Here is a 288,358-nt window from a genome sequence, read left to right on the forward strand (position 1 = left end):
CAAATCAATAATTTTTTCTGCCCCCCCAAGAAAACTCCATTGTACTTATACAATGCATTTGGATGTTAGACATCCTTGATCTTCAGTGTTATTTGGTCATCTGCACATCAAAACTTTCTCACTGGCCACCTTTGTCCATGGTCTTGGGTCTTTTAGCAGAGAACTGTTTTCCCTCTCCCCACCAAATCCTTCTCTGATTGTTACAAGTAGTAATTTACTGCTCTATCTGATACTCAGCTTCTTCCATGTCCATCTATACTTCAGAGTGTATCAATATGCCAAACTCTTGTCTCTATTGAAGAAGTCACAGAGACTTTAAATTCCTTTTTCCCTCTATCAGCCACCTCTATAAAAGGAAGGAAAGGGAAGAGAACTTAGTCTTAGTTTTGCACTGTGAATGATACCTTTGGTTTCAGAAAGAAATGGCTACAATCAGCGTTTTGTTTTGCTTTTAAACTGAGGTGAAATTCACATCACATAAAAGAGTCCCATTAAGTGTATGAGTCCGTCGCACTTGGTACATTCATGACGTTGTGCAGCCACAGCCTCTGTCTAGTTCAAGACATTTTCATCACTCCAAGTGAAACCTCATTCCCATTAAGTAGTTATTCTTTATTTCCTTCCCCCCCCCCCCCCCCCCCAGCTCCTGGCACCGATTTACTTTGTCTCTATGGATTAACCTATTCTGGGTATTTTATATAGATTAAATCATATAGAATATTACCTTTTGGGTCTGGTTTCTTTCACTGAGCAAAAATGTCTTCAAGATTCATCCATGTTGCAGCGTGTTTTGGTACTTCATTCCTTTTAATGGCTGAATAAAATTCCATCACCTGTATATACCATCATTGACTCATCTGCTGGTGGCCATTTGGGTTGTTTCTACCTTTTGGCTATTGAGAATACTGCTGCCATAAACATTCATATACAAGTATTTTGTTGTATCCTGGTGGCTCAGTTGGTAAACAGTCCACCTGTAATGCAAGAGACCCAAGTTCAATCCCTGGGACAGAAAGATCCCCTGGAGAAGGAAATAGCAACCCACTCCTGTATTCTTACCTGGAGGATTCCATGGACAGAGGAGCCCATGTCAAGCTCCACTCAGACACGACTGAGCAGCTTTCACTCACTCATACAAGTATTTTGAGTACAATTTTGGTTTTAAATATTTTGTTTAATTCCCTAACATTAGTTTCCCTTTTGCACATTTAATGAATTTTTGCAGTTATCTGACATATACTGAAGTACTTTTTTATCCTGATCCCGATTTTGATTTCTCATTCAGGTTGTTGACCTCTGTTTTAGCTTCTGGTGGTATATGCCTAGGGAGGGACTGGAAATTAATTTCGGTCAATGATTGAGGTCCTGGATCAGCTTGTACCTCACTGTGTAAATGAGAGTGAATGTTGGGCCACCAGCTGAAGACATGCAGTTCTTGAAGTCACACTGGAAGTGGTAATTTGAGGGAAAGTGCCAAAGAGTATTGGCTCCAAAGTTGAAGAAAAGAGGGCGTTAAAGCCCAGTTCCTGAGATTCAGTGGACATGATTTAAGACAGACACATCTCTGCCTTGTTTCTAAATTCTTTTATGTATATGTCCCATCTTTTTTTGTGGTTTGCCTTATCTTTTTCATGTTAACTGTATTCATCATTTAGAGGCTAAGTACTGTCTTCTTATCCCATGAATCAGAATCAAAAGATTATTGTCTTCACTTTCATTAGGGATCAGTCATATTGATACAAAAAAGTCATTTAAACTATGTGAATATTTGTGTTAGGATTTTCTGCCCTCCATTGGATACATACAAGATAAAAAGTAAGAACCTATGGAAAGGAGAAAACATTGTTAACACTCAGTTACAACTTTTGAGTCAAGAGTTAACTGCTTGTCTACAAATTTGTGTGTTTCTAGCCAGTCAATTCCTTCTAAATCTTGCAGTAATCATATAATCAATGTGGCTGCTTAAACACTTAAGGCAGATAGTCAGTAAAATTATCTGAAGAGATTTGAAATTAACTCTGTTACTTTTTATTGTTTGGGAAAAAGACTATGTTTGTTGTACATTTGACAGGTTTTATTGGTTGATTTATTTGAGGGAGTCAAAATTTAAGCAAATAAACATTGTTAAAGGGAGAATATTGCTTATATTGAATATTAAGAATTTTAAGTAGATTCCTTTTTTTGGTCAGTTTTTGCCAGCTTTTCTGATGTATAATTGACATAAAATTGTATGTATGTACATGCTGATGTGATGTGCATTTACATTATGAAATAATTATTACCACAAATAAATTAACTCATACATCCACCATTTCACAGTTACCTTTTTTTGGTTGTTGTGGTGAAAACACTTGTTTACTCTCTTAGCAAATTTCATGTATACATGAAATATTATTAAATATAGGTAACACACTGTATATTAGGTTCCCAGAATTTATTCATCTTATAATAAGAAGTTTATAGCCTTTGACCAACACATCCTTGTAACCACTACTCTCTCCTTTTGTTTTGGGTTCAGCTTTTCAGATTTTACATACAGTTGAGATCCTAGAGATCTATCTTCTTTCTCTTGCTTGTTTTACTTAGTGTAATGCCCAATCCATGTTGTTGCAAATAGCAGAATTTCATTTTTTCTTGTGGCTGAATATTAATATTATATTATGTACATTTACCATATATTCTTTACCCATTCATCTGTTAATAAACACTTGGGTTGTTTCCATGTGTTGGTTATGGTAAATAATACTTCAGTGGACAGAGGAGTATAAATATCTCTTTGAGATAGTGATTTCATTTCCTTTGAACATATACCCACAAGTAGGATTGCTGGATCATAGGATAATTTTATTTTTATTTTTATTTTTTTTAATTTAATTTTATTTTTTTGCAGAATCTCCATACTTTTTTTCATATGGCTGTATCAATTTATATTCTCACCAACAGTGTACAGGATTCCCTCTTCTCCATGTCTGCACCAAAATTGTTCAGTCCAGTTCAGTCACATTCAGTTAGTTCAGTCGCTCAGTTATGTCCTACTCTTTGTCACCCCATGGACTACAGCATGCCCAGACTCCCTGTCCATCACCAACTCCCAGCGTTTACTCAAACTCTTGTCCATCGAGTCAGTGATACCATCTAACCATCTCATCCTCTGTTGTCCCCTTCTCCTCCCACCTTCAATCTTTCCCACCATCAGGGTCTTTTCCAATGAGTCAGTTCTTCACATCAGGTGGCCAAAGTATTGGAGTTTCAGCTTCAGCATCAGTCCTTCTAATGAATACTCAGGACTGATTTCCATTAGGATGGACTGGTTGCATCTCCTTGCAGTCCAGAGGACTCTCAAGAGTCTTCTCCAACACCACAGTTCAAAGACATCAATTCTTCGGTGCTCAGCTTTCTTTATGGTCCAACTCTCACATCCATACATGATTATTGGAAAAACTATATCTTTGACTGTATGGACCCTTGTCAGCAAAGTAATGTCTCTGCTTTTTAATATGCTGTCTAGGTTGGTCATAGCTTTTCTTCCAAGGTGCAAGTGTCATAATTTCATGGCTACAGTCACCATCTGCAGTGATTTTGGAGCCCAAGAAGATAAAGTCTGTCACTGTTCCCTTTGTTTCTCCATCTATTTGCCATGAAGTAATGGGACCAGGGGAGAAGGCAATGGCACCCTACTCCAGTACTCTTGCCTGGAAAGTCCCATGGACGGAGGAGCCTGGTGGGCTGCAGTCCATAGAGTCGCTAAGAGTCGGACACGACTGAGTGACTTCACTTTCACTTTTCACTTTCATGCATTGGAGAAGGAAATGGTAACCTACTCCAGTGTTCTTGCCTGGAGAATCCCAGGGACAGGGGAGCCTGGTGGACTGCCGTCTATGGGGTCGAACAGAGTCGGACACGATTGAAGCAACTTAGCAGCATCAGCAGCAATGGGACCAGATGCCATGATCTTTGTGTTTTGAATGTTGTTTTATGCCAGGTTTTTCACTCTCCTCTTTCACGTTCATCAAGAGGCTCTTCAGTTCCTCTTTGCTTTCTGCCATGAGGGTGGTGTCATCTGCATATCTGAGGTTACTGATATTTCTCCTGACAATCTTGATTCCAGCTTGTGCTTCATCCAGTCTGGCATTTTGCATGATGTACTCTGCATAGAAGTTAAATAAGCAGGGTGACGATATACAGCCTTGATGTACTCCTTTCCCAATTTGGAACCAGTCCTGGTATTCCCATCTCTTTAAGAATTTTCCACAACTTGTTGTGATCCACACAGTCAAAGGCTTTGGTGTAATCAATAAAGCAGAAGTAGATGTTTTTCTGGAACTCTTTTGCATTCTCTATGATCCAACAGATGTTGGCAATTTGATCTCCAGTTCCTCTGCCTTTTCTAAATCCAGCTTGAACACCTGGAAATTCACGGTTCACGTACTGTTGAAGCCTGGCTTGGAGAATTTTGAGCATTACTTTGCTAGTGTGTGAGATGAGTGCCATTGTGTGGTAGTTTGATGGTGTTTTTGTGAAATGGCATATCACTATATGGCCTAGTGGTAAAGAACCTGACTGCCAGTGCAGGAGACATAAGAGATGTGGGTTTGATCCTGGGCTGGGAAGATTCCCCTGGAGGAGGGCATGGCAACCCATGCTAGTATTCTTGCCTGGAGAATCCCATGGACAAGGAGCCTGATGGGTTCAGTTCATGGGGTCACAAAGAGTCAGACATGACTGAGCAATTGAGCGTGGACAATAAGCACTCCACAGAAATACCAAATGGCATTTTTGTGAAAATGCCATTGAAAAGTTGATAGAGTTTGTGTTTAATTGTGGGTCACTTTGGGTAGTATGAAGATTTTAACAGTATTAGTTTTTCCAAATAAAAAACATAGGCTACCTTTCTTATTTATTATTTTAATTTATTAATAGCACCTCATTTTTTTTCCCCCTCAGTTCTTGTAGTCTTCAATGTACAAGTCATTCTCTTCCTTGGTTAAATTTATTCCTAAGTATTTTGTTATGATGCTATTGTAAATGTAATTGCTTTTAAAATTTCTTTTTCAGGAAATTTCCTGTTAGTGTATAGAACCATAACTATTTTTGTGTGTGTTTATTTTGTGTTCTGCAATTTTACTGAATTAATTTATTGCTTCTAACACTTTCTTGGTTGAATCTTTCTGGTTTTCTATAGGTTAGATCATGTCATCTACAAACACAGTCAATTTAACTTTTCCTTTTCTTTATTTCTCACGTAAGTGCTCTGGCTAGGATTTTCAGTTCTATGTGGAGTGCTCATTATGCATGCTCAGTTGCTCAGTCATGTCTGACTCTTTGTGACCCCATGAACTGTGACTCACCAGGCTCCTCTGTCCATGGGATTCTCCTGGCAAGAATACTGGCGTGGGTTGCCATGCCCTCCTCCAGGGGAATCTTTCCAGCCTAGGATCAAACCCACATCTCTTATGTCTCCTGCATTGGCAGGCAGGTTCTTTACCACTAGTGCGACATGGGGAGCCCCATGTTGAGTATAAGTGGTCAATTAAGAAAAACTGCTTGATTGATGTGTAATTTGCATATGAAATTCACATGTTTTTAAATGTGCAGTTCAAGGAATTTTGGTCAGTATACATAGTTGTGCAAGCAATCACTACAGTCCAGTTTTAGATCATTCCATCATGTGCAACTGATCCCTCAAGCCTGTTTGCAGTGAATCTCCGCTTTTGTCATCAGTTCTAGGTAGTCACTGACACACTTTCTGTCTACAGATTTCCTTTAATAGAAATGGCATATAAATATGATTTATATTTATGATAAAATATTTTGAATCTAGTTTTTTATGCTGAGCTTAATGGTTTTGAGATTCATCTCAGTTTTGGCATTTGTCAGTACTTTTGTCTCTTCTTATTGTTGAATAATAATACATTGTATGAATATGTTACATTTTGTTTTTCCACTGATGGATATTTGGAAGTTTACCACTTTTTGACTATTATGAATAATGCTGATATGAACATTTTAATATAAGCCTTTGTGTTGATATATATTTTAATTTCTCTTGGGTAGGTTCCTAGGAGTGTAGTTGTGTGGGCCAATTTATGTTTAATATTTTAAGAAACTACTTTTGGTTTTCTATGTATGAGGAGAGTTCCAGTTTCTCTACATGCTCATGATGTTTATTATCTGTCTTTCTAATATTTCATTCTAGTGGATGTGATGTGGTATCTCACTGTAATTTTTATTTGCATTTTTGTAAAGACTAATTATGTTTAACATATTTTCATGTGCCTATTAACCATTCTTATATTTCCTTTGGTGTGTCTATTCAAATATTTTTAATTGAGTTGTTTTCATTCTTGTTATTGAATTAAAAAATCCTTTATGTATTTGGGATACAAGTCCTCTATCAGATATATAGTTTGAAAAATTTCTTCCAATTTGTGACTTACTTTTTCATTTTTTTAATGATGTATTTTGATGGGCAAAAGGTTTTTTTTTTAATTATTTTTTAATTGAAGGATAATTGCTTTACAGAATTTTGTTATTCTCTGTCAAATACAACATGAATCAGCCATAGGTATACATATATTTTAATTTAGAAGTCTGATTTATCTGTTTTTTTTAATGGATTATATTTTGTTGTATTTAAAAGATCTTTGTCTCACTCAAGATCACAAAGATTTTCTCACATGTTTTCTTCCAAAAGTTTTAGGATTTTATCTTATGTTTGTATCAATGATTTATTTTCACTTACGTTCCCTATAAATTTTGGTAGGCTAGAAATTCTAATAGCAGTCATTCAATATCCTAGTTACACTGGTTGTTTGGTTGTAAGAAAAAGTATATACTCACTTTGTCTCAAATAAAAGTAAATTTATTGAATGAATACTGGTAAATCTAACAGAAGCGAATTTTACAAAGTATAGTCAAGTCTCATGAGAAATGGAAAGTCATAAGGCATCTTCTCTTTTGTGCTCTTTTTTCTTAATTGGGCAGATAAATTCAGTTCTAAAAGATTTGTACTTTGGCCAAAAGTTTCCTTTCCTTCGAAATCCTGGAAAGCCAGTTCTGTTAGAGGCATTTACGATGGATTACTTACGTGTTCTCCTTATCTTCGACTTTCGTCACCTTCTTGGCTTTCAGATTATTGGTCTGATGTCCATTTTCTTATGTGCCTTCGCTTTGTATATTTTCTTGATTTCCACAGTTGTGAAACCTTAGGTAAAAGAATTCTTCTCTTAGTGTGTTTCCATGGTTTTACATGGGCTAGATTAGCCCCATTACTATGAGGTGAAATGGTCCAGGTGTTGGGCTGTTTTAAGACTGTAAATCTTAAACTTGCTTAGATTGTTAAAAAGTGCCATCCTTTAATCAGTACACTATCATTAAACAGAATTAACGTGACCATTTCACAATAAATGAGCCTATATTTTATTTTCCAGATTGACGGAACATTTTAACTTCCATTCAAGAAATCAAGTCTGGATTACCCTTGCCATTATAACATATTACATATTGACTGTAATACTAGCTGGGGCATAGTAGGTGACATATTTCTGTTGCAAATGCTAAATTCTGATGTCCAGTTCTAAGATCTTGGCTGTATTAGAAACGTTCCACAAACTTCATTAATGGGCTGGTCACCTCCTATTTACCCTTCTAGATCTATTTCCCACTTTTCTCCACTCTGCTTTGTGTCCTAGGAAGCTGAGTTATTGGACTCTATGAACAGTTCCTTGGCTCTCTGAATTTAAATTCGGTTTGCTTAATTAGAAATTATGATGAAAGATGGGTTTCTATCTTTTTTTCACCACATAGAGAAAAAAGCCTGATTTGAGGCAACTGTTCTTTTCTTGTGAAATTGCTACTGCATATGATCTGCCAAATGATTGGTCCAAAGCTGTTTCTTGTAAAGAAATGTCTTTAGGAATGCTTTTGGCATTTCCTGGAAGACTATGTTTATTTTGCTGTTGCTTCTTCTCTTTCTCTTTCTTTTTCTCCTAGCCTTTCTCCTTTTAATTTTTGAAGCTGTGCCATATAGTGTACATAGAATTACCTATTGTATTCTGTGCTTGGGCTTGCCTGGTTTTTAGTTCATCAGAGAAAGTTATGTTCATTTCTGATCATATACTGTTTCACTTGAATGTGTGAAGATGATCTTTCCAGCCTCAAGTTTTCCTAAGTCATCAGTACAATTGATTTTCAATGCCAGAGTGAGTGTGAGCTAAATCCTCATATTCTGATGTTACAAAGAAAAGTATCTAGAAGCATACGCATGACTCTTGGATCTTTGGGCCAGTTCAATATTGTAGAGAGATGTCAGAGAAGAGTGAGAAGGGCTTTGTGAAAACATTTCTTTGTGAGAAAAAAAATCCCTACTTACATCTCAGACAATAAGGGAGAAACAAGAGTTGAGAGGACTGCCTGACTCTTACCTGATAAACTAATGTCATCTATGATTGCAGGATGGAAGTCAGCTTCTACCCCAAAATTTAATAGAATAAAGGAATTGGGAGTGTTTCCCATGGAGTAGGTAGATCTCACAAGAGACAGCATGCAAGAATAGATCTGCTTTTGGTCTTGGCGAAAAGAGAGAGTTAAGGGATTCAGATGGTGAAAGTCTAAGAGTGACAGCAAGACAAACAGATGCAAACAAGCAAAGGAACAGAATATGTCATCCATATTATGGAGTTTGAGTTCAGAAGGGCCCAGTAGAGGTGCCTTCAATAGGCTCAAGAAAGCATCTCCAGGTGAAGGAATCAGCTTGAAACATTCGCCATGAATGTTGTGACCTAGAATGCAATGCATTTTAAAGTATTCTATATGCATATAGTCAGAGCTATGGTTTTTCTAGTAGTCATGTATGGATGTAAGATTTGGACCATAAAGAAGGCTAAGCACTGAAGAACTGATACCTTCGTACTGTGGTGCTGGAGAAGACTCATGAGAGTCCCTTGGATTGCAAGATCAAACCAGTCAATCCGAAAGGAAATCAACCCTGAATATCCATTGAAAGGACTGATGCTGAAGTTGAACTCCAATACTTTGGCCATTTGATGTGGAGAGCCGAATCATTGGAAAAGACTCTGATGCTGGGAAAGATCTAAGGCAAAAGGAGAAGAAGGCAACAGAGAGTGAGATGGTTAGATAACATCACTGACTAAATGGACATGAATTTGAGCAAACTCCAGGAGACAGTGAAGGACAGGAGACTGGCGTGCTGCTGTCCATTGGGTTGCAAAGAGTTAAACATGACTTAGTGACTGAACAAACAAACAAATATGCATAAAATATTCTCTGTAAATTACAGAGTTACAAATAGCATTTTATCCTTACTAATTATTATCGTTTTCCTTCATGTCACTTATTTTTATTTACTTGGATTGACATAAGCAGTTGAATGTTGAAGACTGCAATTCAAACTGTTTTTCTTTAAAGCTATCTTTGCATCTGATGGTCTTTTGTTTTCTAACTTGATTTTACGTGACTTGGTGCATGAATATTACTAACTACCATATCTTAATTATAAAAACTAAGATCCTATTATACAGAGTGAAGTAAGCCAGAAAGAAAAACACCAATACAGTATAGTAACACATATGTATGGAATTTTGAAAGATGGTAACAATAACCCTGTATACGAGACAGCAAAAGAGACACTGATGTATAGAACAGTCTTTTGGACTCTGTGGGAGAGGGAGAGGGAGGGATGATTTGGGAGAATGGCATTGAAACATGTATAATATCATATATGAAATGAGTCGCCAGTCCAGGTTCAATGCACGATACTGGATGCTTGGGGTTGGTGCACTGGGACGACCCAGAGGGATGGTACGAGGAGGGAGGAGGGAGGAGGGTTCAGGATGGGGAACACGTGTATACCTGTGGCAGATTCATGTTGATATATGGCAAAACAAATACAATATTGTAAAGTTAAAAAATAAAATAAAAATAAAAAAAAAACTAAGATCCTGCATGCTAAGTCGCTCAGTTGTGTCCAACTCTTTGTGACTCCACAGACAGTAGCCCACCATGCTCCTCAGTACATGGAATTTTCCAGGCAAGAATACTGGAATACTGGAGTGGGTTGCTGTTTCCTCCTCCAGGGAATTGAACCCATGCCTCCTGCATCTCCTGCATTGGCATGGGGATGCTTTACCACTAAAATCCCAGTAGGTAATTGATGAAGAATATGAAAAGTTCATTTATAAGAGGAAAAGTAAGTGAAAAAGTATACATGCAAACAGTGTTGAACCTGAATAACAACCAAAACAGCAAATTAAGATGTTCATTCAAAAATATCCATTGAGAAATATTTATTGAACACCTGTTATATGCCCAACCACTGAGCCAGACATTGGAGATACATGAGTTGTATCAGATACTGTTCTTGTTCTCACTGTGCAGGTGGACAATAACAACGGGTAATATTTTGACATATTTTTATTTTGCTTGTCAAATTAGCAAGTATTAAAAATTATGATGCATAAAGTTGATAAAGATGTATTGGACAAGGTGTTCTTACACACTGGCAATCACACTTTTTAGTAGTTTGTCAACATATTAAAAAAGAAATAAAATGTTCAGGTGGTGCTAATGGTAAAGACTCTGCCTGCCAGTGCAGGAGATACAGGAGGTGTGGGTTCAGTTCCCTGGAGGAGGAAATGGTAACCCACTCATGTATTCTTGCTGGGAAATCCCGTGGACAGAGGAGCCTGGCAGGCTACAGTCCCTAGGGTCACAGTCACAAAGAGTTGGACATGACTTTGTGACTGAGCATGCAAATGTTCATACTTTTAAACTCATTTATTGTAATTTGGTAGTTCAATTGGTATAGAATGCACCTGCCAATACAGAAGACTCAGATTTGATCCCTCGGTTAGGAAGATCCCCTGGAGAAGGAAATGGCAACCCACTCCAGTATTCTTGCCTGGGAAATCCTAATGGACAGAGGAGCCTGGTGGGCTACAGTCTATGGGGTCACAAAGAGTCAGACCCAACTGAACAACTAACACCAATCTTTAATTGTAATTTCTAGGAATCTTTGCTAAGAAAAGTAAGGTAAAAGCATGAAAAACAGTTTTATTATAGCCCTATTTATTAAAGCAAAATTGTATAAGATTCCAATGTCCAGCTTGTAGTGGAAGGTTATGGTATGCAGTGATTTTTTACAATGCTTGTGATAAATTGCTAAGTAAAGAGTAAAGTATGAAATTGTATATATAATTTCAACTATACAGTTTATTTGTGGGAAAGATAGAAAATACACTAAAATAATAAGTTAGAAGTTGTATGACAAATTCTTTCATGGTTTGGGTGCAGTTGTTTAGACTCACCTTTGTTTACTGAATGTACCTTGTTGAGATTTCTGTTATGAGGGCTGTGAGGGAGGTGTGGTGAACATTTCATTCTGATGATGGTGGGAAGTACGGCAAAGAGACTGCTATGTTTCAGAGGTAGTAGAGACAGAAGCAAGTCTAGGGAAGATTCCTTTATGACCATCAGTTGTGAGCTTCATTGTCTGTGTCCAGGGACTGCAGTGGTGTAGTCTGCTGAGCAGGGAGATGCAGGTACTGTTTTTTGTTTTTTGTTTTTAAAGTATACTCCAAGCTGGGTTCTCCAGATTACTTAGAGGTTCAATGGCCTATGTAATATCCTTTAATACACTTATGTATTTGTTGGATTAAGTCTTCTGCTGCTCCCTACTCAGAACTCCATTTAATACAATCAGACTTAAGCTATTTTACTTTAATCTATTATTTAATACATCAAATATTTCTTCAGTGCCTACCATGAGCTAATGTATGTTAGAGTCTATTTTATATTAGAAAATACGAAACAGGATATGGTATAAAGAATAATGGGGGAGAGGGAGAATTCATTTAGTCAGGGTGCTTAGGGTACCCAAGAACTCATTTAGTCAGGGTACTTAGGAGTTGCAAAGGAGGTGACGTTGGGCCGAAACCTAAATGATGAAGAGGATGTGCGTGGTAGTCAGGATTCTACAGTGGTCAGCAAGGTTTCTGGTACCTACTCTACGTATAATTTCTTCCAGTTGTTTAAGCAAGCATGAGTCTAGATACTATAAAGTGATTTTGTAGATGTAGTTAAGATCTCAAATCAGTTGATTTTAATATTCAGTGATTAATAAGGTGAATCTGACCTAAGTGCATAAGCCCTTCAAAGTTGGACTTAGAGGTCATAGACAGAGGAGCTCAGAAATTTGCAAAGACAGAGACATTCTCCACGGGCCTAAATGGAGCAACTACCATGTGTTAAAGGACCACAGGGAAGGAACAAAGGACAGTGTTTAGAAGCTGAGAATGGTTCTTAGTCAACAGTCTTCAAGAAAATAGGGGCTTTCATCCTGTAACCACCAGGAACTGAATTTGCCAACAACTTTGGAACAGCACTCTAGGATTTAGATGGAATCATAGGTTGGCCAACACTTTGAGTTTAGCTGTGTGAGAATGATTGGATTGACAAAGAGTTTTTCCACTGAGTAGAGTGAGAAATGTTTGGGTTTGGGATGGAGTTGATAAGACTTGTTGTCTAGCCATATGCTGGGTAGGACTGAAAAAAGAGTTGAAAGGGAGAAATCAAGGATGATGCCTAGGTTTTTGGCTTGTGTACTTGGTGAATCGTGGTGCCATGTACTGATATAAGAAAGATGTGTAGAGAAGCCAGTCTGGGTAAAGGGACAGATATCAAGAGTTACATTTTGGTCCCATTAAATTTTAGATGTCTATCCAAATTAAGAGGGCTTCGCTGGTTGCTCAGATAGTAAAGGATCTGCCTGTAATATGGGGGGTGGGGTGGCGGCTGGGTTTGATCCCGGGGTCAGGAAGATCCCCTGGAGGAGGGCATGGCTACCCACTCCAGTATTCTTGCCTAGAGAATCCTATGGACAGAGGAGCCTGGCAGGCTACAGTCCACAGGGTTGTAAAGAATTGGACATGACTGAGCAACTAAGCACATCCAAATTAAGATGTCAAGTAGAAGTTGAATAGATAAAATTTCAGAATAAGCAAAGAAGTTAAGCCTGGAGATAAAGATTAGAGGATCACAGAAATATAGACCAAGCTTAAAAAATATGTATAGATCCAGAATATATGCAATGTTGAATGAGAAGAACAGTGTTGGAGCTGATACTATTCAACTTTAAGACTTAACTATGAAGCTACAGTAATCAAGGCAGTGTGGTATTGGTGAAAGAAGAGGCAAATAGGTCAAAGGAACAAAGGGTCCAGAAATCAACTTGCATAAATATAATCAACTGCTGCTGCTGCTGCTGCTGCTAAGTTGCTTCAGTCGTGTCTGACTCTGTGCGACCCATAGATGGCAGCCCACCATGCTCCACTGTCCCTGGGATTCTCCAGGCAAGAACACTGGAGTGGGTTGCCATTTCCTTCTCCAATGCATGACAGTGAAAAGTGAAAGTTAAGTTGCTCAGTCATGTCTGACTCTTCGTGACCCCATGGATTGCAGCCTACCAGGCTCCTCCGTCCATGGGATTCTCCAGGCAAGAGTACTGGAGTGGGGTGCCATTGCCTTCTCCTATATAATCAACTGACCTGTGATAAAGGAGCAAAGGCAATTAGATGAAGAAAAGGTAGTCTTTTCAACAAATGATGCTGGAACAATTGGACATCCACCAGCAAAAATGGGATCTAGACACAGACCTTTTACACTTTTACATTTCACAGAGATAATTACATGTCAACGCAGATTCATCAGTTGTTACAAAGGTACAACTCTGTGGGAAGGGGGATGTTTATAATGAGGAAGGGGTATACATGTGTGGCAATGACATAAATAGGAAATCTCTTCCTTCTGCTCAATTTTTCTGTGAACCTTACACCACTCTGAAAAATAAAATATTTTAAAATATTTATAGGCAAAAGCCTCTGAAGGAATTAGGCCTGGTTTTGTTTCTTCTTAGTTATCTGTGGAGCTGGAACCTAGTCCTAATTATCATATTTCTTTAGAATGTGAGTTACCTCACACCAATTTGTCTTCAAGTCCGGGGCCATGTCATTTATTCTTGAACAGAAGAAAATTTTACTTGAAACTTCAATACATTGGTATTGTCAGTCAGTCAGTTCAGTCGCTCAGTGGTGTCCGACTCTTTGCGACCCCATGGACCACAGCATGCCAGGCCTCCCTGTCCATCACCAACTCCTGGAGTCCACCCAAACCCATGTCCATTGAGTCAGTGATGCCATCCAACCATCTCATCTTCTGTCATCCCCTTCTCTTCCCACCTTCAATCTTTCCCAGCATCAGGGTCTTTTCAAATGAGTCAGCTCTTCACATCAGGTGGCCAAAGTATTGGAGTCTCAGCTTCAACATCAGTCCTTCCAATGAAAACTCAGTCAGGACTGATCTCCTTTAGGATGGACTGGTTGGATCTCCTGGCAGTCCAAGGGACTCTCAAGAGTCTCCTCCAACACCACAGTTCAAAAGCATCAATACTTCAGCACTCAGCCTTCTTTATAGTCCAACTCTTACATCCATACAAAACTACTGGAAAAACCGTAGCTTTGACTAGACGGACCTTTGTTGGCAAAATAATGTCTCTCCTTTTTAATATGATGTCTAGGTTGGTCATAACTTTCCTTACAAGGAACAAGTGTCTTTTAATTTCATGGCTGCAGTCACCATCTGCAGTGATTTTGGAGCCCCCCAAAATAAACTCTGTCACTGTTTCCCCACCTATTTACCATGAAGTGATGGGACTGGATGCCATGATGTTAGTTTTCTGAATGTTGAGCTTTAAGCCAAATTTTTCACTCTCTTCTTTCACTTTCATCAAGAAGCTCTTTAATTCTTCTTCACTTTCTGCCATAAGGGTGGTATCATCTGCATGTCTGAGGTTATTGATATTTCTCCCTGCAATCTTGATTCCAGCTTGTGCTTCTTCCAGCCCAGTGTTTCTCATGATGTACTCTGCATATAAGTTAAATAAGCAGGGTGACAATATATAGCCTTGACGTACTCCTTTTCCTATTTGGAACCAGTCTGTTGTTCCATGTCCAGTCCTAACTGTTGCTTCCTGACCTGCATACAGATTTCTTAAGAGGCAGGTCAGGTGGTCTGGTATTCCCATCTCTTTCAGAATTTTCCCCAGTTTATTGTGATCCACACAGTCAAAGACTTTGGCATAGTTAATAATTGATATTGTAGGAACCAATTTTAAAACTTTTTGCTCCCCTAAATGAGTTATTTGATTTAAGGTAGATAATATATTGGCTTCCCTGGTGGCTCAGAGAGTAAAGTGTCTGCCTGCAAAATGGGAGACCTGGGTTCACAGTAATCCACTAATCACATATAGATAAGCTGCAATGCATTTAGCTAATCTGTAAGTGAGATTCACTACAGTCCTTCTGAGTTGTAGAGCCCCTATCTTCCCTTCAGATATTTCAGATGCACTCTGTGACTGTGCTCATATGTCTTTGGGCAACTGAGAGACACCATGCCTCATGATTTATTTAATATGAAGTGAAGTTTGTTTCTCACTTTTAAAGTAAAAATAAATCTCTGGAGTTTTGGTATTTTCTAAAACTGCATGTCTCTGGATGATCTTGCTCACCTTTAATGAGGACAAATGTGGAAAATACAGGCAGCAAGTGTGGCTGAGAGACCAAGTAAAATGAGAATGGACAATTGTTTGCAGAGTTCAGCAAGGGTAAATGTGCAGTGACCTATGAGGCATCACTCCGTGGAGTGGAGTAGAGGAGAATGGAGAGAGTAGTGGAGAGAGGAGGGAGGAGGCAGCGAGAGAAGTATCATTTCTGAGTATCATTTGAAGGACATTTTCTGTAAATAACTGAACCAAAAAGCTAGATTGGGTGTGAGTGTGTCAAGGATTTTATTTTTCAAACATGGGTGAGATATAGGTACTGATGTGTAGAGGTGGACCCTGGCTTAAGAAGGGTCAAGTTACAAGTGTTCAACTTTATGGTTGCACATTCAGTAGAAAGTGTACTTTGAGCTTGGAGCTTTTCTGGGCTGTGATACGTGGTGTGCACCTCTGTCCTGATGCTGCAGGGGCAGCCGTGCAATCACAAGGGTAAACGACCAGTAAACCGGCAGCAGTTCTGTCCCGATGCAACTCTTCTGGTTTTCACTTTCAGGATGATAGTCTACAGTCTACTTGAGACCTTTAACACTTTATTATAAAACAGGCTGTGTGTTCTATGACTTCGCCCACCTGTAGGCTAATGTAAGTATCTTGAGCACGTTTAAGGTAGGCTAGGCTCACTTATGGTGTTTGATCAGTTAGGTGTGTTAAATGTATTTTTCACTTATATTTTCAACTCACAGTGGGGTTTATTGAGATGTGTAATGCCATCATAAGTTGAGAAAGAACTGTACTAGAAAGTTGCACATAAATTACTGTTTTTCTATATAGCCTTTGGGGGTGATCTGATCAATTCTCAGGGCAAAAACAACTTGGAAAACAAATATTTTCCTCCATGACCACAACACGGCTCATGTTCTGTCTCAGGAACATGATGACACTGTAGCTTAACTACCGTTAGAAATAATAGTATGGATTGGCAAACCTCCACACTTTTGTAAAGATGTAATATACAAAATAGCAACCATCCATGGTCAGCAGGCTTGGGGACATTTGCAGCTAATGGTGGTGAAACTTATTGGAGGTGGTGCTATTCCGAAGCAGAGAAAAGTAATCTTGATATTCTTCTCTTTGGAGGTAGGTATCTGTACCTGTGGAGAAGGCAATGGCACCCCACTCCAGTACTCGTGTCTGGAAAATCCCATGGATGGAGGAGCCTGGTAGGCTGCAGTCCCTGGGGTCGCTGAGAGTTGGACATGACTGAACAACTTCACTTTGACTTTTCACTTTCATGCATTGGAGACGGAAATGGCAACCCACTCTAGTATTTTTGCCTGGAGAATCCCAGGGACGGGGGAGCCTGGTGGGCTGCCATCTATGGGGTCGCACAGAGTCGGACACGACTGAAGCGACTTAGCAGCAGCAGCAGCAGCATCTGTACCTGCTGCTATTCTTTTTCTGGTTTAAAGTTATTTTTCCCCTGTTCTTGCTACAGATTTGTGTATATACTTCATTTATTCACTGTAACATTTTGTCTGACTGCAGTTAGCCATTTAAAGTCACTGGGAATTCTCATATGATATGTAGTTAATAGAATAGAAAATTAACAGGTTATACAAATATGGCACCAATGCATTGTGTGCTAAAATAGAAATTAAGCTTGCAATTTCAGTCATTTTGAGATCTAGAAATTACTTTCCAGATATTTCAAAAAGTTATACAGGATTGTGGAAAATAGAACAATTGCTATACTGTAGAGAAAATTATTAGATAGAAAGAAATTCACTTTTTGTTTTAAGTCAATTTCTTCCTTTAAGTTAAGCAAGAAAAATGTTCAAAAAATGAACATGATAATAAGGCTAATGTATAACCTGGGAATAAGCTATTGAAACTCAATGAATTATGGTTCGATCAACCCTTTTATTTTTCTTTTTTGTCTATTGTCTGGATCTACTGGTGAGTGAATATCATCCCCACCAACCCCCCAGAAAACATAAAGAGAGGAAAAAGAAATAGAAAAGAGATTGAATAAATAGCAAATGGAAAAATATATTCCCATTTAGATATACTTTCATATAGAGAATGTACTAAACATATACCTTTATGTATTCATGTCAAAATTCTTAACATTTTCAAAATTCCAGGACCTATCAAGATGACTTATATCTTAATATAATAAAATATAGAAAAGTGAATATTACATTAAATGAACCTTGAGGTTTATTTTAATGTGATGTAACCAGAAGTTAATACTATATCTCACCTCATTTGCTTGCTATTGCCTTTTCAAAACCGTTGCCTTAACAGAACATAAGACATAGCAGTGACTGAACTTGAAGTGCAAAATTTTTAGGAGTGGTTGCATTGAAGAGATTTGCCAATTTAGGATGCCATTCAAGAGAGGGTTTCTGAATATGTTGCTGAGAGACTTGGTTTTACTGGGGTTCAGAATCAAGAAGTAATGAATAAGTGTGAGTGTAACTTAAGAAAACAGAAACCTCAGTCAGCTGTACTCTTCTGCAGTCAAAAGAAAATGATACTTACAGATAGGGAGATTTGCTGAGAACCTAGAAAAGAGTAGCCCAAACTTTCTGTTTATCTTTGCCCCCAGAGAGAGAATCCTTACAACCACCAGAGTATTCTGAGCTTCTTGCAATCCCACCTCTCCATCAAGGATGAAGCTGTCTATCACAGCTTCCTGGCTCATCAAGCAGTGAATCTTCTTATTCTGATTTTAAAATTATCAAGGAAATGCTTATAGATTTAATTATAGAATTTTTTTTTATCAGAGAGATAAATAGCAGATCCTCTGTACGCCAACTGTACATCAAAAATGTTAATTAAATAATTCAACAAATATGTATGAAGCTTCAATGTTATGTTTGGGTCTAGATCTATATTTAGAGGAGGAAATAGCAACACACTCCAGTATTCTTGCCTGGAAAATCCCATGGACAGAGAAGCCTGGCGGGCTACAGTCCATGGGGTCGCAAAGAGTCCGACACGACTTAGCGACTAAAACACTAGATCTGTGTTGGTCAATGAAATAAGCATAACCTCTGTGGAGCTTAGAAAATATTCTTTCTCATTGGTGGTTATATATCATTATTAAACATTTTTGACATAACACTTTATTTGTACTCATTTAAATTATTATTTGGAAACTCATTATTTGCTTAGCACATAAGTCATCCTGACTTAGGTTACTCTATGAGCAATGTCAAAAAATAAGCTTTTGGAGATGCAGGTGTACACAGAATTATTCTTTTTTTTTTCCAACACAGGTTTCTTGACTGTAATGTTCCTGAAGTGGTTGTACAGAACATAGACATTATCTGCATGGCCAGCTTGTCACTTCAATGACATCTCTGCCTTCTTTCTTCCTGAAACAAATGATATTTTTAGGAGTCATCATGAGACAAGATTTCAAATGAAGTCTGTCAAAAAGTGAAAATGATCCTCCTGCCACTATTTCTGAGTAAAGAAGGAAAGAGAGATTTATTGATATTCACATTTTTTACACAAATTAGATTAAATACAAATAAGCCACATTTAAAGTCATCTAATTTGGCTAAAAAGATTTGTTATTTCTCTATTTATAAATCAAAGCAAAAATGTTTTTCTAAAAGAATTCTTTAAAACAGCTTTGTTTATAATGTCAGATATTTTGTTTGAAACATTTTTTTATTTCACTTATTTTTATTTTTTTATTGAAGGATGATTGCTTTACAGAATTTTGTTGTTTTCTGTCAAACCCCAACATGAATCAGCCATAGGTATACATATATCCCTTCACCTTTGAACCTCCCTCCCCTCTCCCTCCCCATCCCAGCCCTCTAGGTTGAGTCAGAGCCCCTGTTTGAGTTTCCTGAGCCACACAGCAAATTCCTCTTGGGTATCTATTTTACATATGCTAATTTAGGTTTCCATGTTACTCTCTCCATACATCTCACCCTCTCCTCCCCTCTCCCCATGTCCATAAGTATTCTCTATGTCTGTCTCTCCATTGCTGCCCTATAAATAAATTCTTCAGTAAATAATTTTTTTTAACTCAGCTAAATATTTCAAATAGTTTTCATTTTTTTAAGGAGGTGAAAAAAATTATTAGTGAAATATTGAAGAAAGTATATTGAACTAAACTAGAAAGATAAATAGTAATGAACACTAAGATAAGCAAGTAAATTAGAATATAATAGATCTTAGAACTATTTATATCAACTCAAAATATCAAAATCTATGATATTAAAATATGGTTTATATACTTTTCCCCAGAACTATTTATTTTTGTAGTCTGTCAACCTAGAGAATGGCACATATTTAGTAATTTAAAAATCTGATCCTTTATATATAAATGGGCATGAAAAATAAGACAAAGTGTAGATGAATTGGGAATATTTACTTTTATTACATATGTTGAATGTTAAAATTTGTTTTCATGTTTGAGTTCCAATATTTAAATTTTAAAGTTCTAATTTTATTTTGGGCTTCCCTTATAGCTCAGTTGGTAAAGAATCTGTGTGCAATGTAGGAGATCCTGGTTCCATTCCTGGGAAGATCTGTCAGAGAAGCAATAGGCTACCCACTCCAGCATTGTTGGGCTTCCTTTGTGGCTCAGCTGGTAAAGAATCCACCTGCAATGCAGGAGACCTGGGTTTGATCCCTGGGTTGGGAAGATACCCTGGAGAAGGGAACGGCTATCCACTCCACTATTTTGGCCTGGAGAATTCTGTGGACTGCACAGTGAGGCTTATATTGAGGCTGCCTCTAAAAATAAGAAATCTATATTTTACAAATATAAGTATGTATAAATAAATTTCAATTCTATAAGTAGTTACTTAGATATGGGTGGAAATATGAAAACTCTTTAAAATAGTTGTCTACCTATAGTTCTCTGAAACTTGCACCTTCTAATCTTGAATTGCTTCTTTAGGGCCTTTGTATTTACATTTGTAGCTTTCATTTCAACATGCTCAGTTGTTTCTGGTTCTTTGAGACTCCATGGACTGTATCCTGCCAGGCTCCTCTGTCTATGGGAATTTCCAGGCAAGAATAGTAGACAGGGTTGCCATTTCCTCCTCCAGGGGATCTTCCCAACTATAGGATTGAACCTGTGGCTCATGTATTGGCAGGTGGATTCTTTACCACTGATCCACCTGGGATGCTTCCATAACAAATCCCAGTTCAGATTGTCCTCGTGGCAATCATGCCAGTGTTTTGGGTGTTTTGGTGCCAAGCACCACCATATACCTTCCAGGGCCTTTATCACATCATTCTTTTCTAGATTCCCCTTTCCTTTCCCCAGACTGAGATACCTTCCTATCTTTGCATTTGTTTCAGGTCCTAAGCAGATCAAATCACGTTTCTTTTTAGGAGCTTTTCTTGGTCTTGTCAACTTAAATCATTTTACTTTCTTTGATGTGTAAAATAAAACAAAATTCCTATAATATTCATATAGAAATTTTATTATTGCTGCTGATTTAGAATTTGCCATAAGTTGTACCAATTGATTATATGGACTTCCCTCATAGCTCAGTTGGTAAAGAATCCACCTGCAATGCAGGAGACCCTGGTTTGATTCCTGGGTCAGGAAGATCCCCTGGAGAAGGGATAGGCGATCCATTCCAGTATTCTTGGGCTTCCCTTGTGGCTTAGCTGGTAAAGAACCCGCCAGCAATGCAGGAGACCTGGGTTCAATCCCTGAGTTGGGAGGATTCCCTGGAGAAGGAAAAGGCTACCCACTCCAGTATTCTGACCAGGAGAATTCTATGGACTGTATAGTCCATGGGGTCACAAAGGGTTGGACACGACTGAGTGACTTTCACTTTCTTTCATTGATTTATATGCCCTGTATGTTGAAATTAAATATTTACAAATAAGATTCTAATAAATTGCTCAGGGAATTGAGAGCCTGCAGTATTAGTGGCCTGAAGAACCTGGTCCTGAGGAGGGGTTAGCTGACTCAGTTTCCAGGACGGTTCTCTGCCTTCTTCAGAAATTTCTATGTTCTAGACTGAGCTGTGCTTTGCAAATTCCATTGTATCTACTGCATGGTTAGAAGAGAAAAAGAATATTCTTGTTTTATATTTCTTAAGTTCCTCTAGTTAAGGCTAGAGGAACAGTCTGCCTACAATGTGGCAGACCTGGGTTTGATCTCTGGGTCAGGAAGATCCCTTGGAGAAGGAAATGGCAACCCACTCCAGTACCCTTGCCTGGAAAATTCCATGGTTGGAGGAGCCTGGTGGGCTACAGTCCATGGGATCGCAAAGAGTCGGACACGAATGAACAACTTCACTGGTTCACTAGGGGAATTTCTAACTTGGAAGCTAATTGGCTAATCTTGAATTATATATGGTTGGATGGCATCACCGACTCAATGGACATGAGTTTGAGTAAACTCCAGGAGTTGGTGATGGACAGGAAAGCCTGGTGTGCTGCAGTCCATGGGGTGGCAAAGAGTCAGGCACGACTGAACAACTGAAGTTAACTGAATTATATATAAGCTGGTCTGCTTGCTGGAAGTCAGCTTTTCCTTCTGAAGGGCTTCTAGCTTCATAGAGGACTCCACTGGCAACGGATCTCTTCTTTAGGCTCTCTAGACTGAAGGCTCTTGGTCTGGGATCATCCTGGAGATAGGGGGTCCTGTCTTATGCTTGTGCAATGCTGTCTCTATAAAATAACTTAAGGCTGGATTAATTAGCAACCTATCTGAGGAGGCAAAACCACTTTAAGCTGGTCAGTTTTGTGTGCTCTTTCACTTTTGTCGGTCCAATCGTGTCCTTTCTGCCTGAAGCTTGGCCTGGTGCGTTAACTCCGTGAGCCTCTGGGTTTTGCTTGCAGGCAGCTTTGTTGCACTTCCATGGTGGTGGTGGGGAAGATTCTGGGACTGAGTAGGAACCCGAAAGAGGTGTCTAATGTCTGTCTCACAGCTCCAGGTTAAAGGGAGGTGTCACACAAGTCCCAGAGGTGTTTACCACATGCCCGTTGAAGAGGTAAACAGTTTCGTATGGATGCCCTGAGGAGGGAACTGGCTCAATCAGGTGTATCTTGCGTGAAGGAAAGATTTGGAGTGGTGGTTTTTTAATCTGGCCTCCTAGGAGCTCCTGTTGAAAGTGTGGGACAAAGGAAGACATTTGGATCTTCAACCCCTCACCTTCACTCAACCAAGTGTGTTTGGTTCCAGTTTATCTACTGTGCATATTGAGCTTCTGAACAAAGTTTTGTTCTGAAGCTAAGAAAAAAATAGAAAATCATAGAGTGGCAAGTAACAGTGTGAATTTAGGCTTCAAGCCTGGGCTCTATCACTTAGCAAGTGTCTGAATGTTGGGGAAGTTATTAAAGCCACAGTTTCCACATGACATGGTGTTTAATTTCCTCATAGGCTAGTTGTGAAGATGATTTGGGATAATGCTTGGAAAGGGCTTACACAGGGCCTGTCACAAGATTAGTCCTGTAATAAGCTAGATAAGAAGTTTTGAGCAAGAGAGACAAATGGCCTGAGAACCAGAGCAGGAGACCATCAAAGCAGGTAAAGAGAAAAGCAGAAATTTTACTACGAGGAGTTGCACACTTTGCCTAGGAATGACCCTACTGATGGGTGTCTAAGCATTAGAGATACTAAAGAATTTTGAGCTTGACAAAGTCAATGTCCATAATTTGTATGTAGTTTATAAGCTTTATAAAATATAGTCTTTTAATAAAACTGTTGGATTCAGTTACATTCTCCCAATACTGTATTTTAAAGATAAAATCTCTGCACAGTTCTTTGCAGAGCTGTATGTTTATAGCTTGTGGAAAGAATTCCTTTTAGTATATGTTGATGGTTATACAGCTATTCTATAATATTGATTAAGTCTTTTGGGCTCTGAATATGTTTTTTAGCATAACTAACTCTCATTTTATACCAATTGTAATCCCATCTGAACCAAATTGGGAAATAACTTAATATTTTATGTATGCAAACTCAGTTGGACAAAATAGCTTAAAAAAGACATTATTTTTTGAATACTGAAAGCAAACCTGAATATTTAATGTTGCTTTAAAATTTTTATTCTTCTATTTTGATCTTTGAATGTTCCTTTTTTTTCAGACTTTGGGATAGTAGGCATAATTTCTATTTCCGAGCTTTTGTGTGTTAATTTTAAGTTTCTTTTATAAGGAAGTAATACACTATTAAATTTAAACAAAATTATTATGTCTTCCTTAAATGGTGCAATATATATAAAATGAGTTGAATTATAAAATGTGTTTTCATTAAATAGATTACTATGCATATAGTTAACCATTTATTTATATAATTAGGGATGGATTTTTAAATACTGAAGAGTTGTGTCGTTTGTTGGTATCAGAGTTCCTCACTTTTGTATATTATCACAAAATCTCACAAAATATGTTTTGCTGTTACATATATGCATCTAAACTTTACACTATTTCTAATATATGTTATCTAATTACTGTAACATTCTATGCAGTTTGTATTATTTCACCCATGTTTACAAGAGGAAATTTAAGTCACAAAATAATTAACTCAATGTGACAAAGAAAAAATTAGAACCTAAATACTTTTGACTTCTGAGCAATAACTGTGATACACATCACTAAGATAGAAGAGATTCAATTTGTAAAGAATTTCAATATTTTTGAGGTCATTTTGTTATAGTCTTTCAGCCTAAATTAATATCTTCTTATTTTATTCTTAACGGATTTATTTTTTTATGGAACGAAATCTTAGACCATTCAGTGTACCAGTTTGGGGACAAATTTTATATCATAAGATGCTAAGCATGTTACGTATTTCACTTATTAAGTGAGTATCTGTTAAGTACTTCCTGCAGCAGGACCTGTGTGATGGCTGGGAATATAAGAGATGAGACACAGGACTTTACTCTAGCAAGGGAAATGGATAAGAAAGGATCAGACCATTGCACAGTAAGAGTTAGTTTCCTATCATAACAACTGTTATGACGGGAAAATAAAGTGTGATTGTCAGATGTATACAAGGATGTGGCAGGCGAGGAAATGTTGTTTTCCAAAGGCAGCAATAGCGTAATGTGCACTGTCTTTTTGAGGGGACATAATGAATGTCCTGGGAGAGTCAGCATGGGGCAGTTCACAGGTTCAGGAAGATAATGGGACAATAATTCATGTCATTTCTCCTGGCTGATCCAAGGGTGTTAATGGAAGGCACTCACCAGATGGCAACTAGAACAGCTAAGATACATCTGTATCACAGGATAGGTGATGGGGAGTTTGTGGGCTTTGCTTCTGCTTGCACAAATTTCCCTGGTATGAACTCTGGGTGGGGTTGATTTTCTTCTTCCCACATATGTGCTCTCCTCACCCCCACCAGATTTATTACTGACTTGTTCTAGAACTCATAGCTCAGTTCCCCATTTCCTCTTCTCCAGATGACTCTTACCCGGCCTCCTGGAGAAAGGCTTATCTGACTTTTCCTCCACTCTTCCTAGACTATTTTTTTTATGACAAAAACACACCAGTGCTGAACTTCCCTCAGTGTCTCTCATTCAGACTCAAAGAACTTTTTTTTTCTGTCAATGAAAACATTCATCTTACAAATCAAAGCCTTTTTCAAGCTTCAGTTTGTGATAATGGTTTCAGAAGCCTATTTTGTGGATGTCTCTGATGGGTACTAAGAATAGAAGGAAAGAGAAACAACTATATATATATATATATTTTTTTTTTTTTAAATTTTAGGGAGGTGCCTCCTTTACTTGGAAGAAGGGAATGGCAACCCACTTCAGTACTCTTGCCTGGGAAATCCCATGGAGAGAGGAGCCTGGCGGGCTACAGTCCATGGGGTCACAAAGATTCAGACAAGACTGAAGTGACTAACACACGCTCCTTTATGTAACTTAAAATATCAAGCTGCTTTTACAAGTCTTATGATGAAAGACAGTATTGCTTGCTCCATCCCTCACCACTCTCAAGTTTGTCTCTGGAGATGCAACCATTTTGAACATCTCCAGTTGTCCTTTTTGCATTTGCCTCTACATTTCAAAATAACATGCTTGATTTTCACTTTTACATATTGTGATGGAAAGAATAATGGCTTTCAAATATGTCTACACCCTAAGCCCCAGAAATTGTGAGTATCTTGTTAGAAAAAAGGGGCAGTTAAGGTGATGGATGGAGCTGCAGGTGCTAATCCTCTGGCCTTAAAGTGGGTAACCTAGTTATCCAGGTGGGTCCGATGTAATCAGAGCTTCCTTTCAGGGTAGAAGGGTGAGGCGGAGTCAGTGTTTCAGTGGTGTGCGTTGTGAGATGGACTCTGGCCGTGACTTGCTTTGAGGTTTGGGGAAGGGGAAAGAAGCAACATCTAGAAGCTGGAAAAAGCTAGAAAACGGACTTTTCCCTCGGACCTCCTGCAGGAATGCCCGCAGACCTGCTGCACATGTTGGTTTTTATCCCAGTGAGCTCCATTTTGGACTTCTGACCTCCAGAACTGTAAAGTGAAGTGGCTCAGTCGTGTCCGACTCTTGGCGACCCCATGGACTGTAGCCTCCCAGGCTCCTCCATTCGTGGGATTTTCCAGACAAGAGTGGGGTGGGTTTCCATTTCCTTCTCCAGAGGATCTTCCCAACCCAGGGATCAAACCTGGGTCTCCCACACTGCAGGCAGACTCTTTTACCATCTGAGCCTCCAGGGAAGCCCCAGAACTGTAAGTTACTCAATTTACATTGATTTAAGCTGCTAAATTTGTGATAATTTGTTTTACTAGTGATAAGAAATTAAAATAGGTGTTAGCAGTGAATTTTTTACTGTGAGAGAAAGGTTTAATCATTTCTCAATTTATCCACTAGGGATATATCACAATAGTGGTTATATTTAAATTCAGTTCTTACATTTTTAGGGCCATTTCATACTTTTCACAGGTGAACCATATAATGTGTGGGCCAAATGTTGATTTTCTCTGTAGTAATTGCCACAGTTTTATTTTAAATTGCATTTATTAGTAAACAAACATACTATTGTTTAAATTTGGAGAATAGTTGTTTTTCAGTGTTGTGTTGGGTTCTGCTGTACAACAACGTGAGTCAGCCATAAGTACACAAATGTTCCCTCCCCCTTGAACCTTCCTCCCATCCCTCTAGGCTACTTTGGTTTTGAAAAGCCTGTCGCTTTTGGAGAGAAGGTAAGTGGGAAAATAGTTTTTTGAGATCTGGAGTGTGTGCAATATTTGTGTTACTCTGATATTTGACAGTTAATTGGCTGGGCATAGAAATCTATACTCGGAAAAGGGATATTTTTTCACCATAATTTTGAATGTGTTACTTCAGCTTGCTCTGGTCTGTTGCATTTGTTGTCATTTAATCTTTTGCTTGTAGCCTTTCAATAATGATATAGAACCCCTATGGAATGGAATATAAAGTATTTACGTTGTTGTATAACAATTTTAAAATTTAACCACCTGTTGGGTCAATAATAGGACAGTGCTGGCTCCTATTGTATATCCCTTAGTGATTATTCTATGTTTTCCTTTAAAGGCAGACCCTCATCTGATACTTGTAGTAATCACTTTCTTGCTTTTGTTTGCAATTTTACTACCTGCGGAAGCTTCTTTAATATATTTTACTTTTGCCCCCTTTCTGAGCTCGATATTGGTGGAAATAGATTATACAAACCATTTGAGTGTGTCCTTTGCTAAATATTATGAGCATTCGATTTATCTGTGCTATGAATAGTTGCAGTGCATTTTGCCCATTTCATTACTGTGAGTGTGTGCCATGGCTTGATTAGACCACAGTTTCTTTAACTGCTGGGCAATTTGGATTTTCTTTTTATGTCCATCTGCCTTCCAAAACTTCTTTTTGCTTCTTTTCTTTCTGTTGTTGTCCTTTCTTGTTTATCTTAAATTAAACCCCTAAGCCTTTTTTTCTCTTTGAAATGTTTCAGTTTCATAGATGAGGAGAGTAGGGAAATGTTGGGAGGTGAAACCTGGTTTAAATAAAGCCAGAATTTTCTTATTGTAAATACACTTGAATTCTTGTGGTTTTTTTTTTTGTTTGTTTGTTTTTTTGCTGTTCATAAAACCAAACCAGCAATGTTGGGAATGTTGATGCCAAATTTTGCAAGACCTGAAGTTAGAATTTGGTTAAGAGAGATAGTTTAATGTGTTTGATGTGGGGATTCTGTTGTACAAAGAGAATGGAAGTAGCTGCATCCATAAGAGGCAGGGAAACCATGTCATGTTTACTTGCCTTTGAATTCATATTTTCTAATATTCCATTGTAATTTTTTTCCTCAGTGTCTCCAACAAATACTACCTGGAATCATCCTTTGTCCATGAAGAAATACATTCTGCTGTACCAAATATTAAAAAATTGAATATTTGTTTCTTTTTTTAGTCTTTGACCTGCAGTACATTTCAACATCTTCTACTTTCATAGAAAGTGATCACTGAACCCTGAACAGAGCTGAGCACACACTGTGGCCAATGGATATTCTGAGCCTGGGTAGTAATGATATCTGAGGACAGACCCAAGTATAGCAATATATAAAAAAGTCGTACTAGATCGTTTATTATCTGTAGGCAGGAGCACACAGCAAAAGGGAGAGTAAAGATAATTAAATACAAGTAATAAAAACACAACTCTTTTGTTGCTGCTGCTGCTAAGTTGCTTCAGTCATGTCCGACTCTGTGCGACCCCATAGATGGCAGCCCACCAGGCTCCCCCATCCCTGGGATTCTCCAGGAAAGAATGCTGGAGAGGGTTGCCATTTCCTTCTCCAATGCATGAAAGTGAAAAGTGAAAGTGAAGTCGCTCAGTCGTGTCCGACTCTTCACAACCTCATGAACTGCAGCCTACGAGGCTCCTCCATCCATGGGATTTTCCAGACAAGAGTACTGGAGTGGGGTGCCATCGCCTTCTCCTCTTTTGTTGCTAAATATAATCATATCTGGAGTAGGAAAAGCCCACTCCAGTATTCTTGCCTGGAGAATTCCACGGACAGAGGAGCCTTTGGGCTACAGCCCACGGGGCTCGCAAAGAGTCAGACACAACTGAAGCGACTTAACATACACACACATGTAATTATATCACATGCATCATAAGTTTGATTCATTTTGATATTTGGCAAAACGAATACAATTATGTAAAGTTTAAAAATAAAATAAAATTAAAGTTTTATTTAAAAAGAAAAATCTAATTATTTTTGAAAACTATTTTTTTTTTTAAAATCCTGGTCATGACCTTGATTACATAGTTTAAGAAAGTTATATTTGAAAAAGTGTTTTCTGTGTATGGAGTCTTTTACCCACTGGATTGTTAGAACTTCGGGTTATGTGGAATAATGGCAAATAGAATGCCCTATCAAAAGCACTGGTGATTAACTGAAGAATAAAATTGGATTGTAGAATGCCTGATGTTCATCTGTTTGGTAGGAGTAGAGTTTTTAAAATTAAAAGTATACAGAAATAAAGGAGGTACATTAAGAGAATCTTATAAACTAGGAACTTTATCTGTGAAGTAGTAGTGTTGCAAAGACCATTTTCAGGGAATCTCAAACTATCTGATCTGGAAAGGAAAGTATTGTCTCATATTTACAGAAACACTTCTCCAAGAAAGACATGAACATGTTTTCATTGAGTATGAACGAAGAATTTTGAAGTGATTTTTCTAAAGCTGAAGTCTTTTTTTTTCCCCTTGAAATGTTTTAATTAACTCCAATATTGTCCCTGCTAGCGTTCAAGTCCTGGTAGTTACTTTTCTTTCTCTTCATTTTGATAAATGATTAAGCATTCCGGTGGCGAACAGAAGGTGGCACTCTTCTCTCTTGTGATATTTTCCACTTGAGCGTTTAATTCTTCTTTGTTAAGATTTAGAGCAGCACATGGTTGGCAAGTTCATTGTTTCTTTGTGGCTAATGACCACTTTTCCACTTATCAAAAGGCAGGGACATGTTCCATGAAATGTGATATGGAATATGAGGCACCAATTGTCCTCGGCAATTCAGTAGTAAACAGTGGTTAGAGTTTGACAAGGCCCCTTACAGTTTACTTGCCCATGTGAGCAACTTGCCTCCTGAATGATTTTCTCCTCATTCTGTTTTATAGACATGGGTAATAAAAAATAAAGCATTTAGGTGCACTGGAGCACTTGGAAAAGATTTGCTATTACCAATTTCACATGTACTGAAACTGATGGTTGATTAAATGAGCATGTAGTGATGTAATCTGTGACCTTTCAGCCAATTCTCAAGTTAAACTTCATGTTAAAGCTTAACTCTTTTTTTTTAAAAATCATGCTTGGTATCTGATTTCAGCTAGTTTATATGGGTAAAGTTGAGGAAACCTTATGTGGTTTAGTTGCTAAGTCATGTCCGACTCTTGGGACCGTGTGGACTGTAGCCTGCCAGGCTCCTCTATCCATGGGATTCTCCAGACAAGAGTACTGGAGTGGATTGCTGTTTCCTTCTCCATAGATGGCAATAAAATTCAGTTTGATTGCTTTCCTTTGTATTTATGTTACACTCTTTCCCAAAGGCATGAAAGCAGTCAGATACTCATCAAGCACTGTTTAAGTGATGTCTAAGTGTTGTCTAAGTGAGAGTTAATATATTCTATTTTTTTTTAAAGTCATCTCTTTGATTATGCGTATAAAACAGACTCAGCAGATTTTCCTAGCGTACATTTCAGGCTTCACTGTCATCTGGTATTTTTAAGTTTAATTTGCTTCACCTTTTATTAGCCCAAACTAGTGTGTTTCGTTATAAATACCACATGCCCTTTCAATAATGGCTTCCTATGGCAAATTGCAATCATATGACTTCATTCTATTTTCACCATTTTGTCTGGCATCAGTGAAGAGCCCCATACCTGGCTGTGCTAACATCATTAGATACGGCCTTTGGAAAGTTGCCCTCAGCTAAAATGAAAATCATTAGGAGCTGTGTGGAAGTTTTGCACAAGTGTTTTTCACATCTCAGGTAGTTGTAGTATTTCAGTCTTTGTACTCACCCTTATTAGTGAGACAATTTAAGCCTCAAGACTTGCACCCTTGTAAAAGCACATCTATTATTAAGGACCCAAACCAAAGTTCACCATCAAGATAAAAAGCCTTTGTTCCTTTGTGGGAACTAGATAACAAAAGTGAAATTTTGTTCTGGGTGGAGAGGTACTGTGTTAGATTGAAACATGAAGATAAGCTCACGGCTAGTAACGTACAGGAGGGGACCCATAACTTGTGGTTCTAATAACTGTGCCTAGAGCAAGCTGCTTCGATGTCATGATATATATCTGTCTCCTATCTCTAGTTCTTACACTGCTAAACTACAGACAGAAGGTTCATAGAACAGTTCAGATGACTGCCCTAAACAGACCCCTAATAAAATCAAGTTCTGCAGAGTAATACAGCAGTATATGACTGAATCTTTGGAATTTTGAGAGCTACAGAGTCTGGGTACCACTGTGTAACTTATATTAGGACCTGGGGCACCTATGCAGAGTAAGCACAGATTTTCCTGATAGGTCAGGGCTTTGTTTTGCAGGGACTTGGGAAACAGATTGTGGCTGTGGAGGTGGTAGTCACGGCATGCTTTATCTGGGTTTATCAGCAGCAGCAGTCTCAGCAGCCTCCCAGAATAAAACGTGAGGCCTAGGAAGCTTCTTAGTATAAACATTAATGTTCTATAGAAGCGGTCAGTAACCTTTTTTTGTTAAGAACCAGATAGTTAACATCCTAGTTTTTCTGAGTCAGGAAGAAAATCAAGGCTATTATGTAGGTATACTGGTATGACCATTTACTATGTAAACATTTCAATATGTAAAAACCATTCTTTGTACATAGCCTGTACAAAAATGGGCAGCAGGCCCGATTTGGTCATAGTTTGCTCATACCTACAGGATCCAAACATTTTGTACCATGTCTATATTATTTTTAATAATTCAGGCTAGCATCCAGAATACTCGGTTGATTGGATATATAGGAATACTGATATTCTTTTTTTTTTATTTTATTTTTAAACCTCAAACACTGATATTCTTAGAGCTCTTACTGTTTGAGTTTATAGAGCTGTAACTGATCAGACAAAAGAAAATGTTGATTTGGTTGACTTGTCTGCACTAATAAAGACAAAATGACATCTGGTAAACATAAAATCAGGTCCTCAACAATCAAATGGCATTTACTTAATCTATTATGGAAATGTCAAGTCCCTCTACAGAAAAGGAATCCTGATAGTTAACTGATGTTTCATAATTTCACTGCTTGGAAAAGAACCTGACCTAGTTTAATAAATCATTCAGGAAAATAAAAATACTATGTATTGAAAAGGAAAAAGTATATAAAAGCATAGTTCAGGAATAAATTCTGTCTTTCAGTTACAAAGGCTCTGTAACAATTCCCTGGTCAGAACAAAGCCTTTGAGAAATTGGTTCCTATGTACTTGGTAAGGAAACTTCCAACAGGTTGGCTGAAGGCTTGTCTAGCAGTTGAAAGAATTGTTAGCCCAAAAAGAAAACCAGGTCATCCAGGCAGACAAACCATTCTTGTGAGGGCCTGCTCAGCTGCTTCTCTGGGTGCAGATAATAATCAGACCATGTAGGTACTTTTAATGTCTGGATGGTAACTTTGGGAAGAGTTCAGTGAGTTCAGTCAGTTATATTTGGGCTAAATCTTCCACTGTTGCCATGCCTCATAGTTTGTCAAAGTGTCTTTCCATGTTGGGATATAAGGCTTGCAATCACCAGCTTCATTTTCTTATGGCTATGAGCTGTTGCACAGCTCACATTTGTCACCTATTGGAGCTGCTGCTGCACTCTAGATATCATGGACAGGAATTCATAATCTGAAGATACTTCTCTGTTAGTTTCATCTCATGTATGCTTTTCTTTGGATGTAGTATATGTCTAGAGTTTTCGTTGTGATATGGCACTAGTGAGTTAATCTTAAATTTCATTTGTATGACAACAATTGTCTTCAACAAAGAAAGCAAACTTAAATTTTCTAGATCATAAGTCAGGATTCTAATTTTCAAAAGTAATGGAAGAGCTCCATTTCCATTGTGGCTCATCTGGTAAAGAATCTGTCTGCAATGTGGAAGACCTGGGTTCAATTTCTAGGTTGGGAAGATCCCCTGGAGAAGGGAAAGGCTACACATTCCAGTATTCTGGCCTCGAGAATTCCATGGACTGTATAGTCCATGGGGTTGCAAAGAGTCAGAGCGACTTTCACGTTCAATGAAAAAGTTTGTTCTAATTACAATTAACATTTATTGACTTTCTCAGTAAGCATGGTTCAGCCATATTAATTGCATTTGCAATGTATTTTAATAACGTTTCTTTACAGATTGTCTTGATATAATCTTAAGAAACTGCTATAAGGTTAAAGGCGTTTGAAATATTTGTCTCCTGAACATATTTTATTTAGAGAGGATCTCTGTAAAGCCTTTATCCATAACTGACAATGAATGAGTTCTTGGTGTTTTATAACAAATGTTTCCTAGATTAACTGTCATGCTTCATTACTCCTAACAGACATACTTTTTTTTTTTTCACTCTTGAACATCTTTGGAATTGGGATGCATCCTATAAGCGATAGCATGTTGTGGTATAAATTGTAGAAGTGCATAAAATGATAGTGCTTCTTAAAATCAGTGGTGTATTACATTCAATGAAATGAATAACTTCTGAATTGCTCTAAAAAGTAGAAGCAAATAGAAAAAAAAAGATGTAAAAGAATAGGAACAATTATCTTTTGGAGACGTACAGCTTAACTACATAACTGAAGCCAAGCAATAGTTTGTAGCTGAATTCATTCTTAAAATGAGTATTGATTGGTCAATATTTTATGTTAAGCTGTAAAGTTAAGGGATATAAGCATGACACCATCCTTGGTCCCTTGAGAAGTTAGGATATGTTTTGGCCAATCTGGACAAAGAAATATGAAATGATAAAGCATGTATTATTTAGCCATTTTATGAATAGTGAGAAATTATATAATGCCTGTGAATACACACCCGCACACATGCTATTGTGGGTTAGACTAGTTGAGCCATTTGTAATTGTCATCAATATTATCATTGTCACATTTAACAGTGATTACTTCCTATGGGCTGTACAAGGGATAGTGTAAGAGAAGATGTAAGCTTACAGAAGATCCTAAAAAGGAGCTAGAGTTTATTCAAAGCCTAGGAGCCAGGACAAAAAGCATTCCAGATAGGGAGAATGGCATGAAAAATACTTGGAGTCAGTTATGGGAGTGAAGAGTTACAGTGGCAGTAAGATGATTTTATGAAGTTCAAGACTAAAGCTGGAGGCAGTGTCAATGAGGTTGGCTAATAGACTGGCACCAGATGGTAGACAAAACTGTGTGCCAGAATCAAGAAGGCCTGGAGAAGCCATCAAGGACATTTCGGAAAGAAAGGACATCTCCTTTATCTTGAAAAGTGCTTCTCTTGCCTCTGCTATTTCCTGTAGCTGTTACTCAATTTTTTCATTCACTTCCAACCCTGAAAAATCACCATTTGCTCTCTAATTCCTTATTTTCTTATGTATGTACTACCTACTTCTGGTGCCTTACCACATACCTCCCCCTATTCTGCAGAAACTCCCCTCTTATGCATCTGCACATGAAAACCATTTTACCCTAGCATGCATGACATACTTTTTAATACACTCACTTCATACATGAGAGAACTGAGTCCTGTAAAGTTCATTTGACCTGTCCAAGGTTATTCGGCTCTTTGTATAAAATCTGGTCCTCAAACCAGACCTGTTGACTGTCTTCTGGACTTTTGTGCCTGCATCAGAGTTCCTTTATTTGCATTCACATTGCTGCGTGCTCAGGACCAGTTCCACTGAAGTACAGGTGCCTTGAGAGAGACCTGACTAGAATGGTCATTCAGTTACTCTGGCCTTTTTCATCTCCTCACAGCTATCACCTAACATCAGAATCCAAATAAAAGAGTTGGATTAATACTGACTTTCTTAAAGCCTGAAGTACTTGAGAAATACTCTTAGATCCATTCTTATAGCAATCCCAATAGGTAGATGTTATATAACATGGTGCAGTGGGAAAGACCAAGGAATAGAGCTCTAAGTAATTTAATGGGTCCAGTGAAAGTAGTTGCTCATGTTGTTGATGGAATTCATACTCCTGCTCACTGGTCTTCTTAATGGAAGCTGTTTCAATTGATGCAATCAATAAAGGTAAGCTCTGTCTCAAATGATTTTGATCCATGTGTTATCTTTGCCTTTCCTGTCTTAACCTAGAGGAAATGTGTTAAGAATTTTTTATATATATATATATATATTTTTAAATTTTAATTGGAGGCTAATTACTTTACAATATTGTATTGGTTTTGCCATACATCAACATGAATTCGCCATGGGTGTACATGTAATAACGTGATTACTTTGGTAGGTACTACTCTAGGAAAATCTTTTTTATTACATTTTGTAATGATTATATGACATGCATAGCTTTTCTAAGCATGAAAAGCATAGTGTTATGTTAGCATATTTAATTATTCGAACTCCCCAGATTGACATTACTGTAAAATGCTGTGAATTCAGTGATTTCCTATTTCTCCTCATGTTCCCAGCCTTGTGAATATGACTGCCTTATCTGACATGAGTACATCAAGTTTGTATATTGTCACCCTGCTTATTTAACTTATTTGCAGAGTACATCATGAGAAATGCTGGACTGGATGAAGAACAAGCTGGAATCAAGATTGCCAGAAGAAATGTCAATAATCTCAGATATGCAGATAACATCACCCTTATGGCAGAAAGTGAAGAGGAACTAAAAAGCCTCTTGATGAAAGTGAAAGAGGAGAGTGAAAAAGTTGGCTTAAAGCTCAACATTCAGAAAACTAAGATCATGGCATCCAGTCTCATCACTTCATGGCAAATAGATGGGGAAACAGTGACAGACTTTATTTTTGGGGGTCCAAAATCATTGCAGATGGTGATTGCAGCCATGAAATTAAAAGACACTTGCTCCTTGGAAGAAAAGTTATGATGAACCTAGACAGCATATTACAAAAGCAGAGACATTACTTTGCCAACAAAGGTCCATCTAGTCAAAGCTATGATTTTTCCAGTGGTCATGTAAGGATGTGAGAGTTGGACTATAAAGAAAGCCGAGTGCCAAAAATTGATGCTTTTGAACCCTGGTGTTGGAGAAGACTCTTGAGAGTCCCTTGGACAGCAAGGAGATCCAACCAGTCCATCCTAAAGGAAATCAGTCCTGAATATACATTGGATGGATTGATGCTGAAACTGAAACTCCAATACTTTGGCCACCTGATGCAAGGAGGAGACTCATTTGAAAAGACCCTGATGCTGGGAAAGATTGAAGGCGGGAGGAGAAGTGGACCACAGGGGATGCTATGGTTGGATGGCATCACTGATGCAATGGACATGAATTTGAGTAAGCTCTGGGGGTTGGTGATGGACAGGGAAGCCTGGTGTGCTGCAGTCCATGGGGTCGCAAAGAGTTGGACACGACTGAGCGACTGAAGTCAACTGAACCGAACCTGACATGACTCTGTATGACATTTTTTTTTTCTTTTTTACATAGCTTCTCTATGCAATTCCCTGAAGTTTTAGGAGAGAGAAACCCTACTCGAATCGGATTTTGAGAAGCTGGGAATTTGTCAGCAATATAATCTGAAATTCTGGGTCCACATTCTCAGTTAATACTATGAAGAATCTATCTCCATCTCTTGGTCAGGTGACTTGGTTTGCCTGAGATAGTCCAGATCCATTTTGTCCTTCTGGAGGCCAGTTTTAGCAGCTCTCCTGGACAAAAGTGTTTTCCTCCAGATGATGATTTTTGTGGTCACTCTACTGGTCCCTGAATTGGTCTTGTGCATATTTCACCTGTGGCTGTGAGATGGGCTGCAGCCATTCTAGTCTGGAATTGTAGTGGCTCATGGCAGCTTAGTCCTCACGGCAGAAATCCTTCTGTGGGTCACCTGACCTTAGTCAATTATTTTGGCCAGATGAATGGAGTGTGCTCCTAGGAGATCTCAGTTCCTGTTGAAGGTGGTGGAGGGAGATGGTTTCAGCTGTACCAAAACCATAAAGACTGAGACGTTTCCTCAAAGCAAAATTTCCTGCAAAGTGCTATTTCTAGAAGGGTGGAAGGACACCTGGTAAGCAAAAATTATGTTTTTTGAAAAAAAAAAAAATTTTTTTTTTGTCTTCCCACTGTCAGCTGGAATTCCCAAAGACATTATCTTTTCTTTTTTCCATCAAAGTAACTTTTTACCTATTTCTCCTCCTCTCCAGAGACTGTTTCCTTCTGTGTTACTGACCCTCGCATGTTAAGACGCTGCCCCATCAGTGTGTCTCTTCCATCATTTATCTTCTCTATCTCCATCTTTCTACCACTAGTCACTTTCTTATGATGTAAATACATAGTCAACATTTTATATTAAAAATCCCCTGGATTTAATGTCACATTTCTGCAATTATTGTGGTTTCCTCCCTCAACTAATGTGTAATTCATGTATTTCCATTTACATCTTTCACCTTCCAACACATTTTGATTGGCTCTCTATAAGGTCTTTTTGCTCTCTATAAGGTCATTAATAAACTTCTTCTTTGCTCTCTATAAGGTCATTAATAAACTTCTTCTTTGCTCTCTATAAGGTCATTAATAAACTTCTTCTTTGCTCTCTATAAGGTCATTAATAAACTTCTTGAAAAATTGAGCCATGGACTTGGCATCATGAATTACTTCTTCTCTACCATGAAGCCTGTCTTTCTTTCCATTTTCCTTTATCTTTGTTCATTCCATTTCTTTGTCCTGGGTGGGCTCGCTCCTCTACTTCTTCAATTTGGGTCTTGGTCCGTTTTCTTTCTTACCACTCTTCACACTGACTTTCATTAGCTTCACTTATTCTGATATTTTTAGCTTTCATTTACATAGTATTTCCAAATTTATAAGCCTAGTCCAAAGCTTCCTTAGAGCCTCATATTAATATATTGAACTGCTTGCTGGAGATCTCCACCACAAAATACTTTTGACATCTTAAATCATCATTTTCAGGATGAATTTACTATCTTGCCTCCTACATTAACTTCTCCTGAGTCCTTATTGTCGCATCTTCTTACCTTATTGTCTGCTTTGTTACTCACCTGTGAAACTTGGAATATTTCCTTAATCAACAAGATTGACTTTTTGCTTGTGTGTGTGTTTTTCTTTCAAGTTCTCCTTGTCTACTAATAATTCATACTGCTATACCTTTATCTTAGGATTTCAACTCTTGCTATGCTATTTCAATTATCTTCTCTTTGGGATCTCTGCTTTCAATTTTGTTTACTTCAAATCCATCTTCCATGATTGTGAACATCATTTAAGACCCATCCTAAACCTGCACTGCTCCTGCTTTGAACACTTCAAGAGCTCCTCACTGTCTTTTGTGAATAATCACAGTTCAGTTCAATTCAGTCACTCAGTCATGTCCGACCCTTTGTGACCCCATGGACTGCAGTATTCCAGGCTTCCCTGGCCTTCACTGTCTCCCAGAACTTACTTAAACTCATGTCCATCAAGTCAGTGATGCCATCCAACTATCTCATCCTCTGTCATCCCCTTCTCTTCCTGCCTTCAATCTTTCCCAGCATCAGGGTCTTTTCAAATGAGTCAGTTCTTCGCATCAAGTGGCCAAAGTATTGGAGTTCCCAAGGCTAGGCTTTATCTGGTCTGAATACACACCACTTTTTTTTCTTTCATTTTGCTTTTTAACTTGCTTATCCATTTATATTACATGAAAAACATGGGCAATAAGGAGAATTGAAAGATAAAGGCATTACCTGGATAGGATGGGAGTTGAGGGGAAGTAGTTTCCCAGTTGGTTTTTTGTAATTGTTCACAGATAGTCTTTCACAATTTATTTGATTTAAGGAAAAAAAAAAAAAGAAGGACTGGAACAAGAATATCAGGTAAGGTTTTAAAGAGGTGTTGAGAGGGCATTTAGAAATAAAGCTCTATTGTAGTCAGAGCTCAGAGAAGAGAGTATCATCCTTCACTTTCCAGGAAAGAAGGTAAGGAAGTAATATGGCCCATGGGCAAAATTAGTGGGAGTTTAAGAAGTTGGCTATCTAGATTTTATAGGATATTTTAAGAGTTATCCCTTAGCTCATGCCTATTTCAACTTACTAATTTTGCAGTAAAAGAAGTCAAGGAGCAAATATGTGTGCAGGTTCCTAGATTTCCCCTTTCTCTTCTAGTGTTGCTAAGAGGACCTGTAAGGAGGCAGATGACTCAGCGCTTCTCATGCCGCTGGGTTGTTCGCGTCTCTGCTGTAGGGTTTTCTCCTTGACTAACGGCTGCCCTAAGTTGTTCTCATGTTGATGAATTGATTCACAGTAATAAGACTCTGAAGAGATGGATTTGTAAACCAGAGTCTGGCTTATTTATAAAGCAAGATCCACCTAGGGCTATCTATAACTAGAACCAGCTGTCTTCTCAGGACACCACTCTTTTGACAGCAATATATGTGGGAAACTCAATTTGTTAATAATTGATGGCTTTGGGAAGCATAGAATCGGCCAGAGCAAGGGAAGTGGATGGATTTAAGGAACATTTCCTTTAAGTTGAGATAGAGCCTGAAGGAATTATACCTCTAGACAATAAGGGTAGATGCAACAGGTAATCAGTGCCTGTCATTCACAAGGCAGTGTCTCTACTCTCCAGGCCAGTTCCTCATAGACCCTGGTAAAGTTCTTATTCTCTCTCTTCCCAGCATTCCTGTTGAGAAAATAGAGTCCATTAAGGTCATATTTTCACCCCCAGGACTGATCAAATACTACTTCAATATTGGGAAGTAGGTAAAATTGTCTATATGCATTTCACATAATTTTTCCAAGTCCCTTTATTTTTACTTAACTTTTAAATAAGTCCCTTTTCTCAAGTGCTGCTACTGCTGCTGCTAAGTCACTTCAGTCGTGTCCAACTGTATGCGACCCCATAGACAGCAGCCCACCAGGCTCCCCCGTCCCTGGGATTCTCCAGGCAAGAACACTGGAGTGGGTTGCCATTTCCTTTTCCAATGCATGAAAGTGAAAAGTGAAAGTGAAGTCGCTCAGTCGTGTCCAACTCCTAGCGACCCCATGGACTGTAGCCCACCAGGCTCCTCCATACATGGGATTTTCCAGGCAAGAGTACTGGAGTGGGGTGCCATTGCCTTCTCCGAGTGACCTGCTGTTATTTGCTATTTCCCTTTCCTGGTTTTTGTATTTTAAATCAAGGCCATAAATCAAAATCAAAATCAGCTTAAACAGATGATGAATTGCTGACGATGGAATATAATGCATATCAGGGAAGATAAAAACTGTGCAAACATGTCCAACTTTTACTTTGAACTAATTGGGCAATTTGGAACAAAATGCAATAAGAGTTTGGGAGAACACTCTTATTGCATTTTGTTCCAAATTGCCCAATTAGTTCAAAGTAAAAGTTGGACATGTTTACCTGTGGTGGATTCATTTTGATATTTGGCAAAACTAATACAATTATGTAAAGTTTAAAAATAAAATAAAATTAAAAAAAAAAGAGTTTGGGAGAACTTTATGGAAAAATTGGGGATGCTTCTTGGGTTAAGGTTAGGGAGTTGTGAAGGTAGGGGAAGCAAGAGTGAGTGGAAGTAAGAAAAACACAGCATGTCATAGTATGGAAGTGGATGAGGGACAGAAAGAAGAAGCAAGACTGGGGGCTGAGGTCAGGTACCAGATCATAGTACAGCACGAAGCAAAGTGTCAGAGGTACACGGTCCAGTGAAAGGAGAGCCTTAAGCACAAAGCAGAGACTATGGACTGTGACATGACTTTGAGTGAGAATGACAGCTTCTGGCATGCTTTAGGAATAATGGTTTGATAGTCATATGTTGAAGGAATTTGGGAAACAGGGACAGTTGGGAAGAACAATCAGATTGTTGCTGTACCTAAGGTATGGTCTAATTTGGATCTGAACTATAAGAATGTAAGGAAATGGGCAATTCAGATATTTTGCAATAAGCATCAAGACTTAAGTTACATATTATATGCAGGGGGTGTAGATATTAGAATAAAAATTAAAGATTTAAAAATGTGCAGTATGAAAATGCCAAGAGGAGCTGATCTTGGGATCTGATGTGTTTCCATAGCTGGCAAGACATAGAAGAGAAGGGATCAAGTGGGCAACTGGAAATATGGAATCAAGGTATAAAAGTTTAAATCTGGGGATGTATTTGGGAATTACATGCGTGGAGAATTACATCAGTGAATGAGATGCCATCTCAATGGTGAGATGGGAAGAAGGACACGATCCTAGACTTTAGATAGACGTTGAAGACAAGGTGCTTTAGACAAAAGGACTAAAGAAATAAACATTTATTGAGCATTTTCTATATGAATGTCCTACTCTAAGCATATCAATTGTATTAGTTCATTTAATCCACATTATGGGAAAGCAAAGTGAAGCACTAAGAAATGAGTGCAGTCTTGAAAATCAAGGGATTTGAAGTTTGATATTTTTACTAAATGCTACAGAAAAGTGAAAATAGATGGAGAAAGTTCATTGTTGTGTTTGAGGTAATAGTTTCATGACTATCAGTACAAAAAACAAATTTTTTAGAAATAAATGGGAAATATCTAGAAGCAATGTAAAGAGGACCTATATATGATGAGTCTGGCATTGAATAGAAGAATAAAAACAGGATGAGGGTCAAACTATGAGTTTCTTGAACAGAAGATGTTTAAATATAGCTAAAGGGAGATGAGTAAAACTACAAAAATACATAATATTGCAGATTAATGAAGGGAGGGAGCTCTCATGAAAGCAGCATCCTGGAAAATAGGAAAACAAATGAAGTCCAGAGGACACGTGGAAGCATTAACTGCAGGAGGAGAAGATGTGTTCTTCGTTAGTGTTATGAGCTGATGGTGTAAGGAAACTTGGTAATTAGATAATTCTGTGACAACTAATGACATGAAGAGCTCTCAAAAGGGCCTGCTTAAATTGTCTTCCAGTAGAAATGAAAGAGGAGAGTGAAAAAGTGGGTTTAAAACTCAACATTCAGAAAACTAAGATCGTGGCATCTGGTCCCATCATTTCATGGCAAATAGATGGGTAAACAATGGAAACAGTGAGAGACTTTATTTTTTGGGGGGTGCAAAATCATGGCAGATGATGATTGCAGCCATGAAATTAAAAGACGCTTGCTCCTTGGAAGGGAAGTTATGACCAACCTAGACAGCATATTAAAAAGCAGAGACATTACTTTGCCCACAAAGGACCGTCTAGTTAAAGTTATGGTTTTTCCAGTGGTCATGTATGGACATGAGAGTTGGACTATAAAGAAAGCTGAGTGCCAAAGAATTGATGCTTTTGAACTGTGGTGTTGGAGAAGACTCTCGAGAGTCCCTTGGACAGCAAGGAGATCCAACCAGTCCATCCTAAAGGAAATTAGTCCTGAATATTCATTGGAAGGATTGATGCTGAAACTGAAACTCCAATACTTTGGCCACCTGATGTGAGGACCTGACTCATTTGAAAAGACCCTGATGATGGGAAAGACTGAAGATAGGAGGAGAAGGGGACGACAGAGGATGAGATGTTTGGTTGGCATCACCAGATCAATGGACTTGAGTCTGAGTAAACTCCGGGAGTTGGTGATGGACAAGGAGGCCTGGTGTGCTGCAGTCCATGGGGTTGCAAAGAGTTGGACACGACTGATTGACTGGACTGAACTGAACTGAGGAAACAGAACCAGACAGTACTGGGAACTAAGTAAAAAATATTAAGGAGTAAAAGGAGAAGATGAGGCAAAAGAAGGAAACTAATGTTCATTGAGAATGCACTTTGTGCCAGGTGCTGTGACAAGAGCTCTGACAGATTGGGCACTGTGAGTCTTGAATGCATATGTTTTGCAAAATTGCATGTCTTCCTTCAGTCTTTATTATTTTGCCTGGGACAATTTGTCCTCTCCTCCCCTCCTCCCATATTTTTATTTCCTGTTGACTTCAGCTTGACTTATTTTCCTCTGTAAGAAGAATTCCGCTCAGGGTGAATTCCAATTTGGATGTTCTATGTGTAAACATAATCTCATATACAGCAATTTCCTTGAATTTGAAATTTGCATAAATATTCACACTTTGGGGGTTCTCCATCATCCGTTGAGTAGAAGTCTTCAATCTCTGTAATGCATGCTTTAAATTACTTTATGTCTGTTGAAATGTTCATGTTTTATGGAGAAGTAGAAGAGTTCTTATTCTCAGGCAGACTAAAAGAATTATGCTCTCTGGAATAAGAAAGAAATAATATTAAGTTTATTATGTACTTGACAGAATTTTACCTGGTGTCTTTATCATCTTGAAAATGATAGAATATCCAAGAGCTTTTTGATAAAATAACACTAGGCTATCAATACGCAGTAGACTATTGTTATGTAGTTATAATCATATTTGTTTTCTGTCTTTCGCCCTTTTTAGCTGACCATTGAGCACTGGGTGCTTCCCATATATTTGAGCATTAACTGCTTAAGCTGCCTTGGAAGCAGGCAGATCAATGGTCGGGAGGCTGGTTTTCAGATAATCAATGAAAGGGTTTTTAATGCTCAATGATAATTATGTTTGGCTATTTTTGTCTCCTCTGAGCCCTGGAAAGCAAGTATTGAAGGTAAATTTCTAGCCTTAGTTTCCCCTAACGTTGCTCCCAGTGATGGCTCTCTTAATAGTCCTTAACAGCAATTAAAAATATCTGGTTTTGGCCATAGGGTTATCAGAAAAGTGTGAGTTAATATAAATACAGTAAGAACTATCAACTAACAGTGCACCCCTTACTGCTGTTAGATTAGCAGGAACATGTTTCTTTGGCCAGGCCTAGGATTTTAAAAAGTTACTCTGTATATAGACTCCTCCATTAAAGAATCGCAAATCTAGATTCCTCCATTAAAGATTCCTGTTCAGTATATCTTAGAACCTTTGAATATGTGTATTTTGAAGAATCTTCCTTGCTGATCTTGAAGTATTACAGTTATTCAAGTGAAATTTTATTTTGCACAATTTAGAATTATGGGACATTTTATAAACTTTTGGGTAGTGTTTGTCATCTTCTAGTCATGATAAATTTCTTAGACAATTGTTAATGTAAAACACTTTCTAATTGTATCAGTATTACTGTTTGTGTTACTTTTTGGAGTTTACTCACTGGGACTTTTTAAATTCTCATCCAGAATAGTAAAAAAAAAAAAAAAAGCTTTATAAAATGAAAAATAAAACAGTTGCGATAGAATATAAGCTGAGGTGCTATAATAAAGAAAAACAAAAGTAGGGACCCAAACATGGTAGAAACTTATTTCTTTCCTATATAAAAGGTAAGAAGCCAGCTGAGGCATGTAGATGATTACAATCTAGCAGGACATTTGAGGACCGGGCTTCCTTTGTTTGATCCATCCCCCGTTTTTCAGGATGTTTTCCTTGGCTGTATGGACAGAGCTGTATCACCAGCATCATACCTGCATTAAAGGCGATAGGAGAGGGAAAGAGAGGTTGGGCAATTTCTAACAAGAATGTGATCTGGAAGTCGCGGTCATCACTGATGCCCATCTTCTAGTGGCCTAAGAAACCACACCAAAAAGAGTGATGGCTACTAGGGAGCACGTGGTAGTCTCTTTCAAAACACTCAGGCAAATTAATAACCCATGGACCAGAAACTTTGAAGAAGTGAGAAGATATAAAATCATTAGGGGGAATGTAAGCCATTTGTAAACTGGAGAAATGGGAGGCCAGTGTTAACATATAATGTGTTTTTTTTTTTTTTTTTTTCTGGCTTGTGGGAAAAAGTAATACTGAAAAATAAACCACTTTACAATCCTTGCTGGTCCATTTACAGAAGATGCCTTAGTGCTTAGCATTCACAACCTCATTTTTTTTTTCCTCCTGACAATGGGCTGGAGACTCGGCTTTGATTGTGCTTTGAATCCGTCTGAATTATAATAACTGGAAAGTATTTTCAGGCTTGTTCAATTTCTGAGAAAGGCAGAGTGACTATTTTGACAGTTTAAAAATCCAGTAAAAATTTCCCATAAAGCAATCCCTACAGTTAAAACACTTTATCACTTTGCATAAAGGAGCCAAGATTAAGTCTATAAGGAATTTTGAAAGCATTTCCTTTAAAGTTAGGGAATAAAAACACAAGTATAATTCAATAACTTGCATCTTAACCTGTTTTCTTTCTCTTGCAATAGTGCTATCCTCACTCAGCTTTTGCTGTGTAGTTGTTGAGAATGTTCCAGGCTTCTCTGGCTTAGAACATGTATAAACCTTGATAGACCATAGTGTGTTTTATAGTCATTCTTGTGGTATGTTAGCCTTAATGGCTACAATAGTTCTTCTTTCACTTTTCGCCACTATGAACATATGCATACCATTATGGCTCTATTTAAGGGTCTTAACATTCATAGCAATATCACTGATAAAAAGAAATCTTTTAGTTTGCATAAAAGTACTGATTCTTGGTGTTTGGAGTCACTAGTTGGCAGTGAAGCCAGCTAATAGTCAATCTGATATATAAGTCTCCTATTTCTTGCTGCATGCTTATAATTCTTGGATATAACCTGTATTTTCCCCTTTATTATAACCAATTTACTTCTCATAGTGAAGATGGAAAAAGACAACTCTTCATCCTAAGAGCCCTAAGCAGATGTTTGTAGCAAACTTGAGCACAAGACTCCTTGATACCTGGCTGATCTCCTTATTTCAATATGTACAACTCTTTTAATTACAGTACTAGACAAGACACAGCACAACTCACAAAGATGGATAACTTGATTACATTCTATAATTTTCTTGACTTGACGAGTGTTGGCAAAGGCAAGGCATTAGGCTCACTGTCTGAGGCATCAAATGTCATAGTGATAATAGGGTTTGGGACCACGTGTTTCCTTTGGTGACAGGCTGCCACATGCTGTTCGGTGGTTTTAGCCTGGCACTTGGAAGAGATGAGAGAAGGTTGCAAAGAGGTGAGAAGTATATGAATCAGTTCCTGGGGTGTCCTGGGGCTCAGGAGAAAATGACTTGAAACAATTCCAGCTCTTGCTTTTTTCGTTCAATCAATTCCCAGCTGGGCTGTGACAGAAGGCAGATGATAAGAAAAGAGAGGAGAGCAATAAAGTGCAGCCACTTTTATAAAAGAAGTTTTCCAGAGGAAAAAGTGAAAAGGAAGTAAAGGAATGCAGGGTAGGAGGGGAGAAACAGAGCTTGCTTGCAGGAGGGCAGAGGGCAGTAAAACCTCTGTTCTAGCATCAGTAGTAACAGCTGTGAAGAAGCTGAGACAGGTAATTATGTTCAGTGGAAAAGGGTTTCATTATAACCGTACACTCACTATATTATGTAATGTGTGCATGCTCAGTCATGTCCGACTCTTTGTGACCCCTTGGACTGTAGCCCACCAGGCTCCTCTGTCCATGGGATTCTCCAGGCAAGAATACTGGAGTGGGTTGCCATTCCCTTCTCCGGGAGTTCTTTCTGACTCAGGGATTGAACCCACATCTCCTGCTTTGGTAGGTGAATTCTTTACCACTGCACCACCTGGGAAGACTCAGTGACAACGAAGAACTACCTTGGTCAGTTGAAAATGAAGACAAGACCTTTCCAACTGCCATGCAAGCTTAATACAGTCATTGAAAAGGTGGGATGATTTCTACAGGAAACAAAGCAAGTGGGAACCCCCCTGGGGCTCCTCAGTCTTAAAAATGAGAAAACATCATTTTATATCATTTAATTCTTATGTTGGGTGTATTTTTTAATAACGGTTTCATGGATGCAGTATAGAGCACCAGCTTGATTTTACATGTTTTGAGGGCAAAGTTGGAGTGCTTCTGCATTTGCCATAAGCTAAAACTTTGCTGGACACATGAAGGCACATCTGTACTTGTAACTGGTAAGACCAAAGTGTAGAAATTCAGGAAGTTGTAGCATTTCTAATGTACACTGTGCTTCTGTCATTCTGTGACTTTAAAAAAAAATGATCTTTGGAAAAAATGGGATACATGTTAACGTTCAGAGTAACCAATAATAACACTTAAAAGGACACTAAGTTAAAGCATATTTTAAAAGAGTTAAGGCAGTATTTGAAGAATATCCTTCAGTTCAGTTCAGTCGCTCAGTCGTGTCCAACTCTTTGTGACCCCATGAATCGCAGCATGCCAGGCCTCCCTGTCCATCACCAACTCCAATGGAGCAATAAAGGAAACAGGAATATTTTCATCTTTTTTTTTCTTTTCCCCCTTTTTGGAGATGTGATTTTTCCAGTATGCTCTTGGTAAGTCAGAATGTTAGGCACATACCTGAAATTTCTGGGTTTCTTGGGGGAAAGCAACTGATAAGTGGTGTTTTGCTCTGAATTTTGGTAGCACAAAGGAATGACCCCAGCTTACAGAAGACAGAGAAGGAAACAGAGTAGAAGATTCATGTTCAAATAAGTGTGGCCTTACTGCCGCCTGACCAGGAATATTTCAGTTTTGTAGTAGTTTTAATGATGGCAGAATCCAGGTTATGTTACAGGGTTTAAGAAAGTAGCTATATCACTGCTTACTTTCTTTATATTAAAATACTAAATATACTTCAAAGTTCTCAAAGTCTTTGCTGGAAACATAGGAAAGGCTTCCAAGCCACAGAATTGTAGTGTGGTAACTTGATTCTTTGTTTGATCCCGTCCCATCCAAAGACTTAAGAAATGTGTGGTCCTCAACACAAGGCGTGTGTGTTCAGTAACTACTCTGTTTGGTTGACTAGGTGTGACTCAGTCACCTACACAATATACTTTGCACCCGGAACACAGATTTTTTTTTTTTTTTTTTAAGTTACAAGGCTATTAGCATTCTATCTCTGTGTTTACCCTGAGTTCTTTACTAATACAGTAAATAAAGAACATTTTCCACATCTATGAGCCCCGCCCCCAAGGAACCAGAGTATGGATTAAAACTGAGGCAGAACCTACTAGTGTGTATATATATACCTCTATTTAATTTGTACTGAGAAATACTTCAGTGCTTGAACTTACTGTCCAGTGATTATTTTCTTGACTATTATTGTAATTTTGAAGGAATGTGTTTATTGCTAAAGAGAACAGACATTTAGGAGCTTAAGACTCTGAAGAATTAGAAATGGAGGTAATTGAGAAATTAAACTTTTATTTTAAAAGCAGACACTTTGTCCCATAAAAACTGAGCTTAATTAATTCCTTCAGCATTAAGAAGATTGCCAACAAAATAGTTTTGCTGATGATTTTTCAGATTCTGAAATTTTATCTATGTGTTTCATCTTTATTAATCTCCAGAGAGATTTACTATTGGGCTGGCTTAAGCTCTGCAAAAATGGTAAAGTGATAATGTTAATATAATGCAAATCCCTAAGGACCCAATGATGACAGATAAATGTCAGTTTTGTGCTAGATAAAAGAAAAAAAATCTAGTAAAACCATTATTGGGAGGAAATTGCACATTTTTTCCAAGGTAAGAGGCTGATTTTTAAAAATGTTTTCTGTGGCTATAATACTGAAATGTTTGTGAATAACACAGTACCTTATGTATTTTGGTTTGACACAGACTTTTTTTTAACCTTGAAACTTTTCATCTTCTTTACAAAGTCCCTTTACTTAATCTGTTACACAAATAAACTTCATGTTTTCTTTCAACCAAGATTTAATTCCGACCTTATAAAAAGTGTTCTAGTAAACACCTATAAGAGAACAAAGCAGAGAGAAGTTTAACATCTAGGCAAATGGACAGGACAAACATTACCTGAATGGATTTTGGGGAAGAAATAAATTACACTGCTTCTGTTGCAGTCCCACGGGCCATGTAGAGCTGCCGGGGTTGGGAAGATGCAGTGGTCATAATGAAAAAATTTGTTATGCATGAGTCAATTCCCTTATGTTGTATTTAGAACATCTTGTGCTTGGTGGTAGGAGACTAGGGGGAATCAGAGTTTTAAGTTCTTTTTCTGTAACTTAAAATAAATCAGAAGTCGGATATGATGGTCTCACATAGCCAAGTTTCTTTAATTCTTATAAAACATCAGTTGGTGCCTGGATCTTTTAAATTAATGGACACATGTGCCAAACTGACAGAAAAAACTTTTCCTTTATACATTAGTCCTTTATAACCTGATTTATTCAGGGGGTCCCTACCAGGCTGCTTTTAAAAATGGCATAAAAATGTTTTCAGTTCACTAGGACTTGGAGATTATTTGTGGTTATCCCTGTCTGGGGGTATTCCTTTGGTTACAGTGTTTTATTCTACCTTAAAACTTCTTATAGGCAAAGATGGAGTTTCAGGTTTTCAAACTGATTTGCCTTTTGTAGAAACAGTGGGTTCTCGTGGCTATTTGAGTGATCACCCAGACTCGATTGGGAAGTTTTCCTACCCACTTCTGCCCAGTCGCATCCCTCTTGAAAGCCTGAATGCCTCATCCTCCAGAGCCTTTTCTGACCTCCTCCCCACTCCATACACAGGGATCTCTCCCTTTAAAAATCTGATAATTTCTTTATACTTTTCTTGCAACAGTTAGAACATGCTGCTTTGCATTATGGTTATCTGTGCACTTAAGTGTTTCTTGATAGCCTTTCACAGCAGTTAACTCACTTGTATTTCATCTCTTCCTATTCTCATATGTTCCCCTGCTCTGCTTCAAGCAGGAAGGTTGTCAACTGAGCCTTGCCTCCAGGGACAGCTGTAACAGAATGGAAATCACTCGAAAGAGCTTTTCCTGACTTTGGTTTCTAAAATATTAAGCTCTTAGGGGGATGGAGTGAACTTCAGAGTTTAAAATATTTAGGGCTTTGGAGAGAGGGAGGTTACCTGTCTCCATCACTAGGAAATTTCCCCTCGGGGTTCAGGGAAGGAAAGGATCCCAGAGGAGAGACTGGAGCACAGAAGTTGGCAGGTCACAGGGGCCCCTGCTTCTGGGGCTGGGTCCCTGGGTGATGAGCTTATGGAGATTTCACGGTGTGTGGAGTGAACCAGAAGAAGGAGAAGCATTCTCTTCTTCTCAGTTGGAGTCAGTAGTTGGTGGTAGGGGATAAGAGTTTTGAAGCTTATATGGAGAAAGGGGTTCCCATGGCCACTGTTCAAGTAAATCACTTTGAAAGAAAATTTCCTAAAATACCATTATCTTTCTACTTTCTTGAACAATTTAAGTTCTTTTTCTATAACCGTAAAGTAGTTGAAAAGCTATGACAAGCCTAGACAGCATATTAAAAAGCAGAGATACCACTACTTTGCTATCAAAGGTCCTTATAGTTAAAGCTATGGTTTTTCTGGGATGGTCATGTATGGATGTGAGAGTTGGACCATAAAGAAAGCTGAGCGCAGAAGAATTGATGCTTTTGAACTGCGGTGTTGGAGAAGACTCTTGAGAGTCCCTTGGACAGTGAGGAGAACAAACCAGTCAATCCTGAAGGAAATCAGTTCTGAATATTCATGGGAAGGACTGGTGTTGAAGCTGAAGATCCAATACTTTGGGTACCTGGTGTGAAGAACTGACTCATTGGAAAAGACCATGATGCTGGGAAAGATTGAAGGCAGGAGGAAAAGGGGATGACAGAGGATGAGATGGTTGGATGGCAATCACTGGCTTAATGGACGTGAGTTTGAGTAAATTCTGGGAGTTGGTGATGGACAGGGAGGCCTAGTGTGCTGCAGTCCATGGGGTTGCAAAGAGCCGCACATGGCTGAGTGACTGAACTGAACTGAAAGTGGTTGAAACTCTCCAGACCTAATGAGACCTGTAGACAAGAGTCGGGGGCACCTCAGTTTGCTACCTGCTTAGACTAAGGATTAAAGAGGTTGATTCAGGAGACTGAGGACAGAGGCAGTGAAACTATATATTTATTCTCCTCTTTCCTTCTTTTTGATGCCTTTTTATTTTGTAAGCCTTTAAGAACTTAGAAACAAATTCAGATAAAAAACTGAATGTGGCCAGATGATTGATTGAAAGTAAATTTGCACCATCGTACTTGGAATGACGGGAAAGAGTAATTTCTTTTCATTTTAGCAAACTGGAAAAGACTGTATTTGGGGCGCTCTGGTGATTTGAGTTTCCGGGCTAAGGTGCGTGTCATCTGCATCAAAACTATCGACCGTTTATGATGTGCCAGGTTTCCTTCTAGTTATTTTTTTGAATAGAACTAATTTTCATCCTCTCACCATGAAAAAATACTATCGTTGCCTTATTCTCTTATTTTTTTTAATTAGATGGGGCAGTTAATGCAGAGGATGTTGATGGAACCTGCCTAGAAAATTTACGTGGCAGATGATGGAACATGAGCCCCGGTGTGTTTCTGGAAGCTCTCCTTGGCCATCGTCCTCTGCTGAATTTCACACAGCTCAGTTTTCTTAAAGGCTGGGCTAGATGTGATCTGTGTCTCACCCAGAGTCCTTGCCGCACTATTTTGCTAAGTGTCTACTGAAATAAATCTTTTGAAACGAGGACAGTCCAAGTAGCTAAGGGATATTAAATACATACAGAATTAAGGAGGAAAACAAAGAAATGACTGGGAGAGTGCCCAAGTCCACTGAGGACATGTCATCCTGTTTTCTTTATCATAAACCACTTGCATTCTAGCTTGGAGATTTGCAAAGAAAGCTTCCAGAATTTGTGTGTGAACCATACAAGTAACACTTTGATTGCAGCTTTTACTTTTATTTTGTGATGGAAAGCTATGTTGCATACTGTAGCAAAGTGGCAAGTGGTGCCATCGATTTGAGCTAGAACTATAAGTGAAAGTTAACAAAGCAGTCATTACCACAGCGGAGACACGTTTGAATGTGATGGATGTTTGTCAAAACAGCCCCTTTTATATCTCAAAACTCTTAGCTGTCTGTTTGGTTTGTTTAATTTTTTGGCTGTCTTAGATTTTTTGAGGAAGCAGTGATTAAGCCATTAAAAGGTCTCACTAAGTGGTTCTGAGTGGGTTGTGGTCAGATATTATGGTATCATCTGTCATTCTCTCAGGCAATCAAATAAAATAATTAGCTTTGTCTGTCATGGTGCAAAGTCTCAACTAACTGTGACTTGGGCCAACTTTGATTGAAGGGACATATTTAAACAGCCTAGAGTCAGCTGTTCTTCATCTCCACTGAGACTGGGAAAGAAATTTGGCTTCCCTTAGAGCCAGAGGAGTTGGACACGACTGAGCGACTTCACTTTCACTTTCACTCATTGGAGAAGGAAATGGCAACCCACTCCAGTGTTCTTGCCTGGAGAATCCCAGGGACGGGGGAGCCTGGTGGGCTGCCGGCTATGGGGTCACACAGAGTTGGACACGACTGAAGTGACTTGGCAGCAGAGCCAGAGGACTTGAGTTACAAGGAAAAACTTGCAGATACAGAAATGTGTGGCTTAGGGTTTGAGGGTAATTTCTTCCATGAAGGCTCTTTTAGAAAATAATTACAGAAATTGCTTTAGGGAAGTTTAAAAGGCAGTTGTATGCTAGTGTTTTGCCAGTGGTTCAGTTTTCTGGGTGGTGTTTTTTTTTGTTGTTATTTTCTGCTTCTCTGGTGGCTCAGGTGGTAAAGCATCTGCCTGCAATGTGGGAGACTTGGGTTTGATCTCTGGCTCAGGAAGATCCCCTGCAGCAGGAAATGGCACCCACTCCAGTACTCTTGCTTGGAAAAATCCCACGGATGGAGGAGCCTGATAGGCTACAGTCCATGGGATCGCAGAATCGGACACAACTGAGCAGCTTCACTCTGATGTGACTCACAAAACATTCTGTTTGACTTGTAAATTTAGAAGTCAGTATCTCTAGAATGCAATTCTGTGTCCTCTGGCTTTGCTCTTCACACCGTGCTCCTCAGAACTGCGGTCTTGGAGTCAGCGAGGACAACGTTAGATGTGCTGATCTCAGGTTACTGCATCTACTCCATGGAAATCTGTTTTAATGTCTCTTTGGGTGGTTCATGTGCACGGTAAAGTCTGGGAAGCCCTCTTCCGGGGGAATCACTTTTCCCTTATGACAGCACGCCACAGGTGATGCCCTTAAATCTTACTTAGTGTAATGACAGCAGAGGGGGAAACCTGGGCTGAAATTCTTTTATACTTCAGAGGTTTCCTGCAAGCCTTTGCTTTTCCGACACTTGAGTATTCTCAAACTGTAGTGGGGGTTATAACCACTTAGGCTTGTTCAAGCGCAGGTTGTTGGGCCCCACCCCTCTTGTTCTATTCAGTAGGTCAGGGATGGGTCAGAATTTGCATTTCTAGAATGTTTTCAAGTGATACTGATGCTACTGCTTCAGAACCACAGCTCTGATCAAGTATCGGTCCCTAGTTCACTTTGGCTCTAACTAATCCATATTACAAAATCCGGTGAAGGCAATGTTACCAGAGTAGAGGGAGAAACTCTGCTACCTTTGGATTTTATGGCCTGGGGGAAATTGTTTAATCTTTCTGAGCTTTAATCTTTTCATCTGTCTAATGAGGATGAAATGAGGTTATAAGGATAAAGAGATAGCATGTGTATAACAGAACTAACAGGGGTGCCTGGCAAGGAGTGAGTTCTTATATATTATTTACCTTACTCTTTTCCCATTGGATTTAATTGCATTTAAACAATTGAACACCATCTGCTCTCACTTTCATCTCTTTCTAACCTTCATCCAGTTGAACTCTCTGCATTAAACCTAAGCTCCAGCAGTATCGATTGTTTTTGAGCATTTTCAGATACACTCTTTGTTGTGCTTTTTATCTTACAGATGCTAACATCTTTTCCCTTATATATTTTTTAATGCTTATAATCAAACCATTCTGCACTATTCAGTCCCACAGTCTGCTAACTCACTATCCTGACCTTGTGTGTTTTATTTCCTTCTCTATGCTAATAGTGAATCTCGTTCATTCATTTCTGTATAACTGAACTTACAACATCGCATTTCGTTGATTAGCAAATTCATTTAGTGATCATTTATTCACTTTTCTTTCCCCCTGGAGAGCCTTCTGTTTGTAGCAGAGTCACGTCTGAGTCTTTTGTATTCTGAACCAGTGCTGCACCCCCTGGTCCATATTAAAGTGCTCTATGGATTGGCAGGGATAAAAGCGGCCCGTGTGATACTCTCTAATTTCTTGTTTAGGGTTCTCGGTAGAGAGCTCAACGGCGAGGGGCTCTCCAGCTGAGGTTTTAATGAATTGACATAGACGTGGCTTTCAAGGGAGCTAGAATAAGACTAATCTTCAGAGAATCCTGCAAGTGAATATGGTACTGAAAATCACATTTAATGATTTTAAAATCCATGGAAAGTTAAATATAAAGTTTATTAGTCTATTCATGCAAAAAAATAAATATGTTTAATAGAATTATTTTCTACATGTCTATAGTAAATTTACTAGGTACTTATCCTCTGTTTTTTATTTGAATTTTCATGCACAAGACTTATGTTACTGAATTACAGAAAAGATGATGTTGCAGGTATTGAAGAAATTACAACACTTTTTTAGAGTTGGAATGATGTGTGGACTGTTAACAGACTTGCAGAATTCTATTAAATCTCCTAACTTATATTGCAGAATTTACATTGTCTTATAAGCGTATATATGACAGACTAAGAGCTTTCCACCATGCACAAGTTATGATAGCTATAAAATGTCTTAATAGAAGCAGCAGTGAAATGGCATTAGATATTTCAGTTGTGGTCTATCTGATTCAAGACCATTTTTTTTCAGGTGGGGGAAGCTGGTAAAACACCTAGAATTCTTGACTGAAAGGGGCTACATGAAATCTTGTCCTCAGAAGAAATTGCTCTACATGTCCTCTTATTCTTATTGAACACAGAAAAATCTCGTATTTTTAATAAGTATTTATCCAACTGATAACGATCTTCATTACCTTTTATTAAAAGCACTCTGATATTTGATCCATGTTTTTTCATATGTGTGGACTACGGAAAGAAGGTCATATACCAATAGAACTGTCTATAAGCAATACTAGTTTCTCACTCCATTTTGTTTTCTAAAGAGCTAAAAAGGAACTCTTAATTGGATTCTTTAAACACAGAATTGAAGATGGGTTTTAAAAAAGAAATCTCCCATTAAGAAGAAATTTAAACTTTGGCTAAGGAAGGCAGTAAGTACAGCTCTCTATATTCATGAATTACTGAATATGGCAGCACTTTTTAGCATTTGAATGTCTTTGAGGTACTTTGCTTCCTTGCTTTGTCATTGCCTAGCACTCTGAATTCATCACACCGCATCTATAGTAGAGTCAGCCAAACAGGATGTCTCCATTTGTTGAGCCTTGATTGTATAGAAAATGCAGTGAGAAATACCCTATTTTGTCAGAACAGTGGTTTATCTGTTTCAATAATCATTTATTCAGTCTGTTAGAACCAAGTCTTTTTGGCTGCTGGATTTGCTTAGGAATACTTGAAGACATATTGGGTTGTTTGTTTATAGAAGTAGCCACATAGACATTCATATGTACAGTATTCTCCCCCAGTCCCGTCTGTGTAAACAGGGTCCAAATGCAGTCTGCAGCACATACATTGATATGCCTAAATATGCTTACCCTTCCTATAATATTGCAGATAGAGAAGAAATAGATAGGACATTAGGAGTCTGAGCGTGAGTTTCTTTGTGTTAATCCCATGGCTGTGACCTTTCTACCTAATGAGCCAGGGTCAGCCTGTTCTCAGTCCTTAGGATGATTTATGAACTGTTTCTACTACCATCATTGGTCTCTTCTTTGGCCTTTTGTTTATATGCTTCAAAGGAACTAAGTATAATTAATTACTTCAATGCCACATCACAGTTTTTCCTTTCACTCAGTGCAAATTAATTCCATAAATTAGTTTTCACCACATCAGTTTACTAACAAGCAATAGATACCTGCTCTGTGTCAGGTACATCTTGAGAATTAAGGATTCCAGGATGACTAACACCGGGTCCCTTTAGCCAATGAACTGAAGCTCTACTGAGGAAAGAGTGGGCTGTTATTGACAAGTGTGCCTGGGGAACTTTGGAGCCTGTGGGAGGAGCACCAACCACACTATTAGGGCAGAGCGAACTTTCTGAAGGAGATGTTGCCTAAACCAAGTCCTGATGAAGTAGAAGTAGATGAGGCAGAGAAACAGAAGGGAGTAAATATGTCCTGAGGACTTCCCTGGTGGATCAGTCAAAAAGAATCTGCATGCAATGCAATACCATTTACTCAGTTGACCAAGATATATCACCTCTTCAGCTTCAATGAAACTATTTTACTGAAGACTGCCTGCAGTGTAGGAGACCTGGGTTCAATCCCTGGGTCAGGAAGATGCCCTGGAGAAGGAAATGGCAACCCACTCCAGTATTCTTGCCTGGGAAATCCCATGGACAGAGGAGCCTGGTGGACTGTAGTCCATGGGGTCACAAGAGTCAGATACGACTTAGAGACTGAACCACCAAATATGTCCTGGCAGAGGAGAAGCATCTAAAATTGTTTGGGCAAGAGAAGGAGAAAAGAATAGTAACATAACATAACATTTAAGGAATTAGTAGGAATATCACATTAGAAGAATTAGAAGTGGTCCTGGTGCAGATAGACTTAAAGCTACAGTGGCAAGAGATGAGCATAGAAAGGTGAACTAGAATGCACTTATGAAGGGCTCTGAGGGCCATGTAATGAATTTAGGCTCATCTTGAAGAATTTTACAGATGGAAGAGATATACCTAAATTCGTTTGGTTACAACTTGATTGAGATACACTTGACATGCAGTACACCACACACATTTGAGATAAACACTCTGAATTTTGACATGCAGATGTATACAGACACACTTGTGGCCACAACAATCAAAATAGCTATTTGCATTTTCGATAAACTGACTCACCAGTAGTATGAAAAATGGAGAAAAGCATTCTGGAGTCAGGGATGGCAGTCTTGAGGCTGTCATCAAAAGATGAAGACTTTGGTAAAATAGCCTCATTGAAGCTGAAGAGGTGTTATATCTTGGTCAACTGAGTAAATGGTATCTTTTTTTTCTGGGATGGGGAATGCAGACGAAAGAGGAGTTGAGGAATTCAGCTTTGGACACATGTTTTGGGAGTTTGAACTGCAGTCATAGAATATGAGCATATGAGAAAGAGGATGAAATGGTTCACAAATGGATGGAATAGAAAGAGAAGAGATACTGAGAAGGAGTAAGGAGAGGTGTTGGAGAATCAGGAAAATGTGAATTAATGGAGTTAATGGCCAGAAATCTCATAGTTTGACACTTGGGCCAGTACTCTCTTGATCTCTGTTTTATTGTGACTTTGTTTCTTGCCTCCTCTTTTGTGTATGCGTCTTTGTATTCCTGCTGTTTTGTTTGGTCATCATGGTCATTCATTGTACAAGTTATCCCCATCTTACAGATTCCTCAAGGATGCAAATAAAAACAAAATCCTAAGTTATTATTAAATATTTAAGTGATCTGACTTAACTTTTGAAGGCTTTTTAAAAGTTGAAACATAACTGATAATGTTTTAATTTCAGGTATACAGCAAAGCAATTCAGTTACATTGATATATATATATTCAGTTCAGTTCAGTCGCTCAGTCATGTCTGACTCTTTGTGACCTCATGGACTGAAGCATGCCAGGCTTCCCTGTCCAACTCCTGGAACTTATTCAAACTCATGTCCATCGAGTCGGTGATGCCATCCCATATATATACTGCTGTGCACAGTAATGTCCAACTCTTTGCAACCTCCTGGACTGTAGCCTTCCCTGGAATACTGGGACAGATCCTCCTCCAGGGGATCTTGCCAACTCAGATGCTGAACTCATGTCTCCTGCATCTCCTACCTTGGCGGGGAGATTCAGGAAGTTATATATATATATATAAAATGAAATATATATATGTATCTATATGTATTAGAATATATTCTCTTATAGTTTCTTAAAATATGTTGACTATAGTTCCATGTGTCATAAAGTAAATCTTTATGTGTCTATTTTATGTTTGATAGTGTGTAGGCTTTTAATGGCACCCCACTCCAGTACTCTTGCCTGGAAAATCCCATGGATGGAGGAGCCTGGTAGTCTGCAGTCCATGGGGTCACTAAGAGTCAGACACAACTGAGTGACTTCACTTTCACTTTTCACTTTCATGCATTGGAGAAGGAAATGGCAACTCACTCCAGTGTTCTTGCCTGGAGAATGCCAGGGATGGCAGAACCTGGTGGGCTGCTGTCTATGGGGTCGCACAGAGTCGGACATGACTAAAGCGACTTAGTAGGCTTTTAATATATGTAGAATTGATATTTAAAAAAAAATCTTGCACTTTCTTTTCTCATGATAGGTGGTCATTTGTACTGGCTTCTAGATAAGTGTTTCCAATTTGTCAGATAACTCATTAAAACTCTTACTTGTAAAAGGGAAGAGCTATCAAACTTTTAGTTCCTAGGATAGGTTCTCTGTTCAGGTAATTCTCTTCTTAAATACTTTCTGAAAGGTCTATCACTTCCTGATACATTTTTACTTATGCAGGTTTGCTAAGAAAGTCCCTTTTTTCTTTGTCAACTTTTTGTGTTTAGAAGGATGATGGTGCTTGAGCAGTTGAGTATTCTCAAGAGCTGGTGGTAACCAGAGTCTGACTGGGCTTCTCAGGTGTTTTAGTGGTGAAGAATCCGCCTGCCAATGCCGGAGATGCCAGTTCCATCTCTGGGTCAGAAAGATCCCCAGGAGAAGGAAATGGCAACCTACTTCCAGTATTCTTGCCTGAGAAATCCCATAGACAGAGGAACCTGGTGGTCTATAGTCCATGGGGTCACAAAAGAGTCAGCAGGACTTAGGGACTAAACAACAGTGTCTGACCAGGAAGGAACATAATTCCAGGCCAATGGAATTTGGAGTTTATCTTGAAGGAGTTTAGGTGGGGATAAGAGTGTATTTTCTTTTTAGGTAGATTGATCTAGTGATGACGCATACTCTGATTTATTATTATTTTATGGAGTGAGCAATTTTGCCATGGCACATTCCTTTTTATGGCTGAATGATATTCCACTGTGTATATATATCACAACTTCTTTATCCATTTATCTGTCGATGGACATCTAGGTTGCTTCCATGTTCTAGTTATTTTAAATAGTGCTGCAATGAACAATGGAATACATATGTCTTTTTCAATTTCGGTTTCCTCAGGGTATATGCCTAGGAGTAGTATTTCTGGGTCATATGGTGTCTTTATTCCTAGTTTTTTAAGGAATCTCCATACAGTCTTCTGATGGTAGAGAAATTTGAATTAGTTATTATACATCTTATGCAAGAGGAATTGTGCCAAATGTTAATGCTTAAATCCAAAGGACTCTTTCAAGGAGGGGTGGTTTTCATATTGTAATCAGTCTAGTTCTAAAAAGACAGAAAAAACAATGGTTATGGGTATAATTGCCCAATTTCATGAATATTTATAACTAATCGTTATACTCATTTACCATTTTGTTCTCCAGGTGATCTAGAATAACATTTACTGTGTCCCTCTGGTAAAATGAATCACCTTGCTAAGCAAGGACATCTTGCTATTGAGTGAGTTCTACTGAACAATTTCCAAGTTGTCTGTAATTCTCTTCCTCTGAGTGTAGATCATCTGCAACCTTCGCTATTTGTATAAATGTTTAGCCCTGCTTTCTCAGCTCTTGAGAATGGTTCTCAAGACAATATCACAGGAACTCAGGCATATTGTAATCTTAAGTTTTTTCCCTTTCTTCTAGTGATGTAAAGACAGACAGAAAATGCAGTTAAACAAAGTGAGACTGGCTTGGTATCTGGTTAATCTTCTTTCACATCTCTCTAGCTTCATTATTTGAAGTCATTTTAAGCACACGAAGAGAAGACTCAGGAATTGAACAGAAATTTAAATGATTTCCATTACGCAATTTTTAAGGCAAAGGAGAGAATGTTTTTGAATTTGCAGAAGCAAATGGCTCAAATATTAATATCATGAGTATAATAGTTAATTAAATTTGCCTCAATCATATAATTTGGTTTAATTTCAAAGTAAAGGAAATTATATTTCTATCTGTGACAGTCCAGGGTTTATTGAATACAGCAGATCATTTAAAAAAGGCTGGCTGAAAGATTTAAAAAGTACAGATGTCAGTATGGATGTGGGAGAAGGCAATGGCAACCCACTCCAGTACTCTTGCCTGGAAAATCCCACAGGTGGAGGAGCCTGGTAGGGTGCAGTCCATGGGGTCGCACAGTGTTGGAGATGACTGAAGTGACTTAGCAGCAGTAGCAGCAGCAGCAGCATGGATGTATGTATGCACTGCTTCTACATGCATAACAGTTGTCAGTAGTTTGTGAGTGTACTCCTGAAGTATTTCCTGCTTTGAAAGAAAGTGAAAGTGATAGTCGCTTAGTTGTGTTCAACTCTATGTGACCCCACGGACTGCAGCATGCCAGGCTTCCCTGTCCATCACCAACGCCTGGAGTTTACTCAAACTCATGTACATTGAGTCCGTGATGCCATCCAACCATCTCATCCTCTGTTGTCCCCTTCTCCTCCTGCCTTCAGTCTTTCCCAGCATCAGGGTCTGTTCCAGTGAGTCAGTTCTTCACATCAGTGGCCAAAGTATTGGAGTTTCAGCTTCAGCATCATTCCTTCCAGTGAACACCCAGGACTGATCTCCTTTAGGATGGACTGGTTGGATCTCCTTGCTGTCCAAGGGACTCTCAAGAGTCTTCTTCAACACCACAGTTCAAAAGCATAAATTCTTTGGCATCCAGCTTTCTTTATAGTCCAACTCTCACATTCATACATGACTACTGAAAAAACCATAGCTTTGACTAGACAGACCTTTGTTGACAAAGTAGTGCTTATAATATTCATATATTCATTAATGGGAATGATACATAATGGTAAAAACTCTTATGGCATTTATATAGTGACACAAATGCCAGACACACACTAAGCATAAACAACCTTAAGTTACTTACTCTTCACCTCAACTCTCATATATGCCTTTTTCATGTGATGATAATGAAGTACAGAGAGGTTTACAACTTGCCTTAAGTGTGGAAGCTGGAATTCAAATTCAGATTGATTCTAAACTGTTTCCTCAGCTCTGCACTACACAGCTACTATTGACGTAGTAGCACTTTAAAATTGACTTGTATTTTATTAAGGTATTTGCACATATTTTTAATGTAGTGCATACATGTGAGAAATGGTTTATCTGTGCATTTACTGATGATACTTACTGTGCCTATGCTTTCGTGTACCCTTGTCTCATGTTGTAACTCAGACTGGCTGAACCTGAATGGAATCTGTCACAAGATCAAATACGCTTCCAATCCTGTGTTTACTTAACATCCCTCAGCACAAAGTGCCGTTTGGCGGGAAATCTGCGTGAGTAGTCAGCGTTCGCCCCTCGTCCCAGCACAACTGTGAAATGAGTGAATTTCCCTTCATCATGCTCTCAGCTTCGCAAGCTTTCCTCCTCTGCACTGCTTTCATGGGTATCCATTAACTTTCTTTATTCACAATCTTAAAGTAGTGACTTGCCTGTCAATTTGAAGTTATTGTAGACATAATTACTTTTCACTATGGAGGTTTTTGTGTCAGCAGGGAAAGCTAAGAGAATGTAGCTTGTAGACAGGGTATCAATCCTGAGTGCAAACCAGCCCTCCCTCCCTGCTTTTCTTTCTGCCCTGCACCATCCTCTTCTGCCCTTCTCTCCTCTCTTACGTCCATCGCTTTGTTTCGTTCTCTGCCAACAGTTGGAATCTCTCCAGCTCCTTGACATCATACCACGTACACCATGATCCACTCTAACATCATGGAAGTTCAAATCTAGCTAGGACTAACTCAGTCCTTAGTCTGCTGCTGGACCAATCCACAGTGGAGTCTTCTTTACACTACTTTAAGAAAGGTGCTTTCTTACTTCAATTGCTGTTCAGGTGGGCAACCAAAATATACACCCCAACTGTAATAGGCTGACGTTATCCCGTTTTTGATTACATGTCAGATGGTGAGTGCTAAGGCTACAGGCAAATGAGATTCTGGCTTGGGAAGGATCTATCATCTGTCTACCTACCTACCTACCTACCTACCTACCTACCTATCTATAAGATATCCTGACTGTTTTTGGTGTCAAAGATACTTTGGAGACTCTGGGGAAGATGTGAATGAGAGTATTGTTGAGGAAAACTGTCAAGCACATAGATATGATTAACGATGGTATTTAGGGAAGTCTGCTGCTAAGTGTAAAAAGAAAGTATGGGTACTGACTAGTAACTGGGGCTATAATAACATTCTAATGTCTTAAAATGTATCTTAAGTAGGGAAAAATGTTCAAGCAAATTCTAACCTTCAGTTGCATACTTTAGAAAAATGAAGGACCTTATTGATCTTGACAAAATGTCATCTTGCTGTGGCAGCGATTTGAACATTCTAAATATTTCATGTAGATCAGTAAATTATCCCTGCTGGCAAAGTTATGCTATCTTAGAAATAACTTCAAACAGAGAACAGTATCTCAAGTTAACATTTGATTGTAACAAATGATATTCCAATGTAAATGAAGAAGCGATTGAATACAAGTCTTAAAGCTAATTTTTAGCACATGCATGAGTTCTAGGAACCTTTCTCTGTACCTGATACATATAACTGGAACATTAAAATGACTCTAAAAATGAACTTTTAGACACTTATTTTTGTGTCATACTAGCTGAGCCATGGTGTCCAGGTAACTTGGTCAAACTCCACTCTGGATGTTTTTGTAAGGGTGTGTTTTGTTTTCCTGGATGAGATTAACATTTCAGTTCGGTTCAGTCGCTCAGTCGTGTCTGACTGTTTGCAACCCCATGGACTGCAGCACACCAGGCCTCCCTGTCCATCACCAACTCCCAGAGTTTACTCAAACTCATGTCCACTGAGTCAGTGATGCCATCCAACCATGTCATCCTCTGTCGTCCCCTTCTCCTCTTGCCTTCAATCTTTCCCAGCAATAGGGTCTTTTCCAGTGAGTCAGTTCTTCACTTCAGATGGGCCAAAGTATTGGATCTTCAGCTTCAACATCAGTCCTGAGAAAAAATCTGATAGCTTAACAATTTACTGTGTATTGTGTACTAAAAGTTTTGAGCAGAAAGCACGTAAAAGTACAATAGGTAAGGATATTGGAGGATTTTTTACAATCTTATTTGAAAATAAAAATACAGTGCCTTCTAAGATGTTTCTCTACCTTCCCAGTGAGAAGCCCTTACACTCAGCTATCCATTTATTTTAAAGCTCATCTTTTCATATGGAGTTCTCTAAGCCCCAGTAGGACCTCAGAGTAGTGAGGCATACTGGTTCCTTTGTTTCAGTATGTGCTCAAAACAGGGCTAGAGCTGCCCCTGAAAAAGTGAAGAATATGACAGCATATTCTTCAAAAGGATCTCTTTTGCCCACAGTATAGCATTTCCCTTTCATCTCTAATTGGTTAACCTTGTCTTAAATTCTTTGAAGAATCTTCTATACCAGATACCAGGTGATTTTCTTTGGGGAAGTGGTGATAGACAATATATGTACATCAGCAACAACTGCTTCGTTTTCTTTTGGTGATAAAGTCTCTACTTGATTATAATATCTGTTGGCAAATCACACTGAAAGAAAGCGATTTTTGTTTTTTTTTTTTTTACCATTTTATTAGGTCTATGAAATAAGTTCTTAGAAATGCCTGAAATTCTGGGACTGTAACATATTTCGGCTTTAAAAATAACTACACGTACAAGTGCAGTTACTCTTTTCATTCTGTGAGGTGATAAAAATTCTCAGTCTTGGCATCTTTCTTTGGGATTGACATTAATGACGTCCATTTGCCATTTCTAAGGTTAACTTTCAAGGACTCCTGGAAATCGGTGTTGCTTTGACTTTTTAACGACTGAACTCTTCTCCAGGATAGAGCCGGAGGTTTTTAGATTGGACTAGACCTGCACACTGGCCCTCGTGTGCTGGCTTTCACAGTACCAGTAGTGCAAGACTGCTTGCACTAGGATGGGGCTAGGTCATACTGGAATCCTAAGGAACCCTGAAAGCCTAGTTTGTAGACTGAGTTACAGAAACAGACCTGAGTGACCAGGTCAGTTCCAGTTGCTGGTATTATTTTTTACCTTGTGTAACTCTTTACTCTGGAGAAGTGTTTGAACTTTAAAAAGCTGCCTGTACGTGCAGGACTCAAGTATGCACTCGTCACCAGGTGTCTATAACCTACCTTTTAGCCTTGAGTGGTTGCCAAGTGAGGCACACAGGGAGCTTTTTGCATGCTTTCCTCACCTTTGTCTCACCAGTCATACTCTCTGCAGTTGGTTCTAAAGTATGCAGGTTAGTTTCAAGGAAATATAGGGTTTTGGCTAGAGTTTTATAGTTTACTCATGTTGAAAGCTAACAATATTACCTAATTATAACCTAGAGACATATAGATATCTATATACCTATCTTGCTACATATAAATAATATGTGTGTGTGTAAATTATATCTATGACTTAAAAGTTTCTGTCCAGGGCTTATGAAGAGCAATTCATTACAGATTCTAATTCCTGTGAATAACTGAATTCCGGGAATTCTAGGAGGAAAGTTTGTCACTATAAAGCTTCACCCTGCTGTGACTGTCAGAAATAGGAAGAAAATGGGCAAACCTCCTTTGAGTCCTCTAAAAAAGAGGTAGCATCTCCTTTAGAAGCATTTTAAAAACAGTTGGGGGAGAAACCTGCCCCTGTTGCACATAACTCTGTGACCTTAGGCAAATGCTTTAGCTTTTCTATCTATAAAAAAATGGCATGATACTGGTGTCCACCTCATATAACTATTGACAGCTTACGTTGAGTGAATTGGCAACTCATGTAGTTAAAGCAATGGGCTTTTCAGGAGACTCAGTGGCAAAGAATCTGCCTGCCAATGTAGATGACACAGGTTCAATCCCTGGGTTGGGAAGGTCCTCTGGAGGAGGAAATGGCAGCCCACTCAAGAATTCTTGCTTGGAGAATCCCATGGACAGAGAAGCCTGGCAGGCTAAGGTCCATGGGGTTGCAAAGAGTTGGACATGGTTAAGCTACTTGAGCTTGCATGCGTACATAGTAAAGGAATACTGAGATGCTCTGTAACTTAAAAGAACTCTTGGCTAGAATTCTTATATCTGCATGAAAGGGCTTGGCGAAGACCTCATGAACCAGCCTCCAGGGCACTACTGAGACAGCAACCCTGAGCAGTGCAATGCTTATTCTTTGACTAAGTGAGATGCTTATGAATTGTTTTCACTCTGTAATTGAACACACCTTAGTTTTAGAAGCTTGAAATGTACCTTTCAAGGTTAGTCATTCACTTGCCTTGGAAATACCATTTTTGTTTATTTCATTCAGCCCAGGATGTCTGCTCTCTTCCACGTTCCTGGGCTCTCTCGGGCGGTCTTCCTCTCTCACGTATTCTGGTCCTCCTCAAGGTGGCCTCCAATATGGAAGTAACTGTTTGAGTACAGCAGGGTGGTGGGGAGAGCTGTCTTGCTGTCAGTGCCTGCCCTGGGGGTTATGGATGACTCGTGCCCTTTGTACATCAACCCTGGTTCCCACAGCTCTTGTCTTTCTCTGCGGCAGCTTGGGGCTTACTCTCTCATACTAGTTATGTATGGTTGTTGCTTCTGAGGAACATCTTTCCTACCTATCAGCCCTCAGCCCTCACAGAAGCAGCTTATCTGATGCTCAGCCATCTTCTCAACCCCTTTCCAGCCTTAGCGTGTGTACCTCGAGTTGTCTGCTATGGAGCTGTTTCACCTTGAGCACAGCAATTCCATGGCAGGAGCACAGAAGCTCTTTTTGTTGTTGTTGCTGCTGCCATTCGTATTACACTGTAGCTGCACAACTTTTGGCCTAGAATATTTATCAACCCTCCTGAGAATCCACCTGCAATGTGGGAGACCTGGGTTTGATCCCCGGGTTAGGAAGATCCCCTGGAGAAGGGAAAGGCTACCCCACTCCAGTATTCCGGCCTGGAGAATTCTGTGGATTTCAATCCATGGGGTCCCAGAGAGTCGGATACGACTGAGCGACCTTCACTTTCGCTTTCACATTTCAGAGTTGAGCCAGAGAGACAGCAAAAGGGAGAGTAGTACCTTCTGTTCTTTGGATCCTTAGTTTTTTGAAGACTTTTTTTCTTTTGCAGTATTTTTAAAAACTTTTTATTTTATATTGGAGTATAGCTGATTAACAATGTTGTGATAGTTGCAGGTGGACAGCAAAGGGACTCAGCCATACATATGCATGTATCCATTCTCCCCCAGACTCCCCTCCCATGCAGGCTGCCACATAACACTGAACAGAGGTCCCTATTTTTTTGTAATATTTTTCTAAATATTTATATTTAGAGTAAATATCATTTCTCCCTTCTCTCTAGGCTTTTCCATAATCTAGGAAGGGATTATTTTTATGTTGAAATGGAAAACTACCCTGATACTATATCATAAAGAAGTGAAGTGAAAGTCGCTCAGTCGTGTCTGATCTTTGCGACCCCATGGACGGTTGCCTGCCAGGCTCTTCTGTCCATGGGATTCTCCAGGCAAGAATACTGGAGTGGGTAGCCGTTCCCTTCTCCAGGGGATCTTCCCAACCCAGAGATCGAACCCAGGTCTCCTGCATTGCAGGCGGGGAATCACCAAGAGTTGGATACGGCTGAGCAACTAACACTTTCATACTGTATCTCACCTCTGCTTTATTTTGTGGTCACTATTTATATAACTACACTCTAGACCAGAAGCTGAGCTAATTACAGTCTATGGGCCAAGTTTGGCCCACTGTCTGTTTTTGTGACATTTTACTAACTATACTTATACTGATTTTATGCTACAGTGACAGAGTTGAACAGTTTTGATAGAAATCCTATGGCCCACAAAGCTTAAGGTATCTGCTATCTGGCTTTCTACGGAAAATATTTGTTGACCTCTGCTCTAGATCTCCAGGGTCTGATCTCATTTTCAAAGCCAAGAGATTTTGAAATTCACAGCAAATCCATTTAAATATTAAGTGCCTTCTCCTTTAAAAAATTTTTTTAGTGGAATATGGTTGCTTTGCAATATTATTTTCTGCTGCATAGCAAAATAAATGTCATACATATACATGTATCCCCTCTTTTTCAAATTCTTTCAAATACTACACCTTCAGACGATTGTGCTTGCTGTGAGTTAAAGACCTTTTTTTTTTTTTTTTGCAGTTAGTTAGCTTTTTTGTTCCAGACTGTTCAGGCTTCCCCTTCAAGGGCCACAAATTCAATGGATGGAGAACCACGGGAAATTAATAATATTTTTCAAAGAAAAACAACTATTTGGCTTAGGATCTCAAAAATGTCCTGTCATTGCTTGCTTATTTGCTTACTCACTGATTCAGTTATCTGTCATTAACATTTATTTAGCACGACATGCCAAACACTGTGCTAAGTCCAGAGATAGAAACAACAACAAAGCAAATACTTTCCTGATTTCAAGAAGTGTGAATCATTTTTTTCCCCCCTTCTCTTCATGTTGCAGGTAAACCACTAGGTTCTTTGAGTTGCACGAGGCACACTTTCAGGGCAGAGCCATCCAGGGTGAATTCAGTCATGGCCTTCTGGAAACATGCAAATCCTTGGCAAAGATAATATCAGAGGCCCTGGAAGGGAGCAGGTGGAGGGAAGTGGTGGAGAATCTTTGAATGAAAGAAGGACGCATGGGGTTCAAAATGGGAGTGAATAGGTCTGCAGCCATGAGTTCTAAAGTCACAGGGAACCTGAGTTCCACATGTGCTTGTGGTTGGGGAGGGTGAAAGACCTGTGAAATGGTAGCTCTGTGGATCTGCTCAAGAGGAAACTGGGCCTAGGAATACAGATGCCTGTATTCCCTGCACATGGAATACAAAGCTGAGAGCTGCTTAAATGGACATCATGATACAGTGATGATTAAAGAGCCCCTCTTCCTTTATTCCTCTTATCACTGCATAATTTTGGTGTGATCCTATAGGAATTCTGGTGTGACTATAAACGTGTGCAGGGCAGTAATATCTGAAATTGAATTTCCTGCTGTTCTAGTTGGACAGGGCTAGGGTTCAAGTTTAATTAGTTGAATGAGATGCTAAAAGTGAATATTTCTGAAATATTTGAGCATATGGTTCATGATTTACATGCAGTGAAAATTTTCACTTCTCCAGTGATAGTGCTTTTATTAAGCACCTGCTAGCCATTAGTTTGAGCAAACCCTGGGAGATAGTGAAGGACACGGAAGCCTGGCATGCTACAGTCCATGAGGCTGCAGAGTTGGACATGACTGAGTGACTGAAAAACAACAATCCCATTAGACATGTTCAATGAATTGCTGTTTAACATCCTATGTTACTGAATAATGCCACACAGAAAATAAGAGATTGGGTTGAGAATTTTTAAATTTTAATTGGAGGCTAATTACTTTACAGTATTGTGTGGTTTTTGCCATACATCGACATGAATCAGCCATGGCTGTACATGCGTCCTCCCATCCTGAACCCCTCCTGCCCACCTCCCTCCCTACCCCATCCCTCTGGGTTGTCCCAGAGCACCAGCTTTGGGTGCCCTGCTTCATGCATTGAAGTTGCACTTGTCATCTATTTTACATATGGTAATATACATGTCTCAATGCTATTCTCTCAAATCATGGGTTGAGATTTTTAATCTAGGTGTGAGTATTTGTATAACCAGAATGCTTTCTCACACGACCTGGTAGAACTGGGGCTGAGTAGGTGGCTCAGGAAACTTCCACCAGGAAGTGCCATTGGATTGCTGCAACCACAGATTTCAAAAGATTAAGTATTAAATTAGGTAATTGTTTCTTCTTGAAGGGTTTCATTTCTTCTATTTCTATATAAACACATTGTTGAATTTTTAAATATCTTTTGTTAAGGAAGGCAAGTAGTGGAAGAACTGAGGAAAGAAAATAATTTCTCAGGTATTCTGTCAGATACCTGATGAGTTTGGGTCAGAGCCCCAAAATCTTTGAGTAGAATGAATTACAGAAAATAATATGTGATTTCATTGCTGGCTGAATGATATTGCCTAGGGAAAGTGGGTTATACTTAGATGTACTAAATCATGGTCAGGTTTATATGCACCTCTGACCTATATTAACAAAGAATTTTCATGGTTCTTGATATGGTATTATAATGTACATAGTAAAAGAATGAGTGCTTTTTAAATAGCTTCAATTTGGCATGTACCAGCAGAACTAATGAAAGCAGGGTTTTTTGAGGGCAATATTGCCAGGAATCTTTTGGATGCCATCTTTGGCAATCTCTCACTTTTTAAAAAATGAATGTTTTTCTAGGGGAAAAAAACTGGAAAGTCTGTATTTCATCATACAGTATGACAATTCTTCAGTTACTTTCATAAGTGTGACAGCTAGTTGTCAAGCCAAAAAAATGACTGTGGGTTCCTTGAGTGCTCATACACTCAATCCTATCTGAAGTGCCAGAGTTTTGTAGTATGCTTTGTCATAAATTTCTGGTAGTAAACATATATTCTTCCAACTGTCAGAGGCTAAGAATAGTTAAAACATAGGGTAGGACTTTGAATCTTTCATTAAACTTAGTCTTTCCTTCCAGTTGACTATCTTAGAATGATATTAGATACATTTATGAAGAAACAGATTTCTATGTTTGTGTTCAAACTAGAATTTGAACTTTAATATGCCAGGAATTGTTCTAGGTAACAACATATTTCTAGATGGCTCAGTTCTTCAGTCGCTCAGTCGTGTCCGACTCTTTGCGACCCCATGAACTGCGGCATGTCAGGCCTCCCTGTCCATCACCAACTCCTGAAGCCTACCCAAACTCATGTCCATTGAGTCCGTGATGCCATCCAACCATCTCATCCTCTGTCGTCCCCTTCTCCTCCTGCCCTCAATCTTTCCCAGAATCAGAGTCTCTAGACATCTTTAAATTTAGAATATCATTGTCCCAAGGAAATGGAGAGATTTTGTTCAATATTCCTTACACTCAGGTCCACAGAGTTTAACATTTCTCCAGTCCTGAATAACCAGTTGAGTAGCAATAACCCAAATTTTCTGATTCTTACCTCAATCAAAGTTGTCATATCACACTTTCCATATAAATGTTTTCATACTCATTCTTAAGCCATCAAAGGATATTTACATGTACAGGAAATATTTCATAATGGGAAAATAATTTTTATGTTTTATAATCAGGAACAAATAGTTTCATTTAAGGGAAAGAATGAAAATTTGATAAGCTAAAATGTTTGTATTTGAAACATGATTTAACTTTGCAAGTTCAGTTGGTTTAATTTTAACTGTTTGAATCAGGCCAAGTGAGGTTAATATTTACTAATTTGGAGGTTGATGTTTTATGACATTATGTAATAGCTGGTTTCATCAGGCCACACATATCTGTACAAATGACAGAAACACATGGATGAACCTGCAAAATTGGAAGGCAGCTAAGGAATGAGCAGGACAAAACTTGAAGCAGATTTTAATATACAATCCACATTGGCGCCTAGCTGCTCTTTTATTTTCTCTGTTAAAAAAATAGATGTAGGTATATGAATAGTATGTTAAGCTAATTTAAAACTAGTGTATGAGGAAAAACAATGTGATAGAGAGCAAATTACATATGAGTAAGACCCTTATTGTAAAATGATTTTTCTGTAGTTCTAATAATTCATTCAGAACTCAACATTCAGAAAACAAAGATCATGGCATGCGGTCCCATCACTTCATGGCAAATAGATGGGGAAACAGTGGAAACAGTGGCTGACTTTATTTTTTAGGGCTCCAAAATCACTGCACATGGTGATTGCAGCCATGAAATTAAAAGATGCTTACTCCTTGGGAAGGAAAGTTGTAACCAACCTAGACAGCATATTAAAAAGCAGAGTTATTACTTTGCTAACAAAGTTCTGTCTAATCAAAACTATGAGTTTTCCAGTAGTCTTGTATGGATGTGAGAGTTGGACTATAAAGAAAGCTGAATTCTGAAGAATTGATGCTTTTGAATTGTGATGTTGGAGAAGACTCTTGAGAGTCCCTTGGACAGCAAGGAGATCCAACTAGTCCATCCTAAAGGAGATCAGTCCTGGGTGTTCATTGGAAGGACTGATGTTGAAGCTGAGACTCCAATACTTTGGCCACCTGATGCGAAATGCTGACTCATTTGAAAAGACCTTGATGCTGGGAAAGATTGAGGGCAGGAGAAGGGGACAACAGAGGATGAGATGGTTGGAGGGCATCACCGACTCAATGGACATGAGTTTGGGTAGACTTCGGGAGTTGGTGATGGACAGGGAAGTCTGGCGTGCTGCAGTTCATGGGGTCACAAAGAGTCGGACACGACTAAGCGACTGAACTGAACTGAATAACTCATCAATGAAAGGGAAATATTTGATACTTATTACGGTCAGGTTGATTTTCAGTCCAAAACAAATGCTGATATAAGTGTTAGCAAAATAATTGTGTTGTTCTGATAGAGTCTCAGTTAATGAAGTAAACATGACCAATGCTTGATGTAACATGGTTAGATCATGCTAACCAGGTCACTTCTGTGCTGATTTCAATGGATACCGCATTGCCCTTTAGTTAATATGGAAAACTTACATTGATATTTTAATATTCATGTTTGTCTAGCTTATCTAAATAAACTACTTGGGAAAAATTATTGCTTTATTGAGAAAACTCTCCAAACCTTATACTGCTGCTGCTAAGTCACTTCATCGTTTCCGACTCTGTGTGACCCGAGATGGCAGCCCACCAGGCTCCTCTGTCCCTGGGATTCTCCAGGCAAGAACAGTGGAGTGGGTTGCCATTTCCTTCTCCAATGCATGAAAGTGAAAAGTGAAAGTGAAGTCACTCAGTCATGTCCTACTCTTAGCGACCCCATGGACTGCAGCCCACCAGGCTCCTCCATCCATGGGACTTTCCAGGCAAGAGTACTGGAGTGGGGTGCCATTGCCTTCTCCAAAACCTTATACTATTTTGATTAATTAGCAGATACCCCTTTAAGCAATATCAGATACTTACAGTTTTTAAAAAATCTATAAATTGGACCAAAAAAAGCAAGCCAACTCATCCTAAATATCCATTAGAATCATGACTCTTAAACACTACAAAATTTTGTTATATTCTTAATAATCTTCTATAATATATCAGCTGCTTGTGTGAGGTCTAAGTGAAAATTGTGATGAGACATGAACTTGAATATACAACATAGTGAGGTTTGCATAGATTAACATTTTTGTAAGGGACTGATTGGTTTGACATACCTAAAATTTTCATTTCCCCTGGATAAAAAGATATTTGTGTGAATATTTTATTGTATAGGATATGTGTTGGCATTCTCTATGTGGGATAACTGCCAACCATATGGTCTGTGGTAATCTAGCAGAAGGGCAGCTGGACTCCACCTGCTTTATATATTGGCTTAGGAGCCACATGAAAGGCATTTGTTTTCTTTGCACTTGGAAAAGTGAAGACAAATATATCTAAGGTATAGCTCACACACTGAAGATGAACACCCTGAGCTTTAATTCATCAAATAAATAGTGGCAAAAGAATTTTAGTCACATTTATATGTTTGCTTATGTTGTATTTTAGGTAGATCACCTTCACAGCAAAACACCAACAAAATCATGGGGAAGAGCCCCAAGACCCCCAAATCTCAGTTAGGTCAAATGCTTTTCATTGAAAAATATATTGCAAATTGGATGATGGAATCCCAGAAGAAGTTTCTGCATAGTGATGTCTGTTTCACATGTTAGTAGTTATTAGCCATTATGCATAGGTAATAAGAAAGTAAAAGTGATGACAGAAAATGTGGTACTATGGGAAACAGACTCCTGAGTTCTGGATCACAAATCATTTTTTTTTTTCACAATTCATCATTTATGTTAGAACCTCCATTAACTTTCAGATTTGTGGAACCAATAATTTAAAGGATAACTACATTTTTGTTGATGCCCTGATTTGTGAGGTTCAATCAAATAGTGTTCTTTAAACAAGGGAATGGAATTTAGGATAATTAGTCTTGGTTCTCATACTGTGGTATACATCAGAATTGCTTATGACGTAGGTTTTAAAAGTTAAGCAAAACACAAATTCTGAAGCAGTGGGTTTGGAATGAGGCTTGGGAATCTGTTTTTAACAAGCTGAAATCTCCAGTAATTGTGATATAGGTCATTCATAATTGAGAACTAAGTTCAAGAAGATGATTAGTACATTTAATGGCTCATGTTCCTTTATTGTCAATTGCTTTAAGCTGTTTCACCCATTCTGCTTGCTTGTTTTATATAGATGCCAGGGCATCAGAAAATGAGAGCTCCTGTCTTGTCCTGATTAAGAGAAGCATGCACTTGGGATAAAAGATATACAGGTGGCAGTTGAAAAACTTAAATTGATGAGCCATAGCTGAGAGAAAAGAAAATGGATTTTGGGATTAATGGGGCCTGTTTACTAATTCAAATTCTGAAATGACTAACTTTGTGATCCTCTAAGTTACTTCATTGAGCTAAATGTCAGTTTTCTGTTACCTGTATTTGTCAGAGTAATGCTAATTCTGTCATAGATAAGTCCTGAACTCTCACTGGACTTAACACACAAAAAATTATGATAAGGGAGGGTCTCCACACAGTTATTCAGGAGCCTCATTGACAGTGTCTGCCATGTAAAGTGCAGATATCAGCATGTGGTTCCCAAGGTCATGGACATATGGCTGGTAGTTGAAGAAAGAGAATGGAAGATCTTATAAATTCTGATGGTCTATGTATAAAAATAGAAAACATGAATAGAGTTCTCTGAATGACCTATAATAAACTGGCCCGAGTGACTCATTCTAGTCTTCATCTGCTTTGCATGTTACCCTTGATACTATCTCCATGAGATGGACCTTTCTAATCAATTGAATGAAAATGAAGAGAGGAGAAAAGCAAGAGAAAGCTGCAACTTGAAGCCTACAAGTTTTCATGAGGCAGAAGGGTATTAAGTTGGAGATACCTTCTTGGTAGCAATGTGTATGATTTGATGTTGAGAGGCAATAGGAAGATTTTATGTATTCACTTCCATAAACATAATCAACACTTAAGTAATGTTTGAAGTAACTGAAAATCAAAGATATCAGATAGGGAATGAGTGCAAAGGGTCAAAGATCCTAGGAAGGAGTAGCAGTTAAGGGGTAGGGAGAGGAAGAGGAGGCAAATGAGTTATAGAGACAAATTCTGGAAAGAAGATAAAGACAAGGGGGATGCAGTGTACAGAAGGCCTATTAGAGAGCCAGGGAAAAGGCTTTGGTTTTGACAAGGAAGAGATTAGTGGTGATCACCATCAATGTGTTTTATTATGGTATTGAGGTAGAAACCTGACTGTAAAGGAGATAAGAATAAATTGGGATATGTAGAAAGGCTGGGACTATAGATTGTCCTTTGAGGAGATGATGTTGAAGGAAATGAATGAAATGGCACAGAAGGCTAACAAGGAGAGGGTGTTAAGAGTTTATTATGAAACATCAGATTTCAATAGGTAAGAAATTGAAGCCATAGATGTATGAGAAATTTTAATTCTTTAAATATATAATCCAAATTTAAGTACCCATCCCACCTGGCTGGGGTGGGGAGGTTTTGATCTCAGTTATTATGGGATTTCTTCCTCCATGTCCCCAGGGTTGAGCAAAGTTCTCCAAGTGGGGACAAGATGTTTTGCTGGTGTTAGACATTCTCATTTCTGGTGTCCAGCATCTCTAAATGATCCAAACATTATCCTGTGAGTTCCTGCTGTTCCGTCCTAAGGCTTCTTTCAGAGAATGGGAAGTGAGTCTCTGTATCTCTTTCTTCTTCCCTGGAGACCTGCTCACAGCAGTCCTGCTTGAAGCTTTGAGGAAGGCTCCCCTCATGCACCTCCTCAACACCCTCTTCCCTTTCTCTCCCTCTTTGGGGAACACAGTATAAGCATTTCAAGATAAGAGTATCCTTTCCCATCAAAGAACTCGTTTCTGCCCTGCAAGGACAGGGAAAATCTAAGGCACAAAAAATACAAATGAAATGGGGACTACTAAGGGGGGAGAAGGCGATGGCACCCCACTCCAGGACTCTTGCCTGGAAAATCCCATGGATGGAGGAGCCTGGAAGGCTGCAGTCCATGGGGTCGCTAAGAGTCGGACACGACTGAGCAACTTCACTTTCACTTTTCACTTTCATGCTTTGGAGAAGGAAATGGCAACCCACTCCAGGGTTCTTACCTGGAGAATCCCAGGGACTGGGGAGCCTGGTAGGCTGCCCTCTATGGGGTTGCACAGAGTCGGACACAACTGAAGCGACTTAGCAGCAGCAAGAGGGTAAACACAAATCAGTGACTTCTCATCACATTTATGGCAAATTTTGTTCTAAAAAAAAATCAAAAGGATTTCAAAGGGGAAGTGGAGACTGGATGTGCATGATAAATTGTTAACACCAAAAGCATGTCATGGTTTACGTGCCATCACTTTTGTTGCCCTTCTCAGCTTCTTTAGTGGGGAATAGCACTTTGTTGAGCAGTAGGATACCACTCACTGTGTTTTGAGCTCTCTTTCTTAGTTGGCTGAGAGGTAAGAGACTGCCTTATGAAAATAATAACTAGAAAAATAAAGCATTCTATTGATCCATTAGATATAAAAAGTTTAATTTTCTGTTAGAAGGTGATTCTTTGGCTTTGTTAATTCCAGTGTTTTTCCAGCAAAAGACATGTGCCTTTGATAAATATTTGTAGTGTTTAATCTGTGATGGTACTTTATAATGTAAATTATATTTATGTATACACATATGTATATATAATTATACATGTGTATATGTATACATATAATTATACATATGTATATTTATACATATATATATATACACATTCTTATTCAAAACTATGTTTCCTGTGACTGTAAAAAGTAGTTAAAAACATGATTTTTAGTTATTTCCAACTTGTAATATTTTTGTTGTATACCAACTTCGTGTATCTCAGTGTTAAAATTTAAGAACGTCTGATTAGTTTAGAAAACTATAGAGAAAAAAGGCAGTTCATAAAGAAATTTTAGTCTCACTTTATCTTTAAGAGACACTACATTAACATAGGTGTTATGATGATAGAAAAAGGTGGTTGCAAAATACAGTATACTGTCATGCCTTATTACCATCATGCTGCATAATTGTTTTTAAATATCATAAAAATGTGAAAAAATTTGCAATTGTTTTCCACCAACCCCACCGCTGCTGCTTTTTTTTTTTCATAGTATTGCTAAAGATTCACTTTTGTATAGTTAACCTAGACATGAAATGATTTTTCCGTCCAGAATATGGTAAATGAACAAATTGAATGACACTGAATGACAGTTGGTGACTTGCCCAGGGACACATAGCTAGGAAGTAGCAGAGTAAGATGGAGAAGGCAATGGCACCCCACTCCAGTACTTTTGCCTGGAAAATCCCATGGATGGAGGAGCCTGGTGGGCTGCAGTCCATGGGGTCGTTGGGAGTCCGATACGACTGAGCGACTTCACTTTCCCTTTTCACTTTCATGCATTGGAGAAGGAAATGGCAACCCACTCCAGTGTTCTTGTTTGGAGAATCCCAGGGACGGGGGAGCCTGGTGGGCTGCTGTCTATGGGGTCGCACAGAATCGGACACGACTAAAGTGACTTAGTAGTAGTAGTAATAGCAGAGTAAGAATGATGACACATTTTCCCACATATACTTCTAATATTCCTACTTGAAATGAGAGCAGGGAGTAAAAGTGAATAAAATATCCATACTTTTAACCTATTCAGTTTATATATCTGTATATACTCAGTTCACTATTATAGTCGATGCCTCTGTCAAGGAGAGATTGCCATAGAACAACAAGCAAATGTATTTGATAAATGAAAAACAACAAAACGGGTTTTCTAATGAATTAGAAATAAGGTAGTGAAAGAACAAGACTCACAACCTTATTATATGGTAATAATGACTCAGTTGAATGACTGAGGTAAAGTATGTTTATGGTTTTGATTCTTTAATAGTCTCTACACATCCTAAATAGTAAGTTATTTGAAAGGAAGAAAGATTTAGGGATCCAGCCTTGTAATATCATTATTAGTGACAAATAAAAAATAGATAATAAAAACTCAATGAATTTAAATGAGTTTTAGTCATTTGAGCATGTCTACAACATTTTATGAAAGACAAATAACATATAACTTGTTAGGAACTTCTCTTTCAATTTTTTCTTATTTCTTGTAATAGAAAGCTAAAAGCCTAGAGGAGAGAGAACTTCTGATTTTTTCTTTTTTTTTTTTATCAAAGAAATAACCCTGAGATAGTCTCCCTACATCTTTCCCCCGCTTTTTTTCCTGCATCTGATCTTTTGCCGACTTTGAAAAAAGCTATCCAAACCCACTTTCAGATCTACCGCTAATTGGTGCCTTTGTTGGTTGCCTTAGTAGTGAGGCCAAAGATTAAGTGGTTGTGGAGTCTAGACTTCTGTCCTATTTTGAGTGTTGCTCTGCAGGTCAAGGCTGAATTATATGGACAGCATAAAGTTGTCAAGACAATCACAGTTTTCTAAACTCTGTCAGCAAAGTCCCAACTGCTTCAGGAAGCATTATAGTATGTGAGCTGCTGCTGCTGCTGCTGCTAAGTCGCTTCAGTCATGTCCGACTCTGTGCGACCCCATAGACAGCAGCCCACCAGGCTCCCCCATCCCTGGGATTCTCCAGGCAAGAACACTGGAGTGGGTTGCCATTTCCTTCTCCAATGCATGAAAGTGAAAAGTGAAAGTGAAGTCGCTCAGTTGTGTCCGACTCTTAGCGACCCCATGGACTGTAGCCCACCAGGCTCCTCCAACCATGGGATTTTCCAGGCAAGAGTGCTGGAGTGGGGTACCATTGCCTTCTTCGAGTATGTGAGCTACTATGAACCAAATCCAAAGAATGGAATTTGGAAAAATATGCCTTAAGAAAAATTGCCAAGAGTTGTTTTGATCCCAGCAAGTGAAAGGAAAAAGAGTTCTGATCGTGGATAAATAAGAATAAGAGTGTCAGGCAGGCAGCAAATGAGTGTTCTCCTTTTGTTAGGAGAGGTCCTGAATTAACAAAGGATACAAACTACTCATTAATGTATGCAAGGTTTCCCAGAACAGGCAAAAGGTCTTAACAACAAGAGTTATTCATGACTAGTGGTGTAAAACAAATATAAAATGTTAATAAAAACACATGTGTACTTATAACTCATCCTCTCCATTATTAATTGGCAATATCTTAAGGTCAAATAAGTGTGAACATTCAGTCCTGTTTTTTTAAATTGGAGTCTAATTGCTTTACAATGTTGTGTTAGTTTCTGCTGTACAACAAAATGAATCAGCTCTATGCATGTATGTGTGTGTGTGTGTGTGTGTGTGTATATATATATATTTCACCTTGCTCCTAACCCTCCCCCATTCAGTCCTGTTTTTATGTCTAGGTGGTTGGATCAAGGTTCCTCTGTTAAACTAACATGTCTCCAACATTAGGGTCAGTGTTGGGTGCCTTGGAAACAAATGTAAAAAATGGCAAAGTATATGCTTTCTATTTCTGACATAAAGAAGTAACCAAATTAGGAGTTTCATTTTTGGCTTGAGGCACTAAGGACTCTATTTTGCTAAAAGGTAAGATCCTTGGACAAAATAGCAGAGACATTTCCTTTTAAAGTGGGAGAACTGTCAGACAGAACCAAGGAAGGCTTACTTAATCTTTTTGAAAACTTTTTTAGAGTCACAATTGTAATACACAATTTCCTAATGTTTGCTGGCCAGTGTTCTCCGATGTAACCACTGAAAGCAGCCATAGCAGTAGCTGTGAGAATGGATCTGATAAGCTTTAAGAGTAAGTCAGTAGCTTGTATAAATGAACAAATAAAAAATGTTACAGTATAAAGAAATAAAACCCACATATGTACGTGGGATTGCCTAGCTTTCAAGAAGACATATCTACAGATGTAGTTATCTCTTTCCCAGCCAGAACCATGGAGGGTACAGAAGAGAAGAAATAGAAGGTTTCTGTTGTGCTAGAAACCCTTAATAAAGAGCAAAAGAATTTCATAGAGCTTATGATCAAGTGCCTGGGAAAGAAGTTTCCCCAAAAGTTGCTTTGAGAGGCAAGGAGGAAGCTTATCTATAAGAAAGCTAAGCCCTATCACAAAGAATACAGGCAGCTTTAAGTACTGAAAGTCAAATGACCAGGATGGCATGAAAAGCTGGCAACTTTTGTGTACCTGTAGAACCCAAGTTGGCATTTGTCATCAGGATAAGAGGTATCAGTGGTGTCAGCCCAAAGATTCTAAAGATGTTACAGTGTCTTCACCTTTGTCAGATCTTCAGTGGCACCTGTGTGAAGCTCAACAAGGCTTCACTTGAGACACTGAGAATTATGGAACCATATGTCACATTGTTGTTCAGTCGCTAAGTCGTGTCTGACTCCTTGCGACCCCATGAACTGCAGCACACCAGGTTCCCCTGTCCTTCACTGTCTCCCAGAGTTTGCTCAAATTCATGTCCATTCAGTCAGTGATGCCATCCAACCATTTATCTTCTGTTGCCCCCTTCTCCTCTTGACCTCAGTCTTTCCCAGAATCAGGGTCTTTTCCAATGAGTAGGCTCTTCACATCAGGTGGCCAAAGTATTAGAGCTTCAGCTTCAGTACCAGTCCTTCCAATGAATATCTAGGGTTGATTTCTTTAAGATTGACTGGTTTGATCTTCTTGCTGTCCAAGGGACTCTCAAGAGACTTCTCCAGCACCAAGATTTGAATTTAGCACTCAGCCTTTTTTATGTCCATCTCACATCCATACATGACTACTTGAAAAACCATAACTTTATTATTATTATTTTTTTATTTTGACATTTTTTATTTTTTTAGATAACTTACCATTGTCATACATGCAACCATCTCTATCAAACTTTTATAAGTATTTAGTTTTTGCCAGAATTTTTTAGAAGTTCATTATTGTTTTTTATATTATATCAACTATTCTTTTTTAAAAATTTAAATTTATTTATTTTAATTGGAGGCTAATTACTTTACAATATTGTATTAGTTTTGCCATACATCAACATGAATCCACCATGGGTGTATACGTGTTCCCCATGCTGAATACCCCTCCCACCTCCCTCCCCATACCATCCCTCTGGGTCATCCCAGTGCACCAGCCCCAAGCATCCTGTATCCTGCATCAAACCTGGACTGGTGATTCATTTATTATATGATATTATACATGTTTCAATGCCATTCTCCCAAATCATCCCACCCTCTTCCTCTCCCACAGAGTCCAAAAGACTGTTCTATACATCTGTGTCTCTTTTGCAGTCTCACATATGGGGTTATCATTATCATCTTTCTAAATTCCGTATGTATGTGTTAGTATACTGTATTGGTATTTTTCTTTCTGGCTTACTTCACTCTGTATAATAGCCTACAGTTTCATCTACCTCATTAGAACTGATTCAAATGTATTCTTTTTAATGGCTGAGTAATACTCCATTGTGTATATGTACCACAGCTTTTTTATCCATTCATCTGCTGATGGACATCTAGGTTGCTTCCATGTCCTGGCTATTATAAACAGTGCTACGATGAACATTGGGGTACACATGTCTCTTGCAATTCTGGTTTCCTCAGTGTGTATGCCCAGCAGTGGGATTGCTCGGTCATAAGGCAGTTCTATTTCCAGTTGTTTAAGGAATTGTTCTCCATAGTGGCTGTACTAGTTTGCATTCCCACCAACAGTGTAAGAGGGTTCCCTTTTCTCCACACCCTCTCCAGCATTTCTTGTAGACTTTTGGATCACAGCCATTCTGACTGGCATGAAATGGTACCTCATAGTGGTTTTGATTTGCATTTCTCTGATAATGAGTGATGTTGAGCATCTTTTCATGTGTTTGTTAGCCATCTCTATGTCTTCTTTGGAGAAATGTCTATTTAGTTCTTTGACCTATTTTTTTCCATTTATGATAAAAACTCTCCAGAAAGCAGGAATAGAAGGAACATGCTGCTGCTAAGTCACTTCAGTCGTGTCCGACTCTGTGTGACCCCATGGATGGCAGCCCACCAGGCTCCCCTGTCCCTGGGATTCTCCAGGCAAGAACACTGGAATGGGTTGCCATTTCCTTCTCCAATGCATGCAAGTGAAAATTGAAAGCGAAGACGCTCAGTCATATCCGACTCTCAGCAACCCCATGGACTGCAGCCTTCAAGGCTCCTCCATCCATGGGATTTTCCAGGCAAGAGTACTGGAGTGGGGTGCCATTGGCTTCTCCAAGAAGGAACATACCTCAACATAATAAAAGCTATAAATGACAAACCCACAGCAAACATTACCCTCACTGGTGAAAAATTGAAAGCATTTCCCCTAAAGTCAGGAACAAGACAAGGGTGCCCACTTTCACCACTACTATTCAACATAGTTTTGGCCACAGCAATCAGAGCAGAAAAAGAAATAAAAGGAATCCAAATTGGAAAAGAAGAAGTAAAACTCTCACTGTTTGCAGATGACATGATCCTCTACACAGAAAACCCTAAAGACTCCACCAGAAAATTACTAGAGCTAATCAATGAATATAGTAAAGTTGCAGAATATAAAATCAACACACAGAAATCCCTTGCATTCCTATACACTAATAATGAGAAAATAGAAAGAGAAATTAAGGAAATGATTCCATTCACCATTGCAATGAAAAGAATAAAATACTTAGGAATATATCTACCTAAAGAAACTAAAGACCTATATATAAAAAACTATAAAACACTGGTGAAAGAAATCAAAGAGGACACTAATAGATGGAGAAATATACCATGTTCATGGATCGGAAGAATCAATATAGTGAAAATGAGTATACTACCCAAAGCAGTCTATAGATTCAGTGCAGCCCTATCAAGCTACCAACAGTATTTTTCACAGAGTTATAACAAATAATTTCACAATTTGTATGGAAATACAAAAAACTTCGAATAGCCAAAGCAATCTTGAGAAAGAAGAGTGGAACTGGAGGAATCAACCTGCCTGACTTCAGGCTCTACTACAAAGCCACAGTCATCAAGACAGTATGGTACTGGCACAAAGACAGAAATATAGATTAATGGAACAAAATAGAAAGCCCAGAGATAAACCCATGCACCTATGGACACCTTATCTTTGACAAAGGAAGCAAGAATATACAATGGATTAAAGACAATCTCTTTAACAAGTGGTGCTGGGAAAACTGGTCAACCACTTGTAAAAGAATGAAACTAGAACACTTTCTAACACCATACACCAAAATAAACTCAAAATGGATTGAAGATCTAAACATAAGACCAGAAACTATAAAACTCCTAGAGGAGAACATAGGCAAAACTCTCTCTGACATAAATCACAGCAGGATCCTCTATGACCCACCTCCCAGAATTCTGGAAATAAAAGCAAAAATAAACACACACAGAACAGTAGTCACTCAGTCGTGTCTGACTCTTTGTGACCCCATGGATTGTAGCCCACCAGGTTCCTTGGTCCATGGGATTTTCCAGGCATGAATACTAGAGTGGGTTGCCATTTCCTTCTCCCAAAAATAAACAAATGGGATCTAATTAAAATTAAAAGCTTCTGCACAACAAATGAAGCTATAAGCAAGGTGAAAAGACAGCCTTCAGAATGGGAGAAAATAATAGCAAATGAAGAAACTGACAAACAACTAATCTCAAAAATATACAAGCAACTCCTGCAGCTCAATTCCAGAAAAATAAACGACCCAATCAAAAAATGGGCCAAACCATAACTTTAACTAAACAAATCTTTGTTGGCAAAATGATCTCTGCTTTTTAATACACTGTCTAGATTTGTCATAGCTATTCTTCCAAGGAGCAAGTGTCTTAATTTTGTGGTTGCAGTCACCATACGCATTGATTTTGGAGGCCCAGAAAATAAAATCTGACACAATTTCCCCCTTTTCCCCATCTATTTGCCATGAAGTAATAGGACTAGAGGAGAAGGCAATGGCAACCCACTCCAGTACTCTTGCCTGGAAAATCCCATGGGTGGAGGAGCCTGGCAGGCTGCAGTCCACGGGGTCGTGAAGAGTCAGACACGACTGAGTGACTTCACTTTCACTTTTCACTTTCATGCATTGGAGAAGGAAATGGCAGCCCACTCCAGTGTTCTTCCCTGGAGAGTCCCAGGGACGGGGGAGCCTGGTGGGCTGCCGTCTATGGGGTCACACAGAGTCGGACACGACTGAAGTGACTTAGCAGCAGCAATAGGACTAGATGCCAACATCTTCATTTTTGAATGTTGAGTTTTAAGCCAGCTTTTTCACTCTCTTATCTTCATCAAGAGGCTTTTTATTTCCTCTTTGCTTTCTGCCATTAAAGTGGTATCATTTGATATCTGAGATTTTTGATACTCCTCCTGGTGATCTTGATTCCAGCTTGTGAGTCATCCCGCCCAGCATTTCATATGATGTACTCTGCATATAAGTTAAGTAGGCAGGGTAACAATATACAGCCTTGATGTATTTCTTTCCTAATTTTGAACCAGTCTGATGTTCCATGTCCAGTTCTAACTGTTGTTTCTTAACCTGCATACAGGTTTCTCAGGAGGCAGGTAATGTAGTTTGGTATTCTCAGCTCCTTAAGAATATTCCACAATTTGTTGTGATTCACACAGTCAAAGGCTTTAGTGTAGTCAATGAAGCAGAAGTAGCGTTTTTTTTTTTTTGGAATTCCCTTGATTTTTGTATGATCTAACACATGTTATATGTGTGGAGGAGAGTACCCAAATCTGAAGTCTGTAAATGAATTTATCTGAAAGCATGGTTATGGCAAAATCAATAAGAAATGAATTGCCCTGACAGATAACTCATTGTTTGCTCTTTCTCTTGGCAAATATGGCATCATCTGCATGGAGGATCTGATTCAGGAGATCTAAACTTTTGCAAATTATTTCAAAAGAGCAAACAACTTCCTGTGGCCCTTCAAACTATCTTCTCCACAAGGTGGAATGAATAAAAAGACCACTGATTTTGTAGAAAGTAGAGCTGTTGACAGGGAGGCCTGGCATGCTGCGATTCATGGGGTCGCGAAGAGTTGGACACGACTGAGCGACTGAACTGAACTGAGAGATATTGGCAATAGGGAAGACCAGATCAGCAAGCTTATTAATTATAATGATGAACTGAAGCATCTACCATGATTATTTTTGTAATCTGGTCAGTTATTAAACAGTGAATACTTTCAAATTTAAATATATTGTTGTCTGGGTGACTTTTATCTTTCCTCTGCCTTCCCCTAACTATTGTGGCAAATCTTGATGTGGTAGAATGAAGTCAAATCAACAGCCTGTAGAACAAAAACTGAGGGTCCAGTCTATGTCTTGTGAAAAACATTCCTTGGGTTTATTGAAGATTTTCCTGTACAAAAGTCCTGATTTTTCACTTTTGAGTTGGCCAAAATGGGTCTATCCTAAGAAAATCTATTTCAGAGGCCTTCATGCATGATTAAAGGTTCAGTTTACGAATAAAATCTGTTGCTGAAAATTAAAAAAGGAAGATGTACTTAAACAAAGCATAGTGAGTGTTCTTGGAGAAGGTGATAGCACCCCACTCCAGTACTCTTGCCTGGAAAATCCCATGGACAGAGGAGCCTGGTAGGCTGCAGTCCATGGGGTCACTAAGAGTCGGGCACGACTGAGCGACTTCACTTTCACTTTTCACTTTCATACATTGGAGAAGGAAATGGCAACCCACTCCAGTGTTCTTGCCTTGAGAATCCCAGGGATGGGGGAGCCTGGTGGACTGCCGTCTATGGGTCACACAGAGTCAGACACGACTGAAGCCACTTAGCAGCAGCAGCGGCAGCAGTGAGTGTTCTTAGGGTAAAGAGAAAAATAAAAAAGAACAGAATCTTGCAAAGTCTAATGATGGTGATAATGTGCTCTGAACTGGGACATTTGACAGCCAAATTCTTACTGCCATGCTTTTTCAAGAGAAGAGAGGAGAGTGTGACCATATGTAGGGGATGTTGTGTTATGAATAGTTAGCTGCACAGGCTCAGACTTGGAAAAACGAGTATCATCAGTTCTCAGAAGCTGTGTGAATTCAGGTAAATCATTTAACTCTTAAATGAATACCGTTTAACTCTTTGGTAGTTACTTCCCTAATATGCTAATAGGAATTCATTAATCCATTTATTTCTTCAACAAATAGTGATTGATTGGCTATTATGCACTCAGTAAGTCAGTTCAGTTGCTCAGTTCAGTTCAGTTCAGTCACTCCGTCATGTCCGACTCTTCACAACCCCATGAATTGCAGCACGCCAAGGCCTCCCTGTCCATTACCAACTCCTGGATTTCACTGAGACTCATGTCCATCGAGTCAGTGATGCCATCCAGCCATCTCATCCTCTGTCATCCCCTTCTCCTCCTGCCCCCAATCCCTCCCAGCATCAGAGTCTTTTCCAAAGAGTCAACTCTTTGCATGAGGTGGCCAAAGTACTGGAGTTTTAGCTTTAGCATCATTCCCTCCAAAGAAATCCCAGGGCTGATCTCCTTCAGAATGGACCAGTTGGATCTCCTTGCAGTTCAAGGGACTCTCAAGAGTCTCCTCCAACACCACAATTCAAAAGCATCAATTCTTCGGCGCTCAGCCTTCTTCACAGTCCAACTCTCACATCCATACATGACCACAGGAAAAACCATAGCCTTGACTAGATGGACCTTTGTTGGCAAAGTAATGTCTCTGCTTTTGAATATGCTATCTAGGTGGGTCATAACTTTCCTTCAAAGGAGTAAGCATCTTTTAATTTCATGGCTGCAGTCACCATCTGTAGTGATTTTGGAGCCCAGAAAAATAAAGTCTGACACTTTCCCCATCTGTTTCCCATGAAGTAATGGGACCGCATGCCATGATCTTCATTTTCTGAATGTTGAGCTTTAAGCCAACTTTTTCACTCTCCACTTTCACTTTCATCAAGAGGCTTTTTAGTTCCTCTTCACTTTCTGCCATAAGGGTGGTGTCATCTGCATATCTGAGGTTATTGATATTTCTCCCAGCAATCTTGATTCCAGCTTGTGTTTCTTCCAGTCCAGCGTTTCTCACGATGTACTCTGCATATAAGTTAAATAAGTAGGGTGACAATATACAGCCTTGATGTACTCCTTTTCCTATTTGGAACCAGTCTGTTGTTCCATGTCCAGTTCTAACTGTTGCTTCCTGACCTGCATACAGATTTCTCAAGAGGCAGGTCAGGTGCTCTGGTATTCCCATCTCTTTCAGAATTTTCCACAGTTTATTGTGATCCACACAGTCAAAGGCTTTGGCATAGTCAATAAAGCAGAAATAGATGTTTTTCTGGAACTCTCTTGCTTTTTCCATGATTCAGCGGATGTTGGCAATTTGATCTCTGGTTCCTCTGCCTTTTCTAAAACCAGCTTGAACATCAGGAAGTTCACGGTTCACAGTTCATGTATTGCTCAGTTGTGTCCAACTCTTTGCGACCCCATGGACTGCAGCACAACAGACTTCCCTGTCCATCTCCAACTCCTGGAGTTTACTCAAACTCATCCCATTGAGTCAATGACGCCATCCAACCATCTTATCCTCTGTCATCCCTTTCTCCTCCCATCTTCAATCTTTCCCAGCATCAGGGTCTTTTCCAATGAGTCAGTTCTTCATCTCAGGTGGCCAAAGTATTGGAGTTTCAGCTTCAACATCAGTCCTTACAAGGAATAGTCAGGACTGATTTCCTTTAGGATGGACTGGTTGGATCTCCTTGCAGTCCCAGGGACTCTAAAGAGTCTTCTCCAACACCACAGTTTAAAAGCATCAATTCTTTGGCCCTCAGCTTTCTGTATAGTCCAACTCTCACAACCATACATGACTACTGCAAAAACCATAGCTTTATCTAGATGGACCTTTGTTGGCAAGGTAATGTCTCTGCTGTCTATGTTGATCATAACTTTTTTCCAAGGAGCAAGCATCTTTTAATTTCATGGCTGCAATCACCATCTGCAGTGATTTTGGAGCCCCCCCCCAAATAAAGTCTGTCACTGTTTCCACTTTTTCCCCCATCTATTTCCCATGAAGTGATGGGACCAGATGCCATGATCTTAGTTTTGCACTAGGCCTTGTTTTTAAAACTGGGGTTACAGACCATGACCCTACTTTCATGAGCTTATATTCTTCAGGGAGAAGGCAGAAAATGAACAAATAAATGCACCTGTAATATGCCAGGTGAAAGAAAAACAATAAAATAAAGGATATTAGTGCATAGAAAGGTATAGCATAGGGTTAGTAGTGTATGGGTGTTATATTTCATATGGGTGGTAAGAGAAGGTTATTTCAGGTGCTTAGACCTGAAGGCAGAGAAGGCAATGGCACCCCACTCCAGTAGTCTTGCCTGGAAAATCCTGTGGATGGAGAAGCCTGGCAGGCTCCAGTCCATGGGGTTGCAAAGAGTCGGGAACGACTGAGCGACTTCACTTTCACTTTTTACTTTCATGCGTTGGAGAAGGAAATGGCAACCCACTCCAATGTTCTTGCCTAGAATCCCAGGGACGGGGGAGCCTGGTGGGCTGCCATCTATGGGGTCGCACAGAGTCGGACATGACTGAAGAGACTTAGCAGCACCAGCAAACCTCAAGGCAGTGAGGAAACAAGCTATATAGCTATGTGAGGAAGAATACTTCAAGGCAATCATATGTTGATAATGTTATGCAGCTCACTTTTTTGCTTATTAATATACCATGGATGTCAATACATATATGTTAATCTTATTCTTTAAATAAGTGAGAATTTGTTTGCTGTTGTATAGAAAGTACAGCAGTATAGGGTTTTTTTTTTTTTTTTTTCATCCTTTGGCTGGAGCAACTCTTATGATGGACATATCATTCTACATATAGATTTGTATGATTTGTATGTTTCTTCATTTCCGGAAGTTGAATTGCTGGTTCAGTGGGTTTATGGATTTAAAATTTTGATGGACATTACTAAATTGCCCATTAACACATTGTATTCTTGATAATAGACACAATTTTCTTACATTTCTCCAGATACTGAATTGCTCTCCTGATGTTTCAGGGATACCTAACTTTTTCACTTGAGTCATAACTTTTTCAATTTAATTTCTTAATAATTTTCTTATTCAGATTTTCCTGTATTAAATAATTCACTTTCTGTCTTACTCCCTGCTGTCAGAGATTACATAATTAGAACTTAGTTTTAATTCTACTAAGCATCAGAGATCCAACCAGTCCATTCTGAAGGAGATCAGCCCTGGGTTTTCTTTGGAAGGAATGATGCTAAAGCTGAAACTCCAGTACTTTGGCCACCTCATGCGAAGAGTTGACTCACTGGAAAAGACTCTGATGCTGGGAGGAGTTGGGGGCAGGAGGAGAAGGGGATGACAGAGGATGAGATGTCTGGATGGCATCACTGACTCGATGGACGTGAGTCTGAGTGAACTCCGGGAGTTGGTGATGGACAGGGAGGCCTGGCGTGCTGCGATTCATGGGGTCACAAAGAGTCGGACACGACTGAGCGACTGAACTGAGCTGAACTGAAGCATCACTAGCAGGAAACTAACTTTTGGTGTAGATTAGATTGTTTTGGATACTGATTATTAGGAATAAAGTAGAGAATTTCACTAGACCTTTAGTTTTAAACTTAATATGAATTTTAGCCTATATGGAGTTAATTAGTCTTATCAGTATTTAGAACAGAACAGAGTTTTAGTCACTGAAAAATAGAAAGTTAAAAAAAATTGCGTTAAATTTCAACTACCTCTTATACATCTCTATGATCAAGCTTAACATTAAATGACTAGACTAATCTAGTAATTCGTTTGAGGAAAAATTTGCAAAGAACTTTTAGTATAACTGAAACCTCTTTTCTCCTAAGTCACGGATGTGTAAACAGAACTTAAAACACAGTTATAAGCCTGTCATTGTCAGCATCTGTATGATGGACAGATACAGTAAACCTTGAATTCATGTTAGCTTGGTTTACTCCATTCGTACCTCTTAGAGTTCCAATTTTGTTAGGGAAATAATTCTGGATCAGGCTTCTGTTTTCAGTATCTATTATTATCCTCTGTACCTGAAAGGTAGGTTTGTGTGGTCAAAAAGAACTTAGAGTTTAACTTGTGGTATAACTTTCCTTTCTTATTCTGGTAACTGATTTTTATCATAACTCAGAAACTGATTGGTCATCTCCATTGGATGGAGAAGACAGTTATATTTTGTTAGCTATGAATACTTTCCTAGAGCATCTCTTGGTCAGGAATCCAGGTACGGTTAGTTGGATACCTCTGAGTATGTCTCAAGGTTGAAATCAAGGTGTCAATTAGATATATGGTCATTGCAAGGCTACATTGAATGAGAATCAACTTCTGCATTTATTTATGTAACTCTTGGCAGGCTTTAGGTCCTTGCTTGATGTTGACTGGAGACAACACTTCCTTGAAATATGGGCCTCTCTACAGAGTTATTCACAGCATGGCAACATGCTTTCCCAGAGAAAGGGCTCTAGGGGTAGGGGTGAGCAGGATGGAAGTAATTTTTTATAATCTAATTTTAGAAGTGGCATTCTACTAATTCTTTCGTTTTTATACAGCCTTTTTGTTTTTTAATAATTTTTTCCAAAAATTTTTACTTTATTTAAAAAAATCAAGTGCATTGAACTTTATCACTGTTTAATATCAGCATCATTATCAATAACAAAAACAAAATTGATGAATTACTTCAAATTTGAATAATGGTTACTAAATAAACCATAGAAAATACAATTCACAAATAAGAATTATTAAGATTTATATGAAATCATGCTAAATTAAACCAATTCAGGTATATTTGATAAATAAAAAATTAATTTAAACAATAATTTTTATCTCTAGAGTACATAAAAATTTTGTCTTTATTTGAAGAAAAAACATTTTGTTTTGTTCATTATTTTATTTATTTATTTTTTACTCTTTTTTTAAATTTTATTTTTTAACTTTGCAATATTGTATTGGTTTTGCCATATATCAAAATGAATCCGCCACAGGTATACATGTGTTCCCCATCCTGAGCCCTCCTCCCTCCTCCCTCCCCATACCATCCCTCTGGGTCGTCCCAGTGCACCAGCCCCAAGCATCCAGTATCATGCATCGGACCTGGACTGGCGACTCGTTTCATATATGATATTATACATGTTTCAATGCCATTCTCCCAAATCATCCCACCCTCTCCCTCTCCCACAGAGTCCAAAAGACTTTTCTATACATCAGTGTCTCTTTTGCTGTCTTGTATACAGGGTTATTGTTACCATCTTTTTAAATTCCATATGTATGTGTTAGTATACTGTATTGGTGTTTTTCTTTCTGGCTTACTTCACTCTGTATAATAGGCTCCAGTTTCATCCACCTCATTAGAACTGATTCAAATGTATTATTTTTAATGGCTGAGTAATACTCCATTGTGTATATGTACCACAGCTTTTTTATCCATTCATCTGCTGATGGACATCTAGGTTGCTTCCATGTCCTGACTATTATAAGCAGTGCAGCAATGAACATTGTGGGTACACATGTCTCTTTCAATTCTGGTTTCCTTGGTGTGTATGCTCAGCAGTGGGATTGCTGGATCATAAGGCAGTTCTATTTCCAGTTTTTTAAGGAGTCTCCACACTGTTCTCCATAGTGGTTGTACTAGTTTGCATTCCCACCAACAGTTTAAGAGGGTTCCCTTTTCTCCACACCCTCTCCAGCATTTATTGCTTGTAGACTTTTGGATTGCAGCCATTCTGACTGGCGTGAAATGGTACCTCATAGTGGTTTTGATTTGCATTTCTCTGATAATGAGTGATGTTGAGCATCTTTTCATGTGTTTGTTAGCCATCTGTATGTCTTCTTTGGAGAAATGTCTATTTAGTTCTTTGGCCCAGTTTTTGATTGGGTCATTTATTTTTCTGGAGTTGAGCTGTAGTTGAAAACTTCCCTAAAATGGGGAAGGAAATAATTACTCAAGTCCAAGAAACCCAGAGAGTCCCAAATAGGATAAACCCAAGGCAAAACACCCCAAGACACATATTAATCAAATTAACAAAGATCAAACACAAAGAACAAATATTAAAAGCAACAAGGGAAAAACAACAAATAACACACAAGGGAATTCCCATAAGGATAACAGCTGATCTTTCAATAGAAACTCTTCAAGCTAGGAGGGAATGGCAAGACATACTTAAAGTGATGAAAGAAAATAACCTACAGCCCAGATTATTGTGCCCAGCAAGGATCTCATTCAAATATGAAGGAGAAATCAAAAGCTTTACAGACAAGCAAAAGCTGAGAGAATTCAGCACCACCAAACCAGCTATCCAACAAACACTAAAGGATATTCTCTAGACAGGAAATACAAAAAGGGTGTATAAATTCAAACCCAAAACAATAAAGTAAATGGCAACGGGATCATACTTATTAATAATTACCTTAAACGTAAATGGGTTGAATGCCCCAACCAAAAGACATAGACTGGCTGAATGGATACAAAAACAAGACCCCTATATATGTTGTCTACAAGAGACCCACCTCAAAACAGGGGACACATACAGACTGAAAGTGAAGGGCTGGAAAAAGATATTCCATGCAAATAGAGACCAAAAGAAAGCAGGAGTAGCAATACTCATATCAGATAAAATAGACTTTAAAACAAAGGCTGTGAAGAGAGACAAAGAAGGTCACTACATAATGATCAAACGATCAATCCAAGAAGATATAACAATTATAAATATATATGCACCCAACATAGGAGCACCGCAATATGTAAGACAAATGCTAACAAGTATGAAAGGAGAAATTAACAATAACACAAAAATAGCGGGAGACTTTAATACCCCACTCACACCTATGGATAGATCAACTAAACAGAAAATTAACAAGGAAACACAAACTTTAAATGATACAATAGACCAGTTAGACCTAATTGATATCTATAGGACATTTCATCCTACAGCTGTAATAACTTTATATTGTAAAAGTTATAAAGAAAAATTGGAATTCTCCAATGCGCCTCTCCTAATTTCCCCAAATGTTAGTGTTTCACATTGCCCTGGTATGTTTTTCAAAACTAAGAAGCCAACGTTGGTACAGTATTATTAACTAAACTCAAGCCTTTATTCAGATTTCACCAGTTTTTCTACTAGCAACCTTTTCCATTTCCAGGATCATATCCAGGACACTCTCTTGCCTTTAGCTGTCAAGTCTTCTCACTCTCTTCTGGGACAGATTATGCAGTATGTCAGAGGGACAGAGGCCTGGGGGTTGGATAGTCAAACACTTTTCTCAGTTAATGCATATCGTGGATGGTGGGTGAAGCTCTATCAGATGTATTATGGTGGCAGAAGATCTGCTGTGTTTGCAGCAAAGGACTGGGCATGCTGTCGGGCCACGGGGCTGAATGGGGAATGCTGAAGACTTCTGGACTGGCCTCCAGCCAGAAGTGTGTAAGGTTGGGATGGGTTAGCCAGAGAACACTCACAGGCTCTAAAGCTGGGGAGTTATGCCCTCACCTGCCAATCGAAACCAAGCTTGCTAGCAAAGCTGGTCACCATGGACTTAAGGGTGTGCCAGTCATATACCCCGACAAGCACAAGACTAGTAAAATTCTTAACCTAAGAAATAAATGCAAAAGAAACAAAAGAGACCATAGCAAAAATCAACAAAACCAAAAGCTGGTTCTTTGAAAGGATAAATAAAATTGACAAACCATTAGCCAGACTCATCAAGAAACAAAGGGAGAAAAATCAAATCAATAAACTTAGAAATGAAAATGGAGAGATCACAACAGACAACACAGAAATGCAAAGGATCATAAGAGACTACTATCAACAATTATATGCCAATAAAATGGACAACAAGGAAGAAATGGACAAATTCTTAGAAAAGTACAACTTTCCAAAACTCGATCAGGAAGAAATAGAAAATCTTAACAGACCCATCACAAGCACGGAAATTGAAACTGTAATCAAAAATCTTCCAGCAAACAAAAGCCCAGGTCCAGATGGCTTCACACCTGAATTCTACCAAAAATTTAGAGAAGAGCTAACACCTATCCTGCTCAAACTCTTCCAGAAAATTGCAGAGGATGGGAAACTTCCAAACTCATTCTATGAGGCCACCATCACCCTAATACCAAAACCTGACAAAGACCCCACAAAAAAAGAAAACTACAGGCCAATATCACTGATGAACATAGATGCAAAAATCCTTAACAAAATTCTAGCAATCAGAATCCAACAACACATTAAAAAGATCATACACCATGACCAAGTGGGCTTTATCCCAGGGAGGCAAGGATTCTTCAATATCCACAAATCAATCAATGTAATACACCACATTAACAAATTGAAAAATAAAAACCATATGATTATCTCAATAGATGCAGAGAAAGCCTTTGACAAAATTCAACATCCATTTATGATCAAAAGTCTCCAGAAAGCAGGAATAGAAGGAACATACCTCAACATAATAAAAGCTATATATGACAAACCCACAGCAAACATTATCCTCAATGGTGAAAAATTGAAAGCATTTCCTCTAAAGTCAGGAACAAGACAAGGGTGCCCACTTTCACCATTACTATTCAACATAGTTTTGGAAGTTTTGGCCACAGCAATCAGAGCAGAAAAAGAAATAAAAGGAATCCAAATTGGAAAAGAAGAAGTAAAGCTCTCACTGTTTGCAGATGACATGATCCTCTACATAGAAAACCCTAAAGACTCCACCAGAAAATTACTAGAACTAATCAATGACTATAGTAAAGTTGCAGGATATAAAATCAACACCCAGAAATCCCTTGCATTCCTATACACTAATAATGAGAAAACAGAAAGAGAAATTAAGGAAACAATTCCATTCACCATTGCAACGGAAAGAATAAAATACTTAGGAATATATCTACCTAAAGAATCTAAAGACCTATATATAGAAAACTATAAAACACTGGTGAAAGAAATCAAAGAGGACACTAACAGATGGAGAAATATACCATGTTCATGGATTGGAAGAATCAATATAGTGAAAATGAGTATACTACCCAAAGCAATCTATAGATTCAATGCAATCCCTATCAAGCTACCAACAGCATTCTTCACAGAGCTAGAACAAATAATTTCACAATTTGTATGGAAAAACAAAAAACCTCGAATAGCCAAAGCAATCTTGAGAAAGAAGAATGGAACTGGAGGAATCAACCTACCTGACTTCAGGCTCTACTACAAAGCCACAGTTATCAAGCAGTATGGTACTGGCACAAAGACAGAAATATAGATCAATGGAACAAAATAGAAAGTCCAGAGATAAATCCACGCACATATGGACACCTTATCTTTGACAAAGGAGGCAAGAATATACAATGGATTAAAGACAATCTCTTTAACAAGTGGTGCTGGGAACTCTGGTCAACCACTTGTAAAAGAATGAAACTAGAACACTTTCTAACACCATACACAAAAATAAACTCAAAATGGATTAAAGATCTAAACGTAAGACCAGAAACTATAAAACTCCTAGAGGAGAACATAGGCAAAACACTCTCTGACATACATCACAGCAGGATCCTCTATGACCCACCTCCCAGAATATTGGAAATAAAAGCAAAAATAAACAAATGGGACCTAATTAACCTTAAAAGCTTCTGCACATCAAAGGAAACTATTAGCAAGGTGAAAAGACAGCCTTCAGAATGGGAGAAGATAATAGCAAATGAAGCAACTGACAAACAACTAATCTCGAGAATATACAAGCAACTCCTACAGCTCAACTCCAGAAAAATAAATGACCCAATCAAAAATGGGCCAAAGAACTAAATAGACATTTCTCCAAAGAAGACATACAGATGGCTAACAAACACATGAAAAGATGCTCAACATCACTCATTATCAGAGAAATGCAAATCAAAACCACTATGAGGTACCATTTCACACCAGTCAGAATGGCTGCGATCCAAAAGTCTACAAGTAATAAATGCTGGAGAGGGTGTGGAGAAAAGGGAACCCTCTTACACTGTTGGTGGGAATGCAAACTAGTACAGCCACTATGGAGAACAGTGTGGAGATTCCTTAAAAAACTGGAAATAGACATGCCTTATGATCCAGCAATCCCACTGCTGGGCATACACACTGAGAAAACCAGAAGGGAAAGAGACACGAGTACCCCAATGTTCATCGCAGCACTGTTTATAATAGCCAGGACATGGAAGCAACCTAGATGTCCATCAGCAGATGAATGGCTAAGAAAGCTGTGGTACATATACACAATGGAGTATTATTCAGCCATTAAAAAGAATACATTTGAATCAGTTCTAATGAGGTGGATGAAACTGGAGCCTATTATACAGAGTGAAGTAAGCCAGAAAGAAAAACACCAATACAGTATACTAATGCATATATATGGAATTTAGAAAGATGGTAACAATAACCCTGTGTACGAGACAGCAAAAGAGACACTGATGTATAGAACAGTTTTATGGACTCTGAGAGAGAGGGAGAGGGTGGGAAGATTTGGGAGAATGGCATTGAAACATGTAAAATATCATGTATGAGATGAGTTGCCAGTCCAGGTTGGATGCACGATGCTGGATGCTTGGGGCTGGTGCACTGGGACGACCCAGAGGGATGGAATGGGGAGGGAGGAGGGAGGAGGGTTCAGGATGGGGAACACATGTATACCTGTGGCGGATTCATTTTGATATTTGGCAAATCTAATACAGTTATGTAAAGTTTAAAAATAAAATAAAATTAAAAAAAAAAAAAAAAAAGAAAATGCAACTCCTATTTTTCCAGAACTTAGCCCATGATTTTAACTGTTGAACTCCCACTCTGCATCTCTCAGAACCAACTAATACAAATGAGAAACTCATCTCTTCATTTATGGCTTTGGGTTTTAGGGATCAAGATGGTAATTCTTTCCAGGCCTTTTGGGACCCATGTTCATAAGGGTCTCGGACATGGGAAAATAGATTCCTAAAAATACTGATACCTTATTCACTCTGGAGAGGGAAATGGCAACCCACTCAGGTGATCTTGCCTGGAGAACTCCATGGATGGAGGATCCTGGAGGGCTGTAATCTATGAGGTCGCAAAGAGTTGGACACAGTTGAGTGACTAACACTTATTCACTCAAAATCTAAAACTTCTGCTTTCTCTCCAAGGTCCTTGGAGCTATTGGGACACATTTGAATTTGATTCCAAACAAAATGAGCTAATCAGTTCAGTCCCTCAGTGGTGTCCAATTTTTTGCAACCCCTGGACTGCAGCATGCGAGGCCTCCCTGTCCATTGCCAACTCCTGGAGTTTACTCAAACTCATGTCCATTGGGTCAGTGATGCCATCCAACCATTTCATCCTCTGTCATCCCCTTCTCCTCCTGCCTCCAATCTTTCCCAGCATCAGGGTCCTTTCCAATGAGTCAGTTCTTCACATCAGGTGGTCAAAATACTGGAGTTTCAACTTCAGCATCAGTCCTTCCAATGAATATTCAGGACTGATTTCGTTTAGGATGGTCTTGTTGGATCTCCTTGCAGTCCAAGGGACTCTCAAGAGTCTTTTCCAACACCACAGTTCAAAAACATCAATTCTTTGGCGCTTTTATGGCTTTCTCAATTATCTTCATTAAAAGTGAATAGGGCCGAGAATAAAGGTTGGAAAATAAATACTATGTTTCTACTAATAAAAATGACTTAATATTTATTAATAAAAATTTTTCAACTTAGGCAAAAAGATGAATTTAGAAAGAACTTTGGAATGAAATGTTGTGTGAACTGAACAGGTCATGTCATCTCTTTAATCTTTGCATGTGTGTGTGCTAAGCCGCTAAGTTGTGTTCAACTCTGTGCAACCCCATGGACTGTAGCCCACCAGGCTCCTCAGTTCATGGTATTTCCCAGGCAAGAATACTCAAGTGTGTTCCCATGCCCTCCTCCAGGGGATCCGCCCAACACAGGGATTGAACCTGCGTCTCCTGAATTGCAGGCAGATTTTTTACTGACTGAGCCACCAGGAAAGCCCCTTAATCTTCTTTCACCTCATTTTATCTTCCACAAGGAGTAAGATAAAATGACTTCTTAAGCTCTTCAGAGCTGTGAAAATTGTTGACTGAGCAATGACTATCCACATAAATCTGTTAAAAGAAGATGTTATCAAGAAAGTAAGAAAAATTGGAATGCAAAAGCCTTTCTGCTCTACTAAAGTCAGGGGGCACTATTAAGACATTGATGGAAGCTTGCAAGAGACACTGTATGATGCACAATATTGTCTCCACTCTTGCATAGTTCAATTTCAATTATTTGCATATTCATGCAGTGACAGTTCCTCCTAACCATCCACAAGGCTCAGTGCCAAGGTAGTCAACATTCTGGTTGACTGTTTTTGTCTCTTAAAAATTGATCCAACAAATTTATTCAGAGTCATTTTCACCATCTGCTCTATAATTGTGGGTTGGGGGAAGGACAATACGCAGCTCAGTTTTAGCATAAAAATTCCACTTAGAGGTGTGACTATGGTCACATCGGTGAAAGCTATAAAAATAAATGCTGCGGGAGTCAAGGAGCTAAGGAACTCACAGTTAAAATGATAGAATTCTAGAGTATTGTTCCCTCATTGAACTTTTCTCTCATTTCTCCACACTTGATGGTAGGTCTTAAACCTAACTGAAATGTAACACATATGCATAGTCCCATTTGCTAAATACTATATGTAGTATCTAATTTGATTTGGTAAAAATGCTGTACAATAAGCTAGAACAGCAACAAATATTATTCCAGAATCTACTATTAATATTTTCTTCCACACTGAGGCACCTCAGTGGTTTTAGTGAAAACCAAAGGAAGTGATATCCTAGCAATCAGCGGTCATAAAAATCAAGTGTTAATGGATACCTGGGGATCCACCTAAGTTAGCGAGGGAAAGTGGTCAGAAGGCTGAAGATTAATGTCTGTTTAAAATATTTCACAGCTTCTGTAAAACTGACAGCCATACAGAAGGGATTCTTTGATCAGAGGAAGAGAAAAATAAAGACACTTCAGCAGAATGATTATTAAGCAGCAGAGAATAATTCAGAGTAAGTGTAAAGCACTGGAGACTTACTTGAATCTATGTATATATGAGGAAAACAACTCATGAACACTGTTTTTCAGGCTGAAGTTAAAGATGGGGCTTATAAAAGCAATAGCTACCAATTTTCACAAGGCAAAGTGATTGGCTTGTCAGCTCAGCATTGTTTGGTTGAAGTAGAGAGCCCTCAGTCCATTCATTGAGTCTGCCTGAAGTTTGTCATCAGGCTATTTAAAAAATGCTGATTCTAAACAATTTTATGAAAAGCCATCACTCTAGTTCCCTGACAACTGCTTCTCTTTTCACCCTCTAAGCCTGGGGTTGTGTGGTGGACAGGGTTGCATGTATAGGTTCAGGCTTAGAGAAAGCTTCCCTCCTGGTTCCATCAATGACTGTGATAAGAATATGTACTTTTCCTATCCATTCACTACCTTCTTCACGTGTTCACTGACTGTATATTGGGTATTTCCTAGTTAATCATTTTTTAACACATGGGAGTATGGGCAGGTAGTCATGGATCAGCAGTGTCCAGAGCTTTCCTTTTTCTGTGATGTGCTTGATGGTGTTTCTAAAGGAGTAGCCCTATAAAAACAGTGGATTTGTTTTCAATTTGAACTCTGAAAGAAAGGCCTTTTTCTCTCAAGAGTTCTTGAAAACTTGGCGGATAATGATCAGAAATAAATCTAGATAACAGAGCAGAAGACTTCTTCTACTTGAGGCAGATTGGCTACAAGTCCAATCTGCACAGTAAGAGCATGGATAAAGCATTCAGAGCTGTACTGTGAGTGACTACCAATCAAACTAAGACTTAATAATATAACTCCTAGAGCAGGAACAAACATCCCAGACCAACAGGTTGGTCTGGGGCAAGAGTAGTGGAGGACAGATGGAAGAAATTTCAGATGGAACAGCATATTGCCATATTGGCTAAGAATTTCTACTAGTTCCTCAGAGGAAAAAACAGTGATGGCCAAGTTTATGGCATCTTATTCATTGTGAAGTATATAAGCAGCATATTTTTGTGAGTTTATTATTGTATAATACATACATATATATATACACATATATATGTGTGTATATATATACCTAATCAGCATATAATTATCATTTCAGACTATGAGTTTAGTTATGTCCCACAAATGTTTTTGACATTAAAAACAATCCCATAGCTAGTGACTTTCTTCCACATAAGATTTGAAATTAGGAGAGAGATTTATACCTGGATTTGAAGTTTTCTCAATTATTACCATAGTCAAAATTCTGGCTCCCAGTTTTGACAAAATTGCTGAGAAGTTGTACTTATAAGTATTTATATAGCAAAAAAGTGTATTTCTTGGTGTGTTCTGTTTTCAGTTCATCACCTTAAGTCTTAAATAAATCTTGAAATTGTTACCTTTACTCTAAAACTCTGATCACTTATCCCTGCCCCTTCCAGTTATTGCCTGATTTCAGTCACTGTACTCCTGTTTTCTCAGTCAAGTCTGCCAGGCTCCTCTGTCCATGGAATTGTCCAGGCAAGAATACTGGAGTGCCATTCGCTTCACCAGGGTATCTTCCCGACCCAGGAATCGATCCCATGTCTCCTCTATTGCAGGCAGATTCTGTACTGTCTGAGCTACCAGGGAAGCCCCTTTCAGTACAATTTTCTCAGCCAGCCATTAAAGGCTTTTTAGTTTTTATTTAGAAGTTCCTTTGTGTCCTTCTTCTCTGTATGACGTCTATCTCTGGATAGGTAGGATACTCAAATGTAGTGGGCTGATTTTCAGAAATTACAGATGGAGAATTGCTCAGCAGAGGCAGGTTTAATGCAAACTGGACTTAGGTCCACATTTGTTGGATCACAGCCCCTTTGGGAGTTTGCCCAATGTAATCTGAAACTATCCCCACACTCAGACTTGGGTAAGGATGAAAAAGGCAGATGACTTCAGATTGGTAGGCGGCAAAGAAATTACTGAAGAGGCTTTTCTTGGGTGGCCCCAAGATGAGTCGATTTCTGCCAGATCTTAAAGTTTTTAATGGAGGCTTGAAGTGGCTTCACCCATGCTCCTAGTCCAGATTATTTCAACACCACATTACTATCTCTAGGCTGTGTTCTTGGGTAGCTTCTAGTATGAGGAAGGCGGGTAGGGGACGCATTCCACAGACAAGGTTGGGGCAATCAGGTTCTAAATTCTAGGTCCTGCTCAAAGGTCAAATGTGCTATCACATCTTCTTGATGATCATTTCAGTTGTATCCCAGGTAAGAGCAGCCTGGGCTATGAGGGTATTCAATTTCAAGTTTACTGAAGGAGTTGTGTGTCATGAAGCCAGACATGGATGGGTCATTACACAAAACCTCTGAATTCATCTTGGCCGTTCTCTGTTGCTGACTCTTTGCTTTGGCATTGTTCTAATTTTAATGAAACATATTACTTATAAAAGGGCTCCCCTGATAGCTCAGTTGGTAAAGAATTTGCCTGCAATGCAGGAGACCCTGGTTTGATTCCTGGGTTGGGAAGGTCTTCTGATGAAGGGATAGGCTACCCATTCCAGCATTCTTGGGTTTCCCTTGTGGCTCAGCTGGTAAAGAATACACCTGCAATGTCGGAGACCTGGGTTCAACCCCTGGGTTGGGAAGATCCCCTGGAGAAGGGAAAGGCTACCCACTCCAGTATTCTGGCCTGGAGAATTCCATGGACTGTGTAGTCCATGGGGTCACAAAGAGTCGGACATGACTGAGTGACTTTCACTTTCATTACTTGTAAAGGAATAAATTAAAAAAATGAAGACATAGGAAATGTACTGTCATGGAGCAAGTCTGGAGAAAATTTTTAATCCTATAGTGAGATAACAGGGACCTAAATTTGAGATATGAAAATGGAAAAGATAAGAACACAGACAGAATTATGAGGTAGTGATTGGTGAAATGTGGGAACTAATGGGTAAAGAGCTGGCAAGGATAACACAAAAGGTTTTAACTTCAGCTGATTAGGGCCACAAGAGGAGAGGCAAGTCTTAGGTGGAAAGAACTAAGTTTTGTTTTTTGAATGCACTGAATTTGCAATGTCTGGGGCCCCTCCTGGTGGAGTGGCTTCATGGCACTGGAGTGACTTTGAGGAGATTCCCCATGTGCAAAGGCAAAGGAGAAGCCCCAGCAAGATGGTAGGAGGGGCAAAATAGCATATAGAATCAAACCCCATACCCACCGGAGATGCTCAGAGGACTCAAACAAACCTTGTGTGCACAAGGACCCAGGGACCCCACAGAAACTGAGCCAGAACTGTGTTTGGGTGTCTCCTGAGGAGGTACAGGTCAGCAGTGGCCTGCCACAGGGGCAGGCGCTCTGGGTACAGCAGACCTGGGTGTGGCATAAGCCCTCTTGGAGGAGGTCGCCATTAGCACCACCATAGAGCCACCAGAACTTACACAGGATGGGAAACAGACTCGTGGAGGGAACAAACAGAACCTTGTGCACTAGGACCCAGGTGAAAGGAGCAAGGAGATCCAACCAGTCCATCCTAAAGGAAATCAGTCCTGAATATCCATTGGAAGGACTGATGCTGAAACTGAAACTCCAATACTTTGGCCACCTGATGCGAAGAACTGACTCATTGTAAAAGTCCCTGATGCTGGGAAAGATTGAAGGTGGGAGGAGAAAGGGATGACAGAGGATGAGATGGTTGGACAACATCACTGACTCGATGGACATGAGTTTGAGTAAACTCCAGGAGTTGGTGATGGACAGGGAGGCCTGGCGTGCTTCAGTCCCTGGGGTCACCAAGAGTCAGACACGACTGATTGACTGAACTGGGGCCCCTCCAAGAAAAGATGTCTAGCAGGAAATTGCATATACAGGTATAGGACTTGTAAGAGTCCTGAGCAATGACATAATACACTAACAGCAGCAGTAATCAGATGTTTCACCAATTTGCTAAGCCCTGTACTATGCACTTTCTGTTCTGCCTCTCTAATCTTATATGCCTGAATATAATGTGTTGGACTGTGCCTTCTCAAACTCTTAATCTAAATTCTGTTAGTGAATCATCAATATTTCTAGTCTGTAGTATCAACCTTTTTGGCACTTCAGTATTGTTCTACTTTTCTTCCCCATCAGTTATCAGTTATTTCAGTGGAATTTTAGAAAGAAGGAGAGATGGATGGGTCGTCAGTTTGCCTTCTTGCACTTGAAGCCAGAAACTGTGAGTTGAGGTATGACTCTGTGTTCTAGAAAGTTTAATCACATTTTGAAATACATTAGACTTTTTCAGGCAGTCAAGGCATCATCATTTCATTCTACCAAAGTATACTCTATAATAGCCTGAAGGAGATACAACATGATTTTTTTTATAAAATGTTGATTTCTTAGTCATAATGAAAAAAAAAGATGCTAAACAAAGTTTGAGGTCAGGCTTTTCTCCTTTTCTTTCACTTGCCATTAAGAGATCTTGCAATAAAGGATTTATTTTTGAAGCTTTTCAGATATATAAAATAAACATTTATGGAAAATATGGAAAAGTACAAGGAAAAAAGGAACAAGTCATACATAATTCTACCAGTCAGATACAATCCTATACATACATGGGGCATTTAATTCTTGTCTTTTTCTGTATGTACATAGTAGGTGTGTGTATTTGTGTGTATACATATATACACATAAATATATATTTATAAAGATATGTATAATACAAGCTGTCTTTTACCTAGATGAATCCTCTTTTACTTAGTTAACAGAAGCATTTCTCCCATGTGTTTAATTATGTTTAAGAATGTTTTTGTGATGGTATGTATTCCACATATGCTATTTTATAATTAAGATACCATTGTTAGGGTAAAAAGGGTTGTTTTCAGCTTTTTACCTTCATAAGTAATTATGCAGCATATATGTTTATAAGCCTCATTTCCAAGTACATTTCACTAAGTTAAACACATCACATATTCCCTGAATGATGAAGCTGGTTGGGGGTGTATAACCCCCATTGATGACCAGGGTATTTCAGTTGAGGAGATATAAGTCCCACCTGAAGCTACCTTCTTCATGTACCATTCAGTGATACAGGTGGTTCATTAGTTATGGCCGTATGTGTGGCTGCATAAGGTTGGTAACTAGTCTCCAAAGTTGACCTTCTAATATGTTATATCTCCACATATTCACAGTATTGTGTAGGTGTCCATCCACATTAAACTTTGTCTGTGCAGTGAACAGAAAGCAGAAGAGGCCCAGTGTGACCACCGAGGTAAGACCAAGCTGGGCCTTGGACCCTTGAAATTCACACTCTGAGAAAGTCAAAATCTTAAAAAAAAACAAAACACAAAATCAACTGTATTGAGACTGTTGTAAGGAAGTCTGGTAGCCCTAGGGAGCATGAGAAAGATGCTGCTGATATTGTTTCTTTTATATTTGAAACCACATAGAAATTGGACTTCAAAAATTTTTAATTTTGGCCTTTGGGAAGAAGACAAAAAATTCTGTAAATGGTGAATGGACTAGGGTTATATTTAGCCCCAGCAATAAACAAATGAAAAAAAATTCTAAAAACTAGAATATTTATCAGATTTATTATATAACTAGCATTACTTTATTTATTTAAATGATTGAGCAAAACTTTACTTCAGGTATTAGATGTCAGTATTAATAGATGAATTATCCATAAATAAAGTCTGAATCTGGCTGTCTTTCTATAGTGACACTGAGTGGGTTCTCTGTATGTTCAATCGTCATTATCAGTTATGCTGAAGTTAGAGCTGACTACTATCTGCTTCTAGAACTGTGGGAGCATTTTGTGAAGAGAAAAGGTGATCATTGTTTATGAACAGGGTGGAGAAGGAAAGACAAAACACCAAATAAGACCTTCAACAATACTTACATTCTTTCATGTCCTAAGCAATGGCCAGAGTTGGTCAGACCTTGAATAGAATAGTGAGCTAAAGAAGGGAAATTTAAAGCAACTCTAAAGGGCAAGACTCTGAAATGTAGTGGCAGGAAAATTAGGAATCTGATAAAGAAAACATGTTTTCTAGGTGAAATGGATGATTGGGAGATCTAGGAAGATGATCCTGAAGGAACATTTGGGATTGAGAAAAGGAAAGTCACCCGAGTTCCCAGACTCCATTGGGATATTGACATTGCAAAAGGAATGAAGATTCTGTTGCTGAAAACGGATGTCAAAATCCATTTCATAGTATAATTTATTGTTGTTTGTTTAGTGGCTAAGTCACGTCTGACTCTTTTGTGACCCCGTGGACTGTAGCCCGCCAGGCTCCTCTGTCCACAGGATTTCCCAGGCAAGAGCCCAGGAGTGGGTTGCCATTTCCTTCTCCAAGTATAATTGAAGACACAAGTAATAACTTTCCCTTTCTCTTTTGCCCACAAGGGAAACATGCTGTGTTTTGCTTTAGCGTCTATGATCTCTGTGGCTCTGGCATAGTCCCTTCACTTACTGATCCTTTTATTCCTGTTCATAGACATTTTTCCTGAGGCTGCCCTACCCTACCACTGAAAATAACAGTTTATTTGTGGAATTATGACAGAAACACACTTTGAACAACATATTTTTTTCTGTCTTCTAAAAAAATGAGGTTTGAGAAAGCAGACTAGTAGAATATGCAAATTGAAGTTAGTCTTACTAAGTTAAAAGATAGGTTTTGCAATTCTAATAATTCTGCTGGTACCAGACGCTGAACTCGGCCTCTCAGAGGCAGTAAAGGGGGAAAGTGCAAGAACCCTGTGAAAAGTGGCATGGTGACTGAGAAGACGGGCTGGCAGAGTTCCAGTTAGGTCATTTAATGAATATTTCTTGTGCATCCCTATCTTGAGCTAGCTGTCTTGATTCCCGCCCCCCCCCCACCCCCACATATTCTAATACATTAATATTATCCTAAGCTATGAATTGGCTCTATTTTCATCTTAGACTTCTGACATACACTTAGAGATAGGCTTTACCCTATCTTTTCTCTAATTTAACCTTTTAGATTACTGAGTCAGTCCGTTTATGCTCATCGATTCTCAGCACAGATTTCCAAGCATGGAAAACATACACCCTTAGTTTTAATTCTACAAAGCCCTGACTTAGGCTGGGCATGGTTTTGAAGTGTCAGGTAAGCTACTCTACATAATGGAGATCAAGGCTGATGAGTACATGGCACAAGGGCTTCTCCCTTCCTTTACGCCCATCTTCTTTGCACTGCAGACATTTCTAACAATCACACATGTTTTTTCTGTGATTTAAGATGCAGCTTCAGAATATTCCTCAACACATTTCATGAAATCATTGCCAGTCAAAAAATCGATAAATACACATTGAAACCCAATTTCCATTCGTAACTCTAAAGGATGTGAGGACTGAAAAATGTATTTATAATCTTAAGTTACTTCATATAACTTTGATTTTTCCCCTTCCTTCCCTAAATGGTAGCGTGCTGACCAAAACTGTACTGTATATGTGGTGACATTGCTTTTCTTACGCCCCTTTGTAGGAACTGGTCAGTCCGCACCCCACTCCAGTACTTTTGCCTGGAAAATCCTATGGACGGAGAAGCCTGGTGGGCTGCAGTCCATGAGGTCGCTAAGAGTCGGATATGACTGAGCGACTTGACTTTCACTTTTCACTTTCATGCATTGGAGAAGGAAATGGCAACCCACTTCAGTGTTCTTGCCTGGAGAATCCCAGGGACGGGGGAGCCTTGTGGGCTGCCGTCTATGGGGTCGCACAGAGTCGGACACGACTGAAGCGACTTAGCAGTAGCAGTAGCAGCATAAGCTTCCAAGTTGAGAGAAAAGACTAAATCAAGTACTAAAAAAAAAAAACAAACAAAAAAAAAAAACTCCATAAATTTAATTAACACTATTATTGAGTGGCTAGTTAATGCCATTTTTCAAAATACTAAAAATAGGTTGAAATTTATTATTATGAAGACTTTAAAACAAAATGGATTAATACCTAGGTGATTAACACCTGTCAGTGTTCATATGTTCTACAGATAGAACTTAATGCTTTAATACATCACAGCTTTAGACATCTATCAAAGATATTTTAAGATTCCTATCACAACACTGAAAGTCAGAGATCATAAAGAATGATAAGAAAATTAAACAAAAGTGATTTTACCTTTAGTCTTTAAAAGTAAAGACTGAATGCTTGTCATCTTCTAAATGAAGCCTCTTTTGATTTGGTTTATAAAATTTCAGTACCCTCTTAACACACTTTATTCTTCATGTGCTCCTCTGCCAACCTCAGTAGCAGAATCTCTTAAACTTCTCTATTTTTCCTCTAATCAACCAACTATTCCATTTATTTGCTATATATGTCTTATAGCAGATGCTCAGTAAATATTGGTTGAATAAGTTGTGTGTCATTTTAAAAAATGCAATTAGATAATCTGAAGGAAAGGGAAAGAGTAGATATTTGTAAATTGTATATTTATAACTACAAGGGTGCCTGTGTATTTATATAAGGTAATATCCATTCATCCCACAAACATTTATTAGATTCCCCTGGGTAAATGCCCTCAGTAAAACATGATTCTTCATCTCAAAGATTTTGAAGATTAGTAGGAGAAATTGTAGTATAATTTGATAAATATTGTGATAGAAATGCATTCAAAGTGATAGAATAAATCTACTTATCTTCAGAGAGAGCTTTCAGTGAAGGTTCTATGACACTTTGGTTAATCTTTAATTCTTATTTGCCATGTGGCACTTTACATGAACTAAATGTGTGCATGTACTTTTACATATATTTATATATGTGGAAACGTATATGAATTAAATATGTGTATTTGTATATAACATAAATACACACATATATATGTGTATATGTGGATATATATGTATAATTTGTTTTCAAAGGAGATGGAAGAATTATTACAGAAGTTATTAAAAGAGTACTTAGAATGAGTTAACCCACTTTGGTAAACTGTTTAGATTTATATTTTAACATGACATTGTTTTAAAATTATTCAGTTAATTTTATTTTTATTCTTTCTTATTCATATTAGTATATATGATTCTTGAAAGTGCAAAAATCAGATGATAGTTATAGGAAGTAAATTATGATGTTTGTCATAAAATAAGAGCTAAAAGTTGCTTTAGTAAGTGTGTATTATTAAAAGTAACTTCTAATTTTTTAAGTAGATAGCTTTTTCAGCTCAAAAAGTATAATTTAAAAGTTAGAAACTGTCAAAAATCTTACAAAGTATCTGAGATTTTATTTTAGATGAGAAAACTGAGATCCAGAGAGTGTAATTAACATGATTAAAGTCTTACAATGTCAGCACTACGAGTGGGGCAAAACCCCCAAACTTAATCAAAACTCAGCATTCTGACTTAGTCTGACGCTTTTTAGTATACTTTCCTGTAATATTTAGGTTGAGAATATCATGAAGAAATGAAGAATCAAAGACTCTTCTAGAGTCATTGATTAAAGTCAATCAATGACTCTTCAAATCAATGACTAAATGAAGAAAGTCAAACAGAGAAAGTCAAATGTGATACCTCTTATAGGTGGAACCCAAAATATGATAATATAGACTTATTTACAAAGGACTCACAGACGTAACTGAACTGAACACAGACATAGAAAACAAATCTATGGTTATCAGAAGGGACGGAGGTAGAGGAGAAATAAATTAGGAATATGCATTTAATAGGCACATACTCTGGTGGTTCAGATGGTGAAAAATCTACTTGCAGTGCGGGAGACCTGAGTTCAGCCCCTGGGTTGGGAAGATCTGGAGAAGGGAAAGGCTACCCACTCCAGTATTCTGGCCCGGAGAATTCCATGGGCTGTATAGTCTCTGGGGTTGCAAAGAGTCAGACATGACTGAGCGACTTTCATTCACTCACTACTGTATAACAAAATAGATGAACAATAGGATGTATTCTTCAGCACAGGGAACTATATTCAGAATCTTGTAATAGCCTATAGTGGGAAAGATCTGAGAAAATTCATGTGTATTACTGAATCGCTTTGCTGTACACTTGAAGCTGACACAGTGTTGTAAATCAACTATACTTGAGTAAAATAATTGCTACTCTCTACTTCGAACCTCTGTCAAGTGTTTCCATATACGGTATCTTATTTTCATGTGACACATACAGACAGAATAGCAGTAGCTGAACACACCATTGAGGATACTGCTGACAAAAAATCAGTCAGCCTGTGAAAGAAATAGAAAATGTTATTCAGGCTAAATCAAAGGATTATGTCAGGAAGAGCATCACAGAAGGCTCTGAGACTTCTGTGAGAAGTTAAGGTGCATTTATATAAATTTTAAGACAGAGGACTGCACATTCACTGACATGTTACTGACAGTTTACATAATCCAGGTCTAAGAGTCATCCTTGTGGTGGGTCATGTAAGCCCTTACAAGATCAAGAAGAACTGTTATCTTTTCAGGAGTTGCCTTTGCTGTTTTTGACTGAACAGGTATTCCTGCTGATGGGGAAGGTCTGATTGAATCATAACATAGATACACAATGTACAATGAGGCGAGAGGGGAGGCCAAAGGGCAGGGAAAATGTGTTTACATTTTTCTTGTAATAAAATTTGAATTTTATTTCACAATACATTTATCTCGGATATGTTTTTCTGCAAACGCTTCTTTAATGAGTTTTTGTTTTACATTATATTCTAAATTCCTTGGTGTATTTTATCATCAAACTACATAATGTGTGAATTTTTTTTCTTGAAAGACCTGAAATGCACAAAAACACTGATTTCCTTTCAAATTCTTCTGTGATCCTTTTGTCAGTAAAAAATATTTGAATTACTAGTTCAATTTTTTCAGGAGCTTGAGATGTTCCTTTTTATATGGATTATAAAAAGGAAGCAAAGGAATGTCTATTGGAGTTACAATCAATTAGGATGGAAAGAGGCTTCCGAGGGGGCACAGTGGTAAAGAATCTGCCTGCCAGTGCAGGAGACACAGACGTAAGTTTGATTCCTGGGTCGGGAAAATCCCCTGAGTAGGAAATGGCAACCCACTCCAGTATTCTTGACTGGAAAATTCCATGGACAGAGGAGCCTGGCAGGCTAGAGTCTCTGGGACGGGAGTCGGATATGACTGAGTACTGCTACTGCGGGGTGAAAAGCTGAAGGGCTGGAGACTGGGGGCCACTTTTAGTATAGCATAATTAATATAACACATCAGTTCAGTTCAGTCACTCAGTCGTGTCCGACTCTTTGCGTAGCATTCAAGTAAGTCAGAAGATGTTTATTTCATTTTATCGGGTGACTATGGTAGTGATGAATAAGATTCTTAGCTTTTGGACTGTCATTTGACCATGCCCAAAACTGTGGCAAGGGGAGGGAAATGTTGCTATTACCTGGTAGTTTGTTGTTGGCCAGTTGCTAAGTTGTGTCTGACTCTTTGTGGCCCCGTGGACTGCAGTATGCCTGGCTTCCCTGTCCCGCTCTATCTCCTGGAGTTTGCTCAAACTCATGTCCATTGAGTCGGTGATGCCATCCAACCTCCCATCCTTTGTTGCCCTCTTCTCTTCTTGCCCTCAATCTTTCCCAGCATCAGGGTCTTCTCCAATAGTTTAGAAAGGCTAAAGTGTAGCAGGTACCCAAGCTGACCTTCAAGGTAGTTTGAAATGTGCCGGCCTGCTACTTCAACTTCCCATGTATCAAGTGTCATTGAGTATAAAGAAATATGGTGCAATTACTCTTTTGTTGGCACTGGCTTATTTTTAGCACTTTAAGCTTAGATGGGTCCCTGCCCTCAGACACTCCTCCCTGTTTGTTTCTCTTCCGTATTGTCAAGAGTCTGTCAATTGCTTGCCTACGCATTATTAGCTTTGTGATTTTTCTTCTGGAAGGTAATAAAGGTCAGATACTACTCTAGAGGAGTAAAGTAGTTTGAAATCAATAAAGCTGTATTCAAATAGCTCGAAAGGTAGAATCTGTTAAGAGAAAAGCTCTGTTTCCTCTGCTAAACAATTGTGAACATGGGAAGGTGTGTTTGTTTTCATTAAACACCATTGGCTGACACAAATGAGGCAGTTTATTTGCCTTTTGAAGTTCTCTAGTAAATAAGAGAAGAAATAATACCATAAATTGGTATTTTTGAGGCACAAAGCTTGGTTCACATCGACAGTGCAGGGAAACAAATTAGACAAATCAGATTAGTTTATTCTATTGTATTCTAGTTACAAAAAATGTGACCTTTATAGGTAAGCACTAAGTGAGTTTATGGAACTAAAGTTTACCCACAGTAAATGAGCATCCATAAATAATTAAATATGGAAGATTTTGTATTTGTAATTAAAACCATAAAGTTTTACTTAATGGTATATTAAGTATAAGATTTTCAGTTAGAGTTTCTTTTTTTTAATTTTATTTTATTTTTAAACTTTACATAATTGTATTAGTTTTGCCAAATATCAAAATGAATCCGCCACAGGTATACATGTGTTCGTTGGTAAATGATCAGCCATAAAACAGACGGTATTTCTTTTGTAAGTCCCCAGTCCTTTAAAAATTGGCATTTATTATAAAAAAGAAAGGGACAACTATTGTGTTCTGTTTCATTTTTGTTTTTTAGCATCTGTCATTAGGTTTTACTAGAAGTTCTGCCACTGAGATTTTTCACTGAAGTTAGTATGAGTATTCATGTAAATCCTTACCTCATATAAGACTAATATTGTACATTTTATCCTGGAAAACAAATCATATCTGTGAATTTCATTTCAAGTGTAGAAGCTAAAACATGTGAAGAATCATGTGACTTAAGTGAAAATTTAATGATGAATAAAAAGATTCATGGACTCAGAAGACATAAATTCTGTAAAATTATAAAATGGAAAAAAAATTACTAAATTCTAGGTTCTTTGTGTGTTAAAAGAGTAATACATGCCTTTGGTACCTTGGAAATATGATGTAAAAATATGGACAAGATAGTTTAAGTCAAACATTAAAACTTACAGTTGTTATTTTATTTTAAATAAGCCTGCTGCTGCTGCTAAGTCGCTTCAGTCGTGTCCGACTCTGTGCGACCCCATGGACTGCAACCTACCAGGCTTCTCTGTCCATGGGATTCTCCAGGTAAGAACACTGAAGTGGGTTGCCATTTCCTTCTCCATAAATAAGCCTAAAAGTATATAATGAAAATTAATCAATTTATGTTGCTAATGATGCTGAAAGCTCGATCAATCACTCTACAGTAGTGCCGAGTTGCATCTCAGAGACAAGAGTTTTGGGTGAAGTAGGAAAACAGCATGGTTTATTGCTTTGCCGAGCAAAGGGAGCCACAGCCAGGATTGGCTAGTTGGATTGATTTCTAAGGGCTCTGGGCTGTGGGGATGGTTCCTTGCTGACTGGTGCCTCACTTCAGGATGATTAAGGCAGAGAAGAATATTCTGGAATATCTGGGCCACCTAGAGGAGGGGTGACTCTGGACTGGTTAGTTTGCAAGTAAAAGATGTGCTCTGCTGAGCCCTTAAGTTATCTTTAAGAACTGGCCAGCCCTGGGAGGTTTCTCCACAAATACCAGATTATCATGAGTATGTGCTCAGTCATGTCCGACTCTGTGACATTGTGGACTATAGCCTGCCGGTCTCCTTTGTTCATGAAAATTTCCAGGCAAGAGTACTAGAGTGAGTTGCCATTTCCTACTCCAGTACCTCTTCCTGACCCAGGGATTGAACCTGGTATCACTTGTGTCTCCTGCATTGGCAGGTGGATTCTTTTGTGCAATCATTTTGGTGCCACCTGGAAATCCCCCAATAGAAAAAATAAGGAAACACAGTTAATATTATTAGCCCTGTGATGAATGGATGCCAAATAGATAAAAAGAGAATCTAAGAAAATACAGAATAATGACATCAAGTATATTCACATTGTTGTGCAAGCCACTATTCATTTTCAGAACTTTTTCATCTTTCCAAACTGAAACTCCATTAAACATAACTCATTCTCCATTCCCTAAAGCCCCTGGCATCATCAGTTTACTCTGTTCATACTAATTTGACTACCCTAGATATCACATGTAAGAAGAGTCACACACTGGTCCTTTTGTGACTGACTTTTTTCACATAGCATTAAGTCTTCAAGGTTCTTCCATGTTATGAAAGTGTTAGTCACTCATTCATGTCTGACTCTTTGTGATCCCATGGACTGTAGCCTGCCAGGTTTCTCTGTCCATGGGATTCTCCAGACAATCATATTGGAGTGGGTTGCCATTCCCTTCTCCAGGGGATCTTCCTGACCCAGGAATCAAACCCAGGTCTCCTGCACTCCTGGAAGATTCTTTACCATCTGACCCACCAGAGAAGCATCAAGTTTCATCCATGTTGTGGCATGTGTCAAAATCTTCTTCTTCTTAAAGAACTTCTATTGTTCTTATATGGGCTTCCCCTGTGGCTCAGACGGGAAAGAATCTGCCTGCAATGCGGGAGATCTGGGTTTGATCACTGAGTTCGGAAGATCCCCAGGTTCAGAAGATCCCCTGGAGGAGGGCATGGCAACCGACTGCAATATTATTGCCTGGAGAATGCCCATGAACAGAGGAGCCTGGTGGGCTACAGTCTATGGGGTTGCAAAGAGTCAGAAACAACTGAGCAACTAAGCATTCATTGTCTGTATATACCACATTTTGTTTATCCATTCATCTGTAGATGGACATTTGGAATGCTTCCGCCTTTTGGTCATTGTGTATAATGCTGCTATGGACATGGGTATGCAAATAACAGTTTGAGACACTGCTTTCAATTCTTTTGGTTACATGCCCAAATTTGCAATTGCTCGATCCTGTGGTAACTCTGTGTTTAGATTTTGAAGAACCCGTAGTGTTTTTCACAGTGGCTGTACTATTTTATTTTCCCATCAGCAGTGCACAAGGCACAAGGCTTCCAATTTCTCCACAATCTTGTCCAGTGCTTTTCAGCTTCCTCTTCAGCTTTGTGTTCTTTTCTTTTTTCCTTTTTCCTTCTGAGAATGAAGTTGTATGTCACTGAGGTTTTGATTCACTCACATATAAGTCATTGATTCATTTGAGTTAATTTTTCTATATGGTGTAAGACATGGTATTGACATTTTACTCACCAAAAACAAAAACACAAAAATCCCACCAAGTCTCTGAGACTTGAAATGATGTACCCCAAGCTGGTAAAATCCCTTAACAGATAACTGATGGAGCCCTGACATCTGAGTAGGGTTTCACTCTTTCCATCTTCCCCCTCCCTCCTCACCCTCCATCCCCTCTTCCTCCTCCATCTTGTCTCCCTCCCTCCCTTTTCTTTTCATCCCTTTCCCCAAAGACCAAAATTTGAATTAAAATTTAGAAACTTGAAATATATAAAATCTTCTTTCTCCCTGTAGAATTCTAAGATTATTTTTCCTGTATATAATAACTCTCCATGAGCCCCATTATAATAATTCTCTTTTGGAGTTTTACCATAAGAAAAATTTTTTGCTATAAAAATGTAAATTTATTTCCCATCCACTACTACGTTTTCTTCCTGTGTTCTGACAATCATCATTGCAGTAATCCCTTTCTACCTACAAATTTATTTGGAAAGCTTCCTGGATCTTAGTATATGACCTTCATATATACTTAGTATGTGAGGGAAACTTTCACCACGAGGTTGAGTAGGAAATGAAGAAAACTAAGAAGAAAGGCAGAGAGGTAGTTTCTGCAAGGAAGAAAAACTTAGGAAAGTAATAAGTGGGGAAAAAAGACCCTGTATATGAAAGAATCCTTTCACTAAATCAAGGGCTGTCAAAAGATATATTTCTAAATAGTAACACACTGGTAGCTTTGAGGCAGTTAATGAGGAATTTGTCACAGTATTTTGGCCTTTACCCCAAGGGGATTAGGAAACAAATACAGGGTTTTGAACTAAGGTGTAACATGTCCACTTCATTTTAAAAAGGACCCCTCCTGCTGCTGTATGGACAACAACAGGGGAAATGTGTGAAGGTAGTAAAATCTGGTAGAAAGCCTAGAGCAGGAATCTATTAATAGATAAGAGATGATGATGGCCTGACCAGGGGCATTGAGAGAAGGTGGTTAAACTCCATCAGATTCTACATGTATTTTGGAGGTAAGGCCAGTAAGAGTTTCTGCTGGTTTGGAAAACAAAAGAGAGAGGTCAAAATTTATTTTAAGGTTTTTAGCTTGAGCAACTGGAAAGAGAATTTATCACTTTGAGATGGTGAAGACTGGATAGAGCAGTTTGGAAAAGAAAGAATAGGTGTTCAGTTTGGTAGTTTGAGAGGCTGATAATTAACTAGAAATGTCAAGCAAGCATCTGGAAATATGAATTGGGATTTCAGAAGCGAGGCAGCATTAGATATCTAAGTTTGGGAATCATTGACACACACATGAAAAAAAAATAACTAGAGGAGAGAGTGAAGTGAGAGTACTGCTGTTGCTCATTAAAGGTCTGGAAAAATAGAAGAAATCAGCTAAGGGTACTGAGAACAACGATTTGTTGAGCTAGGAGAAAAACTAAGAAATTTTATTCTAAAACTATGTGAAGAAAAGTATATCTATGAGGCAGAAGTGACTGACAATTTCGAATGTTGTCAAAGGCAAATATGAGGTGGACTAAGAATTGATCATTATATTTAACAATAAAGTTGGTAACCTTGGTAGGAGAAGGTTCTCTTTAGTGATGGGGAACCAGACTCCAGGGAGAAGAAGAGTATGAAACAAATGCAGACAACCCTTTTTAAAGTATTCTGCTGCAACAAGGGGTAAAAAAAGGTAGATAGGAAGCTAGTTGGGGGAAGGGACCCAAGATAAAACTTCAAAGAAATAACGGCTTATGTACATGTTGTTGACAAAGATTCAATGAGAGGGGTTATTATTTAAAGCAGGAAATAGAAGAACAATCAGTTAATCAATGTGCCTCAGCAGGTTTGAAGATGCAAAGTCAAAGGGTTGGTTTTATTTTTTATTTTTAATATTTAAAAATATTTAAACTGAAGTATAGTTGACTTGTGATGCTGTGTTAGTTTCTGGCATATAGAACACTGATTCAGTGATACATATATTCATGTTTTTCATGTCTTCCCATTATGGTTTATTGCAGGATATTGGGTATATCCTGTTCAAGGGATTGGTTTAAATATGAATATGGAATTTATCTATAGTAACAGGAAGGAAGGAGGAACAGACAAGGGATGGAAATACAGGCGCTGGTATGTGAGCAGATGTGAAAGTAGAGCTCAGTTATAATCCTGTTGACTGATAGCTGAATTTTATCAAAGAATTAGGAAGCAGGATCACAAGCTTACAGTGAGAGTGGGGAGGAGATGTTGGATGCTTAAGGAAAGAGTAGAAGGTATCCAAGACCACTGTTAGATCCACGATTCTCTAGGAAGCCTGACAGGGCTCAGTATATAATTGGGTTCACCAGTATGATTTGTTACAGTGAAAGGATATGAACCAAAATCAGCAAAGGGCAAAGATATACAAGGCAAAGTCCTTAGGAAACCAGGTGCCTACTTCCAAGAGTACTTTCCCAGTGGAGTCACAGGACATGCTCCATTTCTTCAGCAACCACTTTTGACAACACATGTGAAGCACTGTCAATTAAACAAGCTCATTAGAGACTCGTTGCCCAGAGTTTTATTGGGGGCTGGTCTTTGGAGCATCATCTGCCTGGCACATATTAAAACTGCAGAGTTCCAGAAGGAAAGCAGGTGTTCAGAATAAACCATATTGTTTGCACAAGCACTAGAGGCTAAGTAAGCCATTCTTATCAGGGAATGGCAGGAACTCTCCTAAAATTCACATTCTCAGATGCCAGCCAGAGGCCAGATTTGGAAGCAGGTTTTTGTAAGATTCGCAGTCTGATGATGTGAGATTTGTCTCATGATGGGATGTCTGTGATAAGCTCAAGATTCAGGGAGGTGGGTGGAAGAATGAAATGGTGAGGAGAGAAGCAAGCAGAACAATCCACCACCCCTAAGCCCAGCTCATGGGTGGGAAGCAGAGTACTTAGGGAAAGTCAGGCTTCTGCTAGATGCAGCCCAGAAAATGAAGGGAATGCTAAGAGAATTTAGAGCATGGAGACTTTTGCTGATGGTGGACTTTAATTCTAGAAGGAACAGGGTCAGGTTTTGAAGATACGTGTTTGGGGTAGGGAGGTGGAGCAGGAAATGAAGAACATGGATCATGTTAGAGCCTCTTCCCAGAGCACGGAAAATGAGAAAGGATTTGAGAATCTGAGGATGCTGGTGTCAACTAATGTCAGTACGGATAAATGGCATCATAAGATTGATCCTGGGGAATTCAAGAAAGTTAGTGGCCATGAGACTGAGTGTTAGAGGTTAGGGAAGGGTTGTTATTTGGGCTTTTCTTTGATGCCTTTCAACAGAGCTGAGGAAATCTGGAAGAGCTGGGTTTGATTCTTGAACTGATGCCCTGATTGATGATGGAGGCAGCAGACCTGGAGTAGAGTGCATCACTGTCTCAGGAGAGGATTTCAGTCCGTTCATTGTTGACCTCTGGGTGGAAGGTGACCTTGCATGAGTGAGCTGAGCTTTGAGCCTCTTAGCTGTGGGTAGGCTAAGGTGTAACTTTGATCTTTATCTACCCTTTCTTCCTTAACCCATTTTTTATTTTTCTTGTAAAATAAATGATGATACCTGATTTATACAGCAGTGATAATGCATGTCTATGTCGTAAATCATTTTTGAGCTAACTTTGAAAGCCTGAAATATAGAAGAGCAATTGAAAAAGAGGACAGTGTCCATTTTCCTATTTTCAGCTCTGTGATTTGACTGGAAAGACAGGGCCATCAGAGAGCTGCCGAAGCTTGAAAGACAAAGACAAATAAAACTACTTCCTTAGGTAACTTGGTAGTGAGAATGTATGTTCAAGTATAACTTGTACATATATAATTGAAAAAGACTATAATGAATGCTATAACTAGACCAGATAAAGCAATTAAAGGTTAAAACAATTAAGGGATTTCCCTGGTAGCTCAAATGGTAAAGAATCTGCCTGTAATACAAGAGACCTGGGTTTGATCCTTGAGTTGGGAAGATCCCCTGGAGGAGGGCATGGCAACCCACTCCAGTATTCTTGTTTGGAGAATTCCATGGATAGAAGAGCCTGGTTGGCTACAGTCCATGGGATTGTAGAGTCAGATATGACTGAGCTACTTAATACACAAGACTATTAAAGTAATACTTCTGATTTTGTCTTTTCGTAGTCAGTTCTCTGCAATCTCTTTACAGATAAAGGCTGTATTCTCTAGAGACTGAGAAAATTTTCTTAAGTTTTAAATTAATCTTGGACATAAATACAATCCTTCCAATAAAAAGAATGTTTACACTTTGTGTCTACATGTACTATCTGTCATAAAGATTGGTGTCACTCAGTAGTCCCTAGCCTATTTTCTGTTGCATGAGGGAACAAAATTTGAGTCTAAAAGCAACATCCAGATTGGATAGAACAAAGCTTTTATTTCACATATTTCAACCTGGGTGTATTACTCTTATCTTACAATAGTGTTACATTATGCCCGATCATTATACCCTGTAACAGTACTTTCTAGGAACAAAAAAAATAATATTTATTGACTCTGCTCTTTTGGCCTGTCTCCAAATGTGCCATTTTCTTCCTGCTGGAAAACTTATTTCTGTGGAACTTTGAGTATTTTCTAATGGAGAGCTGCATTGCTTTGCAGTTTGTCAACACTGAATGAGGCTTTAGATTAGTTTTTTTAAATTAAAATGGAAGATTCAGTGGCATTTGGGGTGTGGTTTCTTCTCATCATCAATTTTATTAGGGTTATATTTGAGAGTTTCCCAGCCTGGGACTGCAAATGTGTATGCTGCATTTGGGTGATGTTGCATTTGGGTCTGAGGTTCACAGGTATAAGTGAGACCTAAACTTTACCAACAAAAATAGGTTGTTTGTGGAAGGGGAGTGCTTGGGCTGCGAGACTGAACAGTAAGGTTGGCCATGGCTTTAGGTGGACTTGAATGGAAATCCTGGCTCTGCCTGTTACCTGCTTGTGACCTTAGACAAGTTACTTAAATATTCCGAGTCTCAGTTTATCTGAAACATATACGTCCTACAGCACTGTTTTAAGAGTTAAAGACACTTTTTGTGAAGTTCCAGCTATACAGCAATCACTTGCTATTTCACTAGAAAGATTGACAGCATGTGAATACTGTCAAATTCAACATATGACATTGTATTGAATTTCTTCTCAAGTTGAAATTTCCCTACTTTCTTTTCCTTTTGTTCGAGGAAAAAAACATCATTTCTGTTTCTCTTTTCTCTGTTGTAAACCTTGAGTATAGATAGTTATACCCTTTAGAGTGCACCTTGCTTTTGGCTTCTCTGGTGTTGTATTAAGACAGCTGTTTTTAATGCCTCTGTTTCCTTCCTCCATATGGGTATCAGCCGGGGAGGTAGTCAGTGTGGCTGCTCTAATGTAGTATAACTACCTGTTTCGTTTAGGAGCAAGGCTGTCATCTGACGGCAGGGCCACATTTGTGAATGCTCTCGTTTGCTTCTTTGAAGTTGCATGACAGCTAATTCCATGTTTAGTCATCTTAACGAAATAATCACTTTTAGCTTACAACAAGCTGACCTTTATGGTCTATTTAAAGTGAAAACTGGACACTGTTAGTTTTGAGATTTGTTCTGCTTGAAGTTTCATACATAAAAAGATGAGCAATATAGTGATTTTTTTTTAAAATCATAAATGTACAGTAATTTCAATGTCCTTTTGTGAGAAAAGAAGAGAAGGGTTGCCAGGAGAATAAAATGCATCTTAGGGGATTAGAAGGGGGAAAAATAACCTCCCACTGGCTACAAAAACAAACCTGCAAATAGAAAGTATTCACAGCAGCGTTCCCCGATGGCTAGAGATTGTCACTTGGTTGGACAAACCAATAAAACCCGTCAAGAAAATAAAGCCAGATATTTTATGCCTACACATAGTTTGGGGATAAAAGATAGTGTAACTCCCTCTTTCAAACTCATTTTAAACCCACAAAAGGAAAACTTTCAAATTATTTCAGTCCCTAATTGACTATCTTGGTTGTTCAACGAGAGGTTTTTCTTTTTCCCCTGCTGGTTATTATGTGTTATTGTTTGCATTTTCTTTGTGACCACTAATGCTTTTTGGTGACAGGTTTCAGGCTGACTCACGATCTCCTGTCCACATCCTGAAGCCATCATTCTGCAACAGTACATTATTTCTTGTTGTTCTTGATTTCTCTTGTCTGTAGGTGGACTATGGTGAGGTAGCTGCCACTTCATCAATCCTGTCTTTTTTCCTTCTTTTCCTTTTTCATAGAACTTATTAAGTTCTGATGAATGCTTCAAAGCTTTCTCTGTGTATGAAAACAAATTGATCCTTTGCAAAACTTACCTTGGTTTCCAAGGAACTTTCACCTCATTGTTCACTTTAGGAAACTAATCTCTATTGAACATTTCTCAGGGATCAAGCTCAAATGCCTCCATGGATCAGACAGGTGACACTTTTGTGAAGTGGAAAGGCAGGAACATAGACAAAAATAAGGATGTGTGGAGGTTTGTCTAACAGAATGGTGTATGACTTCTGTAAATTTGTACAAGTAAAGGGCTTCCCTGGTGGTTCAGTTGGTAAAGAATCTGCCTGCAGTGTGGGAGACCCAGTTTTGATCCCTGACTCAGAAATAGCCCCTGGAGAAGGGAATGGCTACCCTCTCCAGCATTGTTGCCTGGAGAATTCCATGGACAGAAAAGCCTGGCAGGCTATAGTTCATCGAGTCTCAAAGAGTCAGACACTGCTGAGCAACTAACACTTTCACTTCAGGTACATGTGGTCAAATGTGATGACAACGTTTCAGTTTAATTCTTATAGTATCTGCTTGAGAAAAGATTTTTTTTTTTTAATTTCTATTTTATAGGTTAGAAACTTGAAGCTCAGAGTTGAGATAATTTGTCCAAGGCTATAGTCAAATTTAGAGACTTAAAGCCATATCATCTGGATCCAAATATCATGTTAATTTCCACTGTACAGTGCTGCTTGTGCAGCCTTGAGTACACTCAAAGGTTGATAAAACAACTCATTCATCCAAAAAATATTTATTAGCTGAAAGGGGATTTTCTAATCACTGAATAGGAAGTAGCTGCTGCTGCTAAGTTGCTTAGCAACTTAGAGTCGTGTCTGACTCTGTGTGACCCCATAGACAGCAGCCCACCAGGCTCCCCGTCCCTGGGATTCTCCAGGCAAGAACACTGGAGTGGGTTGCCATTTCCTTCTCCAATGCATGAAAGTGAAAAGTGAAAGTGAAGTCGCTCAGTCGTGTCCGACTCGCAGCGACCCTATGGACTGCAGCCCACCAGGCTCCTTCATCCATGGGATTTTCCAGGCAAAAGTCCTGGAGTGGAGTGCCATTGCCTTCTCCGAATAGGAAGTAGAGAATCAACCAAAAAAAAAAAAAAAATTCTGCCTTCATGGAGCTTATATTCTACTATGGGAAAATCAAGAAAAAAGTCAATATGCAATATAATCTTTTATTCGTCAATGAATTTAGAGGGGGAAAAAAAAATCAGGCAAGGGACTAGAGATGCCTGGGAGAATGAATTTAAGAAGACTGGGTGGGGAAGGGTTCACTGAGTATGTGGCATCTGAGTGAAGGCCAGAAGCTGGAGAGGGACTGTGTCTGCAAAAGTCTGTCTGTGGCTGGTGTACTCCAGGTAGAAAGAACAAGTGCAAATACCTTGAGGTGAGAAGGGTGCCAAGGGCATGCTTGAACCCTGGAAATGGGAGGATAAGAAATAGCTTGTTACCAAGGGGAATAACATCAAAGAGGCCAGAGGGGATGGAATGGAGCTATGAGAGGAGAGCAGTGGGAGGGAGATGGAGCAGGGAGGTAATGGGTCAGACAGATCACGGTGAAGGCTGGTCTGCATGCTGAGTTGGGTGGGAAGCTGCTGGAGGATTTTGAGCACAGGAGTGATAGAATCTGACTTATGTTTTATCAGAATCTCTTTGGTTGCCATGTTAAAAGTGGACTACAGGAACAATTGGAAAATAAGAGTTTAGAGATGACTTAAGTCCACTTGGAGAAGGCGATGGCACCCCACTCCAATACTCTTGCCTGGAAAACCCCACGGATAGAGGAGCCTGGAAGGCTGCAGTCCATGGGGTCGCTAAGAGTCAGACACGACTGAGCGACTTCACTTTCACTTTTCACTTTCATGCATTGGAGAAGGAAATGGCAACCCACTCCAGTGTTCTTGCCTGGAGAATCCCAGGGACAGCGGAGCCTGGTGGGCTGCTGTTTATGGGGTCGCACAGAGTCGGACACGACTGAAGCGACTTAGCAGCAGCAGCCGCAGCAGCAGCAGGTCCACTGGCCTGGACCCTGGTGATAATAAGGAAGTTACCGAGAACCAACTTACAATGGGGCTTCCCTTGTAGCTCAGTTGGTAAAGAATCGGCCTGCAGTGCAGGAGACCCGGGTTCGATCCCTGGGTTGGGAAGATCCCCTGGAGAAGGAAATGGAAACCCACTCCAGTATCTTTGTCTGGAAAATCTCATGGACAGAGAAACCTGGTGGGCTGCAGTCCATTGGGTCGCAAAGAGTTGGCCATGACTGAGTGACTCACACACACACAGTGAGGACCAAATGGGAATCTGTACATGATTTAAAGGTACAGATGGAAGATTTGCTGATAGATCGAATATGGGGTGTGAGAGACAGAGGAGAGGAGAAGACAACTCTAAATTTTGGTTAGAACAACTGGAAGAATGTCCCTGCATTTGACAGTGGTATGGAAAGTTGATGGGGAGCTGATTTGGAAGGCCCATCAGATACTCAGTTTTAGGCAGGCTAAGTAGGAGAGACTAGATATGAAAAGTGAAAGCCTTAGTCACTCAGTCATGTCTGAGTCTTTGACACCCTGACTTTTCTGTCCATGGAATTCTCCAGGTAAGAATACTGGAGTGGGTAGCCATTCCCTTCTCTAAGAGATATTCCTGATCCAGGGATTGAACCCAGGTCTCCTGCATTGCAGGCAGATTCTTTATCATCTGAGCCATCAGCAAAGCCCATTTTGTGTGTGTGTGTGTGTGTGTGTGTGTGTGTGTATACTATAAATATATATATTTATATATGCATTTATATGTGTTTTAACTTTTCATCAGATGATTTCAATGAAGATATATATATATATAATTATTTTGAGTTGGACAGTTACTCTTAAAATTGAAATTAACTGATCAAATACCATTTGAATGAGGTTATTAGTATTTCTGGGCCAATATTTATCTTGTTGAAAAAATGGAAGTAAAAAATATTCCCCTTGATACAGAAATACTTGTTACAGTGAACAAATGCTGATTTAAGAATGTATCTGAAGGAAGAAATACTCCTCCCTGTAAAGCATACTGCATTTTCGTTGTCATGCTTCTCATTGCAACTCTTGGAAGCCATCCAACTCTTCTGGTTGGGTATTAAAATTCAAAGTTAATGAATAGATCCAAATATATCTGCATTCAGAGCTACTCATAGATCTTCTAATATTCTGAGCACAGCCTGTGTGCTGATTTTTTTACCTCCTGAGAGCAAAGGTAATATTTGTCACTATGTGAATATCTTTAAACTGCCTCAAAATTAAAAGCCTTGTGATATGGAATTTACTTTCTGTGATCCTTGAAATACTACTGGATACATGGCATTTGCTAATGTTTTAAATGTAGGATTTTATCTTTCCTGCTCCTTTTAAAACTTTGCTGTGATTATCAGAAGCGTCCTTAGCTTTCTATCTGGCTCCTGTCTCTACCTGTACCTGAAGAAGCCTGTGTGACATCTTCTTTAGTGGAGGTTCCCCACGTGAGTTCTCAAAAATTAACAACTAACTGCAGAGTGGACACCAGCTTCCCTGGTGGCTCAGACAGTAAAGCATCTGCCTGCAATGCGTGAGCCCTGGGTTCAGTCCCTGGGTGGGCAAGACCCCCTGGAGAAGGAAATGGCAAGCCACTCCAGTACTCTTGCCTGGGAAATTCCATGGACTGAGGAGCCTGGTAGGCTACAGTCCATGGGGTCCCAAAGAGCTGGATACGACCGAGTGACTTTCACTTTCACAGAGTGGACTAATAGCATATGCCTCACCACCCAGTTTACTTGTTAGACTTGATTCCTCTGCTTTTAGTTACATAATTAATTTTGTTTACTTACTTCTTTTTTGTATTCAACATAACTTGGAGTCAGTCTTTTTATTTATTGAGCTCATGGTTAAATCATGCCTCAATCGGAGGAAAAATTGGCATGTTACAAAAGTACTTAGTTAACCTATGGGAATCTCCTCTTAATGTATTTCCCCCTTTGGCTTCACTCTCAGGGAGCTCAAACACAGCTTACAATTCATTTGTCATAGTTTCGGATGAGACCTGTTTGTTTCATTACCCTCAATCTTTTATTACTGACACATGTTTTTCATTTATCATATGTGATTTTTTAAAAGTGTTTTAAAAATGGTAAGGACCTCAGTTACTTTTAGGAGACAGATTGTAACCATAATTACTGTTTACTTGTCACTGTGTCTGGAATAGATCACAGAAGACACAGTTCTGGAACTCAGACCATGGGAATGATCCCCATGTGAGGATATACCTATGGTTTGGACAGGAATGAGTCTGGAGTACCAAGAGTCCAGACCTAGAACATTCCCCCTCTCTGTATCTTTGGGACTCAAAGGGAAACTTTTCTGAAAGTAGCAAGGGCCCAGATGGAAGGGAAGATAGAACAGACCCAACCTCAGTCAGTTTAGTTCAGTGGCTCAGTCACGTCCACCTCTTTGCAACCCCATGGACTGCAGCATGCCAGGCTTCCCTGTCCATCACCAACTCCCAGAGTTTACTCAAACTCATGTCCATTGAATTGGTGATACCATCCAACCATCTCATCCTCTGTTGTCCCTTTATCCTCCTGTCTTCATTCTTTCCCAGCATCAGGGTCTTTTCCAGTGACTCAGCTCTTCGCATCAGGTGGCCAAAGTATTGGAGTTTCAGCTTCAGCATCAGTCCTTCCAATGAATATTCAGGACTGGTTTCCTTTAGGATTGACAGGTTGGATCTCCTTGCTGTCCAAGGGACTCTCAAGCGTCTTCTCCAATACCACAGTTCGAAAGTGTCAGTACTTTGGTGTTGAGCTTTCTTCATAGTCCAACTCTCAACAACCATACATGACCACTGTAAAAACCATAACTCTGACTAGATGGACCTTTGTTGGCAAAGTACTGTCTCTGCTTTTGAATATGCTATCTAGGTTTGTCATAACTTTTCTTCCAAGGAGCAAGCGTCTTTTAATTTCATGGCTGCGGTCACCATCTGCAGTGATTTTGGAGCCCCCAAAATGAAGCCTGTCACTGTTTCCATTGTTTCCCCATCTGTTTGCCATGAAGTGATGGGACCAGATGGCATGATCTTAGTTTCACCCAACCTGCTCCTGCTTAAAAGGCAGTAAAAATTCATTGGTGTTTGTTTTGAAGATTCTGAATGTGTGGCCCTCCTGTTTTTGTCTTTTCCCCCAGGCAGGATTCAGGCAGACCTTGCTGGGCAATACTTAACTTCAGGTTTTGGGACTGCAGATGCCTCCCTGGTCCCTCTCCCTGTTTCTTGTTCTGTTCCTTAACCACAGATGTACTTTATCCTGTGTACTTATGATCTGAGACTGCAGCCCTGGACTGACATCACAGGTTATCGGGGCCTGAGATAAGACACTTCCTGTGGACTTCTAGCCATGGATGGAATCACATCCTATCCTTCTCTTGTTCTATCCCTTTAGGTCTTACAGCGTTCAGAATTCCTGGCACGTTTACTTAATTGCTGAATTCTGTGCCTCAGTTCACTTTGCTACGACTCCTAGTTCTGGCTTACACCCTGGCCCCTACTTACTTTTGTCCATTTTCTGCCAGAAGTGAGATGAGGTGAAAGTTTAGCCAGTTGAGCAAATTACCAAGTTCTCCAGTGGAAGGTTAGATTATAAGAAGACTGAATGTGTTGGATAAAATAAGGTTTGGGATTTACACATGGATTTCCAGGTCCATGCATTCTGTAGCCTCCATGATTGTGGATAATTGTAAGCTGGTTGAGTGAACACTGCTGAGGTATAGGAAAATATGAAATTAAGCCATGTCTCCTTGCCAAATGATATTCTTTTGGTGTTTAAATTAATCCTAATGCATTCCAAATAATGGGGGTTTTTTTTGTTGTTGTTGTTGTTTTGTTTTGTTTTGTTTTTTCCTGAAGGAAGTATAGAAACTTTACTACAGTAAAAGATACTGGGAAGAAAAAGCAATGTGTGCTCAGTCGCTTCAGTCATGTCAGACTCTTTGCCACCCTATGGACTGTAGCTCACCAGGCTTCTCCATCCTTGGGATTCTCCAGGCAAGAATACTGGAATAGGTTATCATGCCCTCCTCCAGGGGATCTTCCCGACCCAGGAGTTGAACCCACGTCTCGTATGTCTCCTGCATTGCAGGCAGATTCTTTACTGCTGAGCCACCATGAAAGCCAAATAAAGCAGAGACTAGAAATTTTTAGGGGAAAGAATGATGAATGAAAAGCTTTTTTTCAAGTTAGTATTTAAAGCGTTGGAATGAAATTTTAAAATCTTGGACAATTTGTTGCTTATCATAATATGTTAGAGGGCTCATCAAATTATTTATCACTGAGAAATAAAAGCAGTCTATAACTCTATTCTGAGCAGATCTGACTGGACTTATTTAGCAGGAACAAAGATTTTATATTTATTTTGTGTTCAGTGTGTAAATACTTTTGTTATTTGCCATGACCTTGCATCTAATTCGGAGAAGGCAATGGCAACCCACTCCAGTACTCTTGCCTGGAAAAGTCCATGGACGGAGGAGCCTTGTAGGCTGCAGTCCATGAGGTCGCTAAGAGCTGGACACGACTGAGCGACTTCACTTTCACTTTCCCTTAAGACTGTGCAAAGTACTCTTAAGGAAGAGAGTTGGAACAGAAAATGTTTTCATCATGTGTATTAACTTCTCATGGGCTGGGAAGTAAAATGTGACTTCTGAAAGCCACATTCTTCCTCACATCTTTGTGAAATTAAGAAAATGTTCACTTAAAACGGTAGTTTTAGAGGCATGGTACATTAGTGGTCAACTGTCAAGTCTAACTGCTGGTTTAACTTTCATTACAAGTTTCTTAAGTAGCATCTAAGTGGCTGTAACATTTATGTAAATGAGTCTTTGAAACAAATGAAGCAAACTTTCATGACTCATGACGTATATGACCCGTACCTTGCTTTGACGTGCAGACATCTCCTTTTGCTTCTAGTATAGCTAAGTTGTGGAGAAAACAAGTCTTTCGAGAAGTTCAGAAGAATTCAAAATTAAGCTTGTAGGCACACACTTAGGCTGTTCATATGTCGAAAGATTAACTAATGTATTGAAATAAAAAATTATTGCTAGATCAGCAGAAAACTAACTTAAATTTCTTCCTCCCCATCATGAGGATGTGTATATATGATCCAATAATGATCTGATTATAGGCGCTCTTCATCTGTTCTTTCTTTTGAAAAAAGACAATAATTTTCTTCAATTCACTTTTTATTCTTAAAAGAAATCTCATTCTCCCTCTGAACAACTGTGTTGCTTATCTCTTTGACAAATGCGGTCTTGTAGCTTTAGAACAGATATACAGGCTGATAGAGAAGAAAATAGGAGAAGTGAAAAATGATTTAATCGTGGTATTCCCCAGAAGCACAGACATCATCGAAGCAGGACTCTGATCAACAGCCTCTGGAGACATGAAAATGTGTGAGATGAGCTGGACCCGCTGGCTTGATCCTGTCCTCTGCAGTGTGCATGTCCTTGATTTGATCCGTCTTCCTCTGCTGGATTTCCCCAGGCTTTCATGTGTTTCCTTTCAAGTGCGAGCTGCGGATGTGACACATTTTGAAGCTGTGTTAGTAAGTAGACTTATGTGAAGAGGATGAGAGAAGACACAGAACTGATCTTGGAGGTGATTTTCTGCCAAACTACTCTAGTTAGTCACACCAGCAGTACAGAGAGCCATCTTTAAAATCCTTTTATATGTACTAGGATGGGAAAGTTCCTTTCCACTAGAGGGGAAATCGATTATGGTGCTCCTGATAAGAATATCAGTAGAACAAAAGGCTCATGAAGGCAGGGATTATTTGTCCTCTTGTACCCAATGCCTGGCATAAAGTAGGGAATTGTATATATTCTACTGAGTGAATGCATGAATGAAATCCGTGCTATATCGATTGTGCTTTTATAATAAATTTAAAAATCTTGCTGCTTTTCTTTCTGTTAAGTCTCCTTAACTCATATTTATTGGTCTTTCATGTGAATTAGAAGTAAATGAGGTCTTTTAGAAAACAAAGTAATAAATTTTGGATAAAAACTCTTTTTCTATGTCAGACTTATAGATAATATCTTTAGAACAATTAGAACTCAGGCTTCTCATACACTCATACATATAAGGGATATAATAGTGACTGTCTTTAGGGTACGGAGAAGGCAATGGCACCCCACTCCAGTACTCTTGCCTGGAAAATCCCATGGACGGAGGAGCCTGGTGGGCTGCAGTCCATGAGGTCACTAAGAGTCGGACACGACTGAGCGACTTGACTTTGACTTTTCACTTTCATGCATTGGAGGAGGAAATGGCAACCCACTCCAGTGTTCTTGCCTGGAGAATCCCATGGACAGAGGAGCCTGGTGGGCTGCTGTCTATGGGGTTGGACAGGGTCGGACACGACTGAAGTGACTTAGCAGCAGCAGCAGCAGTCTTTAGGGTAATAGTATAACACAGAGGTTATGCAGCCACTTAACAACGTGCAGTGAGGCAAAGGGGAAAGCAGCCCACAATTCCTTACATAATTTAGGTGCCTGAAAGCAGCTCTACATAAAACTGCCATATAATTCAATCAAAAACAGCATACTTAGTCAATCTATGTAGCTGTTCTATTTCCTTTTTTTCATATTGCGCTGTTAGTCATAATCAGAAGGGTTTTTGATTATCATAAAGACTATTATAAAACATAAATAGGATAGTGAGGTCACAGTTTTGCATCCTACTCAGCAAATTTCTTCCAAGGTTGGTATATCTGTTGAGAGAAATCTGAGGGACTGAGAAATGTCACTGATAACCGCATCTCCTTTAAATGTTCTGTCTGGTGTTTGGGGTAGCTGTTCAATCTATGTCCCTTGCAGAGCTCTGTAGATGACTACTTGTCCCTGTAGATGTGAGGCACTTGTAAGGAGTGTTGACTTTGGTTTTTGACCCACAGATCTGATTCTTCCATTTGCTATTTGTACAACCTGGGAGAGATTATTTTTAAGCTTCAGTTTTATCATAGGAGAAGATATATCTGTCATAAGCTTGAGAGTACATATTTTATAAAGTAAATTTGATAATAGAATACACACAACTTTCTTAATAGTCTTTGTCTTTTCTTATTTTTAGAAGTATTTATATATATATATTTCTATTATAAACTATTATTTATTTATTTAAAAAATTTTTTTAAAATTTTATTTTATTTTTTAAACTTTACATAATTGTATTAGTTTTGCCAATATAAACTATTATTTAAACTAATGAGCTTGAACATCTATTTAAAGATGTAGTTGTAATTCCTTTAATTAAAATGCCTTTGTGCAATTTTTCTAGCATCCCTGAATAATAAGATTTATTTTGTGCTGTTTGTGCTCAAATATTGTGTGAACAACTTTCCTGCGAAACACAGTGACGTGTTAGGAAGAGCACTGAATTTGGAGGTAGATACTTTTCTTCATAACCTACATGCTGAGGTACAGAGGAAAAATCATGACACATAACATAGGCCCAATTTTCCTGTACAGAAACAAGGATAAAACACCTGCTTTATGTCACGCAGGGCTTCCCTTGTGGCTCAGCTGGTAAAGAATCCGCCTGCAATGCAGGAGACCTGGGTTCGATCCCTGGGTTGGGAAGATCCCCTGGAGAAGGGAAAGGCTACCCACTCCAGTATTCTGGCCTGGAGAGTTCCAAGGACTGTATAGTCCATGGGGTCACAAAGAGTTGGACATGACTGAATGACTTTCACTTTCACCTCACTACATCATGCAGGGATAGTTTTGAGGATTAAGAAATGTGTGTGAAACTTTTTTGTTAATCTCAAAGCCATAGAACAAATATAATGTAATGAAAATGAATATTAGACAATCTCTTCCTCATAACCAAAAAATATGATACTTTATTCTTGAAAAACATTTTCTTGACTGAAATGCTATTCAAATGATATTTGGTAACAGGATCTTTTACCAGTTAGCTAATGTTATTGCTAAGAAAAAAATTAGAAAGTTGTTAAGCAATAAGCAGGAAATAAAAATCAATGACCATATTATCACTTGGATGACAAATACTATAGAAACATAAATATATATATACACACACACACACATGGTGAGATGTTTTATAAAACATCAGAGAGATGTTTTATTTTTTTCACAAAACCATGAATTAGGAAACTTTTTGTGGTAATATATCCTTCAATAAACCTCACTTAATAGTTATATAATATTTCATTGGTCTATCTATACCATTGTGTACATTACTAAGTTTTCATCATAATTATCTTTCATGATAAAAGTTTAGGAATTGAATTGCTGGAGAAAACATATGCGTATAAATAATGCTCTTAACAAACAAAGGCGAATATCCCTCTGCAACAAACTTCTAAGTAGTAGGATAGTATTTTTATATTAACTAAAGATTTCCCTTAAATTTCTTTGCATTTTTTGTCTTTTACCCCATTGTTCAATGGGATATATCTTTCTCCATGAAAAAAGATGCTAAGGAGACAGGAAAAGAATTTATTGTGCCAGAGCCTGGCAATAGTAAAAGCCCAGGTTTGGGTGTAAGCAAAACTTGTGGAAGAAAGCATGACCTGTAAAATAGTTCTATGACTCCTATAAAGGGTATAGATCCCTGGTCTGGTGAGACAATAGTTGGTAGGAAAATCACTGTTAGGTGTCTGAGTGTCCCTGAGGGAAGAACCTTCTTTCTAGGCATCCTTGCATGTGTGCTGAAGGAACACTCCTTGGGTGAAGAGGTGAGAAGCCTTAGGTAGGCTGGATGAATCAGGTGCAAAGTTCCCCATGCTTCATGTCCCACATGGAATCTGAGGTCATGGTTAATCCTCACATCACCTTGTGATGTGCCTCGCAGCACAGTGTGCCAAAGGGGCTACCACAGAAATGGCTGCAGGATGTGTGTAGGTGAGTAGGTCTGCTAGAGGTGCCTAGAGTTCCCTGTATGGAGTAAAGGCACATTTCTCATGGGTCTAGGTGGACTACTGCTAGCCAAGAGACAGACGGAGAGTCCTTGAGTTAGGGCACAAGTAAACAGAGCAGGGTCCTTGATGGATTAATAATAGAGTATGACATCTATCTCAGCAGGCATCGACATGGATAGTTGCACGCTTTCCCCCAAGTTTTGGTGACAGGCACTTAAACACAACTCACAGGAAGAAAGCAGTGAGGTGCCCTGGAATTGGCTTGCACTGGATTGTCAGCATCTCTTTCTAACTCTTTGGTAGCTGAATGTCATTTTGTCCTAATTTCAGATTGGCACAAAATTTGGAAGTGTAATACAGAGAATCCCAGATATCCTTTATTCACTTTCCTCAAATTTAATTTTTACTACTTTTGCTTTCTCATTGTTTCCCTCTCTCTTCATTAAATATTGGAAATAAAATAAGGAAATAAAGGAGTTGAATAATTTAAAATAAATGTAATAAAAATAAATACCAAAATATTTCATATAATGTTAGTTTATATAATGTCTATGGCATATATATATAAAAAGAGATCATTATTTGACAACATGGAAAAAACTAAAAATAGCCCCAAATTGAAAGTCTTTGAAATTATATAAAACCAGAGCTGTAAAGCATATTAAAAAGCAGAGACATTACTTTGTTAACAAAGGTCTGTCTCATTAAGGTTATGGTTTTTCTAGTAGTCATGTATGGATGTGAGAATTGGACTGTGTTGATGCTTTTGAACTGTGGTGTTGGAGAAGACTCTTGAGAGTCCCTTGGACTGCAAGGAGATCCAACCAGTCCATCCTAAAGGAGATCAGTCCTGGTTGTTCATTGGAAGGACTGATGTTGAATCTGAAACTCCAATACTTTGGCCACCTGATGTGAAGAACTGATTCATTGGAAAATATCCTGATGCTGGGAAAGATTGAAGGCAGGAGAAGAAGTGAACGACAAAGGATGAGATGGTTGGATGGCATCACCAATTCAAAGGACATGAGTTTGAGTAAATTCTGGGAGTTGGTGATGGACAGGGAGGCCTGGTGTGCTGGGATTCTTGGGGTTGCAGAGTCAGACACGACTAAGAGGCTGAACTGAACTGAAGAACTGTAAAGGAATAAAAAAGCAATGTTTCTTTAACTTGTGAGAAAACCTAAAACTACAATTAAATGCTACTTACAATCATTTTAAAAACTATTAACACTAATGAACATAATAAAGTAGGAAGAGGGGATTAAAACAGAAAACTAGAAATTAATAAAGTAAAAAGTAGAACCCAAGAATCTGTAAATAAAAAGTAGTAGTTTTTGAGGGGAAAAACCGAAAACAGATACATCACTATCTCACAAGACCAATTGAAATAGAAGGTATATACCTGTCTAGCATTAACAATGTAAACTTGAAAAAAAATCAATTGCAGAGGAGATAAAAATTCAAATCAATATGTCAATTAATTTCTTTGAAAAATCTTAAAGATGAATTCAGTTTTCTGTATTAAGTGACTTAAATGAGTAAAACAGAAATTAAATAATGACAGACAATAAAAAGAATGAATACATCTAAATTATTAGCACTTAACATTTGCTGTTTTCAAACCAGTAGTGGGGATATTCATGTTTGGAAGCAGCTTAGAAATAAACAGCAAAACTGGTAGATAAATGCACACTTTAACCTAGTCATTTCTCTTTATAAAGTCTCAGGAAATAATCAAATGAGTGTGTAAAGTAGATTGCACAAGTATGGTTTTATGCAGTTATTTTTACAGTGTTTATGAATTTCCCCCCCTAAGAACAGATTATCCACCAATAGGTGATTGAAGAATCCGCCATATATCTATAATTGGATTCTGCCGAACCGTTCAAGATGATAATATGGACCTAAATTCAGACATGAAAATGTGTGCATAGTGCATTCGCGGGCTCCAATAATATGCCCCCCGCCCCCACTGTGCCCTCTGTTTTCCGGTCTATCTTGTGTATTTAACCCTTCTCTAAGTATACCACTCCGGAGAAGGCAATGGCAACCCAATCCAGTACTCTTACCTGGAAAATTCCATGGACGGAGGAGCCTGGTAGGCTGCAGTCCATGGGGTCGCTAAGAGTCAGACACGACTGAGCGACTTCACTTTCACTCTTCACTTTCATGCATTGGAGAAGGAAATGGCAACCCACTCCAGTGTTCTTGCCCGGAGACTCCCAGGGATGGGGGAGCCTGGTGGGCTGCCGTCTACGGGGTCGCACAGAGTTGGACACGACTGAAACGACTTAGCAGCAGCAGCAGCAGCAGCAGCAAGTATACCACTCAGGAAATCCTAGCTCTCTCAGAAACCTGCCCCCCCAGCAGCCTCCTGGCTTGGTTCCTCTCTTTCTTTGCTCACAGCGGCTCTCACCATGTGGTTGTAGTGTCATCAGTCATTTGGTTTGCATTCATTCACCTCAGTTTTTGAGGTTTAAGGGAATATCTTTCTACTAGTTTTATTGGTATGATTTTTCGTGCGTTTTGTTTTGCTATCCTAAGTTGCTCTGTCTATTCTTGAGTGGTGATTTAGGGGAGATTTGAAGACTTGACTTGTCTGTTTCTGTAGTTCTCTGCCACTTACTAGAAATTCTGGATCAAACATATTTCTCTGGTAGCCCTGCTTTTTTACATGTTAAGATTCAACATCTTCCACATTCTCTCAACTGTGTCTTAGTCCTTTGTCACTATTCTTTCAGATGATAATTAGCCTTTATTCTTAAAGGAAAAAAACAGTCATCAGATGTGAAATCCTCCATTTTTTCCCTGACAACCTACATTTCCACCCATTCTTCCTATTCTTTCTTATTATAGTGAGGAATGTATCCTTTCTTTTTTCCCAAAGGTTAACCTCTCCAAGTTTGTCTGGTTTTTCTCGAGAATCATTGTTCCTTTGCTTATGTCATCTTGCTCCTGAAAAAGCAACCACTCCTACTCTAATCGGAGAAGGCGATGGCACCCCACTCCAGTACTCTTGCCTGGAAAGTCCCATGGATTCAGGAGCCTGGTGGGCTGCAGTCCATGGGGTTGCTAAGAGTCAGACAGGACTGAGTGACTTCACTTTCACTTTTCACTTTCATGCATTGGAAAAGGAAATGGCAACCCATTCCAGTGTTCTTGCCTGGAGAATCCCAGGGATGGGGGAACCTGGTGGGCTGCCGTCTAAGGGGTCGCACAGAGTCGGACACAACTGAAGTGACTTAGCAGCAGCAGCAGCAGCCCACTCTAATATATTATGTTATTGTAGTTCCAATTATGTAAAAATCTGTTTACTTTATTGCCATTTCACAAAAGTGTGACTGATGTCCTGTGCTGATATTTTAATTTCCTATCCATACTTTTGCTCATTACAATTTGGGTCTGCTATTAATCTTTACTATTAATTAAATTAATGACTGATCCACCCTATTCTTGTCAAAGTCATCAGTATTCTCTTGGCTGCCGTGTTCTACATCTCACTTGGGGAGTTTACTATCTTCATTGTATTTTACTTTTCAACGATATTTGAAACGACTGACATGCCTTCCTTCTTGAGGTTTTCCTCATTCTGCTCACACAGTGTTACAATCTTGTGGTTTTCTTTCTATCACTAGCAACTTCTTAGTATACTTTTTTTTGGAGTTTCTGCTTGATCTCTGAAATTTGGAGCATCTCATAATTGAGACGTTTGCCTCTTTCTTCTCCTCTTTCTGCACTTGTGTTTTAAAAAATATTTATTTATTTATTTGACTGCACTGGGCCTTAGTTGTGGCATGTGGGATCCAGTTCTCTGACCAGGGATCAAACCTGGGTCCTGTGCTTTGGGAGTGCAGAGTCTTAGCCACTGGACCACCAGGGAAGTCCCTACACTTGCTTTTAAAGACCTTATTCATTTACACAAATTGAAATACTGACTGTATGGTCATAAACTGCCAATTCTTAATTGGTATATCCTATCCAAAACTCTGAGTTCCAGATGTGGGTATCCATCTGGATACCCAATTTGGATACCCCAGGGACATCTCAAATTTAATACATCAAAATCTGAACCTGTCTCCCATATCAAGTAGAACCCCCCTTACCCTGTCCTTCAAGCCAAATATGTAGGGATCCTCTTTATAACTAAGTTCTGACAACTCTATCTGAAAGATAAACCCAGATCTGCCTACTTTTTGGGGCATAGCAGGAATGATTTTTATCCTGAATGGCATAGCATCCTCCTAACTGGTCTCCTTCTTTGTACTCTTGTTCTTTTTCTCCTCCCTTCCCTCCTTCAGCAACTAGTACAATTTTCTTAAAGCCTAAAGCAGGTAATGTCCCTCTCTGATGATATAAAAATAAAATTCAGTACTTTTGTTTACTATCTACCCTTTTCCATACTAGGTCTTGCTTCATTTGGTCTCTGGCTATGTTTTATGTCATCTTGTGTCACTTTCCTTCCTCATCTTTGGACCGAAGTACTTTTTCAGCTTGATAATCATATGCGGAAGGCCTAAATTTGAGCTGTAGCTCCAATAATGGCTAACTTTGTGGCCTTGGGCATCACCTGCCTGTGTCTTGGTTTCCTCATCAGCAGAGTGGAAATAGTAACAGCACGTGGATATGCACCTGGTGCACATATATGTTTAGGAGGTAACTTGCTGTTTGTTATTGTTATTTTTCTGTCTTAGGGATACTTATCAGTCTTCATGTAACCAGAAAAACAAGCAAGAGAAAATGTACATTAGGAGATTTATTGTACGGATTTGGCTTATGTGATTTGGGGGCTATCTAGGCAAGTCTGAAATCTGTGAAGCAGGCAGTCATGAGGAGCAGGGAAGCTGAAGCTGTAATCCAGAGGTAGAATTTGTTCTTTTCCAGAAGACTTCAGTTCTGCTCTGAAGGCCTTTCAGATGATTGAATCAGATCCCCCAAGACTGCCATTTGCTTAAAGTCAACTGATGATAAATCTTAGTCAGAAAACCTTCAAATCGTCACCCCCATTAGTGTTTGATTGAATAGCCTCACTAAGTTGACACATCACACTGTCCGTCACAGGGACCTGGAGCTTGTTAGCCCTTCTGCCTGAGGATGCTCCACGTATCAGTCTTTCAAAGAGACATTTCTTCCCATCCTTGAATCTTGGCTTAAATGCTGCTCTTTCAGTACTGCTAAACTACAAAACATAGTGCCCCAGATGTAATTCTGTATCTCAGCCCTTTGATATTTTCTTTATGACGTTTTCTGTAATGCATTGAGCGGTTTGGGTTTTTATTTTATTTTGTTGGTTTGCTTTGATGTTGTTTTGCTTTGCCTTCCACTAGAAAAGGCTCTCAAGGCCAAGCCATATCATTCTTATTTATTCAAAGTGCCCAGCATGGAACCTAAAGCACAATTGTTATTAAAAACATATTTGCTGAATGAAAGTAAGGTGTAATATGAAGTATAAACATTGAGAAAAGCTTTGTATCAGGGGGTCCCCAACCCCTGGCCTTTGGCCAGTACCAGCCTGTTAGGAACCAGGCTGCACAGCAGGGGTTGAGTGATGGGCAAGAGAGTGAAGCTTCATCTGCCGCTCCTATTGCTCCCATGACTCACAATATCGCCTGCTCCCTCACCTCCACGGTCCATGGAAAAATTGTCTGTGTTGAAACAAGTCCCTGGTGCCAAAAAGATTGGGGACCACTGCAATATAATACACACACACACACACACTCACACAACACTTGAAAAAATAATAGCTATTTTTTTATGTATCGTAAGAGTTTCAGCAGTTTTAACTTTTTTATTTTTTGCTTAATTTGCATTTTCTCATATTTCTACAATAGGCATAAATTAGCTTTTTTTTTGGTTTGTTTGATTGTTTTTAAGTACAGTACTTGTAAAAGTCTTTATACTTAAGGAAACGAACCTAAAGAGCATCAACTCCTACCCAAGAGAGACCATTTCTTTCTACTTATAACATGAGCTTTGAGTGCCTCTGAAGGAGAATTGGTTGTGAGCTTCACCAGCCAAAAGTCTTAACGGATGAAGAACCTCTAAGGACTAATAAGATAAATGAAGCCTTAAGAAATTTCAAAATTTGTTATGTAATGTTTAGTCCAGAGGAATGATGGCCTAGGCATCTGTGTTAGGCTTTACTGTTTCATGGTAAAACTTGCAATAGAGAAACTTGCCTATCAGGAATCCAATTATGAAAACAGAGGGGAAACTCAGTGATGTGCTTGAACATCAGCCAGTCTTTGATTTCTTCCTGCTTTTGTTTAAAGATAAGAACTGAATGAGTCCAGCTGAGAGAAAGTACACATGTAGAAAAAGAAAGGAGGCAAAACATAAACTGGTCATATGTCTGGGTTAATACTTGAAGGCAAGGCCTTTCCTGTAAAATGAGGGTCCTCACTTCTTCTATTGCTCAATAGCAATGTGGCCTGAAATTATATTTATTGTGCCTACAGGAGATCCTTCTCATATATATGAAATACGTGGGCAGGATATGAGAAAAATGATGTGCAGATGTGTTTGTGAAACAAGCAGAAATTCAGCTGGGTTCTTAAGAAAAGCCTTTACTGAAATGTGTTTGTAAGGGATACATGCCTGTGAAAGAACTTGCTTGGAGTCTGGGCTACTGAAGTGCGTTGCTGAGGGTCCTTGGGGGATAGAAAAGAACCTGCAAGAGAAAGACGGAGGTTAGAAATCTCTAAAAGAAGAACCAATGCTGCATTAGTCAAACTTTGATGGACTAATTTTCCTCACAGCTTCGTTTATGTAGAATTTTCTTACCTTAGAGTTAGCATACTCAAAGTGTACAGCTCCATGGTGTTTAGTATATTTAGGGAGTTTTACAGCTGTTACCATAGCCTTTTTTTTTTTTTTTAAGAGGTTTCTACAAACAAATGTATTTAATTGCACTTCAGTTAAGTTTTAAGTAGTTTACTTGAAGTATTCTCCTTTAAGATCTGGTATAAAAATGAGCCTATGGCTCCATCCTAGGTCCTGTGAGTGAAGTTAGGCAAGGCAATTCGGATGATAGTTGGTTTTATTAGAAAGTTTCCATGATGACAAATGATAGCAAACCAATATGTACAGCTCTTCAAGAAATATGACAGTGGATTTTAATGGGAAGTATATGTAATAACCACAAACAACCATATCAGTGAGAGACCTGCAAGAAACCTGATGATCTACAACATAGACCCGTGAGGCAAGGAAACATTTATTATCCTCTGGAATCTGTTCATTTAATCAGGCCATCTAGAGTCACAGCACTTGACCTTAAAAGTGCTCAAGTAGCAAGCTCCATATTTTCTTTGTTCCTTTATTTTTCTGTACAAACTCACCCCATATGTGTCTGCAATCTCTGTACTCCCAAGAGGGATGTTAAATCATTACAGGTCAATGGTGGAACTTGTACTTCAAACAAGCCCGCAGATGGCAGAGTCCTAGTCTAATTCCCCAGCACTGCCAATGCTGCCAGTGAAGACCAAATACAGTTTTCCACTTACATTCTTTCTGATTTCATATTTGAGTCTCTGGGCATGGTGCTAACAACTTCCCGTGGTCTCCTTAAGGAAACCAGCAAGGTAGATTATACTTGTTTTGTATGTAACTATGCATACAGCTGGCAGCCATGAGAAGGCAAAGCCTAGTGAATATTCCTTCTTTATTTAATTCCTTCTGCAGGTGTCATTTCTGTGTTTTAGCCATCTGGTGTTCTGCAGAATAGAATCGCACTGGCAAAGACTTAGATACAAAAGCTCGATAAAAATCTCATTAAAAATGTATTAAAAATGGTCAACCTAACAAATAAAATGTTGTGCTTATTTTGCATGTTGAGATCTGGAGCAAAAGTAGTATTACTTGTGAGCAGGCGTGGCTATAAAGGGCACGTATGAAATAATGTTTACAAAAAATTGCCTTTTTTATGCAAACTCTATGAAAAATTGTCCTTTCCAAAAATTGAGAATCAAAGATACTGCTATCCCTTTTGCCTTCCTCTGAAAAGGGATTGGTGGGTGGGAGTAGAGATTTTGAAAAAGACATTTTCAGCCTTTTGATAGGTAAGGCATTAAGGTATAAGTTAAAGTAAGTGACCAGCTTTTTCCCCCTTTTTTGAACTAAAAAATTAAGCATGAATTAGGTCTATATGGAATCATGGTAAATGAAGCAAGAAAGATTTTTTCCAATTTTATTTTATATATAAAATGTCATCTACTTCACAGAGTTGGAGCACCTGGGCTAGCATACAGGATTCAGCACATTGTCCTTTCTTCTACTTCACTGAGCTAGAGATTAGGTTAGAAAAAGATAATTTACAGAGAAAGAATGAAAACTTTGTTATCAGTAGGGGTTCAGTGTAGTAGAAGATAGGCAGTTATAGGTACCTTAAACTTTCTTGCCTCAATTTCCTCATCTATAAAATGGCTTACTTCCTAATATAGAGTTGAAAGAAATTGTACATATGGTATCTTTATCTCAGTCCCTGGCAAGCAGTAAATGTCCAATAAATGCTCATTATATTTATTACTCAATGTCAGAATTGTGCATGGAATTTTGAGAGAAAGCTAGTCTTGTAAATATTTTTTTTTCACATCTAGTGAAAAATGACAATTTTGCTTTGTGACCCAGTTATATGCTTTGCTTGTTAAAATTCCTATCCATATCTCTTATCAAACCTGGGATGTTTTAGTCATGTGTTTCCCATAAATGTAAAGGTAAATTGTGGCTCAGCCCAGTTTTATGATTCTTCTGTTTGGGAAATTGAGATTCAAAGAAGTGCCTTGTATAGTTGCTTCACCAAATCATAAAAATATCTGTAATGCCAGAGGGTATAGTCTTCTTACCAGAAGAACCCAAATTGTAGTAATCAACCAAGGAATCTCCTGCCAATACCATTTCTTCTCTAGCATTCTATCTTATTAAAAAAAAGACTAAGATATAATCATGTGTGATGGATACCATTACAAGTTATATTTTCTTGTGGAAGATGAGTGGATTTGTGGGGCCATAAGGCATACATAAGAGAAATATCTATAGAATCTAAATCCTCTCCATTCAATTCTACAGTATGTGAGATTATCCAAAAGTGAAAATTCAATAAGCTCTTTATTTTTAAAAATATATTTTATTGAAGTGAGGCTGATCTACATGCTGTCAATTTAGGCTGTACAGCAAAGTGAGCCAGTTATACATACATATATATGTATATATATTCTTTTTCGCATTTATTTCTAATAAGCTTTCTTTGGGAGACTATACTGTGAATTGAGTGGAGAAAAGTAGCTTTAAGGGTTATAGGAGTCTTGATCAAATCCCTAACTTACATACTCTCATTGATTATTTGCCAAAAAGAAAAAAAAATCCATAAAGCTCCTGGAATAATTCCCTTCCTTGTATAATACCACTGGGTAGTCTCTTTTTACCTTGATTATAGATTTGGCACTATGACTTGCTTTAGCCAATGGGAAATTGCCAAATAAAAGACCAGCAGAGTCTTGAGAAGCACTTACACAGGGATTTTTCTTTTGCTGCTCCTGGGACTGTGTGAATAATAAGCCCAGGCTACTTTGCTGAATAGAGAGACTGTTGGCCAAGTCATCCTGTTAGCTCCAGACATATAAGTAAGGTTATAGACTACACTGTGCAACCCCAACCAAGCTAGTCCTAAAAGAACTACTCAGATGATTACAATGTATGAATAATAATTGCTGGGAGAAATATCAATAACCTCAGATATGCAGATGACACCACCCTTGTGGCAGAAAGTGAGGAAGAACTAAAGAGCCTCTTGATGAAAGTGAAAGAGGAGAGTGAAAAAGTTGGCTTAAAGCTCAACATACAGAAAATGAAGATCATGGCATCTGGTCCCATCACTTCCTGGCAAATAGATGGGGAAACATTGGAAACAGTGACGGGCTTTATTTTTTGGGCTCCAAAATCACTACAGATGGTGACTGCAGCCATGAAATTAAAAGATGCTTACTCCTCGGAAGGAAAGTTATGACCAACCTAGAAAGCATATTCAAAAGCAGAGATGTTACTTTGTTAACAAAGGTCCATCTAGTCAAGACTATGGTTTTTCCAGTGGTTATGTATGTATGTGAGAGTTGGACTATAAAGAAAGCTGAGCACCAAAGAAAGACTCTTGAGAGTCCCTTGGACTGCAAAAAGATCCAACCAGTCCATTCTACAGGAAATCAGTCCTGTGTGTTAATTGGAGGGACTGATGTTGAAGCTGAAACTCCAATACTTTGGCCACCTGATGTGAAGAGCTGACTCATTGAAAAGATCCTGATGCTGGGAAAGAGTGAAGGCAGGAGGAGAAGGGGACAACGGAGGATGAGATGGTTGGATGGTATTGCTGACTCAATGGACATGGGTTTGGGTAGACTCCGGCAGTTGGTGATGGATAGGGCAGCCTGGCGTGCTGCAGTCCATGGAGTCACAAAGAGTCAGACACGACTGAGAGACTGAACTGAACTGATGAATAATTATCTGTGTTTTATTTTTAAGTCACTGAGTTTTGAGGGAGTTTGTTATGCAGCAATCACTGATACTAGAGAAGTTACTTGAGCCTCAACTTTCTCTGCTGTAATGATCTTGTATACCTTATTGTGAATTGAGCCCCACCCTACCACTCTACCACCTAAATTCTTACCTACCCAGATCCTCAGAATGCAATCTTATTTACAAATAGTCTTTGCAGAACTGAGGTGAAGAATTGAGATGAAATTATACTAGATTAGGGTATTTAGATTAGATCTAAATCCAATGAGTTTCTCCTATTAGACAAAAAAAAAAAAAAAAAAAAAAAAAAAAGGGACATAAAGAGACAGAGGGTTAAGGGGTTAAGATGGAGGCATAGATAGGACTGATGTACCTACAAGCCCAGGAATGCCAAGGATTGCAGGTCAACCACCAGAAACAAGGAAAGAGGCATGAAGCTGATTGTTTCTCAGAGCCTCCCCAGGCAATTAAACCTGTCAGTACCTGGATTTCAGACTTTCTGGTCCCTGGAAACTGTGAGACAATACACTGCTCTTGTAAGCCATCACCTTTGTGGCCATTTGTTATGGCAGCCCTAGGGAAGTAATATATACCCCACTGAAGTTCAGCTCAGTCGCTCAGTTGTGTTTGACTCTTTGCGACCCCATGGACTGCAGCACACCAGGCCTCCTTGTCCATCACCAACTCTCAGAGTTTACCCAAATTCATGTCCATTGAGTCGGTGATGCCATCAACCATCTCATCCTCTGTCATCCCCTTCTCCTCCTGGCCTCAATCTTTCTCAGCATCAGGGTCTTTTCAAATGAGTCAGCTCTTCACATGAGGTGGCCAAAATATTGGAGTTTTAGCTTCAAATCAGTCCTTCCAATGAACATTCAGGACTAATTTCCTGTAGGATGGACTGGTTGGATCTTCTTGCAGTCCAAGGGACTCTCAAGAGTCTTCTACAACACCACAGTTCAAAAGCATCAATTCTTCGGTGCTCAGCCTTCCTCACAGTCCAACTCTCACATCCATCCATGACCACTGGAAAAACCATAGCCTTGACTAGACGGACCTTTGTTGGCAAAGTAATGTCTCTGCTTTTCAATATGCTATCTAGGTTGGTCATAACTTTCCTTCCAAGGAGTAAGTATCTTTTTATTTCATGGCTGCAGTCACTATCTGCAGTAATTTTGGAGCCCTCCCAAATAAAGCCTGCCACTATTTCCACTGTTTCTGCATCTATTTGCCATGAAGCTGAATTTATATGAGTATAAAATCACTGTACTCATATAAATCACTAGCGTATAGAGTTCCTGGCATGGAAAACTCCTCAACAAACATCATTATGACGACTGTGGCTAGCATTCTACTGTGAACACTTAAAAATGTCTAACCCTCATCATCACTCCAGTACCCAGCATGGTGCCTGAAACAAAGATTTTTAATACATGTGTTAAAAATAAATAAATGGCTCAGGAAATTCCAACAGGGTATCTGTATCAACCTAGAGGGAGGGATGGGGAGGGAGAGGGGAGGGAGATTTAAGAGGGAGGGGGGATATATGTATACCTATGTCTTATTCGTGTTGAGGTTTGACAGAAAACAGAAAAATTCTGTAAAGCAATTATCCTTCAATAAAAAATGAATTAAATAAAAAATAAATAAATGACTTAGAAACACTGGCTTCTGGGGTGCAGGTGAAAGACTAGAGATGCAGCCTTCAGAGGATCCTGAAATTGAAAGGCAGGATAGTCTCCTAAAAATGCCATGGTGCCATGGGAACTCTACCTGGAAGCAGCTTGTTTTCCTGGGAGCCTCCCAGAATTGGTTTCTGCCGAGGTGTGGGTCTCTGGCACCTCTTTATCTCCACATCCCTCTCAATACCATGGAAAGTCAGGGAGTGGGCAGCAAGGAATAGAAAAGGAGAGAAATGGAGGATGGGGAAGAATGTGTCAAGAACAACATGTAGGAAAGTCACCTTTCAAAGCAATGCATTGGGCTTTGGCCTTGAGGACAGAATCATTCAGGGCTCTGTGCATAGATATTTCCCAGATAGACTCATCCCGGTCTTCCCAGGAGCGCTCCAATGTCTACTTCTCTAAGCATCCATTCTTTTTTATTTTTTAGATTTATTTTACTTTTTGGCTGTGGTGGGTCTTTGTTGCTGCACACAGGCTTTCTCTCTAGTTTCTCTGAGCTGGGGCTACTCTTCATTGCGGTGTGTGGCCTTCTCACTACAGTGCTTCTCTTGTTATAGAGCAGTCTCTAGGCACACAGGCTTCAGCAGAGGCGACTCAAGGGCTCTCGAGTGCAAGCTCAGTAGTTGTAGCACATAGGCTTAGCTGCTCCACAGCCTGTGGGATTTTCCCAGACCAGGGATCGAACCTGTGTCTCCTGCGGTGGCAGTCAGATGCTTAACCATGGAGCCCCCAGGGAAGCCCTCTAAGCAATCCATTCTTAAAGCACAACTTATCTTGGCATCTCAGCTCAGTGAACAGCTTAGGCAAATTATTGAAAATGCTGGATAATGAGTCTGCTTCCTATGTTCACCAGAAACCAGAGTTTCACAGACAGGGTATAGTTTTCCATGGGTTTGGGGCTGATGACTCCACAATTCAATCATGGTAGCTCATAGCAATTCTTAAGAACTTTTAGCCACTGATCAGAATTGCCAGTAAATAGATGCTGTATTAGAGGCTGTTGTGTGTGCATTTTATCCCATTTTTTCTTTTGCTTTGCAACCAATTGTGGAGTGGTACTTTGTGCTTGTCACCTCTTCCCTCTCTAAGTTATTAACAGCACAGTGATAAAATGGGAAATATATTTGGATTAGCATTTATATAAGATTTTCTATTTACTAAGCACTTTAGTAAAGTTTATATTAGTTTTCTTTCCCTTAGCTTGGTGTATTAGCTTGTATTACAGTATTTGCATTTCACAACTGGAAACATTAACACACAGAAAGGTTAAATAAGTGGCCTAAGGTGACACTGAAAATTAATGACAGAGTTCAGATTAGCTCTAAATGTATTTTAGGATTGGTTTACTGGGCACAATATCTTCAAATCAGCTAGCCCAAACTTGTCGTTACTGGGAGGAAGGTGAGCTTATCAAATTTCTGGAAAATTTAGAAGCTAATTTTAAACAAACAGCCAGAGAGCCTAAGATGAAAAAAATTATAACCACATTTCAGAAACATCAGGTCAGCATCGTCTGGGCAAGGATTTGGTGTTAAACTTTTCTTCTGGGCTTCAGATTCATATTCCCACCAGCCTGCAGTTGTGTATAAAAACAGGTCTCCTGAAATCAACATGTCAAAGTTGTAACTTGGCCTTTAAACCTGAACTTTCTGCGGTGTTTCCCATACAAATTAACTACTGCTGAAATTGTTGTTGTTGTTCAGTTGCTAAGTCATGTCCAACTCTTTGTGACCCCATGGACTGCAGCATGCCAGGCTCCCCTGTCCTTCACAATCTCCTGGAGTTTGCTCAACTTATGTCCATTGAGTTAGTCATGCTATCTAACCATCTCATCCTCTGCCACCCCCTTCTCTTTCCCAGCATCAGGGTCTTTTCCAATGAGTCAGTTCTTCATATCAGGTGGCCAAAGTATTGGAGATTCAGCTTCAGCATCAGTTCTTCCAATGAATATTCAGGACTGATTTCCTTTAGGATGGACTATTATCCCTTGATTTGTTGTCCAAGGAATTCTCAAGAGCCTTCTCCAGTACTACAGTTCAGAAGTATCAGTTCTTTCATGCTCAGCCTTCTTTATAATCCAACTCTCACATCCATAAAGGAATCCTGGAAAAACCATGGCTTTAACTATATGGACCTTTGTCAGCAAAGTGATGTCTCTGCTTTTTGATAGGCTGTCTAGGTTTGTCATAGCTTTCCTTCCAAGGAACAGGCATCTTTTAATTTCATGGCTGTAGTCACCATCTGCAGTGATTTTGGAGCCCAAGAATATAAAATCTGTCACTGTTTCCAATTTTTCCCTTTCTGTTTGCCATGAAGTGGTGGGACCAGATGACATGATCTTCATTTTTTAAATGTTGAGCTTTAAGCCAACTTTTTCACTCTTCTCTTTCACTTTCATCAAGAGGCTCTTTATTTCCTCTTTGCTTTCTGCCATAAGGGTGGTGTCATCTGCATATCTGAGGTTATTGATATTTTTCCTGGCTGTCTTGATTCCAGCTTGTGCTTGATCCAGCCTGGCATTTTACAGGATGTACTCTGCTTATAAGTTAAATAAGCAGGGTGACAATATACAGTCTTGTTGTAGTCCTTTCCCACTTTTGAACGGATCCATTTTTTCCATGTCTTGTTCTAACTGTTGCTTCCTGACCCACATGCAGGTTTCTCAGGAGACAGGTCTGGTATTCCCATGTCTTTAAGAATTTTCCACAGTTTGTTTTGATCCACACAGTCAAAGGCTTTAGTGTAGTCAATGAAGCAGAAGTAGATGTTTTTCTGGAATTCCCTTGCTTTCTCTATGATCCAAAAAAGGCTGGCAATTTGATCTCTAGTTCCTGCTGAAATAGTCCAGCCTAAACTAAAAGCTGGAATCATCCTCAGTCTGCCTCTCTGTCAATCCAAAAATATGCTTGGTGGTCGGGAACTGGCAATGCTACCTCATTAACTTCTTGTATCTGACGTCTCCTCTCTAGCTCTACTGATCCTGCCTTATTTATGACCCTTCATTTGTTCCTGGATTGTTGAAATACTCATCTAACTGGTTCTGTGCCTTCAGGAATCCATGTACCCTTCTCTACATTGTCACAGAATGATCCTTCTAAACATAAGTCACATTGTATTGCTCCTTTCTCTGAAACACTTCAAAGACCACCGCAGAGGCCTAATTATTGACCATAGTATAAACAAGCTTTCATGACCTGGTCCCTATTCACCTTTTAAAACCACCCTTAATACCAAATGTGCCAAATGATTGCAATTCCCTGAGGCCCCATGTTCTAAAATTCTCTAATGTCTGTGCACTTGCCTCTCTTTTCATTTTATCTACTAAGTCATTACTGGAGACTCAACACAACACTTCCTCTCTGGAGTTTCACTGCACAGTAATAATTAATGTTTCTCTCTTTTGTGATTACACTGTTTGTCTCTGAGTGATTCTGTGTTAGCACTGAAACTTTTATGCACAAACCCACAAGCAGGGCATGCACACCATCCTCTCTTTGTACTAGAGTCCAAGCTTTGCAAGGGCAGTTCAGTTCAGTTGCTCAGTCATGTCCGACTCTTTGTGACCCCATGGACCACAGCATGTCAGGCCTCCCTATCCATCACCAACTTCTGGAGTTTACTCAAACTCATCTCCATTGAGTCCGTGATGCCATCTAACCATCTCATCCTCGGTTGTCCCCTTCTCTGGCCCTCAATCTTTCCCAGCATCAGGGTCTTTTCAAATGAGTTAGTTCTTTGCATCAGGTGGCCAAAGTATTGGAGTTTCAGCTTCAGCATCAGTCCTTCCAATGAACACCAAGGACTGATCTCCTTTAGGATGGACTAGTTGGATCTTCTTGCTGTCCAAGGGACTCTCAAAAGTCTTCTCCAACACCACAGTTCAAAAGCATCAGTTCTTTGGCACTCAGCTTTCTTTATAGTCCAACTCTCACATCCATACATGGACTACTGGGAAAACCATAGCCTTGACTAGATGGACCTTTATTGGCAAAGTAATATCTTTGCTTTTTAATATGCCATTTAGGTTGGTCATAACTTTCCTTCCAAGGAGTAAGCATCTTTTAATTTCATGGCTGCAATCACCATCTGCAGTGATTTTAGAGCCCAGAAAAATAAAGTCAGCCACTGTTTCCACTGTTTCCCCATCTATTTGCCATGAAGCGATGGGACCGGATGCCATGATCTTAGTTTTCTGAATGTTGAGCTTTAAGCCAACTTTTTCACTCTCCTCTTTCACTTTCATCAAGAGGCTCTTTAGTTTCTCTTCACTTTCTGCCATTAGGGTGGTCATCTGCATATCTGAGGTTATTGATATTTCTCCCAGCAATCTTGATTCCAAGGATTAGTTACTGCAAGGGCAGTAAATATGCATTATTATTTTTTTCTTTCTAGAGCCCAGTAGAGAAATTTATTTCAGGTTCATTCAATAAAGTGCTATCTGAAAAAATAAAGGAATAAATATTCAACAAAGGAAAATGTCACACATCCACAATGGAAATTCTTCTAGAAAATAATCTTGAGGTGAATCTAAAGCTGTAACTAAGTCTATAAATAAAAATATGTGTGGAACATGGGAACTTGACTCTAGTACTTCATAGCTAAATAGCCCAAGACTAATGAAAACTGTGTGAGCGTTAGTTTGCTCATGTATCAATTAGGAATAGTAATGAGTACCTTGTAGGATTTCAATAATGCATATAAAATAGTAGCACAAAATAGGTACTCAGAAATTATTTTCAGTTTTCTTTTGAAAAGTAGGGCATAACTTAAGAAACATACCAGCTCTTCCTGACATCACCATTCTCAAAGAGCTGGAAGATGCTCATCACTGCCTCCACTACTGGGATAAACGCTGTTACCCTAGAAAGTGTAATAATGTAATGAGGTCTACTGTGTTCACTGTTGTCTTCAACTGCAACACCAAAAGGCTTGGAGATACATGAATCCATCACGTATTCAGGAATGACAGAGGGTTTATGCTGCTAAATATTTATTCAGACTATTTTACTAATTAGATCACATGTGGTTTGCAGTGTTAATTTATTTTGCAAATATATATCATACACACTGGGTAGTCCTTGTCTAATGTTATCACAAATCCAAAATTAGCATGATCCCAGTGAAACTACTTTGCTTTCAATTTAAAGAAAAATATTTTAAAACATGAAATTGCTTATAAAAACTCCTGGCAATGCTCACAAATAGCTACTGGATATTAATTGCTATCCATAAAATAAGAAACATTAAAAACTTAAAAAAAAACTTGACTTTAATAAAGCATATACTATTTTATGTAATATTTATGTAATAGTATATAATATTTCAGTGTAACAAATAAGTTGTGACATTTTAACTGTTAAAATTCCTTAAGACTGTTCTCATTATAAAAGAGAGTTTCATAACACAATCAAAATTGTTGGCTTAATTTCTCTATACAAATAATATTGGAATTCCAGGGCCAGAGACAGGATTGTTTTTCACTTTTAGTCTCATATTGTGACTTGACTAGAATAAAAAATAGTTGACAGAATAAAATTACAAATAGTCTAATATACAGAATTTGAATATCAGTTCTAGTTTAGAGAATTAGCGAAGCATATTATCTAAATGATATATAACTTAAAAATGTATTTTTATAAACGATTATTTATATTGTAACATCACTTATACTGCAGCAAATTTTTCAGAAAATAAGACCAAGCTATAAAGAAAACCCAGGCTATTGATTGCTTATTCCCCATAATTTGCTTTCTATTTATACCTCACATATCCAACAAGTCATTTCTATAGTTACTTAGCTTCTGTTGTGTTTTTTAACTTATGTATATGTTAAATAAAGTAAATAATAAAAAACTGAGTTTTGTAAGTTGATGTAACTGAGGCATAGATGGACATTATTAATAATACCAAATGTTAAAGAAATTTCAGCCTCAATTAGTATACTCCATCTAAGTAAAAACCAAAAGCAAACAAATATTTAAAAGTGTGAAATTCTGGATATTTACAGTAAGATGGTGGCAAAGGGGTAAATGATAATTTTATAATTATTTTATATAGAAACTATATCTAACATTTCTGGGTGTAGAAACTTTCATACTATTAGAAAATCTATTGATAGGAAATTACATATTAGATTATTGCATGTTTTGAATTACACAGAATGGATTGTTAGGAGAGAGCCCCTTATTTACATAAGAGGTTTGGTAGTTATTTAATTGTTGCTTCTGTGGGAGATTCTTAAATAAACTGACATAAGTAAACATAAAGAGAATACAGAATATTAAATATCTACATAAATAGTACATATTGTTTCTGTTATATAAAAACTAAAAGAGTCAAATCCACATTTTGGGGAGTCCTGGCTTTTGTGATCTAAGTTATATCATCTGCTGTCAGCTTATTGATTCACTTAGTCTGAGAAAGAAAAATGAAACAAGTGGCCAGCTTTCCACAGGTGTAGACAAGATATGTATGAGTATATAAAATATATACATTTTATACTGGGAAGGTGTTTTAGGGTTCATTCAGTACGGTAAGTAAAAGATAAAACAGCACTAAATATTAGCATCTTTAAACTCAACTCTCAGTCCATAGATCACGCCTAGATGAATATACAATTTTTTGGTAGGACTGTTTTAGAGCCTTAGGGCATACATTTACATACTGTTGTGTGATAGCAGACACATTTCTGCCTTCTCTTGAAAGACCAGCAGGTCTGTATTTGGCATGAATTCCTTCAGGGTAAGAGCTGAGTGAAATGAGAACAAGCCCTTAAGGTGGGGCGTGTCCTCTACATTATCACCTGGGTCTTCCCACTCATCTTTTTGCCTCTGAATTGGGGTGGAAAAAAATTTTTTTTTTTTTTTTTTGCTTCAGTTCAGTCCTTCAGTCGTGTCCAAGTCTTTGCGACCCCATGGACTGCAGCATGTCAGGCCTCCCTGTCCATCACCAACTCCCAGAGTTTACTGAAACTCATGTCCATTGAATTGGTGATGCCATCCAGCCAACCATCTCATCCTCTGCCATCCCCTTCTCCTCCCACCTTCAATCTTTCCCAGCATCAGGGTCTTTTCCAAGGAATCAGTTCTTCACATCAGGTAGCCAAAATATTGGGGTTTCAGCTTCAACATCAGTCCTTCCAATGAATATTCAGGACTGATTTCCCTTAGGATGGACTGGTTGGATCTCCTTGCAGTCCAAGGGACTCTCAAGAGTCTTCTCCAACACCACAGTTCAAAAGCATCCTTATACTAGAGTAAATGTTTTCTTCTGATAGAGCACACTTTTTTCTGCAGACTTACATCTCTGTCAAAGTTATAGAACTAAACTGGGAAGACAAAGTGTCCCATGAAAAATAAGGAGTAACATATTTACTTACTTACATATGCCTCGGTTTGATTACTTACATTACCTACCAGACTACTGTTCGATTTGGTTGCTACCTAGGCTTGATTCCGAAGCTGCCTTTAGTCCTTTCATCTTTAATCCTCAAGACCAATTGGTTTCCGTATTCTGCCAGGACTCACGCAAGTGAACTGCATTTGCCTCTCTTTTCTAATCTCATCATTAACTCTATTTTTAAAATACCTAAACTGGTTGACTCTTCTCTCTCTCATGTTTTCTCTCATAATTTATCCTACATAGTTTAGTCAGATTAACCTTAAACATTGCCACTCTGATCCAGTAACTTTCTTATACCATACTTGAAACCCTTCCTATTATAGGTCTTCTCTGCCTTTCCAGCCTGATCTCACCTACCCACTAGAAGTTTGGAATCACTTTATTTCCCCGTGAAATCCTTTGTTTTTTATTTATTTATTTATTATTTTTTAATTTATTTATTTTAATTATAGGCTAATTACTTTACAATACAGCAAAAGAGACACAGATGTATGGAACAGTCCTTTGTTTTTTTTAAAGTTTTTCACCTCAGTGCTCACCATATGCCCTTCACCTTGTTTGAAGCCTCCTTCCTCTCTGTTCTTACTCAACTGTGAACTATTTTGTTAGACACAAAAAACATTGCTTCTGTAAAACTTTCATCCCTAAGTAGTTCAGTTACTTATGATATTTTCAATCTTTGGATGTCTTTTCTCTAACAGTGATTTGCTGTGGATCATTTAATTCATGGTTTTGTTGGTTAACTTCTACATTCTGTCTCACCAAAGATACCATAAACATACTCAGGCCAGAGATCAGGTCTTTAATTTCTGATTTTCTTCAGTGCTACCATAAGTGAATTGATGATACTGATGACTTGTGTAGATGTTCCTTACTGTGTGAGATAAATGACTGAGATACAGATCTTATGGGAAAATTCAGAAAATTTTCTCTGAAAATGGAAATTTAAACTTCCTATAGTTTCTCAATGTAATAGTTTTTAATTGTTTGATCAATTAAGAGAGCCAGAAGTCACTCTGCTCCTTGTATGATGACTGTCTATTTGCACTGAGGGAACATTAATTACTTATGTGAATTCCATGCTCTTTTATGAAGATTCTGCTGGCTTTTGAAATGTATCCCTTGTCTGTTATGGAGCCATCTGTACTTCAAAACTCTGATAGAATCAACTGGGGTGAGGAACCCAGTTAGAGTCTAAGATCTTGGGTGACGATTTAATTTGTTGTCTAAACTGGGACCCTTTCAGAATGTAAGGAGGCAGTGAAGAGATGTAAACCAGGTGTAAACCAGGCATTTCCTGGGTAAACATAACTACATGGTAAAGCTTGACAAAACAAAGAGAACCTCATGTCTAGCCATAAACTGACTCCTGGTTCCAGGAAGCATCGAGAAATTCAAAGGACTGCCTCTTCCTCTCTACAGCTATAGTTGGCTGCTTCTAAAGTGACTCTCAATGGTTTCTACCTCCTACTCTTTGTGTCCCTGTAGAAACTCCTTCCTCTTGAGTAGGGATGGACCTAGGAGTTGCTTCTAAGAAATAAATTATGACAAAAGTGATCACCAGTGACTTCCGAGATTAGGTTATAAAAGACTGTGGCACGATTAGAGACAAATGATACTGAGTGTTGTTTCTAAAGATTATTTTATTATGTTAATGAATAGTAGTTTTAGAAATGACGAATAAGTGTTGATTTTCATTTTCAGAAAGAAAGGCCTGGATATTTGTCGTGTCTTTGCTTGCACTCTGACTTTCTAACACTGTTGTTCTGGTTAATCCCAATGTGGCAAGAAGCTGAGGGCGACTGCTAGCCAGCAGTCAGCTGGGACCTAGATTTTGAATCCCTTATGAGTTCTAATAATTTGTCTGTAAATTATCTTGCTCTCTGTCTAGGCTTAATACTATTAATCATATCTACATGGCACTTTTTTGTTTTAAATTTGAGAAGACACCTATAATGGTGAATGAAACAATTATGCTTAACACTCTTACTTGAACCATGACTTATAAGAAGATGCTGCCAGTATTTTAAGGGTGAATTCCTGAAAGTTATTTTAGACTTACATTTTTAATAGGTCGAGGAAGTAGATTTTTTTTCCTGTGGTCTGTGAATTATCATCATACTGAAGTTTGATCACATGCCTCTCCTGAATCTAAGATGACTGTTTCCATTAACAATGGATTTTCTTTTATCTGTTTTTTTAAATTTAAATTTATTTATTTTAATTGGAGGCTAATTACTTTACAATATTGTATTGGTTTTGCCATACATCAACATGAATCTGCCATGGGTGTACACGTGTTCCCCATCCTGAATACCCCCTCCTACCTCCCTCCCTGTACCATCCCTTTGGGTCATCCCAGAGCACCAGCCCCAAGCATCCTGTATCCTGCATCAAATCTGCACTTATATGGTATTATACATGTTTCAGTGCCATTCTCCCAAATCATCCCACCCTCTTCCTCTCCCAGAGTCCAAAAGACTGTTCTATACATCTGTGTCTCTTTTGCTGTCTTGCAAACAGGGTTATCGTTACCATCTTTCTAAATTCCATATATATGCATTAGTATACTGTATTGGTGTTTTCCTTTCTGGCTTACTTCACTCTGTAAATAGGCTCCAGTTTCATCCACCTCATTAGAACTGATTCAAATGTATTCTTTTTAATGCCTGAGTAATACTCCATTGTGTATATGTACCACAGCTTTCTTATCCATTCATCTGCTGATGGGCATCTAGGTTGCTTCCATGTTCTGGCTATTATAAACAGTGCTGCGATGAACATTGGGGTACACGTGTCTTTTTCAATTCTGGTTTCCTCAGTGTGTATGCCCAGCAGTGGGATTACTGGGTCATATGGCAGTTCTATTTCCAGTTTTTTAAGGAATCTCCACACTGTTCTCCATAATGGCTGTACTAGTTTGCATTCCCACCAACAGCATAAGAGGGTTCCCTTTTCTCCACACCCTCTCCAGCATTTATTGCTTGTAGACTTTTGGATCGCAGCCATTCTGACTGGTGTGAAATGGTACCTCATAGTGGTTTTGATTTGCATTTCTCTGATAATGAGTGATGTTGAGCATCTTTTCATGTGTTTGTTAGCCATCTGTATGTCTTCTTTGGAGAAATGTCTATTTAGTTCTTTGGCCCATTTTTTGATTGAGTCGTTTATTTTTCTGGAGTTGAGCTGTAGGAATTGCTTGTATATTCTCGAGATTAGTTGTTTGTCAGTTGCTTCATTTGCTATTATCTTCTCCCATTCTGAAGGCTGTCTTTTCACCTTGCTTATAGTTTCCTTTGTTGAGCAGAAGCTTTTAATTTTAATTAGGTACCATTTGTTTATTTTTGTTTTTATTTCCAATATTCTGGGAGGTGGGTCATAGAGGATCCTGCTGTGATTTATGTCGGAGAATGTTTTACCTATGTTCTCCTCTAGGAGTTTTATAGTTTCTGGTCTTACATTTAGATCTTTAATCCATTTTGAGTTTATTTTTGTGTACGGTGTTAGAAAGTGTTCTAGTTTCATTCTTTTGCAAGTGGTTGACCAGTTTTCCCAGCACCACTTGTTAAAGGGATTGTCTTTTCTGCATTGTATATTCTTGCCTCCTTTTTCAAAGATAAGATGTCCATAGATGTATGGATTTATCTCTGGGCTTTCTATTTTGTTCCATTGATCTATATTTCTGTCTTTGTGGCAGTACTATACTGTCTTGATGACTGTGGCTTTGTAATAGAGCCTGAAGTCAGGCAGGTTGATTCTTCCAGTTCCATTCTTCTTTCTCAAGATTTCTTTGGCCATTCGAGGTTTTTTGTATTTCCATACAAATTGTGAAATTATTTGTTCTAGCTCTGTGAAAAATACTGTTGGTAGCTTGATAGGGTTGCATTGAATCTATAGATTGCTTTAGGTAGTGTACTCATTTTCACTATATTGATTCTTCCAATCCATGAACATGGTATATTTCTCCATCTATTAGTGTCCTGTTTGATTTCTTTCACCAGTGTTTTATAGTTTTCTATATATAGGTCTTCAGTTTCTTTAGATAGATATATTCCTAAGTATTTTATTCTTTTCATTGCAATGGTGAATGGAACTGTTTCCTTAATTTCTCTTTCTATTTTCTCATTATTAGTGTATAGGAATGCAAGGGATTTCTGTGTTGATTTTATAACCTGCAAATTTACCATATTTATTGATTAGCTCTAGTAATTTTCTGATGGAGTCTTTAGGATTTTCTATGTAGAGGATCATGTCATCTGCAAACAGTGAGAGTTTTACTTCTTCTTTTCCAATTTGAATTCCTTTTATTTCTTTTTCTGCTCTGATTGCCCTGGCCAAAACTTCGAAAACTGTGTTGAATAGTAGTGGTGAAAGTGGGCACCCTTGTCTTGAAAGTGGGCACCCTTGTCTTGTTCCTGACTTTAGAGGAAATGCTTTCAATTTTTCACCATTGAGGATAATGTTTGCTGTGGGTTTGTCATATATAGCTTTTATTATGTTGAGGTATGTTCCTTCTATTCCTGCTTTCTGGAGAGTTTTGATCATAAATGGATGTTGAATTTTGTCAAAGGCTTTCTCTGCATCTACTGAGATAATCGTATGGCTTTTATTTTTCAATTTGTTAATGTGGTGTATTACATTGATTGATTTGCGGATATTGAAGAATCCTTGCATCCCTGGAATAAAGCCCACTTGGTCATGGTGTATGATCTTTTTAATGTGTTGTTGGATTCTGATTGCTAGAATTTTATTAAGGATTTTAGCATCTATGTTCATCAGTAATATTGACCTGTAGTTTTCTTTTTTTGTGACATCTTTGTCAGGTTTTGGTATTAGGGTGATGGTGGCATCATAGAATGAGTTTGGAAGTTTACCTTCTTCTGCAATTTTCTGGAAGAGTTTGAGTATGATAGGTGTTATCTCTTCTCTAAATTTTTGGTAGAATTCAGCTGTGAAGCCGTCTGGACCTGAGCTTTTGTTTGCTGGAAGTTTTCTGATTACAGTTTCAATTTCCATACTTGTGATGGGTCTATTAAGATTTTCTATTTCTTCCTGGTTCAGTTTTGGAAGGTTGTGCTTTCCTAAGAATTTGTCCATTTCTTCTACTTTGTCCATTTTATTGGCATATAATTGCTGATCAGTTCAGTTCAGTTCAGTCGCTCAGTCGTGTCCGACTCTTCGCGACCCCATGAATCACAGCACGCCAGGCCTCCCTGTCCATCACCAACTCCCAGAGTTCACTCAGACTCATGTCCATATAGTCAGTGATGCCGTCCAGCCATCTCATCCTCTGTCATCCCCTTCTCCTCCTGCCCCCAACCCTCCCATCATCAGAGTCTTTTCCAATGAGTCAACTCTTCGCATGAGGTGGCCAAAGTACTGGAGTTTCAGCTTTAGCATCATTCCTTCCAAAGAAATCCCAGGGCTGATGTCCTTCAGAATGGACTAGTTGTATCTCTTTGCAGTCCAAGGGACTCTCAAAAGTCTTCTCCAACACCACAGTTCAAAAGCATCAATTCTTCAGCAGCCAGACTTCTCACAGTCCAACTCTCACATCCATACATGACCACAGGAAAAACCATAACCTTGACTAGACGAACCTTTGTTGGCAAAGTAATGTCTCTGCTTTTGAATATGCTATCTAGATTGGTCATAACTTTCCTTCCAAGGAGTAAGCGTCTTTTAATTTCATGGCTGCCGTCACCATCTGCAGTGATTTTGGAGCCCCCCAAAATAAAGTCTGACACTGTTTCCACTGTTTCCCCATCCATTTCCCATGAAGTGATGGGACTGATGACATGATCTTCGTTTTCTGAATGTTGAGCTTTAAGCCAACTTTTTCACTCTCCACTTTCACTTTCATCAAGAGGCTTTTGAGTTCCTCTTCACTTTCTGCCATAAGGGTGGTGTTATCTGCATATCTTAGGTGATTAGTATTTCTCCCGGCAATCTTGATTCCAGCTTGTGCTTCTTCCAGCGTTTCTCACGATGTACTCTGCATATAAGTTAAATAAGCAGGGTGACAATATATAGCCTTGACGTACTCCTTTTCCTATTTGGAACCAGTCTGTTGTTCCAAGTCCAGTTCTAACTTTTGCTTCCTGACCTGCATATAGGTTTCTCAAGAGGCAGGTCAGGTGGTCTGGCATTCCCATCTCTTTCAGAATTTTCCACAGTTTATTGTGATCCACACAGTCAAAGGCTTTGCCATAGTCAATAAAGCAGAAATAGTTGTTTTTCTGAAACTCTCTTGCTTTTTCCATGATCCAGCGGATGTTGGCCATTTGATCTCTGGTTCCTCTGCCTTTTCTAAAACCAGCTTGAACATCAGGAAGTTCACGGTTCACATCTTGCTGAAGCCTGGTTTGGAAAATTTTGAGCATTACTTTGCTAGCAGGTGAGATGAGTGCAATTGTGTGGTAGTTTGAGCATTCTTTGGCATTGCCTTTCTTTGGGATTGGAATGAAAACTGACCTTTTCCAGTCCTATGGCCACTGCTGAGTTTTCCAAATTTGCTGGCATATTGAGTGCAGAACTTTCACAGCATCATCTTTCAGGACTTGAAATAACTCAACTGGAATTCATCACCTCCACTAGCTTTGTTCGTAGTGATGCTTTCTAAGGCCCACTTGACTTCACATTCCAGGATGTCTGGCTCTAGATGAATGATCACACCATCATAATTATCTGGGTCATCAAGATCTTCTTTGTACAGTTCTTCTGTGTATTCTTGCTACCTATTTTTAATATCTTCTGCTTCTATTAGGTCCATACCATTTCTGTCCTTTATTTTTCCCATATTTGAATGAAATGTCCCCTTGGTGTCTCTAATTTTCTTGAAGAGATCTCTAGTCTTTCCCATTCTGTTGTTTTCCTCTATTTCTTTGCATTGATCACTCAGGAAGGCTTTCTTATCTCTTCTTGCTATTCTTTGGAACTCTGCATTCAGATGCTTTTATCTTTCCTTTTCTTCTTTGCTGTTTGCTTCTCTCCTTTTCACGGCTATTTGTAAGGCCTCTCCGGACAGCCATTTTGCTTTTTTGCATTTCTTTTCCATGGGGATGGTCTTGATCCCTGTCTCCTGTACAGTGTCACAAACCTCATTCCATAGTTCATCAGGTACTCTATCAGATCTAGGCCCTTAAATCTATTTCTCACTTCCACTGTATAATCATAAGGGATTTGATTTAGGTCATACCTGAATGGTCTAGTGGTTTTCCCTACTTTCTTCAATTTCAGTCTGAATTTGGCAATAAGGAGTTCATGATCTGAGCCACAGTCAGCTCCTGGTCTTGTTTTTGTTGACTGTATAGAGCTTCTCCATCTTTGGCTACAAAGAATATAATTAATCTGATTTCAGTGTTGACCATCTGGTGATGTCCATGTATAGAGTCTTCTCTTTTGTTGTTGGAAGAGGGTGTTTGCTATTACCAGTGCATTTTCTTGGCAATACTCTATTAGTCTTTGCCCTGCTTCATTCCGTATTCCAAGGCCAAATTTGCCTGTTACTCCAGGTGTTTCTTGACTTCCTACTTTTGCATTCCAGTCCCCTATAATGAAAAGGACATCTTTTTTGGGTGTTGGTTCTAAAAGGTCTTGTAGGTCTTCATAGAACCATTCAACTTCAGCTTCTTCAGCGTTACTGGTTGGGGCATAGACTTGGATTACTGTGATATTGAATGGTTTGCCTTGGAAACGAACAGAGATCATTCTGTCGTTTTTGAGATTGCATCCAAGTACTGCATTTCGGACTCTTTGGTTGACCATGATGGCTACTCCATTTCTTCTGAGAGATTCCTGCCTACAGTAGTAGATATAATGGTCAACTGAGTTAAATTCACCCATTCCAGTCCATTTGAATTCGCTGATTCCTAGAATGTCAACGTTCACTCTTGCCATCTCTTGTTTGACCACTTCCAATTTGCCTTGATTCATGGACCTGACATTCCAGGTTCCTATTCAATATTGCTCTTTACAGCATCAGACCTTGCTTCTATCACCAGTCACATCCACAGCTGGGTATTGTTTTTGCTTTGGCTCCATCCCTTCATTCTTTCTGGAGTTATTTCTCTACTGATCTCCAGTAGCATATTGGGCACCTACTGACCTGGGGAGTTCCTCTTTCAATATCCTATCATTTTACCTTTTCATACTGTTCATGGGGTTCTCAAGGCAAGAATACTGAAGTGGTTTGCCATTCTCTTCTCCAGTGGACCACATTCTGTCAGATCTCTCCACCATGACCTGCCTGTCTTGGGTTGCCCCACGGGCATGGCTTAGTTTCATAGAGTTATACAAGGCTGTGGTCCTAGTGTGATTAGATTGACTAGTTTTCTGTGAGTATGGTTTCAGTGTGTTTTCCCTCTGATGCCCTCTTGCAAAACCTAGCATCATTCTTGGGTTTCTCTTACCTTGGGCGTGGGGTATCTCTTCACGGCTGCTCCAGCAAAGCTCAGCCGCTGCTCCTTATCTTGGACGAGGGGTATCTCCTCACTGCCGCCCTTCCTGACCTTCAACGTGGGATAGCTGCTCTAGGCCCTCCTGTGCCCACGCAGCCACTGTTCCTTGGATGTGGGGTTGGTCCTCCTGGTCGCCGCCCCTGCATAGTCTCTTACTATCCTTTGTATTTCTGTGTTGTCTTTTGTGATCTCTCCATTTTCATTTCTAATTTTATTGATTTGATTTTTCTCCCTTTGTTTCTTGATGAGTCTGGCTAATGGTTTGTCAATTTTATTTATCCTTTCAAAGAACCAGCTTTTGGCTTTGTTTATTTTTGCTATAGTAGCTTTTGTTTCTTTTGCATTTATTTTCTTCCCTAATTTTTAAGCTTCCTTTCCTTGTACTAACCCTGGGGTTCTTCATTTCTTCCTTTTCTAGTTGCTTTAGGTGTAGAGTTAGGTTATTTATTTGACTTTTTTCTTGTTTCTTGAGATATGCCTGAATTTCTATGAACTTTCCCCTTAGCACTGCTTTTACACTGTCCCACAGGTTATGGGTTGTTGTGTTTTCATTTTCATTTGTTTCTGTGAATATTTTGATTTAGTTTTTGATTTCTTCTGTGATTTGTTGGTTATTCAGCAGTGTGTTGTTCAGCCTCCATATGTTGGAATTTTTAATAGTTTTTATCCTGTAATTGAAATCTAATCTTACTGTATTGTCATCAGAAAAGATGCTTGGAATGATTTCAAATTTTTTTTTTTTTTAATTTACCAAGGCTAGATTTATGGCCCATGATGTGATCTATCCTGGAGAAAGTTCCGTGTGTGCTTGAGAAAAAGGTGAAATTCATTGTTTGGGGGTGAAATGTCCTATAGATATCAATTAGGTCTACCTGGCCTATTGTATCATTTATTTATTTATTTTTTAATTTTTTTTAATTTTTAAACCTGAAACACTGTATTAGTTTTGCCAAACATCAAAACGAATCCGCCCTATGGTATCATTTAAAGTTTGTGTTTCCTTGTTAATTTTCTGTTTAGTTAATCTATCCATAGGTGAGAGTGGGGTATTAAAGTCTCCCACTATTATTGTGTTATTGTTAATTTCCCCTTTCATACTTGTTAGCATTTGTCTTACATATTGCGGTGCTCCTATGTTGGGTGCATATACATTTATAATTATTATATCTTCTTCTTGGATTGATCCTTTGATCATTATGTAGTGTCCTTCTTTGTCTCTTTTCAAAGCCTTTGTTTTAAAATCTATTTTATCTGATATGAGTATTGCTACTCCTGCTTTCTTTTGGTCTCTATTTGCATGTAATATCTTTTTCCAGCCTTTCACTTTCAGTCTGTATGTGTCCCCTGTTTTGAGGTGGGTCTCTTGTAGACAACATATATAAGGGTCTTGTTTTTGTATCCATTCAGTCAGTCTTTGTCTTTTGGTTGGGGCATTCAACCCATTTATGTTTAAGGTAATTATTGATAAATATAATCCCATTGCCATATACTTTATTGTTTTGGGTTCTAGTTTATACACCCTTTTTGTGTTTCCTGTCTAGAGAATCTCCTTTAGCATTTGTTGGAGAGCTGGTTTGGTGGTGCTGAATTCTCTCAGCTTTTGCTTGTCTGTAAAGCTTTTGATTTCTCCTTCATATCTGAATGAGATCCTTGCTGCGTACAGTAATCTGGGCTGTAGGTTATTTTCTTTCATCACTTTAAGTATGTCTTGCCATTCCCTCCTGGCCTGAAGAGTTTCTATTGAAAGATCAGCTTTTATCCTTATAGGAATCCCCTTGTGTGTTATTTGTTGTTTTTCCCTTGCTGGTTTTAATATTTGTTCTTTGTGTTTGATCTTTGTTAATTTTATTAATATGTGTCTTGGGGTGTTTCACCTTGCATTTATCCTGTTTGGGACTCCTTGGATTTCTTGGACTTAGTTGATTATTTCCTTCCCCATTTTAGGGAAGTTTTCAACTATTATCTTCTCAAGTATTTCTCAGGGTCTTTCTTTTTGGATTCTTCTTCTAGGACTCCTATGATTCTAATGTTGGGGCATTTAATATTGTCTTGGAGGTCTCTGAGATTGTCCTCATTTCTTTTAATTCGTTTTTCTTTTTTCCTCTCTGATTCATTTATTTCTACCATTCTATCTTCTACTTCACTAATCCTATCTTATGCCTCCATTATTTGTTGTCTCCAGAGTGTTTTTGATCTCATTTATTGCATTATTCCTTATATATTAACTCTTTTTTTTATTATTTCTTCTAGGTCCTTGTTAAACCTTTCTTACATCTTCTCAGTCCTTGTCTCCAGGCTATTTATCTGTGATTCCATTTTTATTTCAAGATTTTGGATCATTTTCACTATCATTATTTGGAATTCTTTATCAGGTAGATTCCCTTTCTCTTCCTCTTTTGTTTGGTTTGGTGGGCATTTATCCTGTTCCTTTACCTGCTGGCTATTCCTCTGTCTCTTCATCTTATTTATATTGCTGAGTTTGGGGTGGCCTTTCTGTATTCTGGCAGTTTGTGGAGTTCTCTTTATTGTGGAGTTTCCTGGCTGTGGGTGGGGTTGTACAGGTGCCTTGTCAAGGTTTCTTGGTTAGGGAAGCTTGTGTCAGTGTTCTGGTGGGTGGAGCTGGATTTCTTCTCTCTGGAGTGCAGTGAACTGTCCAGTAATGAGTTATATGTCAGTGGTTTGGGAGTAACCTTGGGCAGCCTGTATATTGAAGCTCAGGGCTGTGTTCCAGTGTTTCTGGAGAATTTGCTTGGTATGTCTTGCCTTGGAACTTGTTGGCCCTTGTGTGGTGCTTGGTTTCAGTGTAGGTATGGAGGCGTTTGATGAGCTCCTGTCAGTTAATGTTCCCTGAAGTCAGGAGTTCCCTGGAGTCAGGGTTTGGACTTAAGCCTCCTACTTCCAGTTATTGGTCCTATTTTTACAGTCGTTTCAAAACTTCTCCTTCTAAACAGCACCATTGATAAAACATCTACATTAAAGATGAAAAGTTTCTCCACCATGAGGGTCACCCAGAGAGGTTCACAGCATTACATGGAGAAGAGAAGAGGGAGGAGGGAGTTAGAGTTGACCCGAATGAGATGAGGTGGAATCAAAAGAGGAGAAAGCAAGCTAGCCAGTAATCACTTCCTTATGTGCGCTCCACAGTCTGGACCGCTCGAGAGTTCACGGAGTTATACAGAGAAGAGAAGAGGGAGGAAGGAGACAGAGGTGGCCAGGAGGATAAAAGGGGGGAATCAAAGGAGCCAGACAGATCCAGCCAGTAATCAGTTCCCTAAGTGTTCTCCACCATCTGGATCACACAGAGATTCACAGAGTTGCATAGAGAAGAGAAATGGGAGGGAGGAGGCAGAGGTGACTTGGTGGAGAAAAAGGAGAGTCCAAAGCGGGAGAGAGCAGTCAAGCCAGTAATCTCACTCCCAAGTAAAAATGAGTAGTGAAGATTGGGTTCTTAAAGGTACAAAATTGATAACAAATACCAAAAAGCAAAGATTAAAATTCTAGAGTAGAGTTTGGATTTTCAAACATACAATATTTAAAGAAAAGAAGAAGAAGAAAAAAAACAAAGTCACAAAAATTATAAATATATATATATATACACACACACACACACACACACACACACATGAAGTTTGCTTAAAAAATAGGGTCTTTTTTCTGCAAAGTTATAATAGGTTATAAAAATGAAAATTAAAGGAGTAATAGAGGACTTAAAAATTTTAAAAAAATTAAAAAAAAGAATGATCATAAAAATAGTAAAAATATATCTATGACTTTCTCTGGTGTTGTTGTGGGCAGTGTGGGGTCAGTTCATTTTCAGATAATTCCTTGATCCAGCTTATATTTCTCAAGATCTATAGGTCTCTTCCTATGTGGTCAGTACTAACTACAGGGTTTTAATCTATTGTACCTGTCACTTCCAAGGAGGTTCCCTCTGGTTTTGCTCCTTCTGTTTGCAGGTCTCTTCAGTGTCTAATTTCCACCCTGACACAAGGGGGCAGTGGTGGACACTTTTTTAGGCTCACTTGTTCAGTCGTGCTGTGGGGTGGGAGGGACGCTGCAAACAAATAACACTGGCGTGTGCTCGCAGTGTCTCAGCCACACTGGGCCTGCCCCAGCTCACGGCACATGTGCCTTGCCTGCCCACACTCAGGTTCTAGGTTGCTCCGCCGGGAACCGCCTGAGGCCGGCCCTGGGCTGCATGCACCTCCCAGGTCTAAGCCTCTCAGGTTCAGGCACTCGGGTAGTCCTCAGAGGTGCAGACTCAGTTGGGCCTGCATTTTGTGCCCTTCCCATGTCCGAGCAGCTCAGGTGATGAAGTGTTTAGCGAGTGCGGTCCCTGTGACTTATTGCCTCCCCTGTCCCTGCCGCTCGGTTTTCTGGGTGTACAACCAGCGCACCTTCTCAGGCAGATGTTGAGCGTCCAGAACCCCAAGAAGTCTTAGTTAGCAAAGAAGCCTGCTTGCAGTTTGGTAGATAATGTCTCTCTGGGGCTGTGATTGCCCTCTTCCGGCTCTGGCTGCCTGTCACTGGAGGGGGATGGTCTGCAGCCTGCTAGTTCTGTTCAGTCCTTTGTTCTGTGCGTGGGCCTGGTGGTGTCTCAGGTTAGGGCTGGCTTTTTGCATGGTAGCTATTCCTCAGTCTGGTTTGCTAGCCCAAGTTAGTTCACTGGTTGCCCTCGGGACATTCAGGCCTGGCCTTTACTCTAAGCAATGCAGCCTGTGCCTCCCTTCCCAGCCCCCGCTTGCTAGTGGCGGGTGCAGGCGTCTGTGTTGCTTCTCCACTGGGGGAGTTACCGTTGGGCTCATAATCTGTGGGTTTTAATTACTTATTTATTTTTCCTCCCTGTTATGTTGCCCTCTGTGCTTCCAAGGCTCACCACAGACTCGGCAGCGAGAGTGTGTCCTGGTGTTTGGAAACTTCTTTCTTTTTAAGACTCCCTTCCTGAGATGGAGCTCCGTCCCTACCTCTTTTGTCTCTTTTTTTGTCTTTTATATTTTTCCTACCTCCCTTCGAAGACAATGGGCTGCTTTACTGGCTGCCTGATGTCCTCTGCCAGCATTCAGAAGTTGTTTTGTGGAATTTACTCAGCGTTTAAATGTTGTTTTGATGAATTTGTGGGGGAGAAAGTGGTCTCCCTGTCTTATTCCTCCGCCATCTTCTATCTGTTGTTTTAAAGTATAAAATATTTGTATATTCTTAAGCTATAAAGTAATAATTCAGGATATATTAAACTTTATGCACAGATTTATCAATGGTTATCCTCAGAGATAAATATATAACTTTTTTATTCCTGTGCATCAGTGGATTATATAGAAGCTCATCCCTCAAGCTGATGCTTGAGTCATTAGCGATTTGCTTCATTACCAATATATTAGGCTTTTAAAAAGTTTCAAAACCAAGATAGTAAGCCTTATACTCACTAGGGATTACATAAGAAAGTTTTCACTTCCCATTCCTGCAAAGTGATGAGATGGGTAAACATCTTTTAATATTTTTTGAAAGTTCTCTTGCAGATTAAAGTTGACCTCAGCCTGAATCTTGTATTCATTTGTTAAAACAGACTTTGTTTGAATATGGGAGATTAAAGCTGCTAAAAGCATTAATGTAGTTAATCCACTTATTAAAAGACAGTTCTTCAAGTTTATAAAGTAGCTTAGTTTCAACTTCTTAATTTCATTAGCAGAAAGCAAAGTTGTTTCCTCCTATGATCAGCATTTATTTTTCACCCAGTGTTGCTCTAAGTAGATGCTTAGGACCTTCCTGGGAGATAGCACTCTGTCACTCACAATGCTGGCTAGGTAATGTGTACTTGCTCCTTAGACCTGGTATCTTCTTATCCATTTGCATAATCTTGATTTTCTCCTGATAAGAGACTGGTTATACGTAGGTGGATATGCAATAACTATAAAGGCTCATAATCTCTGCTCATTATTAAACCCCCAAAATTGCCACAGAATTTAGCAAAGAAATCTATATTAGATAGAAAAACAATTACATAGTAAATTCATTTATACACTTTCTTAGTTTTACATGCTCTTTACAGTACTAAGAAGATTGCAGTGCATTTATGGATATTTGGCAACTGATTTTAACAATAGCATCAATTAAATAAAGCTCTAGGAAGGCTAAAAATGTTTGTTCTTATTTTGATCCCAAATTTCAGAAGGAAGTGAAAAGTGAATATGACTTTTTGAGAAATGAGTCACCCTTCTTCCTTCTGAGAATAAATTAACTATCAATATCTTTCATTTTCAGAGAGATTCATAGGGGCACTAAAACGCATGCACATGTACTGTATTTGAATAACATTTTCTTTAATTTTGTGGCTAGCCATGTGGTAGTAATTTTGATACCACCCAAAGAATCCATAAGTGCTGAAGTCTCAGATACAGCATCCACTGGGTAACTAATCATACAGAAAAAAGGTATTTTACTTACTAGATCTAGCATCTATTTTCTACTCTCTTTCTTTGTGAGACTTTGTAAGAAAAATGTAGGTGATAATATGGGGTCCTCTACCATCATTTTAAATTCAAGAAATGATTTTTAAGCACCTACCAAAAGCCAAGCATTGTACTCTTCCTTTGTATGTTATGTTCAAAAGTTTTATAAATAGGTCACTATGATTTTCATGGTTCAGTAAGCATGAACTTATGGAGAAAGCATGCAAAAATAAGCAAAAGGTATCCTAGAAACACACAAGTGTGAACAGCATATTTTTCTTATCAGTAAATTTCTTGAAGTATGCCTGACAAATAAAAATTGTACATATTTAGATTGTATAATGTGATTTTCCTTTTTTAAAGTGCACAATGTGATGATTCTGTAACAGAATGAGAAGATATTAAGAAGAGGTGAAAAGGATACACAGAAGAACTGTACAAAAAAGAACTTCATGACACAGATAATCACAATGGTGTGATCACTCACCTAGAGCCAGACATCCTGGAATGTGAAGCACCACTTCAAACAAAGTGGAGGTGATGGAATTCCAGCTGAGCTATTTCAAATCCTGAAAGATGATGCTGTGAAAGTGCCGCACTCAATATGTGAACAAATTTGGAAAACTTAGCAGTGGCCACAGGACTGGAAAAGGTCAGTGTTCATTCCAATCTCAAAGAAAGGCAATGCCAAAAAATGTCCAAACTATCACAAAATTGCACTCATCTCACATGCTAGCAAAGTAATGCTCAAAATTTTCCAAGCCAGGCTTCAACAGTACATAAATGATAAACTTCCAGATGTTCTTTCTGGATTTAGAAAAGGCAGGGAAACCAGAGATCAAATTGCCAACATCTGCTGGATCATCGAAAAAGCAAGAGAATACCAGAAAAACATCTATTTCTGCTTTATTGACTATGCCAAAACCTGTGACTGTATGGATCACAAAAAAACCGTGGAAATTTCTTCAAGAGATGAGAATACCAGACCACCTGACCTACCTCCTGAAAATCTGTATGGAGGTCAAGAAGCAACAGTTAGAACTGGACATGGAACAACAGACTGGTTCCAAATCGGGAAAGCAGTACATCAAGGCTGTATATGGTCACCCTGCTTATTTAACTTACATGCAGAGGACATCAATCAAAATGCCAGGCTGGATGAAGCACAAGCTGGAATCAAGACTGCTTCAAGAAATATCAGTAATCTCAGATAGCAGATGAAACCACTCATAAGGCAGAAAGCAAAGATGAACTAAAAAGCCTCTTAATAAATGTAAAAGAGGAGAGTGAAAAAGTTGGCTTAAAGCTCAACATTCAGAAAACTAAGATCATGGGCATCTGGTCCCATCATTTCATGGCAAATAGATGGAGAAACAATGGAAACAGTCAGAGACTGATTTATTTTTTTTGGTGGGGGGGCGGGGGTGGCTCCCAAATCACTGCAGATGGTGACTGTAGCCATGAAATTAAAAGACACTTGCTCCTTGGAAGAACAGCTATGACCAACCTAGACAGCATATTAAAAAGCAGAGACAAAGGTCCATCTAGTCAAAGCTATGGTTTTTCCAGTAGTCATGTATGGATGTGAGAGTTGGACTATAGAGAAAGCTGAGTGCTGAAGAATTGATGCTTTTGAACTGTGGTGTTGGAGAAGACTCTTGAGAGTCCCTTGGACTTCAAGGAAAACCAACCAGTCCATCCTAAAGAAAATTAGTCCTGACTATTCATTGGAAGTACTGATACTGAAGCTGAAATTCTAATACTTTGGCCACCTGATGTGAAGAACCGACTCATTGGAAAAGACCCTGATGCTGGGAAAGATTGAAGGCAGGGGGAGAAGGAGAAGACAGAGGATGAGATGGTTGGATGGTATCACTGACACTATGGATAGGAGTCTGAGTAAGCTCTGGGAGTTGGTGATGGACAGGGAGGTCTGAGGTGCTGCAGTTCATGGGGTCACAAAGAGTTGGACATGCCTGAGTGATTGAACTGAACTGAATGTGATGATTTACTGTATGTATACATTTTTGGGACTCTAATGTATAGCATGGTTATTTTAGTTGACAGTACTCTATTGTATCCTTGAAATTTGCTAAGAGAGTACATTTGCTAAGAGTTATCATTGCAGAAAAAGGCAACAATACATTACTTATACAGAGGTATATAAAATCATGTAGTTTCATATGCAAACATTGGAACCACATTTTTCTGTCTCAACCTAATCTTGAAGTCAAGTTGTCATAGTGCCTGATGGCAAACATGTCCTATCACTCAATTTTGGATTCTCCAAATTAGATCCATTTAAAATGCAGTAAACAGGGTTTTTCCTTGCCTTCTTACAGGGGCTGGCCTGAAAAGCTGAGGGATTAGAGGTAGTCATAGCTTTGGGTTCAGGGAAGTAGCCTGTCCCTGGGTTGAGGCTTCTCTTTTTGCTTCTGCTCCAGTTTTTTTATTTTTTCCCTGGGGCCACAGTTTGTGCCATGCTTTAGGGTGGAGTCCTCCTCATGCTGATGATATTCTTCCAAGCTCTCTGCTTCTTGAATATTATGCCTGATTCTGGGCAAAGAAGAAGGCGCTGCTGCTTCCCAAGCTGAGTTTGGACCCGTGGGTGCTGACTGAGCCTGATATAGTCCCACCTGCCTATGCAACTCATCCAACCTCTGGTTGATTATCCGCCCTGCTGTAGAAGGTAGGGAGTTCTCTGTAAGACAACTGAGAAACACACAAGTAGATCTTCGGGATAGTTTTAGATCCCCATATGCACCTGGAGCTCATTTATTAACTTATTTTTAACATCAAGAATTTAGGTTATGTGATCTGGTTCTGCTAATACTTGTCATAATGGTAATCTTATGTCAAGTGGCCAAAATAGGGTAGAATTGTAGGATAACAGTATAACAGAAAAAAAGAATAAAGCACATTGACTAATACTTTGTAATATTATATGGCTACTCCTTGGTGGCTCAGAACTAAAGAATTGCCTGTCAGTGCGGGAGACTTGGGTTCAATCCCTGGGTCAGGAAGACTCCCCTGGGAGAAGGAAATGGAAACTCACTCCAGTGTTCCTGCCTGGGAAATCCCATGGATAGATGAACCTGGCGGACTTCCGTCCATGGGCTCACAAAAGAGTCGGACTTAACTTGATGACTAAAGCAACAACAACAATAACATCAATAAAGCACTGCAGAACTTCCCTGGCAGTCCAGAGGTTAAGGCTTTGCCTTCTGATGCAGGACATGTGGGTTCTATCCCTGGTTGAGGGGCTAAGATCCCACATGCCTCCTGGCCAAAAAATCAGAACAGAAATGACAGAAGCAATATTGTAACAAATTCAGTGAAGATTTTTAAAAAAGTCTTAAGGGTCATTGAATGTATTAGCAAATTGGCTTTAGTGTTGGCTTGAGGTTTCACAGGTTAATTGTCAAACTTTGAGCAAGTATTAACAGCTTAATCGGGCTTCCCTTGTAGCTCAGATGGTAAAAATCTGCCTACAGTGCAGGAGACCTGGGTCAGTTCCTGGGTTGGGAAGATCCCCCGGAGAAGGGAATGTATTCTTGCCTGGAGAATTCCAGGCTAACACACAGAGCGTGTTAACTGAGCGGCTAACACACAATAACTTAGCTTCTCTAAGCCTTTATCTTTATCTGAAAGATGTAAATAATAATAGCACCTAAGTCATAGAATTGTAAGTAATATATTAAAGTGTTTGGCACACAAAGGGGTTGTTCATGGTTGGCATAGCAGTGGGTCTACCACATTAACCAATTATGATTTAATGGGACCTGTATAACATCATTTTTCCATTATTCATTTGTATTTTTTCCTATTTTCTTGCACCACTGAGACTAGTATTAACAACTTATTTCTCATCTTCATTGCTAATACACTATAGAAATCCACTTTATGAGATACTGTGTTTTAAGTGGTAGGACAGTTACAAGGTTGGCAACACAGTTTTCAACTTTGACCCTGTGTGGTTAATTACTCAGTCATGTCTGACTTTGAGACCCCATGGACTGTAGCCCATCAGGCTCCTCTGTCCATGGGATTCTCCAGGCAAGAACACTGGTGGTTTGCCATGCCCTCCTTCAGGGGATCTTCACAACCCAAGGATCAAACCCAGGTCTCCCACATTACAGGCAGATTCCTTACCATCTGAGCCACCAGGGAAGCCCAGGAATACTAGAGTGGGTAGCCTATCCCTTCTCCAGGGAACTTCCTGACCCAGGAATCAAACTGGAGTCTCCTGCATTGCAGGCAGATTATTTACCACCTGAGCTACTTAGACCCTAGTGCTCTATAATAGCTTTGTCTGATAGACAGTGAAATGAGTGCCACAATTCAGTCCTGACTAAAACCAGAGAGTAATTTTGCATTAATCAGATTTTTGATGTGCCAGGGTGAGAAAAAATTCAAATCTTTGAAACCTTGGGAAGAGATAAACAAGTACAAGTCAAAAGTACCACCCCCCCCCCTTAATTTTTAAAGTGCTGCACTGAAAAGTATATGGCTAGATCGAAAGCAACTCAAAGATGTCAACAGTGAAAAGCTTTCTGAACCTCTACAGTCACATTAAAGATGAAACTCTTTCAAACTTGAAATTTAAAGCAATCAATGTTTCTTTCATGCCCAGAGTTGGGGAAGATAGCTTTTTCTTTAGCAGATTAAATGAAGGTTACGTTAGCTGCTATAGCAGACAAATCCCCAAATGAGGAATGGGTCAAATGTGAGTGTTTACGCTTCATGCAGGTAAAGTGCAGAAGAGATGTTTTGATGAGAGGGTGGCTCTATTCAAAGCTCTGATTCAGGCACTCAGACTGCTCCATCTCAAACTGCACATCTTCAGCCCGTGGGTCTCCAGGGCTGCTGTGTCTTATCTGCTTCCTCAAGGATACTGTCGTCATCACTTAAGCTGCTTGTGTCCCTGCAGAAGTAAGGCTGACTGCTATAATTTCAAAGAAGGGCTTAAAGTGTTTTATGCAACAATTTAATGTATTCTTGCGGTATGTATGTATGTTTTACCTGGAAATCTTTTAACTAATTCTCCTCTTTCTTCCTTGCGAAAATTCTTGGGTATTTTGTGCCTCAGACAAAATTTAGTCAAGTCCCCAAACGTAAGGTTATATTCCCCCAAATCAACATGATGTCGTTCTTGGAGCTATGTTCGTATCCAACGACCCAGTGGAATAAATCATTTTTGAATTGCTAATTTTGCTAAAGTTATTTGCTTGGACATCTAAAATGACTAGGTAGTTGAAAGCTTTCCTTTGTTCTTTAAATTGTCTAAAGATTCTACCTAGATAAATATTTTCTCATCTATTGAGACTAGATCTTGAAGAAATGTAAGATTACCTTTAAAATTTATTAGATTTAGACATTTTTAACTGGAAGGAAAACACTCAGAAGCTGAGAAGCGTTTTCTGTAACAAAATGAAACAGGTTTGTTTAGCATGCAGTGGCTAAATAATTTGTCTCTGCCATGAAGATGGTTGAAATAAATCATATCAAAAGGTAATGTGTTGATAGTAGTAGAGGAGTCTGAGTAATATGGATGAAATGAGCAAATGTATAATGCAAATAATTTTAAGCCACAGAACAGAAATTTATATACTTTTGTTTTGGAATGATGAGATATTTGAGCTCAAAGTATTAACTATGTAAGATAATCATGTCATATATTTATTTGAGCTAAATTGCTCACCAAAGCCAATCTCAAGTTTTATGTTATATTGGGCTAATTACCTTGGGGCCATAGCAATGTATATAGAAATTTTTTGTTGAATTGTAGTAATTTTGTTAGGAGTTTTTGTTATTTTCTTACTTTGCTTTGTTCTCAAAATGAGAGTTTTTAAATTGATAGCTTTATTTATACCCCAAGGAGAAAATGTTTACTATGATAGAGTTTGACTTACGCAGTTTTATTGCCCTTGAGATATTCAGTTTCCATCCTGATGAATTAGGTAAGAGATTTTCTCATGAATAGATATTGAACACCCTAAAGTATCTGATACAAGGGAAAAATGAACCCTAGTATATGCATTCGGGAACTGCTTCTGTCACCTTTAAATAAGACAATCATCCTAGCCCTGTGCCAAACCTAATTTCCCAATTTTATTTTGGTTTGTAATTGTTTTCAGAAAATTTCTAATATTTGTATAACAAGGTAAAGGATTTCATTGCTATGTGTGGCATCTCTAAATCTTACTCTTTTTCCCTGAAATGAACATAGATTATGATGGACATCTAGTGCTACTGGCCATGCTGTTAAGCTAAACAAGAATTACCAAATGAATCAACAGTTATTTCTCAGGTATTTTTTTAAGTGGGAATATAGCAGTGAAAAAGCTCCTTGGAGATAAAACAGACAGAGCTCTCTACCAGCCTGAATATCAGGGAAGAAACTTACCTTGTTTATGATGAATCCAATAAGGCTAGACCTCCAATTGCAAATCTTAAACCCCAAACAAGTTACCTTGTATTGTTTAAATTCTTCCAATCCATCAAGTCTCACATCCAACATTGAGTATAATCTTCACCCCCCCTTTCTCCCAATTATAATGGCAGCAACATATCCTCAAACAGCATTTGTCCTATGCTGCTGCTGCTAAGTCACTTCAGTCGTGTCCAACTCTGCACGACCCCACAGACGGCAGCCCACCAGGCTCCCCCGTCCCTGGGATTCTCCAGGCAAGAACACTGGAGTGGGTTGCCATTTCCTTCTCCAATGCATGAAAGTGAAAAGTGAAAGTGAAGTCGCTCAGTTGTTTCCGACCCTCAGTGACCCCATGGACTGCAGCCTTCCAGGCTCCTCTGTCCGTGGGATTTTCCAGGCAAGAGTACTGGAGTGGGGTGCCATTGCCTTCATCCTATAGAGCAGACTTAATTGATTTCTGAGCCTAAAAATCTATGCTTTCACAAGACTGTTTTCTCTAATAATCATCCCTCATCTTCTTGGATATAAGATTTTTTCTTATTTTCTTTGTTTTTTTTGTGGGAAAGCTTTTCCCTAAAGTAAGGTAACATATTGAAAATTGTCAGGGAATAAGAACTTTGTTTCTTAGGGGTAGAGGGAAACTCTTTTGGGGTACAGGGAAATTCTCTGACAGAAAGCAAAGCTGTAGATGGGGAATAGCTAGGTGACCAGTCAAACTAATATTTCTATGTCATATGAACAATAATGAGCTTCACAGTCTGGTTGGGGAAGGCCTGGAGGGCCGGGAGGGCAGTGTCACTCTGACAAGTTTTAGAAAGTGGGAAACAAGGGGCACAGAAAATCTAAGTGATTTGCTCCCAAACTGTAGGTGTGTCACTGGGGTTACAGTTGCCATTAGGAAGAATTTCCTAAGCCATCCTTTGAATACCATCTCTTTGGAAAAAACAGAAGGAGAATTGGATAAGAAGCAACTGAGCAAATCAAGGGAATGACAGTAGATTTGTTAAGACAGAGTTAAGGAATTAAGAGTTAGAGACAAGGGAGAACTGGAAAATATATGATGAGAAGCAGAGTATTTTTGGATCTGAAAGGGAGGAAAAGCATCACAAAGCACTAAAACTCTTACTGATAACGTATTGTACTTTTGTTTAATTACAACACACAAAATGGGTAATATTTATATGCTACTACAAATGTTGCTGAACTCTGTAGTTAGCATCTTCATAGATATGCATATGATATTTGTTACGATATTTGTTTTCCTCTTTCTGACTTACTTCACGCTGCATCACAGTTCTTCTAAAAAATCATGTGTTCAAAAGCACTGAGCCTTTTCTATGTATGTGTCTCTGTGTAAGTATTGAGAGTGGAGAGGGGATGGTGAGAGTGGGCACCCTTGTCTTGTTTCTGATCTCAGAGGAAATGTTTTCAGTCATTCACCATTGAGAATAATGTTTGCTGTGGGTTTGTCATATATGGCCTTTATTAAGTTGAGGTAGGTTCCTTCTATGCCCATTTCTAGAGTGTTTTTTTAACCAAATATTCTTACCAGAAAAATTACACCAATTGACCCTCTCATAGTTGTATGATTAAGTCATAAGAACATTTATAATTTTTCTACTTGGTCAAATATTGAATATATTACCAAAATCTGGTACTGAAAAACAAAAACAAAAGAATTAAAAATGGCTCTTCTAATTATAAATGTTCTCAGTGACTTAATCTTTAGCTTCTCATCTTAGCCTCATTATGAAAAATTCATCTTAAGATGTTTTCCCCCTTTGAATGTATGCGTGTTAAGGGAAATCTAATCCTGATGATTTTTAGAACACTATGATCCCTATTCTCCACATCTCAACAGGGCTAAAGAAGTAGGAGTCATCATTCTCATGAGCTCATAAACCTGGAAGGATGAATTTAAGTCTAATTGTCCAAGTTAAAGGCTCTGATACTATTTTGTTTCTTTACGTCTCCCTTCCCTGTGACTTCATTTATCTATCATAAGACCATCACTGGGAGTCTTATCTTCAAAAATTGTTGGAAATCATAACTTTAATTGGCTTTTATTTCCTGAGTTTCAGTTGAAAGAAGATATTTTACTATGGACATGGGTATTAGCTAGTGTTGAGATAGTGAATTTATATTGGCTCAAAATTCACTTAAAAAAAAAAAAATTGTATAGGTTACCAGAATTCAGCCTGGAAGATGTTCTTATGTATTAAACTTCCCCTTCTATATAAGGTAAAATAATTTAAAAATAGACCTTTATTTTTTAAGAAGAATGCACTAAAATTATGTTAGATTCAATTGGTTGGTTTATTCATGACATAGATCAGGACAAAGAATAAAGCTTTTCCTTTTACTTCCTTTGTTAATAAGGTTAGTAACTACAGAAGATGTGGACTTGTGGAGCTTGTTTTACCCTGTCAGTTTTTAGTCATTTTTTCTTTTTTCTGGTGTCTTCCATTGGTAGCTAGTCAATGAGCTTGGTGAGATGCACACAAAGAAGATTTAGGTTGCTGTTACATTATTACATTTTATTATTATTGCATATTTGAGAATAAAAATTTAAATCACAATATTTATGGAGCACATCTGCATACAACATTACTTATTTGATCTGAAAAGGATTAATGAAAAAATCCTGCTTATCAGGGAAAAACAGTGGATACCTTTATATTTTTACTTAATATAATTTGTTTTATAACTGTTGAATCAGCTGTATAAATATTTTACATTTCAAATTGTTGAAGATCTTCTATTTCATTTTTCAAAAACTGGATTTAATCTACTTTGCCTTTCTGAGGCATGAAATCTGTTTCCATCATAAGAAGTTGTGATATTTTTGGAATATTAATTCAATATCAAAGATAAGTCTGGCATTTTATAAAACTTAAGATGTGAACAATCTCTAGCATCAGTACAAAAGATAGTAAGGAAGCCAAAGTTAATGTGGTACAAACTATAAACAATATAAACAGAAGATTTTGTTGGGAAGTACTTATACGCCATGAGAATGTATGAGTTAGACAGAAAGTTATCAAAATCAAAAGTTAAAATAATGTTACTATGGAAACCGATTGGCATTATCATTGGACAGCCAGTTCCAATTTTGTTCGCTGCTTATCATACTGTACTTGATAATATCTTTGCATTCAAAATCTATCTCATGAATCTATCTATCTTCTTGGTAGTAATATTTTCACTAGCTCTCGGGGATGATTCCTAATATTTTCAGAGAGTCAGGTACAATCACTTGTACTAATACTCATGTAAATAAATGTTTTTGAGTAGAAAATCTCTAATTTATTTTGGGTCCTGTGAAAGGGTACTACTTACAGTGATTCACAAAGAAGGCAGTTAAGTAGTTCACTCTCATTTGTCTCAAAATGATCATTTTATCAATAACTCACCTTTGGTGGTGCTAAGTCATGTCCAACTCTTGCGATCCCATGGACTGTAGCCTGCCAGACTCCTCTGTCCATGGGATTCTCCAGGCAAGAACACTGGAGTGGGTTGCCATTTTCTTTTCCAGGTGGTCTTCCTGTTCCAGGGATCGAGCCCACATCTCCTGTATCTCCTGCTTTGTGGATGGAGTCATTACCCACTGAGCTGCCTGGGGAAAGCCCTGCCCCTGACCTTGGGGAGTACTGCTTAGTCCATTTACTGTGTCCTGTTCAGGACCTCAGGGCACATGTCCTACAGTGGCCGCGGTCCCTGAAGGAGTCAAAAAGCCACTTAAACTTGCTTCTGGAGTCCCAGAAATTAGTGTGATACCAGGCTGATATCATAACAAAGGCTGATATGAGTTCTGGTTTATTAGGTAATTTTTCTTTGACTCTCAGCTAGTTATTATGCTACTGTTTTTGTTTTTTTTTTAGATTGTTTTTACATATCTATCTTGAAAAAATAAAATTATTTGAGCTTTAAGTAGGTGATGTAAGTTGATGTACCTAAAGTAAAAGTTTATTTTATTTACCTTCAAAACAGTCCTGTATGGTAGGTAGATTATCATCCTCACTTTACAGATGACAATACCGAGACTCAGATTAAGGGGTGTCCCTAAGGCTTTCTACTGAGTACATGTTAGAATTATCAGTTCAGTTCAGTTCAGTCACTCAGTCATGTCTGACTCTTTGTGACCCCATGGACTGCAGCATACCAGGCCTTCCTGTCCATCATCAATTCCAGGAGTTTATTCAAACTCATGTCCATTGAGTTGGTGATGCCATCTACCTATCTCATCCTCTGTCGTCCGCTTCTCCTCCTGCCTTCGATCTTACCCAGCAAAGGGTCTTTTCCAGTGAGTTAGTTCTTCACATCAGGTGGCCCAAGTACTGGAGTTTCAGCTTCAACATCAGTCCTTCCAATGAATATTCAGGACTGATTCCCTTCAGGATTGACTGGTTTGTTCTCCTTGCTGTCCAAAGGACTCTCCAGAGTCTTCTCCAACATCACAGTTCAAAGGCATCAATTCTTCAGTGCTCAGCTTTCTTTATGGTCCAACTCTCACATCCATACATGACTACGGGAAAAACCATAGCCTTGACTAGATAGACCTTTGTTGGCAAAGTAATGTCTCTATTGTTTAACATGCTGTCTAGGTTGGTCATAACTTTTCTTCCAAGAAGCAAGCATCTTTTAATTTCATGGCTGCAATCACCATCTGCAGTGATTTTGGAGCCCAAGAAAATAAAGTCTGCCACTTTTCCCACTGTTTCTCCATCTATTTCCCATGAAATGATGGGACCAGGTGCCATGATCTTAGTTTTCTGAATGTTGAGCTTTAAGCTAACTTTTCCACTCTCCTCTTTCACTTTCATCAAGAGGCTCTTTAGTTCTTCACTTTATGCCATTAAGGGTGGTATCATATGCATATCTGGAGAAGGAAATGGCAACCCACTCCAGTGTCCTTGCCTGGAGAATCCCAGGGATGGGGGAGCCTGGGGTTGCACAGAATCAGACTTGACTAAAGTGACTTAGCAGCAGCAGCATATGCATATCTGAGGTTATTGATATTTCTCCCAGTAATCTTGATTCCAGCTTGTGCTTCTTCCAGCCCAGAATTTCTCATGATGTCCTCTGCATGTAAGTTAAATAAGCAGGGTGACAATATACAGCCTTGAGGTACTTCTTTTCCTATTTGGAACCAGTCTGTTGTTCCACGTACAGTTCTAACTGTTGTTTTCTGACCTGCATACAGATTTCTCAAGAGGCAGGTCAGGTGGTCTGGTATTCCCATCTCTTTCAGAATTTTCCCCAGTTTATTGTGATCCACACAGTCAAAGGCTTTGGCATAGTCAATAAAGCAGAAATAGATGTTTTTCTGGAACTCTCTTGCTTTTGCAATGATCCAAGAGATGATGGTAATTTGACCTCTGGTTCCTCTGCCTGTTCTAAAACCAGCTTGAACATCTGGAAGTTCACGGTTCACATATTGCTGAAGTCTGGCTTGGAGAATTTTGAGCATTACTTTGCTAGCATGTGAGATGAGTGCAACTGTGCAGTAGTTTGAGCATTCTTTGGTATTGCCTTTCTGTGGGATTGGAATGAAAACTGACCTTGCCCAGTCCTGTGGCCACTGCTGAGTTTTCCAAATTTGTTCACATATTAAGTGCAGCACTTCCACAGCATCATCTTTTAGGATTTGAAATAGCTCAACTGGAATTCCATCACTTCTTCTAGCTTTGTTCGTAGTGATGCTTCCTAAGACCCACTTGACTTTGCATTACAGGATGTCTGGCTCTAGGTGAGTGATCACACTATTGTGGTTATCTGGGTTGTAAAGAGTTTTTTTGTATAGTTCTTCTATGTATTCCTGGCACCTCTTCTTAATATCATCTGCTTCTTTCAGGTCCATACTATTTCTGTCCTTTATTGTGCTCATATTTACATGAAATTATATTCCCTTGGTATCTCTAATTTTCTTGAAGAGATCTCTAGTCTTTCCCCTTCTATTGTTTTCCTCTATTTCTTTGCAGTGATCACTGAGAAAGGCTTTCTTATCTCTCCTTGCAACTCTGCATTCAAATGGGTATATCTTTCCTTTTCTCCTTTGCTTTTGGCTTCTCTTCTTTTCACAGCTATTTGTAAGTCCTCCTCAGACAGTCATTTTGCTTTTTTGCATTTCTTTTTCTTGGGGATGATCTTGCTCCCTGTCTCCTGTACAATGTCATGAACTTCCATCCTATAATAAAATTCAAAGTCTTCCTTCAGTGAGGTCTCTGATCTTAACCATTGTAATTTTCAGTCTCCTTATTATTCTGCTTAGTATATGAAAGTCAGTCTTGTACAAAAAGCAATTATTCATAAGCATAACACTATTCTCTTTGTTGATGAAGCATTTTGGCTCTTAAAGGTGAATTATAGAATGTGATGGGAAACTTAGCTGGTCAGCAATTGTTCCTGGGATAGAAGGGTGGGGGTTGGTGTGATTTCTGGTGCAAAAGGCCTTGTCAACTGGCTCCTGGGATGGGGATTATGGCATTGGCCAGCCTTTTAGAGAAACTAGGTCAAAGGGCTTCAACAAATAAATCTTTTCCTCAGTCTGTTTGTCTTAGTCCACTGTCTTCCTTTGCAAGGCTTTCCAAATATACTAAAAATATTTTAGTTTTGTCAAGGCAATAATACTATAACTATATGATGTTTTGATTGTGAAATATATTGACAAATTTTAATTGCAAAATATTGGTTAGAGAGGAATATCTGTTATATAGTGAGAAGAAAACTCATCAAAGAACTTGCTTATAAAAATGAAGAAAACTATGCAACTCAAGCTCTACAGGTCAGCCAGGATGTAAGGAGCTAGAGTGAGAATTTATGGAGAGAAACATGGAGTGTGAGACAAGGAGAAAACTAGGCAAAGCAAATCAGAAAAGTATGATTTCCATTCTGTTGAGTGAGGAGTGAAGGCAGTGGAGAATCCCGAAATAAGATAATGAAAAAAAAGTTAGTCTTAAAGCTTGACTCACTACAATTGTCTTGTCAAAAGAAACCCTACCTATGGTAATAATAATATAAGTAATAAAACCATCTTCAAATGAAGCAAATGTAGTTAAAACGTAGGTCTTCAATCATCTGATTGATAATTTGCTTCCATGAGGCTGTGGGGGAGATCTGGGATGGAATTTGAGAAGTTTTGAGTGGAGGAAAATGCATAAAAGAGAGGAACTTGCACTTACACACTTGAGAGTCTAAGGTTTACTTGGCTGCTTGTTTCTCCTGCTGACTTGAGTGCAGCCCATGTCATCAATATATTGAGTAAATATGTGTGTGAGATAACTTAGATAATTACATCTCTGTTATCTTGTTTGGGCTTCCCTGGTGGCTCAGAAGGTAAAGCTTCTGCCTGCAATGTGGGAGATCTGGATTCAATCCCTGGGTCGGGAAGATCCCCTGGAGAAGGACATGGCAGCCCACTCCAGTATTCTTGCCTGGAAAATTCCATGGATTGAGGAGCCTGGTTACAGTCCATGGGGTCGCAGAGAGACATGACTGAGTGACTTCACTTTCTTTCTTTATCTTGTTGGGCCTACAGGTCACCATCATAGCCTGGAAAGAAATGCAAAATTTCCAGGAATGGAAAAGACTCATTTTTCTTATACCTGTGTAAAGATTGCAAATAATCTAAGTAGCAGCTGTTACCCAACCATGGGAGGTTGGCATTTTCTTATTAATAGTAAGATGCCTTCCATTTGTGACTTGTGTCCCTCTGCTCAGTCAGAGCATACCCTTTGTATTCTTTTCCTAGTTTATATTATGAAAATGATGATGCTGGATATTATTTAAGAGGAATAAACTGTGACCAAATTTTGCCCTCAGTCACTCAGTTGTGTCTGATGCTTTGCAACCCCATGAACTGTGGCCCGCCAGGCTCCTCTGTCCATGGGATTTTCCAGGCAAGCATACTGGAGTGGGTTACCACTTCCTTCTCCAGGTGACAAAACTAGAAAATACGTTAGATTCTCATTAAGAGACGTGGATTGTACACCTGTGCAGCCCTGGTCAGGGACCCTGCATGCGTTGTCATTACTAATGAGCCTATTTGACATGCTTGTCTTTAGCAAGGAAGACCTCCTTCCCTGTAAGACTGGAGATGCATCTCCGTTTCCACTTTGTGACCATGGCTCCTGGCTTCTCCCCTGTTCCTATGGCTACAGTACACACCAGTTCTCAGGACAGATTAATTCTCTTCCTCAGTGTAGACGAGGACTGCCTAAAGCAAGGTCACTTTATTTACAAAATAAATTGCAATATTGGTTGAAGCTTGGGAGGTAAAAAAAAAAGCAACTCCCAACAAGATTGTTCAGTATTGTGGCCGATGAGAGCTTGGGAGCTTGACCTCGGTATTCTCAGAGACATCCATATATCCACCAAAAGCTGAACAAATAATTGTGCTTCACTTTGTCTTTTGTATGGCAAAAAACTGGTGGGTGTTGATAGGAAGTTGGTCTCCTGTTGGCTGTTTTACCTGGGAAAGAAAACAGAAGGCTCTTTACTCATCTTGACTTCTGCAGTAGTCTTGTCCCCTCTGCTATCAGCAAGGTGATTTTTATGTATGTAAGGGCTGTTAATCAAAGTGTAAAAACTCTGCTGGCAAAAAAGGAGAAGAGGGAGAAAGAAATAGGGAGAGGTGGGGAAACTTGGAGGAGAGAGTGAGAAGAGGGAGGGAGGGAAAGAGAGAAACAATGGAAGAAAGAGTGTGTCAGCCGAATGAAAAAGAAATGCTTAGTCAGGCAGAAAGTTGAAATGGCAGTAAATAAATATAGGGGAAAGAAGCGAAACACGACTTTTCTAAGGCCCTGTGTGCTTGTGGTAATTACTGCAGTTCACAGTAGACTGAAAAGATAAAAGGAAGAGTCTGTCAGAAAGTTGAGGTCCTCTGGATTGCAGATGAAAAATGGCCTTCAGGGAGTACATAAAGTTCTTCAAAGGCTGCTCTGTTCTGAATACCAAGCAGGCTCGCAGGACACATCCCCTTCAGAAGTGCTCAGAAAAGGTGATGTGGGCAGTGGCCCATGCAGACGTCTGGGAAGAGGGCGCTTCATGATGAATGATTCATCTCCACTGACGCTGCTCGTCATATTTCTCGGCCCTGAGTTGGGGTTGAGAGGGGAGGAGATACCAAAATTCAAATACATACAGGGCACAAAAATGAGTCTTTGCCTTGCTATTATGTAGGCTTGTGTTCAAAACCAAAGACTATTCATGATTCCTTGCTGACTTGTGCTTTGGCATTGCTATCTTCTGTATTTTAAAATTCTTCACTCACATAAAGCTCTCAGAGCTTTATTTTATTTTATTTTATTTTTACCATAAATGGATTGAATTCTCTAGGCCATGCTATTGCTAAGTCACTTCAGTCGTGTCCGACTCTAAACTGCTTTAAATGGAGTCACTTGGGGTTGAAGAATAAATTACTTGTTATTAGAATGCATTTTCCTTTAGTGTTTTATTTTCAAAGGTCATCACATTTTGCTTTATACTTATTTCACATGTAGCAGTTACACAGTGTGCCTTTTGCCTAAGGAGACACTACCATTTAAACACATTTCTAGGTCAATTAATATTATTTAAAATTCCTAAACCACAGAATACACAGCCTAACTGCTCAAGTTGTTGAAGGGGTTCATGGGAAATGGAGACAGTAAAGTTTTTGCTCTTCTCTGCTTCTTTAGTTGTTACAGTTATTACTTTAATTGTCTGAGATATTAAGCAATAGCTCCTGCTATCACTTTACTAATGCCTCAGACAGTGGTAATTCTTTCTTCTGCTTCTATCTCTGTGAGTGAAAATATTATTTTGATAAAATTGTCCTGAAAGTAAGTGTTAATTAGACATTAGAAGACATTGTGTCCTTATTTCTTAGTAAACTGTGAATCATGAATAAATCTGTGGTTTAAGGCTAGAAATAAACCAATCTTTGTAGTTGGGTGCTGGGTCATTTGGATTTAATAGATAAAAATCTTCAGCTGATAAGGAACCAAATTCCCCTCAGGTCTTACGTATTAATCTTTAATCCATTTTGAGTTGATTTTTGTGTCTGATATAAGAAAAGGGTTTAATTCGTTCTTCTGAGCATAGATATCCAGTGTTCCCAGCATCAGTTGTTGAAAAGACTGTCCTTCCCTCATTGTGTGTTCTTGGCGTCATTGTCAAAGACAAATTTACCAAATATGGGTGGATTGTTTTCTGGGCACTCTTTTCTGTTCCACTGGTCTTTATGCTGGTGTTTTTGCCTGTTTTGTACTGTTTTAATTACTGTGGCTTTATTGTTTTCTTGTACTATTGTACAGACACCATAGCTGTGACGTTGCACAGAAGTTTCAAAATAGCTCAGAAGGAATCATTGAATCACAAAAGAACTGAAGACAAAAATATTGTAAATACTACAACTCAGGAAAAAAAACACTACAACTCAGAATAACAGTTACAGTGAAAATAATGAACAGAGTCCTTTGAATGTAAAGATGTGAGTATTTCTTTATGGGGATTCAAATGCAGTGTGAATTTGTTGGTGTTTTCTATACAAATAGCCAAAAAGGAAAGTATCAAGTAGTTAATCAAATAATACATTTTTTGGATATTAGGTTTTATTAGCTTGCTGTACTTGTCCTAAGTCCTGAGAACACTGTACAAAATATTGTTTTTTAAAAAGTCTTATGACTCATTAAAATTTTGCATAATAAAAAGCACAGTAAGTTTTATGATAAACCCATTAATTTGTCATCTTAAACAAGTACAAAATATAGCTTTCCTGCTTTAGCACTAAAGTGTCCATCAAAATTTCACTCTGTGTAAATACAGTCACAGGTTATACTATTTTCAAGAAGCTTGTAAACATAGCTGTCAATAATGACAAACATTTTGTTCAGAGACTAAGCAGAATGTTCTGGTTAATAAGACAGCATGTATTTATGTAACTATCACGTCTCCTAGTTACATATTTCACATTTAAGTTGAACACAATTGGTAGTGTACAGTATGTGATTTTGTTCTTAGTATCTAATGAAAAAGAGCTTGTGACCCTACTAAGTGCTCTTTTCATATTAAAGGAAAAGAGTACAATGAATTTTGAGTAGGCTTGAAGAAATACTACTGAGATTAGTCTTAATGCAGTCAAGCTACATAGTAGGAAAGTATAATGCTACAAACATCAGGTCGCCAAATAATACTTTTACTTTGTAGTCACGAGGCATGAGGGCTATAGCTAATTTTGGAGAATGTATTTCCAGCCCACCAACCTGACAAACAGACACGGTCAACCTTGGTAATCCAAACGTCTGAACGTCGTTTCTCACGTGTGTGCGTGTGTGCTTGGTCGTTTTGGTCATGTCTGACTCTCCCCGCCAGGCTCTGTCCATGGGATTCTCCAGGCCAGAATACTGGAAGCCCTCAGAATACTGTTGCCTAGGCCCTCCTCCAGGAGATACTCCTGACCCAGGGATCAAACCCGCATGTCCTGCGTCTTCTGCATTGTAGGCGGATTCTTTAACCACTGAGCCACCTGGGAAGCCCACCATTTCTCACATACTTCCATTATTTCTCCACTATTATAAAATACAGAAAATCGATGTGATCAAAATACTGTACTTCATGAACACTGTTTGTAGGCCAGTTTGTATTCACCCAGGGATAAAAGGATACCATGACTCTTCTCTTTTACCTTACTTGTATTTTAGAGTCTGCATCAAAGTTTGGGGTCAGGGAGTGGGTCAGCAGGCACTTGTTAAGGTGTATAGTTCTGGCTTCAAAATGGGGCTACATGTCTTCTAAAAGCCATACATGGTAGAATAGGTGTCATTCACAACATGTCTCCTGCTGATGACTGATTTTGAAAACAGATAGTGAAATTTGGGTGTATGAATAATACTCGAGTGGGTGTGCATTCAATCTGTTTGTGGAGGAGTAAGGAGCAAGAGTGTGGCTACTTTCCCGTTTGAAGGAATACAGCCAAAGGCCAAGGTGTTTATAGGAGTTAATGAATTGGCAGATGATGTCTGATTTGCCAAACCTTAGAGCCGTTATCCTTAACCACTGTGCTTTGGTGTAATAGCAATGAAACAAATGAAAATTGAGCAAGAGGATAAATGTCGTCTTGCCAGAGATGTCAGAATTTAATTTTGGAAAAAATGCTGCTGCTAAGTCGCTTCAGTTGTGTCCGACTCTGTGCGACCCCATAGACAGCAGCCCACCAGGCTCCCCCATCCCTGGGATTCTCCAGGCAAGAACAATGGAGTGGGTTGCCATTTCCTTCTGCAATGCATGAAAGGGAAAAGTGAAAGTGAAGTCGCTCAGTCGTGTCCGGCTCTTCGTGACCCCATGGACTGCAGCCTACCAGACTCCTCCGTCCATCAGATTTTCCAGGCAAGAGTACTGGAGTGGGGTGCCATTGCCTTCTCCATTGGAAAAAATAGAGGTATATAATTTTTTAAAAAGTTTGTAAAGCTGTAGGATGAGGTCTGCATCCAGCCTGGAATTGTAAGGATAGATACAATAGGTAGATAACATAGATAAGCCAAAGAGGAGCCTTCTTTCAGGTCCTGCTATAGGAAGAAAGTGATTATACCACTTTCCTTCCAATCCATCACTTATATTCCCTTTAATACATTTTTAAAACAATAGATATTATCTACTACTTTGACATTTTCTGAGTTGCTTATGCGTTTTATCAATTGAATATGAATATAATTAATATGCAGCATTATGTTGAACCAGTAAGTAACATTTAAATTACAATAATCTTTCAAGCAATGATAAATATAGTTTTGATTTTTTTCTCTTTTTATTAAGTAAACTTTTTGGCAATACTTAAGAAAGTGAATTCTGTTCCTAGGTATTAAATCAGGAAGTTGCAGATTTAATCAGAACTTTAATCAATACTGCACATCTCAACCTTGCCAATCCCACCATGGGAATGCCGACTGGGTAGGTTTCGGGTAGGGTGCAAGCTGTTGTACATGGAAAAAAATTCACTCGGATCTGTTTGCAGTTGTGAATGCAAGATGATTCCAGATGTGAAGACAAGATGATTCCAAAAATTCATTATCACTATAGTACTGTAATTCTCTCATTTTCAGACCATTTCAGAAAATAACCATCGTACAACTGCTCATCTTTTTCTGTTGGTAATGTATCTTCAAACCTATTCTTACTTCCTTATGTGTCCTCCAATGTTTTCATCTATTTATCTAAATACTTCTGTTTCTAATTGAGTCATTTATTTATAGCCATGCACACATATTTGAGGTTTCATAACAAGTATGTGTATATATCCACATGTATATATCAATATGTATATAATACACATATGTACACACACATGTACACACACATACATATCTGTAAAAGAAACCTTGCTTCTATCATCCACATTGTTATATCACTTATCTTTTGCACTTTCAGACAAAAATAGCAAGGGGAAATGCTTGTATGTTATGCTAAGACTGCTGTGAAATATACCAAAGTATTCCAGCTTACCAGTTGGGTAAACATAAACCTTTTAGGCACACATTCCAAACTGAAAATGTTATCAGTGTTGAGGCTTAATAGTGTGCACCTGAATGGAAATATATCATCTTTATTAACATCATTATTAAATTGTTTTTCAACTGCCACACATAATAATATAGCAATTTTTTATTTTAAGAATGTATTGTAAAAATTCCTCTTACATCACCACTTTTTAATATTTGCTCTATTATTGATGTGCTCTTCGAGTAAGGCATTGCATCAATATTCTAATATTATTAGAATAATCTAGAATTAAGCACAAGCTGGAATCAAGATTGCCGGAAGAAATATCAATAACCTCAGATATGCAGATGACACTGCCCTTATGGCAGAAAGTGAAGAGGAACTCAAAAGCCTCTTGATGAAAGTGAAAGAGGAGAGTGAAAAAGTTGGCTTAAAGCTCAACATTCAGAAGACGGAGATCATGGCATCCTGTCCCATCACTTCATGGCAAATAGATAGGGAAACAGTGGAAACAGTGTCAGACTTTATTTTTTTGGGCTCCAAAATCACTGCAGATGGTGACTGCAGCCATGAAATTAAAAGACGCTTACTCCTTGGAAGGAAAGTTATGACCAACCTAGATAGCATATTCAAAAGCAGAGACATTACTTTGCCAACAAAGGTCCGTCTAGTCAAGGCTATGGTTTTTCCTGTGGTCATGTATGGATGTGAGAGTTGGACTGTGAAGAAAGCTGAGTGCTTTAGAACTGTGGTGTTGTAGAAGACTCTTGAGAGTCTCTTGGACTGCAAGGACATCCAACCAGTCCATTCTAAAGGAGATCAGCCCTGGGATTTCTTTGGAAGGAATGATGCTAAAGCTGAAACTCCAGTACTTTGGCCACCTCATGCGAAGAGTTGACTCACTGGAAAAGACTCGGATGCTGGGAGGGATGGGGGGCAGGAGGAGAAGGGGACGACAGAGGATGAGATGTCTGTATGGTATTACCGACTCGATGGCCGTGAGTTTGAGTGAACTCTGGGAGATGGTGATGGACAGAGAGGCCTGGCATACTGCGATTCACGGGGTTGCAGAATCAGACATGATTGAGCAACTGAACTGAACTGAATAATATTCCAAAAGCATCCTCCTTTAATTCTATAATTTACTGTTGGCAGTTTAGTTCTTTACCGACAAATTTAAATGCAAATCTATTATTTTAGTACTGTAGTAAAGCAAATTTATAATGGCATAACTGGATGTTTCTCATACAAAGCCCTTGGGATCCTGAAGGTAAGTCTACATTTTTCACCTTCTTCCTTGTGTATGTTCATATACCTCCAGCAATGCTAAATGGCTTCAAACAATTATCTTATAATTTTCCTCCAACCTATTAAATAAAGATCTTATAAAATAGTAAGGTATAATGCAATTTTATCAGACATCTTAATGACACCACCATCACTAATAACCTTTTTTATTAATTTATTTATTTTAGTTGGAGGCTAATTACTTTACAATATTGTTGTGTTTTTTGCCATATAGTGACATGAATCAGCCATGGGTGTACATGTGTCCCATCATCCTGAACCCTCCTCATCCCTCTGGGTTGTCCCAGAGCACCAGCTTTGGGTCCCCTGCTTCATGAGTCGAATTTACACTGATTATCTATTTTACAAGTGGTAATATACATGTTTCAATAAACAACTTGGAGCCTCCATGAAATCTTGGATAATAATGCTAGAATGGGAGGAAGACAATTACGTGGTATTTATGGAATATAAAATGAACTTGAATTTATATTGCATCTTTCAGATGAGTTCAAAGACATATCCAGCAGTGTTAAAGGATGAACAAAATGTTGCATTTTAAAGTGGTATTAAAAAGCTTAAATCATTTTGCTGAAATAATACAATGTGAATAATATTTTTGGATGATACCCTTTTTACTTGATAATGAGTACAGACAGCTTTTATTTGATCTCCACTTCTCTGTCTTGGAACTCTGTTCAAGGATAGTCAAACATCATTAGGCATCTCCAACTCACTTCTGTTCCCTATCTAGTTTAAATGAGCACTTCTAGAAATACTGTCAGAGGTTGCTTCCAACTTGCTGACTCCCTTCTCAGTGATGGATGATGCTGGAACTGTTGCTGTTTTTATTCACTCTTCCAGCTCTTTGTGCGTCGCTGTGTAAAACCTTATCGCTGGTAGCTGAAACCCTGAAATCAATGATGTGTTCCTACTATCTCTTTTCCATTCTCTTACTATTAATAACAGCTTTGTTGTCTAATGGGCTCAAAACGGTGTGTGGTGGATCATGTCCAGGAAGTCTTTTTCACTATCTTGTGTTTTTACCTTAATATGTGGTCTTGTAAAATGAGTACGATCTGCCTGGATTTGATCCTTGTTCTCCCAGTTGATTTCTGTGAGGTGGATGAGCATTTCTAACTCATTATTTATTTACTTATGAAATTTTCATTGAAATATAGTTGATTTATAATATTGTGTTTCTGGTATACACAAAGTGATTCACATATATATTATATATATATATAATATATATAATTTATATATATAATAATATATATTCACATATATATTATATATATATAATATCCTTTTTTAACATTGTTTTCCCTTATAGGTTACTATAGGGTATTGAGTATAGTTCCCTGTGCTACACAGTAGGTCCTTGTTAGTTATCTGTTTTACATATAGTAGTATGTATATTTAAATCCCAAACTCCTAATTTATCTTCCCTCTCCCTGTTATTCCCTTTGGTAATCACAGATTTGTTTTCTATGTCTGTGGGTCTACTGTTTTGTATATAAGTTCATTTTTATCATTTCTTCTTTAGACTCCACATATAAGCAAGGTTATATGATACTTGTCTTCTTTGGCTTACTTCCCTTAGTACGATAATCTCTAGGTCCATCCATGTTACTGCCAATGGCATTATTTCATTCTTATGGCTGAGTATAGTCCATTGTATATATAATGCCACATCTTCTTTATCCTTTCAACTATTGATGGACATTTAGGTTGCTTCTATGTATTGGCTACTGTAAATAAAGCTGTTATGAACATTGGGGTGCATGTATTTTTTCAAATTATGTAATGTAGATTAATGGGAACACTAGTGATACTAATCTCAAAGTGGGATTTTGAGAATTAAATGAATTATTATATTCAAAGCTCTTAGAATAGTGCCTGACATAGCTCTCATGACATACACCTTTAAAATGATTTACAAAGACCAGCTTTCTTTTCCTTTATTCAACAGCATTTATGAAGCACCAAATATCAGTGCTTCACAAGCAGTGGCTAGAGCTGAGAATGCAACTGGGATGCATCATACATGGCCTTTGCAATATTAATATTTAGAGTCTATTGAGAGGGCAAATGGTACAATGACCACCCAGCAGTGTGGTAGGTCTTCTAAGCGGGGAGACTGAAGTGTTGGCTGGAGGGAATGGGACAGTTGAAAATTCCTCAATATTTTTGTTCGAAATGATCCAGTGATAATATTTTTGAAAAATTATTAATATATTCATTAACATTTTTCATCACATTTTTTGGGTGACAAAAATCATCCAGATTCCTGGAAAATTCAGTTTTTATTCTTAGGTCATCAGATTAAATTGCCTCCAACCCATTATTTATACAGTTATCTGCCAACACCTGGGGCACGCTCTAATTTCTCCAAGATTGTGATTCATAATTCACTCTTTGTATTAATATATCTAATTTTATTTCTGTTATGTCTAATTGATTTAATATTACTGTATTCTATCCTGGGCTTCCCTTGTGGCTCAGCTGGTAAAGAATCTACCTGCAATGCGGGAAACCTGGTTTCTATCCCTGGGTTGGGAAGATCCCCAGGAGAAGGGAAAGGCTACCCACTCCAGTATTCTGGCCTTGAGAATTCCATGGACTGTCTAGTACATGGGGTCGGACATAACTGAGCAACTTTCACATTCACTTTCATCCTGGTCTCTCAGTCCCTGGGTGTGCTCTCCTTTAATGATCTTGTCTTTCACCATATTCCAGCAACTACCTTCCATGGTCAAAAAATATGTCTTGTCATTACCCATGCTGCTGCTGCTGCTGCTGCTAAGTCGCTTCAGTCGTGTCCGACTCTGTGCGACCCCATAGATGGCAGCCTACCAGGCTCCCCCATCCCTGGGATTCTCCAGGCAAGAACAGTGGAATGGGTTGCCATTTTCTTCTCCAATGCATGAAAGTGAAAAGTGAAAGTGAAGTCGCTCAGTCATGTCCGACTCTTAGCAACCCCATGGACTGCAGCCTACCGGGCTCCTCCACTCATGGGATTTTCCAGGCAAGAGTACTGGAGTGGGGTGCCATTGCCTTCTCTGGTCATTACCCATGCAAGCCCTAAATAGTCTCATCCTGTTGTTCAGTTGCCCAGGCATGTCCAACTCTTTGTGACCCCATGGGCTGTAGCATGCCAGGCCTCATACTGTGTAAAGCAATAAACACCAGTGATTCTGTAGACTATGATGGTCAGAAATCTGGGATCCCTTTAGGCTGGATGCCTCTGGCTAGAGGGATCTCACAAAGCTGCAGACCAGGTATTGGCAAGGGCTCCGGTCTCCTGAGGTTTTCATGGAAGGGTCTGTTTCTAAGCCCACTCATGATTGTCAGTACGCCCCACTCTCCGCTGGCTGTTGATGAGACAGTGGTAACTTGCCGTGTGGACCCTTCAAAGGCAGCTCAAAACATGGCAGCTGTTTCTCCCAGAGTGAGGGCTGAGAGACAGCGATTAATATCATAGTCTTTTAGAACCTAATTTCACAAGTGCCACCCTTTCACTTTCGTCACGTGTGCTCCCTCAGTCGTGTCTAACTCTTTGTGGCCCCGTGGACTGTAGTCCCTCTGGCTCCTCTGTCTATGGAGTTTTACAGGCAAGAATACTGGAGCGAGTTGCTATTTCTTTCTCCAGGGGATCTTTATGACCCATGATCGAACCCCCGTCTCCTGCATTGGCAGGTGGGTTATTTATCACTAGTGCCACCTGGGAAGCATGTATTCTTCATTAACGTTAACTAGGTCGAGCACACCTCGTTAATTTAAAATGGGATTACCCAAATATAGGAATAATAGGAAGCGGAGGTCTTTGGCAGTTACCTTAGAGGCTGTCTCCCACACCCTTCCTTTTCTCCTCAAATTTTGAAACTTTCCTTTTTCCACTCTCTGTTTAGTCTGACAACCTTCAAGACCCCTATAGGTTGCCACCACTTGATCTACCTACCTTTATGTCCTATTTTCTTTCTTCCTGTCACTGTGGACAAAGTGTCCTTCTACACCTAACCTAAGGACAGCCTCCCTACTTGTGTTCCAGAGCCTAAAGTGTTTTGCATAGTCAAGGATATTGCTCCAAAAATTCTCCCCTCTTTTTTCTGCATCATCAAATTTTCTTTCTCAGTTGGATTTCACATCATTATGTAATTTCTCTGTCTTCAAAACTCTCTTGATTTCACAACACTTTATAGCTCCTGCCCCATTTCTGTGCTTCCCTACTTGAACATTACTTTGAAAAATGTGTTTCTATTCTTTATCCCAATCCATCTCTTCCTGTACCTACTACAATACTTGTACTGCACTGGGAATTTTCTCCTTTGGTATCCTTAATAGCAGAAATTGTTATAATTCTTTATACAGTATAGAGAAAGCAGATGGATATGGGCAGGGTAAATAATTTTGAAGTAAATAATCAAGGGATTCAGATCAGATCAGCTCAGTCACTCAGTCATGTCCGACTCTTTGCGACCCCATGGATCGCAGCACACTAGGCCTCCCTGTCCATCACCAACTCCTGGAGTTCATTGAGACTCACGTCCATCGAGTCAGTGATTCCATCCACCCATCTCATCCTCTGTCGTCCCCTTCTCCTCCTGCCCCCAATCCCTCCCAGCATCAGAGTCTTTTCCAATGAGTCAACTCTTCGCATGAGGTGGCCAAGAGATAAAAAAATCTTCCCTCGGTTGTTATCCCTTCTGTAGAACAGTTTAGTTCCTGAACTGGAACATTTTTGATTTACCAGTGACAGAATATTCTTTGGGTAGCAATCAACCCTGCCTACTGGTAAATGCAGTGATGGTGTCCCATGATGTAATGACAATTTCCTCTTTGAAAATTTCCTTATTGTCTTATTTCCAGAAAAGATTTAAAAATTCGAGCTGAAACGAGTTGTGAAAAAGACCCCTTTCTACCCTGAAGTGATGAATACGTTCATTCTTAAAGAAAACTCTCTTACCCGTGATGCTGAATAACTCATACATAAAGTATCTACAGCCTGTTCTTTTTCATGTTGTATTTACCAGGGATCGCCCAGAGGTTATTTGAGACCGGGGATTGGTCTGCTGTGTTTTGAAGATGTTCTGCTGCTGCTGCTAAGTCACTTCAGTCGTGTCCAACTCTGTGCGACCCCATAGATGGCAGCCCACCAGGCTCCCTCATCCCTGGGATTGTCCAGGCAAGAACACTGGAGTGGGTTGCCATTTCCTTCTCCAATGCATGAAGGTGAAAAGTGAAAGTGAAGTCGCTTCAGTCTTGTTTGACTCTTAGCGACCCCATGGACTGCAGCCCACCAGTCTCCTCTGTCCATGGGATTTTCCAGGCAAGAGTACTGGAGTGGGGTGTCATTGAAGATGTTCAGATGGTTTCAGTCCTCACAAGACCAAAGCATTCTCTCTATGGGTCAGACTGATGCTATTTAGTCAATACGTATAACCTCCTTAACCTCCTGGAATTTATATGCCCCAAATGACCTTAAATATTGTCATTTAAATAGGGTTCCCAGGCAACAAAGGCGATTGCCATTACTGTCCTAGCTTCTAAATCTGGATATTAACAATATAACTTTTGATTTATTACCCACTAAAAAATTACAGAGTTCTTACTGATTAACTTGCCAAAATATCCCTTACTTCAAAACATGCCTGAGTGAAATGGACAAGTGAAAAGGCATGTTACTAACTCATCATTCACAATGATCCCCACTGTATAGCATTCTCCCATGCCAAATAATATCTCTCCAGAATTCTGATTCCTCACTGCAGCACTTTCAGTCTTGACCCATATGCTATGGTTTGTGTTGCAGAACTGCTCTAGACTGCTGAGCTTTCAGTATTAAGAGTTAAATCATTTTTAAAGGCTCAGGAGAATCTGTTCTCCACAGAGAGAAATACACACTTGAAGGAAAATCAAAATGCACGAAACATGGCAAGTAGATATTAAAAAAAAGGCAGTAAAAAATGTAGAATTTACTGCCCTTTACAACGTCTCTGCAACTAATCACTCTGGATCACTGTCCGCACCTTGAAAGAATATTCTTTGTTTTCAATGGAATTCCTAAAACATGAGGATTTGTTTACTGTACAATGACTCCAGATGAGTGTGCTTGTCCTGGTGCTTTTTGAGAATATTGATCTGCTCAGCTATGGCTTCTAACTCAACTGCCTTTTATATCCATTATTTGATTACTTAATGGCTATGCACTTTTAGTATTTGCCAATGGAAACATTAATTCTAGAACCACAAAAAATGGCTGAGACAGGGCAAATTAAAATCTTGTGTAGTTGATACTTTGGTTAAGATTCCAATTAAGCGTTCAGTAGGATTAATTTGAGTCTTTTTAAGAAAAGGGAGTTAATGTGTTTTTCCTTCTGGTATTTGTGTTCCACACTATTAAAACAATAGGGCATTCCGTAATTATGATGGTCAGAAATGAATTGTCTGTGTTATCTGCATCAGACTGGTTTAACATGACTAGTTTTTTAACAGGGTAAGGTTTAAAAATATTGACTTAATAGACATTTGTTAAAAAGTTGTATATTGGTGAAGATGTATGTGAAGCACCATGGGGCATACACAAATAATCATCATGGGTCTTTCCTCAAAATGGTACAGACTTGAAAAGCTGATGAGAAATGTAAATTGATTTTTTAAGACTTATACCAGACAGGAAATGATGTGTCTTACTGCATAGAAAAGGCTATTTCCTAAAGTGGCTCTCAGTTCAGGTTCTAAGGAGAAGAGTAGATAATTCTGAGCAGAGCTAGATTTCTTTTGAACATGTGGATAGGAAGATGGGGAGGTGTGGAAAGACATTTCAGACATGGAGAAATATCAGAGATAAAGCATAGGAGATACTAGGATATAAAGAAGGTGTGTTGCAATATTTATCCAGTTAGACTGTAAGGTGAGAAAAACTGACTCATAGAAGATAATTTTGAAAAGATGAACTGAAGCTACATGTGGCTAGGCCTGGAATGCTAGACCACGGCTTAGGTTTCAGTGTTTAAGCATGAGTCCTTGGTGAAAGTGAAGTAGCTCAGTCATGTCCGACTCTTTGCGACCCCTGTGGACTGTAGCCTACCAGACTCCTCCATCCATGGGATTCTCCAGGCAAGGATACTGGAGTGGGTTGCCATTTCCTTCTCCAGGGATCTTTTCGACCCAGGGATCAAACCTGGGTCTCCCGCATTGCAGGCAGACGCTTTATCGTCTGAACCACCAGGGAAGTCCTTGGTAACACATAATAATACCTTCAACTCTGATACCCTCGCCTTTCCCAACTTCTTCCCCAACTTCCCAAGACAGTGTTAGTGAAAGTGAAAGTTGCTCAGTTCAGTTCAGTTCAGTCACTCAGTCATGTCTGACTCTTTGCAACCCCATGAATCGCAGCATGCCAGGCCTCCCTGTCCATCACCATCTCCCGGAGTTCACTCAAACTCACGTCCATCTATTCGGTGATGCCATCCAGCCATCTCATCCTCTGTCGTCCCCTTCTCCTCCTGCCCCCAATCCCTCCCAGCATCAGAGTCTTTTCCAATGAGTCAACTCTTTTCATGAGGTGGCCAAAGTATTGGAGTTTCAGCTTTAGCATCATTCCTTCCTAAGAACACCCAGGACTGATCTCCTTTCTCTTAAGGATGCTTTAACATGAAAGTGTTAAAATATTTTGCAAGGAAAATATTTCTTTATATTAATACTTGTAAATGTCATTCAGTTCAGTTCAGTTGCTCAGTCATGTTCGACTCTTTGCAACCCCATGAATTCCAGCACGCCAGGCCTCCCTGTCCATCACCAACTCCCGGAGTTCACTCAGACTCATGTCCATTGAGTCAGTGATTCCATCCAGCCATTTCATCCTCTGTCATCCCCTTCTCCTCTTGCCCCCAATCCCCCCCAGAATTAGAGTCTTTTCCAATGAGTCAACTCTCCACATGAGGTGGCCAAGTATTGGAATTTCAGCTTTAGCATCATTCCTTCCAAAGAAATCCCAGGGCTGATCTCCTTCAGAATGGACTGGTTGGATCTCCTTGCAGTCCAAGGGACTCTCAAGAGTCTTCTCCAAACCACAGTTCAAAAGCATCAATTCTTCAGCGCTCAGCTTTCATTATAGTCCAACTCTCACATCCATACATGACCACTGGAAAAACCATAGCCTTGACTAGATGGATCTTTGTTGGCAAAGTAATGTCTCTGCTTTTGAATATGCTATCTAGGTTGGACATAACTTTCCTTCCAAGGAGTAAGCGTCTTTTAATTTCATGGCTGCAGTCACCATCTGTAGTGATTTTGGAGCCCAGAAAAATAAAGTCTGACACTGTTTCCCCATCTATTTCCCATGAAGTGGTGGGACCAGATGCCATGATCTTCGTTTTCTGAATGTTGAGCTTTAAGCCAACTTTTCCACTTTCCACTTTCACTTTCATCAAGAGGCTTTTTAGTTCCTCTTCACTTTCTGCCATAAGGGTGGTATCATCTGCATATCTGAGGTTATTGATATTTCTCCCAGAAATCTTGATCCAGCTTGTGCTTCCTCCAGCCCAGCATTTCTCATGATGTACTCTGCATATAAGTTAAATAAGCAGGGTGGACAATACACAGCCTTTTCGTACTCCTTTCCCGATTTGGAACCAGTCTGTTGTTCCGTGTCCAGTTCTAACTGTTGCTTCCTGACCTGCATACAGATTTCTCAAGAGGCAGGTCAGGTGAAATATTATTATTTAAAAGAACTGATTTGTCTATGAAGTATAAATCATGTCCTGTTGTTGTTTTTCAACTAAAAATACATTTTTTTCAGGGTTGTGTTTGACCAAGTGGGAAAGAGGTTATAACACAAAAAGCTACAAACTACAATCCTAGCAGTGAAAGCACTTATTATGGGATATTTCAGATCAACAGCAAATGGTGGTGTAATGATGGCAGTTGATGGCTGTCATATATCCTGCAGTGGTAAGACAAGATGAACATTGAGTGATGATGATGGTATTGTTCTCTACAGAGCGTCAACAAGTCTCATTATAATAAAGTCATAGGTCATTCCAGAAACTCTTGATGTTAGCAAACAAGTAACCTTTTATCATACCAGCTCTTTAATTTCTTACTTAAGAAATTAGGAGGAGGATAATACAGAGCTTCTAGAAATTGATATGGAGCTTTTCTTGGTCCCTGATGAGCTCTTCAAGACATTTTCATTTGTATTGAATCTCTGTTCTTCTAGGTATAACCAGATGCGCCATGTGTCATCACTCAGTGTTCTCAGTTGTGTCCAACTCTTTGCGACCCCATGGACTATGCAGTCCATCGAATTCTCCAGGCCAGAATACTGGAGTGGGTAGCCTTTCCCTTCTCCAGGGATCGCAGGGATCGAACTTAGGTCTCCCACAATGCAGCCAGATTCTTTACCAGCTGAATCACCTTGACAGTATCAATGAGTGGACCTAATTCTGATCCAGACTCCACCCATGGTGTGATAGGACTTGGATCATACCCTGTTGCCAACCAGATCTGGCTATCTTTCTCTGCTGGTCTTGTCAAAATGAGAAGACAGAGGTGTAGGACAAAGCCTTAAGCCTCATCTGGAAGTCTTTTCAACTATCTGGCAAATACTTCACTTTTCCGTCAGTGCTGACTTTCTCTTTTTGTATTACACTGAACTTTTCTGGTGTCCTCAAGCCCTCCTGACTGCTGAAAAGTCCCCTCCTTCAGAAGGGTGTGTTACTGTCTGCTGAACTTCTAGTAACAGGCTGGAGACCTGCTGTAAAAGCACAGATTGCTAGGATCTGTCTCTACATTGTCACTTCATTCTCCTCCAGTCAGATTATATTGCCATCCACCCCAGCCTCTTACATCTGCCTAAACCTTGCTAGAGACGGCCACACTCTGCCATTCTACCAGGTCCTTCCTGGATACCTAGCCTTCAGGCAGTTCCTGGAACTGCCCTTCCCAAGTCCAGCCTCTGTGCTCTCCTAGGTCCTGTGGCCCCAACATGCACCATGCTGAAGGTGGTGGGCACTCCCCGTGTGTATACCTGATGGTGCCATGGTATCTGTACATGATTTTAAGTGAGAGTTTTTTAAAGACTACTATTGAGAATTCCCTGGTGGTTCAGATGGTAAAGAGTCTGCCTACAATGCGGGAGACCTGGGTTTGATTCCTGGGTTAGCAAGATCTCCTGGAGAAGGAAATGGCAACCCACTCCAGTATTCTTGCCTGGAAAAGCCCATGGATGGAGGAACCTGGTAGGTTACAGTCCATGGGGTCGCAGAGTTGGACACGACTGAGCGACATTTACTTTACTTTTTACTTTATTGAGAAATTTTAAGTATTTATAAACTGCAAAGATACACATATATAAATAAGCAAATGAAACACAAACCTGAGAGAAAGGGATGGTTCTGGGCAATGAGTAGCACCTGAAAATTGTCAACTGCAGCAAGTCGTACACAACATTCTAGCATTTATTTATCCCGGTAAGAAATAATTTTTAAAAAATCATATACAAGTTAGAATTATCAAAAGGGAGTTCAGCAGTTTTTATGAGATATAATTTGCATTGTGTGACAGGTTTTCTGACATATGTGAGCCTATCGTGTGTATCTCTCTGAGTTTTAATTATTTAGAAGGTGCGGTGGTAAATTCCCATAATACTGTCACTTTACTTTTTTATCAAGTAGGAATATTCATATGTCAGATGAGATGGTCATTAGAGGTGGAATCTTTGGGAGATGATTAGGTCATGAGGTAGAGTGCTGGTGAATGGGGTCAGTGCCCTTTTAAGATACAGCCCCAGAGAGCTCCCTTGACCTTCCTACCAGACCTGTAAGAAATAAACTCCTGTTGTTTATAAGCCCGGCAGTTGACAGTAGTTTGTTACAACAGCTCAAATAGACTAAGACATTTTCTGGTGTAGTCTGTCATCATCTTTTTTTTTTAATCACAGTTTGAGATGCAATTTGCTAATTAGGCTTTTAATGTGATTGCTATAGTCATCCAGCCAATATAATTAGAACCCGTAGAGGATTTGTTGGCATAATTTATTTGTTCTGGCCATCCTCGTAGGATAAATTCAATATTTATTTTGATTACTAATCTAATGCGATATTGTCATGAGGGCATTTTAGCTTTTTGCACAAAATGAACAATGTTTCCTCAGTGCTTAAATTTTTAAATTATTTCTATGAAAATAACAGTGAACATAGTAAAAAATTTTAAGTAGCACAAACAAAAATGAGTCTGTCTCATTCTCAAAACATCCATCCTCCTCCCTTGAAGTAATTTCGTGCATCCTTCCAGAATGTTTTCAGGCATATACACAGCCATATGGATCCACCTTGTTTTATACCAGTGGGATAATATGTACAAACTGTTCTGTTTTTTGCTTTATATCTGGTGGGCTTTTCCAGATTATCATAGCAAATCTACTTTATCTTTAACAGATGTATGTAGTCACCCTTTTTATGAATGTTCTTATTTTATTTAACCAATTGCCTCCAAGAAACATTAAAGTTGTTTACAGTTCTACCCCACACCCCTTATACAAATAATGCTTAAAAATAATCTTGTGTTTGTATGTATGAATTGTGCACAAATATGTTTGTAGGGTAAATACCTCTGAGTAAGATTACTGAGTCAAAGTGTTTGCACATTTTACATTTGGGTAGACTCCTATCCATAATGTTGTACCAATAAATACTCTCAGTAATAGCATATAGAAATACATTTTTCTTCATACCCTTGATAATACTGTCTACTCTCAGACTCCTTCATTTATTCGACAAATATTTATTACTACCTTTTTTCCCCGTGCTTTATTTTCTTTCATAGTACTTATTACCACCTGTCATCTTATGTTCACTTTTTTATCTATTTCTACTCATTGAGAAGCTACCTCAAAAATAGAAGGTTTTGTCTAATTTGTTCGCTGCTGTAGCCCTTATGCTGGAAAAGTGCTTGAAACACAGTGTGTGTTTCTTGCATACTTATTCAATGAATGAATGAATGATCTGAGACTTAAATCCGTATAAGATGACATTTTGCTGAAATAAATGTATCAGAGCTTTCTTCTGTGAATGAGATTTGTACCGTCTTAGAAGGTAACTTGAACCCAGAATTATCTTTTACAACGATGTATTTTTCACTTTAGTGCTTTCACGTTACTCTAGAAACACCACACTTTTATGTTTATCTTTAAAATATTTTAAAATAAGAAATGAAGTGGAGATCTAGTTTTATTTTCCTTTGGAGCTCTAGATACTAATTTTTAAAGTATCTATTTTTCATTGTTTAATTGCTACCTTTATCATATACTAAATTTCTATATGCCCTGAATCTATTTGGGCCTTCTCCTTTGGCCCATTGATCAGTTCCATGTCATGTCATATTCTACTTACTTGAACTCAAGGATGCATTTTATTTCTGCTTAAGTCTGTTTCTTTTTAAATGGTATACTTTCTTTAAGACTGTGTTGACTAAATTTGCTTATTTCTATCAGAAAGAAGTAAAGTGAAGTTGCTCAGTCGTGTCTAACTCTTTGCAACCCCATGGACTATAGCCTACCAGGCTCCTCCATCCATGGAATTTTCCAGGCAAGAGTACTGGAGTGGGTTGCCATTTCCTCCTCCAGGGGATCTTCCCGATCCAGGGATAGAATCCGGGTCTTTCGCATTGGAGGCAGACGCTTTTACCATCTGAGCCACCAGGGAGGTCGATTTCTATCAGATTGAGTATCAAATTTATTATTGTGTTTTGACAAAAAATGATATTTTGACTGGGCTTGTAATCTGTGAGATAATTATCTAGAAATAAGACATGATAAACAGCACTGAGTCTTTCTAGTCAGAAAAACTTCCCACTTATTACAATATTTTTAAAAATTTAAGGTTTTCCCATATTTCTGAACTTTATTAGGAGGTACTTAGTGTGTTTTGGTGTATGAAGTTTGTTATCAATGTATTTTCTGACAGCTGAGTAGTCCTTTTTCAGAACTCTCCCAGTTTCTTAGATATTTCTTTTAGATTTGTCATGTATAAAATCACTTCATCTGAAAATAGTGACTTTAATCCCCTCTGCAATTATTTCTTTTAAAAAGTATTTTATTGTAGTGTATAGAAGTACTTTAAAAAACTGAGCCAGAAATTATATGAAAATCAAATTATCAGCTTTATCTGGGTTCTAAGGCAGGTAATATTTGTGAAAAATCAGAATTGATATCATATCTTTCACACTAAACCTATTCAAATATTTTCTAAAGCATAGATAAAATTTCTGAATTTTCAGTATTTGATAAAAAATGGGAATGATTAAAACTCTTCAAAGAAAATATTTGTAATTCTTGTAAAACACTAGCAGAAATAATCTCTAATAGAGATAGGATTTACAGAAGCATATCTTAATTTTAATAGCCAGGTGACTAAAATATCTAGAAGTAAAAAACTTCAAAAGACACAATACACAATTATCTAAAAGTCAAGTGTTTGTTACTATGTTTGTCTTTAGTATTTTCTACAAAGAGATTCTTTGGTATGAAGGTCAGATCAATGATGAATACAAACCATATGTAAATTCTGCTATTGGATCAATAAATGGAACCGATTTTGATTATACCTACTACAGAGATCCATCTGTTTGCAACATACCTTCTTTTATATTTATTGCTAAAATAACATATAAAATGGACATTACAGTAGTCTCACTCTAAGCTGGTTAAATGGCCTAGAGTCCAACAATTTTAACTCCTCATGGGCCTTCAATTACCTGTTTGATTTACATTGATGAAATATAAAAACTTTAATTTGGCTAACATTATAGTTTATACAGTTTGTACTTTCATATACATATTACATTTTTTTAATGTCTCATCAAAATGTTACTTGAATTTAATATCCTAACCCTGAAAATGCTAAAATTCAGATGCAGAACAATCAAATGACCTGTGTTAAACTATTGTAAGCGATAATATTCAAGAAAGACTGCTATAACTAAATGTTTCATGCAGAAATGCTTTAACCTCCTTACTTTTATAACAACAATTTTTACAAAAATAAATTATGATTGCAAAGTTATTAGAATCTGAGTTATTTTCCCAATTCCAAACTGAACTTGCAGAATTTACATGTGGTTTGTTATATTTAAGTAAAAAACAATTTCTTAAGCAGAGATGGTAGAATGCAATCAAAGCCTTGTTAAATGGACTCTGAGAATTGTAGATGTATTGGATTAGGGTATGTTGAAAAGGCAAGTTATTCTCTAGTTGTCAAATGCCTTTAGTTTAAAGCATTTCTTCCATACTCATGGAAAGGAAGACTACTCTGTGTAGGAAATAGAATTCCAAATGGATTTTAGTCAGCTAAAATCAATGTTTAGTGTAGATATAGGATTTGCTAAAATGATGTTTCATGCTAGAAATCAAAAAGCTTAACATTCTGCTAGTTAACCTCAGCAAAATTGCAGATGACTTAAGTGCTCAGTACACTGCATTATGCTTACTCTGCCCCCTAAGCATTGACTTCGGTTATAAATTGAGTATGTTTGATCTTGAAGTCATTTAATTTGTCTGTCAAGAAATGGCCCTTTAGGTAAAGTTTAATTTAGTACCTGTTCGATAAAGAAGCATCACTAAAGAATTGGTGACATGGATTTTTACCTCTCACTTCCTGAAAAATCTGTTTTTAGATTCAAATGGGAACCTTGAATAGATTCTTGCCTGTACTTTGGTGCTGGTTAACAATTCCAATTCTACTGGGTATAATAGCTTCATGACAACAGCTCATGTTCCATCTCTTCAGAAGTGTTATGAGTAAAATGATATAAAAGGTAAGTAATGCTTCAATAAATAAAATATTCCCACATTTAAAATATAGATTGATAATGCTACTTTGATCTCTTGTGTATTCACATTAACCATTCTGTGGTCATTTCCTAGTTCCTGAGTAATTGACAAATATTTTTCATCATATATATTTGGTGGTTCTTTTGTTTAATGATTTAAAAAGCTTAAATTTTCTTCACAAGTTTCTACATAGTAGAAAAAAATCATGTGTTTCTTTATGGATCTATGAGATATTTTTTCTAATTTTATTTTTTTTAATTGGAATAGATTTGATTTACAATGTTGTATTACTTTTCTCTTTTTCAGGAGTAAAGTAACAGAAATTGATTCAGTCATACATACATATGTGTGTGTGTGTGTATGTGTGTGTGTATATACATCCTTTGTTTTATATTCATTTATATTATGGCTTCTCATAGGATACTGAATATAGCTCTCTATGCTATATAGTAGGACCTTGTTGTTTATCCATTCGTATATAATAGCTTATATCTACTAACCCTCACCTCCCATTTCATCTTGGTTCTCTATGAGTCTATTTCTGTTTCGTAAATAGGTTCATTTTGCCATATTTCAAACTCTATGTATTAGTGATATCATACGGTATTTGTCTTTCTCTCTTTGACTTACTTCACTTATATGATAATTTCTAGTTACATCCATGTTGCTGCAGATGACATTATTTTGTTCTTTTTTTTTATGAGGGAGTGGTGTTTCATTGTATATATGCACCGTATCTTCTTTAGCCATGCATCTGTCAGTGGATGTTTATGTTTCCATCTTGGCTCTTGTGAACAGTGCTGCTATGAACATAGGGGTGCATGTATCTTTTTGGATTAGAGTTTTGTCTGAATATATGCCCAGCAGTGGAATTCCTGGATCATATGATAATTAAATGTTTAGTTTCTTGAGGAACCTTCATGCTGTTTTCCACAGTGGATGTACCAACTCACATTCTCACCATTTTCTCATCTTCTCCAGCATTGTTATTTATTTGTAGACCTTTTTAATGATGGCCATTGTGACTGGTGCGAGGTGATACCTTTTCGGAGTTTTGATTTGCATTTTTCTGATAATTAGTGATTTGAACACCTTTTCATGTGCCTATTGACCATCTGTATTTCTTCTTTGGAGACATGTCTATTTAGGTCTTCTGCTCATTTTTAAATTGTTTTTTTTTTTTTTTTTTGGTTGTTGTTGTTTTTATCTATTTATTTTTTTGAGATGTATGAGCTGTTTGTATATTTTGGAAATTAAGCTTTTATTGGTTGAATTGTTTGCAAATATTTTCTCCCATTCCATATGTTGTCCTTCTGTTTATGATTTCCTTTGCTGTGCAAAATCGATCGCCTCATTTGTTTATTTTTATTTCTGTTGCCTTGGGAGACTGACCTAAGAGAACAATTGTACAGTTTATTTCAGAGAGTGTTTTGCCTATGATCTCTTCTAGAAGTTTTATGCTGTTGTGTCTTGTGTTTAAATCTTTAAGCTCTGTGACTTTTAAATAAAAGAAAAATGGGAAAAAATTGAAACAAATCCTAGAAATCTGATGTCTCTCATAATTTGATCAAATTTGCTGAATGCAGTTTTTAATCAGAACCTTTGTTTCAAATGACCATAGTATTCTGTGGGACTAACCAGACAAAAGATATTTAAGAATGAGCAAACATTTAATAATTAGAATTGAAATGATCTGTCAGGACTGCTTCTGGTCCTTGATTCTGTGCCTGTGTGGCTTGTATGTGGAGCAACTGATGCTCTGGTGACTGGTGTTAGTGTCCACTGTCTGCTGTACAATCTCTCAAATACTGTGTGTCTACAGGGACACGTGAATTTCTAAATGGACAATTAGAACAAAACTGAGTTGCCCAACATCCTAAGGAATTTTGATATACCAGACCACGTCACCTGCCTCCTGAGAAATCTGTATGCAGATCAAGAAGTGACAGTTAGAACCAGACATGGAACAACAGACTGGTTCTAGATATGTTAAGACTGTATATTGTCACCCTGCTTATTTAACTTATATGCAGAGTCAGTCAGTCAGTCAGTTCAGTCGCTCAGTCGTGTCCAACTCTTTGTGACCCCATGAATTGCAGCACGCCAGGCCTCCCTGTCCATCACCAACTCCCCGAGTTCACTCAGACTCACGTCCATCGAGTCAGTGATGCCATCCAGCCATCTCATCCTCTGCTGTCTCCTTCTCCTGCCCCCAATCCCTCCCAGCATCAGAGTCTTTTCCAATGAGTCACTCTTCGCATGAGGTCGCCAAAAGTACATCATGTTAAATGCCAGGCTGGATGAAGCACAGCTGGAATCAAGATTTCTGGGAGAAACATCAGTAACCTCAGATATGCAGATGACACCACCCTTATGGCAGAAAGTGAAGAGGAAAAAGCCTCTTGATGAAAGTGAAAGAGAAGAGTGAAAAAGTTGGCTTAAAGCTCAACATTCAGAAAACTAAGATGCAGATGCGTGGCATCCAGTCCCATCACTTCATGGCAAATAGATGGGGAAATGTAAACAGTGACAGACTTTATTTTGGGGGGCTCCAAAATCACTGCAGATGGTGACTACAGCCATGAAATTAAAAGATGCTTGCTTCTTGGAAGAAAAGTTTGGACCAACCTAGACAGCACATTCGGAGAGGGCAATGGCAACCCACTCCAGTACTCTTGCCTGGAAAATCCCATAGGTGGAGGAGCCTGGTAGGCTGCAGTCCATGGGGTTGCTAAGAGTCAGACACGACTGAGTGACTTCACTTTCACTTTTCACTTTCATGCATTGGAGAAGGAAATGGCAACCCACTCCAGTGTTCTTGCCTGGAGAATCCCAGGGACGGGGGAGCCTGGTAGGCTGCCATCTCTAGGGTCGCACAGAGTCAGACACGACTGAAGCAACTTAGCAGCAGCAGCAGCAGCAGCAGCAGCAGACAGCACATTAAAAAGCAGAGACATTACTTTGCCAACAAAGGTCCGTCTATCAAGGCTATGGTTTTTCCAGTAGTCATGTATGGGTGTGAGAGTTGGACCATGAAGAAAGTTGAGTGCTGAAGAATTGATGCTTTTGAACTGTGGTGTTGGAGAAGACTCTTGAGAGTCCCTTGAACTGCAAGGAGATCCAGTCAGTCAATCCTAAAGGAAATCAGTCCTAAATGTTCATTGGAAGGACTGATGCTGAAGCTGAAGCTCCAATAATTTGGCCACCTGATGCTAAGAACTGACTCCTTGGAAAAGACCCTGATGCTGGGAAAGATTGAAGGCAGGAGGAGAAGGGGATGACAGAGGATGAGATGGTTGGGTGGCATCACTGACTCAGTGGACATGAGTTTGAGTAAGCTCTGGGAGTTGGTAATGGACAGGGAGGCCTGGTGTGCTGCAGTCCATTGGGTTGCAAAGACATGACTGAGCGACTGAACTGAACATGACATTATATCTAATTCCCACAAAAATTATAGGGAAATTTTTAGGACATGTCATTATGAAAATTTAGAGAGGAATTTTCAAAAAATCTAACAGAAGTTATCATAGAAGTTGGGGAAGGGAAGATGAAGGGAAATGCAGGAAAGATTAAAAAGTGTGCTGTTTTCTTGCCATGAATTTCACTGTATACTTTTAGACCTTCATACAGGATTATTGGAGGTAAAGCACTCTTGGAAATTGAATCTTATTTCCAAAAAAATTCAATCTTATTCTTACCATTCATATTCTAAAAAATTATTAGTTAAATATTTTGAAATGTATTAGTATTTAGTATATGCCTGGTGTTAAACTGTTTTACATGTATTTTCTCATTCAGTCCAACAATATTAACCCCATTTTGTACATTAGTAAACCAGCAAAGACTGATGTTTTGGCCAAGATTATCCAGCTAGTAAATAATAGAACAGAAATTTTAACTTTGATATGTCTAACTCTAGTCATACATAGATGTATGAAAATTATTATGCAATTAATATTTACATTAAATCTAACCTTTGAAAATGGTTCTCTTTTATTCAGTTCCACAGCCATGACTGATATTACTATTCACCCGAGGGCTCTATATGTTTTCTAGAAGTTTCGTTGTTGATAATCATGGAAAGTAAAGCTGCCAAATATCTAATTCAAGGCACTTGTTTATCCAACATAATTATTCTTTTATTTTTCATGTATCATGGAATATGCGGTACTAGTATTGAAGCATTTTAAGTCTTTACTGAACAATGTAAAAAGTGTCAGACACAGTCAGCTGCCATTTTTTTTTCCCCTTCACATGACTATAGCTTCTTTCCCCTGAACTTTAGCCTACTAATAATTGTATTATTTTCTGCTGTCAAAAGCCTCTATGCTTCCTTTCCTAAAGTGCCAAGGTCACTTTCTCAATTATTTTTGTTTCTCAGTAGGTCATGATTTAGCAAATTCTATTCATATCATATGCAACTAAAGTAATAGCAGGCCTAAATCCCCATATGATGTAATTATACAAAAATCTGGCTAAGTATCATGCTAAGTGTGCCCTTTGACCTGAAGAAAACATTTCTGAGGTGTTCTTTTCACCTGGAACCTTAAATGAGATGCATCAGAAGTTCCTTAACTAATTGAGAAATGCTTGAATGATCTTTTCTGTTTGACTTCTTCCTCCTGGGACACATTTTACTGATAGCTTGAAAGAGACTGTAGACTCTAATCAGTAAGGTGGAGCATTTTTAGCAAAGGATTTTAAGATTAAAGAATAGTGTCATTGAAATGAACTTCAAAAAGAAAAAAACACACAACATGATCAAAGATTTAAGCCAAAGATATTTTTAAAGCAGAGAGATAAAATTTATTTAATTAGACCACGCTATTGAAGGAGACAAAATCTCTAGTCTGAAGGCAGAAGGTAGGCTATTACTTTAAGTATTAAAGCATACATACTATAGATAATGGATGTTCTTTTGCCTGGTGACAGGGTAGAAAGAGGACTCTGGTTTCGTGAATTACACGTGGTACAAATTTATAAGTCAGTTCATGGCTGCCATGTCCATGCAAAACCCTCTCACAAGAATTCACGCAATCACTTCCTTCTGAGAACTCAGTGAAGATGCAGAAGATCTATGTTTTAATAGGATGGATGATTAGCTTAAATGATTGATCTATGTTCTGAATAATGTCAGCACCCATTTAGCTTTGAATAGAGAACTCTGGTCCATGGAAAGAAATGCACCCGTGACATTGGCTAGCCATCTTACAGTGTTGGGTCATAAACACAGTTGGGCCCTTGAGTAAAAACAACTTCAGAAGCAGTGACAGCTAGCAGTTCTCATTAGCATCATCAAATGTGGTAGAACTCTGTATTGACTAATTTTGTATGCCAAAGGGGGCACAAATTTGAGGACACTCAATTTTTGTTTTCTACAAATGCATTGAGACTGGATTTTTCTCACTGAGTAAGTCTTGAGCCAGATCATACTAAGACAAGCCCCAAACTTGTCAAGCATGGGAATAATAGTCACACGAAGAATATATGTGAACATAAAATAAAGATGCAACAGATAGCTAAAAGTAACAAATAATCTCAATCATTTTATGCTTGAATCTTTCAGTGAGTCCTTATGAAGGAGAGAAGTGCTTTGAGAGAAGGGGGGTTGGAAGTGTGACTCATCCTATCAAGTTAAGTGAGGGAGGGCTTCAAGAGAAACGTTCTTAGGGGCACAGATAACCAGCAGAATCTTGTTCTTCTGTTAGATTGCTGAGCTTTAATCCGTGTGTTCTCTTGGTGCCATCCTTGCAGTGTAGCAAAGTGAGAAGTCCCTGTGGAGAACTTGAACTGTATACCTGTGATTCTGGAGGAATGATTGAGGATGGCAGCTCCAGATGCAGAGGACTGCAGATGGAGCAGATGGGATGGCAAGGAGAAAGGGGAGGCTTTGCACTATCCTGCCAAACTAAGTTAGGAGAGCATCAGGAAAATCACCTGTAGAAATAAGGAGTGTTCCAAGATGAGATCAGTATCTTGTTTCTGGGTTGAATATCGATGTATGGGCTAGACTGCTGATATACTCTGTACTGATATGAGCTGGCAGGAAGGTAATGCAAAGCGATACCAGGGCAGAAAAAAAAAAAAATACTATTGCATGCTGCATTTTTTCAGAAAGTGAAAGTCGCTCAGTCGTGTCCAACTCTTTTCAGCACCATGGACTCTATAGTCCATGGAATTCTCCAGGCCAGAATACTGGAGTGGATAGCCTTTCCCTTCTCCAGGAGATCTTCCCAACCCAGGGATTGAACCCAGGTCTCACTCAGTGCAGGCGAATTCTTTACCAGCTAAGCCACAGGGAAGCCTTTCAGAAGAGGAATCTAAGATGCAGATTAGTATGTTGGTCACTTAGTAGGGATTATTTTTGGGAGTAACACCTATGGGAGAAAGAGGGAAGGAGGCAGGATTGGGCATTGCAAACCTGACAAAGGCTTCATCTCTGAAGCTGGAAAGATCATCAAAGTTGTTCTGAGCTGAAATGAATGGGCTGGGCCTTTACACCCCTGCACTGACTGATCGTTGGGCAGGCTGTTTCTGAAAGAGGTGAGAATTTGGGCAAGATCATTTTTTTCTCAGGTGAGTTAATTCCTAATGACAGTTGGCAGCTGAGGGCTTTCTTCTGGCTTCATGAAATTGTTGATTTGAAAACTGAGGTCTGGACAGCACATTATGGTGTTCACCATAAAAGCTTTTCTTCTTACAGCTTGGTAGTCCTCAGAGCTAAGGAGGGGGTATTAGTCAGGGTCCTCCAGAGGAACAGAACAAACAGGATGTATATATGTGTATGTGTGTATCTGTGTATATACATATACACAGACACAATAGGATGTAATTTATATAATATGTAATTATATTTTAATTAGTTGCTATAATATATATTATATGTAATATATATTACATAAGTGTATGCATATAATTATATAAATTATATTTGTGTATATTATATGTATAGCATATTTTATATCTTATATATAGATACATACTGAGAGGGGAGCAGGGAAAGACTGATTTTAAGGAGTTAGCTTTATGCAATTATTTAAGATCCATGAACATAACATCTGATCTTCAAATTTAACATTGGTCAGGATTCATGAACAGACTGTAGACTCAGGAAGAGTTTCAAGTTCAAAGAAAACTTGCTGGCAGTATTCCATTTTGTTGAAGAGAAGGCTATGCTAGTGAATGTGTCAGTTGATTAGGTGAGGCCCACCCACACCAGAGGATAATCTGCTTTTCTCCAAGTCTGCATATTTAAATGTTAATCCCACCCAAAAGAAATCTTTACAAAATACCTAGAATGATGTTTAAGAAACTATATTGTCACCATGGCCCAGTCAAGTTGACATTTAAAATTAATCATTACAAGGGTTCTGGACTTCCCTGGTGGCTCATATGGCAAAGAGTCTGCCTGCAGTGTGGGACACCCAGGTTTGATCCCTGGATTGGGAAGATCTCCTGGAGAAGGAAATGGCAACCCACTCCTGTGTTCTTGCTTGGAAAATCCCATGGATGGAGGAGCCTGGTAGGTTACAGTCCATGGGGTCACAAAGAGTCAGACATGGCTGAGCAACTACACTTTCTTTTTACAAGGGATCTATATGTGGAAAAAGCTAGTGGAGGTGATGGAATTCCAGTGGAGCTATTTCAAATCCTAAAAGATGATGCTGTGAAAGTGTTGCACTCAATATGTCAGCAAATTTTGAAAACAGCAGTGGCCACAGGACTGGAAAAGGTCAGTTTTCATTCTACTCCTAAGAAAGGCAATGCCAAAGAGTGCTTAAACTACCACACAATTGCACTTATCTCACACGCTAGTAAAGTAATGCTCAAAATTCTCCAAGCCAGGCTTCAACAATATGTGAACCGTCAACTTCCAGATGTTCAAGCTGGTTTTAGAAAAGGCAGAGAAACCAGAGATCAAATTGCCAACATCTGCTGGATCATGGAAAAAGCAAGAGAGTTCCAGACAAACATCTATTTCTGCCTTATTGACTATGCCAAAGCCTTTGACTGTGTGGATCACAATAAACTGGGGAAAATTCTGAAAGAGATGGGAATACCAGACCACCTGACCTGCCCCTTGAAAAACCTGTATACAGGTCAGGAAGCAACAGTTAGAACTGGACATGAAACAACAAACTGGTTCCAAATAGGAAAAGGAGTACGTCAAGGCTGTATATTGTCACCCTGCTTATTTAACTTATATGCAGAGTACACCATGAGAAACGTTGGGCTGGAAGAAGCACAAGCTGGAATCAAGATTGCCGGGGGAAATATCAAAACCTTAGATATGCAGATGACACCACTCTTACGGCAGAAAGTGAAGAGGAACTCAAAAGCCTCTTGATGAAAGTGAAAGAGAAGAGTGAAAAAGTTGGCTTAAAGCTCAACATTCAGAAAATGAAGATCATGGCATCTGGGCTCATCACTTCATGGGAAATAGATGGGGAAACAGTGGAAACAGTGTCAGACTTTATTTTTCTGGGCTCCAAAATCACTGCAGACAGTGATTACAGCCATGAAATTAAAAGACACTTACTCCTTGGAAGGAAAGTTATGACCAACCTAGATAGCATATTCAAAAGCAGAGACATTACTTTGCCAACAAAAGTTCGTCTAGTCAAGGCTATGGTTTTTCCTGTGGTCATGTATGGATGTGAGAGTTGGACTGTGAAGAAGGCTGAGCACCGAAGTATTGATGCTTTTGAACTGTGGTGTTGGAGAAGACTTGAGAGTCCCTTGGACTGCAAGGAGATCCAACCAGTCCATTCTGAAGGAGATCAGCCCTGGGATTTCTTTGGAAGGAATGATGCTGAAGCTGAAACTCCAGTACTTTGGCCACCTCATGTGAAGAGTTGACTCATTGGAAAAGACTCTGATGTTGGGAGGGATTGGGGGCAGGAGGAGAAGACGGCCGAGGATGAGATGGCTGGATGACGTCACTGACTCGAGGGATGTGAGTCTGAGTGAACTCCGGGAGTTGGTGATGGACAGGGAGGCCTGGCGTGCTGCAATTCATGGGGTTGCAAAGAGTTGGACATGACTGAAAGACTGAACTGAACTATATGGGGATCATGGTACATTAAGTCTAATAATGTGAAACTTTTGACCTTAATAACGTAGTTCCAGAGGTAAACATTTAAAATTAGTCATACTAGTATAAAATTCTTCAACATAATATTTAAAACATTGTTTATTATTATGAAAGTAAAAGTGAAGTCTCTCAGTCATGTCTGACTCTTTTCGACCCCTTGGAGTGTAGCCTGTACCAGGCTTCTCCATCCATGGGATATTCTAGGCAAGAGTACCAAAGCGGGTTGCCATAGTAATAAAAACGTAGGGCTTCCCTGGTATCTCAGTTGGTAAAGAATCTGCCTGTAGTGCAGGAGACCCCAGTCAATCCCTGGATTGGGAAAATACCCTGGAGAAGGAAATGGCAAACCACTCCAGTGTTCTTGCCTGGAAAATCCTGTGGATAGAGGAATTATAAATAAGTAATAAAAAGTAGACAAGCTTCAGCTATTTGTCTGAAGTAAATCTTCATATTTATACATGTACCACACCTATCTGTAATCTTTAGAACATGGGAAAGAAGTTTTCTTTTTGCTGCTGCTGCTGCAGCCATGAGTATACTCACTCTTCAGAAGACGTTTGCCTCCAGTGTCTTGCGTTCTGGCAAAAATGTTGGTTGGGTCCTGATAAGACCAATGCAGTCTCCAAGGCCAACTCCCATCAGCAGATCTGGATGCTCACTATGGGTGGGCTGAGCATCTGCTGGCTTGATCTAGAACATCTTGCCTGCCTGGAGACCAGGCATATAGTCACAAGTTGAGAAGGGGTCCTGCCAGTGCTGTGGTGCCTGAGAAGGTACCCCAGATGAGAAGGATGGCAACTCTGCTTCACAGAAGATTCTGTGAATCTAAGATGATTTACTATCACCTGTGTCAGTCTGTACTTAGAGGTGAATGGAAATATATTTGACCCAGTGTGTTCTCTTGAACATGTCCAGAAGCTGAGGCCAATAAAAGTCCATAAGAAGCTCCTGGCTGATGGCTGAGGCTCTCTGGTCTCAAACCAAGGAAGCACACTCGGGAAGATAGCTCCAGGCCAAGGAGGAAATCAAAACTTTACTCAATGAAATGATGCCATTTGCAGCAGCATGGATGGACCTAAAATAATGACATTAAATAAATAAGTCAGAGAAAAATATATGATATCGCTTATAATCTTTAAAAAAAAGACACCAGTGAAGTTATTTATATAGACATGAGTTACAAAAGAGGAAAGTGCAGAAGAGGGAGAAATTAGGAGTTTGGGATTAATTGAGATAAAATAGATATAGAATATATATAATCAACAAGGACATACTGTATAGCATGGGGAATTATACTCGATATCTTGTAATAACCTATAATGGAAAAGAATCTAGGAGAATATATACATTATATATATGTATGTAGTGTATATATACATATATATATGTTTATAAATAATGTATATTTGACCACTTTGCTTGTCACAACCTTATAAATTAACTATACTTCAATTATAAAAAATAACCCCCTATTCAAGGCAGAAAATACCAAGAAATAAAGCTCCCCATCTTTCAGCAATTACACATAGATCAATCATTCAACTAAAAATAAAACCCTTATCTGCTCCTCTCTCTAAAAAAAATTGAAAGAGAGGAAATATGGAAAGAACACCATAATGCTTTAACCTTTAAAAGATGTTTGTAATGGTCCATTAGTTGCTGTACAGGTACTAATGCTTTCTCTCTGTGACAGATGCTTAGGCCATCACTGTGGATTGAGTCCAGTATGAGAGCTCTAAAAAGAGCAAGGTCCAGGGCTTCTAGCCAGAGACTCAAAGATATTATTAGTACACATGCTGCCTCTATCACCCACCCCCTTTTGGCTAATGTATATGCAAATTACACACCCCTAATATGTTAACACTGTAGTGTAGTGGTCCACATTAGGAACTCTCTTGAGTAGACACTAACAAGGTGCTATTGCCAGAAGTGAGATTTTGATTCCTAATATACACACAAATGAGCAGACACATAGTAATGTATCAGTGTTCTGTGTAAAAATAGCACAGGTAAAAGGGAACCAAATTTGAGCCATCTTAGTAATTTCGAGACATTTTGAGACTTGCTTAAAAAGACTGTTTGCTAGCAAGGGGAGTCTCATGGCAAAAGGCAGAAGTTGTGAAGCGGGATTAAAAAGATATGCATCTTTCAGAACCTGGCATGTATTTCCTAAGACAGTATCTTATTTCCTAAATGCTATTGAAAATATTATGGAATATGGTAGGGAATAAACTCATAATAGCCTGATCCAGGTCTAAATCCAAATTAGAGGGATGAATGAAGGTTATCTTCAGGAAGGAAGATTTTAGATAATGTTTGATATGATCAAGAGGATACATAATTTTAGTGTTTTGGTAAAGTCTTCACCAAAAAAAGTTTTAAAAAGAAAAAAAAAATCCCTGTCTTTAACAAGGAAATTGCAGTAAAAGTATAAAACAAAACTACAGGATGGTTTTAATTCAGGTTTCTATTTCTCTCTGTGTTAAAATTATATTAAACTGCTATGTGGAGAAAAAAATTATGTAACCATAACTAAAATCACTGTGAAATTTTTATTTTCTTTTTTTTTAATTTTATTTTATTTTTAAACTTTACATAACTGTATTAGTTTTGCCAAATATCAAAATGAATCCGCCACAGGTATACATGTGTTCCCCATCCTGAACCCTCCTCCCTCCTCCCTCCCCATTCCATCCCTCTGGGTCGTCCCAGTGCACTAGCCCCAAGCATCCAGTATCGTGCATCGAACCTGGACTGGCAACTCATTTCATACATGATATTTTACATGTTTCAATGCCATTCTCCCAAATCTTCCCACCCTCTCCCTCTCCCACAGAGTCCATAAGACTGTTCTATACATCAGTGTCTGTTTTGCTGTCTCGTACACAGGGTTATTGTTACCATACTGAAAGTACAGATGTTTTAATGAATGTCATGAAAATATTATAAGATGGTGTTTTTTTCAATAACGGAGATGTTGTAGGTAACAGAATTTTATGATGCCTCAGTTCAGTTCAGTCGCTCAGTCATGTCCGACTCTGCGACCCCATGAATTGCGCATGCCAGGCGTCCCTGTCCATCATCAACTCTAGAGGAAAACCTGGAGGGGAATATAGGGCAGTTTATTTCTTAAAATGAATTTGTAGAAAGTCGAGATATATAATTATGATAAAGTAAGAAATAGATTCAAATATTATATTGAATCATTATCCTTGAAAGATAAAACAGAGAATAGAATACTAGTATCTAGTGACTGGGACATAATACTAAGCAGCTGTCTTGTATGAGACATGTTGTTCGGCATGTCCTTCCATTCTATTTTTTCACCTGCTCGTTCCCCAGTCTGATAAGGAGTTTAGCTTATTTCTTGATTGTCCTTTGAGTCATTCATCCGCTTCACTGAATCTGAGAGATCCCATGAGTTAGATCTTTACAAATAGAGGTATTGAACTAATCCTAAATTACATATTCTCTAGAAAAATTACCCCTTCCAGTTCTAATAGTCAGTGCTTGGTTTCATCAGGAAAGTAGCTTTCAAAGTTATTGAGGACAGCATTTTGTTTCCTGACTAGCCTGAATGAGAGAAAAATATTGAAGATTCATACATCCTTTCGTTCTGGTACTGATGGAAACCTAGTGGAATATCCATAGTGTTTCCTATTTTTGAGTGAAATAGTTGACAGAGTGAAACTGTAATGAGTTGAGCCTTCAAACTTCAAATATTTATAGAGAGGAATGGATTTTGTAAAAAAAAAAAAAAAAAAAAAGCTTTCCTTTTTTTTTTTTTTAAATAGATGTATGATTCCTTCTCAATATTGGTGACCAAGGCCACAGCCCTTGATTGCCTGGTCACTTGCCAAAGGACTCTAGAGTATTACCGGGTCCCAGTCTTTAAAGTAAAAGACAGATAGCAATATGTTCCTTGGGTCAAGGAATTTTAGGTAGGGATTTTAGGTTTTAGTGGGGGAAAATAGTAGAATAATGGAAATAAATGGGAGCTTGAGGGATTCATCTGTCAACTCATTATTTTGAAAAATGTATTGTGCAGTGGCTGCAAATATTTCCCACACGATTAGGCATTAGCAGAGGGTTTTGTTTACTTTGGGTAATGCTAATCACGTTTTCTTTGTGGCTTAATATTAGCCAGTGAAGTTGATTTTTTTTTTTTTTCAAATAAAGACTGTGTAAAACAAAGGAGTAAAGTTAAAATGTCTTTATTTTTCAATTAAATAATACATGATTGATAACTTGAATCAACATCGGAATCAAAGTATAAATTGTCAAGTAGCACTGAAAGCATGGAAATTTATGGGTACTATTGTAAATAACTCTCAGGGCGGATTGCCAGTCTCCATTATGGAAGTAAATTAACAGGGATGTTTTGGCTGAAACATGGAAGAGGGATGTTGAATTCTGTTGTGCAAAAAATATCCCTTTTAGTTCCAGTTGGATGTGTTTGGCAACTTCTCCCATGTGTGTTGGTTTAATACACAATACCTCACATAGCCATCTGGTCTTTACCAAGAGGAAAGAGAAAATTACCTACAATTTAAATAGGTTCATTCTTTGTCAGGCAGAGATCTTTCTGGACTCTGAAGACTCAAAATTCCTTTTCCCTTCTTTTTTTACCCTAAATCTCACATCCGCTCTTATAATTCAAGCTGTGTAAATGTGTGTATGTGTGTGTGTGTACACACATGTGCCATTTTGTGTGTCTCTGAAGGGCGCTTGGGCTTATCTTTTTTAAGAAATGGAAACTTTATTTTAAAAGTCTTAAGAGTTTTTCAGTGTTGTCACACTGTGTATGCGCAGAATGCTTCGGTGCATTTTGTTTTTAACTGAATGTGTTCCACACACTTTAACTACCTTTTAAAGTCCATCTTGTTTCAAAAAGAGAAATATTTCTGTAAAGTGTTTTTTTTTCATATTATATCATTTGGTTTATTAGGCTTTCATCCTTCTTTCCTTCAGAATCAGAATTTGAAGGTTGGTTACAGAATTTTATATTTTACAAATGAGTAAAATCAAAGACTTTGACTCTTTTTTTCAAATTTTGCCAGTTGAAATTTTGACTCAATGGTTTTAGGACAAACTGTGAAGGGCAACTTAAGATGCAGGAAGATACCACAGCTCTTGAACTGTCTAATCATTAGAAAAGTAGGGCCTCAAATGATTAACTGAATTGTCTTTATACTTCATACTCCAAATTAGTAGTGTGTTAGTTATGGGTCATGCAGGTCACATTGAAAATTAAGGGTGATCTTTCCTAAGAAAAGCAATTTGGTAAAGTAATTGTATTTGTGATATTGCACATATGACTTATTTATTTTTAAAATATTTTAGTTTTATTGGAGTATAGCTGATTTATAATGTTGTGTTAGTTTCTGCTGTACAGCAAAGTGACTCATATATATGTGTGTGTGTGTATATATATGTATATATACATATACTAATTCTTTTTTAGATTCTTTTTTCATACAGATATCATGGTATACGGTAGGTCTTTTTGGTTATCTTATATACTGTATCTTGTATACAGTAGTGTATGTGTGTGTTCATTCTCAAGCTCCTGATTTATCCCTCCTCCTCACATTTCCCCTTTGGTAACTGTAATTTTGTTTTCAATACCTGTAAGTCTGTTTCTGTTTTGTAAAATAAGATCATCTTTTTTTGTAAACTTAGATTTCACACGAGTGCCATCATTTGATATTTATCTTTATCTGTCTGGCTTACTTCACTTAGTTTGATAGGTGCATCCATGTTGCTGCAAATGGCATTATTTCATTCTTTTTTATGGCTGCCACTGTATACATGTACCACATCTTCTTTGTCTGTTCCTTTGTCAGTGGACACAGGTTGCTTTCACATCTTGGCTATTGTAAATAGCACTGCAATGAACATTCAGGGGCATGTCTCTCTTCTAATTGATAGTTTCTCCAGATATATGCCCGGGAGTAGGATTGATGGATCATGCAATAGTTCTATTTTTAGTTCAAGTAACCTCCATATTGTTCTCCATAGTGGTTGTACCAATTTGCATTCCCACCAACAGTGTAGGAGGGTTCCTTTTTTCCACACCTTCTCCAGCATTTACTGTTTGCAGATTTTTTTGATAATGGTGTGAGATGATATCTTATTGTAGTTTTGATTTGCATTTCTCTGATAAATAGTGATGTTGAACATCTTTTCATGTACTTTTTGACTATCTGTATGTCTTTGTAGAAATGTCTGTTTAGATCTTCTGCCCAGTTTTTGATTGGGTGTTGGTTTTAGTTTTAGTTTTTTTTTTTTTTTTTTAGCATAGAGCTGCACAAGCTGTATATTTTGGAGATTAATCCCCCTTGCCAGTTACTTCATTTGCAAATATTTTCTCCCATTCTGTGGGTTGTCTTTTCATTTTGCTTATGATTTCTTTTGCTGTGAAAAGCTTTAAAGTTTAATCCGGTTCCATTTGTTTTTGTTTTATTTTCATGACTCTATGAAGTGGATCTAAAAAGATCTTTCTGATACTAACATCCTCTTAACAAAGTTATTGTAAGAAGTCTGTCTCTGATACAGCATAAGTACAACTAAAACATTCAATAAATGTTAGCTGTTATTTTATTAAAAAGAAGATCTTTCCATGATTTATGTTGAAGAGAGTTCTGCCTATATTTTCCTCTAGGGGTTTTATAGTGTCTAGCCTTACATTTACGTCCTTGATCCATTTTGAGTTTATTTTTTGTTAGTGTATAGAATGTTTCAAATTCATTTTTTTACATGTAGCTGTTCAGTTTTCCCAGCACCACTTATTGAAGAAACTGCCTTTTCTCCAATAAATATGCTTGCCTTTTATGTCCTAGATTAATTGACCATAGGTATGTGGGTTTATTCTGGGCTTTCGATTCTTACTCTGTTGATATATATTTCTGGTTTTGTGCCAGTGCCATTCTGTTTTGGTGGCTGTAGGTTTGTAGTATAGTCTGAAATCAGGGAGGCTGATTCCTTCAGCTTCATTTTTCTTTCTCAGGATTACTTTAGCTATTTGGGTCTTTTGTGTTTCCATATACATTTTAGAATTTTTTGTTCTAGTTCTGTGAAAAATGCCATTGGTAATTTGATAGGGATTTCATGGAATCTGTAGATTGAATAGGGTAGTATAGTCATTTTGACAATGTTGACTTTTCCAATCCAAGAACTCAATGTATCTTCCTACCTGTTTGTGTCACCTCTAATTTCTTTCATCAGTGTCTTAATGTTTTCAGAGTAGAGGTCTTTTGTCTCCTTAGGTAGGTTTATTTCTAGATATTTTAATTTATTTTTTTGATACATTGGTAAATGGCATTGTTTCCTTAATTTCTCTTTCTGATGTTTTGTTGTTAGTGTATAGAAATGCAAGGGATTGCTTTGTATTAATTTTGTGTCCAGCAACTTTACTGAATTCACTGAGCTCTAGTAGTTTTCTAGTAGCATCTTTAGGATTTTCTATGAATAGTATCAAGGCATCTGCAAACAGTCACAATTTTACTTCTCTTGCAATTTGGATTCCTTTTCATTTTTTCTTTGATTATCATGGCTAGGGATTCCAAAACTGTGAATAAAAGTGGTGACAATGGACATCCATGCCTTGTTTCTGATCTTAGATGAAATGCTTTCTGCTTTTCACTTTGAGAATGATGTTAGCTGTGATTTGTCATACTTGGCCTTTATTGTGTTGAAGTAGGAGCTTCCCTGGTGGCTCTGACAGTAAAGATTCTGCTTGCAATGCAGGAGACCTGGGTTCAATTCCTGGATTGGGAAGATCCCCTGGAGAAGGGAAAGGCTACCCACTCCAATATTCTTGCCTAGAGAATACCATGGACAGAGGCTCATGGTACAGTTACAGTGAGCTACAGTCCATGGGGTTGCAAGAGTCAGACACAACTAACTAACATGTGTGTGCACACACACGTACACATACACACAAACACACATGTTGAGGTAATTTCCTTCTATTCCCACTTTCTGGAGAACTTTAATCATAAATGGGCATTTAATTTTGTCAAAATTTTTTCTGCATCTACTGAAACGATCATATGATTTTTATTCTTCAGTTAATGTGCTGAATCACACTGAATGATTTTTTAATGTAAAAGAATCCTTGCCTCTCTAGAATAAACCCCTCTTGATCATGGTATATGATAATTTTATGGTATTGTTAGATTTGGTATGTTCGTATGTTGTTGAGTATTTTTGCATTTATATTTGGTAAAATTTATTTTAAACTTAAAAATAAGTTTTTCATAATATATGTCTAATGCATAATAAAAAATGTTACATTTTCAATGGAGTAACATCATTTTGTATATTTTTGGTTTCATATATTTAAAGTGAGTTCCTGAGTTTAATGAGAAAAAATGAGAGGATGAATCCTTCATATTTACCCACATATTACCTTTACTGACACTTTTCATTCCTTTGTGTGGATCCAAGTTTTATCATGTATTGTTTTCCTTCTATGTGAAGAACTTCCTTTAACATTTTCTATGATGCAGGTCTGCTGGATACCAGCTAATCTGAGCGTATCATTAATAATCATATTTTTTTCAGTGACTTGGGAATACACCTGTGGTGGATTCATTTTGATATTTGGCAAAACTAATACAATTATGTAAAGTTTAAAAATAAAATAAAATAAAAAAAGAATTTATATACAGCATATATTTTCTTATTAAACTTCTAAAGTTGCAGAAAAAAATTTTATATCAAAGATGTAACTGTAGGTATCTTGAGATGAGGGGATTATAACTTATTTTTGACTACATTTTGTTCATCAAAATTGTTTAATTTTGTCATATTCTTCCTTTTATTATTGTGGTAAAATATATATAATGTAATATTTATCATTTTTGCTATTTGCAAGGATACAGTTCAGTGCCATTAAATACATTCACAGTGTTATGTAACCACCAGCACTGTTTACATCCAAACCATTTTCATCGTCCCTAACAAAAACTCTGTACTTAACAGACAATAACTCTCCCTTCTTGCTTTCTGTTCTGCTTACTGTTTATGAATTACATATTCTAGGTAATTCATATAAATGGAATCGTATGATATTTGCCCTTCAGCGTTTGGCTTATTTCACTAAGAATAACGTTCTCAAGGTCCATCCATATTATAGCATATATCAAAATTTCATTCTGCTTTATGACTAAGAAAAATATTTTTATATTTTAATTTTTGAAACTTATGTGTTCACGGACACTGCAGTAATAATTGAAGGATAAAATACCTAAAAAATATTTTATTAGTAAAGACTTTGCCTCTCAACCCTATCAATCATCATTCAATTTAAGATGGACATTTATATATCCTTATGATTTAGTAAATAGTGTCCTCTTATGTGGCTTCATGCAAAATAGACTGTCCTTGTGTTCTCCTCCACCTTGAATGCATGCGATCTGAAACAGCCATATGCTGGGTAATAGCTTTCTAAAATGCTGCAGTTTCCTTACTAAATTCACTGAAAATGGGATTGTCTTTCCTTTTAACAAAAGGTTATTCTATTGCTGCTACATACTAGGCACTAACAGGTGAAAAATATTCTAAGGCTCAAGGCATACTCTCCACATGCTCACAGTTTCAGTTCAGTTCAGTCGCTCAGTCATGTCCAACTCTTTGAGACCCCATGAACACGAACACGCCAGGCCTCCCTGTCCATCACCAACTCCCGGAGTCCACCCAAACCCATGTCCATTGAGTCGGTGATGGCATCCAGCCATCTCATCCTCTGTAGTCCCCTTCTCCTCCTGCCCCCAATCCCTCCCAGCATCAGGGTCTTTTCCAATGAGTCAGCTCTTCGCATTAGGTGGCCAATGTATTGGAGTCTCAGCTTCAGCATCAGTTCTTCCAATGAACACCCAGGACTGATCTCCTTTAGGATGGACTGGTTGGATCTCCTTGCAGTCCAAGGGACTCTCAAGAGTCTTCTCCAACACCACAGTTCAAAAGCATCAATTCTTCGGTGCTCAGCTTTCTTTATAGTCCAACTCTCACATCCATACATGACCACTGGAAAAACCATAGCCTTGGCTAGATGGACCTTTGTTGACAAAGTAATGTCTCTGTTTTTTAATATGCTGTCTAGGTTGGTCACAACTTTCCTTCCAAGGAGTAAGCATCTTTTAATTTCATGGCTGTAATCACTGTCTGCAGTGATTTTGGAGCCCAGAAAAATAAAGTCAGCCACTGTTTCCACTGTTTCCCCATCTATTTCCCATGAAATGATGGGACCAGATGCCATGATCTTCGCTTTCTGAATGTTGAGCTTTAAGCCAACGTTTTCACTCTCTTCTTTCACTTTCATCAAGAGGCTCTTTAATTTTTCTTCACTTTCTGCCATAAGGGTGGTGTCATCTGCATGTGAGAGGTTATTCATATTTCCCCCAGCAATCTTGATTTCACACTGTGCTTCCTCCAGCCCAGCATTTCTCATGATGTACTCTGCATATAAGTTAAATAAACAGGGTGACAATATACAGCCTTGACGTACTCTTTTTCCTATTTGGAACCAATGTGTTGTTCCATGTCCAGTTCTAACTGTTGTTTCCTGACCTGCATACAGTTTTCTCAAGAGGCAGATCAGGTGGTCTGGTATTCCTATATCTTTCAGAAGATAACAATAAACAATGACAAAATTTATTTTTCCTCAAAATATTAAACACTATTCAGTTATTTGAATTTAAATAGTGATGCTTTAATATTAACTGTGCTTGACTCCAGTAAAAATAGACATCTTTTTTTAAATCCAGTTGAAGGCAATGTGGTGCAATTGAAAGATCTTAAGCTTTTGCTGCTGCTGCTGCTGCTAAGTCACTTTAGTCGTGTCTGACTCTGTGCGAGCCCATATATGGGAGCCCACCAGGCTCCCCTGTCCCTGGGATTCTCCAGGCAAGAACACTGGAGTGGGTTGCCATTTCCTTCTCCCTTAAGCTTTTGAGTTTTTAATTAATTATATTACTTTAGTTATATTACTAATTAGCTTACTAATATAACTAATATAATTTAGTTATATTACTAATTAATATAATTAACTAATTATATTACTAATATCTTGGGTTGCTGCTGCTAAGTCGCTTCAGTCGTGTCCGACTCTGTGCGACCCCATAGATGGCAGCCCACCAGGCTCCCCCGTCCCTGGGATTCTCCAGGCAAGAACACTGGAGTGGGTTGCCGTTTCCTTCTCCAATGCATGAAAGTGAAAAGTCAAAGTGAAGTCGCTCAGTCATGTCTGACTCTTAGCCACCCCATGGACTGCAGCCTACCAGGCTCCTCCATCCATAGGATTTTCCAGGCAAGAATACTGGAGTGGGTTGCCATTGCCTTCTCCGAATATCTTGGTAGAAAACTGAAAACTTAGCAAGATGACAATAAGTGTATCTGAAGATTACCAACATTCACAAAGATTTACTCCTGTTTTCTTTTAAGATGTTTATAGTTTGAACTTTTATAATATATTTAAGTCTATGAGCCATTCTTAGTTAATCTATATATAGTTTGAATAGAAGTCCACCTTCATTCTTGTATATGTGAATATTCCCTTGTCTCAACACCATTTTTTAAAAAAAGTCCATTCTATCCTTTTTTAAACTTATTTGACCATCTTTTTGAGAATCGGTTAATCATAAATGTAAGGGTTCTTGTGTCTCAATTCTATCCCATTGGTCTGTGTATATAGTTATAAGCCAACATTATACTGTCTTGATGACTATACTTTGTAATAAGTTTTGATATCAAATGGAGTGGTTCACTTTTGGTTTCATTGATTATCTCCCTTGATTTTCCTGTTTTTTTTTTTTTAAATCTTATTTATTTCTGTTCTAATCTCAATTATTTCCTTCTTTCTACTTTGGTTTGGTTTTTCTTTGTGTGTGTGTGTGTGTGTGTTTAAGTTTTCTAAAATGAAAGATCAGGGTTTAAGATCTTTTTTAATAAAGCATTTACAGCTATATCAAATAGGTTTTAATAAATAAGTAAATAGTAAGTAAGATTTATCTCTATCCAATAGATTTTGATATAATCATTTTAATTAATCTCAAAATATTTTCTAATTTCTTTTTTGATTATTCTTTGACTCATTCTTTTTTTGGAATGCATTACTTAATTTCCACCATGGGATTTTCCAATCAAGAAAGCTGGAGTGGGTTGCCATTTCCTTCTCCAGGGGATCTTCCCAACCCAGGGATCAAACCCAGATCTCCTGCATTGCAGGCAGACTTTTTACCACATAAGCCACCAGGGAAGCCCATACATTCACAAAATTTTTCAAATTTCTTCTATTGATTTTAATTATGTTGTGGTTTGGAGAATATACTCTCTATGATTTATGTCTTTTAAATTTGTTTCTGTTTTATGACCTAATTTGGAGGACATTCCATGTGCACCGGAGAAGAAGGTATATTCTGGTGTGTGTGTGTGTGTGTGTGTGTGTGTGTGTGTGTGTGTGTGTTTTCTATTTTGTTAGGTGGTGTGTTCTCTATATGTCTGTTAGATCTAATTGTTTTTTTTTTTTAATTTATTTATTTTAATTGGAGGCTAATTACTTTACAATATTGTATTGGTTTTGCCATACATCAACATGAATCTGCCACGGGTGTACATGTGTTCCCAATCCTGAACCCCCCCCTCCCCATTTCCATGTTGATCTTCTGTCTTATTCTTCTTAGTATTGTATGTAGAATTTTGAAGCCTCCATTATTAATCTTCTATTTCTCCTTTCAAACTGTCAGATTTTGCTTCATGTATTTTGGGGTTCTATTATCAAAAGCCAACTTTTTCACTCTCCACTTTCACTTTCATCAAGAGGCTTTTTAGTTCCTCTTCACTTTCTGCCATAAGGGTGGTGTCATCTGCATATCTGAGGTTATTGATATTTCTCCCGGCAATCTTGATTCCAGCTTGTGTTGCTTTCAGTCCAGCGTTTCTCATGATGGACTCTGCATATAAGTTAAATAAACAGGGTGACAATATACAGCCTTGACGAACTCCTTTTCCTATTTGGAACCAGTCTGTTGTTTCATGTCCAGTTCTAACTGTTGCTTCCTGACCTGCATACAAATTTCTCCAGAGGCAGATCAGGTGGTCTGGTATTCCCAACTCTTTCAGAATTTTTCACAGTTTATTGTGATGCACACAGTCAAAGGCTTTGGCATAGTCAAGAAAGCAGAAATAGATGTTTTTTTGGAACTCTCTTGCTTTTTCGATGATCCAGTGGATGTTGGCCATTTGATCTCTGGTTCCTCTGCCTTTTCTAAAACCAGCTTGAACATCAGGAAGTTCACGGTTCACGTATTGCTGAAGCCTGGCTTAGAGAATTTTGAGCATTACTTTACTAGCGTGTGAGATGAGTGTAATTGTGCGGTAGTTTGAGCATTCTTTGGCATTGCCTTTCTTTGGGATTGGAATGAAAACTGACCTGTGCCAGTCCTGTGGCCACTGCTGAGTTTTCCAAATTTGCTGGCATATTGAGTGTAGCACTTTCACAGCATCATCTTTCAGGATTTGGAATAGTTCAACTTTAATTCCATCACCTCCACTAGCTTTGTTCGTAGTGATGCTTTCTAAGGCCCACTTGACTTCACATTCCAGGATGTCATGTATGGATGTGAGAGTTGGACTGCGAAGAAGGCTGAGTGCTGAAGAATTGATGCTTTTGAACTGTGGTGGTGGAGAAGACTCTTGAGAGTCCCTTGGACTGCAAGGAGATCCAACCAGTCCATTCTGAAGGAGATCAGCCCTGGGATTTCTTTGGAAGGAATGATTTCCAGTACTTTGGCCACCTCATGCGAAGAGTTGACTCATTGGAAAAGACTCTGATGCTGGGAGGGATTGGGGGCAGGAGGAGAAGGGGACGACAGAGGATGAGATGGCTGGATGGCATCACTGACTCGATGGACGTGAGTCTCAGTGAACTCCGGAAATTGGTGATGAACAGGGAGGCCTGGCGTGCTGAGATTCATGGGGTCTCAAAGAGTCGGACATGACTGAGCGACTGATCTGATCTGATTATCAAAGGTGCTGCTATATTTTATAAAAATATAAAAGCAAATTTTTATAATTGTTCCTGATGAAACTTCTTTCCTTATAAAAATTTCTTTTTATTGCAAGAAAACTTTTTTGTTTTCAGGTCTATTTTAGCATAATATTAGTATTCAGCTCTCTTTTGACTACTGTTCGCAGAGAGTTTCTGTCTTCTAGCCTTTCAGTTTCAACCTATTTTGTGTCTTTGAACAGATGCTATTACTGAGAACCCCTTGTATGTGTGGAGTCATATCTCTTGATGTTTCAAGATTCTCTTTTTTTCTTTTTTGCCTGTCTTTTAATAGTTTAACTACCATGTGCGTAGTTTTGGATTTCTCTAACATTATCCTAATTGGAGTGTATTGAGCTTTTAAGTGTGTAGGTTAATGTGAATCGTATTTGGGAAATTTTGGTCATTACTTCTCAAATAACTCTTTCTGTCCTTTTCTTCCTCCCCTCTCATTCTGGAGTTCCCATTATGCATATGTTAGTTTGGTGATGGACAGGGAGGCCTGGCGTGCTGCGGTTCATGGGGTCGCAAAGAGTCAGACACGACTGAGCAACTGAACTGAACTGAACTCAGTATGCTTAACAGTTTACCACTGGTGTTTTAGGCTCTGGTGATTTTTCTTCATTTATTTTCTTTTGGCCTGGATAATTTCAACTGACTTATTAAATTCATTCTTTCTCTGTTTTACAATTCAAGCTTCTTTACTAAATCTGTCTTACATTAATTGTATTTTTCATCACCAGAATTTTATTTTGTTTTTTTATATACTTCCTATGTCTTAATTGATACTACTTCATAATATTTTTCACACTTTTCTTTAATTGTTCATATATTTTCTTTTAGTTTTGGCTATATGTAAAATATGTTTAATTTTGAATCTATTTATGATGGCTGATTTAAACTTTTTGCCTATTTAGTCCACATCTAGGCTTCCTCAGGAAAACTTTCTATTGATTGCATATTTTCCTGTTTTTTTATGTGTCTAATAATTTGTTGGAAACTGGACTTTTAAAATGACAGAACTCCAGAGTTTTCTTATTGCAGCCATTCATTATTTTGCTCCTTGCTTAGTGAATTGCTTAGACTAATTTCCTAAAGTTTCTGTTTTTTGTTATGTGTGTGGACACCATTGTCTCTGCTAAGTTAACTTTGTGTTTTCTAATGATTAGGCAGATCAGATCAGATCAGTCGCTCAGTCATGTCTGACTCTTTGCTACCCCATGAATCGCAGCACGCCAGGCCTTCCTGTCCATCACCAACTCCCGGAGTTCACTCAGACTCACGTCCATCGAGTCAGTGATGCCATCCAGACATCTCATCCTCTGTCGTCCCCTTCTCCTCTTGCCCCCAATCCCTCCCAGCATCAGAGTCTTTTCCAATGAGTCAGCTCTTCGCATCAGGTGGCCAAAGTACTGGAGTTTCAGCTTTAGCATTGTTCCTTCCAAAGAAATCCTAGGGCTGATCTCCTTCAGAATGGATTGGTTGGATCTCCTTGCAGTCCAAGGGACTCTCAAGAGTCTTCTCCAACACCACACTTCAAAAGCATCAATTCTTCAGTGCTCAGCCTTCTTCACAGTCCAACTCTCACATCCATACATGACCACTGGAAAAACCATAGCCTTGGCTAGATGGACCTTTGTTGGCAAAGTAACGTCTCTGCTTTTGAATATGCTACCTAGGTTGGTCATAACTTTCCTTCCAAGGAGTAAGCATCTTTTAATTTCATGGCTGCAGTCACCATCTGCAGTGATTTTGGAGCCCAGAAAAATAAAGTCTGACACTGTTTCCACTGTTTCCCCATCTATTTCCCATGAAGTGATGGGACGGGATGCCATGATCTTCGTTTTCTGAGTGTTGAGCTTTAAGCCAACTTTTTCACTCTCCACTTTCACTTTCATCAAGAGGCTTTTTAGTTCCTCTTCACTTTCTGCCATAAGTGTGGTGTCATCTGCATATCTGAGGTTATTGATATTTCTCCCGGCAATCTTGATTCCAGCTTGTGTTGCTTTCAGTCCAGCGTTTCTCATGATGGACTCTGCATATAAGTACAATAAACAGGGTGACAATATACAGCCTTGACGTACTCCTTTTCCTATTTGGAACCAGTCTGTTGTTCCATGTCCAGTTCTAACTGTTGCTTCCTGACCTGCATACAGATTTCTCAAGAGGCAGGTCAGGTGGTCTGGTATTCCCATATCTTTCAGAATTTTCCACAGTTTATTGTGATGCAGACAGTCAAAGGCTTCGGCATAGTCAATAAAGCAGAAATAGATGCTTTTACTTAAATGGATTGAATTGCTAACTGTTTCCTTCTTTGCTGAAAGGCCTTGAGGGTGTTCTGGCAGGCACTCTAATGCCACTGACAGCTGCTTGTGGCAGCTTCTCAGCTGAGATACTGGATGAATAGGTCACCTGGTAAAAGTAGATGTGGAAGTCGGGTACCAGATTGGTCTGGAACTTTTTAATGTCCACACTGAGGACACCGTCAAAGTGAAGGGAGGCAGTGAAGGAGGGCATAGTCTGGCCAATGAGCCAGTTGAAGCTTGTGTAGGTAGGAAGCTCAGCATCCAGGCTGCAGTGGCAGATGTCAGAGGTGGCCTCCTCATCTACCATGGAGTCATAATCAAGAGCTCCAGGATGGTGTGGATGGTCAAGACAAAGTTACACAATGTTCTACAACTGCTGTAGACAGGGGGCTGAATAGACAGCAAAACTCAACTTGCCTTTCTTGCCACAATCAAAAGAAAGCTGCTCTGCACCATCACCAGTGAAGTCTGAACCAGTCCCTTCTGCCAAAGCCATGTAAGATCCAGAAATCTTGAAGCCAGGTGCACTAGTCAACTCTGCCTTTGCTTGCAGTTTCAGCTGGCACAGGCCCCCAGTGTCAGACAGTGTCAGAGACTGCAGCCTTTTCTGGTGTTTTCTGTGTATGTGCACTGCCTGCATATTTATGTGGCCTTATTTTTTTTTTTTTTTTTGGAGGAGGGAGAAGGTGGGGAGGAGTTGGGCAGCCACCTCTTGCTTGCCCCACCGCTGCCTCATTAGCTGTGGGATGAAATAATATTTATCAATTATTTTCCAAAAATGCCTTGAAGCTGGACTTTCCTTGCTGAGGAAGCCTTGAGTCAGGTCAAATAAAGACAAGGCTTCTGAATGGAGCTCTTCCAAAACGTTTTCAGCCAGGCCCAAAGCTTAATTCTATGTGGATAACATTTTTAGGGCAAGAACTCTCAGCCCCTTCTGTCCCCTTCATTTGTTTCTAGAATGCTGTTTATCACACCTACTGTGATTCCAAGGCTGCTGCTGCTTTTTGAGCCTCTGTGGGGCTGGGGAGAGAGGGAAAGAACAGTGACATTTACAACTCTATACAACGTGTTCTTACTGAGATCCAGACAGTTTTCTAGAATAAGCACTCTTGGAGATGTTGGTTAGTTTCCATACTTCTGAAAAATTCAATTGTGACTTGTTTTTTCCTGCCAGTTTTCTCACTGCTTTTATAGATCACTGATTTTTGGAGGTCCTTACTCCATCATTCTGGAAGTGCTCCTTTTAACGTAGTCTTTAAACATTTACTGTGTACTAAGTGCCAGTGGTCATGTATGGATGTGAGAGTTGGACTGTGAAGAAAGCTGAGCACCGAAGAATTGATGCTTTTGAACTGTGGTGTTGGAGAAGACTCTTGAGAGTCCCTTGGACTGCAAGGAGATCCAACCAGTCCATTCTAAAGGAGATCAGTCCTGGGTGTTCATTGGAAGGACTGATGCTGAGGCTGAAACTCCAATACTTTGGCCACCTCATGAAAAGAGTTGACTCATTGGAAAAGACCCTGATGCTTGGAGGGATTGGGGGCAGGAGGAGAAGGGGATGACAGAGGATGAGATGGCTGGATGGCAATCACCGACTCAATGGACCTGAGTTTGGGTAAACTCTGGGAGTTGGTGATGGACAGGGAGGCCTGGCGTGCTGCGATTCATGGGGTCTCAAAGAGTCGGATGTGACTGAGCAACTGAACTGAACTGAAATGCTTCACTACACGTTGGGGATGCAATGGTAAAACAAAGTCCCTGTCCTTACATTAAAATTGAATCAAATTATTTTGTACTCTGAAAACAGGTATCTAACTCATTTATTCTTCTTGATTCTGCAGGAGAATAAGACATGTTCTGAAGAAAATAACCAATACATCAGTTTGGTTGCATCTTACTTTTTCTAGATTGATTCCCTTCCAAAGGCATATGGCTTGGTTCCCCACCATGGGCAGCTGAAGCTGTGCTACATTAATTTAAAGTCTGTTTAATGTCAGGGGTATATGAGCTTTGTTTACAATTTATCCCTGATGTCTAGCACAGTGCCTGGCACATAGAAGAAAATAAGTACATCTAATGATGCAAAACTATATATTTTTTATAGAAAAACAAGAGCTGTGTTACTTTTTCCATACATCTCACCCTCTCAGGAAACTCCAACAGGGGCTCTGTATCAACCTAGAGGGGTGGGATGGGAAGGGAGATGGGAAGGAGGTTCAAAAGGGAGGGGATATATGTATACCTACGGCTGATCCATGTTGAGGATTGACAGAAAACAACAAAATTCTGTAAAGCAATTATCCTTCAATAAAAATAAATTAAAAACACATATAAAAAAAGAACAACTTTGGAACTTGTAATGATTCCTAGTAGAGCAATCCAAAGATGTTGGGACAGCATTATGCTTCATTATGGTTTATCTCCACATAATAAGTCTTGAAGTGCTTGCTATCCTGTTAGCAAGGGTCATCCTTTTTTCCTGGAGATCCCTTGAGTGGTAGCAGGTGCAGCAGAACTAAAGGGACACCAGGCTGTCTGTTCCTGGTCATAGCTTGATTGAGAAGTTAATTTGAGGCTACAAATTAATTAGATGATTTTCTTCTGCCATGGAGGCGGAAACCACTGAACATGACCAAATATAGTTCTATTTCCTTTTATGTCACCCAGATTAGAAATGTATTTTATCATGTCATTTTCCTAAATGTGTTAAATGAGTCATCTAACTCTTGTCTAACTTTATTTAGCTCAATGAGAAGTCTCACATCTCTTCATTTGCATGCACTTTTCAGAGGAATGAGAAGTACACTTTCAAAATGCCAGGTTTAATAACATTCCATATCAGTTCTGCATATAATTAACAGTTTTGTAGCTATTCCTCGGTTGGTGGGGACAAAGTGAGTGAAGTGCATGGCTTAATGCCATATTATACTATCATTCCCAAGTTATTTTCATTTACTTCTGAGAGATCATAAAAATATCAATTTCCTTTCCTCCTTCATATCTTATCCTTTAAAGGTAGCATATCTTTATAACTTCTCTTCTGAGAGAACCATTTACCTCCTGGGACTCTTGTATCTGCTATCCATAAAGGCACTGCTAAGTGAGGAATAGATTCATGACATTCAAGGAGGAGCATGTATTTAGGTCAGACATTTCCACAGAAGTTGAATCCAAGTGCATTCTTGACTTCAATGAAATTGCCCTTTGATTTTCTTTGAATAAATAATCAGCTACAATTAAGATGTTTTGCCAGCTAAAGTTAGTCATGCTTTAATGAAGCGTAACTCCAAATATGCTGAAATATTTGATTTTCACTCTGCTATGTATAAGACATGATCCTGTACACTGGGTCAAAGAGAAAGGGAGGAAAGATGTAAAAGACCCTGTTTTTACCTTGAGGTGATTATAGCAGACCCAGTTTGATTATTGGAAAGAACCATGATTGGGAGTTGGGAAATTCTAGCCTTGGATTATGCAATTAAATTGATATGGTTTGTTCAAGCTGGTTTTAGAAAAGGCAGAGGAACCGGAGATCAAATTGCCAACGTCCGCTGGATCATGGAAAAAGCAAGAGAGTTCCAGACAAACATCTATTTCTGCTTTATTGACTATGCCAAAGCCTTTGACTGTGTGGATCACAATAAACTGGGGAAAATTCTGAAAGAGATGGGAATACCAGACCACCTGACCTGCCTCTTGAGAAATCTGTATGCAGGTCAGGAAGCAACAGTTAGAACTGGGCATGGAACAACAGACTGGTTCCAAATAGGAAAAGGAGTTTGTCAAGGCTGTATATTATCACCCTGCTTATTTAACTTATATGCAGAGTACATGATGAGAAGTGCTGGGCTGGAAGAAGCACAAGCTGGAATCAAGGTTGCCGGGAGAAATATCAATAACCTCAGATATGCAGATGACACCACCCTTATGGCAGAAAGTGAAGAGGAACTAAAAAGCCTCTTGATGAAAGTGAAAGTGGAGAGCGAAAAAGTTGGCTTAAAGCTCAACATTCAGAAAATGAAGATCATGGCATCCCGTCCCATCACTTTATGGGAAATAAATGGGGAAACAGTGGAAACAGTGTCAGACTTTATTTTTTTGGGCTCCAAAATCACTGCAGATGGTGACTGCAGCCATGAAATTAAAAGACGCTTACTCCTTGGAAGGAAAGTTATGACCAACCTAGATAGCATATTCAAAATCAGAGATATTACTTTGCCAACAAAGGTCCGTCTAGTCAAAGCTATGGTTTTTCCTGTGGTCATGTATGGATGTGAGAGTTGGACTGTGAAGAAGGCTGAGCACCGAAGAATTGATGCTTTTGAACCTGGTGTTGAAGACTCTTGAGAGTCCCTTGGACTGCAAGGAGATCCAACCAATCCATTCTGAAGGAGATCATCCCTGGGATTTCTTTGGAGAGAATGATGCTGAAGCTGAAACTCCAGTACTTTGGCCACCTCATGCAAAGTGTTGACTTATTGGAAAAGACCCTGATGCTGGGAAATATTGAAGGCAGGAGGAGAAGGGGACGACAGAGGATGAGATGTCTGGATGGCATCACTGACTCGATGGACGTGAGTCTGAGTGAACTCTGGGAGTTGGTAATGGACAGGGAGGCCTGGCGTGCTGCGATTCATGGGGTCACGAAGACTCGGACACGACTGAGCGACTGAACTGAACTTAACTGAACTGATAAACCATAGCTGGTCATTTCATTTGAGTTTCAATGACTTGTAAAATGTCAGGATTTGACCAAGGGATTACTTAAGACCATTTGGTTCTCTTAGGTCTATTTTATTCTTATTTGGAGCCTTGGTTTATAAATTTTATGTTTATATTTAAATGATAAATCAGGTTGAATTTTTATTTTATTAGTATTCTGGAAACCATAAAACAAAAGATTTGTAATTATATGTTTTACCTGTGAATGGATTACAATTATTTTCATGAGCACTGCTAGAACTAAAATTATAATGATGAACAATAATCATGAGGTTGAACAAAAACAAAACAACCAAGTTATAGAAATATGATTTCATACATATAAAACTGAAAAGTATATGAAAGCATCCAAAACAACATAAAATTTAGGCATGTGCTTATATGTGGTATGAGAATAAAAGGAATGATGAACAAGCAAATCAAGATAATGGTTACCTTTTCTGAAATAGAAGGGAGGAAAAGAAGGGTGGCTTCAGAATAGGGACACATTGGTCTCTAAAGTATGTTGACGTTCCGTTTGTTAAACCAAGTTCAGAATACATGTGTTAACTGCTATTGACATCTTCTATCGGCAGATGGGGGATTTCCTGGTGACTCAAATGGTAAAGAGTCTGCCTACAATGTGGGAGACCCTTGTTCAATCCCTGGGTCAGGAAGATCCTCTGGAGAAGGAAATGGCAACCCACTCCAGTACCCTTGCCTGGAAAATCCTATGGATGGAGAAGCCTGGTGGGCTACAATCCATGAGATCACAAAGAGTTGGACATGACTGAGCAACTTCACCTCTTCTACCTGCATTATGCTATTATTTTTATGTTAGAAATAGTTCATAATAAATCTAGGAGTGGATCATCTACTGACTGCAAAGCAAATTGGTACAATTATTTTGTAGGGCAATTCAGCAATATTTTGTGAAGCTGAAGATAAGTACAGTCTGTAAAACAGCAGTTACATTTAAATGTGTACACTTTAGAGCAGTGCTTTTTGTATTTGTTTTAATCCAGGGATGATTTTATCTCCCAGGGGACATTTGACAACATCTGGAGACATTTTTGTTGATCATAAAATAAGGATTGCCATTGACTTGTAGTGGGTAAAGACCAGGGATACTACTAAATACCCTACAATGCACAGGGCAGTTCCTAATTTCTGACTTCAGCAGCAAAGAATTATCCTGCGCCAGATGTCAAGGTTGAGAAACCCTATCCTAGAGAATTGCACATCCATGTATACAAAAAAGCATATTTAAAAATGCTAATTACAGTGTTTATCAGTTCAGTTCAGTCACTCAGTCATGTCCGATTCTTTGCGACCCCATATATCGCAGCACGCCAGGCTTCCCTGTCCATCACTAACTCCTGGAGTTCACCTAAACTTATGTCCACCAAGTCGGTGATGCCATCCAGCCATCTCATCCTCTGTCATCCCCTTCTCCTCCTGCCCCCAATCCCTCCCAGCATCAGAGTCTTTTCCAATGAGTCAACTCTTCGCATGAGGTGGCCAAAGTATTGGAGTTTCAGTTTCAGCATCAGTCCTTCCAAAGAATACCCAGGACTGATCTCCTTTGGAATGGACTGATTGTATCTTCTTGCAGTCCAAGGGACTCTCAAGAGTCTTCTCCAACACCACAGTTCAAAAACATCAATTCTTCGGCACTCAACTTTATTCACAGTCCAAATTTCACATCCATACATGACCACTGAAAAAACCATAGCCTTGACTAGACAGACCTTTGTTGGCAAAATAATGTCTCTGCTTTTGAATATGCTATCTAGGTTGGTCATAACTTTCTTTCCAAGAGTAAGCGTCTTTTAATTTCATGGCTTCAATCACCATCTGCAGTGATTTTGGAGTCCAAAAAAATAAAGTCTGACACTGTTTCCACTGTTTCCCCATCTATTTCCCATGAAGTGATGGGACCTGATGCCATGATCTTTGTTTTCTGAATGTTGAGTTTTAAGACAACTTTTTCACTCTCCTCTTTCACTTTCATCAAGAGGCTTTTGAGTTCCTCTTCACTTTCTGCCATAAGGGTGGTGTCATCTGCATATCTGAGGTTATTGATATTTCTCCCAGTAATCCTGATTCCAGATTGTGCTTCCTCCAGCCCAGCATTTCTCATAATGTACTCTGCATATAAGCAGGGTGATAATATACAGCCTTGACATACTCCTTTTCCTATTTGGGACCAGTCTGTTGTTCCATGCCCAGTTCTAACTGTTGCTTTCTGACCTGCAGTGTTTATAGCAATGAATATATTGAGATAATAGAAATATCTATCAATCTGAGCATGCCTCAATAGATTTTGCTATAGTCAAAAAATGGAACTGGATAATAATGAAAATAATTAAACTAGAGCAATTTAAACACATTGAATACAAACGTGGAGGAATATATATGATATATTTTCTATAAAGTACAAAAGCATTCAACAGAAATGTAGTTATAAAATATGTATGCTGCTTCTGCTAAGTCACTTCAGTCGTGTCCGACTCTGTGCGACCCCATAGATGGCAGCCCACCAGGCTCCCCCATCCCTGGGATTCTCCAGGCAAGAACACTGGAGTGAGTTGCCATTTCCTTCTCCAATGCATGAAAGTGAAAAGTGCAAGTGAAGTCACTCAGTCGTGTCCGACCCTTAGTGACCCCATGGACTGCAGCCCACCAGGCTCCTCCGTCCATGGGATTTTCCAGGCAAGAGTGCTGGAGTGGGGTGCCATTGCCTTCTCCAAAAATACATATAGAAGGCTTCTATTGGCTTTCAGCTGGGAGGATGCAAAGGTGCAACTTTCGTAGGTCATCTCGAATCCAGGTTCATCTGACACCAACTGCCTCCACCATCCCGCCTAAATTCGACCCCAGCGAGATCAAATTAGTGTACCTGAGGTGCACCAGTGGGGAAGTTGGTGCCAGGTCTCCTCTGGCCCCCAAGATCCGCCTCCTGGGTCTGTCTCCATAAGCTGTTGGTGATGACACTGCCAAGGCAACTGGTGATTGGATGGGTCCGAGAATGACAATGAAACTGACCATTCAGAACAGACAGGCTCAGATTGAGGTGGTACCTTCTGCTTGTACCCTGATTATGAAAGCCCTCAAGGAACCATGAAGAGTCCGAAAGAGGCAGAAAAACATTAAGCACAATGAAAATATCACTTTTGATGAGACTGTCAACATTGCCTGGCAGATGTGGCATCAATCTCTAGCTAGAGAACTCTCTAGAACCATTAAAGAAATCCCGAGGACTGCCCAGTCTGTGGGCTGCAATGTTGACGGCTGCCACCCTTAGGACATCATAGATGGTATCAACAGTGATGTGGTAGAGTGCCCAGCTAGGAAAGGAACTGCAACTTTACAACAGCAAAGGAAAAAGAAAAAGGATTATTTGACAACCAAAAAAAAAAAATATATATATATATATATATACACATATATATATATGCATAGAAGCAATAAATACTGAATTATATTAATGGTTAATTCTTGGGAGGACAGGAGGGAAAGGCATAGTAAAAGAAAAGGGAAATGGATTAGGGAATATTATGAACTTAATTTAAATTCTACCTATAACATTATAATTCTAAGAAGTTGATGAAAATATTGCAAAATATTGTTCAGTTTCTAGTGGAAGTTTGTATTATCTTCGAAAAGTATCATGGTAATCTAAGCTATGGGCATTACTGAAAAGTTTCTCATAAACAAAGCTTCCATATTTTTATAAATGACAATTTTTATTAACATCATTTTCTTTTAGCTTATATCAAGACATATGAAATCTGCTCCTTAGAAATAATACTCAATCCTTTTTTCAGGCAGAAATCTGAAAATAGTCTTAAGAAATTGAGGTTTATGGCTGTTTACTGATCTAAATGATTTTGATTCTCTATTTGCTGGATAGAAAAGGATCATCTCCCTTTAATACAACCATTTCTATTATTTCTTCACTATCTGTCCAAATTTATTTCCTCCCAGATTGTTCCAAGCCATTCCCGTGATCTGTTAGGCTTTGGTTGAAGAAATAATTTTTCAGAAAGAACAGAAACCCAGTCATGGCAATTCATATCTTTTAGTTTTCAAGTTCCTGAATGAGAAGTCTCAAGATTGTGAACCTTTCCATTCTCTCAATTACTTTAATGCAGGTCCAGACAAAATTCCAAATGACTGTTTTTGGAATGTTTTAAGTTGCATCTGTTTGTGTGATGACACAATACAAGTATCTTTAGATTTTGATGTGGAATAAGTCAGTGGATTACATAATTTATGCTAAAATTATCAGCAAGACTTTTTCTTCAAAGCTATGTTGTGTGCGTTTCAAATATATTCTGCTCTGATACTCATATAAATGTCAAGTATGTTATGAAAACAGCAACATCCTCTGTACTTCTTTTTCAGAAGATCCTGGGGAGGAAGCTGTGTTCCATCAGAGTCCCTGTCTCAGGAGGGCTCTAAGAGGAGCAACTGCCCAGCCTCCATGTGGAAAGGCAGAGCCCCGAAGTTCTTTTTTCCTCTAGTTTTTAAAACTGAAGTATAGTTGATTTATTTACAGGGATTTAATTTTTGCTGTACAACATAGTGACTCAGTTATACACACACATATATCTATTATTTTTTAATCATCCTTTCCATTATGATTTATCCCAGGAGTAGGCTATAGTTCCCTGTGCTATACATTGGACCTTGTTGTTTATCTATTCTGAATGTAATAATTTGCATCTTCTAACCCTAAATTTGCAATCTATGCTTCTCTCTCTCCCCCTTGGCAAACACAAGTCTGTGAGTCTGTTTCTATTTGTGCCATATTTTACATTCCACATATAAGTGATATCATATTGCATTTATCTTTCTGACTTAATTCACTTAGTAGTATAATCCCTAGTTGCATCCATGTTGCTGCAAATGGCATCATTTTGTTCTTTTTTATGGCCTAGTAATATTCCATTATGTGTGTGTGTGTGTGTGTGTGTGTGTGTGTGTGTGTGTGTGTACACATAACACATCTTCTTTTATCCATTCATCTGTTGATGGACATTTAGGTTGTTTCTTTGTCTTGGTTATTGTGAATAGTGCTGCTATGAACATAGGGGTGCATGTATCTTTTGAATTAGTTTTGTCTTGGGTGTATGCCCAGGAAGGGGATTGCTGGATCATATCATAGTTCTGTTTTTAGTTTTCTGAGGAAGCTCCATACTGTTTTCCACAGTGGCTGTACCAATCTATATTCCCAACAACAGTGTAGGAGGCTTCTCTTTTTTCTACACTCTTTACAGCATTTGTTATTGGTAGAATTTTAATGATGGCCATTCTGGTTTATGTGTGGTGGTACCTTATTGTAGCGTTCATTTGCTTATCTCTAATAGTTATTGATGATGAGCATCTTTTTATGTACCTTCTGACTTCTATTTCTCCTGCCAATTTTTCAATTGTGTTTTTGTTGTTGTTGAATTGTATGAGTTGTTTGTATATTTTGGAGTTTAAGCCCTTGTCTGTCACATTATTTGCAAATATTTTCTCCCATTCCCTAGGTTGTCCTGAAGTACTGATAGGGGAAGGGAGAAGCTGCCCAGCAATACTCTGCCTTTCTCCAGGCTTCCGTGGACTTTTCCCCCATCAGGTCTGCTCCCTCAACCACCACTACTTTGCCCTTGAGATTAGAACATTCCAAATTTCTACTTTTGACCTGTTTTCAGTAGCTTTATCCTATTCTTGTCACCTCTTATTGTTTTAGCACCTATAAATATAGATCTGGTCAGTACAGAATTTATTTATAGCTTAATATCCCTTTTTTTATTGTATGTATGTTGGTGATATACTATCTTGTTTAATAGGCTGCTAGTACTTTGGGTTAATGTTGAGTTTAAGATCAAAGAAATTTCTAGATCAGAAACAGATGAATTAGTTTGAAGTCAAGCATTTCTCACTAGTTTTGGTGTTATTTGATGTGTTGAGTGATAATTAAACACAGTACAACCAGATTTTAAATATGAATGTAACCTACCTTTAAAATATTCTAATTTTAAGAACTATTAAGATTTCTGATTAAACATGATAGAAATGAAAAATAAGGGGATAAATGGGTAAAAACTCTTAAGGTTAAAGTAACTTATAAAAAGGAGTCTTCTCTTTTTTTGATGTTTATAAATGTGGGGAAAGTGTTCCTATTAGCATTTTCAGCATGGCTAAATCATGCCCACTAATAGTCTGTTAGAGAAGAGGTAAAGAACTTGGATCCCAGAGCCAATTGACTGAGCTTCTAATTCAGGGTTTGCATTTACCAGCATTGTAAATTGTGCAATGTAGTTAACCTTTTCTTAACCGTTTCTTCATCTGTATAATGCCTATCCCATAGGATGTTCCAGGTACAGTATAATTCAGTACTTGCAAAGAATGTACAACAATGTCTGGATCAAATTAACTGCTGTTCATTAAAAAAAAAGAGAAGTGGATCTGGTGAGGAGCAATATCAATAATGTGTGGACACTGGAAAGAAGATAAAAATGGCAACCAAATTGACAAAATTAAGATGGCTGAAGATAGTTTGTATATCAGAATACCCAATAGGCTCATAAACTGGGAGAACCAAGTTATCAATGAGAGCAACTGTAAAACGTGTCTTACAGACAGAAGAGTCAGCAGAAAGTCTGTATGAGAAGACTCACCAATTTTCTCCACAGCCATCATAGTCAGATATCTCCTCTTCTCTACCCCCAAAGAAGAAATGAAGATTAATCACTAGAGAGGCTGAATCAGAGGGACTCTGACTCCTGAACATCAAGCATAGTGGAGGGCGTGGGTGCCATAGGAATATGGGAATTAACTCCACATACAAAGCAAGGAGAAAGACATTTGCCTTCTTTGACTGTTCCCAATGCTATTATAGCAGCCAGTTTCATAGCTCCTGGGCAGAAGAGTATAAGTTTTATCTCTGAGGAAATGGACTGTTAAAAGAGAAAGGGTGGCTGAGAGCAGGTGGTGCCCTAATATAACAGGGAACTGACTCCTTCAGTCCTCCTACTTTGAAGCCCGTACCTAAGACACTGAGGGCTCACACTCAACCTCATGCTTAGCTGTTAATGAATAACCAAGGATCACCAAAAAATTGAAATGCTTATACAATGAAAGATACACGCAGAGAGAAATGGAAGAATATCCTGGAAAAATAGTCAATATAAATGTAGAAGAAAACAAAAAAAAAATTAGCCATATAGGAAACAGTGTAAGTAAAAGAAAAAAGAAAAGTGAAAGTAAAAGAAAGAAACAGTGGAAACAGTGGCCGACGTTATTTTTTGGGACTCCAAAATCACTACAGATGGTGACTGCAGCCATGAAATTAAAAGACACTCCTTGGAAGGAAAGTTAAGACGAACCTAGACAGCACATTAAAAAGCAGAGACATTACTTTGTCAACAAAGGTCTGTCTAGTCAAGGCTATGGTTTTTCCAGTAGTCGTGTTATGGATGTGAGAGTTGGACTGTGAAGAAAGCTGAGTGCTGAAGAATTGATGCTTTTGAACTGTGGTGTTGGAGAAGACTCTTGAGAGTCCATTGGACTGCAAGGAGATCCAACCATTCCATTCGTTTTGATGTTTGGCAAAACTAATACAGTGTTTCAGGTTTAAAAATAAAATTAAATTAAAAAAAAAAAAAAAGGAAATCAGTTCTGGGTGTTCATTGGAAGGACTGGTGTTGAAGCTGAAACTCCAATACTTTGTCCACCTTATGCAAAGAGCTGACTCATTTGAAAAGATCCTGATATTGGGAAAGATTGAGGGCAGGAGGATAAGGGGACAACAGAGGATGAGATGGCTGGATGGCATCACCGACTCAATGGACATGGGTTTGGGTGGACTCCAGGAGTTGGTGATGGACAGGGAGGCCTGGCGTACTGCAGTCCATGGGGTCACAAAGAGTTGGACATGACTGAGCAACTGAACTGAATTGAAAGTAAAAGATTCTTTTACCTTGAAAAGTAAAAGAATAGATAACATATAAAATCATTATAAAGTTTGAAATATAAAGTTATGGAAATCTCCCAGAAAATAGAATAAAAAGAGAAAGAAATAATGGGGAAAAAAAGATGGAGAATTAGTTCGGAAATTCCAATATCTGCAAAATTTTCAGGAATTTCAAGGAAACAAAGTCGAGGGGGGTAAAATTAACAAAGATAAAAAACTATTAACCAGAATTAAGGGCATATTGTTCCATATTGCAGGAGCCAAGTGACTGTTCAGCATGATGGACAAAGGAACACTTACACCAAGACTCATTAATAGGAAAATTTCAAAATATTGGTGATGAAAAGGTTCTTAGATGTTCCATATGGGTAAAAAACAAAATCACAGAGGAAAGAAAAGAGAAATCAGTATTTATATCAACAGCAATATGGGAAACTCAAAGACAATGGGGCAGTGCCTTCATGGTTACGAGAAAAAAGTGATTTCCATGTGACTGAATGCTTTAGTAACCTGTCAGTCAAGTGCAAGGATAGAACAAACATGTTTTCAGACATGTAATAATTAAAATATATATATATATATATATGTATATATACTATATATTCTTTCTTCAGAAAAACACGAAGTGTTCTTCCAAAATAGCGAGGTAAATCAAGAGATTAAATGCAAAAGGTCAGACGTTCAAAGCTTAGTTGTAGGATATGTAAGTTCTGGGTTTGGGGATGTAATATAAAACATGATTGTTGCCATAATGGTCCGGGAGGGAGTGATGAAAATGATGACAGGACACAAAATGCGGTGCAATGGTCAGGGCACCTGCAGCCTCTATTGGACTGAGGTGCAGAGTCCACTCTGAGTCCACCTTTAATTCCTAATTGCTAGGAAGACTTTCAAGGCTACTTTCAAGACTTTCAAAGACTACAAGACTTTCTCTGATCTTGTCTTTCTCAAGACACATGCTGTGTTAATCACATACTCCTAAATGTCATGGAGGACACTGACATGGTCCAGATCTCCTTGTGTTTACCGAAGGCCCTTCCCTTCTGGGCTAGTCTCAGGAACAATTAGCAAGTGCGTAGGCTGCATTCATGCCTGGGGCCCACCCGGTATTCCAAGGTCCGTGCTTTCATGATCTCAGTCATATTCCCTTCTGGGTCTGGCACTGGGCTTTGTAACAGGGTGATTGTTTTTAAGAAAAACTTGAAAGATAATCATTAACATACTTTCTTAATATATGCTGTTTTTTCTGGTGTTATTTCTGTGAAATTTCCAAGGCTGTGAAAGTACATTATTAGGAATTTCCCACTACACATGGTGACTGTAGTTAACAATTGCTAAGAAGATACATATTAAAAGTTATCATAAAAATTGTATTAATAACTTGGTGAGGTAGTGAATGTTAACTAATTTTGGTTGTAACCATATCGCAATATATACAGGTATCAAATTATCATGTTCTACACCTAAAACCAATAAAATGTTGTCAATTATATCTCAGTAAGCTGGAAAAAGTGCAGAAACATAGAAATCAGTAAAGAGACAAAATTCCCAAGATGCTGATAAAGTAATTTCTACAGAAATAGTTATGGTTTAATGGTTACACTATTGTCTAGTATATTAGAAAGCCTCTGGTCTGTTTTGAAGATTGATATCCATGGACTCAAAAATGGTTATTCCCAAGAGAATATGTAGGTTGCTTAATGACTTTGCATGAACTCAAATGAGCAAAGGATAAGAAAGATGCAAACAAATAGATTTTCAACTGCCACAGAACATGCATGGAATGCCCTGATTTTGATGGTCTCTTTAAGCTCAAGCAACATCTTTGCTATCTTTGTTTGAATCTGCTATAATATTTATCTCTAAGACACTAAAAAACCATTAAATAGAGAATTTTCAAAATTTATGGCTTCAATAAGTATAACTTGCAAATGCATGGCAAGAGAGGAAACTTAATTACCACTAGTTTTGGGTCTTTCTTCTTATATAATAAGCACGCTCATTGAGCTGAATCAGATCAGATTAGATCAGTTGCTCAGTCGTGTCTGACTCTTTGCGACCCCATGAATCACAGCATGCCAGGCCTCCCTGTCCATCACCAATTCCTGGAGTTCACTGAGACTCACGTCCATCGAGTCAGTGATGCCATCCAGACATCTCATCCTCTGTCGTCCCCTTCTCCTCTTGCCCCCAATCCCTCCCAGCATCAGAGTCTTTTCCAATGAGTCAACTCTTCGCATGAGGTGGCCAAAGTACTGGAGTTTCAGCTTTAGCATCATTCCTTCCAAAGAAATCCCAGGGCTGATCTCCTTCAGAATGGACTGGTTGGATCTCCTTGCAGTCCAAGGGACTCTCAAGAGTCTTCTCCAACACCACAGTTCAAAAGCATCAATTCTTTGGCGCTCAGCCTTCTTCACAGTCCAACTCTCACATCCATACATGACCACAGGAAAAACCATAGCTTTGACTAGACAGACCTTTGTTGGCAAAGTAATATCTCTGATTTTGAATATGCTATCTAGGTGGGTCATAACTTTCCTTCCAAGGAGTAAGCGTCTTTTAATTTCATGGCTGCAGTCACCATCTGCAGTGACTTTGGAGCCCAGAAAAATAAAGTCTGACATTGTTTCCACTGTTTCCCCATCTATTTGCCATGAAGTGATGGGACCGGATGCCATGATCTTCGTTTTCTGAATGCTGAGCTGTAAGCCAACTTTTTCACTCTCCACTTTCACTTTCATCAAGAGGCTTTTGAGTTCCTCTTCACTTTCTGCCATAAGGTGGTCTCATCTGCATATCTGAGGTTATTGATATTTCTTCCGGCAATCTTGATTCCAGCTTGTGTTTCTTCCAGCCCAGCATTTTTCATGATGTACTCTGCATATAAGTTAAAAGAGCAGGGTGATAATATACAGCCTTGACAAACTCCTTTTCCTATTTGGAACCATTCTGTTGTTCCATGTCCAGTTATCCCTAATTTTTCATTGTATTCATAATGCACACATTATTGTCTTAAATTCACCTATCTTCTAGTTTTACAGCTTTTACTCCATCCCAAAAGTTCTTTAGGAGACACAGCAATAATATATGGAATCTTCACAGCAAACTAGAAAATTCTGAAAGAGATGAGAATACCAGCCCACCTGATCTGCCTCTTGAGAGACCTGTATGCAGATCAGGAAGCAACAGTTAGAACTGGACACGGAACAACAGACTGGTTTCAAATAGGGAAAGAAGTACATCAAAGCTATATATTGTCACCCTGTTTATTTAACTTCTATGCAGAGTACATCATGAAAAATGCTGGGCTGGAAGAAAAACAAGCTGGAATCCAGATTGCCAGGAGAAATATCAATAACCTCAGCTATGCAGATGACACCACCTTTATGGCAGAAAGTGAAGAGGAACTAAAAAGCCTCTTGATGAAAGTGAAAGTGGAGAGTGGAAAAGTTGGCTTACAGCTCAACATTCAGAAAACGAAGATCATGGCATCTGGTCCCATCACTTCATGGCAAATAGATGGGGAAATGGGAAACAGTGGCTGACTATTTTTTTGGGCTCCAAAACCACTGCAGATGGTGACTGCAGCCATGAAATTAAAAGACGCTTACTCCTTGGAAGGAAAGTTACGACCAACCTAGATAGCATATTCAAAAGCAGAGACATTACTTTGCCAACAAAGGTCTGTCTAGTCAAAGCTATGGTTTTTCCAGTACTCATGTATGGATGTGAGAGTTGGACTATAAAGAAAGCTGAGCACTGAAGAATTTATTCTTTTGAACTGTGGTGTTGGAGAAGACTCTTGAGAGTCCCTTGGACTGCAAGGAGATCCAACCAGTCCATCCTAAAGTAAATCAGTTCTGAATGTTTATTGGATGGACTGATGTTGAAGCTGAAACTCCAATACTTTGTCCACCTGATGTGAAGAGCTGACTCATTTGGAAAGACCCTGATGCTGGGAAAGATTGAAAGTGAGAGGAGAAGGGGACAACAGAGGATGAGATGGTTGGATGGCATCATTGACTCAATGAACTTGAGTTTGAGTAAACTCCAGCAGTTGTTGATGGACTGGCATGCTACAGTGCATGGGGTTGCAAAGAGTTGGGCATGACTGAGTGACTGAACTGAACTAGAATAATTTCTCAGTATTCTATCCTAGAATCTTTTTCTCTTCATGTTCATCATGTTGTTTGCCTTCTATGTGCCAATGATCCTGGTTTATATCTATCAGATCAGATCAGTCACTTAGTCATGTTCGACTCTTTGCGACCCCATGAATCGCAGCATGCCAAGCCTCCCTGTCCATCACCAACTCCCGGAGTTCACTGAGACTCACGTCCATCGAGTCAGTGATGCCATCCAGTCATCTCATCCTCTGTCGTCCCCTTCTCCTCTTGCCCCCAATCCCTCCCAGCATCAGAGTCTTTTCCAATGAGTCAACTCTTTGCATGAGGTGGCCAAAGTACTGGAGTTTCAGCTTTAGCATCATTCCTTCCAAAGAAATCCCAGGGCTGATCTCCTTCAGAATGGACTGGTTGGATCTCCTTGCAGTCCAAGGGACTCTCAAGAGTCTTCTCCAACACCACAGTTCAAAAGCATCAATTCTTCGGCGCTCAGCCTTCTTCACAGTCCAACTCTCACATTCATACATGAGCACAGGAAAAACCATAGCTTTGACTAGACGGACCTTTGTTGGCAAAGTAATGTCTCTGCTTTTGAATATGCTATCTAGGTTGGTCATAACTTTCCTTCCAAGGAGTAAGCGTCTTTTAATTTCATGGCTGCAGTCACCATCTGCAGTGACTTTGGAGCCCAGAAAAATAAAGTCTGACATTGTTTCCACTGTTTCCCCATCTATTTGCCATGAAGTAATGGGACCAGATGCCATGATCTTCGTTTTCTGAATGTTGAGCTGTAAGCCAACTTTTTCACTCTCCACTTTCACTTTCATCAAGAGGCTTTTTAGTTCCTCTTCACTTTCTGCCATAAGGGTGGTGTCATCTGCATATCTGAGGTTATTGATATTTCTTCCGGCAATCTTGATTCCAGCTTGTGTTTCTTCCAGCCCAGCATATCTCATGATGTACTCTGCATATAAGTTAAATAAACAGGGTGACAGTATACAGCCTTGACGAACTCCTTTTCCTATTTGGAACCAGTCTGTTGTTCCGTGTCCAGTTCAAACTGTTACTTCCTGACCTGCATACAAATTTCTCAAGAGGCAGATCAGGTGGCCTGGTATTCCCATCTCTTTCAGAATTTCCCACAGTTTATTGTGATGCAGAGAGTCAAAGGCTTTGGCATAGTCAATAAAGCAGAAATAGATGTTTGTCTGGAACTCTGTTGCTTTTACCATGATCCAGTGGATGTTGGCCATTTGATCTCTGGTTCCTCTGCCTTTTCTAAAACCAGCTTGAACATCAGGAAGTTCACGGTTCACATATTGCTGAAGCCTGGCTTAGAGAATTTTGAGCATTACTTTACTAGCGTGTGAGATGAGTGCAATTGGGCGGTAATTTGAGCATTCTTTGGCATTGCCTTTCTTTGGGATTGGAATGAAAACTGACCTTTTCCAGTCCTGTGGCCACTGCTGAGTTTTCCTAATTTGCTGGCGTATTGAGTGCAGCACTTTCACAGCATCATCTTTCATATCTATATCTATATGTATCTTTTATCTCTATAGCTCACATTTATCTCCTAAGTTTCAGATTCGTGTATTTAAATACATTTCCTCTCTGATGCCTCAAGGGAACTTAAAGTTGGAGCAATATAATAAAAATTGAACTTTTTATGTTACAAGACTGGATTCTGCTTTCACTTTTCTTTATTTCAGCAAATGGCAACACATCTATCTAGTTGCACAAGACAAAGGCCTGTTTCTCCTAAAAATGTAATTCATCCTTTACTAGATTCTGTCTACATTACTTCATGACTCTTTCTTAAGTTTGTCTATGTCTCTCCAGTTTACAATTTCCATTAAAGTTGAGCTATAATCTATTCTTCTGGACTGATATAATCACTGAAAATTTGATTTTTATACTTTGATTCAATTTCCATCCATTCTCCTTGTTAGCACCAGAATGGTGTAAGGGTGAATAGGTGCTCATGCTCAATTCAGTTCAGTCGCTTAGTCGTGTCTGACTCTTCACGACCCCATGGACAGCAAGATGTCAGGCCTCTCTGTCCATCACCAGCTTCCAGAGCTTACTCAAACTTATGTCCTTTGAGTTGCTGATGGCATCCAACCATCTCATCCTCTGTCGTCCCCTTCTCTCCCTGACTTCAGTCTTTCCCAGCATCAGGATCTTTTCTAAGGAATCAGTTCTTCACGTCAGGTGGCTCAAGTATTGGAGTTTCAGCTTAAGCATCAGTCCTTCCAAGGAACACCCAGGACTGATCTCTTTTAGTATGGACTGGTTGGATCTCCTTGCAGTCCAAGGGACTCTCAAGAGTCTTCTCCAATACCACAGTTCAAAACCATCAATTCTTTGGCTCTCACCTTTCTCTATGGTCCAACTCTCACATCCGTACATGACTGCTGGAAAAACAATAGCTTTGCCTCATGCTAGCTATGCTCATGCTATATCCTAATTAAAACACTTTCATCAAATAGTGTCTTTAGGCTGGAATACAAAATCGCCAGCCTGTTGTATTATGTCCTCCATTATTTGCTTTCTGCCTATATTTTCATCCTCATGTTTCACAATTTTCTCCCGTCACTGTCATCATCTTTCACGGCCACACTTCCCATTTGGGTCTCTTCCTATAGTGCCCACCATGTAGCTCCCAAGCATCTTTCAGAACTTGATCAGGTAATAACCTCCTCAGGGAGATCTTTTCTGATCTTCCAGACTACATTAGGGTCTCTTGTGACATGCTCTCAAAACACATTTAATTTTTATTCATGGCACTATGTATATAATTTGATATTTTTATGCATGAAACTTTTTGGTATTAAGTATTTTGCTTATCTAAATGGTACAATTCAAAGGGGCTCACTGTCTTTTCCATAGAACCTGGCACAGCATGGGCCCACATAAGTGTAAATATTCAATACGTGAAAAAATAATCAGGGAAATCAGACCATGTCAAAGCATTTCCTTCATCAAAACTACTTAGACATTTCATATATGTATCAAAATTTAATACCAGAGTTTAACAACTCTAACTCAATCATATTCTGTTATCCAATTTAGGGAATACTAAATTACAAATAGAAAAGATTTTTTTTTATTAGCAATGAAGACCAGAAAGTCATAGAATACAATAAGTTTTATTTCTGTCACATGTATTTAATTCCTCTGTATTTTCCCTTAAATAGAAAGACTAAATCAGAGCCCACTAATATGGACTCCATTATGTCTACTCACATGTTTCAACATATTAAGTGGGATTTCACCTGACTCCAGGTTCTACTGTCCTAAGAAACTGAAGGAGTTCTCTATGAAAGGCTTTATTACTCCTTACTTATTTAAAAATAAATGGCTTGATCATAAGGCAGTTCTATTTCCAGTTTTTTAAGGAATCTCCACACTGTTCTCCATAGTGGCTGTACTAGTTTGCATTCCCACCAACAGTGCAAGAGGGTTGCCTTTTCTCCACACCCTCTCCAGCATTTATTGCTTGTTAGACTTTTGGATCACAGCCATTCTTACTGGTGTGAAATGGTACCTCATAGTGGTTTTGATTTGCATTTCTCTGATAATGAGTGATGTTGAGCATCTTTTCATGTGTTTGTTAGCCATCTGTATGTCTTCTTTGGAAAAATGTCTATTTAGTTCTTTGGCCCATTTTTTGATTGGGTCATTTATTTTTCTGGAGTTGAGCTGTAGCAGTTGCTTGTATATTTTTGAGATTAGTTGTTTGTCAGTTGCTTCATTTGCTATTATTTTCTCCCATTCTGAAGGCTGCCTTTTCACCTTGCTAATAGTTTCCTTTGATGTGCAGAAGCTTTTAAGGTTAATTAGGTCCCATTTGTTTATTTTTGCTTTTATTTCCAATATTCTGGGAGATGGGTCATAGAGGATCCTGCTGAGATGTATGTCGGAGAGTGTTTTGCCTATGTTCTCCTCTAGGAGTTCTATAGTTTCTGGTCTTATGTTGAGATCTTTAATCCATTTTGAGTTTATTTTTGTGTATGGTGTTAGAAAGTGTTCTAGTTTCATTCTTTTACAAGTGGTTGACCAGTTTTCCCAGCACCACTTGTTAAAGAGATTGTCTTTAATCCATTGTATATTCTTGCCTCCTTTGTCAAAGATAAGGTGTCCATATGTGTGTGGATTTATCTCTGGGCTTTCTATTTTGTTCCATTGACCAATATTTCTGTCTTTGCGCCAGTACCATACTGTCTTGATAACCGCGGCTTTGTAATAGAGCCTGAAGTCAGGTAGGTTGATTCCAGCAATCCCACTGCTGGGCATACACACTGAGGAAACCAGAAGGGAAAGAGACACGTGTACCCCAATGTTCATCGCAGCACTGTTTATAATAGCCAGGACATGGAAGCAACCTAGATGCCCATCAGCAGATGAATGGATAAGAAAGCTGTGGTACATATACACAATGGAGTATTACTCAGCCATTAAAAAGAATACATTTGAATCAGTTCTAATGAGGTGGATGAAATTGGAGCCTATTATACAGAGTGAAGTAAGTCAGAAAGAAAAACACCAATACACTATACTAACGCATATATATGGAATTTAGAAAGATGGTAACAATAACCCTGTGTACGAGACAGCAAAGGAGACACTGATGTATAGATCAGTCTTATGGACTCTGTGGGAAAGGGAGAGGGTGGGGAGATTTGGGAGAATGGCATTGAAACATGTATAATATCATGTATGAAACGAGTTGCCAGTCCAGGTTCGATGGACGATACTGGATGCTTGGGGCTGGTGCTCTGGGACGACCCAGAGGGATGGAATGGGGAGGGAGGAGGGAGGAGGGTTCAGGATGGGGAACACCTGTGGCGGATTCATTTCGATATTTGGCAAAACTAATACAATATTGTAAAGTTTAAAAATAAAATAAAATTTTAAAAAAAGAAATAAATAAATGGCTTATGCAATGGGACTTAAGACAAAGTTATACCTATTATTTTATTTTTTAAATTAATTAATTTTTTATTGAAGGATAATTGCTTTACAGAATTTTGCTGTTTTCTGTCAAACCTCAATACGAATCAGCCATAGGTATGCATACATCCCCTCCTTTTGAACCTCCCTCCCATCTCCCACCCCATCCCACCCCTCTAGGTTGATACAGAGCCCCTGTTTGAGTTTCCTGAGCCATACAGTAAATTCCCGTGGGCTATTTATTTTACATATGGTAATGCAAGTTTCCACTTATGCAATGGGACTTAAGACAATGTTATACCTCACTGTTATTTTAGAAGAAACCCAGAGAATAGGGTAGAATCGAATAATATGGCAGTGATTAAAACACTTTAGAAATTGTCATTAAAAAAAAACACACAGGAAGTTTGAAAGAAAACTGCTTTCCATTAAAATCTCCTCCATCTCTCCCACTCACCCTATTACCACGTCAGGGACACATCGAGTGTACCCAGGCCAGTTTAAATTAAACACATCAATCATCCCAAGGGTCAAGAATTACCTAATGCTATGATGAACGACTCCTGTGACTTAGCTTTTAGGCTTTGCTCTTTGAAGGTTTTCTATCCATGTGCATTTATTTTCTGGACTGAGGCAATCAGTCTGATGCAAAGTTGAAAAAGGCAGTTGCTTATGTTTTGTTCAGAATTTCTCCAGAGTAGCCTGCTATGTAGTGCTTGGCGTTCCTACTATCAGGATTATTTCTCTGAATGAAGATTTATGAACAGAAGGTTCCTGTTCGGATTTAAATACATTTTCTTAGAGGGGTGCTAAGATAAACAGCCAATCATAATTAATAAATAAATCTGAGGACTAAAGTGCCTTTCAAGAGAGAAGTTCTAAAAAATTAAAGCCAAAGGCAGGTGTATTTTGATTGTAGGCTGGATAAGAACCTTCTGAAGCCTGAGGTCATGGCTTCTGATTGTTAGCATCCTGAGAGTGAAGAGGAGATTGGAGGTCACTAAGAACCTAAGGGTGGGTGCATATAGAAAATACTGTAGAAAGTGGGTTTTAAGTAGAGGTCAGGGAGATCTTAGGCAAATACCTTCTCCTTAAGCCTGATTTTATTTTAGTACACTAAACTGCTGCAAAAATATTGAACAACCTTTTTTTTTTCCCCCCAACCAAATTACAGGTAATACTTTTTTAAAGTGAGAGGATCTGAGACTAAATAAACAGAATATTGCTTTTTGAAGTAATTTTACTTGCAAAAGGGACTTAAAGGGAGTTTTAGAATTAGAATAGACGTGGTAATTATATGTTTTCTGCAGTCTGACTGGTTAAGCTTTCATGCATAGCTGAACAAATGATGAAGTGAACTCACTTAAATGAATGGCTTGGAATTTATACACCAAACCTCAGTGGAAGCATGGAGCATCTGAACATGTCTTCTTTTCTTTATTTTGGGTGATGGAAAATTAATACGTAGTTTCCTTTATCAGTGTCTGTCATGCTTTGTCTGGAATAAGAAAAAAAAAAAAAAGCATTGAAACGCTACCTGGGAAAATGGTGGGCTGCTTTAATTCAGCTGAAAGGATGGAAAGCCCATGAAAGAAACTTGGGATGGGCTGTAGGTGTTGAATATAGTTATTCTGTAAATATTTGGACTCCTTCCCAGTTTGGTTAATGAGGTAGCCATTTGCTTGACTGAATGGTCTTTGAAAAACCTTCTGTTTAATGAAAGATATTTCTTGTTGCTGCCAGGTAATTCCTATCACCAGTGTGTTTGGAAACAGCAGACTCAGTATGCATGGCTGGCTGGAAGGAGAGTGTTTCTTTAATCATCTAAATTGACTTTCTTTTCTCTTCTCATCAATCTATATAAAAGATGGACACAAAAGAGGATCAGAGACTGGTCTTGAAGTAGTCACTTCTTTCTGCTGTAAACAGTCTCCAATCAGCCTTTTCGCATCACGTGGACTTTTATCAATCATACTCTTAACCAAGCGTATAAGCTGCCAAGCGTCAGGGCCAGCCTCGTCCACCTGGCCTGGTTTTATATCTTTTCACTTGCAGACTTCAGTCCTGCCTGACTCCAGCAATTTCTTAGAACTGCTGTTAAATCAATTTGACCTCTGCTTTAACCTTGCCACCTGCTTCCTTTACACCATATAGTGACTTTCCAAATGTCCTTCAAATTTGGACCAAGATTCTACTCTAAATCTCTTTATAGAAATCTGTGATTCTTCTGATCTTTTTGTTGTTTGCTTTTAATTATCTCAGTCAAATTTCTTGCTTTCCTCCAGGACCACTGCTTGTAAAGCTTGCCAAACTCTCTGCCTTCCATCATTTAAACAGCTACTGTCCCAGTTTGAAGAAAGTTTCCTTCAACCAATTAAAGGTATAATAGTCATTTCCTGAGACATAACTTCCAAGATTTGATCAAGGGTACATGTATGCACATAGTAAGCATTATTCTAATTATATTTGCATATATAAGGTTCAGATTCCTATGATTGTGAATTCAGTTAACCAAGTATTGTACCTTTATTTCTTTCTATACTTTAAGCACTATTTTACCTTTCTATTGTCAACTAAAAAAAAAGAAAACCCACACAAGAATAAAAGCCATGAGTCAAATTTATTCAGTGTCTTAGACTAGAGCCCAGGAGACAGCCTCTTAGAGGGCTCTGAAAACTTCTCTGAAGGGGTAAGGTGGGGGGCGGTTAGTATGCATGTGGTTTAGGTGAAGAGAATATGCACAAACATAGATCTCAGTAGAAGGTTTCAGCTAGTCACAAGGGACAGACATCTTCAGTTCAGTTCAGTTGCTCAGTCATGTCTGACTCTGCAACCCCATGGACTGCAGCATGCCAGGCTTCCCTGTCCATCAGCAATTCCCGGAGTTTACTCAAACTCACACCCGTTGAGTCAGTGATGCCACCCAACCATCTCATCCTCTGTCATCCCCTTTTCCTCCTGCCTTCAATCTTTCCCAGCATCAGGGTCTTTTCCAATGAGTTAGTTCTTTGCATCAGGTGGCCAAAGTATTGGAGTTTCAGCTGCAGCATCAGTTTTTCTGATGAATATTCAGGACTGATTTCCTTTAGGATTGACTGGTTTGATCACCTTGAGGTCCAAGGAACTCTCAAGAGTCTTCTCCAACACCACAGTTCAAAAGCATCAATTCTTCAGCACTCAGCTTTCTTTATAGTCCAACTCTCACATCACACATGACTACTGTAAAAACCATAGCTTTGACTAGATAGACCATTGTTGGCAAACTAATGTCTTTGCTTTTAATATGCTTTCTAGGTTGGTCATAGCTTTCCTTCCAGGGAGCAAGTGTCTTTTAATTTCATGGCTGCAGTCACCATCTGAAGTGACTTTGGAGCCAAAGAAAATAAATTCTGTCACTAAGTTTCCATTGTTTCCCTATCTATTTGCCTTGAAGTGATGGGACTGGATGCAATGGTCTTAGATTTTTGAATGTTGAGTTTTAAGCCAACTTTTTCACTCTCCTCTTTTACTTCCATCATGAGGCTCTTTAGATGTTCTTCACTTTCTTCCATAAAGGTGGAATCAACTGCATATCTGAGGTTATTGACATTTTTCCCTGCAATCTTTATTCCAGCTTGTGCTTCATCCAGCCCAGCATTTCTCATTATGCACTCTACATATAAGTTAACTTAGTAGTGTGACAACATACAGCCTTTGTGTTCTCCTTTCCCGATTTGGAACCAGTCCATTGTTCCATGTCCAGTTCTAACTGTTGCTTCCTGACCTGCATACAGACTTCTCAGGAGGCAGGTCAGATGGTCTGGTATCCCTATCTCTTGAAGAATTTTCCACAGTTTGTTGTGATCCACATAGTCAAAGGTTTTAGTGTAGTCAGTGAAGCAGAAGTAGATAGTAGGTATTTTTCTGGAAGTCTTTTGCTTTTTCTGTGATCCAACAGATGTTGGCAATTTGATCTCTGGTTCCTCCGTCTTTTCTAAATCCAGCTTGAACATCTGGAAGTTTTCAGTTCACATACTGTTTAAGTCTTGCTTGGAGAATTTTGAGTATTACTTTGCTAGCGTGTAAGATGAGTACAGTTGTTCGGTAATTTGAACATTCTTTGGCGTTGTCTTTCTTTGGGATTGGAATGAAAAGTGACCTTTTCCAGTCCTGTGGCCAGTGCTGAATTTTCCAAATATGCTGGCATATTGAGTGCAGCACTTTCCCAGCATCATCTTTTAGGATTTGAAATAGCTCAGCTAGAATTCCATCACCTCCACTAGCTTTGTTCACAGTGACGTTTCCTAAGGCCCACTTGACTTCTCATTCTGGGATGTCTGGCTCTAGGTCAGTGATCACACCATCATGGTTATCTGGGTCATGAAGATCATTTTTTGTACAGTTCTTCTGTGTATTCTTGCCTCCTCTTCTTACTATCTTCTGCTTCTGTTAGGTCCATACCATTTCTGTCCTTTGTCGAGCCCATCTGTGCAGGAAATGTTCCCTTGGTATCTCTAATTTTCTTGAAGAGATCTCTAGCCTTTCCCATTCTATTATTTTCCTCTATTTCTTCACATTGATCACTGAGGAAGACTTTCTCATCTCTTCTTGCTATTCTTTGTAACTCTGCATTTGATATTCATTTGGAACAGACATCTTAGTTCATAGTTTTAGTGCTTTTCTAAGTATGCAAAGATGCAGGTATTTGATTTTTAAAAAATTTCTCCTGAAAATATCTAACTATCTAAAAGTCTTTTCTGCCAAATTTCCCTGAAGACAGGGTGCTTCATTCTGCTCTGAATTCATTTCAGTGTATATTGAAGGTGAACAAATATAGTGACTAGTGACTTAATTCTTGTAGCACTGGGTGGCAAATTTGGTGCCATACTATCACTTCCCTCAAATTCCATGAACTCTAGGAGCCACCCTAAGAAGGAAGGGTAGAACACAATCTTCTACTGATTGTAAGTGCATATGTTAGATGGCAGAGAAAGAAAGTAAATTACACTAAACTGAGAAATGTAAATGGTATTGTCGAAAGCCATTGTAGAAAGAAGTTTGGCAGTTCCTCTTCCCTGGTAGCTCAGTTGGTAAAGAATCCACCTGCATTGTGGGAAATCAGGATTCAATTCCTGGAGCAGGATGATCCCCTGGAGAAGGAAATTGCAATCCGCTTAAGTATTCTTTCCTAGAGAATCCCATGAACAGAGGAGCCTTGTGGGCTACAGTCCAAGGGGTATCAAGAGTCGGACACGACTGAGCGACTAAACCAAACCAGAATGTTAAAATTACCTTGCTGCAGCTGCTGCTAAGTCACTTCAGTCGTGTCTGACTCTGTGCGACCCCATAGACGGCAGCCCACCAGGCTCCCCTGGAGTGGGTTCCCATTTCCTTTTCCAATGCATGAAAGTAGAAAGTGAAAGTGAAGTCGCTCAGTCGTGTCCGACTCTTAGGACCCCATGGACTGCAGCCTACCAGGCTCCTCCATCCATAGGATTTTCCAGGCAAGAATACTGGAGTGGGGTGCCATTGCCTTCTCTGTAGAATTACCTTATGGTCCAGCAATTCCCATCCTAGTTATAACTTCAAGAAAAAGAAAACATATCCACACAAAAACTTACACATGAATATTCATAGCACCGCTACTGATAGTAGACAAAAGTGTGGAAACAACCCAAATGTCCATTAACAGATGAATGGTTCAACAAAATGTAGCATTTATATGAGTTATAAAAGGAAGAAGGTATTGATGCTTCTAAGTGTGGATGAACCTTGAAAACATCATGTTAAAGTAAAGAAGTTAGACAAAAAAGGCCACATATTATGTGATGCCATTTATAGAATGTCCAGAATAGACAAATTCATAGACACGGAAAGTAGATTACTAGCTATCTGGGGTTAGGACTGACTGTTATTGGATTGGGGAAGTGTTCTACAATCAGATTTTGATGATTGTTACAATTCTGTGAATATACTAAAGACCATGGTATTATGTATTTCCAATGGCTAAATGTTATGGTATGTAAATTATATCTCAATAAAACAAAAAGTGGGAGACTGAGAGGTTGAAGATACAGAAAGTTAAGAAATAATTCTTGAGAAAGTCAGGGGGATGACTCATGTAGGAATACTGTCTGACATTTTACTATTGAAGTAAAATTCTCACAGTATAAAATTAATCATAGTGAACACTTCAGAGGTCTTTTGTATATTCACAGAGTTGTGCAACTATCACCTCTATTTAGTTTCTTCACCCACAAAGGAAATATATCACAGCATATAGTCATTCCCCATTCCTTTCCCCCACAAAGGCCCTGAAAGCCATTAATCTACTTTCTGACTCTCTGGATGTACTTATTCTGGATCACTGATATAAGTAAAATATGTTTTATGTGCCACAAAAAATATTTGTAGAATCATATAATATATGACCTCTTGTGACTGGTTTCTGTCTGTGCCATCATCCATTGATCAACATTTGGGCTGTTTCCTGCTTTTGGCTATTTTGAACCTTGTTTCTATCAATACTCAGATGTGTACATTTGTTTTGAATACCTCTTTCAGTTCTTTTGGATATATACCTAGGACTGGAATTGTGGGATTGCATATTCAATATTTAAGCTTTTTAAGGAACTGCCAAACTTTTCCCATATGGCTGAATCATTCCACATTCCCAACAACAGTTCGAGTTTGGATTTCTCCACTTCTTAACCAACATATTATTTTTCATTTTCTAAGTTTTATCCACTGTAATGAATATGAAGTAGTATTTCATTGTGGTTTGATTTTCATTTACCTAATTAATAGTGATGCTGAACATCTTTTTATGCTTTATTGGTCAGTATTAATACATGATTTTTGGAGAAGTGTCTGTTGAACTCTTTTCCTATTTTTTGTTTCTTTCTATTAGATTGTAAGAATTGTTTTATATTCTAGATACTAGACCCTTATCTGATACATGGTTTGCAAATATTTTCTCTGCTGTTTGTCTTTTGATAGAGAAGGCATACTTTATCTGTTTTAGTGAGAAGAGTGATGAAGGAAGGGTTAGAGAAAATTTTTATTTGAAAGCCACATTATTCTTTGTTTTCCAGATATAGGCATGTATTGGGTAGATATAACTATATTATTTATGCAGACTCTCATGTGTCCTATGGGTTTGGGATTTGTTCCATAAACATGAAAAGATGCTAAGTACCCCACCTTTTTTTTTCATGCTATTAAAGCATATTTATATATTTTTAGGTGTCAATGCCTAAAATGCAATGGAAATTGTGGTTCACTGTTCCTCATTCAAACCAATGGAATTATTTATGAAACCTTGTTACATTTCAGTGAGCCATTTTCATTATCAGCAATCAGGAACTTTGAGATCAACTTACATTTAACAGCTATCATTAGATTATAGCTGTGACATGTATTAAAATGGTGAATTCATTCCCAAGGTGTTCAGCTCTTCTCCATCAACCTTGGATCTCCATTAGTTTTCTGAATATGAATTCCTAATATCATTGTAGTATGATAATTCTGAAATACTGTGTGGAGAAAAGATTAAAAAATAATCAGATTGCAGACATTGTACAAAGTGCCATTTTTTAAAAGGCAGAGAATCTATAATTTATGACTGCATATCTGTTTCTCCTTGAGGAATTTATGAGAGAAAGGCAACTTTTATTTTTTTAGTTTTGTTTTAGAACTGAAGTTTTCGATCAGCAAAAGGTGGAAGTTCAACAGGATGAGGACTTCAGTGAATCCCTGAAGCACCCCACTGACATTCTAAGACAGAACTAGTAAAGGTCTCCTTTTCTGATGTCTCTTTCAAAAGAATGTATTATCAAAATGTCACCTATTTGGAATATGCATCTCTACTCTGTGTCCACCCATCTATAGGTCTCACAGGGCTCTGTGGAGATTTGTAACTGGATTTTCATATTTCCAGCGTCTGTTTCCCTCTGAGCAGGTCAGTGGGATGCACTGCAAACTGTCAGTGACTGACTTTAATAACAGGCACCTGCTGGTCAAATTTCTTTAAGTAGTATTTGCCACAACACACACGCACACACACACATACATATATACATACATAAAGGACACACACACTGTAAGTTGATTTTCCAGGTTAAGCTGATCCTGGTTAAGTATGTGGTCTTGAATTTACTTAATGCTTTTCCTTGGGTCAAATAAATAGTGCAGCATTTTTTCTGTCTTTAACATGAAGATTATAAAAATCTCAAAATCCTCGAGTTTTAATAAATTATATAAAATATGTGCTTTGATCACTTTATCTTCTAGCTGATTCTTATTTGTGAGCAAACTCATTACATCCTGGGAGAAAGAAATGTTTTAGCCACTTCAAATGCATCTTTAGCCACTCCAAATGCATTTACACACACACACACAAACATACATACACACAAACCTCTTAATTATTTTATGACGTGAGTAATACAATTATTATTGCTTTCATTCATTGCTGTTTCAGAGGAAGGCACTCAGACTTAGATTAAGTAATTTGCACAAGAAAAGGGATTCAGACCTAGGCAGTTCAGTTTCAGAATCCACTTTCTTAACTACTTTCATAAGCTGCTTGTCAGTGATATGAATCAAGCATTTATAAACCCACTTGTACATACTTCAATCATTTACCTTATTTTTTTTGAGACCCACATAATCGCTAAATTCATAAACAAAACCAAATACCTCCCTCCCCCCAAATACTCCCTCCATATAGAAGTCAAAGAGATGGAAACACCAGGTTCGATGCACTATACTGGATGCTTGGGGCTGGTGCACTGGGACGACCCAGAGGGATGGAATGGGGAGGGAGGAGGGAGGGGGGTTCGGGATGGGGAACACATGTATACCTGTGGCGGATTCATTTTGATATTTGGCAAAACTAATACAGTTATGTAAACTTTAAAAATAAAATTAAAAAAAAAAGAAATAGCTAGATAAATAAATAAGTACCAAAATGTTCTTCAGTTAAAAAAACAAAAAGCAAAAAACAACAGTTTTCTTTATGAGAGACTTAGAGTTTTCAAATGAAATGACCTTCCATAATTATTCTGCTTCTGATGGTATTGTGTGGAATGATTTACATACTGGCAAAACCAATACAATATTGTAAAGTAAAAATAATAATAATAATAATAAAAAGGTAAAAAAAAACCAGGATCACTATTCAAACAGCATCCTCAAGGAATAACTTTTCCATATCCAAACTCTTCCAAGTATTGCCTTAAATATAAAAACTATTTTTTAAAATTGTGTAAGGGGACTTCAGTTATTATTACACAACAAATTATTGAGAGCTGTGCTGTTGTAGGGGCTTTCCTGGCTACTCAGTGGTAAGGAATCCACCTGCAATGCAGGAGACATGGGTTTGATCCCTGGTTTGGGAGGATCCCCTGGAGAAGGGAATAGCAACTCACTCCAGTATTCTTGGCTGGAGAATTCCATGGACAGAGGCGCCAGCAGTGGGGGCGGGGGGTGGGGTCGGGTGGGGCAGGGCTACAGTCCATGGTGTTGCAGAGTCAGACATGACTTAGCAACTGAACAACACCATCCTAATGCAACCTGTCAACTATCCTCTCACTTATTTCAGAGCTCTGGATTTTCCAGCTCTGAAACAGGAGTTAAAGAGACAAGGATTCCAGGAAGAAGAGAACTTTCTTCTTCTTAGTGCTACCTCCTTGCGTTTGGATCGCTATCACTCTCTAGTTCTTCGGAGACCTCTATCACTATCTATTTCTCCCTACCTCTCTTTCTTTATTTCCCTTCCTTGCTTGTAGCTTCCTTTACCACATAACTATGTTTAGCTTGATTTCATCATAAGAAAAATATCTTCCTCAACCCAGTAATTTCTTTAGCTCTTCCCTTGCATCATTTCTTGTCTATACAATCCTTTAGCAAGAGTTTGGCCTGTACTTGCTATTTCATTTTCCCTTCCACCTTTTCTTTTCTCAACTCATTATAAATAGGCTGTGTTACCCCTACTTTACTGACAGGCCACCATTGTTGCTTCCTAATTGCTTTTTTACTACCAAATACCAAACTGATTCTTTTCAGTTCTATCTTAATTAACTTATTCCGACTATATACACTTTAAAAATCTTAGTGTCTTCAAAAATCCATTCTTCTAGTTCTTCTACATTTCAGACTGCCTTTTTAGTTTTCCTGAAAGTCACCTCTTTCTCCATTTTGTTCTACAGATGTTACTGTCCTGCAGAATTTTGTCCGTGGTTCTCCTAATGCTACAAACTTGTAATCATCAAACCATCTGGAATAGTGGAATTATCTTTTACACAAAGTACTTAAGGAAGAACTTAAATATTGTATCTGTATTTTACCTAAGATACCATGTTTTCCTTTACCTCCTATTTAATATCCATCTCCCCCACCCAGGAATCGAACCCAGGTCTCCTGCATTGCAGGCAGATTCTTTACCGACTGAGCTACAAGGGAAGCCCGATCTTCTCCTTTACCTCCTATGTAATATCCACTTACCTATAGGCTGCATTTTTATCCTGTCTGACTTTAGGAAGCTCATACCCCCAAGCTATTCTGTTGTTGCCGGTTCAGTTGCTATGTCACTGTCTGACTCTTTGCATCCCCATGGAGTATAGCACACCAGTCTTCCTTCTCCTTCCCTATCTCCCAGAGTTGCTCAAATTCATGTCCATTGAGTTGGTGATGTTATCTAACCATATCATCCTCTGCTGCACCCTTCACCTTTTGCCCTCAATCCCTCCCAGCATCAGGGTCTTTTCCAGAGAGTTGGCTCTTTGCATCAGGTGGCCAAAGTATTGGAGCTTCAGCATCAGTCCTTCCAATGAATACTCAGAGTTAATTTCCTTTAGGGTTGACTGGTTTGATCTCCTTGCAGTCCAAGAGACTCTCAAGAGGCTTCTCTAGCACCATAGTTTGAAAGCTTCAATTCCTTGTTGCTCCACCTTCTCTATGGCCCAGCTCTCACATCCATGCATGACTCCTGGAAAAATCATAGCTTAGACTATACTGACTAATAAATATCCTCAAAAGAACCTTAAATTTGTACTTATTATTTCCTGTTTGGGATTTATGCTTTGTTAACTTTGGCTACCAAATCACTGCTTCTGCATTTCATAGCTGTGTTCATCAGATCCCTTCCCCCCACACTTGACATTTATCCTACTTTTCCCTGGCACCAGCTTGCTGGCTGCTCCTCTACTTGGGTCTCGTCAGCCGCCATTTTGCTGGGACCCACTCATTCTGTTAAAGTTCTTGCCTCGTTGACTCTTGCCGCTGCTGCTGCATCTGCGTCGCTTTAGTCATGTCCGACTCTGTGCGACCCCAGAGATGGCAGCCTACTAGGCTTCCCGTCCCTGGGATTCTCCAGGCAAGAACACTGGAGTGGGTTGCCAGTTCCTTCTCCAATGCATGAAAGTGAAAAGTGAAAGTGAAGTCGCTCAGTCGTGTCCAACTCTAGCGACCCCATGGACTGCAGCCTACCAGGCTCCTCCGTCCATGGGATTTTCCAGGCAAGAGTACTGGAGTGGGGTGCCATTGCTTTCTCCATCATTGACTCTTAGGAAAGGCTAAAAAAGTCTCCTCTATCAAAATATCTCTTTAGGGCAAATATCTTCTCTCCAACATATGAGAAATTCTTTTGGTTTGTTATTGAAAGCATTTTCCCCCTTTTTCCCTCCACTTGTACCTTCTGGCCTAGGTCCTGAGCCTGAGACTTATCTTGCAAAAATAAAATACCATTAAAGTGCTCCCATTCAAAAGAACATTCTCCACCAAAGAGACATGCTGCCTCTGTATCTTAAAGTGTGGAAAGAACTACAGATTTTTGAATTGTGCTGTTTCCTAACTTCACTGAGGGACGATGCCTAGGTTGTATGGACCCTCTTAACATACTGGTAGCTAAAATCTTGAAATACTTCCATACTAGTTAATAGTCACTGCCTGCACCCTACTGCCACACTCCTTCCCACAATGTCCTGCTTCGCATCTCCTGCACTTGAGAATCTGAAGACTTGACACAACAGGGTGGCTTTAGGCACCGGCGCCGCCTCCCAGCTGGCCTCACCTGGTGCTCCCTTTAAGCTGTTTGTTAAATGTATTGAAAACCGTTCCCACAGCACACATTTCTGACAGCTTGTTGGCCACGAGTAGACTTACTGTTTTCCATCCATTCTCATTCTCTGAACAAACAAAAATAACCAATGTAAGTAAGAACCACAAAAGTAATCCACTTTGGTTTTCCTTCTTTTATCCTTCAGTAAATTGAAACACCCTCAATAAGCCAACGGTTTTCTTATTTTACCTTGAAGACTCAAATCCCAAGTGTCTCTAAGTTCAGTCTAATTTACTTCTCTAGCTTCTTCAGACCTACTCCATTCTCTTTACCTTGCCAATCTTCTTAAGATACTACAGAGATTGATTGATTGATCCATGTGCTGTATCATAACTCATGCCCCTGTCTCCAGTCTTGTCCCTTTAAAACTCATCTTTCACAGACCTACCAAGGGACTCTACCAAAAACCCAGATATATCTCTGACTCGTTTAAATACTACAGTGATGCCCTATTTCCTACATGCCTATTTGCCTTGAAATTAAAAGCATTCCATAATCTGGCCAACTGTGTCTTTTGTGTTTCTCTCATACTTACACTGCGTCCTACCTTTGCTAAGCTGCTTATGACAAAATCTTTGGCCTCAAAATCCCTTTCTTTGTATCTCTTTCTGTGCTCTGTTGCTCATCCTTCAAGGATCAGCTTAAATATCACGTTTTCTCTGTAGCCTTCCTCTATTTTTATTTTTTTCACCTATTTCTTTATCTTTTCATGCCACAGTTACAAATGTAATATTCAGTTTTGTACCTCTTTATTCACTTTTCTCTCTTCCACTTGGTCTACAATATTTTAAGACAATGCTTTTATCTTAGTCTTGATTTCCATGATGACTAGCATGTTGCCTGGAACTTTAATTACTGACAGACTGAATGAAAAAATTAGACATATCTTTCATTCTGGAATTTGAACACAAAGGACAGTGTTTATGAATTAATTTTCTAGAACTTGAAAGTAATTTGGCTTTCTCCCCACTAAATATTCTGGATAACCACCTCAATCTTGTTTCCCTTGCATAGTTTATAGCACTTGGGAAGGTTAAGTTGCTCAAGGTGAGGCAGGTGATCACAGATAAGTATGTAACTGATTCTCTCTTGTGTTTGGAATTTTCTAAGTTAATTTTGCTACATAGATATAGGCTCATAGTCTAATTAAATGAAAAAAAAATTGTCTTTTTTAAATGTAAGCTGTTAAAACAAGGATATACATTTAGATAAGTGGAAGGATTTCCATTTGTGTGTTGGAGCTAAAGTAAAAACTGCAAAATAATGCCTGATCACATTCAGAATTATTTCTTCTATTAGTGTCTACCAAATAAAAACCTATTCCTCTGCTCTTGGTGGTGGTGGTGGTTTAGTCGATAAGCCGTGTCCGACTCCTTGACCTCATGGACTATAGCCCTCCAGGATCCTCTGTCCATGGGATTCTCCAGGCAAGAATACTGGAGTGGGTTGCCATTTCTTTCTCCAGGGGATCTTCCCAACCCAGGAATCCAACCTGGTCTCCTGCATTGCAGGCAGATTCTTTACTGACTGAGCTACATAACAGTTTCTAGAGATTAGGGTAGGAATTGTTTTTCTAGACATGACTGTATTATTTATATAGACCCTGGACTAGTCTTTACAATGATTTCTTATTTTCATCATATTATGTATTTCAGTATTAAGTCTTTGGCTCTCCTGTTGTAACTTTACAGCAAAGACATGTGAAATGGGGGGAAAAGCAAACTAAAACAAAGTGTACAGATTGCTAACAAACACATGACAAGATGCTCAACATCACTCATTATCAGAGAAATGCAAATCAAAACCACAATGAGGTACCATTTCACGCCAGTCAGAACGGCTGTGATCCAAAAGTCTACAAGCAATAAATGCTGGAGAGGGTGTGGAGAAAAGGGAATCCTCTTATACTGTCGGTGGGAATGCAAACTAGTACAGCCATTATGGAGAACAGTGTGGAGATTCCTTAAACAACTGGAAACAGAACTGCCTTATGACCCAGCAATCCCACTGCTGGGCATACACACCAAGGAAACCAGAATTGAAAGAGACATGTGTACCCCAATGTTCATCACAGCACTGTTTATAATAGCCAGGACATGGAAGCACCTTAGATGTCCATCAGCAGATGAATGGAAAAGAAATCTGTGGTACATATACACAATGGAGTATTACTCAGCCATTAAAAAGAATACAATTGAGTCAGTTCTAATGAGGTGGATGAAACTGGAGCCTATTATACAGGGTGAAGAAAGCCAGAAAGAAAAACACCAATACAGTATACTAACACATATATATGGAATTTAGAAAGATGGTAATGATAACCTGTATGCGAGACAGCAAGAGACACAGATGTATGGAACAGTCTTTTGGGCTCTGAGGGAGAGGGCAAGGGTGGGATGATTTGGGTGAATGGCATTGAAACATGTATAATATCATATGTGAAATGAATTGCCAGTCCAGGTTTGATGCAGGACACAGGATGCTCGGGGCTGGTGCACCTGGATGACCCAGAAGGATGGTATGGGGAGGGAGGTGGGAGGAGGGTTCCGGATGGGGAACACGTGTACACCCGTGGTGGATTCATGTGATGTATGGCAAAACCAATACAATATTGAGAGCAATTAGCCTCCAATTAAAATAAATAAATTTATATTAAAAATAAATAACAGTATAGTCAATAAAAAAACTATTTTATTCAATATGAGGCAAAAGATGACAATATAATGGATTTTAAATTATAATTAGAATATATTTATCATATTAAAATGACTTTGAATTGTTCATTTAATATATGAATAATATTTCCTTATAGTAATTGAGATATTTAATAAATATTTTCTTTTGAGACAATGTTCATTGTTAAACATACTGCATGGTAGACTCATGAACAATGTGGGTTTGAACTGTATGGGTCCACTTACATTTTTCAATAAATAGGCACAGTACTACACAATCCTGAGGAGGGCACAGCAACCCACTCCAGTATTCATGCCTAGAGAATCCCATGGGCAGAGGAGCCTGGAGGGCCACAGTCTGTAGGGTCGCAAAGGGTCAGACACTGACTAAAGCAGTTGAACACGCATGCATGCACTATACAATCCTGCCGTTGGCTGAATTCATGGGTGCAGAAACAGAGGTATAGGGGGTTGACTATAAATTATTTCTAGCTTTTTGGGGTTTTTGATTGCATGTTCAGTCAGCATCTCTAACCCCTGTGTTGTTCAAGGGTCAATTGTATTTTCCATGCTATTAGTTCCTATTATTCAATACTATTAATAGTGAATTTTAGATCAAGCTTCCTGATGGAATAATAAGAGAAAAAGGTTTATGGCATGAACCAAAGTGATCTTTTTAAACTGGACTTCTATTTGATTATATTTTGCCTAGTGATAATCTTCTCTTCAGATTTTGCAGCCCGTGATATATGAGAGCTTTATAATGCTAAAATAACATTGTTATCTTATGAAATAAAAATTAAAGTCTACTGGGAATTTGATCCCAATTTATTCTTCCTTCTCTACCCTTCTGGGCGTGTTTGCTTGTCGCCTTGTGATGACAAGAAGACTCTGAAAAAAAAAAAAAAAAAAAAGAGTGTAAGAATAGAGGATAAAGGGCTTTCTCCTTTTGAGATGATTTCTTTTTATTTTGATAAAGTCACCTTTCTAGGGAACACTTATCCTGTCTCAGCCAGAACTGTACCTTATGTATATGTTGAACCTTATGCTAATGAGAAGGAGATGACTTAGATCATTGGTCAAAGGTAATGAGAGAACCATGACTGGAGTAGGCAGACATCATTCTCTGGAGCAGCTAAACCTCTTTGATGTAAAAATATTTTCACTCACCCAAGCAAAACTCTAATTTGAAAAGGTATATGCGCCTCTATTTTTATAGCAGCCCCGTCCACAATAGCCAAGACAGGCAAAGAACATAAAAGTCCATTGGCAGATGAATGAAGTAAGAGATGTGATATACTACACAGTGGAATACATCCATAAAAAAGGATGAAACAATGCCATTTGTAGCAGCATGGATGGGACTAGAGATTTTCATGCTAAGTGAAGAAACTCAGAAAGACAAATACTGTATGATATCACTTATATGTGAAATCTAAAATGTGACATGAATGAACTTACCTACTTGACAGGAACAAACTCATGGGCATAGAAAACAGACTTGTGGCTGTCAAGATGAGGTAAGTGAGAGCAGGACTGGAAGGTTGTAATTAGCAGATGCAAACTCTTATTATATAGGGTGGGTCGATCGACAATAGGTCCTTCCTTAATATCTTGTGATAAACCATATGGAAAAGAATATGAAATTATATATATATTATGTATATAAACTGAGTCACTTTGCTGTACAGCAGAAAGTAACACATTGTAAATCAGCTATTCTTCAGTAAAATTTAAAAATCTTCACTCAACTTGTATAACTAGAGTTTCTGTCAGTATGACTGAGGTGGAAGGTGGCATTTGTTGGAAAGGCAAAGAACAGATTTTCCTTGGAAGTGAGAATGTTATGTGCAAATGGGGCTGAAGTTCAGGGAAAGTTTGGGAAGACTTTGGTATTTCTTGTAGATAAAGTTTAAGACCTTATGACTAGAAATGCTGCTGTGAAAGATCAAAAGGAATAAAAAGATATAGGCATTAGCATCTATCCTATTTAAACAAAATGCTTGTGTTTGATAGTTATGAAAAGAGCTTGAGTGGGCAAATAAAATGATAAGGTCTGGATTTACAAAGTCATTCTGATAGCTGCATTGTGAAGAATGGATTTAGGTGACATGGGACTATAGCAATAAATCCAATTAGGAAGCTCCCTAAGTAGCTTAGCTGAGGAACCATGAAGGCTAGAAATAAATCAGAAGCTGAGGATATAGCCATTGAGGGATAGATTCTCAAGATTGATAAGGCAAACTTAGAACACTTGAAGATTGATTGGATGTGGCATATGAGGGAGAAAGAAATGTTAGGTTTTGAGTTAGACAAATAGAAAAGTCCAGCAATAAAATTAATGCTAAGAGAGGGAGAATAAGCTTGGTGACAGAAAGATATTGGGCCCTTTGAGAGATGCTGAGTCTGAGATTATGCCATAAATTTGATAAATGTGTGTGCTATAAGACTCAATGGAACATATAAGGAGAAAGGTTTTATGAACTGGACACTGTAGTAAGTTAAAATTTTTAGCATTTTTGGCAACTTTAATCCAAAGCTATTTCCCAGTTATCTTTGTTTCTTTCAGTAAGGATGAAAATTGGCAGAAAATTAAGAGAGGTCCACAGTGTATCTAAGAGCCTGATGACACCATCTGAGAGACAGGTGGTTAACTGACCCTAGTTCTAGTTCCAGAGGTCTCAATTCAAGAGAATACCTAGACCAGGATGTGTTATCCTGGGAGGGCTGGTGGCAACAGGACTATTTCAGGTGAAGTAATTCTCTTGTTTATATGTTCTGTAATCAGGCTACTGTTGTGATTACACAACTCCAAGATCGATAAAGTAAACCCAGCTCAATTGAGGTATTCCCTAGTGTGTATCCAGACCAGATTGTGTGCAGAATTGTTGCATTCTTGTGTGCATAAAGCTGGGATGGAGGGTATAGCTAAACTTCCAGATGGTCTAACGTGACATTGTTAGACTAATTATCTACAGTTGTGTAGCTCTAAGAATAGCCATATTTAGGTAGATCTTATAAGCTTATACCTTGTCCAGATTTTAGATGAAGTTATTGATCTCTCATCAACAGAAAATTGGATTAAAGATTTACGAAAAATGTCCCTGCCCATCAGAACAAGACCTTCTTTCCCCCTCAGTCTCTCCCATCAGGAAGCTTCCATAAGCCTCTTATCCTTCTCCATCAGAGAGCAGCAGAATGAAAGCCACAATCACAGAAAACTAACCAAACTTATCACATGGACCACAGCCTTGTCTAGCTCAATGAAACTATGAGCCATGACGTGTAGGGCCACCCAAGTCGGACAGGTCATGTCAGAGAGTTCTGAAAGGAAATGGCAAACCACTGCAGTATTCTTGCCTTGAGAACCCCATGAACAGTATGAACAGGCAAATAGATAGGACACTGAAAGATGAACTTCTCAGGTCGGTAGGTGCCCAATATGCTACTGTATATCAGTGGAGAAATAACTCCAGAAAGAATGAAGAGATGGAGCCAAAGCAAAAACAACACCCAATTGTGAATGTGACTGGTGATGGAAGTAAAGTCTGACGCTGTAAAGAGCAATATTACATAGGAACCTGGAATGTTAGGTCCATGAATCAAGGCAAATCAGAAGTGGTCAAACAGGATATGGCAAGAAGTGAACATTGACATTTTAGGAATCATTGAACTAAAATGGACTAGAAAGGGTGTATTTAACTCAGATGACCATTATATATGCTACTGCAGGCAGGAATCACTTAGAAGAAATGGAGTAGCCATCATAGTCAATTAAAGAGACCGAAATGCAGTACTTGGATGCAATCTCAAAAATGACAGATTGATCTCTGTTCATTTCCAAAGCAAACCATTCACTATAACAGTAATCCAAGTTTGTGTCCACATGAGTAATGCTGAAGAAGCCGAAGTTGAACAGTTCTATGAAGACCTACAAGACCTTCTAAAACTAGCACCCCCAAAAGATGTCATTTTCATTATAGGGGACTGGAATGCAAAATTAGGAAGTCTAGAGATACCTGGAGTAACAGGCAAATTTGGCCTTGGAGTACAGAATGAAGCAGGTCAAAAGCTAACAGAGCTTTTCCAAAAGAATGCACTGGTCATAGCAAACACCCTCTTCCAACAATACAAGAGAAGACACTACACATAGACATCACCAGATGGTCAACACTGAAATCAGATTGATTATATTCTTTGCAGCAAAGAAGGAGAGGCTCTATATAGTCAGCAAAAACAAGACCGGGAGCTGACTGTGCCTCAGATCAGGAACTCCATATTGCTAAATTCAAATGTAAATTAAAGAAAGTGGGCAAAACCACTAGACCATTCAGGTATGATCTAAATCAAATCCCTTACTGCCAGGAGCCGGCGAGAGACATTTCACTCTTGACAAAAGTCATGAGGAAGGAGGCTCGGCATATGCAAAGGCAGGATCGAGCCTCGGGAGTCCCCCCGGACATTCTCAAGCATCTACCCCCAAAAACCAGAGTCTGCCTACTTTATTGCTTTGTGCTCTCACCTCTGACTTTACTGGGGGCTGTCCCCCACCACCATCTCGCTCTCTCTGTCAAAGAGTTAACTTACAGCTCCAATTAATAAAGTTCCTGGGCAATCAGGAGTGTTTAAATCCAAACCCCTCAGATGGCTCTCTAACTCGCCTGACAAGTTTACCCGGACACCTACAGCTATGCATACAATTGTTTACAGTCTCCCAGCCTTAAGAGGCACGGGAAGCTTAAGATATTCAAATAGCTTAGAGCCTCTCAGAGAGTTAGAAACGGTCAGAATAAAACTAGTAAAAGATTTCATTGATGAACCAATACTTGTTGCCAAGTTTTCACATCCCCTGAATTGTATCCTTGAATGTGTATTAATTAATATAGTTGGTATGTAGAAAAAATAAGTAGTGGCCTTGGTGTTAGTAACTTTAGACCCTTAAGGTAATAAATTCTTTCCTTTGTAAACCCATTACACATCCGCCCTATAGGAATGCAATTTTATCTTCGGAAGATGGCGCCAAAACTTAAAATTATTACTCTTAGAGAAAATAAGTCTTACGGTTGATAACTCCTTGTCAAGAGTCATAAAATGTTAATAGGCCTTCTGGCCAGAAGATGATGTAAATCACCTAAACCATTTGTATACGATAAATTTGCAGGAAAGAAACCCTGGTTTTTGATAAGGATCAAAACCTGCTGACTTTGCATCCCCGATTATCCTCTATGTGTAACTTAGCGTATAAAAGCCCCTGTTGAAAATAAAGCTATGGGCCTTGCTCACCAACGCTTGGTCTCCCCATGTCATTCTTCCCCTCAATTTTCAGCTGAGTGTCCATCTGGAGTGCAGATATCCTCTGCGACCCTTTATTTGCCTGGGCTTCTAAGACCCACTCGAGAAGGTGTCTAAGGTGGGGCACCTTCCACTATTCGAGAGGGCGCCTGTGGCCTCTGTGGTCAGAGCTAACCTGGTGTCATGGGTTATATTGATTTTCCGCGTAAACCAAGCCACTCAGCTTCTTTTCTCCACTGAATTTTCCTACTGAACTATCCTCTTTTTATTACTCTTTATATCTCTAATTAACATTTAAAATAGTCGCCTAGCCGTCTCTCCTTCGAATACCCTGGATCAGCCGGGGCTGGACCTCTGCACCTTACAATTATACAGTGGAAGTGACAAATAGATTCAAGGGATTAGATCTGATAGAGTGCCTGAAGAACTATGGCAGGTGGTTTGTGACATTGTATAGGAGGCAGTGATCAAGACTCTCCCCAAGGAAGAAAAAAATGCAAAAAGGCAAAATGGTTGTCTGAGGAGGCCTTAAAAACAGCTATGAAAAGAAGAGAAGTGAAAGGAAAGGAGAAAAGGAATGATATACCATTTTAATGCAGAGTTCCAAAGAATAGCAAGGAGAGATAAGAAAGCCTTCCTCAGCTATCAATGCAAAGAAATAGAGGAAAACAATAGAATGGGAAAGACTAGAGATTTCTTCATGAAAATTAAAGATATCAAGGGAACACTTCATGGAAAGCTGAGCACAATAAACGACAGAAATGGTATGGACCTAACAGAAGCAGGAGATATTAAGCAGAGGTGGCAAGAATATACAAAGGAACTGTACAAAAAAGATCTTTACAACCCAGATAACCACGATGGTGTGATCACTCACCTAGAGCCAGACATCTGGAATGCGAAGTTAGTGTAGGTGACGGGATTCCAGTTGAGCTATTTCAAATCCTAAAAGATGATGCTGTGAAACTGCTGCATTCAATATGCCACCAAATTTTGAAAACTTGGCACTGGCCACAGGACTAGAAAAGGTCAGTTTTCATTCCAATCCCAAAGAAAGGCAAAGTTCAAACTACTGCACAATTGCACTGATCTCACACACTAGCAAAGTAATGCTCAAAATTCTATAAGCCAGGCTTAAACAATACATGAACCATGAACTTCCAGATGTTCAAGCTGGATTTAGAACAGGCAAAGGAACCAGATATCAAATTGACATCTGTTGGATCATCAAAAAAGCAAGAGAGTTCCAGAAAAATATCTACTTCTGCTTTTAACTATGCCAAAGCCTTTGAGTGTGTGGATCACAAGAAACTGTGGGAAATTCTTTAAGAGATGGGAATACCAGACCACCTGACCTGCCTCCTGAGAAATCTGTATTCAGATCAAGAAGCAACAGTTAGAACTGGACGTGGAACAACAGACTGGTTCCAAATCAGGAAAGGAGTACATCAAGGCTGTATATTGTCACCCTGCTTGTTTAACTTTTATGGAGTACATCATGCAAAACACAGTGCTGGATGAAGCTCAAGCTGGAATCAAGATTGCCGGGAGAAATATCAATAACCTCAGATATGCAGAGGACACCACCCTTGTTGCAGAAATTGAAGAACTAAAAAGTGAAAGAGGAGAGTGAAAAAGTTGGCTTAATACTCAACATTCAGAAAACTAAGATCTTGACATCTGGTCCCATCACTTCATGGTAAAGAGATGGGAAAACAATAGAAACAGTGACAGGCTGTATTTTTAGGGGCTCCAAAATCATTTCAGATGGTGACTGCAGCCATGAAATTAAAAAAAAACGCTTGTTTCTTGGAAGGAAAGCTATGACCAACCTAGTCAGCATATTAAAAAGCAGAGACGTTACTTTACCAACAAAGATACATCCATTCAAAGGTATTTTTTTCCCCAATAGTCATGTAGGTATGTGAGAGTTGGACTATAAAGAAAGCTAAGCACCGAAGAATTGATGCTTTTGAACTGTGGTTTTGGAGAAGACTCTTGAGAGTCCCTTGGACTGCAAGGAGATCCAACCAGTCCATCCTAAAGGAGATCAGTGCTGAATATTCATTGGAAGGACTGATGCTGAAGCTGAAACTCCAATACTTTGGCTACCTGATGCGAGGAACTGACTCACTGGAAAAGACCCTGATGCTGGAAAAGACTGAAGGCGGGAGGAAAAGGGGACAGAGGATGAGATGGTTGGATGGCATCACTGACTCAATGGACATGAGTTTGAGTAGGCTCCGTCAGTTGGTAATGGACAGGGAGGACTGGCGTGCTGCGATTCATGGGGTTGCAAAGAGTCAGACATGACTGAGCTGAGCTGAACTGGTTGATCCCTCTGCTATATATAGTGCCTGTGTTTGCTTATTTCTGAACCTTTTATATCTGTCAGCCTTGTTAGATCTCCCATGTGGGATCTTTGTCTCAGTCTACTGTGCCTTTTTAAAACTATGGCAGTCATCCTGTCATCAGCCAATTGCTAACAGGACATTGAGAGATAAATATTGTAGTTTCCTCGCTCCCCTTTTCGACATTTCTGAGGAATGTTTCTTCACTGTCCCCTAGGGTTCTCTTGTAGTACTGAATTCTAATGACCCACTGTAGTCATATATTTGGCTGATTTTCTTCTTGTTTCATTTCCACATTCTCTCTGGCTGCTTATTTCTGGAATTACCTTGCAAAGAAACTGATGCTAAGTCACTTCCATCGTGTCTGACTCTGTGTGACCCCATAGACGGCAGCCCACCAGGCTCCCTTGTCCCTGGGATTCTTCAGGCAAGAACACTGGAGTGGGTTGCCATTTCCTTCTCCAATGCATGAAAGTGAAAAGTGAAAGTGAAGTTGCTCAGTCGTGTCCGACCCTCAGCGACCCCATGGACTGCAGACTTCCAGGCTCCTCTGTCCATGGGATTTTCTAGGCAAGAGTACTGGAGTCGGGTGCCATTGCCTTCTCCTACAAAGAAACTATTCGCACTTAAATCTTTGGTTGAGTTTTCTTCTAGAAGATGTCAAAATATGACCACCAAAACTACCTTTTTTTTTTTTTTTGGATGCTGTTGTTAGGTTGTACTGAAATAGCTAGTGGAAAAGCTTGGAACACTTCATCAAGTTTACGTGTATTCAAGAAATTTGTGGGATGATGAGATTTAGCAATAAAGTAAAAATAATAAAAAACAATCATGACCTTTCATAAGAGAGGTGCCAGACCTATTTAAGGACTTCAAGGATGTCTTGGAGAATTTTCTCAAATTCCCACATATAGCTCCCAAGAGCAAAAAGACCAAATTATCACACCTTAGGGCAGTGATCCCCAACCTTCTTGGCACCAGGGATGGGTTTCATGGAAGACAGTTTTTCTATAGACTGGGTGGTGGGGAAGAGTTGGTTTGAAATGACTCAAGTGCATTGCATTTATTGTGTACTTTATTTCTATTATTATTATTATATCAGCTTCACCTCAGAGCATCAGGCATTAGATCATGGAGGCTGAGGTCCCCTGCCTTAGAGGAGGTATGGAACTTATTTCTTCTATCTTTACATTGTGGGAAATATAACTATTTTTTTAATGTATATAGTAATTGCTCAATAAATGCAAAATTAAGCATCAGCAGCTCTTTTTGCTGATCCTGGACATATTTGACTCTTGTATCAGGGTCCCACAAGCTTCCTGATTTCCCTGAAGATGAATGCAAGTGTTTATCAAAATGCCTAGACTAGCAGTTTATCATCAAGTTTTTATCACTAAGGGCTTAGTTTTCAAGTCACAGCTTAGAGTCTGCAGGTACTATATTCAAGTCCAGAACAAGTTCTAGAGTCTAGTTCTAGTTCAGTGAAGACCAAGCCTCTTTATCGAAGAGATAACAACCTTTGTCTATCAGGAGACATTGAATAAATGCTTACATTTAACATATATAACACAAATGAGCTCCATTTTAACTTATAGGTTAATATCTGGATTATGTTTATTTTTATTTTTTAGGCCAAGTTTATTTCAGCAGCCCAGAAGAGGTAGTACTTGATCTCATTGTTTTAGCACAGGTTTTCAAAAATCCCTGCTAATACTGGTTTTATAGGTGAAATAATTTGTTCCCTTAAAAAAGTAGAGTGCTATAACTGTAAAAACTGGAATATTTTATACATCAGTTATAGCAGGAGTCATACAAATGATCTTTAAGTTATATGAATTTATTAAAATTTTTCTACCTGAAGTTTTTGGAGAATGTTAAAAATATAAATTTCTGACACATTTTTATGGCTGCTTTAAAAAACGTTGTTACAGTTTATTTGGTATATTTTTTGTTGTGCTTCCTAAGTTTCATTTGAAAGTTTGAATTCATATAAAATAAGATAATAAATGTCTGTGCTTATCCAAAAGCCTCTCAAAAATTGAAGTTTTATTCTATGTTAGTAATTAAGTTTTATTCTATGTAAGTAATTAAGAAACATATCCAAAAGCCTCTTAAAAATTGAAGTTTTATTCTATGTTAGTAATTAAGAAACATTTCAATCAGAACTCCTTTGGCTGCAGGTCTCAAATCCAAACTCAAAACAACTTAGACAAAAAAAGGGAGGGGACATAGAAAACAAACTTATGAGTACCAAATAGGAAAGGAGGAGGGGATAAATTAGGGATATAGAATTAACACATAAATCAAATTGTACATAAACAACAAGGACCTACTCTATAGCCCAGGGAAATATATTTATTATTTTGTAATAACCTATAATGAAAATGAATCCAGAAAAAAATATGTATACCTGAATCACTTTCCTGCACACCTGAAACTAGCACAATATTGTACATCAACCAGACTACAATATAAAGATCTAGAAAAAAAGAAACATTGGTAATGTGAAATAAAGTCTGAATTCTGTTGATGAGTCAAAAGATTTCATGTAAATATCAAATGCCTGTACTTACTGGTAATCTAATGGAAATCTAAGACTGTTCATGTATTTTTATTACTCTTCAGGAAATTTAATTCTATAACTATTATTGAAAGAATATTTGGATTTATATGTGGTAAATTTTGATTTAGCACTATTTAGCATGCTATATTATGTTGGTAAGGTAGTTCAGTTCAGTCACTCAGTCATGTCCAACTCTTTGTGATCCCATGAACTGTAGCAGGCCAAGCCTTCCTGTCTATCACCAACTCCCAGAGTTTACCCAAACCCACGTCCATCCAGAGGTGATGCCATCCAACCATCTCATCCTCTGTCATCCCCTTTTCCTTCTGCCCTCAATCTTTCCCAGCATCAGGGTCTTTTCCAATGGGTCAGCTCTTTGCATCAGGTGGCCAAAGTATTGAAGTTTCAGCTTCAGCATCAGTCCTTCCAATGAGTAACCAGGACTGATCTCCTTTAGGATGGACTGGTTGAATCTCCTTGCAGTCCAAGGGACTCTCAAGAGTCTTCTCCAACACCACAGTTCAAAAGCATCAATTCTTTGGCACTCAGCTTTCTTTATTGTCCAACTCTCACATCCATACATGACCACTGGAAAAACCATAGCCTTGACTAGACAGACCTTTGTTGACTAAGTAACGTCTCTGCTTTTTAATATGCTGTTTCTAGGTTGGTCATAACTTTCCTTCCAAGGAGTAAGCGTCTTTTAATTTCATGGCTGCAGTCACCATCTGCAGTGATTTTGGAGCCCCCCCAGAATAAAACCTGACACGGTTTCCACTGTTTCCCCATCTATTTGCCAGGAAAAGATATTTGCCATGGTAAGATAGTATTGATTATAAAATTAATACCTTAGGAAAAAAGGCAGATAAAAATAAAAAGCAAGTAGATATCATGCATGTTAAACTTGCAGCTATAACTATCTAAGAATTTGTCATGCATGGACCAGGTAATGAAATAAAATCATCAAAAACATTTTGGAGACTAAGTTGATCAGTTTTAATCATGACAAAGAAGAAAAGACTCTCTTCTCTCCAGGAAATGTTTCTCCTACTAAGAAAAGTCTAGTAGTTGGAAGCCTTCATATTCTAGGAGCTTAGATGAATGCCAAAACTTTAAAAATTGAAAGTGAACTGAAAAAAAAAATGGGACCATTAAGTCCATCAAATAATGCTTATATAACCACATAGAATGAGAGATTAAAAGCAGCTCCATAACAAAGAAATTTGATCGAATATCATTTGTGAGCTGCATAGCTCAAGAATAAAGAAACAGTGTAGAAAAATTTTGAACTTCAGTTATTTTCTGTTTGCCATAATGTCATAGAATTGATTTTCTTGAATATGCAGATAAAACATAGGTAATGACCTTTAGTTGAATAGACATAATAATTTTTCAGTTTTATACTTAAGCAGATAGAAATACAATGTAGGTTTAATTTTAATGGAGGAAATACAATGTAGGAAAATTTTAATGGAGACTATTTGCTATTGGAACCATCAATACAAATGCATGTCTTTGTAAAAAAAAAGAATATGTCTTTTCTGACTTTGTTCACTGAAATGGTTCACCCTAGTGTCCAGATTCTCATTGTTAATTGTATTTTTCTGCTCAAGTGAACCAGGCTTCCTTGAAGATAAGGTTGTTAGGAGCAGGAAGGTATAAATGAAGCTGGGAAATCATGTTGTGCTTAAAAGCACGGAGGCTTTTAAATATTAATGACATCATGTCAAAGGGTCACAAAAGTAAATGTTAATGGGACTCTCTCAGGCCAAAGTTGTGAAAATGAGCATCAAAAGAAGAAAAATATCTGTGGTCTATTGAAACGCATTAAATCCTAAAACCGTGAATCACAGAGCATTCTAAATCAAAGTCATTTATTCATCTGGTCTATTTTGATGCATCAATGAAGAAAATAGAAACTATAACTATTAACTCGATTAAATGGTATTTTCTAAATCATAAGAAATAACAGTTAAAATGCATACACAGCCTCCCTCTCCACACCCATATGTGTTATGTGGAGGCAGACAGAAATAAACAAAATGTAGAGAATTCACTTTGATAAAATATTAGATATCCTTAAGAGTGATACCATCTTAAGAACATGAAATAATGACAGTACATTCATTCAGAAGGTGGTGTTGTTAGAGCTCTAAAGATCCCATGCTATGCTGTGCTAAGTCACTTCAGTCGTGTCCGACTCTGTGTGACCCCATAGATGGCAGCCCACCAGGCTCCCCCGTCCCTGGGATTCTCCAGGCAAGAACACTGGAGTGGGTTGCCATTTCCTTCTCCAATGCAGGAAAGTGAAAAGTGAAAGTGAAGTCGCTCAGTTGTGTCCGACTCTTAGCGACCCCATGGGTTGCAGCCTAACAGGCTCCTCCGTCCATGGGATTTTCCAGGCAAGAGTACTGGAGTGGGGTGCCATTGCCTTCTCAGTAAAGATCCTAACAATGATGTAAATGACCAATTTAGACTTTGATTTTTGAAGTGAAACCTTACTAAATTTTTTCTTAGTATTGAAACGTCTAAGATAACTTTAAATTCAAAGTGTAAGTTCAGTATACTAGCTTTATAGGGATTATTTTCTAATCAGGAAGGTTGTATCTGTTAAAGCATGCAATATTAATACCAAGAAAGGCAATATTTGAGGTGATCCAGCTAAATCCATTTCATGCACACACCATTAACCACTAGCACTGGTATCTCCAGGCTTCCTTCGTAGCTCAGTTGGTAAAGAATCTGCCTGCAATGCAGGAGACCCGGGTTTGATCCCTGGGTTGGGAAGATCCCCTAGAGAAGGAAATGGCAGCCCACTCCAGTATTCTTGTCTGGAGAATCCCACGGACAGAGGAGCTTGGCAGGCTACAGTCCATGGGGTCATAAGAGGCGGACATGATTTAGCAACTAAACCGCCACTGCTGGCATCTCTGTTCCATTCCCTGGCTACTAAATGCTTGATCTGCAAAAGGCCAACATCACCAAGCTCCTTCCCCATTGTATTGACTCTGCAACCACTTGTAGAAGGGATTCTTGGATCTCCTAAATCCTGTTTTCCTGGACTAATCCAGGAACCACCCACGTTCACAGGTAGGCAAAAGGGAGATGACAGAACACATGTTTAGTTATGCTCCGTTTCATACTTTGGCAGTTTCTCACTGTGGGCGCTGTTTGCTCTGTGATGCCTATAATGCAGAAAAGATCTGAGTCCCATACCTCAGAACAACATCAAGACTTTAGGGTCTCTCATCCTCCTACAAAATAACATTCTGCGTCGATTTCGTACTGCAATATGTTAATAGAATATACCTATTCTCTAGATTTTCTCCTGCAGGGTAAAAAATGCCATTCCAACATTTCTTTTGAGATACACATTTTATAATATACTTGTGAAGTGTTAACTTCAACTGTGTACTTCATATCCCATCTAAAAAAAATGCTGTAGCATTAACACCCCTCTTTCCTGTCTCTGTCAAGGATCCCTTTTCATCACTGGCAAAGTGTGTCTATTGTGTAAATATCAGGCTTCCCAGCTGGCACTAGTGGTAAGGAGCCCACCTGCCAATGCAGGAGATATAAGAGATGCGAGTTCCATCCCTTGGTCGGGAAGATCCCCTGGAGAAGACAGCAGGGTGACTTACTCCAGTGTTCTTGCCCGGAGAATCCCCATGGACAGAGGATCCTGGTGGGCTGCAGTTTATAGAGATGCAGAGAGTCTGACAAGACTGAAGCAACTGAGTGTACATAGTGTAAATACACACACACACACACACATACACATATATATATATATATAAAAATGTGTGATGAAAGCTACCACTCCATAAAATCACAGTGATTCATATCACACATCCTAAAAGTTGAATATCTGACTTACAAAGAGATTGTGAATGTTTTTCTACTCTGGAAAAACACAGGTCCCACTTTATAGATCTCCAATGTAACCTTTTTTGCAGATGCTGAGTATTTTCCTGGACAGAGGAATGATGTCTTTAAATATATGTTATCAGCACACCTTTCAGCAGGCCTTTTCAATGCTTGCTAATGTATGTCTACCTTTCTGTCCTCACCTGAGTGTCCTGAAGCTTTTTCTCCCCTGATGATCCCAGTGTAGTTCTTAGAGGGGTAGAAATCTGAATAACCAACCTAGAGAATATTTGTCTAACAATGTTAACATGTGAATTCTCCCCAACCCTGCAACTTTCCTCTGAAGTATGTGTCCTAGAAGTGTTGCATGTATGTTTGTATTGTTAATATTAACTAAAGGCTTGGAATAACACAAAGCCCACTGAAAGAAAACTGGATCATTATATGGCAATGAAAGTCAATCTACTACAGTTTATGTCAAAATAAAATGACTGTCAGGAACATAACATTGAATCAAAAACTCAAGTATTATAGAATGACATACTTATATAACCTCATGCAAGACTAAATGACATACTGTTTAGTGATACAATTATCTCTATACAATTATAAAGCAGCAACATGCTAAATTTTAAAATATGATTTCCTGGAGAGGAGCACACAAAGACTTCTATGTCTAAAAGTGGGTGATGTGTATATTTATGTTCCTTTTTTTTTTTCTGAAAGTTTGTACTGTTTGATCTCCTTTATCCCATTCTCCTACCTAGTACCTCCCAGCTCTCATAAGCACAAATGTGATCTCTTTTTTGTATGAGTTTTTTTGTTGTTGTTGGTTTGTTTTGTAGATTCTGTATATAAGTGCGCTCATACAGCTTTTGTCTTTTTCTGTCTGACATTTAATTTAAAATGATACTCTCAAGGTCCATAGTTGTTGTCACAAATGATAGGATTTCCTTCTTTTGATGGCTGAATAATATTCCACAGTGAAATTTGGTAACTTCTTTATCCATTCATTTGTCAGTGAGCATTTAGGTGGTCTCCATATCTTGGGCTTCCCCAGTGGCTCAGGGGTAAAGAATCTGCCTGCCAAGCAGGAGAGGTGGGTTTGAACAATGGCTTGGGAAGATCCCCTGGAAAAGGAAATGGCAACCCACTCCAGTACTCTTGCCTCAGAAATTCCATGGACAGAGGAGTCAGGTGGGCTATAGTCCATTAGGTCTCAAAAGAGTGAGTCACCACTTAGCGACTAAAGAACAGCAACAGTATATTTTAGCTATTATAGATAATGCTGCTCTGAATATGAGGCTACAGATTTTCCTTCAATATAGTGTTTGTATTTCTTTTGAATATATTCCAGAAATAAAATTGCTGAATTATATTTTCAGTTTTTTATGCTCCTCCATGCTGTTTTCTGTAGCAACTGTACCAATTTACAAACCCATCAACAATTCACAAGGGCTATTTTTTCTCTACACCTTTAACACATGGTGCCTCTTGTCTTTTTGATGGTAACCATTCTAACAAGTGTGAGGTGATACATCATTGTAGTCTTGATTTGTATTTCCCTAACCATTAGTCATAAGGGATTTGATTTAGTTTTTTTTTTTTTTTAATCCCATATGACTAATGGTTAGGGAAATACAAATCAAGACTACAATGATGTATCACCTCACACTTGTTAGACTAGATCTGATAGACAAAGTGCCTGATAAACTATGGATGGAGGTTCATGACATTGTACAGGAGACAGGGATCAAGACCATCCCCATGGAAAAGAAATGCGAAAAAGTAAAATGGCTGTCTGAGGTGGCCTTCCAAACAGCTGTGAAAAGAAGAGAAGTGAAAAGCAAATGAAAAAAGGAAAGATATAAGCATCTGAATGCAGAGTTCCAAAGAATAGCAAGAAGAGATAAGAAAGCCTTCCTGAGCGATCAATGCAAAGAAATAGAGGAAAACAACAGAATGGGAAAGACTAGAGATCTCTTCAAGAAAATTAGAGATACCAAGGGAACATTTCATGCAAAGATGGGCTCAATAAAGGACACAAATGGAATGGACCTAACTGAAGCAGAAGATATTAAGAACAGGTGGCAAGAAAACATAGAACCGTACACAGAGCTTCATGACCCAGATAATCGCGATGGTGCGATAACTCACCTAGAGCAGACATCCTGGAATGTGAAGTCAAGTGGGCCTTAGAAAGCATCACTACGAACAAAACTAGTGGAGGTGATGGAATTCCAGTTGAGCTATTTCAAATCCTAAAATATTATGTTGTGAAAGTTCTGCACTCAATATGCCAGCGAATTTGGAAAACTCAGCAGTGGCCACAGGACTGGAAAAGGCCAGTTTCATTCCAATCCCAAAGAAAGGCAATGCCAAAGAATGCTCAAACTACCGCACAATTGCACTCATCTCACACGCTAGTAAAGTAATGCTCAAAATTCTCCAAGCCAGGCCTCAGCAATATGTGACCCATGAACTTCCTGATGTTCAAGCTGGATTTAGAAAAGGCAGAGGAACCAGAAATCGAATTGCCAACATCTGCTGGATCATGGAAAAAGCAAGAGAGTTCCAGAAAAACATCTATTTCTGCTTTATTGATATGCCAAAGCCTTTGACTGTGTGGATCACAATAAACTGTGGAAAATTCTGAAAGAGATGGGAATACCAGACCACCTGATCTGCCTCTTGAGAAATTTGTATGCAGGCCAGGAAGCAACAGTTAGAACTGGACATGGAACAACAGACTGTTTCCAAATAGGAACATGAGTACGTCGAGGCTGTATATTGTCACCCTGCTTATTTAACTTCTATGCAGAATACATCATGAGAAACGCTGGGCTGGAAGAAGCACAAGCTGGAATCAAGATTGCTGGGAGAAATGTCAATAACCTCAGATATGCAGATGACACTACCCTTATGGCAGAAATCGAAGAGGAACTGAAAAGCCTCTTGATGAAAGTGAAAGAGGAGAATGAAAAAGTTGGCTTAAAGCTCAATATTCAGAAAATGAAGATCATGGCATCTGGTCCCATCACTTCATGGGAAATAGATGGGAAAACAGTGGAAACAGTGTCAGACTTTATTTTTCTGGGCTCCAAAATCACTGCAGATGGTGACTGCAGCCATGAAATTAAAAGACACTTACTCCTTGTAAGGAAAGTTATGACCAACCTAGATAGCATATTCAAAAGCAGAGATATTACTTTGCCAACAAAGGTCTGTCTAGTCAAGGCTATGGTTTTTCCAGTGGTGATGTATGGATGTGAGAGTTGGATTGTGAAGAAAGCTGAGCGCCGAAGAATTGATGCTTTTGAATTGTGGTGCTGGAGAAGACTCTTGAGAATCCCTTGGACTGCAAGGAGTTCCAACCAGTCCATCCTAAAGGAGACCAGTCCTGTGTGTTCATTGGAAGGACTGATGCTAAAGCTGAAACTCCAATACTTTGACCACCTCATGCGAAGTGTTGACTCATTGGAAAAGACTCTGATGCTGGGAGGGATTGGGAGCAGGAGGAGAAGGGGACGACAGAGGATGAGATGGCTGGATGGCATCACTGACTTGATGCTCATGAGTTTGAGTGAACTCCGGGAGTTGGTAATGGACAGGAAGGCCTGGCGTGCTGCAATTCATGGGATCGCAAAGAGTTGGATACGACTGATTGACTGAACTGAACTGAACAATTAATGATGTTGGAAAAAACAATTTTTCATGTAACTGTTGATCATTTATATTCTTCTTTGGAGAAATGTCTATTGAAGTGCTTTTCCTACATTGGAATTTTATTTTAGGGGAGCTTAGTGAGCTATAAGAGTTCTTTCTATATTTTGCATATTAACCCCAATCAGATATATTGTTTGTACATATTTTTTCTACTCCTTAGGTTGTCTTTTCATTTTGATGATTGTTTCTTTTGCCATGTGGAAATTTGTTAGTTCTGTGTAGTCCCACTTTTTTTCCTTTGCCTTTGTTGCTTGTACTTTTGGTGTGGTATCGAAAAAGTGATTGCTAGGATCCATGTCACAGAAGGCTCTTTTTTTCTGTTTTCTTTTATGGAATTTTAGGGTTTCCAGTCTTACATTTAAATCTTAACTCATTTAAAGTTAATTTTTATGAGTAATGTCATATATGAGTCTATTTTCATTTTTTTTTTTTACATTTGAGTATCCAATTTTCCCAGCACAATGTATTGAAGAGAGTGTCTTTGTTGAGTATTCTTAGCTCCCTCGTTAAATATTAGTTGACAGTATATACATGAGTTTATTTCTGGTCTCTGAATTCTTCTTATGTTTCCAATGTTATTTTTAAGCACTTGACATTTGTTATGAGTTTTGTATGTGTGCAACTTAGATATGTAATAAAAACAAAACCCCCAAAAGAGAAAGGAAACCATGTTTTAAAAATTAAGTGTATATGGAATTTAGAAAGATGGTAACGACAACCCTCTATGCGAGACAGCAAAAGAGACACAGATGTATAGAACAGTCTTTTGGACTCTGTGGGAGAGGGAGGGACAATTTGGGGAAGTGGCACTGAAACATGTATAATATCATATGTGAAACGAATTGCCAGTCCAGGTTCGATACAGGATTCTTGGGGCTAGTGCTCTGGGATGACCTGGAGGGATGGTACGGGGAGGGAGGTGGTAGGGGGGTTCAGGATGGGGAGCACGTGTAAGCCTGTGGCGGATTCGTGTTGATGTGTGGCAGAACCAATACAATATTGTAAAGTAATTAGCCTCCAATTAAAATAAATACATTTAAATTAAAAAAATGAAAATCAAGTGTATGCAAAAAAAAAAAAAAAAAAGCAACCAAAACATTTAGAGGCTTGACAAAATTTTGGCAAAAGTAATTCTCTCAAAGGAAAGGAAATAACAGTGTACAAGAATAATAAAGGGAGAAAATGTGGTTGAAAGAAAAATGGACATTTATGAGGGAATTGTTGTCATTTGTGAGGGCAGGGTCAGATCACAGAAAAGAAACTTGATGTATTTCATAGTTTCTCTAAGATATTTTTCTTTTCTCTATATATATATTTTAGCATGAAATTTAACTTGCAAAATCACTCCTTTCCATTCATTCAATGGCATCATGTAACTCTTTTGAGTATGTTTGGGTGATAGGATTAGATTTGTAAAAGTAATTAACAGAAATCACCAAAAGATTATTAATAGTTATAGGAGGCTTAATTATGTGCCAGTGGCCAAACAGAGTGCTTCTCAAATTATAGTGTGAATATAAATCACGTGGGGATTTTTGTCAAAATTCATATTTTGACTCGGTAGATCGCGATGAGGGGGTGAAGTTCTCAGTTCTGTGTGTCTAATAGGATCCAAATGTCGTGCCTGTGCTGCTTGCCCCTGCCTCACACTGTGAGTGCCAGAGGTTCAAAGGTTTCCCATGGATGATACTTAAAAGTCATAACAGTCGAAGTTGTGGAGTTTTTATTGATAGATAAATCTAAATAATAAATATCTGTACCATAGTGCTAAAAGTAGAAAGGTACTCAATGAGGATAAATTTCCAAAGACTGTTGATAGTGAGCTTAAAATTCCAGAGGGCTATCTTCCATTTCTTGATATAAAGATGGTCTACTTCTTGACTAATGTTCTGCTTGAAATGCCAGAAAACAGTGATTTTTTTTTTTAAGAAATGAAATATCAAGGTGATCTCAATTGCTCCTTATATTTTAATATTTCTCAGCTAATAGTGTTTGCTGTCTTTAAAAAAGTACATTAAATTATTTTCAGAATCTAATTAGGAACATATGGGGTTTGGATTTATTAATGTCTATTTAATGAACAAGATATTTAACTTGAAAAAGTCCTCTCTGAGTGTTATTTTTTATTACCAGATCTGCTTTGAAGATATGAATGTTGCTTCTTGTCCCATCTTGTTTGATAGGATATAGATAATTCTGTTTAATCTAGGCTTTTTATCTTTTGTCCTTGGGTAAGGTAGACAAATTGAGTTTCACTTTTAGTTTATTTATTCGGTCACAGATTCTGAATCAGGAGTTTAAAGTCACTGTATAGCAAGAAAAAGTCAACATCTGTTGAGCTGATTTATTATTTATGTATTAGATTTTATGGCAGTTTTCCTGTGAAGAGCGGCAAGGTTTCTACATATAATCTTTAAACTTTTCAAATACCTTTCAAGAAAAGCACAAGTATCTCAACATGAAAAGTGACAGAAAATGAAGCAAATGAGGAAAACAGGAAGAGGGCCCCAGGGCAAATAATCACAGCCTCAAACAGAAGGTGTGTCTCATAACCTAAGGGTGCACTTTGTGAGGCCGCTGGGCACACATATGTCTCGGCCAAAGTTTCCTCCTGCCTGTTTGCCATCAGTACTTCCTTTCTGGCTCCCAAATGCTTCTGCTTTCTGTGGCTCGGTCATCTGTGCTGTGAGCTTCCAACATTCTGCTGATTAGGGTTTCCTAGGAATTGACTGTGGTGATGAGACCCCAGGTCCACCAAATGGTCCTCACTCTATTCCTGCAGATACTGGAATCTCTTGGAAGGTGCATTCATGGTGGGCATGAAAGTAAAGGTTCTTAAAATACATTGTGTACTATTTCATCAGACTTATTACTTGTGGAATTGTTAAGTATTTAATTAAACAGCAAAATTTTAATTGCTTTGAATGAATAAGATTGAACAAACTTATTGAGGAATTTTCTGAAGGCTATTTAGAGATATGACAGCATATTTTGCATTGTTTTATATTTCATTTATAGTTAAAATCATTGCTCAAAAATTAGAAAATAATATGTTCAAATTAGAATATCACATATATATATATGATTTTATATAGTATCTAAATGCTTTGTTTTTCAGTGTTTTTAATAAGAACAATTATAATACTAATGATGAGATCTCCTTTTTAAAAATTCTTTATGGAGAACTATGTACACTTGGTTTAATAGCTGAGGCAAAGAAAGGCAGCTTCTCTTTAATTCTTTGAGAAATTTGTAGTCTGAAATATCTTAAGGACTAAATATTTCCTTGGAAATCATGTAGAAGCCTGCTGAGATAATAAGTAGATAATTTTAATATTAACATTTCATAATACTTTATTCTTGACTCATGTTAACTCTGCCTGCATTCATTTATCTAATAGAAAATAGAAGCACAAATAAAAGCAGGTATTAGGCAAAAAGCAGGAAAATATGGCATGGTGTTGTATTTTAAAAATGAAAGTCACTACAGTAATTCAATATTCATTACTTTCTTAAATGTATCTGATAAATTAAGCATTCCTAGAGCCTTGATCGGGGCTTCCCAGATGACGCAGTGGTAAAGAGTTTGCCTGCCAGTGCAGGAGATCCAAGAGGCGCGGGTTCAATTCCTGGGTCAAAATCTCCTGGAGAAGGAAATGGCAACCCACTCTAGTATTCTTGCCTGGAAAATTCCATGGACAGAGGAGCCTGGCACACTGTAGTTCATGGGGTCACAAAGAGTTGGACATGACTGAGTGTGTGCACACGTGCATGCACACCCACAGACACATACACTCACCTTCCACATCCCCGACACCCACCCAGAGCTGTAACCATCCCTCACCAACTATTTAAATTGAAATTCATTGCTGGAATCAAGGAGGCAAAGGATAACAACTTGTCTACAAACACAAAAATGAGCATTTTCCCATGGATGATGAAAAACAAGGGTTAAGTTTTGTTGTTTTATTCATGAGTGAAAATAAAAATACATTTGTTCTGACTTTCTTAAGCTTATGACACAGAGAGAAGCAGAGACTAGAGATCACTGTTCTTAGTTTTCTGTCTTTACCTCTGATGGAACTGGCTTTCCCAAAAGCCACCATATGAATTATTTGTCCCTGATATATTGTAGACAAATAATATATTGTGTCTTTTTGCTGAGGTATATGTCAAAGCAGTGACTAAAACGAACAAGGATTAGAGATACAAGAGTTTCTTAGATAAAGTATGTCATCTTTCATCTTCCATGGTCTTTTCAAGCTAAACATGTGGAGAAAGAAACTCAAAGTATCCATTATTTTCATTAATTCTTGTTACAAAATGTCTACTCATACCAGTTTAGTGCTTTTTAATATATTTCTTTTTTACCATGTAGACCTTGATCTTTTCTGTAGCTTGCTGAAACCAATTTTCAGCCTCCGAACATTTGTTAAAAGGGTAACAAACTCCTCTTCTTATGTCTTGACATGGAGCAATACCCTCTTCAGTTGCTTAGTCTTCTCTGGAAGAAACGTTCTATAGTGTCTAAGAAGGTTCCATGCTGGGGAGGGCTTAGGGAAGCTGAAGGGTGAATTAGGCTGTAAGGAACAGACAAGACTTACCTGACCACAGAGGTGTAAGAGGAGTGGAAGGTGAATAACCAGTGTTCAGCGGGAATGAAGGAACCAGGTAGTAGCTTTTGAAACCAAAAAGTTGACTAAAATAGGTGAGGCAGGAGGTGGGGCATAAAACTTGGGTAAAGGGTCACTAGGTATCTGGGAGTATCGATGGTTGGAAAGCATAGGAATGGCACAGAGAAGGAAGTGCTTTCACATAATTTTGAGAACTGCGTATGAAGTATGTCCAGTCCATAGTTGAGGCCAACTTGACAAGGACATGAATCAGAGTGGTGCCATTTAAACTAGAAAGTCAGGGATACTTGTGGCAAATATTTCAGAGGAAGCCTCTGTAAGGATTACAAAGAGACTGATAGGAGTGTAAGGAATAAAGTCATTCCTTTAAAGTTGTCCCAAGAGTTTTGCCTAAAACATTAGGAAAAGGCACATTCATAGGGACAAGACAGGTGACGACGCTGGTTTTCAAAATGTTAATTTAGGGTTTAGACATGTTGAATTTGAGAAGAGGAAATCTCCAGAAGGGAATAAGAGGTTCTTTGATTTGATATAGATTTGGGAATTAATTTTTATGATATTTTAACCAAAAGTCTTAAGAGAAAAATTGACTAGACTTTGGATAAAGTAAGTAGTGAGCTTTAACAAATTTAAGTTTTTGAGAAGTAACATTACATCAATTAAAATTGGTCTGAGTAAATATAATTTGAAGGAACTGGACCAATTACTGCACATTTTTTGCCTAATTATGAAAGTAAGGTATGACACCTAGAACATTTTTTTTAAACAAGGAAAATGTAAACTAAGAAAAAAAGCAGCCTTAAAATCACCACCCACAGCAACAACTATTAATATTTTAACAAATTTATGTCTCCTTTTATATGTTATTTCATAGTTGATTCTGTAGTTCTATGTTAAATTTAGTATCTTTCTGGACTTTACAGAAACTTTTGTCATGTCGTTAGCACTTTTGAACATCGTGAATTAATGCCTGCTGCTGCTCCTGCTAAGTCACTTCAGTTGTGTCCAACTCTGTGAGACCCTATGGACAGAAGCCCACCAGGGTCCTCTGTCCATAGGATTTTCTAGGCAAGAATACCAGAGTTGGTTACCATTTCCTTCTCCAGAATTAATGCCTAACTTCATGAAATTCGAAAAAAGTGATTTAATGCTCAGCCTGGGAGTCAGCTCTCTTTTAAATTCTGAAATCAAGTGAATTTGTTGCATGTTCCCCAAAACGTGGGAATAAAATTAGGACCTAATCCATAAATTTATTAGGAAGATTAGAAATACAATGTATATTGAACGTTAAAGATATAATGTATATTAAGCACATAACATAGTATCTGTAAATACTATAAGCCCAGTGTTTATAAATTTAATAGGTTCATCTAGAATTAAGTATTTCTCTTTTGAGAAGAAGAGGTGGCAAGAATACACAGAAGAACTATACAAAAAAGATCTTCACAACCCAGATAACCACCATGGTGTGAGTGATCACTCACCTAGAGCCAGACACCTGGAATGTGAAGTCAAGTGAGCCTTAGGAAGCGTCACTAGGAACAAAGCTAGTGGAGGTGATGAAATTCCAATTGAGCTATTTCAAATCATAAAAGATGATGCTGTGAAAGTGCTGTATTCAATATGCCAGTAAATCTGGAAAATTCAGCAGTGGCCACAGGACTGGAAAAGGTCAGTTTTCATTCCAATCCCAAAGAAAGGCAATGCCAAAGAATGCTCAAACTACTGCACAATTGCACTCATCTCACACTCTAGCAAAGTAATTCTCAAAATTCTCCAAGCCAGGCTTCAACAGTACATGAACCATGAACTTCCAGATGTTCAAGCTGGATTTAGGATAGGCAGAGGAACCAGAGATCAAATTACCAACATCTGTTGGACCATCAAAAAAGCAAGAGAGTTCCAGAAAAACATCTGCTTTTGCTTTATTGACTACGCCAAAGCCTTTGACTTTGTGGATCACAACAAACTGTGGAAAATTATTCAAAAGATGGGAATACCAGACCACCTTACCTGCCTCCTGAGAACTCTATATGCAGGTCAGGAAGCAACTAACTGGACATGGAACAAAAGACTGGTTCTAAATCGGGAAAGGAGTATGTCAAGGCTGTATATTGTCACCCTGCTTATTTAACTTATGTGCAGAGTACATCATGCAAAATGCTGGGCTGGATGAAGCACAAGCTGGAATCAGGATTGCCGGGAGAAATATCAATAACCTTAGGTATGCAGATGACACCACCCTTATGGCAGAAAGCGAAGAACTAAAGAGCCTCTTGTTGAAAGTGAAAGAGGAGAGTGAACAAGCTAGCTTAAAACTCAACATTCAGAAAATGAAGATCATGGTATCTGGTCCCATCACTTCATGGCAAATAGATGGATAAACACTGGAAACAGTGACAGATTTTATTTTCTTGGGCACCAAAATCACTGCAGATGGTGACTGCAGCCATGAAATTAAGACACTTGCTCCTTGGAAGAAAAGCTATGACCAACCTTGACAGCATATTAAAAAGCAGAGACATTACTTTGCCAGCAAATGTCTGGTCAAAACTATGGTTTTTCCAATAGTTATGTATGGATGTGAGAGTTGGACTATAAAGAAAGCTGAGCGCTGAAGAATTGATGCTTTTGAACTGTGGTGTTGGGGAAGACTCTTGAGAGTCCCTTGGACTGCAAGGAGATCCAACCAGTCAGTCCTAAGTGAAATCAGTCCTGACTCTTCATTGAAAAGACTGATGCTGAAGCTGAAACTCCAATACTTTGGACACCTGATGTGAAGAAGTAACTCACTGGAAGAGACCCTGATTCTGGGAAAGATTGAAGGTGCGAGGAGAAGGGGATGACAGAGGATGAGATGGTTAGATGGTATCACCGCCTCAATGGACATGAGTTTGAGGAAGCTCCAGGAGTTGTTGATAGACAGGGAGGCCTGGCATGCTGCAGTCCATGGGATCTCAAAGAGTCTGATGTGACTGAGCTACTGAACTGAATTTGGGGTATAGTTGGTTATAACCCAGCTTTTAATTTGACTCCTGACCTGCTGTGCTCAGAAGATTTTGGGCCAGCACAGATCTTTCTCTATGTCTTATTCCTGTTCTTTCCCATAGGCTGACAAAATATTCCTAAAAATAGCCTAACCCATTTCTCTACTGGGAAACTTAACAGCAACTGCTTGTTACAGTAAAAAACCTATGTGAAGAGTGCAAAGTAGTGGAAAATAAAGAATGCTCAAAAATCCAGATTCTCCTAGAAGTAGCAAACCAACATACCGTTACTTCTACATGGCTCAATTCCCAAGTGTCTTGACATTATAGATGGAATAAGCACCATCATGTTTTATGTTATGATTATTTCAATTATTTAAAAAAGAAGCCTTAGAAGGGTGACTCTTTGGTTCTTGGAGGATGGAGTGGGATATGTGCATGTGTGGCTTGCACGAAACTGGACAGATACTCGTTTAAAACAAAATTTGTGACTGTCTATTAAAGTGATAGATGGCAAATGCAGAATATTGTGCTGCCTCAGGTCATTTGAGGGAGGGACAGGGAGATGTTTTTGGCATTTCTATCAATAATGTGTGGAATTAACTGACCAAGCACCTTTTACATCTATAATTATG

At 38.7% G+C, this 288,358-nt stretch overlaps 1 long non-coding RNA gene and 2 pseudogenes across 1 annotated transcript; all 3 read left to right on the forward strand.

Moving 5' to 3' along the window:
* Positions 1-25,679: 25,679 nt before the first annotated feature.
* LOC129640281 (uncharacterized) lies at positions 25,680-27,925 on the forward strand. Its single transcript, XR_008708724.1, has 2 exons — positions 25,680-26,246; positions 27,834-27,925. It is a non-coding gene; the product is annotated as an uncharacterized LOC129640281 (long non-coding RNA).
* A 50,577-nt stretch (positions 27,926-78,502) lies between these two features.
* LOC129632559 (60S ribosomal protein L7-like) lies at positions 78,503-83,698 on the forward strand (annotated as a pseudogene).
* An 8,143-nt stretch (positions 83,699-91,841) lies between these two features.
* Positions 91,842-236,040, forward strand: LOC129632650 (uncharacterized; annotated as a pseudogene).
* Positions 236,041-288,358: the final 52,318 nt, after the last annotated feature.

Source organism: Bubalus kerabau, chromosome 1 (genome assembly GCF_029407905.1).
Source record: "Bubalus kerabau isolate K-KA32 ecotype Philippines breed swamp buffalo chromosome 1, PCC_UOA_SB_1v2, whole genome shotgun sequence".
NCBI lineage: Eukaryota > Metazoa > Chordata > Mammalia > Artiodactyla > Bovidae > Bubalus > Bubalus kerabau.